Source organism: Martes martes (genome assembly GCF_963455335.1).
Source record: "Martes martes genome assembly, chromosome: 8".
Classification (NCBI taxonomy): Eukaryota; Metazoa; Chordata; class Mammalia; order Carnivora; family Mustelidae; genus Martes; species Martes martes.
Window position 1 is genome coordinate 2,486,768 of NC_137895.1, and position 288,358 is coordinate 2,775,125.

Here is a 288,358-nt window from a genome sequence, read left to right on the forward strand (position 1 = left end):
GTCATGTCTCCAACCCAGACCTCCTCCCCAACCCTGCGGCCATACTACGGTGGGTCCACCGAGCTGTGATCTCCACGGAGATGACTCATGGGCACTGCAGACTCACTCCAGCCCACACAGGGCTCTCGACCCATTTCCCTCAAACAACTAGGCAGGTCCCTCCTCCCCGGGCAGTGGTTCACCCTGAAACCCCGGAATCATCCATAACTGCTTTCTTGCACACCCAGAGACCCGCCCATGGACAAGTACCATCAATGCCCTCTTCATGATGGATCCAGACTCCCAGAATTTCTTCCACCTATAACTCAGCCTGTAGTGACTCTGTCCAACTGCCACAGTGGCTACCCAGACCACTCATCCTCCTAGATGCTCTGACCTGGTTTCCATAGTCCATTCTGGGCAGACCAGCAGTTTTTTAACAAGTAGAGATCAGATCGTGTCACCCTCTGCACAAAACCCTACATTGACCCGTACAGCAGAGAAGGGGCTCCTTCAGAAACCCACAGAGAAACTTTCAGGTCCTTCACCCGGTGCCTGAGCTGGGAAATCCGGCCCCCGAGCTCCTCCTTCAGTTTCCCCGTGTTTCCTAGCAGCATTAGGACCAACCGACCAAAGTCATTATATCCGTTCGTTTTCCAAAAATATTTGAAAGCATATATGGCAGCACCCAGCTCCTTGCTTCTTGTACCTGGTGGATTAGGAGCGCCCTATGGAGCCATCCGGCGTTTCTCTATTGCTCGTCCACACCACGGACTGTCAGAACTCTCTTGACTCCTGGAAATGGGGTCATCCCACATCTTTAAATCTAATCAGATTACAGAGCCAATTCCAGAAGCCCCAGAACTAAATTCTCTTCCCGCGGAGTGATTCTCGGTACCAAACCCTGTGGGAGTCTGAGTCTCTCCAGAGAACCCGAAGCAGAACCATGGAATAGAGACAGCAGAACCCTGGAAGAAGATCTGTTGTGAGGACTTGGCTCAAGCTGTCTTGGAGGCTGAGAAGTGCCGTGATCTGCCGTCTGCACCCAGAGACTCGGGAGGGCTAGTGGTGCGACCCGACGGCCCGGGGCTGCAACACCAGAGCAGAAGATGGATATCTTACTTCAAGCTATCAGGGAAAGAGGGCGAATCCTCCTTTCCTTCCATTTTTGTTCTTCTCAGGCCCCTGATGGACCGGATAAGATGCGCCCACAATGGGGGGGGGGTGGTTCTGATTTATTCATCCCCCAGTTCTCATGCTAATCTCTTCTGGAAACATTCAGACATGTTCAGAAGAAACCCTTAACCATATATCTGGCATCCCAAGTCCAGTCACACTGACACCTAAAATGAACCGCCCTTCCATCCCACTCAAAACCAAGTGATGAGTGCTGCCGGAAAGGCCGTCCGGTTCAGCTGGCCTGGCCTGGCCTCCCTTGCGGGCTGTGTGTCCAGCGTCTCTCCCCTTGATAGTAGCTATCCATGGCCGGGGAAGCAAGTACCCCACACTTCGTGGCTTACGACAGCACACACTATTTCATGGTTTCCAAGGATCGGGAGTCTAGTGTGACCTAAGGGGGTGTTCTCCTGAGCATCTCAAAATGCCACAGTCAGTGTATTGGCCGGGTGTGGGGTCTCATCAGGATCAAATATCGAGCAGTCTCTTCCCAGCCCCCTTGGGTGGTTGGAGGACTTATTTTCGTACAACAGCAGGACCAAGGGCCACGGCCCCTTGCAGACTGGAAGCTGGACACCACCCTCGGACGCTAGAGGCCACCTGCAGCTCCTACCACACAGGCTTCCCCGACACGGTCATGAAGATCGTCACACCACTGAAGGGAGTGTCCGGACAGAGTGTCCAGAGAGAGAAAAATGGAGTCCTGTGTAATGTGTTAGAATCATGGGAGTGACAGTCCACCACTCTCGCCCTGACCCATCACAGGGGACACATGCGGATCCCACCCACGCTTGAGGGGAGCGGCCGGTACGAGGGCATGGTCGCCAGGAGGCGGGAACTGGGCCACCCTCCAGTCCGTCTGCCTCCCCTTCTCACTTCCCTTCATCTCACGGAACCCCACGTGCCTTGGCCCATGCATCATCTGTCTTAGAGGGAAGCGTGACTGGACCAGGGCCCTCGTCACGTGGTGGGGAGCCGGTATCGCATGCTCGAACCCCCGGGAGAAAGCCTCTGACCCAATCGAAGCAAAAAGAAGCAGTGCCGGCTGCATCGTGTTCTCCAAAGTGGCCAACCACAGCATGAACGGTGCCAGACAGGGGCCCAGACAGCCCGCAGACACATCCCCAGGTTCGTTGTTCAGAACGTGCCGCTCAGTTCCAGTCAGAGGTAGCACAAGTGTGTCCTTGCCGACGGCTCTCGTTTACACGCCGTTGAGAGAGGAGTGGGATGACAACAAATGAGATTTCCAGAATGGTCCCTGCCATGCTTAAACCACCGAAGACGCAACCTTAATTTCACAAGCTTTTGTTTTCCAATCTCTGTTTGTCTACGATAACAAATCTTCATGTCTTCCGTCCCGGGAGTAGCTTCTCACTATTCAGCTGAATCACATTTCTGAAAGATGTAATTTTCGCTGGGCAGTCAATTGTGTATGTGGGATTTAATACACGAAAACTCGGACTCCTTGATAAAAGAAAATGTCTAATCCACTGGGAATTTATGTGAAATTGTGCTGCATCCAAAAGGCCAAAGGGACGAGGACCAGACTCTAGGTAGTAGCTCGTAACCATACTGCCGGCCATGCCTGGGGTCCCCTTGTGGGCCTTGGCTTCATGTCCATCCACCCCGTGCACACACTTCTGCAAATCACTGCACTGTGTCAATCTTCATTTTTCCATCTAGAAAGTATGGATCAAATCATACGTATTTCACAGACATTTTTTCCACAATTTGTGAATTGTAATTTAATTGACTTTTTTCTTGATCTGCAGAAGTTTGAGTGTGGGATAGAGTCAAACCGATCTGAGTTGCTTCGTGACTTCTTCGATTAGTTTATTTCTGTAAGATTCTTGCCTGTTCTGATGTCAGTTGACCTTCTGCACCCACATTTTATTTGCAGTTTTGTTTACTTTAAGCATGTTGCCTGTTTAATGCACATGCAAACTTGGTGCACAGTGTAAGTGATGATCCCTTCCAACTATTCAATCTCATCAATGCCAATTTTTGTTTAATCTGCCTGCATTAGGCAGCTTTTGTTGTAATAATGTTGCTTAACAAACAAGCCCTCAAAGTCCCAGTGGCTGAGGCAGCATTTATTTCCTCCTAAGAACTCAGGTCCAGGCAGAAGCGAGGGTCACATATGCTCTCGGTAGATCGTCTCATTTCAGTCCTAGGCTGGAGGATCACACACTCTCTGCACGGTGATATCCTCCTGGAGGAGGGGGGAGCACAAAAGTGGTTGTGGGAGCTTCTCTCTCCCTCTCTTTTTGAGAAAAAGAGGCATAAATGGGGGGGAGGGGAAGAGGGAGAGAGAGAATCCCAAGCAGTCTCCGTGTGAACATGGAACCTGACGCAGGGCTCGACCTCAAAACTCAGAGATCATGACCTGAGCTGAAATCAAGAGTCACGTCCTTAACCCAGTGAGCCACTTAAGTGTCCCTTGTAATGTCTCTTAGAACTTGTTGGGAACTATTGATATCATCTGCACCCATATTCCAGTAGCCAAAGGAAGGTAGATGGCCAAGTCCAATATCAGTGACACAGGAAAGTATATTTCTTCCTGGAAAGGAGAGGGCAAGAGGTAGAAGAGGAGAGTGCTTACTTTATGAACAATAATACCATCACTAAAGTCACCCCTCCTAGTCATATTATGCATTTCCTTTCCTCCCTGGGTGAGACACCCCAAAGGATCATCCACTCAGGGTATGGTGCCTCCCCGACAGACTCACCTGAGGCTCTATGTCTATAACACAGACACTTCTTTCATCACGAACTTGCTTGAACAGCAACCACACTGGTGTTGTAGAGGTGACCTCTGAACTCAGCACAGTCCAGCATCCTGCAAGGTGAGTGCAAACAAGGACTCTCTCTGCAAGGAGAATATTTGTAGTCGTCACAGGAAGACAAACCCCAACAGAACAGAATGGAAGTCCATGCACTTTTCTAACACAAAAATAATAGTTGGATATTCGATGGGAGAAAAAAAATGTTAGATTTAAGGTTGAACTACTTCTCAAAATTCTCTAAAATTTGCAACTCAGTTCTGCTTTCTCTCTAAATGGATGGAACTGGAGGGTATTACGCCGAGTGAAACAAGTCGGTTAGAGAACAACGATTATCACATGGTTTTGTTCATATGGCAACGTAAGGAATGACGCAGAGGATCATAGGGACAGGGAGGGAAGCTGAATGGGAATAAATCAGAAAGAGAGACAAAACGTGAGAGACTCTTGACTCCAGGAAGCAAACTGAGGGTTGCAGAAAGGGAAGTGGGTGGGGCGATGGGGTACCTGGGGGATGGGGGTAAAGGAGGGCATGTGATGTGATGAGCACTGGGTGTTCTATGCAACTAATGAGTCATTGAACATTGCATCAAAAATTAATGATGTATCATATGTTTGCTAATTGAATTTAAATTAAAAACATAAAAAGTAAAAGAAAATAAATCCAGAGTTGGAATATTATTATATCAATTTACATTTCTTTGCTTAACTCTTTAGAAACAAAAGGAATTATCATAGATGCTTTGGGCAGTGTATAAAAATAGGGGATCTATTTTGAAGGTAAAACTACCAGACGTCAGAGTCAGATTCTGGAACATCTAGCTTAATCTAAGGCTTTTAGGTGTTTCTTTTGACATACAGCAAAACCCTCATCCACTTATTTCATAACTCTTTCTGGAATTAATTGTTAACCCAAAAAAAAGGAAATCAAAAATGGTTTTAGAATTGTCAACATTTTTTAAATTTATTACCAATATACATTTGGGTCTAAATGTCCAATCAAAAAAAAAAAAAAGAATGCATGAGTACATAAACATAAATAAAATTCTAGAATGAAAAAGAGGAAGCCTGAGCTAGTGATGAGAAAAGAGAAGTTCCCATATCAAAATTAGTTAATTTATAAAGTTTTATTAAGTGCTCATGGCGTAGACAAGCTTGTAACAATCTTGAACAGTCAGGAGAGGGATGTCCTAAGTGAACATCAGGTCTTACTTCAAACCAGGAGCTACTGAGTTATGCCTGAGCCCAAAGATGCCTGCTGGAGGCCCCCAGGTAGCAACGCCAGAGTAACTTAGGTTTGGAGATTGCAATTCCCAGGATCTCCTTTCATCCCCACCCCCTCCTACTGTCCATAGTTTATTGGTAGTAACAGAAGCTTTTGGAGGGTAACTAAACTGCCCACTTTCATAAGACTCATGGAAGATAAGGTTGAAACAAGAACTTAGCTGTCCTGACTCTTCCTACAACACATTCTCATGTACATTCTTGAGAGTTGGTGTTTTTTTGTTGCCTCCTTTGTTATTTTAAATCCATCTGATTCCTCCAACTTGTGGGTCACCCATGGGTCTCATTCTATTGACAGTTTTATCTCTAGCTTCTATGTCCTGATATGCTTCCTGGTTTTTAAATTGGCTCCAGCCACCCATGTGAAAATTGTAGAGATTCCGTAAAATGGTACCTTCCTCTAAAGAGTTTCATTTTATCCTCCCTCACAAGCATGTGAATGGAGGCGGAACACGTCTGTTAAATCAGGCTCTGGCCTGACTGGAGGCTACGGTTCAAGCTTTTCATCACTGAGGTTATCCCCGGTGTCTTCAGTATTAGGTGATTGTCCTTCAAGGTCAGCTGGCAGCCTGGGGTGTCTGTTGGGGTCTTTCCCTCAGTACCCGACTCTGACTGCCAACACGATGTAACGGCATGACCTCCTCTCAGCCCTCAGTCTTTCTGCTGTTGTCACTCTGTCACTTCACATTGGGCAAATGCCTTGGGGAAAATCATCCCAAGCGTTAGTTTTTCTTGTCTAAATATCCTTTCTCCCTGGGACCTAAGCCCCTAAGATCTGTCTCTCCCAAATCTTCCAGTGTTATTTCTTCTTAATTTCGTCCATAGTTTTAAGATTTCTCAGTGGGAGGGACACTATTCTGCCGTAGCTAGAGGTGGGATTCTTCCCTCCCTGGGTCTGTGACAGTAAAGTCAGGAAAGTGAACGTGACTTGGTTCAGAGAACTCTGGGGAGGGGGTGTTTGGCAAGAACCAAAAAGGATTAAAACAATAAAAAAAATGCGACTGTGACGGTGACTCCTATTAATTTTTAATGATGCTTTTTCAAAATCAAAACCTTGAATTAAATTTTACTGTGACAGTTTAGGTTTACAGAGGTAACAGACACTGATGTTTCCAGCTTCGGTGACAGTTGTATTTCTCTTTGTGACTTAATACGTTAGCATTCTGGTTTGCACAGTTGTCTGTAAGTTGGGTAGGTATTACAGTAATACTAACCATGATAATTATTACAACAGTAGTAACAGCTAACATGTATTAGCCAATTAACCTATGTCAAGTTCACTTCTAAATATTTTATACCAATTATTTAATTTCCCTGCAAAGGAAAGTCCTCAATCAAAACTTCTGCCTATAGCTCTTAAGGGCAGTTGTCTTAAGTAGAGGATGACACAAAGGAGCGTGTCCAAGGACCTGTCATGGCCTGAGGCCTGGATGGCTTTCTGAAGGATGGGGACCTTGCCTCTGAGTCCCATTAGGGAGGTGAAGTGTGGCAGGGCTCTTTACAAGCATGTGACAAGCACACACAGGGGATCTGGGCCTTGGAGGGGCCACTCGGTCAGGGGAAGGGAAGGTCAGTTAGAAGGAAAACCCAGAGTAGAGTGGAGGAGAGTTCGACGGGGGCCAGGTTATGAATCTGAAATTTAACTGAGAGGTCGCGGGAAGCCCTGGAGGGACTCTAGCACGGTCAGAGTGGTTGAATTGCACTTTTAAAAAGGCCATTCTGACTGTATTGCAGAAAATACACTGGAGGAGAGCAGGACTTGAGGCAGTACGCCGCCAGGTGAGTAGGAGCCCACGTGAGTAGAAGCCCAGGTGAGTACAAGCCGAAGTGAATAGGCAGCCCAGGTCACTAGGAGCCCAGGTGAATAGGAACCCAGGGGACCAGAAGCCCAGGTGAGTAGGAGCCCAGCTGAGAAGCAGCCCAGCTGAGAAGCCCCGGTGGCTCAGACCCAAGCAGGTGGCAGTGGTGTAAAGAGAAGTTGGGCTCAAGGACTGAAGGAGGAAGGACTGGCAGGAGTTAGTGACTGACTCTGGGATTTGAGGGACGTTTGCTGTAGAAAACACTCTCAGGGGACGCCTGGGTGGCTCAGTGGGTTAAGCCGCTGCCTTTGGCTCAGGTTATGATCCCGGCATCCTGGGATCGAGACCCACATCGGACTCCTTGCTCGGCAGGGAGACTGCTTCTCTTTCTGTCTCTGCCTGTCTCTCTGCCTGTGCTCGCTCTCTCTCTCTCTCTCTCTCTGACAAATAAATAAATAAAATCCTTAAAAAAAAAAAAAAAGAAAACAAAACACTCTCATGTTTCTTGCATCAGCAACTGCGTAGCTGGGGGTTCTTCTCTCCAGGAAGCAGAGCGCAGGGTGGAAAGGGAGGTTCCTGAGAGGCGTCTTTGACTGACTGAGTCAAAACCGCTGCTTGGTTGATGTCCCAGGGGAGCTTCCTGGCCGGCACCTGCAAGCCCCTGTTTGGAGCTCCCGGGAGAGCGCTGAGCCCTCACAGAGACACAGGAGTCCACACCACACAGACTGGGGTTTGAGTTACCGCGAGGGTGGACAACCCCAGAAAGAGCACTCAAGAAGTGGGTGCAGGGGGGGCGGGAGAAATCCGGCACGTTCTCCAGTCTTGGCCCAGGGCCTTGGTCCTAACCAGCAGCACTCCCAAACACCCTTCATCCAATTCTTTGTTACTTCTTGGGGGTTTAGGACTAGACCTCATTTAACACAAATGTGTAGCTTTTAGGAATTTCCCATCTCTTCGGTCCAAGCTTTACCAGGAGCACTTCTCACTGTGTTCACTCACTCTCTGACCCATGTTCCAAAAGCTTGCAGGAGCCTGTTGATGTCCGCTCGCGCGCTGGGAACCGGAGAAGCGTCCCCAAGTGTAACGGTGTACTTCCATCCATTCCAACAGGGAGTCGTGGAGTCACGAAAATGTCATACCACGTCACCCTGCATCAAGGGACATAATGTGAAGCTGTTCAAATGTGTGAGACATGTTTGTGGAATTTGTGCAAACAACTGACCGAAAAAATTTCAGTCCATTCTGTTCAATGTAAGCAAACATTCGTTTTTTTTTTCCCGAGTACATGCAATTCCAACAGCAGTAATACGTAATTCCAAAATGGCTTTGAGTTTTCCGAAGGCCCATCCGACTGGTTGGAAATGTCCCCATCTACCACACCAGCTTCCAAGGGCCGTTGACAGCTCGCGTGGAGAAACACCGTCGTGCTAGAAAACGTCAGTGTCACACTTGATTGACAAAAGTCTGGTGTAGAAATTTGCCCTTGCAATAATTTGGCTTAAGACAAAAAGTATTTTCTCTGAACCAATAAGAGAGAAGAGTATGAGAAATATATCAATATTGCTGGGTTTTTTTTTAACATTTTTAAGAGCCTGGAAACAGAAAAGACAAACTCAGGAGACTCCCCACCCATTTCACTGCTAATTATTTCATCTTTATGAAGGCACAAGCCCCGGAAGGAGTCGGATTACAGAAGAAGAGGATTTCTCTAGGCAACTTTTTCTGCTCATCGTCACAGAGGGTCCGTCCAACTGCTTATGAGGACAGACGATGCCCTGAAATGCCACACAACATTGTGTATGGTTCTATTAGGATCTCAGGGTCAATGACCAAATCCCTTGAATACCTTTAAAGTCTATTAAGTCTCTTGAACAATTCAGTAGGCATTCAAATGAGCCTTCACTTGGTGATAGCTAACAGAATCACTCACAGTATTGATTGTGCCCTATTAGCCACGCACTGTTGGAAGAAGCGCTTTGCATATATAGCGATGGTTCATTTTATGTCAGATTGGCTGGGCTATGGTGCCCACTGGTTGGTCACACGGCTGCCTAGATGTGGTTGTAAAGGTATTTTTTTCAGCTACTATTCACATCTATAATCAGTAGAATTCCGGGGAAACAGATCACCTTCCACCATGTGGGTGGGCCTCATCTAATCAGCTGAAGGCTTAGGAGCCAAGACTGACGGTTCCTGAAGAAGGAATTCTTCTCTAGGCTGAACACAGAGCCCTGCCTGGTGCCGGGCTGGCTGTCCTGCCCTGGGGATCTGAGACTTGACGTGCAATCACATGAGCCAGTTGCTTAAAGTAAACCGCTCTCAGTCTACGCATCTAGGCTCCCCCGAGCGTCCGTTTCCGTCAGAACCTGAAGGACACACACACATTAACCCCTTCGCTCTTCCCAGGGGCTCTGCCAAGGTTTGCAGGCCCGGGGGGCTCCGGTGCCGCTGTCTGGGAGCTCATAGTTCAGACCGTGGAACGTGAAAAATGCAGAGCAGAGCCGGTCACACAAGACCGTGGCCATGTCCCAAGGACGGGCAGAGAAGGTTCTTGGAGGGGAGGCCCTCTGTCGGGTTGCCGGGAGTTTCTCCGTGAGAGGCAGACCGGCATGGGCTCTGAGGGAAGCAGGACGCCAGGAGCGGGCGGGAGCCTCCAGCCAGGTTGTCCGGAGCAGCACCGCGCCCTCCGGGCCGGACGTGGGAGGAAAGGCCGGCGCCTGGCCCTGCACAGGGAGGAGGGGTGCAGGGGGTGGATGCAGGCTCCCACACCGAGGGCAAGGGCTCCGGAGCCACGCACACCGGCATCCCACCCTGAGCTGCCCCGTGTCACTCAGCTGTGCCGGAGTGAGAACAGCCGTGGCCTCGTGGGCCCGTTTCCACCCCTGCAGAGCGGCGGTCAGGGCGCGGGGGCGACAACCAGGCCGGGCTGCTGCTCCTGCTGGCTCCTCCGCCGGGGTCCCCTCAGATCTTCTGTGCGGGCAGCAGCGCGTCACTCTCCCCTAAGTCACAGTCACTGCACTCGAGGAGCTGAGAGGGAGAAGGCTGGGCCTCGTTTGCCGGCCGGAGGACACGGGCCTCGCTTCAGCTCTCGGCCGGGCTTCGGGGCGGAGGGCAACGGCAGGCACCTGGCAGGAAGGGTCCCGCCTCGCGGGGCGGCCGCCGCTCACAGCCTCAGCCTCCGTCTTGGGGCTGCGGAACGAGACTGCAGCCCCACGGACTCGGCTTTGGGAGCCGGTGGGGCCTGCGGGGGCAGGGGGCTGTGCGCGTGCGTGTGCGCACGTGTGTGTGTGTGCCTGCGTGTGTGTCCTGAGCAACGGTTACTTTCTGACACGTGCAGCTTCCAAATACAAGCCGTGGGACGGAGGATCCCGAGGTTCGTCCAAATCACCGATGAGGGGAACGGCAGAAAGCACAGGAAATGCGTTTCGGTCGGGATAAGCCCGCAGAGTTCCAGCGAGTAAACCCGCGGACTGTGAAACTCGGAAGGCGGGCAGGACCGAGGGACGGAGGGGAGGAGGGACACAGGGACGGAGGGGAGGAGGGCCAGAGGGACGGAGGGGAGGAGGGACACAGGGACGGAGGGGAGGAGGGCCAGAGGGACGGAGGGGAGGAGGGACACAGGGACGGAGGGGAGGAGGGACACAGGGACGGAGGGGAGGAGGGACACAGGGACGGAGGGGAGGAGGGACACAGGGACGGAGGGAAGGAGGGCCAGAGGGACGGAGGGGAGGAGGGACACAGGGACGGAGGGGAGGAGGGACACAGGGACGGAGGGGAGGAGGGACACAGGGACGGAGGGGAGGAGGACCAGAGGGACGGAGGGGAGGAGGGACACAGGGACGGAGGGGAGGAGGGACACAGGGACGGAGGGGAGGAGGGACACAGGGACGGAGGGAAGGAGGGACACAGGGACGGAGGGGAGGAGGGACACAGGGACGGAGGGGAGGAGGGACACAGGGACGGAGGAGAGGAGGGACACAGGGACGGAGGGGAGGAGGGACGCTCTGCATCTCTCTACTTGGGCCGGGGGTTGACTGAGCCTCAGTCAGCAGAGCAGGTCATGACGAAAGACCCTTGTAAGTTCTTGGCAGGTTTTCCTGCTCCTCCAACACAGGCGCAGGCGGGAGAGGGCTCGCATGCAGGCGTGTGCCTTCTCACACACACACACACACACACACACACACACACGTGCACACACACACGGCTCCTTGTGCTACATGTCTCCTTCCCTCGGGGGACGGGTCCTGGCCACCTTCCCTGGCCGCCCTCCATGGGGCTGACCACAGACACATGTGCCAAGAGTGCACGGTCCCTCCTGGAAGGCCTCCCGCCTGCCCCCCTCTCTGCGGGACGGACACAGAGGACACCCACAGCCTGGGGCAGGGGCGGTGGGCTGGGCAATACGGCGCATTCAGGCTGGTGAGTGCTGACTCCGCGGGGTCCCCCGGGTGTGCTTGGGGCCTGACGCACAGGCGCTGCTCAGGAAAGATCTCCTCGCTGGACAGGAGCTGGCCCAGCGAGGAACGAGGAGGGACACCAAGGACCGGAGTGGAGGGAGAAAGCCACGGAGGCCGGCTCACTCGGGAACCACCAGAGCAGAGAGCTCCTGAAGGGACCGGCTGAGGGGTGGCGGGGGGGTGTGCGTGTGCGGTTGGGCTGGCCGTGGCTGGGGGGCTGGGCCCTGGCCAAGGTGGTTCAACCTCGTCCTGCTCCTGGAAATCACCGTAGGGGATTGAGCTGCATTTGACCTGCCCGGACTTAGAATCCAGAAAGAGCCAGAAAGCTCAGAGCAGGGACCCAGCAGAGAGCGGCCCAGGGCCCAAGAGAAGGAGCTTCCAGAAGAGGGGACTGGGCCTGTCCTCTGGCCTCGCCCCTGCCTGGCACGTGGAGGGCCTCCCTGGCCACGTGAGGTCCTCTGGCCAGCAGCAGTGGCCACACTGGGGGTGGGTTGGCTGTGCAGAATCTCGGGCCTGTGACCAGGACTCTGCACTTCAGAAAACCGCTGGAACCCCTGGGTCCTCCCTGTGCACGCGCAGCAGGATCCCGGCTCTGGGATCCGACGACAGACAGCCCGGTCGGGGGGGACCTGGGTGTCCAGCCTCCCCGTCTCCTGCCCCCGCCCCTGGTGCCCTGTGGGGACCCTCCCAAACGGTGTCCCTCTCCCCAGGAGGGAAGAACTCGGCCACTCACAGGGACTCGGAGCCCGGGACAGAGGAAGGGGACAGCTGGAGCTCACCCCCGAGCCGCAGGACTGTCCCTTCCTCCCAGTGGCCCGGTCCCCTGAGAATTCCTGCGAGCATGTGGGAAATACACACGTCACAACGTGCTGTGTTCTGGGCGATGTCTGCTCACAGAAGCCTCCTGCCCCGGTCCACACAGCGTGGCTGCATGGGTGGGGAGTGATGAGTCTCAAACATCCCAGCCCGGGCCCTACCCTCTGCATTTTCACGGAACTCCCTGGGGAGATCATGAGTCTGAGAAGCGGCTCTGTTGGCGTCTGTCACTAACGTGTCCTTGGTTGCACGTAGAGCGCTCGTGCGCACTGGCCTCTCTGTTGGAGTCGCCTGGCCTCTGGCAGGGGCATGTCGGTGGCCCCAGGACAGACGGCGCCCTGGCTCTCCCCTCACCCCCCCGCCTGCAGTCGTGGGTACGTCGCCTGAGCTTTGGCGGTCAAACGCAGCGGAACGGATTCGCCCTCCCAGGACTGCCGCTAACGGTGCATCATTAATTCTCATTTTATGATCATCATCCTTTCGTAGGTGAGGCAGCTGGCACTCAGGGAGGGCCCATTTCTAGACCCCCACTGACCCTCGTGGGTGGCAGAGTCCAGACTCGAACTCAAGTCAGCGAGAGCCCAACGAGCCGGCGGTTTCTGCTGGACTCCGCTGCCTCCCACAGCACCGGGGCATGAGGCGGCCCCAGGCGGCTCAGAGTCCCTCTGCCCGTTCTTCCCGTGTCCCTGTCCCAACAAGAGCAGGTCAGAGCTCGGGAGGGCTTGCAAAATGCTCACGACCTTGCTGCAGGGTCTGCGTCCACCCTGGACCAGCTCTGACGCCTGGAGGGCCGTCACCCAGAAGAGAGGCAACAGCATCGGGACACGAAAGGATTCGGTGGACATCCCGGGGGACCCGTTTACTGCCCACCGCCACCGAGTCCAGCTAGTGAACCAACCTGGCTGCCATCTGCCCTGGGACCAGAAGGTGTCCGTCCCCACGCAGGAAGCTGACGGCAAGAGAAAAGCAGGTCGGCGGCAAACACAAGCCACCCCTCAGCGATGGGTCCCTCTTGCTTCCGGTCAAGAACGGGGGCCTCCTGGGAGCCGCCTGTAGCCCCGGCTGTCCGGGGCAGAGGGAGAGCTCCCCCAGGGAACACCCACAACCTGAGCGTCTCGCCGCAGAGCCTCTGCTGCAGTCATGAGCAGACGATGAGGTGATAAGGGGTCCGCTCTGATCTCACCCGGCGCTAACCGTCCGCACCGCGTCCGCGGCACGTCTGCCGGTAACGAGATAGCAGCGGGACCCCGGAGAACAGTATCGGGGGAGCGGGCGAGACTCCGTCGCCCGGGGGTTTACAAGATGGTGAAACCTTTGACTTACTGGGAAAGATCAGGAAAATAATTCACCGTCTTTCAAGGGGTAGAACGGATTACTTCTGGATGACAATTGTACTCCTCGCCCAGCACATTCAAAAATGCTTCTCACACTGTGACGTGGAGCGGTTGTGGCCGTGCTGGCGGTAAACGCGGGCTCGGGGGACGGGGTGCTGGGCGCCTCTCCGCCCGCCGTCCGCCCGGGGACCCGGCGCCCACACCACACGGGTCTACGCATCCTTTCTCCAAGGCCCACTCAGTGAGCGCCAGCAGGGACAGACGAACGCGGACCTTGCGCGAATGCAGTCCCCCCGAGCGAGTCTGTGCCCCGAGGGAAGCAAGGCGTGCTTGTGCCTGGGCCCAGGGCTAAAAGGAGCCACTTGCCCTCCCAGAATCCCAGGCGGGGTCCGAAGCTGTGTGCCCTCCGCCTCATCCCGAGGTGCAGAGACGCGGCCCGTGACACTTGCCCGCCCCCGCGGCCCTTGTCCAGGCTAGACGGCTCAGGAGAACGACCCGTGACAAGGTCAAGGGGGGACATCCCTTTAGCAAGCCTGAGGGTTGGGGGAGGGGAGGCAGGGGCCCGAGCCCAGCGCCCGCTTCGGAGAACAGGCAAGGGCACACGGTCATACCCAGAACCCTTGCAGAGGTCATTCTGAGGGCCAGACGCAAGACGATTCTGATGCGATGTCTGTACAGATGCCAGGGAGTGCAGAGGGACAGAGAGACAGAGACGACGGCCCCGCCGGGTGTGGGAAGAGCTCAGACTTCAGACTCCCTCCTAGTCCTTCGGTGGCCTTGTCTCCCCAGAGAGACTAGTGATGCCCACACCAAGGCACGGTGGCGGAGACGGGCCATCAAACACGGAAACACGCAGCAAAGGGCCCGGAATGATCTGGAAATACGATTCTGGCCTCCTGGATGAGGTTCGTCGAGGAGCCGTGGTGAACTGAAGTTCTGCCGAAATTCTGGGGCCCGTTGGGCACACACTGCCTGGGGTCCTCACGCCCTCGCCGGGGGGCTGTGCTCACGCTGGCCTCGAGCCCCACCTGCTCCCTTCCCCGCGGGCGCCCAGCCCAGCCCCCTCTGAGCCTCCCCCCGCTTTAACTGAGCAGCCCAGCAAACGAATTCGATTTTCCCACCCCGTTTTCTTCCCCTGAGCGCACCCCAGCGGGGACTCACGCCTGCGGTGACTCGGTAACCTGTGCTCACACCACAGCGACGTGCCCCTCGGTGACTCACCCAGAACTAACCAGCAGAGCTCAGGGCCCGTCTGAACCCCAGCAGGGAAAATGGCTCCCCCACCTGTCCTCGAGTCCTGGCGCCGGGAGGGGGCCCAGAGAAGGATGGCAGGGCTCGGGGCCTCCCGGCTGGAGCTGTGGCCTGGACGGGGCACCCACCGAGCAAATCTCCGTGAAACCCTCTTACTCTGCCAGGACACTGAGAACCTACTTAAAACAAATCGCCCCGGGACGGGAGCCTCCACGAAGAGCCTCCTGGACCGTTATTAACGGGCACTCCTCTGTCCCTGCTCAGCAAAAAGGAGGCCGACAGATGCCTCATTTGGCTCCCGGGGGACGGCATCCCTCAGGGTGACTGAGGACCAGAGCACTCACACTCCCGAGTCTCCGAGCACTGCTTGTCTTGGATCCTGTCAGCCCCTCAGAAGCCCACCCCGTGGCCTGCCTGGGGGGCCTGGAGCCGGTGCGGCGGGAGGACGGGTCCCAGCCGGAGGCGCTGAGCACCAGAGGCCGTGAGGGAGGCCGCAGACTCGCCCCTGTAAGGTCGCAGCCTGATCGCAGCTGAATGGTCACACACGGCCTGTGTTGACAGCTTTGCGGTGGGCCCAGCGGTCCCAGCCGATTCGAGCCGATTCTCCAGCCTCACGTCCCGCAGATCACACGTGCACCGAAAGGTGCAAATCACGACAATTTCATAGACCTGTCTTCCCGCAGGCCTCGTTCTCCAAACTTTGCGGCCAGGTCTGCGGTCTGAGGAAGACGCGGGCCAGCGCCAGACCTTCCCCCCACCCCAGCGATCCCACTGGCAGACTCCATGACGCCCAGCTCCCTGCACCCCCTCCACGGCTCCGCCAGCCTCTGCGTGGTCCTACCCCACCCCTCTCTTCAGGGCCACCCTCTGCCGCGGCCGCCCGTTGCTCCCCGGCCAGAAGCCGACCCTCCATCCCTGTGCTTCCACTCTTAGAGACAACATGGGGGCTTTCTGGTGCTCTGATTACTTACATTTTTATCTGTCCCCTCCAGGATGGGGACCGGCAGCTCACTGCAGGGGGAAGGGAGAGGTGCGAGTGGGTGGGGCAGACTGGGGATACTGAGGCGGGGCAGGAAACTTGCGCACCCCGGGGCTGGTGTTGGGAAGTGAACTGAGGGTCTAACCTAAGAGAGGTGATACTTCAATAGCAAGAAAATTCCTTATAATGCCGAGTTTTCACCAGGGACAAGCTTTCGGATACTTGTCTATGAACCTCAGGGAAAATTAGCCCTTTTCTGGGTTTTGAGGAGTGGCCTCTAGCCCGAGTTCATGCCTGGCTTACTGACAGTGGACACACCCACTGATTAAGCGCCAGGCCAGAAGACCCGAAGGACTGCACAGAGTACAGACACCTCCGACCTGCCTGCAGACCCTCCACAGTCAGCTCGGCAGTGGCTGAGTAGGGAGAGCAGCAGCCTACGGCCAAGGGCAAACAGACATAGGACCTGGGTCTGGGCAGGTGTGTCCTGTGCAAGCAGCATGAGCAGGTGCCTGGACCCACCCAACACCAACGCCTGTTGCAACACCTCCTTGAACATGGCCTCAGGGCTCCCAGGGTTTCATTTACCACCAACCAGCCAGCAAGGAACAAACTTGAGCCCAGTTTACAGAGGGGTCCTCACGATGCCCTGACACCATCTGGCAGTGGCCACCGAAGCACGAGAGCCCACACAGGGTGGTCCCGTAGGACAGAGGCGAGGGAAGCTCCTGGCAGTGGGCAGACTCCAAGCACAGCATCGGGTCATGAGACGCCGGAAGTATGGACCTACGCTAATTCGTGAGCAGATGCTAATGGTTAGGAAAGAACAAGACCGGACGCTACAGACCGTGGACAGGTATGTGGACAGACCTGTCAGGACGAAAGAGACGGTGACGATATCTGTGTCTCCTACAGATGCCGGCCAGAGGAGCCCCCCACGGAGGAGGCTCCCGATTCTGGGGGGACCACATGGTGTCCTCCGTGGATGTTGGTCAGAAAGTGAGCCTGAAATTAAATGAGCTCCTGAATCAAGGGAAAGAACATTCCACGTACAGAAAACAGAACGCGTCGTGGTTTTGAAGAGGGGAACGTCTCGGGGTATTTGAGAGACAGCGAGGCAGCCAGGGATTTGTAAGTGGAGTGAGCAGGGCACGAGGAGAGGAAGCAGGGAGGCCGCAGAGGCAAGATCTTGTACTTCTTTAAAACCGTTAAGGACTTTGATGGGAAATCCCTGGAGAGCCCTGGGTGCCCACATTTCTCTGCTTCTGTCTGTACCGCTCTCTGGTGAGTACCCGCAGCTCCAGCTGGCCCTCCGCGAGCCTTCCCTGGCACCCCATCCGGGAAATCAGCCCCGCCCCAACAACACTCCCTTTCTTTCCTCTTGCTTTGTCTCTTCCGCAGCGCCTCTCACTATCTGATGCACCACATGCAGCGTTTGTTTATATGGGGGGGAGAGCCACGCTAGTGTGGAAGGTCCCCGAGGGCAGGCAGGGGCTCTCTCTCTCGTCACAGTCTTTTTGCAATGACTCACAGAGGGCCTGGCAGATAGCAAGGGCTGGTAAGTGTCTGTGTGATGAAATAAAGAAGAAAGAAGGAAGGAGGACGTCTGAGTAGTGCTATCGAGCAGGCACGGTGTATACATGAAACTAGGTTCCAAGGAAGAGTATGGGGATTTGTGTATGAGGAGACCGTTTTGTAAATTTTTTATTTCATTTTATTTTACTTATTTTTTATTTCTTAAATTATTTTGCGGGGGGGAAGAGAGTGCACGAATGGTGGGGGGGAGCAGAGGGAGAGAGAGGGAGAAAGAGCGAGAATCTCAAGTCCAACATGGAGCTAGACGCAGGGCTGGGTCCCACGGCCCGAAGGTCATGACCTGCGCCAATATCAAAAGTTGTATTCTTAACTGACTGAGGCTCCCAGACACCCCATGGAAACCTTTTTTTTTAATGCTTATCTTTTATCAAGCCCCCTCCGTGAGCTTTTTTTTTTTTTTAAGATTTTATTTATTTGACAGAGATCACAAGGAGGCAGAGAGGCAGGCAGAGAGAGGAGGAAGCAGGCTCCCCACTGAGCAGAGAGCCCGATGCGGGGCTCGATCCCAGGACCCTGAGGTCATGACCTGATCTGAAGGCAGAGGCTTTAACCCACTGAGCCACCCAGGCGCCCCCCTCCGTGAGCTTTTATCATGAAAACGCATTTCAGTTCTTCTGTTGTTTTTCTACATCTGGTGCTTTTAACTAGACAAACGTAAGCCAAACAACGATGGTCTATTTCTTCCTTACTATGTCTAACTTCTTTTCTTGTCTTATTGCATTGGGCAAGGTATTCAGAGAAACCATGTTGAGTATCTGCATACACATAACCTCTCATTAAAGATTCTCCGTTGTCACTACTCAGCATGTTGCACACCATGACTTCCTGTGAAAGACCAGGTTGAGCCGTTATTTCTACATCAGTGACGTTTGCTGGAAAGTTCATGGTTATTATAACCAACTTGTTGTTCCCTCACTTCAAGCAACCTGGTCGAAGACTATTTTGACATGACCATTTGCTGATTCTTAAAGATAGTTTGCAAAATATCTCGGTTTCCTCAGTGATTGTGGACTTCCACTTCCAGCAGGTGACAGGGAAAGAAGTTTCTAGCTTGGAGGCTTTGGAGCTCACATTTTTCCCCTAGAACTCATTTCCAGCTAAAAACTTTTCACATTTTTTAAAAAATGCAAAACCATTCTAAATATGAAAAATCTTAATGGGGAACGGACAGCTTTCAAAGACAGCGACTTTGTTGATGTATAACTCTTTCTTTTGCTACCATACACTTTTTCTTATCTCTAGTGAAAATACTCTTCTATATGACTTTCATTTTCCCGAAGCCCTTGAGGACTCTAACATATTCCTGCTCTTCCAAACTCTACCCACATGTTTCTTACCTCTTGGTTAAACTTCCCCAGTTTTTCTCGTCTGCACGGTTGCTAGAGTTCTAATTGAACTCGTGTTTATTGACGTGGGCTAGAAGAGGTAAAGTTGTCAAGTCTACTCTGTAATCACACAGGCCACGTTCCATCCCATGGATAGTTTGATTTCCAATATCTCTGGAAAGCAAATTCCACAAATAGCCAAGTAGGGGCAAACATAGCAAAAGCCCAAAGAAAGATTAAAGAACTAAAGGAAGAGAAGCAGAAGCTAAAGGAACATGAGGTGGGTGGAGAGGAGAGAAAGGAAGGTTGAGGATAAGGAGGAGTTTGTGAGGTTGGATCTGCTGAGAACTAAAGCCTGAGACTGGGTTTGACATGCAAGAGATTTATTGCACAAATACCTGGGAAGAGTAAAGGGAAGAGGGCAGGAGGAGGCTAGGAGAGCCTTCATACCATGATGCAGTCCAAACACCCATGAAGGACAAAAAGAAGGACGGAGGGCTGGACAGAGATGGTCCCTGACTGCAGCACAGTTCTAGAAAGTTTTGGTTAGTCTGATAACGGAGTCCTTCAGCCAGAGTTGCCCATCAAATGAGTCTTGCCGTGCATGGCCCTGAATTAGCTCCTCTGGGGTCTCAGCCACTGGCTAGGGGCAGCCCGTGAGAAAGCATGGGGTCACGAGGTGGTGCACCGAGAGGGTCACCAGCTGGGTCCATGAATCAATTACGATCCCCCGGGCAGGAGAGTGGCCCACTTTCATGACTGCCACATGGAGAAAAAGAGGAAGAAGAAGAAGAAAAAAAAAAACTTTTGAGAAAGTGGAAAGAATTGATAGAAGAAAGAATCGTAAGTGTGTGGTTCTGTTCATTCAATTTACATTACTTTAAAATGTACTCCTCCTACCTGTATATAAAAGTTTGCCTTCCACAAAAGGAGCATGTCGGCCCATCCTTGTTTTCCACTACTAACGTCAGTTACTCACGTGATGTATGTAGGGTATCCCACAGAGCTGCTCCCCATAAGAATAGGACCCGGCCACGTGAGCAACCAAAACAGCCCGGGAGGAATTGGGAGAGCGAGCCTGGGATCCTGCTTCTTCACTGTGGCGTGAAGAGTGGCATTTGCGTTTTAAAGAAACTCTCCTCCTAAGACAGTGACATCGGTTTCGAGTGAGAGCTTATTGATTCTTCCTCCAGCATTTGGAAAAACCGAGATATCTAGATATCTGTTTTTAGACTCTCCCAGGGGTTCCAGGAGCAGTAAGGAACTTGGGCTGAAATGAAGGGATCACCACTGTGGTTTGGGGCGCTCCCCCTGGAGAATGGGTACAGAGGAGCCCCCCTCCTTACACCACAGTGATTATCGGAGGGGTGGGACAGAGGAAACTGAAGAGATCACGAAGGAAAAGAACCAGGTCCTAATCTTACGGGATCTCTACTGGGGTCAAGGTAGGACAGTAGTTTTCATTGCACAGTAGTTTCAAAGGGAAATGTACAATGAAAAGTGAAAAAAAAATGTAGGCTCATTATGAGTTAGTTAAGTAAGCCTATTCACATTTTATTTTTTCAATGATTGGAGGTAAAACTGACATGCAATGAAATGCACAGATCTTGAATGCACAGTTGGAGGAATGTGGGCATATCCACACCTATCAAGATTCAGAACATTTTCCCCACCTCAGAGTTTCTTCACGTATCCCTCCGCTTCCTCCTCATCGTAGGAAACCAGTACTCTAATTTTCCTCATCATTGATTAGCTTGAACTGTTCCTGAATGTTGTAAAAATGCAGTCACACCGTGTGTGCTCTTGGGACCTGACTTCTTTCACTCCCATAATGGTTTTGAGACCCACCCACGTCGTTCCATGCAGCAAAAGTTTATGATTCCTGCTCGAAGTAGTAGACCACTGCATTAACATTCCGCGAGCTGCACGGTCATTCTCCAGTTGAAGGCTATCTGGGTTTGCAGTTTGGGGGCTACTGTGAATGTAGCTCGTGTAGCATTCATTTGCAAGTTTTCTGAGAAAGGATGTTTTTACCCCTGTTGCAGCAGAAATTGCCAAATCATAGGGTAGGTATACATTCAAATTTACAAGAAATAGACAATAGCCATCCAAAATGTTGGTATCAGTTTTTAATTCCACCAGCAATATAGGAAGATTCTCACAAATATACATTCTTGCCAAGATTTGATGCTGTCAGTCTTTAATATGGCCATCCTACTGAATGTGAGGTGGTGTTATACGGTGGCTTTAATTTATATTTTCTTAATTACTGAAGTTTCTAACTCTTTTTCATATGTTTATTCTCACACACCCTTTATATATTCCATAAAATAACCCGCTTGTCTTGGGACAAATGTTTGTACTGTATTGTCATATTGTACTTCCAGCATTTTCTCCCAATCTGTGGCTTCACTTCTCATTTTCTTAACAGCTTTTTTGATGAGATAAAGCTTTTAATTTTGAGGAAGCTCAAATTGTCAATTTTATTTTCTTTTATGATTATGGCTTTTTGTATCTTGCTACAAAAACTTGCCTACTCCAAAATCACAATTAGATTCTTTGGTTTTCTTCTAAATCTTTATAGTTATAGATTTTACATGTGGTGCTATAATTTCCATTAATATGGGGGAAGGGTGTGAAATAGGATTTGAGTTTCGTTCTTTTTTCCTATATGTTTATCCAGTTGTTAGAATAGTATTTGTTTGAAAAGACTCTTCTTTCTCCATTGAATTACGTTGACATCTTTGTCAAAAAGCAAGTGACGCTACATTTCAGAGTCCATCTGTACTTTCTATTATTTTCCATTGATCTATGTACCTAAATAATATGCCAAAAAATAAAACCACACTGCTGTATTTACTGCAATTTACAGTAAGTATTGATATCAGGTATCAGTTATTAATCATTCAACTTGGATTCTTTAAAATACTTAATTCTCATTTCTTTTTTAGTCATTTATTATTATTTATAAGAGGGTGGAGAGAGACTGACAGATTGGATTTTGGATGTAATTGCATTTACTCTATAGATCACTTTGGAAAGATCAGACATATTAATAATATTGATTCCCCCAGTCTATGAACATGGTATATCTCTGAATTTATTTGACTCTTCTTTAACTTTATAAGTCATATTTGTATTTTTCACATGAGAAGGTGACATATTTTTTTCATTAAAGTTATCCTTAAGTATTGTATTTATTTTCATATATTAAATTATTTTGAAAAATCATTCCCAACTGATTGTTGCTATTATACAGGAAAAAAGGGATTTTGTGTTGCTGTGTTTCCTGTGACCATGCTAAGTGTACTTAATAATCTATTAGTTTCTTGTTTTTGTTTTTGTGTTTTTTAGACTGCTTAAGAACTTTCAGTGTAGGACACCAGGCTAGATGAGACAGTAGAACATGCAACTCTTGATCTTGGGATTATAAATTCAAGCCCCACATTGTGTGTAGAAATTACTTAAAAATAAAATCTTAAAAAAAAAAACTTTCTATGTAGACAATAATGCTGTTCATGGACATAGATAACTTTACTTTTTCTTTTTTTCTAAGATTTTATTTATTTATTAGAGAGAGAAAGAAAGAGAGCACAAACTGGAGGGAGAGACAGAGAGAGAGAGAGAAGTGGATTCCCTACTGCATGCAGAGCCCAGTACAGGGCTTGACATGGGGCTCAATGTGGGACTCAATCCCAAGACCCATGAGATCATGATCTGAGCCGAAGGCAGACACTTAACTGACTGAACCACTACTTTTTGTCTTCAAATATTTACCCATTTATATTTTTCTTGTGTCCTGACCCAAGCTAGAACTTCCAGTATAACGTTAGATAGAGTTAATAAAAGCAGACATTTTTGCTTCATTCCCAACATTAGGGTAAAAGTATTCAGTGGTTCACCATTGAATGATGTTAGCTGTAGGTTTTTCATAAATGTCCTTTATCTGTTGACGTGATGAATTACACAGATTGATTTTTGAATATTAAACAAACATTGGATTATTAGAATAATCCCAATTCAGTCATGGTATATCATACTTCCATGTATTATTGCATTCTTTCTATTTGTTAATGTCTTGGTTAGGATTTCTGTGTCTATATTGATAATGGATATGGGTCCATAGTTTAATTGTTTTGTAACATCTTCGTTAGGTTTTAGTATCAGGGTTATGCTGCCGTCATACGATACAATAAGTGCAAAATCTTCTTTCTCCCTCTTTACTCTGAAATGCTATGAGATGGCTAATACCTCTTACTCTAATGTTGAATTCATCACCTAGGCTACCCTGGTCTGAGTTTTCATTATAAAAACATATTAAGTCATGAATTCAATGTTATTAAAGAGGTAGGGCTGTTCAGACTTTTTATTTTTTATTTTTTTAATAAGTTACATTTCTTCAAGAAATTTGTCCATTGTATGTAAGTCCAGAAAACTTTCATCATAAAGATGTTCATTATATTCTCTTACTTCCATTGAACATTGGTAGACCCTTTCGTGACCCTCACTCTCATTCTGATATTAATCATTTGCGCTTCCTTCTGCCCTCTGCACCACATGTGCATGCCCTGTATTATCTGTCTTGCTAAGGTTTTGCCAATTTCGTTAACTTTTTCAAAGAATTTTTTTCACATTGTTAATTTCTTAATTGCCGGTTTTCTATTTCATTTAATTCTACCTTAACCTTTATCGTTTTTATTATACTACTTTCTTTGGGATTAATTTCCTCTTATTTTTCTAGCTTTTCAAGGGAGATCATGCACTTTAAAATTTTCTTCCCTTCTAATTTTGCGTTTAAATTTATAAATTTCTTTCTAGGCATGGTTTTCACCTCAGCTCATAAATTTTGTTACTTTGGTGTCTTCATTTTCATTCATTTAAAAATATTTTCTAATTTTTATTGTGATTCTTTCTTTGACTTGTGGGTTATTTTATAAGTGTGTACCTGAACTGCCAACTGTTTGGGTATTTTTACTGTCATGAATTTCTAATTTAACTGTAAAGTCTTAATCAGGTTCTGTATTTTGTGAATGTTTTGTGAAGTATTTTCCTTTTCATTTATTGAATTGTATTACGACCAGAGAACATGTTATTTATTATGTCAATCCTACAAACTTTACGATGACTTGGATTATGCCACGGCATGTGGTCATTCTATCGTGGTGAACTTTGACAGAAGGAAAGTATATGTATCCTGCAATAGTCACTGTATCCACTATACTAGTGAGCGTAGTGGTTTATTGTAGCTATCAGACCTGGTTTGTTGACTTTTTATCGTCTATGTGCTTAATGACGCCTTGTCTATTGTCCGATCATATAGAAATATGGATGTTCAAACCTCTATCTATGATTATGGGTCTATTTTTCCCTTCAGTATTGCCAATTTCAGTTTCACATGTACAACTCATAAACAATAAGATCCCCTGTGCAACAAATACCAAGGAGTTAATGAAAACCTCATAGAATGAGTAAATGAATTCAGCACAGTCACAAGGTACAATTTCCATATACAAAAGTTAGCTTTACCTCCACATCTCAGTAGTGACCAAACTGAAAATGTGCTCCGGTGAATGTTGGGAAGTGTGTGAGCCTGACATTGCACAGACATGTACCCCTGGGGCAAATAACACATCACATGTCAATTAAAAAATTTAAAAAAAAAAGAAAATCACACTGAGAAAAGCATCAAAAACAATTAAATACCTGAAAATAAATGTAACAGAAAGTGCTAAATGTGTACATTGAAGTCTATAAGCTGCTGAGATAAATTAAAGATCCAAATAAGCAAAAAGATACTCCATGTTCATAGACTAGAAGGCTCAATGGCGTTAAGATGGTAATTCTCCCTCAAATGGTCTCACAGATCTAATGCAATTCCGAATAAAATAATCCCAGGCTTTTCTTTATATTATGATGTGTGGATCCCAAAACATATATGCAAATGCCAATGTCCTGGGACAGCAAGTGATTTTGAAAAAGAAGAGAGCTGAAAGACGTACTTGTCCAAATTCAAAACTTACTCAGAACCTGTCGTGGTCAAGAACACCTGGTGCCGGCAGAAGGGTAGACCTGCAGACGACGGGGACAGAACTGAGTCCGGAAGCAAACCCTGACATTCACGGCCAGTTGGTTTTCAACATAGATGCCAAGATATTTAAATGAACTTTTTTTTTTTTCAAAGAACAGGGCTATAGCAATTGGGTATATGCAGAAGAGGAGGAGAAGGAGGAAGGAGGAGGGGGAGGACGAGGGTGATGAAGAAAACCCAGACTTTCACCTCCACGCCACACGCAAAATTAACTCAAAATGTATCATAGGCTTGATTGTAATCATTATAACTTTAAAACTTCAAGAAGAAAACAGGAGAAAATCTGTGATCTCTGACAAGGCAAAAATCTCAAATACGGCATCGAAGGCATGATCCATGAAAATGAATTTGGTCATTTGGGTTCTGTCGTAGCTAAACACTTGCGCTCTTTGACAGAAACCATTAAGAAAATTAAAAGACGAGCCAGAGAATCAGGAGAATATATGCAAATCATTTATCTGGGGAAGAGCTTACGTCTGGAATACGCACGGAATCTTCCCAGCTCAAAAATCAGAAGACAAACCCCTCTTTTTCTGAAATGGGCCCAATTCTGAATAGATGTGGAAAAGGCATGTCATCGTAGGCGTTAAAAATGCGTGTTGAAACCCCAGCGAGGGAGCCCCTCCCACCCACCAGCACAGCTACGATCCACGAGAGACGCGCCACCAGGTGCCGGGGCGGAGGGCGCTGGGGACCTCGTCTAGAACGGGCCGGACTGTGAAAAGGTGCAGTCATTTTACGAAAACTGGCAATAATGTTTAAAAAATTAAACATAAACGTGCCAGATCCCAGCCACACCCTCCGTGCCCACATTGACCCAAGAGCGTCGGAAGCCTCTCTGAACACCCAGACTTGCGCCCGGAGCTCCGTCGCGGCTCGCAAACGTGGTAGCCGAAGCTGGAGCCGCCCAAACGCCCGCCGGCCGCCGGAGGAACAAGCGAAATGTCACGCATCTGAAGAGGGACCACCCGGTGGCCAGCGTGTCCCGGAGCTCGCTGTCCCGCCCGCGGTTCCTGTTGGGATGGTCTGTGGAAACGCCTCCAAGCAAACGCAGTGTCCTGTGGCGACTGGCCGCTCTGCACGCCTTCCGTTGTCTTCTCACCTCCAGAACTTGCATTCGGGTCTGTTTGTTACCTTCTCGGCTTCCGTGGAACTTTTTCGGCGTGTGGATTCCAGTTCTAAGAACTGTCTTAATGTCACGTCTGCCATATGCTGAGGGACATCACACTAATGTTTCTCATTAGCCTCAACAAACGGGCACAGAGAGCACAACAAGCTTCCCGCCACGTGCCACATGTCTCTGTACGTCATCTCACAGACTCTCCGGAGCGAAAGCCGCGGCCTTCCCCGGGGCGGGGGGGAGGGGGGTGGGGGTCACGACTCAGAAGAATTTCCCTGCAGCAGACCTTCTTGAATCTGAGGTGGTAAGTCTCACCAGCAGCCCCACGGCCCCCGGTCTGAGGAACCGAATCTTTCTGGCTCAAGCCTGCATCCGCTCCCTTAGGAGACACACTACGTACGAGCACCCACTGTATACGCCGGGCTGTGAGGCTCGGGGAGGGGTCAGCTGTTGTGAACACATGCCGAGGATGGGCGCTGGACGTGCACAGAGGGGTCCAGGGCGGGGGAGCCGGTGCTCAGCCGCGGGCACGGCGTGAGCACCCCTCCGGCCAGGGGAGTGTGGGGTGTTCCCCGGGCTCTCCGTGAGAGCTCCCCTCGGGGGTCCTACCGGGCGCTGCCGTCCCCACGGGCGGCCACAGCCCACCGTGAGAAGAAAGCAAAATCGTGAGCAAACATTTAGAAATGTTTGTAGAAAATTGACATTCATTCATTCCATGTCTGTTGAAATTAGTAACCAAGTGTGGAGTCTGCTTTGCACCCCTTTTGATTTCATTTTTTAAGTAATTTGTTTTTGCCGTCATTTTCAAAGTACAGTCTGTGAGGAACAGAAAACAACTGTTTCTCCGCCACGGATGAGCAGGGCACAAAGTACACCCTCCGGCTGGAGACGGAGCGCCGAGGGCGGCACCACGGAGAGAGCCGGGGACCAGGCGGGCAGGAGCCAGGCTGCGGCCACGCGGGCCATGGCAGGGTTTCCAGCAGGCTGGACCCCATCAGATCTGCCCTTCAGATGATGTGGTGACGGTGTGGAGGGTGCCAGGAGGAGGAGCCCAGAGGAGGGACACTGGGCTGAGGGCAAGTCGGCCAGGTTTCCCAGAGTCCTGGGGCCGCTGTGCCGGCCACATGGCCCTGGCCTGGCACGTCAGGAGGTGCCTCCTTGGAGCCAAGGAGCCGTCCTCCGCTGCATCCTCTGCCCCTCGCCCCTGGTTCTGCAGAGCCCCGCCTGAGCCCCGAGCCTGTCAGGGAGCAGGAAGTGCTGGGATTTCTCTCCTGCGGTGGATGGTTGTAGGGAGACCTCCAAGGAGCCAGCAAGCTTCACCCACACCAGGCAGGAGGTAAGGAGTTCCCTTCGTTTCCCCAGTTGGGGAAGTTTGCATGTATGTGTGTTTGTGTGTGTGTGTGTTTGCTTTTTAATCCCTGAGAATCGTGATTTAGCAGTAGTGTCCAAACCAACCAGACCATCTGTCTATCACCTGATGGAGGAGACCCTGACCGAGAAGGGAGTGTTTGAACTGGAAGCAACAGATAAATGCAAAACCAGGGGGACCTGGGGACTGATTCAGTGAGTCACGGCAACACTCTGCCAACTGCAATTTAAATTTTAAAATAAACACCTTCTTTTGCAGCCGCTGAGATTTGGAGGGGAGTAACTATGTAACGAAGCCTCCTTGCATTCACATTAACTCTCTGCTGGGCAAACCCCCCCACCCACACACACACTGACCGGACCTGCCCACGGCTCTGGGGCTCGTTCTGGAGTGGAGCAGGGCCCCTCCTGAGCCAGGCCCTGCATGGGGAGGACCAGCCCCCTTCTCAGGAGAGGCCCCTGACCACCAGCGAGGAGTGGAGGTCACTGATGATCGAGGGCAACTTTCTGGCGATCTGGGATCTGATGGCAGCTTTCTGCAGGGGTGCAGAGGCAGGGGGTACGAGTCTAGGGACTGCGCCTCTGTGGGTCCAAGAACACTGCGAGGCAGGTCACGTTTGGGCACGACTGGGATGTAAATAAGCATTTAGGGGGAACATGGACCAGACACAGATGTCTGAAAGAACGCGGGGTTGGGAACTGGTGTGCGGCTTGGCATTCTTGGAGCACGAAGACAGACGGCCTGTGGAAGGCTGGGCTTAAGAGGTCAGTGGGCGGCGAAGGCTAAAGGACCTTATTTGCCAGGTTGGGGAGGGCAGCATCTAGACGTGACGAGCCTTGTAGTGTTTTATGCACAAAAGTGAGGATAAATGGAGGTGTGTGCCTCTGTGTGTGTGTGTGTGCGCGCGCCTCTGTGTGTGTGTGTGTCTGTGCACGCACACGCCTGAGCTAGGATAAGGCTAAGCTGGATGGGGGGTCTTGCCTGGGGGCTAGTTCAGTGCCTCAGAGGAGTGAATGGCGAGCATTTGCATACCGGTGGCTTCTCCTTCCCACAAAGGCAGGTGAACGTTCCTCATTCCCCCCGTGACTGGCCCCAGACTGGAGAGTCCAAACTGGAGAGTTTGTTGACCTGGAAGACACTGGCCCCCGGCGGAGCCGGGTTCTCCCCCCGTGGAGCAAACACCGATGGCATCGATTTGAGATGCAGAAAGTGCAGACAGGATGCCCTCCGCCCCCGCCCCAGTCTGCAGAGGGGCCAAGCCGCAGAAGGACGGGACCGCCGAGGATCGCGGAGTGCCCGAGCGGCAAAGGGAGACCCCACGCACGTCGCTCGGCTCCCCGGCACGCGTGGTGCGATCCCCACCTGCTTCACGTCAGTCTGGGGTTTGACCTAAAATTGGTTTCAGACTTCTCCCGGCTCCTCCTGACGCGGCATGACTCTGACATCCAAGAGCCGTGGGTGTGGAACTGAAGGTCAAAGAAGAAAGGAAGCTTCGCCACGGCTCAGCTCCTCGGGGAGGAGGGGGCGTACAGCGGAGGAGCCCCTCCCTCTCCCTCGCTCTCGTCTCTCTCTCCTTCCCCGTCTGTCTCTCTGTCTCCTCGCTCACTCTCCCACCGACGGGAGCACGAGGCTGCCGAGGAGGCAGAACCACCACGGACGTGGGGACACTGCTTATGCCCCTGCAGAGATGCCACCAAAGACGCGGACTGGGCGGTGCGGCGCTGGGGCGCTGCGGTACGAGCTGACGGCAGGCGTTTGCATCCCAGACCCGCGTTCCCCAAAGAGCGGAGCAAATTCCTCCCACCCGATGAAAAGGCTGACCCCTAACTCTGGGCAAGAGGAGTAGAGAGAACAAAGCTGGGGTCTGTATGTCCCTCTACGTCTTGGAACCGTGGATGTGGAGAAATTCCTGCTGATCGGGAGGGGTGCCCGCCACGTGCCCCCGTTCTGCTGGCTGGAGGGAGAGCGCAGGCAGGAGGCGGGACCTGCTGCGGGGCACTTGGGGCGGCGGGGGGGGGCAAAGCTGCTGTGCACGGACCCCTCACCAGGCTGAGTCTTCAAGCGGGGAAGCGTGGAGGCGTGGACCCCGGCCAGACGGTGCAGGTAGGAGAGCTAGAGTCGGGCTGGGAGCCGGGCCTGCTGGCCCTTCTCCACCGCGCTCCCACAGCACTGGGCTGTCCCTCCCCGTCCCAGACAGGAGGTTGTTGGAACAGCAAATCGTCTGTGGTATAAAAGGGACCTGGTGAAGCAGCAAGTGACCAGGGGAACCTCTTTTCTCTTAGCTTTCAGGCCACCCGCAAACCCCATGGCTACCCTGGGGCGCGGCTCACCTGCCGTGACCTCTTGCGAGCTTGAAGCTTCCCAGTCGTGCTGCAAGTCTGTCTGTCTGTCCTCCGTCCCAGGACCTCTGCTCTAACGAGCACCTGTGGTGAAAGTAACATTCTGGCCTCCGGCTCTACTCATTCCCAACATGTCCAAACCTGGGCACCCCGAGCAGGTAGGGAAAGCAGGGTTATGCCCTGGGGGGCCGTGCACTGAGCCACAGATGCTCATAGACCCTCCGGTCCCAGAGAAACCTCTCCCATGCCCGCCCTCCGCTCCCACAGGCGTAGATTGTTAGCATCGAGACAGATTTTTTTTTTTTTTAGATTTTATTTATTTATTTGACAGACAGAGATCACAAGTCGGCAGAGAGGCAGGCAGAGAGAGAGGAGGAAGCAGGCTCCCCGCCGAGCAGAAAGCCAGATGTGGGACTTGATTCCAGGGCCCTGGGATCATGACGTGAGCCGAAGGCAGAGGCTTTAACCCACTGAGCCACCCAGGCGCCCCGAGACAGAGAGTTTAAAAGGCAATGCAAGTGCACCAAGGACACAGGACATATGGACACACTAGAGGTCCCTCCAAGAGCCATCTCCTCCATGCCCACTTCTTGGGAGACCACCAGCAGGAGGGGACACCACCCCGTCCCCAGAGACACATCACCAGTCAAGGTGGCTAATGTCCCCAGAGACCGTGAGCTCACAGTGCAAAGTAAGGGCATTAGAGGCTGAAGAAATACACCAGACAGATATCCTCTCATTAGTAACCAAGGAAATGCAAAATAAAACCCTGCCAACACATGCCCACCAGATTGAAAAGTAAGTGAAAAAATGCGGACATAACTGTGAATGACTTCATAGAGGCCTGGCGATACCGGTATCCGTGCAACAGTGGGGCTGTAACAGTGTGCAGGCTCTGGGTGGAAGAAGCCATCGGGACACCAGGTCTGGAAGGCATGTGACTCCCCCAGGCAAGGCTGCATGGGCACAGGCTGTGCCCCAGGACCTCAGGACCGCTGTGGAGCGCACGCGGGAAGCATGCACGGGCGTCCGCCAGGGCCCGGAGGCAAGACCGCCCAAGCGACCCCGCTGGCTACGCGGGGAAGCGGAAGCAGACTGGCGGCCTCCCACGGGAGATGGGTAAGAGCGGCGTAGCACGCGACGACCGCTAGTCCCGCTGGAACAGGTGGAGGACAACGCACGCAAAAGCAGGGAAGAAAACTCCAAAACATCACTTGCAGCAAAACCAGAAGACGGAGATGACTCCCTCCGCGTGTAGGATTCCTGGGATGACCCCATTCATAGGAACGTCAGCAGAGGCAGAACCAGACGACGGTGATCGACAACAAATCAAGGTCATCATGAGCATCACAAAGGTCAAGTTCATGGTAGAGGGGCACGATGGCCAGAGAGGCACGCGGGGGCTCCAGGCTGCTGGTGGTGTCTAGCTCACGGCCTCATGACCACGTACCGGCTACAGCGGAGCCCTCTGTGCTGAGTCACCAACCTGGGCATATGCTCTGTGCCATTCACTGTGGGTCTCTTTTATTATTCAGGAGGAAAATGTAAAATCGAATAAGAAATGGGATAGAGAGAAGAAGGAAGGATGGAGGGACGAGGTAGGGGGGGAGAGGGAGGGAGGGAGGGGAGGTAAGGGGGAGGGAGGGGAGAGGGAGATTCGTGTCGCGTGGCCCCTGGGGGAAGACAGGTGGCTCTCTTCCCGAAGGAAAATCTCGGTATCCCAAGAGTGAGTCCAGGCTGCTGAATTTTTTCTTTTAGTTGAAGTAAAATTGTCTTATAACATTATGTAAGTTTCAAGGCTACAGCATCATAACTCCACAGGTGTGTGCCGTGCCGCCGAGAATCTAGGGGTTACCCAGCACGGATGTCCCGACTGATAAGGAGAAACCGAGACGGGTACGGCAGCCTACGTAAGCGGGTGAGCGAGTCTGTGAAGAGGAGGATGTATGGACAATCTGCAAAGGTGGCTCCAGTGAGAAATGTGTAAAAATACAAGGTAACACTTTCCATTATTAGATTAAATAGATTTTAAGGCAAAAAGCCTCGTAATGACAAAGAGCGATGTTGTATACTCACAAAACAGAATAATAGATCGAGCAGATAGAGTAGCTGGGAGTATACACCCCCCTTAAAATATCGCCATCGCCATGTATAAAGCAGCAACTGACAGAATTATGAGGGAGAGCACAGACAACAAAATTTACTGCCCAAGATCTTACCAAAGCCCTCTCAGAAACTGGCAGAGCAGAGGGACAGAAAAAGAAAAAAGTAAAAAACAAAAAAGCATACACACATATAAAATTTGAATGACAGGATTAATAAAAAGCTCAGAGCAAAAAATGTGTGTGCGTGTGTGTGTACGTGTGTGTGCGCGTGTGTGTACGTGTGTGTGCATACGTGTGTGTGCATTTGTGTGTGTGTGTGCGTGCGTGCATGGAGCGGCTCTCGCGGCCGCAGATGAGGGACCAGACCTGGAGCTCTGATACAGCCCTGACAATCCATCCAGGCATAATATAGTCTCCGGGCGTAACACAGTAAGATTAGAAATCAGTAACAAATGATGATTAAAAATAAACAACACGCCATATGTCCCAAAACAAAAACACCATTCTGCCGCAAAGATTTTAGGATAGAGACTAACGCGTAAGAGAACCACAAAGCAAGAGGACCGCATTACGGTGACAGCTGCACACGCTTAAATATATTATCAGAAAGTAAGAAGAAATGAGGAAATGGGCCACATGTGCAGTTCAAGAAGAAAACAAGAAGGACGGAGATACACAGATAAGGGTCAAAGTTAGTGACGCGGAGAACGTCAACAAAATCAGAAGCTGCCTTTCTACAAGATTAGGAAGATGCACATACTTCTGGCAAATCTGATCAATAAAATGAGGGGAACATGGGAATTTACAAAACACAGAATCCAAAAGAGGAGGTAACTACATACACAGCAGACATTTTTGAAATATAGACTTACCTTTGAGAAGCAGAGGTAAAGTGGATGAGTTTCTGGAAAAGCATCATGTTCCTAATTGGAGCAAGAAGTGGAAAATTTTAAACTTAAAATTTGCAAGGGTAATGAAACCTCTCCCAGGGGAAATGAAACACAGCAAAGCAGAACAACGAAATCAGGCCTAAAAACTCCACAGGAAAGTTACAGAAAAGGTTCAAAGAAGAGAGCAGTCCTGTCTACGCAGGCAACAAGCGGTTCCACATAATGAGGGAGAGAAAGTGCGTCCTTTCACTTTCCATGTCTCAGGTCCCAGTGATTTCAGAGCTGGCCAGAAACACTTCAGAAAGCGGAGGACAGGCTCGTTTCACTTATGAACAGTCTTATTTACATATTTGCTAATTGCCTCTAACATTGTGTTCAAAATAATGTATCATTGCAAATGAAGTTTACCAAAGGAACGAACCCGAGTTTTAGCATCAAAAAAACCCAGGAATGTAACTCACCACCTCAAGTCAGGAAGTTAAATAAAGAAAAAAAAAAAAAAAGTATTGACTAGGTCAATAGAAGGGGGAAAAAATGCACTTGGAAATATCCAAAACATTTCGAAATGGCATCTCAGAACGTAGAAATAAAGGGGGACCGTGTGCGCCCGACAGCTCTGAGCGTGTGCTCCGTGACACCCGCCGTGTGCAGGGGACTCATCGGAGACGCGCTTCTGTGGACACTGGAACAAGAGCGGTGACCTGTCCTCGTCCTTCCTGGCAGTCCCGGGGCCAGGGGAACAGTTACGAGAAAGATCCCCGAGAGGTGGAGGAACACGGCAGGAAGAATGAAATCCGGCCTTATCCGCAGACGGTGTGCTCACCCGGATAGGAAACTCGTCACAATCCACAGTCCAAACATTGGAATGAGTGAAAGTTCTACAAAACTGAGGGGTGCGGTTCCAATGGTGCGATGTGTTTTTCCCCACACTGGGAATTTATAACTGAAACATATTTTTTAAAGAATGTAACATGACAGCTAGAAAAACTACAATGTGTCCAAGAATACATCTAAGAAAGAATTCACCAGACCTTTGTAAAGAAAACGTTAAAATTACTTAAGATGGGATGGACGGAAAATAGTCCACGTCCAATGACGGGATCGATCGGTATTTGGGGAGTTGGCAATTCTACTTCTCGTAAAAACCGTATTTTAATGACCTCTCAATAAGATTTTTTAGTTTTTGTGAACTTCCAAATTCTTATTCTAACATTTATATGGAAGCGAAATGGTCTGCGAAAATATAGATCAATTTTGGGAAAAGAGAGAAGGAAAGGGGATCAGACCAAAAGATGCGAAACAATTTGACAAAATGATAGTTTTAAAAACACGGGCTATTGTGTTCCTATAGAAATATTAAGTGCATACATGAAAGACGTTAGAAAGTTCGACAACAGACCCGCGTGTGTTCGGGGTCCTGTTTCCTAAAGCAGGTGACATCGCATTTCAGTGTGAAAGTGCTCAATTTTGTAATAGGGGACACCGAGTGTGACCGGCCCTCCCCGTGGGTAAAGCAAAGCGGGAACTCTTCCGCACATGTTAAGTAAGAACCACCCTCTCTAGGTTGGTTAAAGACCTAAGTGCAAAATGTCTAGTAATAAAGCGAACAGGGTAAATTGTCGGAGAAAACTTCATCTTGAGTTGCATATGGGCTTCTTACACAACACTCAAAAAGTACGAAGCCAAAGGTTAAGATAAATGGATGTCAGGGTCCCCATCTGAAAGCCTTGGGTCCAGGGTAGAACGGCACCGTGAGCGTGAACAGATGGGTGACAGACTGGGAAATTTAAAAAAAATACAAAAACAAACGAGAAGAAACTGACATCTACAATAGGATTGTTGAAACGCAGCAGGCAACAACGGATTTTAAAACCCAGTGTGGGGTCGTGACACGCACCTCATAGAAGGGGACCCCTCAGTGAGCCCGCCTGGTAGGGACGTGGTGACGGTATCAGGGATGGCGGGGGCGCCCGTCAGCACTAAGATAAAGTGGCATTTCGCGCCCAGCCCTCTGACTGCCGAGGCTTCCAGAGTGCGGACGCGTCCGGGAGGGCTGGGCACAAGGAAGCCCCTTGCGGTGCCGGCGGGAACGCCGCCTCCCGCAGCAGCCGGGGGGAGGAGAGACAGCATCCCTAACGGAGGCCCCACCGGAGAAAACCCACAAAACCGTAGAGGCTCAGGCATGCGGAGTCGCGGTGTTCGGGGGCGGGCGCGTGGCGGACCAGAGACCATCCAAGCGTCTGTGGCGAGAGGAAGAGAACGGGTAAGACGTGTTGGACGCATGGATGAATCAAAGGTTAGACATCCACGAAGAGATGTAGATGCATCTGCAAAGCCAAGAACGGAGAGAAAAAAATTAAGAAATAATGGAGGTTTCAGGTAAACACATAACTCTTGAAAATTAGGTTTGCCCAGCTGCACAAATATTTAAGGACAGGTAAAAGGATGTTAGAAAGGGTGACTCTTTCGGGGGGGAAAGGGGCGGATGGGACTCAGGACCTGGGATGGAGCATCGAGCAACGGCGAGACTGTAGGGGTGAGGGGTGCAGACCGCGGCGCGGGGTGTGCGGCCGACCAACAGCGTAGGAGTAAATGCAGGGACTGGGGTGGGCCGGAGTCCAGACTTTAGGATGCCTCCTGGTCAACACGCAACCTCAGGAAAATCACTCCCCTGATCGAGCCTGGGTTTTCTCAACCGTGGGATGAAATAAGAACAAAAGTCCTACCGTCCAAATTCGAGCAAGAGAAGGCAGACGGGTGGCTCCTCCACCACAGTAACAGGCAGCGTCTGACCATTCAAGCTGGTCCCCAGACCAAGGACGGTCCCCCCAGTGGCACACCTCTGAGTGACAGCCCTAGTGGCAGCCTAATTCCGCCTACCAGGCGTCCTCAGACAAGGTCACGCAGTCCCCAGCTCTTCCCTCTTCTCATGTCCACTGATCCCCGATGCCTGGCCGCCCCAGCCCCATGCACCGTGAGCGGTCACTCTGTTCTGGGCGACACTCTCCCTTACTTAGCAAGAAATACTCTCAGCTTTAGGCTTCAGGGTTTCATCTGAGTGTGTCCCCTCGCTCTGACAAGATAATTAGGCCTGTCTCCTGGAGATAACGTAGGAGCAGATGATGCCCTTTGTGAAGAGCATCCAAAGCAGGTGGGGGGCGGGGGGGGCTGGTCCAGATGGGAGAGCCAGGCAAGCAGAAGTCCATCTGCCAGCTACGGACAGGGGAGGAGAGGGTGAGCAGAGACGGCCAGGCTGCCTGGACCGTTAACACACCCACAGGGGCTGTCATCCACACGGCCATCCACACACAGGTCCACACTGTCATCTACACTATCATCCACACACCTGCGCACACTGTCATCCACACTGTTGTCCACACTCTCATCCACACACCAGTCTACACTGTCACCCACACGCTTGTCCACACTGTTGTCCACAGACTCGTCCACACAACAGTCTACACTGTCAGCCACACGCCTGTCCACACTGTCGTCCACATTGTCACCACACACCTGTCCACACTGTCATCCACATACTCATCCACACTGTCATCTACACTATCACCCACACACCTATCCACACCGTCAACTGCACACCTGTCCACACTGTCGCCCATGCACTCATCCACACACTCGTCCACATTGTCATCTACGCTATCCCCCACACACCTGTCCACGCTATCACCCATATACATATCCACACTGTCGTCCACACACTCGTCCACACTGACGTCTACACTATCACCCACATACCTGTCCACAGTGTCACCCACACACCTGTCCACACTGTCGTCCACACTGTCACTCACATACCTATCCACACTGTTCACACACTCATCCACACTGTCGTCTACACTATCACCCACACACCGGTCCACACTGTTGTCCACACACTCATCCACAGTGTTGCTGGGCAGACGCAGCCGCGTCGGATCTGCCTACTGTCCTGGAAGTCCTAAGTCGAGGTCATTTCCCTAAAGCACAACCCGCAGCGTGACTGGTGAAGACCAAGCAGGAATGTCCGAGGACGCCCAAACGCAGTCCAGGTGGGAACAAAGACGGTTCCTGGACTGCTGGGACTGCAGGGGATGCTGGCACGGGAACCGTAGGACTAAGAAACAACAAAGGGACGAAAGTAGAAAAGGGGCTTCGCGAACGTAATTGTAGAAGCACATCCGGGATTTGTACGAAATGTTCTCTAAATTAGGGACAGATTGTCAGACTCAGTGACAACACGGAACCCGGACATATACCACTCGAGGAGGACGCATATGAAAGGTACAGACAGGCAGAAGTTGAGTACAAAAAGCTGGGAAACGGTGCACCACCCAACGCTAATCCGTGGTGAGCTGATTGGTCCTCTTAAGACCAAGCAGGGCATCGCCGGTGGTCGCAGAGTTAGAGCAATAGAGAGGAGGGGCGGACGGCCCGGGGCCGAACCACCGCAGGTGCCCAAGGGAAGCCAGGCAACCTGGAGCCCTAACGGCGCTTCCCAAGTGGGGAAGTTCAGGTGCTCGGGACCGGGGGCCGCACGAAAGCCGTGCCCCGCCCAGCACTCCGGGAGTCCTCCGGGAGAGGCAAAGGGCACCGGCAGCACCTCCCGGCCACACGGGGACATCAAGGTCTCCGGGAAGAGGGATCCATGGTTTGCAACCCGCTCCAAGAGAGTACTGCCCTCAAACGCGATCAGCAGTCTGGTTTTGGACACACGGTGTAGGAGAATGATCCGGGCCACCGGACTGACACGGGTGGGGCTGGTCCCGCAGCAGCGCGGGGCTTCCTGTAGCCGGCGAGAAGCGGGTATCGATTACAATGAGTGTGGCAACCAGCACCCAAAAGATACTGACCCTAAAGACAATTATACTGGGGCTTCACCAAAATTCAGGACTTCCAAGGATCAAATTCAGAACCTCTTCAATCAAAGAATAACTTTAAAAGGGTGAAGGGAGACGCCACAGATGGGAGGAGGTATTTGCAGGATGTCATCGCGTGTATGACCGACACGGAAAAGTGAGTCTAACCAACTTCTGCGGGAGTAAGAGCCCATAAAAAGAGGGAGAAGACCTGGACAGTTACCGCCCAAAACAGTGTATCAAGATGGCCAATAAAATATGAAGAAATGCCCCTTTTATGACTCATCAAGTAATCAAGTAAACTTTTTTCCTTTCTTTTTTTTATGTCAAGCTTTTATTGAAATTCTAGTTAGTTAATACATACAGTAAAATTGGTTTCAGATGTAGAATTTAGGGATTCATCACTTACCTAGTAAAATGTTACGAACGGACCGAACCAGGGGTTGGAGAAGATAGGTCTGGTGGACACTCAGCGCCGTCGGAAGCGGAGACCGGCACGGAACTGCAGAAAGCCGGAGGACACTGTCTACCAAAAACGAGCGCACGCACACCGCGGAGCCCGGCCATCTCCCCGTGGGGCGCGCACCCCACAGAAACGTGTGCACACCCGCGCCGCACGACGGGACGTCAGTGGGACAGCGATCTCACGGCTGATCACTGGCCACAAGCAAGTGTCCACCAGCAACAGAACAGAAGACAGCGCGTGCCGGGCAGCCACAGAGACGCTGGGGTGGAAGGAAGGAGCCGAGGACACGTCCAGCAACACAGATGACTGTCCCCGCGATGCCGGACTCCAGCCAGCACCCGGGGTGTGAGGTCAGTTCCACACATTTACGGGGAAACCTACACCAAAAGAAGTAACAACAGCAGTCGTGCACAGCCCGGAGGGCCGTGGGGCAGTCGTGGCGGCCACGGCGTCTCTGTGTTGGCAGCGCCAGTGTTCATGGCCCTTTCGATGGCACTGTCCGGCATCAGTGTCCAACTCAAAAAAAAAAAAAGATTCTGTTAAGAGAAGTAAGAGAACGTCACCAAGGTGACAAAGCATATTGAAACAGAGAATCAAAGAGGCTCCGATGTTGTCAGCTTAACTTATTACATTTACATGCTCTGTAAATGCCTGAGAGATTTGTTTGCTGCTCAGACAGTTGAAATCCAAAAAAAAAAAAAAAAAAAAGAAAGAAAGAGGATCAAATATATTCGATACACTAATCCCGTGCAAAATACTTAGGGGATATAATCATGTAAGTTTATAAATAAGATCAAACGTTAATCAAAGTTTAATCTAAAGGGATAAAAACGTTATTCGGAGTGTCGTTTTAATAAACTGAATCACAGGCCCTACGTAGTCCTTGGTGGCTTTCTCAGTGGGTACGAGGGTCACCTTACAGGACTTGGGACACCTCTTGTTGGCTCTGTGTGATGTAGGTCACCGTCCCCGTCGTCAGAGAAGACAGAAAAGCCGCTGTCATCGTCATGATCCCAACGATGCTCGCCCCAGCCCCAATCCTTGTCACATCCCATGAGGGGTCAGCGGGGTCCAGCTCGTGGTTCCTCCTGCTGCGGTATCTCCACCCAGGCCACCCCGGGTACAGCCCAGGCTCTCAGCAGAGGAGACTGACCCGTTATGGTCCTCTGGAAGGAGGGTAACTCACGATCAGAATCCTCAGGTTAGCAGGGGGTCCGCAGGGGATCAGAGCAAGGACGCCCACTCCCGGGGTCCCCTTCCGTGTCCTGCTGTCCCCACCTCAGATCAGCTGGTCTTCGCCATCTGGGTCCTTGGGAGGAAGCATCCGCACCCGCGTCCTGCACGGGACCTGCCATCCCCCAGCAGTCACCCTGCGGGGGAACGTCCCGACGTCAGGGGCAGCCACGCTCCCCTCGCCGGGCTGTTCTGAGGACAACAAAGCTTTCGTGCCGCGGCAGACACAGAGTTAGCCTAGGACCCAGCTAGACCCGCCTAGGTGTAAACGGAAGAAATGAAGGCAGACGTCCGAGCCAGCACATGCTCAGGACTGATCAGGGCAGCGGCATCCACAGAAGCCAAAAGACGGAAACTCCTCGTGAGTCCACACGGAGGAATGGATACACACAACGTGGTCCAACCGTACGACGGAAAGTTGTTCAGCCGTAAAAGGAGGATGGCCGGACTCGCCAACAGCACGGATGAGCACAGGAGGGTCCTGGGACGTGAAAAAAACCACACACGATGGGCCACATATCGTCTGAGTTCAGGTATACGGAACGTGCAGAACAGACAAACCCACGGGGACCGAGAGCGGATCGCTGGCCACCAGGGGCTGGGGCGGGAAGGGCGAGGGGGAGGGCTTACTGGGCGTGCATCCCTCTCTGGAGAGAGGAAGATATTCTGAAACTCATATGGCCGACGGTTGCACAACATCATGAATGACTGTACTTGGTGGCACGGAATTAAGCTGGTATAAAATGGTCAATATCGTAAGTTTTATGTCACATGTGTTTTACCAGATTTCACAAAGGAACACAGCGGGCTCTGGTGGCATTTCCTCCGTCCTCCGTCCCAGGGTCTCCCTCCAAACTCTGCTGTGGGACTTCTCAGTTGCCGGCTCTTGGGGCTGGTGGTGGCCAGAATCGTGACACCCCTCCCCCCACCCAAAGATGTCCACATCCTAACACCCACCGCCGGTGAGGGTCACCTTCCCAGGTAAGAAAGACTCTGCTCTGCAGGTGTGGCTAAGGGTCTGAAGTCAGAGATAATCCTGGATTACCGGCGGGTCCAAGGGCATCATCGGCATCCCTCAAAGAGGGTCTTCCTGTCCGGAGGGTGGGAGAAGGTATGACGACAGAAGCAAACGTCGGAAGCTTTGAGACACACTGGAAGGGGCCACAGCACTGGCTTTGACCCAGGCAGGTGCTTCTGGGAGCCAAGGGTTCCTCCCAAGCACCTCAAAATGAGCACAGCCCCGCCCACCCAGGTTGGAGGATGACCTCTGGGGCTGTAAGACGCCGACGGGTTGTTTCCAACCACTCCCTCCTCGGCTTTTCTTACAGCGACCTCCGAACACCGTCAGCGTCCCCACGGACCAGTCTGTGCTTCTCCACCTTCAGGCCCCTGCCCTGCCCCCTGCCCGGTGGGCTCGGCCCCAAGTGTAGGCACAGCCCCCGTGCGCTCCAACTGCAAACCCTCTCCCAACTGAGAAGAGCTCGGGTGTGCTCCGTGGCTCCCCACAGGAGGCCGGGGCAGCAGACTGGTAATTACGCTCCACTGTGCAGAAGGTATTATGGAATCTTCCAATTAAAGGTATTTTAATTACTCCTGGTCCCGAGGCCCCGACTGGGTCTCCCAGCCCGCCGATAAGGACGCCGCCAGAGAGCGCAAATGGGATTCTGCCGGCACTGGCTCTCCCAGGCCTACCTGAGCCGCTATCTTTCCCTTCGGAATGCACTTTAATTATGCGCTGCTGGTCACCACGCTTCACGTCCGAGCAGGAAATTGTGTAATCCCTTTAGTGACAATTAAAAGGGAGGATTTTCCTGCAGGTCATCGGGGCATCTCTGAAACATGGCCCGGCTGTCCCGGTCTTCCCCCACTTTAATCCCGTTATCTCGTTCCTCACCCGGCACCTTCCTTTATTACTTTCAAAGCCTTATCAGGGAGGAAGAAAAACAATCAGAATGCCCCACACTGGTTATCTCAAAATGGTTGGAGTCCCTGTAACCCGTCTCCAAGACCATCTAGAACTTTCCTCGGAGGGAAGCCATCTCGCCCAGGCTTGGAGAAGAGGCTCCCACGCAGGCAGCGACACCCAGGCTGCCGGTCCCGAGGGCGCAGGCGGCACTGGGAGGCGGGCGCCCAGTTGACTGCGGGCGTGTGTCCCACTGAGACGCCGGTGCCCCCCGCCTTATTCTCCAGCCAGGGGGCTCTGAACCCGAAGGAGGACTGACCTTGGCTTCCGAGTTCACGCAAGCGTAGGCTTAGGATCTATTCACCTGGGTGGGTGGGCTCTGAACATCTCAGAATACTTTACTCTGGAGTCTGGAGACCCAGAAAGAACATCTTTTTCAGGAGACACGTGACCGTGACGTCTCTACCCAGAAGCGGCGCAAGAAAACGTGGGTCATGCTGGAGGGGCGTCCGCTGATCTCGGAGTCATGCCTGTCCACGCGCCCCCCATGGGTCCGGCCGCCGACCCCAGCACCCCCCCTCCCCCGCCTGTCTGGCGTCCAGCACGGGGCATACGGCCCGCGGCAGCAGGTCCCAGTGAAGACGGGCGAACGTATCCATGATCCCCAGGGCCCCACGGAGGGCTGGAGCACGGGGCCTCCACAGCCATCCGCACACGTGAGTAGGTGTTCAGGGAGAGCACAGGGCCGCCCGAGGTGAGCCCACGTCCTTCCACGCCGGAGTCTGCCTTGCAGTACGGCCCAGGGACCCGGAGGGACGGGTGTCCCGAGGGGCGGGGATGGAAGCAGGGCCCCCTTCCCCATTCCTCCCTCTGCTGGGCGAGCCGGGCTCCTCCCCCCGGGAACACAGCAGCCTCCGAGGAGAAGCTGTGACGTCGCCGTGAGTCGGCCCGAGCCACGTGAGACCCTGGGGATGGGCCCATGGGAGCCCCCGCGGGAGCCCTCCTGGCATCCGCGCCCAGCCCCTCGCAACAAAGCGTCCTCCACTGGGCCCATCAGACTCCCGCGGGGGGGCCACTGGGTGCTCAGTGCCGGACATGCCCCCCTCGGGGAGCTTTAGGTGGAGGCCATCCGCCCCATCCCCCACGTGCTCCACTGTGCGGAAGAGAACATGGGTGAGAGACCCCAAGTGAGCCTCAAGGTTGCCATCGCCAGGGCAGCCTCCAGCCCGTCCCGGCTCCTCTCATTGACGGAACGGGCCGGCGCGCGGGGCTGGACAGGACCCTGCGAGGCTCTGTGAGGCCCTCCCCGAGGTGTTCACTCTGCTCATGGTTTCAACCCCCCAAATACCCCAGCATCTCGCCCCCGGTGTCGTTCACATCAGGCCTCGAGTGTGAAACGAGCCGATGACGACCAGCTGCTCCAGCCCCTCCAACGCTTCGGGAGACCCCCGAGGGCAGACAGCAGACCAGAGCCGGCTGTGAACAGCCACGGGATCCTGGGGACATCGTCAACCCCCGGCGCGCCCCCCCCCCCCCGCAGAGGGCCGAGGGCACCTGCCTCCCAGGGCGGTCGGGAGGGTCGACTCAGACGGCAGAGGGAGCACAGCCCGGTGCCTGGGACCCTGGCATGTGCTCGGCGAAGCTCCCTCTCCCCGCCAGGGACGGGGTCCCCCAAGCCCAGCGTGGGGAGAAGGCGAGTCCTTGAAGGAAGCACCTTGTCTGAAGCAACTGCGGACTTTTCAGAGAAACAAACGAGATCACCAAACTCAAAGGCCTTGGCTCCCTTACGACATATCTGGCGCAAAAGGGTAATGCTCAGAGATCCGCCGACACCGGCTCCCAGCCGGAGGACCTTTCGGGGAGGAGGAACAGGGCGTTGGTGATCAGGTGGCCTGGGACGACCCCAAGCCTTGCTGCGGGGAGCGGAGGCTCCAGCGGAGGCTGGAGCAGGGGGACGACCCCTGGAGAGCCTTCCCTTGTGGCGGCCGGCGGTGCGGGTCTGAAGCACTGATGCGCCCGGTCTGGGGCCCTGCGCCGTCTGCCGGGGCTCACAGGGCCTGGAGTCCAGGGAGGGAGGGGCTTCTGCTGCCCAGGAAAGCTCCCGGAGGCAGGGGAAGGTCGTTTAAGGGCGGTGGTTCACCAGCCCCGCCAGGCTTCTGGGGGCGGGGCCCTAGAGTGCATCCTGCCCGGGGCTGGGGACGGGAGACACCAGAGAAGCTTTTGCACCTGTCACCGGAGCAGACGGCCGCCCCCGCCCACAGCAGCCCCTGCCCCGCGCGGAGCCTGCTCTTCCGGAGTGAGTCTGCTCTGGTGGGGCTACTTGCAGGGGTGGGGCGGGCCCTCCGGGGAGGGCGAGGGCGGATGGGAAGAAGAGATACATTCGGTGGTGTAGACGGAGTGTGTCTGAGCGCTCAGCGGGCAGGAGGTGCCTTAAAGGCTTGGAGAGGACTGGACCACAAGCCAGGCCCTGGGCACCCAGGGTAGGGGCCGGGAGGGCCTGGGCTGGCACAGGGTGGGGGCCGGGAGGGCCTGGGCTGTCCTCTCGCTCGCAATTAAACTCACTGCCGAGGAGTCTCAACCTTGCCTAAAAGAAAAGCACCGTGGACTCCACGCGCGGCAGGCGGAGGCCGAGGGAGCGGGGTGCTGGTCCATCGGCCGGAGCTGCGGGCGCCTTCAGGGGCCCACACCCCTCAGAAAGCACCTGTGTCCACCGGTGTCCTCGTGTGTCCCGGGGCCAGGCCACCTTGAGAAGGACAGACTGTGTCCGAGGCCCACCGGGGGCTGGCTCTGATGGCAAACTCCGCAACATCACCTAAGGGCCCCGCCCGCAGACCAGCAGGGCAGCCCTGGCTCTCACCTGCTATCCCTACATGCCGTCACGTCGGGGAAGCAGGACAGACATCCTGACGGTGGAGGCCTGACAGACAGGGTGGCCGTGAAGCCCCTGAGCCCCGGACACTCGTTGGGAGCTTCCTTCTCCTGGTCTGGCCTGTCTGTCCCCCAGCACTGTTGGGTTCCAGCCTTATCACATCCGCCTGGTGTCTGCTGATCCTGTCCAATCAGACCTGCTCACAGACCTTGCAAGGCGTCCGCTGTGCCAAAGTCACATCCCTGAGCTGGCTCAGGCCGCTGCCAGGCCAACGCCACTCGGCAGCTGACGGCTGCCGCAACGTGCACGGGTGCCTCTCCCGGCCCCTCTCCAGCTTCCCTGCAACCCAGCACCCACTTAGAGTCTCCGCACCACTCAGACTTTCCTGTTAGCATTCAAATGTCAGCATCCGCACCCGTGACGCTGGCAAGCGAGCCCCTCATCGTACATGCGCTGAACCCTCCAGGCACACCCCGGACGCGTGTAGGAGGACTTCCTGGACCCTCGGGTAAAGAAGCAGACGCACAGAGCAGGTGACAGGTGCACCCCTGGTCCCGGTATTAGCGGTGAAACTGCCATGTGCACGCGGCCGTCGGACTCCAGAGCGGACCCTGTTTAAAGAAAACCTTCAGAGCCGAAGAACAACTCTTCCAGCCTGGGCCCCCCAAGCGCGAATGAACCCCACCTTGGCTGGACACGCTCTTTCCTGCTGATCGGAGCTCAGACTCTGGAACCAGTGGTGAACCCGTAGGGCTCCGCCCAGCAGATCTGCAACTGTCTTCTGGCTGCTGGAGAGGATAAGCCCGTCCGTTAGGCCTTCCTCACCCCCGGGACAGGAACAGGCTTCATCTCGGAGGCAGCGACCTCACGCGCCTTTCCTGGCCCAGCGGGTGAGCTGTCCGTTCCTCAGATCCGCCTTTGAATCAGCTCTGCGATCCCGCCGGCTCCCCGCCCTGACCAGCGCACACTGCACACTTGTATGAGTCATCGTTTTAACTTTTAAATGTGTGCTCTGCTCCCGGCCGCTGCTCTCTGTCCTCCCCTGTGACCACCAGCCTCTCCGAGCTGAAGCTCACGGGCACCTCTGCCCCGAGCACCCTCAGACCAGCCTCCACCCGTGACCACCCCACTCAGGGGGCGTTTCTCTCCAGCTGCCTCCCGTCCGCGCAAGACACAAGCCCACGGCACAGGGAGTGTCCTGCCCTCCACGCGTCCTCCTCCAGCAAAGGGCTTCCAAGTCTGTGGTCCTCTCCCATCCTCCCTCCACGGTCCCGGCAACCCTGGTGGGCAAGAATGTGGTTTCACGCTTGTTCGGGCCCATCTTGCAACCCAAGGCAGCAGAGCTCTCCCAGGCTGGTTACGGAATGAATGAATGAATGAATGAATGAAGAAAACGCAACTGATCGGAAGGTCTTGCCCGGCCCTTACTTCCTTAGTTCTACAAAGCTGCAGCGTGGCCTCTCGATTTCTGGGTGACCGTGGGCAGACCACATCCGCACGCTGGGTCTCAGCTTCCCCATCCGTGACTGAGGGACTGCAGGCCCCTCTCCCAGCTCCCAGAGTCTCCGGTGCCAATATATGTGCTGGAATCGACTCACAGATGAAGCTTTGAACATCCAGACGCTCAGTGACATTAAGCTTCGAAGAAAAAAATACTAATGATGTGAAATTCAAAAACAAAGCAAAATCTCCCCTGTCAGAATCATAGTTCCGTTTGTCAGGAGGCTGCAGAAGCGGACCGATGGGATCGTCCTCGGGCTCATGTTTATTCATCGGGCGAGCCCGGGCGGCAAAGGAAGGCTCCCTTCCATCAAGGCCGACGGGAGAGGCCAGCGGACGGGAGCGACCGGGGCCGTTGGGGCAGAACGCCACCCCTGCGCCCCTCCTTCCCCGAGAGGGGCCTCCGCCAGCCTGGGCACCTGTCCCTGGCAGGTCCTCCCTGCAAGCCGTGGACAGGTGGGCCGCGTCCAGAACAACCGGCCACCTGCCCCTGCAGATAATTGAAGAGAGGAGGGAAGACTCCGGCATCTCCCCTCGGGTGAGTAATTTGACAGTTGTGACAGAGAAGGGAATATTCCCTGCTCCTCGCAGGGACGCGGGTTTTCTCATACCCGGTGATGGCATCAGTGATGGCATCTCTTCCCGTTTCAATGCAGACTGATTTCCAGCTGCTGAGGACACCTGTGGTGCTTTTCTATCAGATTTGCATAGCAATGATTGGCGACCGCAGGGGACTGGTTGCCAATTTTTAGCTGTGAGCTTATCAATGCTGGAGTCAGCTCAAAGTCAACTCCATCTGTCCCCAGCAGCACCCCACCTCCACCCCCACGCCCACTCCGAGCCGACTTCAAACCAAGAAGCAAAGTCAATAAAAATCAGAAGGATCACCGCACCGGATACTTAGCATCACTGCGGCGATCAAAAATGTGTCAGAGTGTCTCAGGGAAGATGGACGTGGGCTCGGATTAAGGAATTTTCCCCCTAAGAAACAGGCGCCTTTCTTCTTCAAAGCTCTAGTGTTTCAAAGTCTCCTAGGGAAAGAGGAGAAGTGGAGGTGGAGATGAAAATTGGGTTTTGAAGACGTGTTAATAAGTTCGTTCTGGGAAGACAGAGAGATCCCTTCCACCGCGATAACGCCTTTGCCGGAAAGGGCGGCTTCCCCGCCCTCTGCAGCGGCACAGAGCCCCAAAGGTCAGGACTGTAGACTGCTGGGCGCAAGCCCTCCGCCGGCCTCGGGTGGGGAAACCAAGGCACGGCAGGGCCGGCATCCCCGGAGAGCGGGAGCCTGGCCAGGTGTCACCTGCCGTAAAGCTTGCCAAGCGTTAACTCGCCAGGGCCGCCATTTCTGCAAGTCAGCTGAGCGACAAAGCCGAGGGGAATCGGCCCGTTCCGTTTGTGAAGAGCCGTCAAGGGCTGGGAGCTCAGCCAGCTTGGATCCTGCAGGGGAGAGCTCGAAGCTGCGTGCGGGCTTTTCTGCACCATCGGATCTGACGCCTCGTGGCCCCACTCCCAGGGTCAGCCAAGGCCCCGCTGCTAATGCAGTGAGAGCTGTTTTCGGAGACAGCAGGCCAGGCCTCGGTCCTGGCCGCCTTGCCACCAAGGTGACCTTGGGACCTAGAAGACCTTCTCCTCCCCGGCTTGCTCATCAGTTGCCGTGGCTCTCCAGCTCCCAGCCAGGAGTGCCGCTGGGATACAGCACTGAGGCGCTCCCCATCACTTTCAGAGAAATAAGATGACCCGAGATGAGCTGCTCACCCCTGCCCCACATCCAGGGACAGGGGCAGGCTGCAGGGTCCTGGGCCCCCTCCCTCCCTCAGTTCCTGGGACCGTCCAGATCCAGGGCTCACAGAAACCCTGGGACCCGATGTGAGGGGCACCCCCTGGTCCCAGGAGTGGGACAAAGGGGTAGCGATCTGCCCCATGAGCCCAGGGAAGCAGAGCCAAGCATGGAAGAGAGTCTGCTGACCACGGAGAAGCTTCCTGACCTGGCTCTGGTTCTTTCTCCCCAAGTTCATTACTCATCCCACGGACTTCCCATCAGAATCCCATTAGAGCATTTCTACAACTTGACAGAAAGTTTCCCAAATTTCCCGGGAAAAATAAATAGCTAAGAAGAGCCAATGAATGTTGCACAAAGGGACATTCATGGAAAAGAGACGCTTGTGTCCGATACTATTCACAGGAATTAAAGCAGCGTGGCGGGGGCGGCAAGGATGGGCATCGGGATGAGACTTCCAGAGACGGGTGTGGAGAACTGGAGGGTTTCAGGGGAAGGAGACGAGCCACGGACTTGTGATCATTTCAGTACCAACAAAGACCAACATGCACCTGTCCCATAACATACACCAAAATAGACAGAGGCTTGATCAGGAAGACATCATGAAATCATGAAACTTGTGATAGGACGGAAAGGAGGAGATGGTTTATCTCACCTCAAAGCCAGATCTTTAGGAGAAATAAAAGAGGAAACAAATTTATAGAAAACATTTATATATCAGAATGCATTCAGGTAAAAAACCCAAAATGTTCTACAAAATTACAACAAACAGAACCCAGAGGAAAAGCAAGCAAAATTCACAACGATGTAGAAGAGTTAATGTTCTCAATATGTGAAGTGCTCTTGAAACCAACGAGAAAATAAAATAAGGACCCAAACTGCAGTCTGCAGTATGAACAAGGACGGGGGTCTGATGATTCATCAGAGGAAAAGTAAGCACATATATACATACGCAACGTACTACGTATAATATTACATGCAGCATATAGTGTATAGGATGAATATTTGGTAACTCCTATATAAATGCCTTCAGTAGTAATCAGATGCATACTGCTTCCACAATGAACTAGTTTCTACATTTTTATTTTCTTAAAAAGCTTCTTTTACCTTCAACGGGCTTCTAGAACGGTCACGACATCAGCCTGAGGAGGGAGAACCAAAGAACCGAGCAACCCCGACTCTCCCCGCTCGACGGCGGGACCCACGCGTGCTAAGTACGTGTTGCTGATTATCAGAGACTCGACTTCAACCTGACGTCCCTTATCTGGGACATCTGGCGACCCTACACCTACAGCAGCCGCTCCACCCAGTCGCCCACTCTAGCTTCCAGAGAGGGGAGTGCGGGAGTTGTGCAGGCTGTGGGGGTCAGGGGCCGGGGTGCTGATCGGCGTCCCGCCGAAGTCCTAGGGGCCCATGCCCTCCCTGTCCAGGCCCTGTGGAGACCCGTCCACCTGCCTCGGACCCCCGTTCACAGAGGTGCAGATTCTTCCCGCCGACGGCCCACAGGCCGCGGACCAGTGATCCCCCCCACCTCCTCGTGGCGGCTTCTTGCCAACCACCAGGGGTGATGCCAAAGTCCCATCCTCAGAGCTAGCTCCCCGGGAGGTGGTCTCTGTTAACTGAAGGCAGCTCCCCAGCAAAGAGCGGCAGCGGGTGGCTGTTGGCATCCTTAGCATGACCCGGCACAGAGGGGTCACTCCGTAAAAGTGATCTGTGCGGACATCACGGCCTCGTCCATACCAGTGACCTTTCAAGACCAGCGATAAATGCTCCCGGACAACAACAAGCCAACAGGCTCACGGGAGGCGGGAGATGACGCTGGGACCACAGGGACCAGCTGCCCCATCATCACTAGGACCGTATTTATCTCAAGAGGGAGGGGTGTCGTGATGATGACCTGGGGAGCATTTTGCACGTGTAGGCTTACCTCTCGGTGCCCTACGGCCAGAGAACAGCGCTCCCCAAGACGTACTGTGGAACCACCTAGCGAGGACATCCTGGAATCCACGCTTCCCAACACACGCAGGAAGCAAAGGGGACCCCCTGCTGTAGCCCGTGTTCTCCACAGACACCCAGGACGGCCCGTCTCCCGAGTCCCCTCCTGTTACGTGCCCAGGGCCGCCCCACAACTCCCAGACTCCTTCTAGCAGGCCCGCAGGAGTCTGCCGGTGAGCACGGCCAGGTGAGATCCGACGGCAGAGATGCCGCTACTGTACTCTGGTGGAGACCGGCGTGTGGCAGGTGCAGCACAACCGGGGCGATCTTCCGGGAGTCCCATCGAGGCGCTAAAGGCAGTGAGGCCGCGGGGGCGGCTCTTGCCCCGGAGCTGCTGTTAACCACGGGGTCTCTCCCCGAGCTTCCAACAGCTCCGAAGGCATCGACATCCCGATTCAAACACCCCGCTCGAAACACCTCAAGCCCCTTCTGAATGCTTTAAAGAGCCCTGGCAGATATGCCTCCCAGCATTCCTCCCGACTCCCAAAACACAAGAACAGTCACAACACGCGAAACGGGTTCTGAACTAAGGATCTTCAGCCGAACACGCCACTGAGACGCCAGCAACATCTGCGCAAAGCAGGCACGGTCGAGGGTGAACCCGAAGGCAGCCATCCTCATCGAAGGAGGACGTCTCCACGCAGGGGCACGTAGCCCGCGGTGTGCTCTTGTGAGCAGCCGTCTCTGGGAGAGGAAGGCCCTTTGGAGCTGGAGGAGGACTCGGAGTGTGACATCGCCAGTCACCTGTCTTGCAAACTTCCTGACGTAGCTCCCCGGACATGGCGAGCGTGTCCTTTCCGAATCCCTGCCACTACGGGGGCTGGAATTATGCAGATGCCCGGGTCACGCGCTGGGGCATGGATGAGTGTTGTCACCTGCTAGAGTATGTAGGGACACACCGTGCTACCTGGCCAGACAGCCTTCAACTTGAGCATCCCCACGCTCGTGCCAGAGGAGAGGAATTTCTTGACCAGCACATGCATGATAATCTGGTTCCGAAGATATACCGGGTCCCAGACTTCCATTCATGACCACGTGGATGATCACGACCAGCCTGGAGCTTGGACATCCTCTGGGTCCCTCCCGGGGCCTGCACGCTGACCTTGCTGGAGATGTTGCTGCCCGGCTCCCGGGCAGCGTCGCCGTGAAAACCACTTCTGATGTCCATCCCTGCCAGCCAACGTGGGCAAGAGGTGAGAGATGGGCCAACACCCGGAGCGTCGTCACCGCCGGCAGCATCCCGGATCCCAGCACGGGCATCCAGGCAGCAGGCCTCCCTCACACGGGTCTCCAGACTCACTGCAGGGACCCAAATCACGTAAGGAGCAAAGATGCGATTGGACGAATGCAACGCTGGTCTGACAGCCCGGGTGCTGCTGCACGAGGCAAGATGAGACTCCCAATAATTTAAAGTCCAGGGAATCGTAAGTGTGGGATAGAAGAGCAAGGACAAAATCCCCAATCCTTTAAATAGGGCAGGACATTGCATCTGGGTGAGCTAAGACATGGTGGCCTGCGAGTGGCCAGAGCAAGGGATTCAAGGGGACAGAGTTAGAAAGTGAGGGGCGTCTCCAGGGCTCTCTGAATGACCTGCGTCTACTACTGTCCTGTGAGCAGTGGCCTCGCCCGGCACCCACAAGCTGATGGGATCCCAAGGCCATCCCGGTCTCATACATATGAAGCCCTAGGGGTCTGTGTGAGTGCCGGCCACCTGTCCTCAGAGAAGCCCTGCTACCCGGATGGACAGTAGGCTCAGAATGCAAGATTTGGAGGATCGTGTCTCCCTGGAGCCTGTGATGTGGGTCACGGTTGTTGGCGGGAGGAGATGGTTTTGCTGCCACGCTGTGGACTCCAGGCACCGTCGGCTCCTTTGCCCTCATCCAGGTGCCTTTAGCAACCCGCTTACCCCATCCTTCGTCCAAGAGACCAGGGCACCATGGACGCAGATGTCACGGGTCTCGTTGACTTGGTGGCTGTGTCTCCTTTCTAGCGTGAGTCCCCGGACTCCTGGAACCAGCGTCTTCACCGCCGCTAAGGTTTGAACTCCGTGTGGTTAGCCACGGACACCCGCAGTCGTGGCCGCCACCGTGAATCTTCGCGACTTCAGCCTTGAGTCACTGCCTCCAGCCTTTCTGCTTCACTCGCCTGAGGACTGGCCCAGACGGAAGACAAGGAGCTTTCTCAACCTGCTTTCTTCTAGATTTCAGAGGAAACCCGCTACCATATCAAATGGGCCATGAGCCGACACGCACACTCCTTTTTAATAATTCTGGCTTTTCTTTCATAACTGTCACCGTGCTTCGATCTTTTCTACCCGCATACGTATTTTTGTCTTGTGTGGACACTCCAGTGTGGACACTCACGCTTCCTGCACTTCCTGGGTGGGCTCGTGCCCCGGCCCTGCACGCGCCGCTGTCCTGCTCACGCTCTGATTTCATGGCCGCGGTTTTACCCTTTCTGTATTATTTCCTCCCTGGCACCACTGGAGGCAACGCAAAAACCGCAGCGGCCCCCGCTACGTCCAGGGGGCGGGGAGTCCGACTGCTGTGAGCAGTGGCCTCACAGCTGGGAACCCTGGTTCTCCATCGCCAGCTGCCCCTGACCTCCTCTGCCGGCTCATCCCACCGCCTGCCCACCCACGACGAAGAACCCGTGTGGAGCAGGTGCACTGTGAAAGGTCACGACAAGGTCAGCTGCTCTGGACACGCTCAGACTCGTCCCCAGCTGTCCCCGGGGCAGCACTCCCCCCCGCCCCCCACCGGCCCCCGGAGACACATTCCCATCAGCAGCTCCACGACTTAAGAACTGGGTGACTCGACCGTTTTAATTCACCTCCGCTCTGGTTTCCTCGCCCAGCAGACGGGCTTCACCCTAGAACTCACGAGGGGACCCGGGCTTCAGGGGCTGCGACGACGGAGTCCGCGAGGGTAGGAAAGCTCTTGGTCTCGTTCCTGGTGCAAAGTGAGCATTCGGGAAACAGGCACCGGAATGCCTTGGAGTTTGTGAGCGTGAATTCCCAGCTCAACACCGGCTGACTTATTCTCAGCTCTCCTGATGGCCTCAAGCAGAGTGGACATTGCCTGGTTTTCAATAAAGTCTCACCGTTAATCCTGAACATCTTACAGCGGTCCCTGGGGGCGCAGCCGAGCGTCACATGCCCAACCCCCCCGCCTCCATTCCTTCCAAAACCCAACACGGGTTCGGCCCACGAATATCAGGAGGAGGCCCACGTCACCCACGACGGCGGGTCACCCTGGACACACCAGCCGTGACGCCCAGATCTGCATTTTAGGGTGTCTGAGGTGACGTGTTCCAGAGCAAAGACTGTGCGGCTGGTAATCGGCCCGGGCCCGTGATCTCCGTAGCTGATGACAAAAGAAAAACAAACTAATCAACCCTTTGCAAACTTCCCTCTAATCAATCACGTATTTTATGGTTTCATTAGCTATGGGGCCAAACTCAGCCAGGCAATCATATTTAATTCCTTGCATATTGATTTATAAAGAATAGTTTATGGCTGCCTGCTCATTAGCGGTGTGAGATAGGGCTCCTGCTGTAGGTTAATCCCTGCTTATAATTAAACCGCATTAGGACGTCCGAGATAACACAGGGCCCTCGGTGCCCCTGATGAATGGGACGGCGGCCTCCAGCTCATAACTTTGGCAGACGCCTGCTTCTCCCCTCATCCCTCGCCCGGGAGGTCCCAGGCCTTCCCTTGGACGTGGACAGCTCTAGGGAACCTGTTAGGGTTTGACCCCGTCACCCTCAATGCCCTCGACATCAGAATCACCGCCACCGCCACCGCCGCCATGTGTAAGGTCCCATCTGTGTCATCACTCTGTCACCCTCACGGCTGCCACCTCGTTCTTCCTCCACCGTCTTGGGCCTCCCTGGCGCCTCCCTGCACAGGAAAGTGTGGAGTAGTAAAGTCCCACGAGAAGGAAACCAGGAGGTCCAGAATTCTGGGATACTGACCATCGGAGGCGAGAAGAAGGATTTTTATAGCTTACGTTAAAAAAAAAACTTTTTTAAACCATAGTAAATATCAAAAATCTTTTTTAAAATTGTCTTTTGGAGTTGTAAGAACCAGCATATTTTAAGTACAGAGAAAAAAAAAACATATGGATGCTGTTAATTTAGGAAGAAAGATTGATGCTGTAAAAACTAGTTTTCCCACCAAAAAAAAAAAAAAAAAAAAAAAAAAGATGAAGTTTGCCCAGTGATAAGGAGGAGAAAGAAACAGAGATGGGACATGGGACTTGGAAACCTGAGGGTCCCTGGAGAGGGAGGGCGAGACACCCCCCCCCCCCAGCACGAGCATATGGACTGGCATCCAAGTGCTGGCTGAGAGCCAGGAGGAACCCCGGGTCCTGGAGCTCTGCCCAACCCCGCCCCCACCCCCGACCTCCGTGACCCTCAACGCCAGAGGAACGAAACCCCTCAATGAGCCCAGGACGTAGGATTCTCTTTGCCAACCCAGGAGAGACCCAGGCAAACGAGGGCGAGTGGGGTGCCCCACGGTGGGCGGCCAGGCTCACCTCTGGTAATTGCTCAGTTATCACAAGGGAATTGAGGGGGACAAGGGAAAAGTAAGCAGCCAGGCCAATGAAGGGTGAGTGAGGTCAGGAGGTGGGGACAAGTTGTCACCCGGGACTGGAGAACCGCAGCCACTCGTCACCGTGAGTCCAGGACCCGGACGGCAGAGCTGCAGGAGTAAGCCGGGCAGTGGGGGCTCAGGGGCCACGCGGGGACAGCACGGCCGGGTGGGGAGGGGGCGCTGGTGGCACTGGAGGGGCCCAGGGGACCCTGTCCGCACCACATCGAGCCCCGCTTTGGAAGCAGTTCCTGGGAAAAGCGAGGGGACCCTGCGTCCGGAGAGAAGGTGCGGGGAGCCTACGGTGCGGGAAAGACAGTGAAATAATCCTGAACGGAGTGAAGCGTGTGCGGCGACGGGGGGTGATAGTGGGTGTCGTGCAGCGACGGGGGGTGATAGCGGGCGTCGGGAAGCTCTGACGGAGCAGCAGAGCCACCCCAGAGAGAAAAAGCCTGCAGACCTCACTCCAGACGAGTTTCACAGCACAAAGTAAGACCTGTTTCCAAAGAGCAAGGTGCCGCCACGGTCCACAGAAAAAGGAGGGTGTCCAGTGGCTCACACCGAGACGGGGCCGAGCGCACGCACGGTGGTCGGTCCTCACACAAGCGCGCCGAGTCGCTGGGGGGCCAGCGAAGCCCGTACTCGCCCGGGCCTCCAGCAGGTGCCGGATTCCAGGAGAGGGAGAGACTCACCTGCACCACCTCCCAAGACCTTTCGTTTTCTCGCCACAACTGGCCGTCAGATACCAGAACAAGAGACAAATCGTTCCGAATTTCCAAAGCTGCGAGGAACAGGGTTCTGGCGAGACGTGGAGACACCAGCCAACGGGCGGGCGTGAGAACCCACTGTTTCGCTTGCAGTTTCCAGACCGAAACCAGCGCGGGGCGCGTGAGCTCGTGATGGAAACCAAGAACGGATCTCGACAGTGAGGAAAGAGCATCGCCAGCCTGGGAGGGGAGCGGGAGGGGAGCGGGAGGGGAGCGGGAGGCAGGAAGAGTACATCCCGGTGTCTCCGTATCTCGGTGCTGGGTTCAACCTGAACATTCAAGGCTGATAACAGACCTGGACATACATCCTTAAAAACATAAAGTAAAAGATCAACCCTAAAAAGGCGCGAGGTCCAGACAGCTTCAAAGACGAATCCCGTCCCTAAGGTCCCTAAGGCAGATCACCACACGCACTTGGACTCGGGACAAGGGACAGAAGGAGCCTCCAGAAGGACTTTACAAAGGTGGAATTTTAGCGAACCTGCAGCCTCACAAAGAAAACACAAGAAAGAGGCTGATCTCGCTGAGGAGTGAAGCGTCGACAAGCTACGTCGGGAGATCCCCACGTGTCAGGAAACAGGGTCCGGCAACAGAAAGAAAGAGCCTCACGACACGACCCCGGGGAGTTTCAGGCAGAAACTCAGGGATGACTCACTATTTAGAAAATCAAGTAAAATAAGTCTTCCTAATCATTGATCAACAGAGAAAACCCATAGCATTAATGCCACGGACGCTGAAAAGCCTCGCAAATGTATTTAATTCTGTTTCCAGTGGGTAAGACTTGGCATCAGCGGAGGTGGCCGAGCATTTTTTTCTCCATGATTTCATTCCACTCTCTTTACACGGGTGTGAAGAAAACTCTCCAATCATTGTTAAGTGAAAAAAAAGAAAAATCCAAAAATCGTTACATGAAAAAGAGGAACAGAAAATTCTGTTTCAGGAGAGAAACGCAGCGACCCCGTGTGCGTGTGTGCACGTGTGCGAGCACGAACTACTTCTGTAATGACAAGCAAGAAACAGGTATCAAGGCATGTTTCCCATATTTTGTTATCATCTTCAAAATGCATCCCTTAGAACGAACCTATTCCTGTAAATGAGGATTTTGCAATCGTTACCATAGAGCCGTGGTTCTCAATCAGGGTCCATTGTGTCCCGCAGGTGACCCCTGGGAATGTCTGGAGATGTCCTGGGCGGTCAGACCCAGCAGGGGCACTACGGGCATGAGTGCGCGGAGCCGGGGACGCCGCTCAAGGCCTCACCTGCCTGTTGACGTCCCCACCGTCCCTGTTGCCGAGGTTGAGAAGCCTGGGGAGAGAGCAGTCATTTCTCTGCTGGAGGTCACTTCGAGGCAGCCACAACCCAAGCACGTGGGGGCTCAACTCAGGAAACCTAAGGCTCCGTCTGTCACTCATTCGCCATCGCACCTTGGGCAGACCATCCCGCCATACGTAGCCCCACTTCTCTCCCCCACAGCCAGAGGTGATGGGATAGAGACGCGGTGCCGATGTCACACCGGGGAAGCGCCGTGTCGACCCTCCAGAGCTCGGTTTAGCAGGCAGAGGTGGAGTGGAAGGAAGAGGGGCCACTCGGAGCGCTGTCCCCAGAGCTCACTCTCCTGGCTGGAGAGGTGGCAGGGGACAGAGGTTCAGGCTGTGCTTAAGTGAGGAGACGGACGCAAGGAGGGAGCTTTTAGAAGAAAGGTGGGAGGCCGCTCCAGGCCGAGAGCTGACAAATGCAGCCGGGCTGCCCGGGTCCCGGGCAGCTCCGTCCCTGCACTGACCCCGAGGGCCTCCCTGCTGCTCCCCGTCCAGGCTCCTCCTCCTCCCGGCAAGCTCATCGCCCACTCGGTTTCACCAGGATGCCCAGCCGAGTCCCACGTCTGGGGAGGGTCTAGCCGGGTAGACCCTTACCCCCCAGCTTGATTTTTACTCTGCTTCTTTGAAGGGACGGACGGAAGAGACCCCAGTGATGAGCAGATACAATTCTTCAAGTTAACTCTTAACACGGATATGTTTTTAAATAGCCCCCGAAGAATGCACGGTATTCCTCGCGGCAGGACCAGGAGGGATGGCCTGAGGGGTCAGAATTCTGTCCACAAAACATCGACTGGTCACCACGGCATGCAACGTTTTCACACCGACGTCCGGGAGATGGAGAGTGATTTCCTCCGACATAAAACCTGGCCAGCATCCCTCCCCTCTGCGCCCCTGGGCTGTGGTTGTATCTGACTGGACGCAGCCGGCAAGGCAGCCGAGTCCGGTTGGCCTGGCTACTTCCCGTGACAAAAATGCTTCTGAGAAAGCCAAAGAGTGTGTTGGGGGCGACAGAGCTCCTTTGGTATCCAGCAGTGGACTCGGGCAGTTAACATTCAGCTCTGAAGCTTTCAGCCGAGAGCAGCCACCGAAAGTACCTGAAAATGTAATATTCAAAGACACTTAACATTAACGCACGTTCAATAAAGCCGGTTGAGAATATGGAGCCCATCTAGACACCATCTTCATCAGACAGTGAAATTAAATTAGATTTCCCCGATAACCGGCTTTCGTAAGCCTATCTGCACTGCGGGTGCGAGGCGGGAAACGGAGTCATCCGGTAATGAAGCTGCTCGAGGAATTTCTGAGCCCGTGTGCGGGCCCCGGCCAGTCTCCCACTTCAGGTCAGAGTCATAAAGCACCGGCTTTCACATGCCCCTGGAGGTCACGCGGTCTAAGCCTCAGACCCAGGTCTACCCCGCGGGCTGTCCTCTGGCTCAGCTGTCCAGCCTCCACCTGAGCGGTCCTGCCCCAGGGATGGGGAGCCCACAAAAGCCCAAAGCACCCCATTCCTGACCGAGTCTCTCCGTGACCAGACTCGCCTCAGACGCCTCTGAGCTCACTTCCCAGTGAGGCCCTGAGTTTTAGGGCCTCTGCGTTCTCTGTATCATCCCATTTTAGAAGGAACCCTCCTAAGTCGGTTTATTCAGAGCCCCCCACTTTTGATATCTGATCAGCCTCCTCGTCCCCAGTGCTCCCAGACAAATCTGATCACCCCAGCCAACCTTCAGCAAAAAAATCCCGTAATGTCGATTTAGCCCAAATCCTGCCTACGCACCAGGTTTTCTCTTAGTAACTTCCCGTCCACGGAGACCCGCAGCCACACCCCGGCTACAAATCCCCACTCTCGCTTGTCCTGGAGCTGCGCCCGGGCTCTCTCTCCCACCACGAGGCCCCCTTTTACCAGCCCCCCGAGGAGAAAGCCCGCCTCGCCGTCTTTCACAAGCACCGTGAATAATTCCCGCCTTGGCATCCACACGAGGTTAACCCCAACAGGTACAAAGAGGGGTCGTCCACGGAGGCCAGTCTGTCCTGATAGTATTTGGGGTCCTTCGAGGCCACAAGAGGCGAGCCCACCTGTCACGTGACCTCTCCGCACACTTCCAGAGGCTCCATCGCTCGGCCTGTTTCCAGCTGTCTTGAAGGAGTTCACCCTCGACAGACGGGAACAGACCGGCTTGTTCTGTCCTGGGGGACGACACAGCCAGTCAGGCCACGGTGGGGAAGTTTCCAAGAATGACGGTCCGTCCTGGGGCTGGGTTCTGGGCCCGGACATGGGGGCAGAGCTCTGGTCTAGGTCAGAGCATTTGGAGTCGACACCGAATCTCGCGGCCAAGCCTGGTTCTGGAGGAGGCCGACATCCAGGTGGGCCGTGCGGTTCAGACGGCCCGAGCGAGCCACGGCCGGGCCACGGATGTCTGCCGTGGGCCTCGCGTCTCCCAGGACCTGGCCTCCTCAGGGCCGTCGGCCGTCTCGGGCCAACACTGCTGTGGAAAGAATCACTTTCGTGACTGTCCCTCACCTCTACCAAGCCCCGCCCCCAGGCCCCGCACCGTCCTTGTAACGTTCCACCAGTTTAGCTGAAGGAGTTCATGCTGCTTTACTCGCACCGAACGACTGTGCGTTGTCAAGGGGCTCGGGGGAAGAAGAGGGTGAGGAGAAGGAAGAAAAGAAAGGATGACGAGGATGAAGGCGAGCGGGGGGAGGGGATGATGCCGGAGGGGGAGGAGTGGGAGGAGGAGGAGGACAAGGGCCCCAACAAGGAAGCCTTCCTCCCTGGGAAGCGCCTGTGGGGGTGGCGGGCGTGAGGGTCCGGTCCTGGACGGGGTGCTCAGGGCCCGCGGCGGGAGCAGAGGTGGACCGGGCCCTCGTGCACCTTTGGAGAGCTGAGATGCGGCTCTGCCCAGACCCTCGTGCCTGGGAGGACCCGCCGCGGAGCCCCCGGTTCCCCCCTGGTGCTCAGAGCGCATTAGCGGGGCGCCGCGATGCCCACTGACGCTCGTGAGGAAAATGCGCTCCTGTTGACCTTCTCCCTTCAAGTAAACGCACTGTATCTATGTGCGGGAAGGGTATTTATTTAGCATTTATTTAGCCCGGAAGCCCAGATGCCAAGCTCCAGTGGAGGGAGCCCCTGTAACAATCAGCAACATTGTTCATCAAAACAGGCAATTAGTAGCTACTCCACCACGAGTGGTTACGGCCAAAAGGAGATAATAGTGTCTCTGGGTGCACTGTTGCCTTTTAAAGGGACGATATCCTTTCATCCTCTCCACAGAGCGCAGGGTAATCAGCTCCGCGGTGCTGGCTTGCTGCTAATTCCGTCCAGGGAGGCTGGGGACGAGGACACAGAGCTGCGGGGGCTCTTCCAGGTGACACCCCTCCTCCGCTGGCATCAGGGGTGGCGGTGGGTGAAGCCGCCCGGCGGCGAGATGCCCGGGACTGCGGAGGCCAGGGGAGCCCAGGATAAAGGGGAGAGTATGTCTGAGGGTGCATGGGGAGGACTCGACGACCGAGAGAAGCTGTAAATATTTACCAGCTGTGACCTCTCTCTGCCGGTCGTGCGGAGCACCAAGCTGGAGAGTAGAAATCCATCTTGGGGCAGCCGGGCCGACGGCGTTTCCACCGCGTCCCCTGCCGCGCCCCGCAAAAGAAAGAACAGCCTTCACCTCCCCGGGAAGCACGTGCAGACCCGTGCAGGGGCAGGAGCCCATCTGTAGGTAGACCCCACGGAAACCATCACTCGGAACAAGCCTCTCCCTCGCAGGAAACAGCCCTACACTTCGCTCACCCTAATGACCCTCTTTGTGCCAAGCGAGGACGCGTGCTTTCCAGAAGAAGCCAGTGGAGCTCTTTGGGGATGGCTTAAAAAATTGGGGGTTCCAGAAAGACCGAGGAGGTAAGGAGAAAACAGCGAGAGCCAGAGAGAGGTGGGGTTGACACAGGAAGCCCGGGGAGAGGGGCTGAAACCTGGCCAGGTGCCTGGGTCCTAGCAGGGAGGTAGGCAAAGACTGAGCTGAGGCCAGACCCCAAGACACGATCGGAGCCCGCAGCTCAGGCATAAGCGGGTCCGCAAGGTGATTTCCAGCAGCAACCTGTGTCCATGGAAAGGCCTGGAATCTCTAGGGGAGACCCCCAACTCGGGGTCTGGTAGCCCCTTCCCGACCACGGTTAGGCAGCTGCACACACTTCCTAGTGTCACGGTCATAAAGGAAGTTCTGGAAATGCCCTCAGAAGCCCGGGCAGCTCATGAGTATTTTGTGGGCAGCAGCGCTGTTGTACTTGCAGATGTCACTGATCATTTAAAAATGGATGCCACTGCCATTGTGCTGATTCAAACCCCCTTTATAAGGGTTCGTAATGATCTTCACGGACACCCCTCCCTGCCACCACCCAATCCTTTTTTTTTTTTTTTTGCCATAATTTCTAGTTTCTCAACCACAGACTCCACCTAGCGCTCACATCAGGGAAGACACCCACAGTGCGCCCTGGTCCCCCATGTGCCTCCCTGCCTGGCCGGGGGCGCTGGGATCGAGGTATGTGGGGGTGGGCGGCAATTCAGGACACGACCCAACGCTCACCCCGTGGCCTTCCTATGGGTCCCAGGCACCCTCACACCCTTTTACATCAATACCTCAACCCCACTTCTCTTACGCTCTGTTGCAAAGCCCACTTCCCCAACCGTCCTCAGCCGCGCCTGGCTCTCCATGGTCTCCTGAATGCAGATGGCATGGCACGGCCCAGCAGTTGAAGCTCTCTGCGGATTTCTGCTGCCTCTTCCTTTATCCACACATGTACGCAGCCACCCAAGAGACCTTCGAACCCTGGTCTTCCATGAGACCCTGGGCAGGGTGCCCAGGGGAAGGGGCGGGGGCGGAAGGCGATTTCAGGACGCCGATGGAACCAGACAGACTGCAACACAGACCGTACCCTCAGCACCATGGGCTGTGCCCAGCAGAGGACCAGAACGCACAAAGACTGGATGGGCAGAGACAGGAAAGGATTAATTCTACCCACAGATGCCCGGGATGTGCACAGAGGACCTGAAGTTTGAGACGGACCCTTGCCAAGGAGCAGGCATTGACCCTGACCGCAGGGGTGAGGACATTCCCGGCAGAGGGAGCAGCTTGCACAGAGGTGCGGAGACGAGGGAGGGTGTCCGTCTGGCCTGACACCATCTCCTAAGTCCATATGCTCACTTCGGGGTGGGGCTCTGGGCAGGGCTCACCAGCCTCCCCGGGCCTCCCTGTGCTTCCAGAAGACGCCCGTGTTCTCAGCAGCTCCTGGGAACTGACATTCACCCCCAGCTGCATGGCTCTGGCCACGTCTCCACCTGTCAAGGGGGCTCTGTGTCCTCCCTGGTAAAATGAGCAGATCGTGGAGTAAGATTAATGCATAAAAAGGATCTATCGAGGTATGGTGCGTAGCCCACTCGATTAGCCAGTGGTGCTCCAGAAACAACTCCTTCCACCTGCCCAGGATAAGATGAACACAACGACGGGGTAGAAAATCTTCAGAAGGCTTAGAGGGGGCACCTGGGGGGCTCAGCGGGTGAACCCTCTGCCTTCCGCTCAGGTCATGATCCCAGGGTCCTGGGATCGAGCCCCACATCGGGTTCTCTGCTCGGCGGGGAGCCTGCTTGCCCCTCTCTCTCTGCCTGCCTCTCTGCCTACTTGTGATCTCTGTCAAATAAATAAATAAAATCTTAAAAAAAAAAGAAAAGAAAAGAAAGCTTAGTGAGGCACATAAATACAGATCCCTGTGCTGGTATTATTACTGCCACCATCATCCTCCTCCCCACCAGATATCAGCCCATTCACAGCAATCACATCAGTGTCCGTGCGTTGTCTTCAGCAGGACCAGAAGAAGGGTTAGAGCAGGGTTCCTGTGGACAGATTAGTTTTCTTTCCAGAACACTGTGCTTAACTTAGAAGTCATTATGCATCTCGTGGTGGAGGCATTCTTTAACTCGAAGCCGGTAAATATATGTGATGTTCTCCCTGACTATTAATAGACAAACCCTGTTTATTAAAGAAAAAAAATGAGGCGGAAAAGAAAGAGATGAAGAATCAAAACTAGCAGAGGGACGGGGCGCTCCGGCAAAAGCTTGTTTGAATTCAGCAACATCCCCGACTCAGTCTCCCAGAGGGGAGACGCAGCTCGGCTCGGCCCTGAACCCAGGGCAGGATGGGCAGGCGGCAGCCCCTCGGTGACTTAGTCGAGCCGACAAGTGGAAATCTCAGCGGAAGAGGCCGTCCTGCTCCCTGCCTCCTCCTCCAGAGCCGAGCACAGGGACTGGCTCAGAGACAATTTTTCATGAGTGTGTTGGGAAGTGTCACCCGCCCCACCTTGCCCCACGGCTGGCGAGGACTCCTAGGTCAGGTGCACAAACTCACAGGGATAACCCAGGCACTCCTGGGGGATGAGAGGGGCTGGGAGGGGCCGTCTCAGGGGGTGAGTTTTCTGTCCCAAACAACAGGTCGGAGGTGTGTCAGATGCCCTACTAGGATCTGTTTCTTACAACGCCAGGATACTTCCGACCACACATGTGTGGGTCCCCCCACACCAGCCCGCTCTCCAGCTCCCTCATGCTCCCTGGGCATCCTACCGTTCAATCCAGTTCTGACGCTAACTCCCAGAGTCACCGCAGACCCCACAGGGTCTGGGCTCCGTCCCACAAGAATGTCCTCATCAGGGACGCCAGCCACACCTCCCAGGTGGTCAGCCGTACTTCTGACCAACGGAGTTTCGCACGACCCCCTCTTCAGGTTTGACGGTTTGCTAGGATCGCTTACAGAGCCCAGGAAGCCAGCCAGCTTGCTACTCCTGGTCCGTCATAAAGGATGTGACTCAGGAACAGCCTAAAGGGGAGACGCCGAGCTTCTGCGTCCTCCCCAGACTCTACACCCTCCTGGCTGCTGACGTGCCCACCAACCCACCAGCTCTCCAAACCGAACGGTGTGTATGGAGGCTTCATTACGTGGACGCAGTTGGCTAAGTCATCGGCCATCCACGACTGACTCCGCCTCCGGGTCCTCTCCCCTCCCCAGAGGTCAGAGGCCATGGCTGAGAGCTCTTCCCCTCAAACCACCCAGTGGCTCCTCTGACAAGCAGCCTGTGTCCTGAGGCGACCTGAGGGCCCACCTGGAGTCACTCAGGTATGGCTGAAGGCGCTCATCATGAGGACCCAGGACACCGCTTCTCACCCCGTCACTCAAGAAATTCCACGGTTGTTAGAAGCCCTTACGACAGACACCTTCCCCTCAGAGTTACCGGGAAGGAAGGTGAGCCTACCGGGCATCTCCACACAGCCTTCCTCTTGGACCGGTGCCTGCCTCCCCCTACTGTAACCAAGCCCAGACAGGACTTCAACACCAGGCCCTCCTACCCATATTTCTGGAACGTTCCAGTGTGCAGACTTGGGGACACCAGACAAAGTAGGGAGAGTCCCAGGCTGAGGGCAATTGGGCTCCCGTTCTAGGACACACGACCCTGCTGAGTCCCAATGCCTGCTTCTCAGCATGGTCTGTGCACCAAAGGTGACATGGCAGGACACAAGCTTAAGGGCCCTCTGTCAATGCAGTGCTTTCTTTGTACCCAACGTCCCTCTTTGAGTCTCCCAAACCTTAGGAGCAGGCCTCAGGATGGGGGGACTCAAGCAGCAAGTGCAACCCTCCCCGCTCAATCAATCAGAATTCTCGCCCTGCCAAGGCGGCCATCTCCAATTGAGTGGTGCTGGGGGAGCGTGGGAAATGTATCCTCCTTGATCCCCAGCCCTGAGACGTGCCCCATGCTTGGGTCATGGGATGCATCTATGGACAGCAGTGCAGGTGCCGCCTCGGGCCACAAGCAGTCACATTAGTGGCTGCAGGCTCCCGGCTGGGCTCTGCTCACGGCCAGTGATGAGATGAGCCATGGACCTCTCCACAGCAGCCCAGGTGACGCCCTTTACCAGATGCTTCACGGAAACAGCCCCAGGGAGCGATGGGCAAGAGGCATGTGGTGCTTTGGGCCCGGACGAGGGGTGGTCTGTCAAGGGTTGCTGTCCCATTCTATTTCAAACACCAGGCTCAGGCCGTAAGACCCAGGCTGCGCAGAGAACAGGGCTGGTGTCCCCTGGATTAGCCATGATTTCTCTGGCAGAAATGTGGTGGGGCTTGAAGAGACCCAGAGCAAGATCCACTCAGGCCCCCAGACTGGGTTTCCAGGTGAACCAGGCAAACGAGGAAGCGAGGACCGAGTGTCGGCTCGGAGCGAGGGCAGCTGTCCTCCAGAGGTGGTTTCCCATTTGGCTCCTGCAAACGTGGTGCACTAAGTCGGCGGGGAGGCCCTCTGCACGGTGGCAAGGACGGGAGCCGGACACCGGGGCATCCCGGACAGGAGGCTTTGTGTCTCCTAACCCCCGCTCCTGGGAGTGGGAAGGCAGGATAGTCCTACTGCTGGTACGTGGATGAGAGCGTACCAACACGGTCAGGGTCACACAGCTGCTGTCGCCCACTGTGAATGACATGCACCGTGGGCAGTCTCCAGGGGGGCCAAGCAGGGCTTCGGGAGCAAAGGGAGCTCAGAGCTCCCTGAACCACCCAGCCCATTCCAAAGGCTCCTCCGTGCCAACGCCCCCAGTCAGGCTCCCCGACGGCCTGGCTCAGGCTCAGTTTCGAGGCCATTAGAAGTTAACTCAGCTTTGTCTAAACTGCCCAAGCCATTGTGAAAGACTGTCCTGTCTCAGCTCATCAATTCAGTGAGAAAAAAATCAGAGAAACTCTTTGTTTTGCGTTGAGGAGATTAAAGCTTTAAGCGATTCACAGACTCAGCCTCCCATCAGCCTGTCCCCCAACTCCAGGGTGATTAATCACGGCCGGCCAATCAGTCAGGCCCTGCTTCCAGTCTGGCGAGTAGCAGGACACACCGTGCTTCCAGAGCCCCCGGCCGCTGGTCAGTGCAGCCACCCGTCCTCCCTGCTCACACATGAGGCTGCTTCACTCCAAGCTCCAGAGACGTCACAAGGCCACCTTTTGCTGAGGTTCCTGATGCAGCCGACCTGTGCCGACACACTAGGGTTGTATTAGTGCACCTGTTCGTCACTTTGAACAGACTTGGTTTCTGTTAGATGGATAACGATGATGGTGGTGGTGATGGTGGTGGAGGAGGTGACGATACTGGAGGTGACAGTGGTGACAGTGGTGGTGGAGGAAGTGATGAAGGTGATGGAAATGGTACAGATGATGGTGACGGTGGAGGTCATGGAAGTGATGGTGGTGGTGGCGGCAGAGGAGATATTGATGCTGGAGGTGACAATGGTGGTGGTGATGATGGTGGTGGTGGAGGTGGTGAAGATGATGGAGGTGATGGTGGAGGACATAATGAAAACCACCATTTATTGTCCTAACTATGTACCAGGGACTCTGCTCAGAACTTTGCTTATGGTATCTTATTTTAGTACACTAATCTTGGTTTCATTTCCAGGGATTTAAAGTGTTTTCACTTAAGGTTTTCTGTGAAAACATTATACTGAAAAAAAAAAGAATACATTTTATGACAATTGAAAATAATCTTTGAAAAGCAAAATTCACCCAAGACTCCTCATAGATTGGCCCCAACTACCTGTGTATTTTGAACAAACGAGTCAGAATATTACAGGTAGACTTTTCATGTAGCTAGGGTGTGTGAACATGTGTGTGTGCACATGCACATGTGTGGTGTATGCATGCACACAGGTTCTCTGGCTTGAGCACCCAGCTGCACACTGTCTAGAGGTATGTGTGCATGTGTGTGTGTACACACACATGTGTGGTGTATGCATGCACACAGGTTCTCCGGCTTGAGCGCCCAACTGCACACTGTCTAGGGGTGTGTGTGCATGTGTGTGTGTGTGTGTGCACCTGCACATGTGTGGCATATGCATGCACACAGGGTCTCTGGTTTGAGCTCCTAGCTGTGCACCTGCACTCAGATGTGTGCCTGTGCCCCATGCAGGTGTGTGGCTCAGAGTCAAGCTTCACCTGAAAGCCTCTCCTTCATCCTTTTTCTCCTCCTCTGCCTACTTGGGAAGGAGGAATGGCAGGCACTGTTTGTTCCAGGAGAGACAATTTGAAGCAACACTGGCAGAACAAAGCCCCAGCCTAATACCTTTCCAAAGAGCATATTGCTTTTTGTAGCTGCAGCAGCTGAGAGTCCAACAGCGATTCCCCAGACAGCCCAGCACAGAGCAGGGCTATTTTTAGACTGTATCACACCTAAGAGTCTGTGCAGAAAAGACACTGTGCGCCAAGCAGACGTGCTATTCCTTCTTCCAACAACCACTTAGCTTGATGCAGGAGCAGCAGCCTGCCTGCATTTGTTCTTAATGTATCAGATTCCAGCAACAATATGCCATTCTCTTTGAATTCTTTTCAAGTGTCTGCTACACATTCATACCTCTTGATAGCTATTATTACAGTGCCCAAGTCAGTCCCATGCCAAATGACAGAATGAAAACTGGAAAAAATAACCATCACATATACTTGTACTTGGTGGGCAGAATATCACTACATCTGGATGTCTGAGTACGTTCCGATGTTTGACTGCATTTTCAGTTTTTGCTGAGATGTTTGGCATCAAGTGGAATGTTCACACCCAAAATAACATTAACATGGTTAAGTACAAAACACTCTTTACATTATAAAGTAAGAAGTACTGGCATTTTTAAATGTTAGGACCGATGTACAATTTTCCTGGGGATAGAATGTACTTGCTAACTAATGCTCATACTCATTAACTTCATCACCTTCATCACCATCTTCATCATCACTATCCCCACCACCACTATCACTACCATCACCACCATCACCCTCATCACTGTTATATCACCACAATCACCATCCTTACCACTATCAACAGCACCACCATAACCACCATCACCATGATCATCACCAACACCATCATCACCATCACTACCATCACCATAACCACCATCACCATCATCACCATCATCACCCCCATCGCTATTATATTACCACAGTCACCACCATTACCGCTATCGCCATCACCACCATAACCACCATCACCACCATCATCACCATAACCACCATCATCACCATCACTACCATCACCATAACCACCATCATCACCATCATCACCATCACCACCATCACCACCACCATCATCACCACCATCACTACCACTATCATTACCATCACCACTATCACCACCATGACCAATACCACCATTACCATCAGGACCACCACCAGCATCACCATGACCACCACCATCATCACCATCATTATCATCACTATCACCATCACCATCACCACCACCATCATCACCACCACCATCACCATCATCATCACCACCACCATAATCATCACTATCACCATCATCACTGTCCTTATAATGCCATCACTGCTATCTTTAATCATTCTGAATGCCCAGTCCTATGGTCAATATGTTTCACACATTATCTTTAATCCTCAAGAAACCTTTTATCACAAACACTGGATTTTTTTTTCATATAAAGCTTAGCAAAGTTAAAGTGACTTTTCAAGACTAAATAGCTATAAATTGTAGAATTTAACACAGATCCGTGAAACTCCCTAACCTTTTCCATCATGCCAGCTCATTCTTTAATGTGCTAAATTGACTCAAAATCATGGATCACTACAATGACAGGGGACCTCAGCAGTCAGCATGCTGCCCTCTTGGATGGCTGAAGAAATCGCTTTTGCACTGAATTCTGCAGGCTTCTCTTACGTTTCTCCTCCACAATGTGGCCTCTAGTGAATAAGTCTGCAAGGCTACACCTTCTTTGGGACCTCTCTTCTCAGCTGGTCACTCTGTGGGGAGTCTTGGGCTGAGATTTCCCACCTCACTTGGTGGCACCTGGATCCTTGTAGGTACTTGGGAAATGTTTATTGGTTTGAGCACTGTGTTGGCCTACTCTCCGTGAGAAAGATGGTTTGTATAAGGGAACCGGGCACCTGCTTCTGAGTTAGGAAGAGCCACATCTTGCATCATACTCCTCCACCAAGTTGCAGGGCTGCCTCAGATAGGCCTGAGAGCCCTGATGTTCTGGGACTCTGTCTTGACCCTTCATTTGCTTTCATGCCTCCCATCCAATGCCTCACCAAACCTACTGGTTTTACTTTCAAAGTATTCCTCAAACCCACCCTCAGTTCTCTCCAAGTCTTTTCAACATCCCTTTTCCAGATGTTGTGCCTCACTTGGTCTTCCCCATCTATGAACATGGTACTGCTCCATACCCAATTCCATGGGAAACCAGCAATCATGTAAAACGTTGGAACTACTCTTCGCTTTTCCTCTTTTTCCTCAAGCAAATCTCACGAGCTGCAACTTCACTGTCAACCTGATTGACCACTCTCGTGCCTCCATGCCCCCTCTGCAGTCCAGGTGCTTTCCTGCCACTTGGACGACTGCAGTAGACTCCTGACTGTCCTCCTGTCCTACATTCCCATGTCTCTGCCCTCTGTCATGTCCTTGGCGTATGACTATCATGCTGAAAGACTGCAGTGGGTTCCCAGATCCAAAACGGCGCCTACAGCCCCTAAGCTCGTCTGTGATCTGGCTCCTCTGTGATCCGGCTCCTCTGAGATCCGGCTCATTTCACCTTCTTCACCAAGGCTACTCCACCTTCTCTCAGCAGACTCGGTGTAACAACTCCAACATCCAACAACCCTTTCCCCCCTAGGGCCCCACCGAGGCTGCCATGCAACTTGGGAGTCCCTCCCATCCTGCTTTAGCTTTCCCTTCTTTCCCTCCAGGTCCAAGGTTGAGAGTCACTTTTCTATGCAGGGCATCCCTACCCATCGAGTTGAAATGAGGTCTCTCTCGTCAGCGTCTATAACGTGCATCATGGCGTATAAACATGCATCCACCTAGTGACTGATTTTTCTGCCTTCCCCACCTCCAACTGGAATGGACGCTCCTGGGGCACGGGTCTCGCCTTGCTCTCCACTGTGTTCCTGGCACCTGGTGTCCGACACAGAGTAGGACTCATCACATATGTGCCGGGTGGATGAATTAGGTAGCAGTCCTGCCCCACCATCTCCCCAGGCTGCTCTGAGGCTCGTGAAAGGGCTGCCTGCAGCATCAGGAGCACCGTGAGGTCTTAAGTCGGCAATGCGTCAAGCAGCAGAATAAGCCGTTCATGTGAGGACAGGTCTGCCTGGCTGGTCAAAAAGAGAGGGACCAACAATATGCCAGACACTATAAATCGGCACTTTAATGCTTTCAACGGCATCTGAGATGGCATTTATTTTTACAGAAGGGACACTGAGGCTAAGGTGACAATTTGCACAAAATGACATCCAGCAGAAAATGAAGAACAGGCTTTGGAGCAAGTTTAGACTGAGTCCGTCCCACACTCTTCCCGTAGCCCCACACAGCCACCATGTCTCCTTTCTAAACTGTCCCCGCTGGCACACAGACAGCGACAGTGCACAGCCCACCCCAGGCCACTCCACTCACGGAGGCTCCCTGCCAAATGGTGGGCAGAAGCCCTGGGCCGTTTCTGTCAGACATCAACCGTGGTCTTGCCACTAACTGTCCGACTGTGTGGCGTGCACACTGGCCTTCTCTGCACGGGTGGAGCTCCCAGGTTCTGCTTGAGAAGCTTCTAGCAACCTCTACCGTGACCCACCTTAAGCCTGCTCGTGCCCTATCTAGAAGGCGTAGTGCACACACCACTGCCCTGGGCTCTGGACACGCTGTGTCGGACAGTTTGCAGCTAGACTACTCTTCTGCGTGGCCAGCTCCCTTGGAAAGACTAGTGAGACCAGCGGTCCCAGAGAGGACCCGCAGGGTAGGTGATGGACGCGGCTTGTCAGTCCTGCGTTCCCCTGCTCCACAATCAGCTGTTCTGTGTGCAGAACAGGACCATGTCAGAAGAGGAGCCCAAGGGAGTTTGGGGGGCCCTGTGGTTTGCCCAGAATTGCAAATGGAGGATTCTACATACATATACTGAACCAATTCTCTCTGGAGGCTTTATACCAGGCGCTTTGCTAGCAACCTTGGATGCAGAGCTGATTTCATCTTAACCACGGTGCATTTTAGGGAACAAGAGAGCAAATCTTTATAAGCATCCATTGGTGTCAGGTTTACACACATGCCATCACAAACCACACCAAAGCCCTGAACTCGACGAGTGCAGGCTGGGTGCAGGAGCTGGAACTGGGATCCAGCCATCCAGGCTGGACGAAGGCTCCAACAGTGATGGTGACAGTGGTGATGATGATGGTGACAGTGATGATGATGATAATGACAATGATGATAAGGATGATGGTGACGAGGAGGATGGTGATCACAATGATGATGACGACAGTGTTGAAGGTGATGATAATGACAGTGGTGGTGATGATGATGGTGGTGATGATGATGCTGCTGATGGTGGAGATGATGATGATGGTGATGACAACGATGATGATGATGACAGTGATGAGGGTGATGACGAGGACAATGGTGATGGAGGACGGTGATGACAGGGACTCTGGGCTCCCCACCTGCACTATGAGGCAGCTATGGCGTCCATGCCTGTGTCCCAGGGTGGTTGTAGAAAACACATGAATAATTCATAGAAGACGCCTGAAGGAGCACTCACGCAGTCAGGACACCGAACGTGTCACCAGGAGCTATCTCCGCTTGAAGGGGAAAACTCCGGGAGGCAGACAGGGTTCCAGTGCACCCAGAGCCACTCGTCAAACAAGCTGCAGGGTGAGGACATGAGCTCTTGTCCCAGGAGGGCCATCCTCCTCCTTTCTTTGACTCTCCTGACCGTAGACCCCACTGACAATGTTATGAAAGCATCTGCAAAGAACGTGTGTCGTCAGAGTCTAAGGAATTCAGAACACAGTAAAGTGAGAATATAATGGGGTGAGGAAAGCAACAAAAGTCCGCTTCCAAAAGTCAGTCCCTGGCATGGAAGGGGGTCCATACACATTGGCCAAGAACATGGAGGGGAGACCCACAGTGGGAGGAGAGGGAACGGGGAGGTAGTGGGGACAGGGTTTCAGTCCTGCAAGGAGGGAAGACTTTCAGAGAAATGCGCACAACATACCTGAGCTCTGGGCTCCAGTCCTGGCTAGCCTCAACTGGTTCTGGTATCCAGGATCAAGTCTCTTTCGCTCTCAGACAATCAGGGTTGCACTGAGAGATCTCAAGATGTTCCCCACTCAAGGTCTGTAGACTTCCCTCTGGTGTATGCAGACTCGCCCCAAGTCCCCTCCTGCCAGCCCAGGCAGCAGCTGTGCTCCCACGCGACCAAGGGAAAGCAGCCACGTGCAGAGAGCCTCTTGACCCTGCCCTCTGCCCTGCAGCACCTGGCCGTGCCTCTCCATGCACAGTGGAGGAAAGCACACCCTTAACTCTTCTCCGCTCCAGGTGCTCTACCACCCACGGGCCATGAAGAATGGACTTTGCGTCCCATGAGCCTTCTACCTGAATGCCAGGTCCAGGAGTGCATTCTGGGCTCTGGCTGAGAGTCCCACTGGCTCCCCAGCGCTGTTCCCTGATGCAGTGACCACAGCCATCCCTGTCAGCACCAGGAGCACACGTGGGCGGCACACACCTGCTCTGTGAAGGGGGACAGTGCGGGATGTACTCACTAGCCAGGATTTCCCACTGGGCCCTGACACCTTGCAGTCCCAAGCCAATCCCCTGGCTAGAAGGAGACATACCTTCCCTTTAATCCTTCCTGGTCTCCCCTGGACTCAAGCCATTCTCACATTTAGATAGATAAGAAGGCAGATGATAGATAGATAGATAGAGACAGGATAGATAAGTAAGACAGACAGATATGTACGTACACGTCCATCGGTAGGCAAGCCGGCCCGCTCTCAGTCCTGTCATCTCGGCCCCTCCAGCCTCTGTGCCTGCCCTCCCTGGTCTGCCCCTAACTTGGCACATTTCCCCCAGTTCACACCAGCTCCGGCCCCATCACGGCACTGAAGTCACCATCATGAAGATCCCCTTGCCTGTGAATTTCAGGTCCCAGATTCCTCTCAGATTCAGATTTTTACATCTTTGCAAATCATCTCTGCAGGTGACCTTCCTGCTGGCCCACCTGTCTGGGCCGTAGGGAGCCCTCCCCCCTCCCCAGCCCCCCGTCTCACTCCCAGCCCCTCTGCCACAGTCTTCTCGCTCCGTGCTGGACCTCAGTGGGCTCCTGCTTCAGACGACCAGTATGTTTTTCCAGTTTCCTATTAAAAACTGTGCAAAGATGTAAAAACCTGAAAACCGAGATTACCACCAAAAATCAAAACGGACAGTCTGGCGTAGACGCAGTCTGGCACAAACGCAATGACGGGGCATCTGCAGACACAGGAGCAGCTCGCCGGCAGCCAGCCGGTGTTCACCCCATTGCTCGCCCCCGGAACTCGCCAGCACAGCCCCGTTGCCGCTCCCTGCAGCCCGATCACCCACACACCCCCGTCATCTCCCCCACCTCGAGGAAGCTGGAGCTCAGAGAGGTTACGTAGTTGCCCGCCTCGCACAGCAAGCTCAGGGAGGAGCGGGTTTGCTTCTAGAGCCTGTCGCCACCCCCCCACCGCCCCACAGATGCCTGCTGATTAGGAGGTGTAACCCCTCGGCAAATGCGTCTTCGCCCTCTGGATCTAACTCAACGCCAAGCCCCTCTGCTGCGCTCACGAGCCACTTCCGGGGTAGACAGAACGCAGGGCCCCATCCCTCCCGCATGTGAGCACATTCCCTTGTGGGACCAGGTTGGGGCTCCCAGAAGGGAGGCAGGAGAAGGCTGGGAGCACCCTGAGAGCCCGGGACCCGGGAGCAAAAGCTGGGACGGGCAGGGGCGTGCAGGACCTCCCTACGGGCGGTGCGGGGCCGCTCACCTCGCCCCTCCTCTCCTTTTCTCCTCCAGTCTTCCCTGAAGCAAACGTAATAAATGCCGAGTGTGTATTTTATCTGCAAATATGTGACTTTGCATCTTTTTAAAGCACACGCACAACAGCCCATCGGATGTCCAGTCTCGCATAGACGTGTGCGCGTGCGTGCAAAGCCCTCCAGCCCTCCGCGGTGTGTACGGGAGAGAAGCAGCTGCTTTTCCCGGAGCCTCCGTCGTGATCCGAGTCTGGGTTCTGGTGGTAAACAGGTTTCACAGGCCCCATGGCTCCTGGAAGTCGGGAGTTGGGTTCTGAAGCATGATCAGATTCCTTTGGGATTTCCCCGCTGCGCCGGGCTTCCGTCAGGGAGCCCCACGGCTGCCGGGCTCTGGTGTGTGGACGTGGCCGTCGTGGGCCCTCCCAGTGGGTCTGCTGACACAAGGAGGGTTGACGCTTCGGCGTTCAAAGCCCCGTGCAGATTCTTTGTCGAGCACCTTCGATACGATACGTGCGAAAACACCAGCTTCCCACTTCAAGGACCTCTTCTCCCCCAAGTGAAGCAGGGACAGATATTCATTTCCTTCCCCTTATTTTTCAGCTTTTAAAGTGAAGAGCAGATGCCCTGACCCTCTCCAGCAGTGGCCAGGCTTGACATTTAGTATGAACTCAGGGCTTCGAACCCGTTCCACGCCGCTGTCCTCAGCAGTCATGAGTTTAATGATGTTCGGAGGCCCCGTGTCTGGTCAGGAGAACTTCACGGCCTCTGAGTCCCTTGTGGTTTTGCTTTTCCTTTTCTCGTTCTTTCTCCAAGACTTTTTAAATGGTGGTAAAGTCCGCCCGATGTCAGGTTGGGTCCTGGAATCATTTTACGGTGTGCGGTTCGGGGCACGAGTCACACTCCCGGTGGTTCGCAGCCGTCCCCTCTATGTAGTCCCAGAGCCCGTGGCCGTCCCAAAAAAGATGTGTACAAGGACGCTCCCTGCGTATCCATCACACCAGCCAAGAGCTGGAGACAGCTCGAAGGTCCTCCTGTGGGATGTGGACCACGCACCCAGTGGAACAGGGTTCAGCCAGAAGAAGGAACAGAGTTCTTCACAAGCCGTGGGTGAGCCTGGACAGCACGCCTCGGGAAAGCAGCCGGTCACATCGGCGGCAAGTCGTCACCACCCTAGGCGAGGGCGTGCTTCCCAGCTCTCTAGCACTACGGAGTCGGGGCTCGTCTGGGACATGATCTGCCACACACCGGGAACTAACCCTTTGCCCGGGAAGCCCTGCTCGCTTTCAGCCTGGACATGGGGAGCTCATCGCTACTAGACACTCATGCGTCTCCGTGCCTTTCAAGAAAGGATGTCGTTCCTTTTTCTTACATCCCACCCGTTATCCCAGTCCCCACAACCAACAGCACGACCCGCCCGCTCTACGCCACGGCACACAGACAGCTGCCTCAGCGACCCGGTCAACGCCAGCAGCAATCCCACACTGGAAAACAGCTCGAGATGCTTGGGGGGGGGGGGTGTCCCTCCTTGTCGCCCTTCCGAGATGCGCCCTGGGGACTCCCGGCCAAATCCGCCCCCCGACCCACTGGGTGTCAGGTAAGTTCTTGTGTTTCGTTTTGCTTATGCGCCTAGGGATGGCCTTTCAGGTTTATTTTTCTTTTAAATTATATAAAATACATGCGTGGTTTCGAAGTCAAATCTGTATTCAAAGACGCTTGCCTGCTACTCTACCCTGTGCCTTAAAGTCACTTAAAGTTACTCCGGTAACTTTAAGTATTCGTACGTTTATTTGTTTTAGTTCATGGTTTATCATTCCACTATTTTTAACATGCGCATATACATACATAAGACACAAATATGTATTTATATATAATATATTTATTTTTTATTTTTTTATTGTGTTCTGTTAGTCACCATATAATAAATCACTAGTTTTCGGTGTAGTTTTCCCAGATTCATTGTTTACTTACGACCCCCCGTGCTCCGGGCAACACGGACGTGTCCTCTACTTCATTGGAAATGTGGCCAGTGTCACACACTTTTCCCACTGTGCTTTTTCCCTTGTGACACACCGGGCTGACCCCGTGGCAGGTGGAAGTAAGCCTGTGCCATCCTGGGGTCCAGGTTTTCCCCCACTTCGGGCTTTTCAGTCATTTGTATTTCAAACAGTGCTCCAGTGGGCGACCGGGTGCACAGACACAATCCAGGTCTGTGGGACTGAACATTTATTTAGTGGGATGTATCTCCTTAAGGAAAAAAAAAAACACAAAATATTTCACTTTCATAAACTTAAATGCTAAGAGCTTGTGCCCGCCCTGGCAGGGTCCTGGGCTTGGAGTCTCCGTCCCGTCAGCCCCACAACGAGCCCACCTGGGCTGGTGTCACCATCTTGCCGTGTGTCGCTGGCTCTTTGGGGGTGCTCCCAGCAGTGGGAACTGTGCCCAGGACTGTGCAGGATGCTGCTAACTGCCTCTCCTCACGGGTGGGGCCGTGCTCAGCCACAACGCCCGCCTCGCTGTCTGTTTGTCCATCTCCGTGGCTTGTCACTCTTCGAGGTCTGGCTCCTGACGGATGACATGGGACGGCCGCGTCCCTGTAATTGGCATTTACACCTCTTCACAGGTGTAAGGGTTGTTTTAACCAGTTTCAATGGAGTCATTCGTTTACATCTTTCACCCGTTGTAGGATATGATGTTAAATGAAATCAACCAAAAAGACAAGGGCTGTATATGAGGTCACAGGGTAGCCAAATCCACAGACAGAAAGCAGATGGTGGGCGGTGGGGGGGGGGAGGGGAGCGGGGGGATGGGAAGGTCGTGCTTCGGGGGACAGGGATTCAGTCCTGCAAGGTGAGAAGACTTCTGGAAACATGCGCACAATAACGTGAACGCACTTAACACTGCAGAGCTGTATGCTTGGAAGGGGTTAAGATGATAAATTTTATGTTGTATGTACTTTACCAAAAATGATGATATTCAAAAATAAAATCAGGTAGACGATTCCTCTCACTTTGTACTTTTCCAGAATAGCAGTTTCAGTGCTGTGGCCTTTCCATAAACATTTTATAATAATCCTGTCTAGCTCTATCTGTGAAAAGAAATCTTGCCGAGACGGATGGGCATGGCATTAAACCTGCATATTAATTTGGGTAAAATTGACATCTTTTTACATTCAATTTTTTTTTTTCAATTTCTGCTCTTAGCTTTATTATTCCCTCTTTCTGCTTACCATGCTCTCCCTTTGCCCTTTCGGATTTAGGTCCTAGCGTGGGAAGCTTACACTCGTTCTCTGAGACCCTTTCCGTGCGTGTGCATGAGTGTTTTAAAGTCCCCTCTCATCACCTCTCTAGCCGTGCCCCAAAATTATATTTTCAATCCCGTTCAGCTCAAAGTCGTCATTTTTAATTTCCCTTGACATTTCCTCTTTGACCCACGGATTACTTAGGATCCTGTTCTTTCAGCTCCAAGAGTCCGGACATTTTCCTTTTTTTGTTCCGTTCCTCATTTCTAGTTCAGCTCCATTGCGCCAAGAACACACCACCTGCTTCCCATTCTTTTCAAATCTGCGAGAAGAGCTTCATGGCCAAGGACGCATTCTATCCATCTTGACGTATTTCTGTGGGCCCCTGAACAGAAGGTGCGTTCTGCTCTGGTCGGACGGAGCACTCTGTACGTGTCGGGTACCTTGTGCTGGCGGATGGCGTCGCTGGTTTCCTACCTGCCTGGTTTTCTGCGTATTGTTCCATCCGTTTTCAAGACAGCGGTACGAGGTGTCCGGTCTCAACGCAGACCGGCCCATTTCCTTTTTCTGTTCTGTGGCGTTCTGGGTCACCTACTTTAGCACACGCAAATGTAGGACTTCGATGCCCTCTTCGTGGACTGACCCTCATATCATTACGTAACACCCCCCTCTGTCTCTGCTAACATTCTCTGCTTCCGAGCCTGCTTCGTCTGGTACGAATTCACCACTCCTGCTTGCCTCTGACCAATGTTTGCACGGCGCTTCCTCCTCCCTCCTTTTTCCTCGGATCCGCCTGGACGGTCACAGTTGAGGTGAGTTTCTTGTAGGCACCACCCACTTGGGTCATGCTCTGTGACGCATCCTACCCCCACCCGCGACTCACTCAGTGCGTGGAGAGCGTGATCGTCGCGTGACGGCCGATCAGTTAGGGCTCAGGTCTGCCATTGTAATCCCAGTTTTCTGTTTCTTATCTCTGAGGTGTTTTGTTTCCTTGTTTACTTTCTCTCGTTTTCCCGTGGGCTCTTCGAACATTTCTTAGAATTCCGTGTTGATGAATCTGTGGTGTTTTCAAGTGTATCTATTTACACAGAGTTTGTAGCGAGTGCTCGGGGTCCTGCTGTCGTCCGGGGAACGTTCTGCAACCCGCGGGTGTCGGCGTTTGCTAATTGGAGTGAAGTGTCGAAACCTCATTCCTCGTCACCATCTTCTACGTCCACAGTTTATAATAATAACCCCTTAAACACTTCCTTCGAGTGTATTTAGAACCACGCTGGACACTGTTAGAATTTCTGCTTCGACCATCAAATGCAATTTGTAAGACTCAAGAGGAGAAGGAAAGCCCGCCACGTCGATCCGTATTTTTGTGACCGGTGTTCTTCCCTCCTTCTCGCCGCCGCGAGGCCTCTCTCTCACCTCTCTGTTCTGCGCAGGGAGCTCCTCTCCGCCCTCCCTTCAGGGCGGGGCGGCTGCTCACAGGTTCTCTTAGTTTCCCTTCACCTGAGAATGTCTGGGTTTTCCTCTGTCCTTGAAGGATATTTTCACTGAGTGTGGGAAGGATATTTTTGCCAAGTCTGAAAGGAATCTGGGGTGGACGGTCCTTTTCTTTTCGTACCTGAAACATATCGTGCGGTTTCCTTCTGGCCTCCAAGCTCTCTGGTGAGAAACCTACTGTCATTCAAATTCTCTGGTCTTCCAGATGAGGTGCTGTTTCTCTCTGACTGCTTTTAATTTTTTTTCTTTGTTTTTACCTTCCATAAGTTTAATTATGATGTGCTGTGGCGTGGATTTCTTTAGGTTTATTCCTTTTTGTTTCTTTCAACTTCGTGAGTCTGTAGGTTTATGGGTCTCACCAATTTGAGTGGTTTTCTGCCCCTCCCTATTTCTTCTTTCCTTCGGGGACAAAGGGAGAAAGTTTAGACATCTGTTGTAATCCCACGGGCCCCCAAAGTTCTGCCTGTTTCTCTTTAGCAGCCTTCTGTCTGTGTGTGGGGGGGGGGGTGTTTAAGATTTTATTTATTTATTTGAGAGAGAGAGAGAGAGCATACTCAGAGGGAGCAGAACAGGGAGAAGAAGGCTCCCCGATGAGCAGGGAGCCCGATGCGGGGCTCCATCCCAGGACCCCGGGATCATGACCTGAGCCGAAGGCAGAATATTAACCACTCGTGTCTCCCAGGCACCCCTTTCTGTCTGTGTTCTGATGGGGCTGTTCCTGGTCTGTTGTGAAGTTCCCTGTCCCCATCCCCTTTTTCTCTGTTGTGGTGCTAGACCTGTCCCAGCCACGGGGCTTTCTAATTCAGTGATATCCTTCCGTTCTCAGTTCTCAGGTCTCATCTGTCTTCTCTGCATGCACATTTCTGTGTTGAGACTTTCTACTTCTCTGCCTCCTTCTTTTGTCCAGGAGTGTGCTCAGAATGCTCACGGAGATGCTGCAGCCAGGTGCTCTGCAGTCTTTGTCAGACGAGCAGCTCAGTGTCACAGTGATTGTCTTCTGCATTCCATTCAAGATCTTCCCAATTCCTGGTCTGGCACGTGGTTTCCCGTTGGAAGCCAACACGTCTGTTTTATCCTGGGACAGGGTCTCATTTAGGCCCATGTTAGCTGCAGAGCAGGTCTGCCCCTGGTGCACACGCTGCTCTCTTCCTCACCATGCTCATGGCCTCTAGAAGGCAGGGAAGAGGCACCAGACCAGCCCCAGAGGAGCGTGTCTCCTCCCTGATGTCTTGGACAGGCCTTTGCTGCTGTCTGAGGCCACAGACTTTTCTGCAGTAGGAGAAAAGTCGTCTTACCTGTGCAGCTGCTGCCCCTTGGCTTGGCCCGTGGCTGGAGAGAACAGGCTCTTAGGGTTGTTTCTGGTGTTATCTGCACACAATGACATCTCCAGCGTGCCTCAGCTCCACGTCTATGATAGAGGAGGCAAAAAATAAAACACCCCCGAATCAATCCATCTTGCCAGAAACACAAGTCCTCGCTGATTTTTAAATGTTGCTGTTATAGTACGCAGCGTTCATGAGTTCTCTTCTTCTTTTCTAGAGTGGTTCTTCCTTTGATTTGGGGTATTTTCAAGACCCATAATTTTGTCATCTGCGAACAGAAGTGGGTTTATGTTTTCGCCCTCTCTTCCAGGCTCTGGGCCTCCAGCTCCTACTTCCAGCCCAGTTCTAAGTGGTCAGAGAGACACGGGCATCCCCGTTTTCTTCCCGTCCGTTTGTGTGCCCAGGGAGGACTGCGCTCACTTTTCCATACAGTCAGTTGTTGACTTATTAGGTGTTTTTAACATGGATGGGGTTGATTATGTAAGAGGTCTCCCCTGTTTGGGAAGGGTCAGGTAATACTCAGTTCTACTTGTTTGGTGGATGATATTAACATAGTTCCCGACATTGAAACAGTTCTTCCTCCTGATACACAACTCCTTGGCCAAGGTGTGCGATTCCGTAACACTCTTCTGTTCATCCGTGCCTTACGGAAGATCTTCGTGCACCCACGGTCATAAAGGAGATGGGCAGCACTTTGGTTTTTTAACAAAATCTCCATCAAGTTGTGGGGGGGTTTTAACTTTCCTCATAGAAGGCACTTGGAAGGTTTCCATCTTTCCCTGTGTTCTGGAAAGATTTAAGTAGCATTGTTATCGTTGGTCTCCCTAAGCCTTGGTGTGCTTCCCATGGGGGCATGGTGTTTGGTGGGAGTTAGTGCTGTTTTGCCACCCCTCTGTTTCCACAGCGGTACCTGGCCTACTTAATTAAGATCTTTCTCTTGAATGGGGTCAGTTTTGCTCCTTTGCACATTGTTAGAAAATTATTTCATCTTGGCATTTAACTTTATTTGCTTACAATTCTCCAAAGTAATCTCATCATTTAAAAAATAAATTCTTCCAGATTCAATGGATATTTACCCTTTGTTATTTCTAATTCTTCATATGAATGCCTCCTCTCTCTCACCCTCCCCCCACCGGCCCTTTTTATTCCCTCCCCTCATTGTTCATCTCTGCAGCGGATTTGGGGTGCATTTACTGGTTCTACGACATTTCTTTCAACTCTTTAATGCTTTGCACTTTCTCTAGACTAACCTTGTTGCTGCTGTTTAAGCTCTTTGTGTTGGATACTCATTTATGTTTCTGTTTTCATTTTTATTGATATTCGCTTTTATTTAAGGCTGAAGTTACTGTTTTATACCTGCTTAACGGTATTCTATAGATTCATATACCTTTGGTTTTCATTATTATTAGCTTCATGAAATTCTGTAATTTTGTTCTCTATTTTGCTCTTCTCCCAATACTTCTTTAATCACGTGTTGGTGGGGAGGCCTTTTTTTTGTCTGGTTCATGTTATAATTACCTTCTCGTTTTATTGCTTGTGGGAAGAGAATGCTAGGTGTATTATTTCTATGCACTGGAATTTAATGAAATTCTCTTAAAAGCATAAGCTGTGGTCTGCATGGGGGATGTTTCATGTACTTTTAAGAAGACATATTCTCCATCACCAGCGAGCAGACTTCAGTCTACAACTGTAAGGTCTGCCACTTTGGTCCTATCCCACAAGTCTTATTCCTCCTTCCTAAGAGTGTCCTTCTGTTTTATCTTGGATGGAGTTTGGTTCTGGATGTTTCCGTTACAAGTGTATCTCTGTCGATTTCCTCTGGTATCTTCTACGATTTCCACTCTTTGAAAGTCGCTTCTGTGTTATCAGGTACATATTTATTGAAACTGTGATGCCTTCCTTGTGAATTACAGCCTCAGCATCACAAACAGGCCCCTTTTGGATGCCTTCCAGGGCCTTTGGGTCTAGTTAGACAGCACAGTTGATGGACCTGCTTTCTATTTACATTTTTTCCTGTGATATCTTACGTAGACTTTCTTTCTATCTTCTTATGTCTCTTTATTTTAAACAGATTTCATTTATATAGCACAGTCTTGGGTTGCACTTGTTAGCCAATCTGAAAATCATGTCTTTTATATGAAATAAAATAGTGTGCCGAAGCCCACTTCTATGCACCATTTCTCAATATAATCGACGTCATCATTCCGCCATAGTTATATGACATACGTAGACATATATGGGACTTCTAGACACACACGTGCCCACACATACATTCATCCGCAGCATACTATGGTCAATTTCTTCTTATTTGTTTTTTCATTCTTTCTTGAGACTATCTTTAGTAATCCAGAAAGGCTTTTGTTCTAATGGATACTTTCACACTCATACCTTTGGATCCCCATCGTGTCTCTTCTCCTAGACACTGGTGACCAGTACCCCATCTACTCTTCTCCCAGAGCGGCTGATTCAAGGTGACGTATTTTTCTTTCTCGGTGCATACCTACAATCAGCCAGATTATTCTGCATTTTACTAGTGGGCCTCCCCCAATCTTGCCAATTACCCGGATTCCACACTGTCAGAGCGTATAGTGGGTACACACCTTGTCCTCCTCTTCATCACACAGTGGGGTCCTACACATGCACCTGTTCTACAACCACTATTGTCTCACCCACATCCCTGCTGTGTGACACTCTTTCTCAACCAAACATTTTGGGAAGGTCTGTGTCAGCGACATTTTCCAAATTCTTACACGTGTATGTGTGTGAGAGTCAGCCTGGCTGGTTGCCTCCTGTCTTTCCTCCAGGGTCTCCCATAGGCTTCTCCGTTTTCCTCTGGTATAAACACTTACTGTCAAAATGTCTGATGTCAGTCTGACTTTCTTTCCTTTGTGATTCTTGATTTCTTTTTTTTTTTTTTTTTTTTTTTGCATGAATGTCCAGGGAATTATCTAATAATCTAAATCCCCAAAGTTGTACTAGAATATGTTTTGTATTGACCATTCTGGGTAGACTTTTTCACAGACGAGTGTGTCTTTTTTTCAATACTCAACTTTAAATTTTCTTTTATTTTAAAAAGAGTTTTTTTAAATATTGGATTTAGTGTTCATCTGTCCCATGCTTTGGTTTCCTGCCTCAATATCTCCAGTTATACATGTACTGTGTCTTCTTTTCCAGTCTTCCGTATTTATTACTAGTATTTTCAATGTCTTTCCTACTTCCCTTTTCCAAATGCTCCCTCCTTTACATTTTTCTTACATTGTTCTCTAGGACAGATATATACCCTTGCCTCCCTTCTAACTTTACCTCATTTACTGAAGAAATTTTTCCTCCATTTCTAATCATTTACTAAGTTCCATGAGCCTCTGTCTTCCGTCCATTCAGTCCTTTGATTTATGTGCCATCTTAGTTCTATCATATTCTGTTCTTTCACTAATTCTTCTTTTGTTTTGTTTTGTTCTAATTTAATTTTATTTTTTCAGCGTTCCAAGATTTACTGTTTATGCACCACATCCAGTTCTCCATGCAATACATGCCCTCCTTAATACCCACCACCAGGCTCACCTAACCCCCCACCCCCTCCCCTCCAGAACCCCCAGTTGGTTCCTCAGAGTCCACAGTCTCTCATGGTTCGTGTCCCCCTCCGATTTCCCCCAACTCAGGTCTCCTCTCTGTCTCCCCATGTCCTCTGTCTTATGTTCTTTCACTAATTCTGTTGTTTGTATTTAAAAATTCAGATTGTTTTGAAATATTTATTTAAAGCATTTTTCTTAATTTTTCTATTATATCTTATTTTCTGTAGGGATGTTTTTATGCTAATTGTTCTTTTGTAGTTGTTATTCTGACTTTGCCTGAACTCAACAATTGTCCCTCATTGGGATAAGGTTTAAGGAAGGTGGTTTCCCAGGATTAGTGGAAGGAAAGTGTGCCCCTCGGCAGCTCTTGCGGCTTCACAGATACCCCTTCTGATATTACCACCTGGTGTTCAAAGAGAGAGCTATGCCTTCCTGGTAACCTGCCTTTTCTTCTTCCCACCCCCCCCCTTCATCTGGACACTCTCTTTTCTTTTCCCTAGAGTCCTTCTTAGGGAGTTCAGGCTGCTATCCCAAGAGACTAGACACTGGGTGGCTTAATGTCAGGAATTTATTCTTCAAAGTCCTAGAGGCTGGAAATCCGAGATCAGGAGGCGAGTGCTTCCGGGTTTGCAGACATCCATCTTCTCATCTTCTCTCTGTGCCATCACGTGGAGCAGAGAGAGCACTGGTCTCTTCAGCCCCTTGTAAGGACACCATTCCCATCATGGGGGTCCCATACCCACGACCTCATCTAAACCTAATTACCTTCCAAGGGCCCATATCCAAGTGTTGTCACGTTGGGGCTAGGGTTTCAACATATGACTTTGAGTGGATAAAACCCTCCCAGCGGTTGCTCTGTAGCAGAGCCATCCTTAGATCTGGGCAAGATGGGCCTATGCTCTTGGCATGTCCACCCTCCCTTGCTGCTGTCCTTTCCCTGGAGCAAGCAGCCTGTGGGACAAAGCAGTGTGCCACCCAGAGCCACTGTTTCTCTTCCAGACCCAAATCAAGCTTACCCAGGACCCTTAATTGACTTCCCTGCTCTCCTACCTAGAAACACAATCAGATCTGGCGCCCAGGGTTGTTGGGAGGATTAAACTCAATGACCACTTTGAAAATTGCATAAAGTGCCGCTCTGTCTGGTCACTTACTGCTGGTGCCCAGACACAGCTTTGATTTCAATTCTGACTCTTGAGTCCACTGCAAATTGAGTTTTTCCTAAGATCCACTACAGGAGGATTGTCCCTCAGGGCAAACTTCCCTTAAACATAGGATGGAGAAGAACCGTGCCATGCAATCTGCTGACCCTTCGTCCATCCATTCACACATCCATTCACAAGCCCCCTCTGAGCACTCAATATGCACCAGCTTGACCCTGTCACCACAGCAGAGAGAAAAGAGAAAAAGGAAATTTTATAATACAACCGTAAATATTCACCAAGTACAGTACAGAAGTGTCTCTCTGTATATGATAAAAAAAAAAAAAACCCAAGGTGGAGAAGGTGCTTCAAACAGCATGCACGCCGAGTGTTATGGGACCCAGCAGTAATCGTACGAGCCCTTCGCCTGGAGCACTGACCATGTTCCAGGCTCCATGCTCTACACTTTTCATCATTATCTAGCTGAGTCCAGCCTGGTAGATGATGTCATACTCACTCCGCATGTGGAAAACAAGACACGGAGAGGTTGAATGAGCTGGGATTCGAACCCCAATCCGACGGATCCCTGAACTCAAAGTCTAAAGCACTTTGACTTCCTAAGCTGGAGCTAGAGATAGAGCTACCACCCTCATCATTAATTCCCATCAATAACTCACTTATTTGCGTTAAGTTCGCAAATTCGTTGAACACCTACTATGTGATGGGCACGAGGTCCTCACATTTCTGTCAGGGAATCATAAAAGCAATTTAGCAAGTAAACACGTGGCATAGTAGAGAGCGGTGAATTCTTTACATTAAAGGACCCGCAGCAGGAGCTGAGGGTAGGGCTGCCTCTGGTGAGAGTCGGCTAAGCGATACAGGCAGTAGATTCGAAGGGCGTCAGAGGCAAGGGGCACAGTAAGAACCGCCTCGTGGTGTTTTATTTTCCCTTCCTGGTCTGGTGTCCTATAGCCTCGAGCGAGTTACATAAAATGTCATTCCTTCAAGCTCCCTCATGGCAAAAATTTGAAATTGGCACCGGCAAATTTTTTATTCATATTCGTAGAGATGAGTTGGTTGTATGTTAATCCCAACCCATTACTGGTGGGAAAATGCGTGCACTCAAGGTGCCGTGCAGCTTACCGTGGGCGCTTGCAGTAGCCAGGGTTCTCCAGAGGAACGGAACCAACAGGATGTATCTATGCCGATACACATATACAGAGAGAGAGAGAGAGAGGAGAGAGAGAGAGATTTATTTTTAAAAACTGGTTCATGCAGTTGTGGGGGCTGAAAAGTCTGAAGTCTGCGGGGCTGGCAGCAGGCTGAAAATTCCAGTAGGAGGTGATGCTGGGGTCTTCCGTCCAAAGGCTGTCTGGAGGCAGAACTCCCTTCAGAGGACCTCAGTTTTTGTTTTTTGTTTTTTTTTTTTCCCTCTTATGGCTTTCAACTAGTTGGATGAGGTCCATGTGCAGTATGGAGTGTAATCCGCTTCACTCAAAGCCTAAATGTAAATCACATCTAAAAAATATCTTCACAACAACATCTAGACGGGTGTCCAACAAAACAACTGGGCTCCACAGCCCAGCCGAGTTGACACAGGAGATTAACCATCACAGCACAGAAAAGGGAATGTAATCTGTGACATCAGTGGCCCTCTGAAGCCTGGATGAATACGAAGGGGGAGCCACTCACCTATCTGATGTTTCCCAGAGTCATCCTTCCACCCCCCACGGCTGTGCAAGGTCATTTCTGCAGTGACAGAGCTGACATTTGAAGATGCCACTAATTTCATCTCTAACTGACTGTCCCTACATCACCCAGCATGGGCTGGGTTGGCTGCCACCCGAGCTCTGCTGCAAGCGTGGGGGGCCTATTCAGAGAGGCGGAGGTGCGGGGGCAGGCGATCCTCATCTCAAATGTCACAGTGATTTATAGACTATATTTCCTGGGAAAAGTGCAAAGATTTATTTCCAGGAGACAGGCTGTTTGTAAACACGCGGCTCGCAGGTGTGGCCGTGTGTGTGGGTGAGCCCCCGGGGGTTGATGCCTCCGCCGGGAGGAAGAGTAACAGCAGGCCTGGAGGCGGGAGCGAGGGCTTGGCCCCGAGAACCTGGGGCTCTCTGCCCACCCACGGACACGTGTCATAATGGTTCCTTTTCCTTATCTCCTTAATGGAGCTAGAGCCGACTTTAAAAATGAAATCGCCAGCTATTTCACTAGTACCCCGAGTTTATTTGGGAATAGCAGAGGAATTGGAAATGTGGGATAAGCAAGCTATGGGAGAACCACAGGCAGGTCCAGAGAGACAAAGGAAGGGTCAGCTTTTACTAGGCTTTAGGGAGAATTTGGAGGGGTTGTTTTGAACACACAGTGAAAAAAGAGTTGGAGGTGTGGCATCTCCTCACTGGAGGCAAGCGGTGGCTGGTGCATTGTTGTTAGGGCAAGAGGGATCTTCCTTCTTTTTCTTAAAAGCAGGAGACGCCATCCCAAGGGAAAGGCGTCAAGATAATCCTTAGCTTCCTTCCTCCTTCTGGTTGTGCGGCTGCTGGGAGTGGCCCGTGCGTGAGCCCATTCGGGGCTTCCTGATTCCCGTGAAGGTTCCTTTATCTATTTTCACACCCGAGTTACGCTACTCACTTGGCCTACCCGGATGAAAGCAGAAAGTGTTTTACCAAGGAGACACGAAAATCGTAAATTTGTACGCACAAAGTAATCTAGCTTAAAAACATATAAAGCCATTATGGACTTGCAATAAGAAGAAACGAAAAGTCTAGAATCAGTCTAGGACATGATCCCATACCTGTCTTGGCCGTCGAGAGCCACGCTGGAAATCATCCTCACAAGACTGCGGGGTGCAGGAGAGGTCACGGGCTCCTAGAGGGGGATGTGGTGGAGAGAAATCTACCTGAGGGCTCAAGGCCCCCTCGTGTTCTCAGACAGATCTTTCCCCGTATCTCCCGGATAGAGATCGAGCCAGCGGGACCGCTTAACTGAAACACACAGAGCCCCGGACACGAACGAGCCCCCCGGATGGACCAAAGCTCCACAAGAAGCGAATCAAGGAGGAAAAGGGCAGACTCGGATCTCAGCGGTCTCGACCGCCCCACGCAGCACGTGAAAGAAAGCAAAAGTGAAGAGGAGAAAAGAGGGAATCGGAAGCACAAGTGAGGATAAAAGACTCTCCTACCACAGACGGAAGCCAAGAAGAACGCAGTGGGACTTCAGTGAGGGAGGCAGGCGACCGGCGGCCTCTCTGCGGTCCTCCGGGTGCATCTGCGGACAGCCTGGACTCGGGGTCGTCTCAGCACCCTGCCCACGAAGCCGTGGCAAGAGCGCAGGCGTCCGTGCAGCCGTCCTGCCCGCCTGTCTGGGGTCTGGCGAGACTCTCTCCAAGCCGCATTTCCCCTGGCTGTCTCAGCATTCACGTTCACGGGCATGATGCGAGGTCCATACCCCCGGCTACACAGACCCACTCGCAGCCAGGCCGGCTGGAATTTATACCATCACAGACGCCAGGGAGCGCAGAAGGGGTGGCCCTGGGCAGCCTGGAGCCTTCTGCCCCTCCAGCTCCAGTCGCTCCAGACAGACCGGCGAGCCCCTTCCCCATCGCTCACACAATGATCCGCTGAATATCTGCTCCCACCCCAGCCCTTTGGGTCCCCACATTCCACCCTTCCCAGGCTTGTCAAGAAATTTCCTCTGAGCAAAACAGTATCATCCCCTATCTCACCCCCACTGGAAGGATTTAGGGGATGGTGCAGAAGAAAACGTTCCTTCCTCACTCTAGCAATGCCCAGCCAACCCGGGTGCTTTTACACGTCAAGGGCTCGTGTCTTGGATGTTTGCGTGTCTCTCTGCGTATGGACGGAGGGCTCTTGAGGACCAGCCCCGTGCCATGCTCACTGCCCACTCTGCCGAATGACATACGCTGAAGCAGTTGTGCTGAGCGTGGGTGCGGGAGGTCTGAGGCGTGCCCGCGAGCAGCCGCAGGATCTTGCCTCCTGAGCTCTCCGTCCTAGATGAGGCACAGTCTTGGTCTCCCCTTTTCCCTTTGCTGCCAGCGTTGCCCTGCTGCCGGGGAGCTGTGGGCGATGGGGAAGCTCTCCCCGGTACCATAAGGCTCCGCAAGCAGGAGGTAATGTCTATGCAAAGCAGTTGCTTTTAAAATCTTTTATATGCCTATCATATTAAAAGCAATCCTTTGGAAATTACCAAGACAGGATGCGCACCTGCCTGCAATTTTTATAGCTTCTTTCCCCCCTCGTGAAGAACGTGAAATTCTTGAGACTAAACTTGGTTGCTTCTCTTTCAAAATGGGTCCTGTGGATTCTTCCTCTCACCTCCCCGTCTCGCGAGGGAGGCCCCGTCCCGCGTTTCCAGGATGGCTTCCTTCACGAGGGTCCCTGCTGTTGCCCCCCGGGCTCAGCGCACCCAGGTGTGCTTCTGCCGCCTGCCCTGCCACGCGCCCCAACCTATTCAGTCTCTCCCCGGCATTGCCGCCAGAAACGTCTTTCTAAGATTAAGCCCTCCTGTGTCATTCCTTGGCTTAAACTCCTACAATGTCCTTGGTGCTCCCCGGCCCCAGACCCTGCCCACATGCTCTGTCTAAGCAAACAAGTAACCACAACGCCCCAGTTCTCCTTGGAGGTCGTACCATCCGGTGACACCGTGAGCTCAACCCCCACCCACCACCTACAGCGCTCCTGCTTCACCGTCACTGGAGAACCTTGACAGTTGGCGGACAGCCTCGTTCTCCACCTCCAAACTGCTCTCATGCCCATGGACGGGTGGGTCCCTGGGCTCCACACTCATTAAACACACACACACACACACACTCACCTCACCGTCAGCCGAGGCTGCACCTGCACTTGGTAGAAGGCGCGGAGGCCTTCCACCAGCACCGCCCGCCGCTCTCCCACCCGCCCCGCTGCGGCCCCTCCGGCCAGAGGCCTCTGGTCAGGGGCTCTGACCCAACCTTTCCATCAGTTTTCACTTCTGTGTCTTCTGAATGCTCACACCTCCCCACAGGCGTCAAGGGTTGCTCTCAGCCACGTTCTGAGCAGAAGCTTCCAGCACTCCAACAGAACCCGCTGAAGCACTTTGCACATGGGTTGCCCAGCTCCCTCTCGCTAACCAAGCACCTGGCCCTAGTTTCTTATCCTGCATCCCCAAAGTCGTCCCTGCTGGGCCCCGACCCTGGTGTCCTTAAAACCAGCGGGCCGTCCCACCCTCCCGGGGGAGACATCGGCTTGGCAGCTCATCCTAAAAGATCCCTCTTTCTTGGCCTCCGGTGTCCCCCACCCTCCCGGTCCTTCCTCTTACTCAGGTCTGCGCCTTGTTGACACAGGTTCTCCACAGCCTCTCCGTGGTCCCACCGACGTGATGGACCCACCCTGTGCATCCCGGAAACCGCCAAGGCCGCACGCCGTCAGTCAGGTTCGACGGGACAGCAGTGCCAGGCTTACGTCGGAGACCGTGTGGGCTCGGCTGTCTGAGGCTGGTTTGGCAGCTCCCCACCTCCTTGTCCGACACCTCCACCCCCTCGGTCTCCCGCTCATAACAAGCCACATGGGTCCCATTCCCGACCCAAGCAGCGAGAAGAAGGAAGGGCACAAGCCCGGGGCAGGGAGCTCGGTCAGCTGCCCGCCTCTCTCCAGCAGCCCCTTCCGGAAGGAGGCTGGCAAATGAGGGATGAGCCGCTGCCTTTCCACCGTGTCGGCTGCTAGGGAAGAAGGGAGCTTGGGTCTGGGGCGCGCGGCCGCCCCACTGCTCCACAAGCTCCCGGAGTGAACTCCTCCCCCCACGTCCTGCTCCTCCTCTTATGGGGTCCCAGATCCCCAGAGCCGGTGTCTCCGCGACGGCTGCTTCTCCCCACCCCGAGTCTGCCTCCCTGTCCCCCCAGAGGTGGAGTCAGCTGTTGATGGGGGACATCTCGGGATCTCAGGGGTGCAGAACTGCTGACAGCGTGTGGGGCGTGGGAGGGGTGGAGCCCCGTGGGGCGGCAGGAAATGAGGTGCGGGTAGCGGGTTTGCAGGGCTCGGAGGCTCTAGACCACAGAAGGTGTCACGGAAACCCGCACGTAACCCGCAACGGGAAGGCACTGAGCAAACCAGCTCGGTCCTACAGAAGTGCCCCAGGGAGAGGCTTGCCCAGGGTCACCCCATTCAGAGTGACAACCCCCTCCCCACCCCACCCCAGAGACTGTCAAGACCGTAACCCTCAAGATGACACATCGCCTTCCTGAGGGTGTGAAAGCCAAGTCTGTGTCCAAGCACAGCGGGGCCCTGCAGCAAATACTGCCCCCGGCTACCCACTGAAGGCACAGAAGGTTCCAGACCCTGTCACCAAGGGGATTGCAAACAGATCCAGAGGGTCCGCAAATGAAGGTCCCATTTTAGCTTGATGGATGCGAAGCACCATGGCTCGGGGTCCGAGGGGCCCGCTGGGCTCAGAAAGGGGGCTCCTGAAGAAGGGGCAGTCGGCCATGGGCCGTGCGGGTCTCTACCAGGTCGGCAGGGAGAGGACGTAGGCTGGACACAGAGATGTGGGTGGGAGGGCCCGGCAGGACGGGGGGGCTGTCTGCCTGCGACCCTGGGACACAGCTGGGATTCGAACAGGGGGACAGGGAGCCTCTTGGCCATTGGCTCAGTGCTGCCTTGAATCGGCCAGGACCAGGCCTGGGGACACCTGGGAAGAGGGCTGGCCTGGAGTCCCTGGTTTGAGGCCGTCCCTGGGGGTGCCCCGGACTACCAGGCAAAGCCCAGAACCCAGGCTGTGTGCAGAAGCCCACCCCACAGCAAGCGCTCCCTCCGCAGGTGGGTCAGTGCGCCAGGGCTCCTTCTGATGCCAACACATGCACGCTCACACGCACATCCCCTGGTGCGCACACATGTGACCCCTCCGGGTGAGTCTTCCCGTGTCAAAACACAGAGCACATGGGGTTGTGCAAGGCTCCACGTGCTTGCAAGCCGCCGGCGCACACAGGCTCACACGCACGCACAGCGGCTGCACCCTTGCAAGGGCGGCCAGACACACCTGTCTCCAAGTGCGTGCGTCAGTCCGACAGGCTGCCAGGCTCGGACCTGACTTTCCCCAATTACGCTCCTCTCCTCGGAGAACATTTTATGAAAGACAATTTGTCAGGCCCATCTCCATTTTCATAGGAATAACAAGCTCCATCTTTATCACTTCCCAAGCTTCTCCGACAGGAAGAAATATGTCTCCTCCCTCCCCGGACCCCCCGAGCCAACAGATCATCAGCGCCCCACCCCCACCCCCGGGAAGCAAGGATTTCATCTCTCTAATTTATGGGTCGTGTAGCCTGGCACCCGAACTCGCCTAAAAGTTGGGAAATGTGATGACTCACCATATTTGGCAGCTCATACATACATATATTTTCCAGAACGCTCCTGCTCGTGCCCATTATAATTGGGAGCTGTATAATCAGTGCATTCAGCTGCCAAAATAAAGTACACGATTCACATCAACCTCTGGGACCAAGAACGAGGTCTGGCTGGCGCTCCTCCCACACAGGAAAACGCTGGAACGGAAAGGAGCCTTTGAGGGCTGCCCACCTCTGTCAGCAGCTCCGGAACCATGCAGAGGGGAGGCCGGTCAGAGAGGATGCAAGAATGCAGGGTCCCAAGTTCAGCCCTGGGCTCTGGGGTCTGCACCAGGGTCTCACGCTGGCCATTTCCTGGAACTGTTGCTCAGCCCGGCAGGTGCTGCTGGAGGGCCCCCGGACAGAAGCAGCGTCCCCTCCCAGCCTCTAAGTCTTTGCTGTAGGCAATGCACGCTAATGCTGCTCAGACAGGGGCATGTGAGAACAGCCCACCAGAGAACCAGCGGAGGCCCAAGGGAAAGTGTTGGTCCACTGGAATGAAAAATCCAGCCACAGAGCGGGCTTCAGGTATGGCTTGAGCAGGGGATTCTCAGCTCGGGTGCCCTGGGTGGGCTCTGCCCTTTACTGACAAGGATGGCAGCCAACATCCCCTCAACAGTGAGTCCAGGATGGAAGCCAGGGTCCTGGGGCAACGTCTCACTGAGTCCCCTTGGGGCACCTGGCTCTCGTGCCCTTCCCTCTGTGGCTACAGGTGTGCGGCACTGGAGCTGCAGGTCTGTCACCCGTGCCTCCTCCGTGTAGGGAGTGGTGCCTTCCCGGACCCTCAGAGCCCCGGTGGGAGTGTGGAGGCTGCCCAGGGAAAGTGTGGGCCGGCTCCCCCTGGTAGCGGCTGAAGGAAGAGAGAAGCCTGCAGAGCGGGGTTATCGGGAACGTGGCCCGAGAACCTTCCTCTGCGACACAGCAGCTGGTCATGGCTGAACACTTCCCCTCGCTGTGGGTCTGATTTCTCTTCCCAACTCAAAATCCAATTTCTTCGGGTCTCAGCCCAGTCTCGCCTCGCCCATTTTTACTTCCTGCGTGGAGAGGGTAGGGAGTCGGGTCATCAACGGGTGAGAAATCGCTGGGCCTCCAAGGCCTGTTTTTCACTGTAACAAGTCATTACCTTTGTGCCTGGAGCCGTTTCTCAGGATCTTAATACATTCGTTTATCAATCAATACTTAATTGATGTCTATAAAGCATGTTGGAAATCGGAGGTGAGAGCGGTTCTTCCAAGAATCAGGTCCACGGCTGGAGCGACCGCGGCTGTGGGTGCAGGAGCCGCGTCCCAGGGGCCCCCACGGCCAGATGCCCCGGTCCTGGCAGACCCTCCACTTGCAGAGGGAAGTCAGGCACCATGGAGAGTGGCTGGCTCACACCCGCGTGGTCCAGGGGCACCAGGCATCGCCACAGAAACACCAGCCCGGTCCCCAACCCATCTGCTCCCTGTCGATGACCACACCTGGCAAGTTCAACCACGGCTCTGAGCCTCGATTTTCCAACCTGTACAATGGGTGCCATGACAACATCTCTTTCCAAAGGGCTGAAGGGCGTGAGACGCACCCATGAAGTGCTTGGCAGCGGTGACCGTGGCAAGGGTGCCACGGTGTGGCTGTCGTTCTAATGCCTCCAGATCCCCTTACCAGCCGCAGGGCTGTGCGCTTCCTGACATAACACTCCACGGAGGCCAGGGCGATGGTCGTGCATTGTGAATCTGGCGGCTGGACCCAGAAGGAGTCTGGGTTGACATCCCAGAGACGCAGATACAACTCCGCGTGGGTGAGCGCCAGGCTCGGTGTTACCTCCCTGCACACAGGGCTGCGGACTTGGTGGGAGCACCCACAGAGAGAAAGGGGCATGCCCGGTGGTCTCCTCATGGCCACCCTCCTACTCACCCCCACCTGCCCAGCACCCCAGAGACACTCGCGGCCCAGGTGCGGCAGTTTCCTCTCGGCCGACAGGCACGTCCAGGCAGCCTGGACAGAGGCCAGCAACGCCTCCCTGCCAGGAGGGCTGGACCGAGAGCCCGAGAGCCATGGGCTGGGGCACGCACGCCCGCTCGGCGCTCCCATGATCGCAGACTTCCTGGACGTCATTTGTCTCCTTGACTCGCTGTCCTCAGCCCGGCTCTCCCGGCGCGCGGAGTGGGCCCGGGCCCTTCAGAGAGCCGTGTCCATGGCCGTGCCAGTGACTGATTGGGGATGAGGCGTCTGTCCCTGCCGTCCTGGGAGCCAGAATGTTGATTGAATGGCCATCTCACTCCCTCCAACAAGCAAGTAACAGTGTAAACTGGGGGCTAATTTATCAAAAACAGGGGCTGTACTCCGCACGGGCTGTGTTCTCCGCTGAAATATGGCTCCTGCCCAGCGCCGGGCCCACGTGCGTACGATTTTATGATATTTCAGTTTTATGGAGGACATCTCACTGATGAATGTCTCTTAGTGAACGATCATTCTGAAATCTATTTTGCCTTCAAAGAGGCTTCTGCTGGGATGGACTGGGGGGTGGGGGGGGCCACCTTGTTCCATATAAATCCACTGGCAACAGCCCGGAGCGGGTTGGGGGGAGGAGGACGTCGGGAGACAGGAGCGCAGTGTGTGAGCCCGAAGCCAAACGCATCCTCTCGGTCCCCGTTCGAGGCCGCTGGGAGGGGCGGAAAGGGGCCTGGGAGCCCAGCAACCCAGAGCACCAGCCCTACCGCCTGCCGCGGGGCGGCCTCAGGCGGCCCCCTCCCCGAGGAGGGGGGATTCTGGACCGCAGTCCGCTGCGGACCCCTTCCTGTGGGACCCTGTCCGCGCACCCAGGCAGGTCCAGAGCTGCGCCTCCCGTTACGCCGGGAATCCCGGAGACGGTGAGAGCCTTCCCTCCGCTCAGGCTTGCTCTCTGCCCCGCCTGAGGCCCAGACAGCCCGGGCCGTGGGGTCCTCAGAACTCGGAGCCCCATTTTCTCTCTCCTGGGATACACGGAGCTTCATTCTCTTGTGCTCGGGGCCCCAACAAAGTCGCCGGGTTCAAAGAGTGCGGGCTCTGCCGCTGACTGTCCTCGGGCTGGGCCCAGCACCCCGCTCTCTGGGCTTGGTGTCTGGGTCTCACAGTGACTCCGGAGGAGGGCCTCTGGCGCTGGTGGGACCGGGAGCGCTGGCCCACGTTGTGGGGTGGACCCTGACATCCCACCCCAGCCGGAGAGGCGGCTCCCAAGCCCGCTCCTCCCCTGCAAGCTGGGGCGTGGCTCCATTCTTGCTTCCTTTCCCTCAGTCCGTGGATCCCAAAGCGGGGCCCCAGGGCCAGCAGCGGCGGCAGCACCCCCCGGGAGCTCGCTGGACCTGCGCACCCCCCAGTCCCTCCCCAGACCCTGCGGCGGGGCCAGCGGCCGGTGTTTCAACAGCTGGGTTTGTTTTCTATCGCTGCTGGAATAAATCAGGACCCTCGTAGTGACTCACAGCAATGCACGGTTGCTCCACCGCGGCTCTGTAGGCCGGAAGTCTGACGGGGTCACATGAGGCTGAAATCAAAGTGCCACCAGGCCGTGTCCCTTCAGAGGCTCTAGGGCTGAATCGGTTCTTTGCTTTTCCAACTTCTAGATGCTGCTGCTTTCTGGGGTGCATGGCCCTTCCTCCACTTCACAGCCGGCGACGCGCATCTTTCTGGGCATTCTCCTATAGTCACGTCACCCTCACATCTGCGTAAGGGCCCCGGAGATCAGGGTGGGCCCCTCCTCTCAGGGCCCTCACCAACTCTGCAAAGTTCCCTTTGCCATGGGAGTCCCGCATTCCCAGGCTCAGGAATTAGGATGCAGACCTTTCCGGAAGCCCATGGTACTGCTGACCACAAGTGCCCCCTGACCCACAACCCCCGACCCTACGGCTCTGATGCAGCCTGACCCTTGAAGTACATGTGCTCTAATGGATCTTTTTTTCTTTTAATTTAAATTCAATTAGCCAACGTGTAGAACATCATTAGTTTCAGACGGAGCGTTCAATGAGTCACCAGTGGCGTGTCGCGTCCGGTGCTCATCACGTCCCGTGCCCTCCTTACGGCCCATCCCCCAGGCCCCCATCCCCTCCCCCCAGCAAACCCTCAGTTTGTTCCCCAGAGCTGACAGTCTCTCCTGGTTTGTCTCCCTCTCTGGTTCCTTCCCATTCCGCTGTCCCTCCCTTCCCCCGTGACCCTCTGTGCTGTTCCCCACACTCCACGGGAGTGAAACCACGTGGTCATTGTCTTTCTCTGACGGACTTACTTCGCTCGGCCTGATCCCCTCCAGTCCCGTCCACGTCGACGCAAATGGGAAGTAATCTTCCTTGCTGACGGCCGAGTCGCGTTCCCTTGTGTGTACGGACCGCGGCTGCTTTATCCATTCATCTGTCGATGGACGTCTCGGCTCCTTCCACAGTTTGGCTACTGTGGACTCTGCTGCTAGGAACACTGGGGTGCAGGTCACCCTTCTTTTCACTGCATCAGTATCTTTAGGGTAAATACCCAGCAGTGTGATTGCTGGGTCATTGGGTAGCTCTATTTTCAACTTTTTGAGGAACCTCCATACTGTTTTCCAGAGTGGCCGCACCAGCTTGTGTTCCCACCAGCAGTGTGGGAGGCTCCCCTTTCCCCACATCCTCGCCAGCATCTGTCGTTTCCTGACTTGTTCATTTTAGCCATTCTGACCGGTGTGAGGTGGGATCTCATTGAGGTTTTGATTTGAATTTCCCCAATGGCTAGTGATATTGAACATTTTCTCATGTTTCTGGTGGCCATTTGTATGTCTTCTTTGGAGAAATGTTTGTTCACATCTTCTGCCCGTTTCTGGACTGGGTTATTTGTTTTTCGGGTGCTGAGTTTGGTAAGTTCTTTATAGATCTTGGATATCAGCCCTTGGTCTTCTCTGTCATTAGCAGATGTCTTCTCCCATCCTATAGGTTGCCTTTTAGTTTTGTTGACTCTTTCCCATGCCACATGCAGAAGCTTTTTATCTTGATGGGATCCCAATAGTTCATTTTTGCTTTGGTTTCCCTTGCCTTTGGAGACACATCTTGCAAGAAGTTGCTGTGGCTGAGGTCAAAGAGGTTACTACCTATGTTCTCCTTTAGGATTTCAATGGTTTCCTGCCTCACATTTAAGCCATTCTTTATCCCCTTGATCCAAGCACATCAGGGAGGGGTCCAGGTTGTCCACACAGTGTCCCCAACATCTATGAAATGACAGAGCTTTAGTAAATGAAAGAACTAATTTGGGAATGAATGCATGAATGAGAACCCACCGTCACCCAGCCTTCCATTTCAGGGAGCTTGCAAGAAAAAGAGCTCAGAATGGGGACCAGGGACCTGAGTCTGGCTACCACATAGAACCCAGGACTCTGAGTTGAATCCAAATCCCAAACAATGAGTAATGTTCTGGAATAAGCATGTCTCTTGCAATATTTGGGACCGATTTATACTTAAAAGTATTTGTTGCTTATTTAAAATGCAAAAATAACTGGGCATCCTGCATTTTTATTGGCCAGATATGGCACCCACACACATGGGTCCTCGCCACTACATGAACGGTGGCTCTAGGGACTTCACAGTTCTCTCACAACTCCGTTTCCTGCCTCACGTTTTAGGAAGCATCCCTTCCTCTTTTCTGACCCCATCTCTCTGACCCTATCCTCTTCTTATCCTCCAACAATCCAGATTCCCCTCCCCATTCTGGATTTTGGGGGAGCCTTCCTTGAAGAAAACAAGCAGGTACAGGTCCTTTGAAGGACTTAAGGTCAGCGCTGCCATGATAGGGGTTGCTCATAACAGCCAGGACCAGCCTTGCCCATCAGCTGTGTCCTCTGGAAGGCATCGCAACCTCTGTGAACAAAACCAAGCAATCAGTTGTTCTTATGGGTTCGAGGAACTTGTAGAAAAAAAAAAGAAGAAAAGAAAAGAAAAAGCATTAATGACAATTTTTGATTTTATCTTTAGAGACATAAAGGGAAGAGAAGCTACATAAAAGAAAACCCACTTAAGCATGTGATCCTCCTCTAAGAGGAACCCCCTTGCACACTCGCACACATGGACCCACAGAGCTCAGGAGCCCCCCAGCCCCTCCCGCCTTCTATCCTTGGATCCTGATTATCCTTTGATCTTCCGAATACTGTGTTCCTTTCCCGGTAATACGTTTCCACCGTCCTCATGGCCTATTGATTAGAGCTCTTCTCCGGGGTTCTGAGATCCTGGCTAAAATAAGGGAGAGAATACTCCGGCGTTGGGGCGACGTCTCAGGGGGGCGTTTGTGGTTTGCGTGAGTGGAGCTTCTGACCGGGAAGGAAGGAGCTGCCGGCCCCTCGCTGTGCTGTTCGGCCTTTCCTCCTCAGCCGTTTTGTTTCTGGCTCAGTGAACAGCGCGAGAGCAGGGGCTGCCCAGCACGACCCCCTGAGTGGACCTGGGGCAGGCTGAGGGCAGGGCAGGCCAGCCTCATGCGTGTCTTCTGGCTGAGGCTGGGGTGTGGCTTATTGGTGGAACCCTAAGTGCAGGGACTTGTGTGCAGAACCTCTGCATTTGAGGCGAAATCTCTGCATTTAGGATAAAGGGAGTGATCCATCCCAGGCCAACGAAGCGACAGTGAAGACTCACATGTGGAGCCCTGCAGAATGTTCTGGAAGGTTCTGGAAGGGCAGATGGTCCAGTCTCATGGGACATAGGGTCCGCCATTGAAAGCCACGGCAACCTGGTGAGAAGCAGGTCAGGAAGCCCTGACTGGGCATCAGGGACGCTTGGTGGGGGGCCAAAGGACCTGTAAGCTCAGGAGCATGGGTGACAGGCTTGTCCCAGGACTGTCCCTTGGGTAGGTGCCTGTGCGCAAGCACACGTTGGCTGCTACAGCGAGCACGGGCACTGGGACAGCAGATGTCTGAGTCTGGACTCGGGGTGAGCCTGGGCTCACGCGTCCCTCATCGAGGAGCCTCACTTCCTTCTCCCCAGGAACTACCACACCGCCTTCCTTTAGACACACAGATCAGTGGTTTGGCAGCTGAGGACTCAAGAAACAAGAGGGAAACCCAATGTCGCTTCATGGAAGCCAGCCAAGCCTCCACCTGCAACCCAGGATTCAGAACCAGCATGTCCAGGTACAATTTTGCTCTGTCTTTGATTCCTGGGAGGACTCAATGTGTGTTTTTTCGGTTTTGGTTTTTGTTTTTTAGTTTCTGTCTCAAAACGTTTGGTGAGACAGGCACCCCAGCCCTTCCTTCCAAGTGAGTGCAAGGACGCGGTCTTTCCGGAGGCCTGCTCGTGCACGCGGGGCCCCATCCATCACTTTCAGGAGCTCGATGGGACTGTTGCAAATGCGATCAATCATCTTTTTATTGAATCAAGACAAATGGGTGGTTATTAATAGGCTAAGACTTAATGAGGGAAATGGATAGCGCGGCACGGTGAGAAGGGAAGAAGTCTGTTCTGAGCTCTTCCTGGAAAGCTCTGCAAGTGTCTTCAGTAAGGAAGGCCTTGGCTGCCAGGTCCCCTTTGACTCACGCGAAGACCCAAGGCACAGGAACTTAGGAATCAGAAACCGTCGGCTTGAACCTTTCCCTGCAGCCGTCCAGCTGCGTGACCTTTAGTCAGTGACTTGACCCCTCTGAGCTGCTGCCGTCTCCTCTTGTTCGAGGGCGTGTGGCGGATGCTCGGCTGTTGGGGTGTGCGATGGGAGAGGGACCGGGTGCCGCAGGGAACACAGTCGAGCCTCTAGCCGTGGTGTGCTGCGGGGAGACGGACGTGGGTGTGGAGGGGGTGGGGGCGAGGGGACGCACAACCAGGCCGGTCACCCCGCAGGCCTCCCTCCCAGCCGGGTTTCCAGGAATCCTTGGAAAGGAGCGCGAGAGTGAGCCGAGTGCCAAGCGTGTGGTCTTGGTTCGGGCCTGGCGTCTGTTCATGGCAGTGCTTCTGGGAAAACAGATTGTGTTTATGTCAGAGAGAAAAGACCATGTTTCAGGGCAATCACTGCAGCTTGTGAGGTCAAATCCACGCCCCCAGCCCCATATGCCCGGGCAGGGTGCCTCGGCCCCCCTCGGTGCCGACAGCCGGAGCCTCAACACGGGGTGGTCGAGCCGCAAGGGGAGCCCCGCCGAGGCGCGTGGTAGTCAACCTGCGTTCTTCCACCGGGCGGGCGGGCGAGTGGCTCCGGCCCCTTCCCCCCATCCCCCCCCAGGGCCGCTTCAGCCCGCACCTGCTCCGGGTGGGCCCTCTGCCGGGGGGCCGGTGGGCTGGGGGGGCTGCAGAGGGGCCAGGAGGCTCAGCGAGGAAGCTGCGGCCCTGGGGTGGGTGGGGGGCTCAGGCCAGCCCCTGTCATTGTCAGGAGGATGCTGGAGGGAAAAGCAAAGGGAAGGAACCCGCCCGAGCCGAACACGGGCTTGGGGTCCCAGCCGGGGCGTGCTGGGGGCGGAGCAAGCAGGAGCCGGAGCCTGGTCTCCTGCTAAGAGACCCCCAGGCCTCCTGGATGGCCAGTCCCGGGAGCTGTGCCACTCACCTTCCCTCAGTCTCTGTGCTGCTTCCTCCCGGTTGCTCCCTGTAACTCCCTTTTGCTATCACTTCTCGCAAACCCTTCAGCAGGGGCCCTCCGGGATGGCCTCATCAAACCACTATTTGGCCTTTGTCCCCGGTTCCTGGGACATCCCCCAGGACCATCTTCCATGGTTCCTCAGCCGCCCCTTGGCTCTCACCTGGTTTATGCTCATGAGCTGACTCCGGTGCCCCCGCCCCGGGCCGGTCTGCAGGAAGACCAAGCACAGGAACCAAGAGCGGAATTGCAGCCCCACCCGCCACGCTCCAGGGAGGGGGAGGGGGGCTGGAGATGGAACTCTCCAGAAACTCTTGAACAAGAGGATTTGGGGAGCCTGGGGTCAGTGGGCACACGGAGGTGCGGGGAGGGAGGCGTGCCCAGGGAGGGCAGGAAGCTCCACGCAGCCCCCACGCCCGCCCTCGGCCTCGTGTCCATGTGGCTGTTCCCGAATTGGAGGCTTTATGGTGAACTGGTAAACGCACGTCCAGGGTTCTCCTGAGTTCCGCGAGTCGTTCAAGCCATTATGGAGCCTGAGGAGGTCACAGGAAGCTCCAAATTCGTAAGTTTGATCAGAAGTGCCAGCAGGTGGTCCCTAAGACTTGCCACTGGCATCTGAGATGAAGGCAGTCTGTGGGCTGAGCACCTGCCTTGGGGGGTCTACACTGACTCTGGGAGTTAAGCGTCCAGGCTGAACTGTAGAAGCACCAGCTGGTGCCACAGAGTCGGAGAACCAGGACCAGCTGGGGTGGGAGAAAGCTGTACTTCTGGGGCCCATGCGTAGCCCTCTTCCTGCTCCTCCTGCTCCGCCTGGACGCCCCCACCCATCCCCCAGCTCCTCAACACATCACTTGTTGAATCCTGTTGTCCTCCATGCTTGGGATGCACGTTGAAAAGGGTCCCTACTCTCAGGAAGGTTATGCCCTAACAGAGAGACTCAGCCACAGTCCACGGGTGTCAGCTGCCCTCGCTCCATGCGGTTGGCCCCAGATCCAACCTTACACCCAAGTCTCACACTGCCCGTGGACCCCCTATGCCCAGGACACCCCAACTCTAACACATTCTGCAGCCAAAAGCTTCACTTCCACAGAGGCCCCCTCCTCACCTGCCATCCCTTTTGGCAGCCAAAGAATCAACAGAGCTTGGTTTGCGGGTCCTCCGTGAGCATTACGGCTGCTGCCAACTGTTGCATTATGTTATGCCAACACGTCTTTAGCCATGGATTTAATTAGGGCCATAATTGCACTATTCCTAAGCCCACCGAGAAACACAGCTCTGAAGGACCAGAGGTGACACGTCAGCAGCAACGCAGACCCATACCTTTTTCCCTTGACCTTGAGTAGCAATTCAACCCGAAAGACCGGCGAGCACTCGTAGTCAAATGATAATCGCCTTTTCCTTGGAAATAGAATTTGATGTAAGAAAGACATTAGGGTTCGACGCCAACGGCTAAAGAATTCTTCAGATGTCTTTGCTGCAAAAAGGTGGTTTTATTAAAGCCCGGGGACAAAACGTGTGTGCAGAAAGAGCTGCACTGGGGTCACGGGGAGTGGCCCATTAAATACTTGAAAGTTGGGAGGGGGTAGGGAGAGCGTAAGTCTCTAAGGAATTTTGGAAATGAGGTTTCCAAGACCTTGAGGGGGCTGGCTTTGTTGGGAAGAGGTCGTTGATTATCGTCTAATAAAACCTGAGTCATGAGACCCTTCAGATGTAGATCGGTAGGCTACATGCTTGGATGATTGCCAACACGTATCTTGGAGGATTTACATAAAGGAAGTTTCTAAAGGAATTTTTATATGTTAAAGTAGGCTTACAGGGTCCCGGGGGTCGGGCTAAGATGGCCTTTTGCCCTTAGCAAAGTGTCGACATCGGGCAGTTGAATCCGTAGAGGAAGGTCACTCTGCCTGTTTCAAGGACTTGTCAATGGGCTCCAGGTGGTAAGGAAATTTAATAATTTCTCTTCTGCCTTTGTTTCGCACAACAGAATTTATCTTGAGTTTTGCATTTGTGTCTTGATGTTTCTGGCCAGAAACCAGATTTGCTAAGGGGAGTGGTCAATGCCACCTTTCTAGGCACTGGTCTGAAGTCAGGTGTCTGAAGGGGGAAGTTCCAGAGGGAAGGACGTGGGCAGAGAGACGGGGTCTGCTTTCCAGAGTGAGACAGAGCGGCCCCCCACCACCGAGCAGCCTCAGGGGGGATGCAGGAGTTTGCAGAAGCAGGAGAGGGATGGGTCCTTCTTTGTTCAGATAGATCGATTGATTGATTGATTGGTTGGTTGATTTTAAAGGGCGACTGAGAGCGAGAGAGAGCACACCTTGAGCAGCAGGAGGAGCAGAGGGAAAGGAACAAGCAGACTGCCCTGGGCATAGAACTGAGGCAGGACTCCACCCCACCAGCCTTAGATCATGACCTGAGCCGATATCAAGAGTTGGATGCTGAACTGACAGAGCCCCGCAGGCTCCCTGAGACGGGTCATCCTTTAACCAGGGTGGTGGCAGAGCCATCGTCTCAGATGTCGCTGGACAATCATTTCAATCACACTGCAGGGTAAGACACAGACCACTCACACAGGCTGCAGGCCTCTTGGACCCCTGTCCAGACTCTCTGCCCTCCCTTCCACTCTGCCTCTCAACATTTATGGTCTGAAGGGTCCGTGTCCCATGGTTGTGTCCCTGCTCATGACATGGCTCTCCCGCCCTGTAATCTGCTTGGGAAATGCCTGCTTCTTCTTAGGACTCAGCTTGGAGCACCTTACCCAGAGCAAGCATCTGGTCTCCTGCCTATCCTGTAGCCTCCCTTCCTCCAAGGAAAGCCAGCATCTCCTTCTGGGACAGGAACCTGCTTCTGGCCATCTGTGGCCCCAGCACCAAGCCCCTCCCTGGTGACAGCAGATCAGTGAGGAAAGCGAATCAGTGTCCTGCTGTGGACTTTTGCCCTGAGCGAGAAGGACACCTCCTCTGTAGTGACAGACCTAGTGGTGTGAGGTCCATGTGTGGAAAACTAAAACATGCTGGTGAATGAAATCAAAGAAGAATTAAATAAATGGAAAGGAATCCCATGTTCATGGACAAGAAGACTCAATATTCTCAAGGTGTCCATTCTTCCCAACCTGATCCACAGAGTCAACGCAATCTTAATAAGAATCCCAGAAAGTTATTGTATGGCAGCAACAGACTGATTCTAAAATGTTTGTGGAGAGACGAGAGACCCCAGAGTAGCCAGCACAGTACTCCAGGAACAGAACAAATTTGGACGCCTAACAATACCCACCTTCAAGCCTTACAGCAAAGCTACAGTGATCAAGACAGGGTAGCATTGGTGAAAGGACAAAAAATGGACGGAGCAAAACGGTCAGTTCAGAGATAGACCCACATAAATATAGTCACTGAACTTGACAAAGGAGCAAAGGCGGTACAAAGATGGTCTCTTCAAGAAATGGTGCTGGGACCTGGGCATCACATGCAGAACATTAAACCCAGACATAGACCTTATGGTCTTCATGAAAATTAATTCAAAATGGATCATAGACCTACATGTAAAATATAAAACTTTATCTAAAACTCCTAGAAGATCACGGAGGGGAACATCTAGATGACTTGGGTTTGGTGATTACATTTTATTCTAGTTTATTTAAAGAGAGAGAGAATGCAGGGGGAGGGGCAGAGGGAGAGAATCACAACCAGACTCTGCGCGGAGCACAACGCCCGATGTGGGGCTCGATCCCAGGATTCTGAGATCACGACCTGAGCTGCAACCAAGAGTCAGTCACTTAACCGATGAAGCCACCCAAGGGCCCCAGTGATGACGTTTTAGACACAACACCAAAGGCGCGATCCGTGGAGGGAATCACCCCCAAGCCAGACTGCATTGTAATTAGAAACTTCTGCTCTGTGGAACACACTGTCAAGAGTGTTAGATGATCAATCATGGACTGGGAGAAAATGTTTACAAAAGAAAGACACTCCCTATCTGATAAAGGACAGTTACCTAAAATATACGACAAACACTTAAAGATCAAGAATAAGAAAACACCCCAATTAAAAAGTGGACCAAAAACCATAAGAGACACCAAAGAAGAGGTACAGATGGCCAATCAGCGCAAGAAAAGATTCTCCGCTTCACACACCTTCAGGGAAGCGCAGGTTCGAGCAGTGGTACCGCCACAGCCCTAGGACAACAGCTAGAATCGGGATGACCGCTATCGCCCAGGGCTGACAAGATGTGCAACAGACACCCTCGTCCGTGGCTGGCGGGAACACAGGAGGGTGCAGCCACCGTGGAGGGCAGCTTGGTGGCTTCTTACAAAACTCAACATTCTTCTACTGCAGAAACCAGAAATCAAATCCTTGTTGTCTACCTAAGGGAGTTGGAAACATGGTGCGATGCCTGCACACAGATGCTTCTAGCAGCTTTATTCACAGCTGCCAACACGTGGAAGCGACCAAGCTATCCTCCAGCAGATTGATAAACAGACTGTGGCCCGACCAGACGATGGACTATTACTCAGCGCTGAAGGGGAGTGAGCCATCAAGCCCTGAAGGGACAGAGAGGGACCTTTAATGGGCATCACTAAGCCGAAGAAGTCCATGGAAAGCCTACACGCTATGTGACTCCAGTGCTAGGACATCTGAGCAAAGCAAACGATGTAGACAGTAAAAGGACCCGTGGTGGCAGGGGGGAGGGAAGGGTGAACAGGGGGAGCCCAGAGGCTGTGCAGAGCAGTGAAACTCCCATCTGCTGTGACGACAAGGGCTACACAACACTGTCCATTTGCCTAAAGACAAAGAAGGAGCAGGCCCACGTGAGCCCTGGTGTTGGGTGTGCGCTTTGGGTGGTGACGATGTATTGAGGCGGGTTCCTGGACTGTAACCCACATCCCACCCTGGTCGGGAGGCTGACGGTGGGGCAGCCTGTGCCTGTGGGGGGGGGGGGCTGTGGGGGAAGGGGAGCTCTCAGCACCTTCCTCTCAATTTTGTCATGAATCTGAAACTGTTCTTTAAAAAGTCTTTAAAAAATTAATTGACAGACCCACTTTTGTTTTGTTTGTTTCTTTGTTTTTAAACTAAGCACCTGCCCTGTGCTGTTGGGGGGTGAACCGTGGCGAACCTGACAGAGAGCACCTCTGGCCTCCTGCCGTGATGGGAGGGTGTCTGAGACCGTGTCCCCCTGCTTCCCACCTCCCCTCTGCCCCGTCTCCAGGGGCCCCGAGTGCTCCCACGCATCACAGCCGAAAGCCCCGTCCACCAGGGGCAGGTCCCTCTTCTCAGGGTCAGGAGAGTGGGTCTCAGCCCCCCACCATCCGCGCCACCGCCGCCAGGAGTCTGATGGCGAGTGTGCTGAGTGGCCTCCCCTCACGAAGCTGCCGGGTGGACGTACCGTCTATCTGTCCATCCTCCAAGTCATCCCCGTGCCCCCCGCCTGGGAGACAGCCTCCCTCGGGGCCAGGCCGGCGGTGAGCCTGAGACCGGAGGGGGATGAGCGCGGTGCATCATCGCAGCGCGGTTTCCCGGGTCCTGGCACAGCAGTGTGTTTCCTCGAATCTATTAACCGTTCTCTGGAAATGTGGGCCGGCGGCGAACGGCCCGTCTGTTTGCGTCCGTGGGGCCGAGCCATGTTCCCTCTGTGTTCGGCCTCGTGGATCAAGGCCTCTTTTCCACCAGAAAAGAGGCTTATTTATGGCATTTCTTTCTGTCCTGGTCGCGCACAAGCCCAAGCCCTCGGCCGCTGCCCGTAACACACATAATGGAGCCCGGCCGGCCCCCCGCCCGGCCGCCTTCAGAACCTCGCCGCGGGGCCCCGGGGCGGCTGTTCTTCCCGAGGTCGCCCGGCGGAGGCAGGAGCCGCGGGCAGCGGCGAGCTCGCTAGTTAGAAGCCCACTAACAAGGAGACTGCGGCCGTGTGGAGAAGCTAACAGAATGGTGCTCTCGTGGGCAACTTATTCATTTTAGTACCACTCAGAGACGTCTAAAAAGAGCTGATAAATACTTAAATTCAGAATAATCCTGAGAGCGTCCCGGTGCACAACTGGTGTTTAATTAGCCCCTGATCCGTGCTTGGAAGGCAGGAGAAAGACACCGTTAACCGTTTAGATGCCCAGACGGCCCGCCCCCCGTCCAGGCCGCCTACCCCCCATCTCCTACTTGGGGAACAGAACGACGAATCGTGTGAACGGCGGTAAAGCGGGACTGGGGACGTGAGGCGGGACTGCTCCAAGGGGGACGGACGGCGCGTCCAGACGATGCCCTTCCCGGCAGGCAGGGCCAGCTGGAGAGCTCTTGAGCAGTCAGCTGTGCTCTGCGCCCTGGGGGGAAGCAGGGGGGACCTGCAGGGGCCCCTCCCCGGCCAGGCCGTCAGGGGCACGAGGAGCCGCGGGGTGCTGGCGACACTCGCTGGGCCCACAGTGCAGGCAGGGTGGTGACCGGTCCACCGAGGAGGGCTCCTTGCCAGCTCTGGGGAGTGCGCTCTCCCTTCCTATGCCGAGAGGCACCGCACCTACTACGGCAGCCGATCTCCACGGCTTTCTGCCCTCTGCGGGCGTGTTGCCATGCCCCGCCCATGCTCTCTCCCCTCCTGGGCGTGATGTGTGAGGTGCTGGGAAGGGACTCCAGATTGCGGGGGGTGATCCTCTGCGCAGACGGGACACCCCAGAACTGCATGCAAAGGACAGCACAGGCCACGGGAGCCGACCCCACACACCGGGCTCCGTCTGCAAACTGCCCCTCGGAACTGCACCCGTCAGCAGCAGGCCGCGGGACATTCCGGTGAGACATTTTTAACCCCGGGCATGTTTACCGAGGGTGTTTGGTGAGCCCAGCCCTGCTGTAGGTGCTGATGGTGTAGCAGAGCGCGGGGACGAGCCCCCTGCCTTCACGCAGCATACGCTCCTGGTAAGGAAGACGAGGGGCAGCGTCTAGGAGGGTACGTTACCCAGTACATCGGGCAGGCATCCCGGTCCCCCGGCCTGCTGTTAACAGAGCACCACAGAGCACCGGGCAGGTGGCTGAGGCACCGGCAGACAATTATTTCCACGGTTCTGGAGGCTGGCAGCCCTCCCTGCTCCTCCTTCCCTGTTCCTCGCCTGCACAATCATCCCTGAGAGCTTACCGTGTGCCGACATGTCCTGGGTACCTGGCAGGGTACAGCAGTGAACGGAACAGGGGCGCACCCTCCCCCGGTGGAGCTCACACCCTCACAATCACGGGCGTGCGGTAAGTCAGCGAATTATCTAAGGCAGGCAGAGAGCACGAGGCTCTGGCCCCGGAGGCCGAGCCGCGCATCTGGGCCTCCCCGAGAGCCGTCCCGAGGCCTCGCTCCCATCTGCCACGCTCCACTGGGGAGGAAAGGTCCATAATAGCCTCGAAGTCCAGGCGGGTGGTGGCCGTAGCTGGCTGGTTCACACTCCCCTCTTTGATAAGGACGCGTCCCCCGCTCGCACGACCTGGCTCAGTCCATCAGCCGGCCCCGCGGGAGGAGATGGCCTTTGGAGCTGCCCCCTCCCAGCACCCGCTCCAGACAGCACGGCCTCCCCAGGGCTGCGTCCTCAATCCCCCAGACTCTTTACCCTGTCCTCACGCCCAGGGGAGCTGGAAACGCGAAGCTGTGGGCGAGGAGGGAGCGGGGGGCGCACCCCGATGACACGACGCAGGACACGGGGGTTCAGAGGGCTCCTGAGGCCACGCGGCCAGGACAAGGGGCCAGGCAGACCTGACCAAGGACGACTTGGTCCCCCGCGCTGGGGACGCCCCTCCACAGGCAGGCTCGGTGAGAGCAGGAGGCTTCCGGTTTGACGGGGCCAAGTGGGGAGCATCCGAGAGAGGCCGCCTCCCTCGCAGGCCCGGCTGGGGACAGAAGCCCCCCGGAAGCCCCCCGTATCGCTGCCGGCTGTGGGTGGCTTCAGCAGCGTGTCATGGTCCCCCCCTTAAGAATATTTGGGCTCTTTTTGGTCGGTTTCTAGGAAAAAACTATAATGCGTAATTTGAGTGAACTCTGATGGGAAAGCCCAGCACAGAGAGGCCAGTGCTGTGGCTGGACGGGGGCTCGGCCACCCCCTCCCGCTCTCACATCCTGCTTCTTCTTCCACCGTCTGGTCTCCAGGATTTCAGCCCAAAAACAGAGGGGCGAGAAGGCACCGCTGCCTTCATTTCGCCGGAGGATGGCCAGCATGGCGGGGACCCAGCGGGCTGTGCCTCTCCCCTTTGTCCAGATGCCGCTTCTGTAGAACGTCAGCATCGGGATGCGGGGGCGGGAGTGGGGAGACCCAGGCACCTGCATCGTCCCCTGGGCCCCAGCCCCCACCGCGTCCTCCCTGCTCCCTGCCACACGGCCGTCTGTGCAGAAGCTTCTGGCGGGTCGGGGGGGACGTGAGCACCCCCAGGGGTGCAGTCGGCGGGGCCCGCGGTGGCGTCCGGGTGCAGGCACACGAGCAGGATGCCCCCACCTGAGACTGGAGAGGCAGGTGCATCGGGGACACGTTCCGAAGTAAGTGCTGGGGCTTTGTGAGTGCCGCCAGGAGAGCCCTTGAACGTGGGGGTGGGGCGGAAAGTGCTCTGTGGGCAGCACCTGTGCAACAGTGACTCTGGGAGAAGGAGCTGAGTGGGAAGAGAAAGGGCGGAGACCCCTGAGAGGGGCCGGGGAGGGCAAGGGAGCCAGCGCTCCGGAGGCAGAGGGGGCTCAGGGCCCCACACACAGGCCACGGGGTCACCAGGCAATCAGCACATTGTCCTTCCCGATAGCAGGGGGAGATGTGGCGGGACTCATCACCCGAGTGACCGGCTCACTGGGGACAGCAGCCCTCTGGCAGCCTTGTGGGGACAAGCTGTGGAAAAGCAAGAGAAGCAGCGTCCTTGGGAGCCGGTGCCCCCCGAGGCGGGGAAGGGAGCCCACGGGGGGACTTAGACCCACCTGGGAGGGGAGGGGAGCCCAACGGGACACCCGAGCACCCCTGGATGGGGGAGACTGTCTAGCCAGGGAGAGCAACCGTCTTGCCGCAGAGGTTCTGTGGCTGTGGTTGTGGCTGTGGTTGTGTTTTCTCCCATTTGCTCACCGGCAAGTACTGGGCCCCGACGGGTGCTGTGTCTGCTTCACCTGAGGGCCTCGCCGGCTGAGGAACAGCGGAAGGACGAGATGCTGGGGTGGGGGCACAGCCAGAGGTCACCGGGCCCGAGCTGCCCGGGGGGAGGGGGTGTCTGGATGCTAAATGGGGTTCGGCGTCCGACCCTTCACACTACGGGCAGAGATTCACCTCCCGGCGGTTGCTGGGGTGACCGGAGTCCCGAGGAAGCTCTCTCCCCTCACACAGCAATGGGGGTGTCAGGTGATATGACAATCTGAGAGATTTCCCAGGGTGGGAAAGGCCATCCCAGGACCGGGGAAGGGACAGCGGCTTCCTCCTCATGCTCTCCCTGCCTCGGGGGCTCCCACCGTCCCCCTCCTATAGGGGCAGAGTGGGGTACTGTCACCCCCACCTGCCAGGGGCCCCCTGCCCAGCTCTGCACCTGGTCTGCCAGCACACGCCCCCACATCCCCTTGTGAGCCCGAACACCTGCCCTCCTTATGCCCAGGGTGGGGGGTGGGGGTGGGACCCCTCCCCCAGCTTGTTGCTCGCTCACCGGCTCCCTCTGGTCCGGCAGCGTCCCTCCCAGAGCGGCCCGTGCCGCCTGCTGCTTCATTCAGACGCCCCTGATGGAGGCACTGCCTAGCACGCTGGATCCTGGGCGGCAAAGGTCCTCAGCACGGGGACAGGGCTCCAAAGCCCGGGCCGCCCAGGCCAAGCTGCTCCACTTCCCTCCGCTCCCGGACCTGGCCCGCTGCCAGGGCCCGCGAGAGCTCAGTGGACCTCTGGGTCACAAATCAGCAAAATGAAGTGTCCAGACGTCCAAAGGCTTTGTGTTCTCATCTACGAGGGAGCCGTCCTCCTGCCACCCAGGGACCCACACGGAGGGCGGGGCTCTGCCGGCCAGAGCCGGCTTGTCCCCGTAGTCTAACTGAAGCACATCTGCCAACGCTAGGCTGTGCGGTGGGGCCGTTCTCTCCTCGAGGCGCCTGTGCCTGCCCGGTGCCCCTCCGCCGGCTCAGGCTGACACGGACTCCCTCAACAGAGCGTCCGGTCATAAAGGCAGGTCGCATCGCCCGCGGACCGCACGGCGAATACTCATGTCTCTGGCGAACGCCGGGCTTCCCTTCATCTCCTCATGGGTTCGGTTTCGGGAGTGCCGCCTGGATGGCGGAATCGGTCCCCAAGTGAGTTGGGAGAGGACCGATGAGATGGAACCAACTTCCTTGCGCTCTGAAACCTGGATCCTCCCCGCCCGGCCCAGCCGGCTGTCGTCTCCCTCCCCAGCCCGGCTTTGGTGAGCACCAGGGTGGGAGGGGGCCGTGTGCCCAGCCCGCCGCCTCCTTCTGACCTTCCGGCGGTTCTTAAGGCAGAAAGTTCAGAAAAATTGCTAAGTCCAAAGATATGCCTTTAAAATAAACTTATCAATTTCTCCCTGATATATTTTTTTAAACATTCAGCCTGAGAGACACAGAATTAAACATTCCTGGGACCTCCACCCAGAAGTCGTAACCGGTGACATTTCGGTAGAGTGTCATCTGGTCATTTTTCCACATTTCTGCCTCAAAACCAACCCCAGATCCAATCTGTTTCTGTGGGTCCCACCCCTAGCAGGACACCCTCCCCCAGGCAGCAGTAGACCAGACATACTGCCCCTCCCTGATGGCCTAAAGCACTGGGTGTTCTAACCGTGGTGGCTGAAAAGCCACCATGTGTCCCATGAGGGCCTGAACGGTCGCCGGACGCCCCCCGAATGTCCAGCCTCCCATCTCCTCTCCTCCCTCCCATCAGCCACTGACCGCACGTGTTTGCACATGCACTTCCCTCTGCCTGGGAGGATCTCCCCTGAAAGGCTCCCCTTCCCAGATTACCACGTCTAGGCTGCCTTCCCCAACCTCCAACCTCCAGCCGGGCCAGGTCCCAAGGGCTGACTCTCAGGGACACTTGCGGCCACTGGTCTGCATGCCGACATCCTGGTTACTTGGTCCCGATGCTCAGCCGCTGCTCCAGGAGGACAAGCCCACACCTGGTTTACTCAGGCCTGGACCGAGGCCCTGGCAGGACTCCTGGCACGGAGCAACGGTGTTCCGTCGTTACTGGAAGGAAACAAGAGCGAGAGAGGGAGGACCAGGTAGTGTACGCTGGACGGAAAGGGGTGGGCCGAGAGGCCAGTGAACAGGGAGATGGATGTCTGCAGCCCCGGAAGGAGAAGCAGGGGGGCAGCTTGGCCCCCTCTGGACATGGGCGAGCAGTCAGATGGGAACGATGGCTCAGCAGCTACTTGCCTCTCCCCGGCTCCCTGACCGGCCAGCACGCCGTGGCTCGCCGGCACAAGCACTCACCCAGGAGACTTCTAATAAATCCCTATGTTGGTGGGGTTTCCCTAGGCTCTTTTCTCTATACCTGAAGTCGGACACTGTCCTTCCTGCGTGACGGCCAAGCGTCTGGCCTCCTGGGACCCTGGAACCGCTGTGAATCTAACGTGTGTCCCCCACGTTCGTGTGTCAAAGCTCCAACACCTGATGTGATGGTGTCTGGAGGTGGGGCCCCGGGAGGTGATGGGGTGAGATGAGGTGATGAGAGTGGGGGTCGTCCCGGGGGCCGCGCCCTTATGGGAAGTGGAGGAGATGCCAGTGCGCTTGCCCTCTCCGCGCCAGGTGAGGCCACCGCGGGAAGGCAGCTGTCTGCACCCGGGAAGAGGGAGCTCACCGAGGAACCGAACTGGCCAGCACCCCGGCCGTGGACATGCAGCCTCCAGAGCTCTGAGAGATAAGTGTCTGTCAGCTAAGCCCCCTAGTCTGTGCTGTTTTGTGGCAGCAGCCCGAGCTCAGACAACGGGTGAGGCGTTTTTGCTCAGCTAGAGTAACACCAACAACGAGAACAGAGACTGGACCAGAGGGGCTTATTTTTCTCACCGAATGGGATGTCCACGGCTACGTCATGGCCGGCGTTCACTCCACATCTCAGGGATGTCGGGATCTTCCCTCCAGGCCTCAGGGTGGCGGCGGCTGCTCCAGCCACCTCACCTGCACTCCAGCAGGAACAGAGGAGAAAAGGGACAAGACGAAGAGACTTCCTGGAATTTCCCGGTGACGTCTGTCCTCTCCTCGACCAGATGCGGCACAGGGTAAGCCCCAGCTGCAGGGGGGGTCAGGAAGGACAGCTTCCCAGCAACACCCCAGTACCAGGCTCTTTCAGTAAGAAAGGACAGGAGGATGGATGCTGCTGGGTAGGCAAGTAACAGCTCCCCCCAAGTTAGCGGGACATCTTCGGTGAGATTCTAAATAGAGACCGTTGGTGGAAAGAAAGACAGTGTATCGATATCCACCTTTTCTCCCTGTGGGGGCTGATTACAGAGCCTTAACTATCTGTTTCCAAGCAATAAGTTTTACAGCTCTTTAAAACTTTTTAATGAGAGGCTCCTTAAGAAAATAAATTCTGTCTTTCCCTCCTCGATCTTTGTATTAAATTGCACGACCGCGGGATTTTTTTTGATGTATGAACGGTTTATCGACAATGAGAAACTCTTAAGTTGTCTGGGTCATAAAACACCTGCTGCACTCCAGGGTTCCAAAATTCCAAATACTCTGCCCAATCCCATTTTATTTAACAGACAGAAGTACAGAGTTAAGGGCAAGAAGATACAACTGGGGAACGGCTTTGTATGTTGTAGACACAAAATTCCCCCAAGACCAGACGGTCATGGCAAGGGTTCAGACCCCTCCGGAGGAAACTGCCCTGCCGCCAGCACGCAGCGTTGTGAATTGTCTGTTCACGGGAGCAGATTCACCAAGCCGCTCACCTGCTCACTGGATGGTGCAGGCAGACATGAGCTGCGCTCAAGGACAGCGGTGCCCCGGGAGAGGAGGCGGGAGCCTGCGAAGAAGGGAGCCGAGGGCCAGAGCTACAGAGGCTGAGGACGCCAGGCTCGAGTGGGAGAGTTCGGATCTGCTGGTTTGGGGCTTTGGGAGAGGCGGCCGGGGAGGAGCGGGGGATAGTACACAGCCCCGTTCGGGCTTAGGGTGTTTCTGGGAGAGCGGTGGGTGACCCGCACCGTGAGCCGGGCCGGGAGCATCCCCGGGAGGAGCCGAGGCTTCCCACCACCCTCCAGGGAGCTCGCGTAGCTCAGCCCGGCGGGAGCACGAGGAAGGTGGAGAGCCGCACGACTCGAGCGAGGGAGGCTCCTGCGGAGACGGTCGTGGCCCCAACGAGAGGTCCGAGGCCCTCATTACAGCAGGGGAGGCACAGAGACTCCGGAGCTGGCTGAGGGTCGAGTCAGCAGAAACGAGGACCTGCCCGAGCGCTCCCTGAGCACGACGGAGGCTTCCACGATGCTCTCCCGGTGTCCACCTGGATAGGACCGGAGAGGGGCGAGACCCAGGGGGAAATCTGCCGCATGAACCTGATTCCGCGGAGGGAGCTCGGGGGGAAGATGTAGTTTGGGGTCGGCAGGGACAGGGAGTGGCCGCGGCTGAGGGGACGGCGGCTCCCCGGCAGAGAGGGCAGAGCAAAATGTGCTCCGCTGGGCCGGGGAGAGAGCCGCGGGGTGCGAGGGGCACGCGAGCAGGTGCGAGGGGCAGGGCGTGCAGAGTGATATTGTTTGGTATTATTTGATGTTACGGAGCGAGTATGACCAGAACTCCTGAACTGAGACCCGCCCTCTTCGCGAAATCTTGTTAACGTCACAGGATTGTTGGCCGCGACCCTGAGCCAGACAGCAGGTTTCTCAAATGCCCTTATCTTGCATAACTGGGACTTTGCCCACTTCGACCAACGTCTCTCTGTTTTCGGCTCTCCCGGCCCTGCAACCACGGCTCTACTCTCTGCTTCAATGAGTCTATTTCAGACTCTGACATGAGATCAGGACTATTTGTTTTTCTGCAACTGGCTGATTTCCCTTAGCGTCCTGTCCTCCAGGGTCATCCATGTCGTCACAACTGGCAGAACTTCCTTCCTTTTTAAGGCTGAGTAATATTCCATCGTAGGTACGTACCAACTTCCTTATCCATTCGTCGGTCGATGGACGTCGACGGCTGCGTCTCAGCCACTGAGCGATGTTGCAGTGAACGTGGGGTACAGGGGTCCCTTTGAGAAGCGGATCTCGCCTGTGAACTGGCTAATTACTATCTAATGACTTCAATGACAAGAGAAGCCTACGGGACCAAGATGTGCGAAAAGAGTATGTTTCTAAGCTGCCCAAAATGAGAGAGAGCTGGAGGGACTCTGCCCCTCACTGCCCCTGTTGCCTTGGAGTCGGGGTCTCTGGAGGAGGTCCCTGCCTCCCTCTGCATCGCAGAGCCTGGGGAGGACCTCAAGCAGCATGCGGTCGTGGGTCACAGCACGACGGGGGAGGAACGCGGCTCCGGCCTCTGATGACAGTGGCCGGCTGTGGGTGGACAAGGTGACAGTCCCTGGGCAGAGGTGGCCTGAGTGTCCCCGTAGTTCTGCAGGATTGAGGCTGGAGGGTTTGTGGGAGGGAGAGGCCGTGTGGGGACAGAGGTGGAGTTCTCAGGCTCATGCTCGGATGTGTCTCTCTGCATCCACCTGGAGAGAATGACCCGTCGGCATCACGTGCCGCTTCCCGGAGTCGCGCCAGACGTAATCTGTTCAAAGGACCCGTTAAATGGCAGGAGACTGAGATGCCTCGGCCCTGGGGCAGCCGCCCGGGCGGGCGTGGGGTGCTTCACACTCCCGTCAGCCAGTCGACCACAAAGTAACCATGGGAATGAGGTGGGCGGCCAATCCAAGAGAGACTAATAGAGACTCCGCTCCCGGGAAGAGCGCGGCCCATCTGTCTTCCCCCGGGACACCAAACCCACCGGCAAGCTTGCAGCTGGCTACGTTTCCAGCCCAGGGGACCCTGGACCATGGGTCCACCCCTCCGCAGTGAGCCCCCAGGCCAGTGCAGACTGGCCTCCTCCGGTCATCACCTCCCGGCCCAACGGGGCTTCTAGAGGTCCCACCGAGCCCCTGAAGCCCTGAGCGGAGGCGAGGGAGGGAGACGATGACAGATGAGGACCCCCGGGGTCTTTTAGCTCGGGTCGGCGGCGGCGGGGGTGGGGGGGGCGGTGGACAGCGGTTCCACACCCTGAGCTCGGCCTGCCGAGGCCGGGCTCCGGTGTCAGACTCCACGCACGTCCGTCCCGGAACGAACAACTTCCCAGGGTGCTAAGCGCACGGGTGTCTCCGTCTTCTCCTAGTTTTAAAAGAATATGCATTTGTGAGGACAGCAGGCCGGGCGCACTCCGGTCTGCCCGTGCCCCTGCAATGCAGCGGGCGCCCACCTGCCCGGACCCAACTGGGACGCCAGGGGGACGAGTGGGAAGACATCGGCCCACAGAAAGCGGCGCAGACTGAGCCCCCGGGGGCTGCTCCTCTGACTCTCGAAGCCGGACCCCCTCATCCGTCCCCACTGGACCTGGCGGCCTGGTGCACCCTGGCAGGTGGATCTGGCAAGTGCCGGGCGGGCGTGGGTGAGCGTCCCCGGAGGGCCCGTGTGCGCCCACCGCGTGAAAGGGAGGCCGAGGGTTAACAGAAAGTGGAAACAACAGATTTGAGGAGCAGATGGCTTGAACTGTTTGGATTCTGTCATTCATCGGCCCGATGTGACATGAAAACACCCCAAATAGCAGGGCTTAATTAGCAAATTAATAACAAGTCAGCAGCTGCGGGTGTCGTGGGGAGCCATGGCCCTTGGGAGATGCATGGGGCTGGCCCTGGTCCCACATGGCCCTCTGAGCGGTGTGACCTTGGGAGGTCACTAAACGTGGAGGGCACAGACTCCTCCTCTGTGAGGGGATGGCGGCCTCCCGTTATCTCTGCGGGAATCACGTGAAAGATGCGAACCTGGCAGGCGCGGGCCTGCACACGGCAACCGTGGGTGGTGTCATCGTCATCACCAGCATCCAGTTAGTGTCATGACTCCCAAAGAGACGGGGTGCAGGGGACCCCGTGCCGACGGCGGCCCGCTCAATGTGACCGCGTGAAGTGCGTGGCCGGACACCAGCGCCTGATTTCAGAAAGTTGTTGGGCGGACTTAAAGTAAGTGAGCTAGAGTCTGATGGAGTCTGAAATGGAAGAAGAGAAAAATTCAGACAACAGAGGCTCCACCGAGAGGAAGCCCACGACCTCCCCGAGGAAGACCAGCTTCCCGCCCAACACGGCACTTTGGAATGGGAAGGTCAGAGGGCTGGGCGATAGTGTGGCTTGGAATCACGCTGCGTGGGGAGGGCACGGGGCACAGGGTCAGCCTGGAGGAGGGCTCACAGAGGACACGTCCCCAGGGTGCCAGGAGCCAGGGCAGGGAGGGGGCGGGAGGGGTGGCTTGCATACGGAATGCAGGCCATCCATTGCCCCCTCAGAGTGCACGCACATGGAGCATTTGACCCTGTGGGGTCCCTGAGTGGTCACCTCAGTCCTGGGAAGTGCCACGTCTGTGTCCTAGGGATGTTTGGACAAAGTAACAGACACCTCCAGCAACATCAATGTTCTCATGACTCCAGAGGCTCTCGGTCTGACCCCAAGGTGTCACCAGGCCTGGGTTTTGCTTTTCTGAGATTTTATTTATCTAGAGCTAGAGCGGGGTGGGGGGGAGTAGGGGGAGAGCTCGAGCAGGGTGAGGAGTGGAAGGGGAGGGAAGCACAGAGAGATAATCTCCAGCAGAAGCCTCGCTGAGCGTGGAGCCCGATTCAGGGCTGGAGCTCTCGACCCCGAAATCGCGACCTGAGCCAGAACCAGGAGTCAGACGCGTGACCGACGGAGGCAGCCAGCACCCCATCACGGGCCAGGTTTGGTTTTATCTGAGCCTCTCTCCAGGGCTTGCAGACTGCTGTCTGCCCCCATGTCCCCACATGGTCATCTCTCTGTGTGTCGATGTCCCGATCTCCTCTTCTAACCTGTGTTGTGCCGGGCCTGTGACGGGGCTGTGACCGGCCGGGGCTGAGCGTTCACAGACCTCCCTGAGCTTGTATTCTCATGGGTTGCCCATGCCTCCCCCGCAGGCATGACTGAGTTCATGGGCCAGGGCCCGCCGTGTGGACCGCTCTGAGGGCTGGCCGGACGTGCCGCCAACACCTGCCTCCCGGACAGACACCGGGCTGCTTCTACCCAGAGAGCATCGTCCCTGGGGGGGCTGCCCGTTGCCAGAAGTAGAGGAGGGCCCTGTCCCCACAGTCTCCAGCGCCCTGCACAGGCGGGAGCGGGAGCCAGGATCCCACGAGCCTCCGGGGGCTCCACGGTGGTAGGGCCGGCTTCAGCGGCTGCTGTGCAGGGCAAGAGCTGGGCTGTGGGTTAGGTTTTGTGCCTTTGGGTGACCGGTGCTTGGTGGCGCCACAAGGACCAAGGGTCCCCAGGCACATGGTTGAGTACTTCCTGGGAAGGAGCCGTTCAGAAACGGACCTCGGGCTGCAGGTGCGGCCCGGGAGTCAGGGCAGGGCTGGGGCGCGTCCACCTCCGTCCCTCCCCCCACTCATTTAGCTGCTCTGGCCTGGCGAGGGGCAAGGGTGAGAGGACCAGGGCGGGACCCCCTCAGCCGCTCAGATGAGTGAGCTGAGCCGTGGTCCGGCCCCCTTTCTCGTGCCCCGAAAACCCGGCCTCTTTGGACGGCTTCATATCCACAGGCCTGGGCTCCGGGGGCTTCTTGCTGACCCTTCTGCTGTCTCCCTACCGCCGGCTGACGGATACAAGTCCAAAAGAAGAAACCCAAAGACGGCTGATTTATTCCAGCACGACCACCGAGCCCCTCTGGGTGCCAGGAAGTGTTCAGGCGCCGGGCTCCCAAAGCCGGAGAGGACGCTGTGCCTGCTCTCCCGTGGCTCACGGTCTCGCCGGGGATGTGACAGGCATTATGGGTCGCAGGGGCCGCAGGAGCGCGGCAGAACAAGGCTCCCGGACAGGGTGCCTGGACACCAGAGTGTTTGTGGAAATCCACCAGAGCAGGAGGGGCACGACCCAGGCTCACCGCCCAGCCAGAGAGCGGAGCTGGACGTGGGCAGAGCCAAGCGTGGGGGGCTGTGCCGGACCCCGGGTCTGTAACACACCCACCCGAGTGCACAGTGGGACCTCTGCATTTCAGCAGCAGGGGAGGAGCACGCGGGGAGTGGGAGGAGGGCAGAGAGGGGACGTCAGGGAAGGCGGAGGGGACACCCGCACGGGGCTGCAGCCTGTGAACTTGGGGGGACATCTCCCTTCGGATGACAAATGTCCTCGACAGCTCGGGACCTCAACTGCCTGGTGAGGCTGGATTTGTCCCTGTGTGTCCCCACTTCTTAGGGGCATTTAAAGCCTCATCCATGGACCCTTAACTTCCTTGGGAACAGTCCAGAGGTCCAGGCTAGAGCCCCAGATCTGCCTGGCACCGGGAGACCTTCCTCGTCCCCTCTTCACCTGCCCATGCTCGGCCAAGCACCAAGCTCGCCTCCCGGGTTGTCCAAGACTTCACAGCCTCATGAGCTGCCACGGTCTTTTGCAAACGCGAGTGGCTCTACTTCTGTTTCTCCCCTCAGTGCCGGGGAGAGCCGGGGAGAGCCAGGGAGAGCCGGGGAGAGCCAGGGAGAGCCGGGGAGAGCCCACACGAAATGCTGAAAGAGATTCCGTTTCCATCTGCCCCTTGATCTGGAAGCAAATGCAATTGAATTTCCCGATTCTCCAGCTGTTCTCAATGAAAAGAACAATGGGTCCCTCTTGAGTCTCTTGGTTATTTTGGTAACACGGGAGCAATGGGGACATTGATTGTATGAAGGCGTCCATGCGATGGAACCTTCCCGCCAGCATCATTCTGATTGGTCTTAATTATGAGTTCTCAGCGCTTGGTCCAGGACCGCCCAGCAGCTGGGGCAGGAGTCTTTCTGGGGTGTCCCTGGAGGGCAAGATGTGGGCCGGGCCCGAGAAGCGCTAGGTCGGGAGGACAGAGCCCCTCCCGGCATCCCTGCGCCATCCGCCCAGTGCCCACAGCCAGCATCCCAGAGGGTGGCGGGCTCGCCTGCCGAGATCTAGCGGGGCGACCGGTTTCCTCAGCCCCTGGGTCACTCTGGACCCAGCATGGACGGCGGGGTGCGGTGGTAAAGAAGGGAGCTGCCAGCTGGGAACGTTTTCTGGGACACTTGCAGCTTTGGGCGGTGGTCCGGGCATGCAACAGCCCCGTGGACTAAAGTCCTGGCATCGTGGACCTGGCGGGGACCTCAAGAGGTGTGCCAGCTCTGAGCTGCTGTTCGATAACAAAATTCAACCGAGTATATTTTAAAGCTCTAACTGGCTGTATTAATTGATTCTATAAGTAAAGGGAAGGTCCCAGGGGCTCCGGGAATGGAGAGGTTTTTTAAAGGTGGAGAGGGAGCGGGGAAACGGAAACCTTTAGCAGAGAACCCACTTTTTGAGACAAGGTCGCCCTCTGAAGGGGAGCACCGGGGGTCTCCAGTAAACTTCCTGGCGCTGACCAGGACGCCCCCAATGCTGGCTGGTTAACCTTGGTATTTCGGGGTTGGGGGTAGTTGAAACCGCTGCCAGATTGGGGATTAAGCCTAGATATACTGACTTGGAGTCCTAACCCAAGTGATGCCACCTGGGGCCCATGGTTTTGTTTTTGACTCCGCACCTCCCACGTCTTAGGCAGGGCCTGGATCTCCCCGGAGAGGGGATCACGGGACCTCAGGACTGACGCCAGCAGAGAGACAGAGGACGTGGGGTCCGTGTGACCCAGTGGGTCCCCTGCCGGCCTCGCGTGGGAGGAGTGGTTAACCCCTGCTTCAGGGCCCCAAAGCCACATTCACCGTCTGTCCAAGAGAAAAGAAATGACAAAGGACACAGGGCGTGAAGAAGCGGCGGCGGGTCTATTCCCATCCCAACCTCAGGCCTCGCAGCCTCTGGCAGCTTTCCCACCGGCGACACGAAGCAAACCCCCGAGGCTCTTAGAGCCCCACAGCAGGCTCTCCCCGGGCTGCCCTTCTGCAGCCTGACCAGCCGCCAAGCAGTCGACCCAGAGAAGAGCTCAGGAGAAAAGCAGGACGTGATCACCCACAACAGAGCCATTTAGGGCAATTTTGCCAACCGAGCAAGGTAATCAGGAGACCTACTGAGGGCGGCTCGTTGAGAAGCTTAAAAAAAAAAACAAAAACCACTTGGGCAAATGGTCTGCACCCTCTCCACATGACTTATGGTCTGTTCAAACCCCCCGATGGCCGTTCTTCATGCGTGGAGGACAGCCGAGGGTTGGCGAGGGCCCAGAGACCTCGCCAAGCCTTTTCGCTATTGATTTTTGGGGATTCATTGACTAATGCAGCCGTTTGGCACCAGCATGATGGGGGATGGAAGGATGTCTCAGGTCTGGCGCCGATTCAGGAGCTGAAGTGTGTGTTCCCGGATGGGGGAGGGGAAGACGTGTCCACATACATGTTCTCTTCCGTGTCGATAAGCCTCGCCGGCTAGGTAAGGCCCCTCCTTTGACGACCCGTGCAGAATTCACGGTAACATTTTGAAGAAATGTCTGATTGTGTTCTATTTAAAAAATCTATTTGGTCTTTGTCCCCCGTTCCTGGGACGTCCCCCAGGACCAGCTTCCGTGGTTCCTCAGCCCCCCTTGGCTCTCACCTGGTTTATGCTCATGAGCTGACTCCGGTGCCCCCGCCCCGCCCCGGGCCGGTCTGCAGGAAGACCAAGCACAGGAACTGAGAGCGGAATTGCAGCCCCACCCGCCACGCTCCAGGGAGGGGGAGGGGAGCTGGAGATGGAACTCTCCAGAAACTCTTGAACAAGAGGATTTGAGGAGCCTGGGGTCGGTGGGCACACGGAGGTGCTGGGAGGGAGGCGCGCCCGGGGAGGGCAGGAAGCTCCACGCAGCCCCCACGCCTGCCCTCGGCCTCATGTCCACGTGGCTGTTCCCGAATTGGAGCCTTTATGGTGAACTGGTAAACGCACGTCCAGGGTTCTCCTGAGTTCCGTGAGTCGTTCGAGCCATTATGAAGCCTGAGGAGGGGATTACAGGAAGCCCCACAGTGTGGTTGGTCCGGAGAAGGGAGGGCAGCAGCTGGTGCCGGAGGTGGGCCGTCCTGCAGGGCCGGCACGTGGTCGGAATTGTCGGACCCCCAGCGGGTGCTGGAGATTTGGGGGATTGGCTGGTGTCAGGAAAAAACCACATTCGCAGGGTGTCTGGGGGTTCCGTCGGATGAGCATCTGCCGCTTGATTTGGACTCCGGTCATGGTCCCAGGGTCATGGGATAGAGCCCTGCGTCGAGCTCTGAGCTCAGCGGGGAGCCGGCTGGTCCCTCTCCCTCTGCCCCTCCCCTCGCTCATGCTCTCTCTCAAATACATAAATAAGCAAACCACATGCTTACACTGTAAAGGTGAAAACAGTGACTGTCCTGCAGACGACAGGGGGAAGGGAACAATCGTGACACGGACAAACACGCGCAGCAGCGATGTCATCCCAGAGAGCAGGGCCGGCTCCTGGCCAGCGCAGAGCCCAGTCGGCTCCGAGTCCAGGCGGGCGTCGAATAGGAGCATCAATATTAGAGCCCTGGGAGGCGGAAGGGCGGGGGCGGTGACCTCTGAAGGAGGAAGGAGGCCTGGGGGAGGAGGGCGGGCCACGGCGTGAGGGCGTCACGGCGTTTCGGGGCCTCAGATCTCGAGTCGGCACCGGGGTCCTGCCGCGGTGGGAGCTGCCCCCCTGGGGAACCCCCCTGGGTAGAGGAAGAGTAAGTTCTTGTTCCCAGAAACGTCTTCTCGGATATGGGGAAGAACACGCGGCCACCGTCTGGGGGGACGGGTGTCTGTGAAGGCTGCGCGGTGACCCTGGGAAGCTTCTCCCTCTCGTTCGGGGTCCCCGCAACCTGGCCCAGCCATCCATCAGGGACCGCTGCCCCCGCCTGCCCCTGCAGCCTTTCCAGCTCCCAGTTCTGCGCTGCCACCGCCCGAAGCCCCGGAGTGGGGAGAAGAGGTGCTCCAGGGACCTGCGTTCTCAGACAAACTGGCGGCCCCGTCAGCCACCAGCACCCCAAAAGGCATCTTTGCACCAAATTTGTTCACTTGCATGATCCCGTCTCCTCTTCTTGGAGGTGTCACCGAGGTTTGGGACCCGTCGATGAGCTGCGGGGAGTAACGCCATATTCACAGGGAGCTTCCCTGGCAGCCAGCCCCGTAACGTCTGGTGTTTACTCTCTGTCACGCTTGCCGCAGCCCACAGCCCCAGCCCGGCCCTGCGTGGCGGGGACAGGCCCACGGGGAGCGGAACCCACCGCGGATGCCGTGAACAACGCTGTCCCTAGAGGGGAAGGGATACCGGTGGTCTGGGGGCTGTTGTTTCTTCTTCTGTCTCGAGCACCCTCATCCCACGGGGCCACCCAGGAAAAACACGCACCTGTGCACACAGTCACCCTCCGCACGTGCACACATATGCACCCCCGCACCGTACGTGCACACACGTACACACACACACCCCCACGCACGTGCACGCACACCAGACACATGAGAAAGCAGCTACTTTCCCAGTAAGAGCAGTCAGAATTACCTGGTATGTTCAAAATGCCTCAAACACGGAGGGCGAACGTGGGGCAGGTGATCCGTTTCTCTTCGCCGGATGCAGAACCGGAGCGGCCAGGGCATCAGCAAACTTGAGAGGACCTCAGTTTTTGGTCCAAAGTTTCATTTCCAAACTCGGAATTAGAAAATTGAAGTTGGCCCAAAATGTGTCATCCTTGCAGGAAACAGGCAAAGCTATTCTAAATGTAAAAACATAAACTGAGAACACACACAACATAACACATTCTGGGAATTAAATAAAGATAAGTGTGGAGAAGGGAGCCAGGAGCCGAGGCTGCTGCACACGCTCCTGTTCATGTGGGACGTCACAGGAGGTCCCCGCGGGCGGCGGAAGGGGGGGTGGGGGCAGCAGAGGGTGGGCGGGCGCCGGTCTCCCAGGAGAGGGGTCAGGACGCGGGGCTGTGGCAGGGGAACACAGATGAAGCAGCCTGGAAACGGCTTCCTCTGACCCACTTTAGAGAAAAGCAAAGAACACGTCCAGCGAAGAAAGACATTTCCATCCGCAGTGATTGGGGGAATATGCCTCAATTAATTCGAAGCGTGACTGACAATTCCCTACATTCTGAGGATCACTGCTGAGTTTTGGAAAAAGGGATTCTTGACCTGACGTCCTCGAACTTAAAAAATGTTAATAAGAAGAAAAGGAAAGGGGAAAAAAGGCCCTATGTGCAGCTGGAAACCGATATCCTTACAGGGGTGAGGCCTCCCGCGAGCTTGGAAGCAGGATGGTCGTCCCGGGAGGCAGCCCCTTCCGCCCAGCTCCCATCCCGTGTCCTCTTCTGTCTGCAGCGAGAGGGGGCACCCGGCATCCCAAGTCCATCAGCCCCGTCTGGATTCATTCCAGAACAAGAGCGAAGGGGACTCGCCATCCTTTGGGCTGCTTGCCGAGCAGGGCCCGAGAAAACGTTCCGCCTCCGTCCCGCACCCCGGTGGCCCATTGCGCCTTGGCCAGAATCTCGCCTCGAGGCTTCCTTTTGGGATGGGACCAAAACGTGAGACCCTCTTGCTGTCATCCCGAAGCCCTGGAGAATGTCAGAGCACAGGAACTGAGAAGAATAAATTCTCAGTTCATTAAAGATTTAATCACACAGTTTACAGGATCCGGGGTTCCCAAGCAGATGGGGAACTCGACGGCACGCTAGCCGCCCGGGCTGGCGTGACGATCTGGTGAACAGTCTGTGTCGGCCACACAAGGTCATGAGAGGAACATGTTGTCGTCCAAATAAACAACTATTTTCTCGTAAAACGGTTAGGGGGATGACGCGGAATCAGAAGAATGAAGTGGACTTTTGGTCCCATCGGGTCCTGCTCGCTGCTGGTGGCCGGGCGACCGGGTGGCTGTCTGCGCGACAGGGTACAGGGACACCGCCGATGGCCCATCTCTCGGCCTGAGCAGTCCGCGTGGGGTGGGGGAAGTAGGTGCCGCGGGCTGCGGTGGTGGCGGCGGGGGCAGACAGCCGGCAGCCCTGCCTCCGGTCATCCCCTGTCCTCTGGCACAGTGCGCTAGGGCCAGGTATTGACAGGCACGCTGCAGACGGTGGTCCAAGGAGGGGGACCCGCCTTTGCTCCTCCTCCTCGTCGAAGGGGCGAGTGGCCGTGGGACTTGGCGGAGTGTGACTGTGTGCTGTGCAAACCAGCACCTGCAGCGGGACGCCGACAGCCCACCGTGGGCCCCAGCAGCCGTCCTGGAAACCAGCGCTGGGGGCCGTCTGTCCCTCTCCCTGGGCAGGAGCAGGGTCGGTCCTCAGACAGTCCCCTCTCCCCACGGGCCCGGGGCCAGTCCTGGGTTCTAGTGTTAAGTTAACAGAGGAAGCGAGCCAGACCCAGGAAAAGGAGGAAGGGAAGACAGAGCTATTTTGTGACCCGTAGGAGGGACACGTGGGTGCAAATTCTAACACTTGCTCTGAGCCGGGGTTTCTGGTTCCTCCTGACAGCCTCCCCGGGAGGAAGGAGCTGTGTCTCATGAGCCGCACTTCAGCACGAAGGCACCTGGGTTCCCAGAGGCTGCATGACTCCTTGTCGCCCGGAAGCTGGCGGGCAACAGGGCTCGCGTTCGAACCCCCACCATCTGGTTCTCGATGCCACATTCTCTGGACCACCCTCTGCTCCCAGAAGGGAAACTGGGTTCTGGGTTTGTCCAGGCCCGCAGAGAGGAGGGTCCGGGCAGAGAGGGGAGCTGAGGAGACCCGGGAAGGGAGGCGCCGTCTCAGAGACGGGACAGCAGAGGTGTGTCTGCTGCAAAAAGCTTTCCCTCTCTCTTCTTAAAAGATTTATTTATGCATTTATTTGAAAGAGTGAGCAAAAAGAGCGTACAAGCGGGGGGCAGAGGCAGAGGGAGAGGGAGAAGCAGACTTCGTGCTGAGCAGGGAGCCCGACGCAGGACTCGATCCCAGGACCCTGGGACCATGACCTGAGCTGAAGGCAGAGGCTTCACTGACGGAGCCACCCAGGCGCCCCGAAAAGGAAGCTCTCGAGTGGTTTCTGCCACATCCAGAGAACAGCCGAGTTCCCGGGACACTGCGGTCCTGCGTCTGAAGGTGGGGACTGGGACGGGGCCCGTGGCCAAGAGGGGAGAGCGGGGGTGGAGCCCGGGAGCGCTTGTGCATCCTCCCTCCGCCCACGGCTAGCGGCGTGTCCTGGGGCAAAGGATGGAGCCCCCCACCCCACCCCACCCCTGCCCAGCTTGTTTCTGTGTCTGCAAAACGGGAATGAACACTAGGCCCGTGTGAAAACCAAATGTGCGTGGAGAAGTTCCAGGGGCCGGCAGAGCGCTGGCCACCTCGTGTGTGTGGCCACCGGGGGCAGGGGTGCTTGTGAGGACCAGCAGGGCCTCTGGAGAAGCACCTGGGAAGGAACGAGACAGGGCGACGGCAGCCTGGGGCCTCTGGGTCCCGGCGACGAGGATGAGGAGGGCTGAGTCTGCCCTGACGCCGTGGGCAGGAGCCGCCGTGGTCCGGGGGGGGGAAGGCGCAAGCTCTGGGCGGCAGGGGTGGGAGCTCCTCCCTCGGAGAGCAGGTGACACGGACGGGGGCCAGGAGCAGCCCGTCAGCCCGGAGAGTGAGAACCCAGGGACCGGCATGGGCTCTCCCAGGGACAAGGCAAGGGAGACGCCATGAGCCAGAACAGGGGAACGCCAGCACCCCACCCCCACCAGGCCACCACCCCCTTGTGGCAGGGTGGGTATCTCGGTCACAGCCCACATGGGCAGGCCGACAGGGACCCACCCACCTGCTGTTGCCGGCCCCTCCCCCTACCCCCCATCGCTCTAGGGACACGATCGCCAAAACGACCAAGTCAAGAACGTTAGGAAGGAAGGAAAACAAAATAAGACAAGAAGTGCTCACGAGGGCGGTGGTGCCCCAGGGCGAGGTGGGGGGCTCCTGCAGGGGTGGAGGATGAGGTCCACGTTGGGGAAGTCCCTGAGCCTCCCCCCCGTGGGGCTTCAGACCCGGGCAGCCCCAGCGAGGCCACGCGGCGTGGGCCACCCTGAGGGAGACGGGAATCCCAGTGGGGCTGGAACAGGGGCCGGCCGGGGGGGGTCTCCCTGGGGCTGAGCACGAAGAGGGCTGAGCCTCCAGGTTCTTGGTGGCTGGTTTGCCTGGCAAGGACGGCCACGCCAAGGAAGCCGGGAGAGCAGAGAGGCGTCGTGAGGACACCAGGCGACCAGTTGGGCTCAGGCCAGGTGCTTCCTGCCCTACGCGCTCTCCGAGCCTTCCCTGCTGATGCTCCCAGCCCCCGCAGAAGCCAGCCTGAAGCAGGAGGGCCCAAGCTGCCCTGAGCCTTCCGCCCCGGCTTTCTAGAACATTCTCGCTCTGAGCCAGCTTCCCGCCTGGCCTCCGAGCCTCCGGTCTGTCCGGAAGCCACGTCGGTGGCTGTGTGGGGTCAGACAGCGGCTGTGTGTTCATCCGGGGGGGGATGGCAGTGCGGGGCGAGTGAAGTGATTTCTTGATGTGGCTTCTGTCACGTTATTTATTTTTATGACGGGCTTTTCATGCAAGGCCTCATCCCCACCGACGTTATGGATGGGGGCCGCGAATCTGCGTTCACCATAGCCGTGATCTGCAAAGTGAGCTCCGCGTTGGCCCGGGCCTGCCAGGTCCCGGGAAGCCCGTGCCTTCGAAGCAGCGGAAAACCTGAGGCAGCTCCAATGAGTGCCGGAACCCTGTGGGCGCCGAGGGGCACTCGAGGGTGGGAAGACGCCCGTGGGCTTGGGAGTGCGCAGCCGGGGGCCCGGGGCCGGGTTGAAGGGCCCAGCGCGGAGACGCAGAAGGAACGTGACCACTCTGGTCAGGGCTTGGGAGGTGGTTCTGTGGAGGACGGATGCCTGAGTCCGTCCTACGGGACAAATGAATGGAATATGCCTAATCCGAGACGAGGGTCCGGAGCTGAGAATACGTGCCCCTCCTGTCCCTGAGCCTCGCAGTGCAGTGTCTGCTCCCCGCCCCCCGGGACGTCTCCTCACCACTCGGAATCCACCTGCAGGACGTGACTCCATCGTCTTCTTGGCTTCTGTGAGGCGGGAGGCACAGCTGAGCACTCAGGCCTCCCAGAAGCTTCTACTGCCTGGTGCAGTGGACAACGACACCACAGCCTCCTGCCCTGTGTCATTCTGTCTTCTGGGAACACCCCCCCAATTCCCCTCGGGGGATCCCCTCTCAATCCGGAGCTCGGAGCTTCATGGACGGATCTCCTCGCACACACCTGTGCCCAGAGGCCCGGCCAGTCAGCAGATACCCACCGCGCCCCTGCCAGGGCGGTCAGCCAGTGTGGATACTAGGCCCGGAAGGAGTCCATCCAAAGCTACCCCGGGGCCTGGTGGGAGCGGGGACGGAGGGGCCTTTTGGACGGGGTTGATGAGTAATCCATGGGCCTCCGGCGAGGGTAGCGGAGCACAGAGCCACCTTCTGGGGAATGCTGGCCGGGGAATAAATTAAATTAAAATTCAAAAGCAGGGGCACCTGGGTGGCTCAGTAGGTAGAACGTCTGACTCTTGACTGTGGCTCAGGTCGTGATCTCAGGGTTGTGAAATCGAGCCACGTGTCGGGGCCGCGCTGGCTGCGGGGTCCGCTCGAGCTTCTCTCTCCCTCTGCCCCTCCCCTCCTCCCATTCCAGCCCCCCCTTCTCAAAATAACATCAAATTAAGTCAAAAGCCAAAGATGAGAAGAAATAAACTAATGGCATTTTTAATGCACTTTGTCTTTGGGGATAAATTCAGATCTACAGAAAAGTTGTGCCGCGAGTTCAGACTTCCTATGTACCCCCCGCTGGCGTCCCCCATTGCTGACCTCTTAGAGTCCCGTCCTGTGCGTCCCAACCAACGTGCCAACACGGAGATAGGACTACTGGGCATCCCTGTGTCTCCAGGAATGTGCTCCCTCTATCCTGGGTTCCCGGGCACCACCGGCAGGTCCCCTCCGGTCCCTGGCAGCCTCAGGTTCCCCAGGGTTTCATGACCTTGACAGCACGCCCTGGTGTCCCACGCAATGCCTCCCAATTAGGATTCGGCTTTGTCTGATGTTTGACTGGGCGTGTGGGGCTCTGGAAAGAGGGCCGCAGAGGATGTACTGTGCCGGGCACTCGGGGGCACCTGAGGCCATGAGCACAGCAGGCCATGTGGACCTTCTCCACTTGCTAAAGCGAAGCTCACCAGGCTCCCCCACTGCGAGGTCACCACGCCCCTTGTCCATACTCCATTCTCTCAAGCGATTCTCTAAGTCGGGCTCATTTTCGAGGGAAGTGGGGAGAAAATTCAGCTTCACTTCTTGGAGGGAGTATCTGCACGTATTACTGGGAGTTGCTGGACTTAGCTGAGGACCCAGGTTCAGCCAAGCCAGAAATTCTACCCCAAGACCTTTGATTTGTATGAGCTGATGTTCACCTTATAAAAGTAATTAAGCAAATTTGAATGGGTTCCTGTCACATATAAACATGTCATTGTCAGCACACGTGGATTTGGGGACACAATTGTCTCTAGGTTCTCATGTTTGACCGTTACACTTGAAAGACCCAAATGTACAAGTGTCATAAATAAGATAAACATCTTATCTATTTCTTATGTAAAAGCCTGGGTTATTGGTTCACAATCATCAGATGCAGAGTCCTTCTGCCTCGTAGAGTCAGGACATCCTCAACCTGTGGTTTTGAACTCAAGACCCAAGATGGCTGCCACAGCTCCGGCAAAAACACCCGCCTTCCAACCTCCAGGACTCAGTACGTGGGAGATGGAGAGCGCTCTTTGAGAAGTACACATAAAATTCCTCTCTCACTTTACCCAAACTTGAACTTGTGGTAACACCTAGCTGCAAACGGGTTTTGCAAGGAGAATCTGTCTGTACCGTGTGGGACGCCACGTGCCCAAATGAAAGCATTATTAACTGTAGACTGCTCTTGTCCCCTGTAAACATGGGTGCTCCCTGTGGTGTCCCCTTTGGCTCGTGCTTTGGCTCCCTCCATATACATTCCAAGGAAAATGAGACCCTTGCTTGTGATTCAAATTCTCCCCTCGCTGAGGACGGCGCCAAAATCTATTACGTCCATCTGCGGAGCCGCCCCGAGCTAAGGGCCCACCTAGTCAGCCACCCGACAGATATACTGGAACGTCCGACCTCACGTCAAACTCCACACAACCCACAAACCTGCTCCTCTCCCCCATCCCCGTCTCTGAGAATGGTTGGCCCTCCTGCCCACCCCTTGTCCACCACAGAAGCCTGACATGCTCAGGCCACCATGTCCTGCCCACTCTCAGCATATAGCCAAACACCAAACTCAGCTAACCCAGCCTCTCTGTGCCCCATGACACCACCCCCCCACACTCACCTTCCCTAAAATCAACTCCTAAAGACTCCAGCTCCTTCCCTCCCATTGCTCTGCACCCCCAAACCAGGGTGGTCTTTCTAAAATGTCTAGTCTGAGAGCTAAAATCAAGGGCCAGACTCGGGCCAGACTTAGGCAAGTTCCTTGACCTCTTGGAACAGGCGTACTGGGGATTAAGTCTGTGAATACACGTAATACTACCCAGAACAGTAACTGGCATAGGAAGCGACCAGGAATCATCAGGTTTCACAGCAATAATCGTCGTTAGTAATAATTACCATTGTCATGAAGCCTTAGGTGGCTCCCACCGCCTGCCAAGGACACATTCTGTCCGACAGTTCTATCTATCCAGGAATCTCCAGCCGTGTGTCCTGCTCCCTTTGAACTCTGTTCTCCGCTGACACCTCAGTGTTAGCCCTTCCCTGAGCATGATGTGCTGTCGGTTAACGCTTCTCTGTGACTTAACACTCAGGTCACCTTGACGGTAGGAATCGCTCCACAGAAAAGCTTATGCATGGGCGCCAACATACCCACACACACACACGGATGTTCACGTGGTGGACAAGCCCTTGGAAGCCACGGAAGTGCCCACTAAGAGAGGAGCAGAGAGACGAGCTCTGCTCTGGGGTGTCATGAACACCACACAGCCACCAGAGGAACGTGATCCGGCTGGTGATGTGCTGGGGAACATTGAACAACTGGCCCTCCTGTGACGGTGGGGGATGACCTGGACCACTGGATGATTCCAGTCTCATAACTACGTCCAGCGAGACAGACGTGACGCTACCGGCATGGCTTCCATCAGCTCACAGAACTCCTGGAAATGTAACAGTATGCTCCCGCGAGCCAGGATGGGCCGCTCCGGGCCACCCCCGGAGGCACCAGAAGATGTGGAGGCACCTCAGAGACATAGTACCCCCAGGAAGCGAGCCCTGGAGCTCTTTACTGAATACGGTCCCATTTGGGTGAAACCAAGAACGTGGCGTCTCCCCATAGAGGAGCACGGTCTCCTTCATTACCTGCACACCTAGTACCTAGTTAACACAGCCCAGCCACATTAGTGCAGACCTTTGTTTACCATAAGTCACATTTCTCTTCCTTCCTATGGCTCTGAAGTCTTCTAAGGGCCAGCATGGGGTACGGGTGAGTCGTGATCTTTCTTATAGAATTCCCAGGACCTACACCTGGGCGTGGCTCTGGGTGGTGGGGGGCTCTGATATGATGCTGGGCGCTAACCACCATGTTTATTCTTCATCTACTCATCCACTGCAGACTCTGTGACATCTCATGTGTGGAAAACCAGTTCTAGCTCACCCAATGTCCGCCCAGAGCCTAGTCCAACTCTGCATTCCGCTTGCTGGGGTCACACACTGTCTCCCTGGAGGAACCCCTGCAGGGACTGCCACCAGCAGACCTGCCCTTCCTGTCTCACTGACTGGTGTCCAACCAGTGACAACGCCCCCAAGGCCCACAGAAGTCTCTCTGGGAGTGGCCAGTCCACAGAGACTCGGTCTGTCTGTTTGCCGGCTACTTTCTGAGAGGGTATCGGATGGACAGGGACAGAGGAGGACCCATCAGAAACACTACCTCTGCAGCTCTCTGTTGGACTCTCCTACACGGTCACATCCTTTGTGAGCATTGAGTCTAGGAAGCTGCATGAGTCAAAGACAAGGATTTGGAACTAGGCCACGAAGCAGACCAGAACAAAGCACACACCAGAGCAGAGCACAAACCCCCACAGCCACAAACCAGGCAAGACCCACAACCGGACTCACTTTCTCCATGGCCAACAGACTGGGGTGTGGGGCTGATCGTACTTTCTCCTTTCCACAGATGAGGACGGAGATGTCAATGCCTTCGGGTGAGTGAGGGCAAAAGCAGCTCCCTCAGACTTCGGGTTCCACGCTTGTTCTGGTAATTTCTATGTCCTTCCAGCGCCGGACACTAGGTTGGGTGGAGAGTCATGGCTTTGGAATGCTGGAAGATTCGAACCTGGTCAGCTGGCTGCAGGTTGAGGTCCTCGCTCCGCGATCGAGGTGATTAACGTGAACGTCCACTCCTGTGTCTTGACCCTGCAATCCTTGCCTTCACACACAACGCCCAACCTGAGCAGCCCGTGTTGGGCGACTGGTTCCACGTTCCCCGGGCAGCGGCGTGCCCCTGCACCCCAGCGTCTCCCCACAGACGGGCGGGTGTGTGTCTGAGCGCGTGCACACGCTCACACCCATCACCGAATCCACTCTCTTCTCTCTCCCGGCGACGGCCTCTCATCCATCACAGGCGCCCCAGAGGCCAGTTGCAGCCGTTCCCCGCAAACACCTATCCTTCCTTCTGAGAACTGTTTTATCATTATCCCATGTCATGATTATTCTGACAGGGTAATTTGAAAGATAACGTATTGAATACTTAGTCATATTTGTCAAACAAACAATGGAAAACAGTCTGTTTCCTCTCAGTCTCCGCGCGCGCCTGCAGACTTGAGGATTCGTGGCAGAAGCACGGATCCGTGGCTTTCTCCCCGTAAAGCAACAACTGTGGGCGAAGACAGAAACTGAAGCTGGCCTCCGGCAAAATTCTGATGAAGAGATGTTTGTCTTCCAAATAAGTTGTCCACCAGCCCAGAGCATCCCAGAGCCCCTTTTCCTAGACAAACGGAGCCTTTCTGGAACGTCGAACTGGTCCCATGTTCTCCGGCATCGTTATTCAGTTCAGGCGCTGGACAGCTCCCGGCTCCCACTGGAGGGGAGACCCGCGGCCTCCTTTATCCCTCCTGTGTGCAGGTCCGCACGTCCACCCGGCGTCCGCCAGCTCGCCCGCCCTCCGAGCCAGGAACCGGGGCCGCCCTGCACTCCGGGGCGTCTACTTGCCCGTTCCCCCCTCCCATGCCGCGCTGGTCGGCCTCGTCTCTGTCCACACTCGCTGCCTTGCTGTGTGCCACTGTGTGTGGACCACATCCGGCTGTCCCTCCCCTGATGCGAGACTCACACATCTCCCTACTGAAGCCCCACAGGGACGCCCGATGGGCATCTACAGACACACGCCCTAAATCGGAGTCTGGACCTGTGCCCATCGCACCCAGTGCCCCCACCCTCTTCACCGTCTCTAGAAAGAGCAAGCGCATCATCCCTGTCGTCCGGGCCCGAACCCTCCACCTGCAGTCCGTCTGCGCTCCGCGGGGCCCACCTTCAAAACGGGGAGGGTCTGAGCGGCGGCCTTTCGCGTGCTCTCCTCGAAGCCTGGCCCTGCCCTCCCTTCACTCAGCCCCAACCTCCTCCTGCAACCCATCTCGGCTCCGACGCCAGAGCCGGTCCTTCTGAGAGGCAGGTCGGGTCATCCCTCTCCTCTGCTCAGAGTCCCCCCAGGAGACGGCCGGCTTCCTCCTCTGCCCCGCACGCCCCTGCAGCTTGACCCCTCACCGCTGGGCAGACCCGCTGCCTTTCTGAGCCTTCACCTGCTCCTGTCCAGAGGCCTTCTGAACGCTCGTCACACGTGCCGGATGCGCTCTCAGGTTGGGGTCTCTGCAGCTGGTGCTTTCTCTGCCGGGAGTCCCCTCCCCCAAAGCCCCCAAGGCTCCCTCTCCCCGGTCCCCTCCTCCAGGTCTGCGCTCAGTGCCAACCCCTCAGCGGGGTATCCGTGCCCACCCTCTCTAAAACCCCGCCCCCGGATGCTTTATTTTTCTCCATAGAATCCATTGTCCAATAAAACACTTCATAATCTACTCATTCTTCATACCCATGATTTGCCATCCACCGTCACCACCAAAATGAAGCCACCTGCTGGCAGGATGCCCTTTCTTGTTCACCTCTGTGCACTCCATGCAGGCCTGCGAATCAAGCATGTTCAGGGAAACCCAAGCGGCTGGGGCACTTTGAGGAAAGGTGATGGGAGATGACAGGAGATGGGTGAGGTTGGCAAAGCGCTGGTGCCCAAGAGAGTTGAGCTCAGACTGCAGGGACGCTCCCTTCACCTGCACGGGAGGGAAAGCCGTGGTCCTGCTCATGCCGTAGGGCCCTCTGTGTGCGGCACGGAAACGTGACCCGACCCACCGGGAGTCAGGGGAGCAACAGAATGGGAAACAGCAGAAGCATGGAGTAGAGGAAGGGGCCCTGGAAACAAAGGGGAGAGGATGCCTGACCCACTGCTAAGTGACTCATCTGATCCCACCAAGGACCTCCCCCTGCTCGTCCAGCCCCTCCTGCTCCGGATCCCTGCTCTGGGCCCTCCACATCTGCTCCTATCACACCACCCCCCGCCCTCCGTCACGTCCAGCCGAACTCCTCATGAGAACAGCTCTGCTCACCTGAGCTCCGTGTCTGCTCCCTGCTGAGATGGATGACCCACGTCCCCCGCCCGGGAAATGAAGATGTGACCGGGCCAGTTCTTCTGGGGCTCCCTCCCTCCGGATTTTCAAAACACTTTGGACCAACCTCGGCTACAGCACTCAGAGAGAATTACACTTGATTTGTCTTCTCCTTCACAGCTGTGAGCTCCCCGGGCAGGGGCAAGGGGCAGGGAGACCGCACCTTGTTCATCACTAATCCTGTAGCCTTCACCGACCCCGGGACCCAGCAGGGACTCTGCCACCGTGCGCGGGGACGAACGCACGAGGGACGAACGCTCGAGGGACCGGTGGCTGGACAGCTCCCCTGTGCCTGCAATTCCCAGACAGGTAGCCGTGCGGGAAGCCGCAGAGGGCACGGCCGTCCCTGGCTTCATGCAGGAGACTCCACAGCGATGCGTTCCAAGGGAGAGGGGAACATGGATCACCCTGAAAATTAATGAAACACATACAAAAAATTAATGATATGAAAAATGGCTTATGAAAGCAGCAAATAGCTTCTATTGACCATATGCTATGCAATCCTCTGCCTCCTAAATCATAATAAAGCACGGCCTGAAACACCGCAGACAGTTTGTAGGGCCCGATCCCGTATGCCTGCTCGCTCAGCTTCCTCCCTGCCCCGGCCCCCCTTCGGCCGGCCACACCCACACGGCGCTCCTTGGGGCTGGGGTTCCTCACCCACGCTCCGCAGACCACGGGGTGCTCTTGCGCTCACGGGGTCCTTCTGAGGAGGAGACCGGCAGCACCTTCCCCGCGTTACGCTGCTCCGGAGATGCAAATTGCCGGGTTTAGGCTCTACTAATCCAGTATTTAAGCTAATTCAGAGGTGGCCCCAACACTCACTCAGCGTATATTTGACAAGGCTGACTGTAAAACATGTAATCTAACATGATTGTAGGTGCTTTCCTTAATCCAGCTCAAAAAAAAAAAAAAAAGAAAAGAAAAGAAAAGAAAAAACCCACAAATTGACTTCCAGCCTTTGAAAGCAATCATGTAACTGTAATGGACTAATCACAGATGATCCGAGACTCCTGGGATCTCTCCACCACCCCCACTTTCCGAAAGAGCTCTCAGTTGGCGATATCGCGTCTGAGAATAACAAGGTTCTTTTTTTTTTTTTTTAGAAAAGTGATGACTCAGACTCATGCTGGCTCCTACCGGCCCCTCCCTGACACACTCACACACACTCACACTCACACTCACACCTGACACACTCACAGTGCACTGTTCTCCTGGCCCGGGTGCTGCGCTCCGCTGGGGAAAGCCCAGAGACCAGCTGGACCACGTGTCGTCCTCAACACGCCCTCTGCGGCCCCGACAGGACCCTCAGCCCTGAAGACCCTCCTTTCCCGTTCTGCCTCCTGCACGTCACCCACCGTCCCACCATCGCACACACTGGGTGGTGACGTCAGAGGAGAGGCGGCCGGGAGAGAAAAGCCATTATTAGGCTCACTCACTGTCCTCCTTCCATCTAGCAAAGCCCCAGGTAAGGACGGCCTTCAAGGGGGGCACCCTTCCTGTCCCACAGGCAGAGCTGGCTCCCCAGAATATACGGGCTGTCCTGGGTCTTCCCAGACAAGGAAGCCACCTCCCGCCACGGAGTGATACCCCCTGGCTTGTTCCCTGCTTGGGGCAGCCTGACTCCCTACTTGACTCAGAAAGAGAACCAAGGCTCCTTCCCACTTGGCCTCACACTCATGGGGGTGCCCTGACACTCACGGGCCTGCCGGCCTCACCCGGCTCCTCTGGTACCCACCATCATGGCCAAAAGAGCGCGTCCCAACGCAGCCTCCGCCGCCACCCTCCGCTCCTCCCCACCTCTACAAGGAAACCAAGATGGCGGCCCCACGGCCCACAGCTGTGCCCGGCCAGCATCCCCCACTTAGAGCAGCCGGGGCTGCAGCAGAGAACCCAGTCTGCTCCCTTGAGTGGGCTCAGCCCGCCCCCACAGGCTCTTCAGGATGGGGAGCACGGACCCCTCCAGCATACACTCTAGGCAGGGCCTCCCTGGGCGGCTCCGCCAGAATGTGAGTTCCTCAGCACACGCGGCACAGACGCCAGCTCCCCTGCAGGCCCCTCACTCCCCTGGCGCCACTCCACCCTCCCACGACCCGCCATGACCCCGGCCCAGCTTTCCTGGACTTCTGTCGATTTTCTGAGATCACCCCTCCATGCCTACCCTCAGATGTGAATCCTTCCCCCTCACTGCCCTGCTCCCCAAATACGTCCACCTCCACGTCCCAGCAGCCTCCAGCTCAGGGAGAGCTGCCCTCCTGCTCTCACGGCCAATCCCCGACTTACCTCCCACTCAGCTCCCCGTCCCCCTCCTCCTCAGCCTCTCAGCCTCCCGCTCCTGTGGGCCTTCAGCCCCTCAGAGGACACCTTTCCAATTAAGGCCAAGTTTCTGGAAATAGTTGTCAACACCTACTTCTTCTCCAGTGCTCAGAAAATGCTCTCGTAGAAGTCGTCACAGTCCTCCTGACGTTCAGTCTCTGACAGAAACCCACACACCAGGGCAGATGGACGACGACACAGACATGCATGTGTAACTGGACAGGAGGCAGCTGTACGTGCGGTGGCTGAACTGTGTCCCCAAAAATTCATATGTTGAAACCCTCACCTCTACCACGTCAGAATGTAACTATATTTGTTTTTATGTTGTTGTTTGGGTTTTTTAAAAGATTTTATTTGTTTACTGAGAGAGAGCAAGAGACAGAGAGAGAGCATGTGAGCATTAGTAGGGGAGAGTGTCAGGCAGAGGGAGAGAGAGAAGCAGACTCCCCACTGAGCAGGGAGCCGGGTGTGGGACTCGATCCCAGGACGCCAGGATCATGACCTGAGCCGAAGGCAGACACTTAACGACTGAGCCACCCAGGCGCCCCAATAACTATATTTGGACATGAGATCTTAAAGAGGTAATTCAGGCAAAATGAGGTCAGTAGGGTGGGTCTTAGCCCAGTGTGACTCGTGTCCTTATAAGAAGACGTGAGGACACAGACACACAGAGAGACAACCACGTCAGGACCCAGGGAGAGGACGGCCATTGACACGCCAAGGAGAGAGGCCTCAGGAGGAACCAGCCCTGGTGATACCTTGAGCTGGGACTCCAGCCTCTGGAACTAAGGGGAGATAATCTTCTGTTGTCTGAGCTGCCTTGTCTGTGGCATTTTGTTATACAGCCTTAGCAGAATAATACAGTCGGGCACTTTCAATTCCTTCAAACCCATGTTTCCTTTCAGAGAACCATAATGACATCACAGCTCCTTCCAACCACGGTCCTGATGAGCCCCTGTAGATGAGGACACCTAGCCACAGTGACCTCGCTGGGCTTTGGTCCCTCACACTGGCTGTACAGGTGGGTATGCTGCGACCCAGATGGACACTTTGGATGACCTCCCATCCACATGACAACTCTTTGGCATAACATGTCAGTGACTGGCTAGGGACTGGTCACCTGATCCACACTGGGCCAATCAGAACCCCTCTCTGATTGTTGGATTCCAAGCCCATGGGGACTAGGGGTCTTCCCTCTGAGTCTCAGAGAGCTCAGGAGCTGCTGGTGGTCTTTTTTCTGCCTTGAAGACCAACAAAGAAGCAACATGGTGGTCTGAAGTAGAGTGGCGGTCAGAGAGGGGAGACCAGGCGAGAGCCCTGTGGGTCCTGTTTGTGGTCATCAAAACCGCTAACCCTCCCCCAGAAAAGAATTGTCTATGGTCCTCATCCTTGAGAGAATCATTGTCTCGGTGTGATGTCTAAATGTGCCAAGTAGTTAGTTTGTCTTTCTGCCCTGACGCGGTTCTTTCTCCTGTCGTTTATGCGGGTAAATGCTCCACAAACAACCCCACCTGAAACGCACGTCTGGGAGCTGCTCAAAGCACTTGTCTCTGTAATGCCACTGAATTCATAGCCAGGTCTGGATCCAGCCGTGGAACTCATGCTGTGCTGGTTTTCACCCTGTCACTCCCTTTCTCAGCCACACCTGGCCCTGTGTAGACCCTCCCTGCCACTCGCCGGATAATTCCGACAGCTTCCGGTGTGCTCACCCGTGGTGGGATCCCGGGCCTCATCATATTGTGGCCAGAGTGGTCTTGCTGCTGGAAACCCTCAGCCCCATCAACCACCACCACCACCACCACCAAGTGGAGCCTGGAGAAATGGTTAGGTCGGAGTAAGTGCCAGACAAGCCCAAAACATCTTATAAGGGTGCGGTCAAAAAACGAAGGGGAAATGTCCACAGGAAACTGACCTCTACTTGAAAAGCTACCATCAGTCAAATTCAGGACAATGTTCACACCAACCTAACACTAGTAAAGCATTAAAGGATTATAACCCACTGACTAAAACAGAAATCCAAGTCCATACAACTATGAGTGAGTGGGTGAATGAATGAACACATAGATAAATAAATGAACGGGAAGACTTTTTATAGTAGAAAGCCAACAGATAAATGTGGAACTAATGTTTGTGGATTTAGAAAATCACCATTTGTCAACCATTAGAACAGTAGTTGGTTCAAGAGAGTCATTAAGGGATAGTGAAAACAATGGGTGAAAGTTTGAGCAATAATGGGATATTCACATAGATTTAAAGCCCGTCTCCACAAGGCACTGATCGCACAGGGAACTATTGCACCTTTGTAGTGGAGAAAGCTGGCAGACTCCAGCATCACCAAGTGACCAGCGTGAACGCATAATGGGACAAGTCTGTGCCACGTGCCTCCTGATACAATGCACTGGGAAGGATGTAGCATCACTCCTATGCATTTCTGCTAATGCTGCATCACCTGCAGCAAGGACACATCAGACAAAAAAAAAAAAAAAAATGAAGAACACTGCCCCCAAGTCCTATTAAAAAACGTCCCATCATGAAAGATAAAGGTGGGCGGTGGGACTATTCTAGATGAGTGGACACAGTGTAGCACAGGGTCAGAGGGTTCATTTTGCTACCAAGAACCTTCTGGAACGTTTGGTAAAATCTGAATAACTTCGGCAGGATAGATACCATGTTGTTTCACTGCTCACTTCCTGACATTTACAACTAAAGTTATGAAAGAGAGAGCTATGTTTTTAAGAAACACACACTCAGGTGTTTGAAGGTAAAAGAGTATCATGTACAACATACTCTCGAATATTTGTGAAAAGCACAGTAAGTCCAAAGAACGTGTCAAATACACCATAAGGAAGAATCTGGCAAAATTCGAAATACATGAAAATCTCCAGGCAAGCAATGGATAAAATTCAAGGGGGAAAAAAAGGAGGGAGGGAGGGGAAGCATGCAGATTAAAAGAAATTAAGAGATATCCCAACAAATACAGTGTATAAATTTGGTTTGATTCATTAAGTCAAAGAAATAGTAAAATAAAAATAACAATACAAACAGGAAAATTTAAATAATGGTTACTTTGTCACCTTAAGGAATCATTGTCAAATGTTTCAGATATAATAATCATACTGGATCATTTAAAAACAGGTACTCAAGTATTTATGAAAGAAATGATATGGTGCCTGGAATTTGCTTCACAATGATCCTGTCAAGGTGGAGAGTCAGCAAGATGAGCCATGGTAATTATAGAAGCTGGATGATGGGTATATGACTGTTCATTATAACACATTTTTTCTTTAATAGATGCTTGGAAATTTCCATAATACAAAACTTAAAAAATAATGAGGGAGATCTATAAGTGCTGATGTGGAAAATGTATATGGCCCATTAAGTGAGGTGAACAAAGTGAATAATATATGCAAATGACTCCCTTTCTATAAAAAGGTGGGTAGATAAATGGATGATAGGTAGATAGGTAGGTAGGATGGATGGATGGATGGATGGATGGACGGATGATACACAGATAGGTGGGTAGACAGATGGGTGGATGGATAATAGATAGATGGTAGATTGATGTTAGATGATTGATAGAAATAATAGATATGATTGATAGATGATAGATAGATGGATACGTAACTGAGGAATGGATAGATGTATATATGTACCACAGATCTTGTATTTCTTGGGTTACACAGATTAAGTAATACATAAATACAGATATATATGCTTGCAGATGCACAGCAACTTCCTGGAAAGGTATGATTAACCATTGTGATTTTTAAAGACCAGAGGTAAAGGAAAAGGTGCTTTGGGGGGGAGCATTCTTTCTGCACTACTGGTATTTTTTTTTTCATGACAAGCAGTAATTTAACAATTTTAAATCAATTTACATTTCAAAATAATGAAAAGCTAAAACATCCTACAATGGGAGATTGATTACATAACTTAGAATGAAAGCAGCCAGCTGAAGGCTCTGACTCAGCCATTTAAAGAACGATGCAGATCTAGTTTAACTGTCACTGAAGGACGTGAAGTGAACAAAAGGACACGTTACACGATGATGTGTATAACAGGGTCCCAGTTTGAACACACAGCTGGACTTACCTCTATAAAATAACACTTTCCAGGTAGGGATTTATGAGTGATCTCTCTTTTCTTTTTACTTACCTGTGATTTCAAAAATTTCCTCAATGAATACAAACTAATTCTGGAATAAAAGGCAGAAAGTCAACATGATCTTCTGATGCAACGCCTCACCGCAGAACAAGAACTTCTGAATCCCCAACCCCTGGCATTGTGCTCAGCAGAACCGGAGCTTCGGAAACATTTATCAATCTGCCGTGAACTGGTTTGTCCCAATCAGTGGGGCTTGGACATGTCTGATAGACATAGGGCACTGTCCTAACGGACTGGACCATCTGCTTCTTCAGAACATGCCGCATGGACCCATCCCACCACCCAGCGATGAAGAGAGGCATGTGAGGGATGGAGCCCGGTTTTGGAGATGAGACGGTCCCTAGATAGGGGCCCCCAGAAGTGAGTGTAAAGGGTGGGGGCAGCAGACACAGGGGAGAAATGCACACCTCAAAATATCAAAAGGGCTAGAGCAGGAGGTGAGCGCCTGGTGGGAGGAGCCCGCAGAGCCGACTCTGTGTGGGGAGATGAACCAACTCTATTCTGTGCTAATGAGGTTGTTGGTTGACCAGCCAAGCTCACTGAAGATTGACCGGATATGGGCGAGGCAGCTTGCGGAGTTGGTGGTAAAGACACATGGAGCCACACATTGACCGTCCCAGCCAGCTTTTAGTGGCTGGTGCCCAAATGACCACAAACGGGAGGGCTTGGAACAGCAGACATTTACTCTCTCAGAGTTCTGGAGGCCAGAAGTCCAACACCAAGTTGTCCGCAGCCCCCACCCCCCCGCCTCTGGAGGCTCTAGGGACGGACATCCTTCCTGCCCCCGCCTGCCCCTTCCTGCCCCTTCCTGCGCCTTCCAGCTCCTGGTGGCCCCAGGTGTCCCTGGGCTTCTGGTTGCATCACCCAGGCTCTGTCTCCATCTTCGAGTGGCTTCTGTCTTTTATAAGGACACTCTCACTGGATTTAAGCCTCCCTCCCTTCCTGTATGACCTCACCTCAATCCTTCATTGCATCTGTAAAGACCCTATTTCCAAGCAAGGGCCACGTTCTGAGGTTTTAAGTGGACGCGAGTTTGGGGGCGACACCATTCGACCCACTACATCAAGGTTCCACAACATGGAAACCGTCACAGTCGCACATTGCCAGGATGAGTCCATGTCGAGCCCACACGGCTGTCCAGAAAAGAAATGTGAGGGCAGAAAGGGGTTCTCAGGTGTGCGCATCAGGGCAGTGACAGGGATGGAATATGGAAGAGACAGACCACCTGCACTGGCTCCAGGTGGGCGACGAGGTAGGACTGATTCCCAGGATCTGCACTATCGTGATGTCCAGTTGACCTGGGCTGAAAGGAGCCAGCGAGACGTGTAGCCATTGCCCTGAAGGGCACCACAAGAAGGGGAGGAGCCAGTCCACAGGGAAGACGGAGTCCACACGGGGGAGTCTACTTGGAGAACACATCGGTCTCCTCCGCACGGTGGGAGGTCCAGAGCCGCCTACCCCAATGGCGGGTCTGAGCTCCGCCCCTCGTGATGGCACAACCGGGCAAAGCATTTCAACTCTCTGAGCCTCCCTTTGTTCCAAGCACAACCTATCTGACCTCAAGGGCTTTTGCAGGAATGGAGTAAGCTTGCATGCATAAAACATGCATCACTAACCGGACATGAGGAGACTTTATCATAATTACTATTCTTTATTTTTGTCTGTGACCCAAGGGGACCATTAGTCCGTCTCTCCCCTCTTTGTTGGGTGAGCGCTGATTTATAATCACAAGCAGTTGGTGAGGATGTGGCAAGCCTGGAATGCTCACGTGCTTCCTCGGAAGGTTAAACAGAGTTACCAGGGACCCAGTGACTCCACTCCTAGCTACGAGCTCAAGAGAAATGCAGCCGTGCCCGTCCAAACTCTTGGACACGAATGTCCACAGCAGCGTTACTCAAAATAGCCCAAAGGTGGGGACGACCCCAACGTTCACCAAGTAATGAACAGCTAAATAATGCGGTGTATTCGTACAAAAGACCATAAGAATAAAGAAAAGAAGAATTATAACCAGTTAATGCGGTTTTTGAAAGTCACTTTACCCCCTAACGACGAGAAGCATAAATCCTTGGGGTTTTACAAATAACTCGGGTTAAACGTGGATTTTGTCGTCCTAGTTCCAGAATCACCAGGGAACCCACAGAAGGCACTCAGTGATGCTGCTGCTAGAAGCCGGGAGAGACTCTGTCCTATGCGGCCAGGAAGGGCGGGTGCCGGGAAGGCAGGGGGAGGCGGCACAGGAGCTTCCGAGAGCTCCAGATCACAGTCAGAGCTGGCTGCCCGCCAGCGGGACTCCGGGGTGCTGCCGGCTGCGGCGGGCCCTTCTCTGGACCGTCCTTCGCTGTCTCCCTTGACTGAGCCCTCTTCCAGTCCTGAGGACCGTGGTCCCCTCCCCACAGGTGTTCACCCACTCCCACAGCCCCGTGGAGCTCCAGCGGGGACAGGACCTGTGGCCACCCCAGCAAGGAGGCGCCCCTTTCCTGGCCTGGAGAGGACTTGACAGTGGGTCCCTGGATCCGTCTCCCCTGAGGTATCTATGAACCAGTTCAATGGGGAGATCAGCCTCAATATCTCTTATTTGCTGCTGTGTATTTCAGCAATCACAAGGTGTTACTGATTGGCAAATTCAAACGCATATTGTCCTTAATTTGAGGTTAATTATAGATAACATTTCAAAGGAGGTAATCTCATTAATTTTGATTTGCTTCTAACAGTATTAAAGCTCGTAGTGGAAGACTGATTCGATTAAAATAGAGCGCGTGGAGGTGGGGACGTCCCGGTCCCCCAGCGTTGTTAGCACACTTTATCAACCGTGGCGAGCCGGGAAGACGGGGGTGGAACGTCTCCAAAAACAACAGCGAGCTTCACCGCGGCTCCCCGCCGGCCCGGGTCCAGCCACGCTGCAGGCCCCCAGCCCCGCTTCCTGACCTTCTGTCGGGTGGATACACGCGGCGACCCACGGGTCAGTAGTGGCGGGAGGCAAGAGGAGCTGTGATGATCGCGTCCTTGTCTCGTGCACTGACTCGGCGGAAATGAAAAGCACCGAGCACGGTCCCGTGGGTCAGATTCAAGGAGGGATTCAAGAGGGCGTCAGGGAAGGTCCCTGGAGGAGGTGATGCTGGACCCCGAGGCCAGGAGGAGGTCCCGCCCTTCCAGGGATCCCCGGGGGCACAGGCAGCAGGCCCGGGCTGGCACAGGAGGCCAGGTGTGAGCAAGCCTGGGCCAGGGGGTCTGCAACGAGTTCAGAGCCCGGGGGTAGCCCCACAGTGGGGCGGGAGAGGCAGCATGCCCGGGCAGGGGCCTCCAGGGCCTTCACACGGCCGCGGCCGTGCGGAGATCTGGTCACGTTTTTACTTCAGATGTTTCTGGGAAGCAGGTAGAAGCGGACAGGAGGGGCTGATGTTATGCTCACAATGTATTACCTGTCCCTCAGGTATAAGAAATTCAGATAAAAATATTGTGAGCTTTTAAAATCGTTAAACATCTCCTAAACATAAAAAAGCATACTTAGGTGACTTTCTTTTTTTCTAGAAGATTATCGGTGCACCCACCTACGAACAGCCAAACTGCGAGTCCCCGTCTGAACGGATCATACCCTGTGATATTAATAATGCTTTTGTGAACATCTTTCTTTTTTCCCCAGAAAAGAACGTTTCCACATTTTGGCTTATTTCCACAGGGTGTGAACATGTTTACGGCTCTCGTTACTTGCTGCCAAATCGTTTTCTGAGCAAATTGTACCAATGTACAAGGCTACAGCAACAGGTGACCGCCAGTTTCCACCACACCCTCTTCCCCGAGAAAGGATTTCAGTAATTTGAGAATCCCTTTCTATTTGTGGGCAAAGTTTCCATCCACTCCCTCCCTCCCTCCCTCCCTCTCTCCCTCCTTTCCCCACTTTCCCCCTTCCCTCCCTCCCCTTCTGTAATTAGTTCCCCGGCGGTGGGCTCCGAGAGCAGAGGGAGATGCGGGGTCCAGACCTCTGAGCCTCACCTGCACACCAGAGGTGAGCTCGTGACCCAGGAGCCCCTGATGCATCTAAAGTGGGAGAGCGTCTCAGTCCCGTCGAGCTGCTGTCACGGAACGGCACAAGGGAAAGGCTTACGCACAGCGGTCCCGGGAGCTGGCAAGTCCGAGACCAAGGCACGGGCAGAGCCGGTGTATGGTGAGGACCCCACACTGGTTCCCAGACAGGAACCTTCTCACTGTGTTCTCACCGGGCAGCAAGGGCAAAGGAACTCAGGGGGCCCCTAGCACAACACTAATCCCACCCGCATGGACTTAACCCTCAGGACCCACCCCCCTCCCCAAAACCCCACCCCCAAAAGCCTTCCCTCTGGGGGGTTAGTCTCCACGTATGAATTTGAGAGGACCCCGCTCTGCCCCTAACAGAGTGTGGCTACATTGGATTTCATTTTGGGTGTCCTTGGGACTTCCCAAGAGAAGGACCCCATGCCAGAGCCTCCTCGGTGAGGGGGTGCTGTCAGGAGAGGAGGATGCCTGGGACTGCGCCCTGTGCTGGACATCAGAGTGAAGGTATCTGGGAGACAAGAACAGGCCAGATGGACAGAAGCTGGAGGGTCAGGAAACCCCTGACACCAGCAGGCATCTGGGGACGACCGATGGGACCCGCTGGAGGACACACAACCCCAAATGGCGTGGGCTCCAGGACAGTGCGTCGTGCTCCCTTCTCTTGTTCACCTCTTAGTGGCACCGACTGCCCGTCACGGGACCCAGGCCGGTCCGCCGTGGGAACGGAGCCCTAGCCTGGGCACAGTAAGGGACAGCGGGGACGAAAGGCGGCGGCCGGGGCTAGGCAGTTGGGCGGCCGTAACGAGCAGCTTTAAATCTTTATTCTAGGAAGCACGCCGACCACAAACAGATCCGGTCCGGTGACAGCCGGGCTAAGACAAACCGGGAGTAGAAAATTAAGTACCAATCAAGCTATTTGATTTGGGTATATATTTGTGACAAGAGAACTAAATCATATATTGATCCCAAATAGAGCAAATTCAAGTTGGTTTCCTTTTTTTCTTTTCTTTTCTTTTTTTTTTTTTAAGGAGCAAAATACTTTGGAGCCTCAGCCAGAAGGAAAAAGCGCACATAAAGGAAGCAGTGATAGCCAACTCCGAATTAGAAAGGCCCCGTGGTGTTCGCATTGATTGGATAGATTTTCCACTTTATTTTGTTGGAGGGAAGTTCATTTTATGACTTTTGCCATTCGACCAGCTCAGACACCCCCTGCGGGGGAGGGGCTCTCATCCAAAGGCCCCCACAGTTCACCAAGTGAGTCGGACCCCGGGAGGTTCCACAGGGAGGCTAAAAGTGGTCTTGATCTGGGAAGATAAGTAAGTGTCCACCGGGAAGACGACGGCGAGGGGATCCCAACAGGGGGAGCGGCTGAAGCAAAGGGATGCCCGGGAAGGAGATTTAGAGGGTACGGAAGCAGGGACGCGATAGTAACCCCCAGCCTCGGGGCTCTCGGTGTCACGCAGAGGCTACCAGAAGTCCCTCAATTATTCCAAGCACTTTCTGAGTGCTCCCCTAGGGGTGACGCGGGCAAACTGAGGTGGCCACGGTTTCTGCCTCACGGAGCTCACGTCTGGTTGACTGGCTTACGCTGAGAAGGTGCCTGTCGCGCACAGATGTATGTAATCGTGAGGTGTGTGAGTGGCCTGCAAGAAACCAGCCGGGCGCCATGGGGAGCGAGGCCAGAGGGGCCTCGCGTGGACTGGGGCTCAGGGCTGAAACGAGATAGGAGCTTCCCAGGCAAGGCGGACCGGGCGAGGCATTGCGTGGAAGACAGAGGAACGGAGGGGACGGCATTTGAAATTAAACCAGAAGGTGGTTTTTTATTTCTACAAACAACAGACTTTAGGGAGAAAGGCAGAGCTCAAGTGGACACAGAATTATGATTTCAACAGATCTATTAATCACAAAATTATATTCACTCTAGCTATTAAAGCCTGTTACAAAGCTGCAGTAATTAAGAGTATGGTATGAGCATCGGGACAGAAAAGACATAGAACAAAAGAGAGAAAAGATGAGGACGGGAATGATGATAAAGTCGATGTTCCAGAGCCAAGGAAAAAGGGATTTGTTTTCAATCAATATAATTAGTATAATTGGTTGGCCATTTGGGACAATGTTGAGACAGCTCTGTCTTTTACACATACACCAGAACAGATCCCAGATGAATTTCAGATCTAAAATGTTTTCAAAAGCTTAATCTGTAAGGCAATATTTACTTTTATAATCTATGAAGCAATTATAGTTTTATAATCACTGGGTGAGGAAAAGCTTTATCCGCACTTGTCTCTGCGGGCAAACCTACAGAGCCACAGATCCGTGATTTGACTATATGACAATGACGACACAAGGGACATAAAGACCATTAACAAAAGTTAAAAAGCAAATGAACCGATAGACAAAGCAGGGCTTTCCTTAATATTTGAGGAGAGCCTACAAATCAGGTAGAAGAAGGAAAGCTCCAATAGGAAAAAAGAAAAAAAGAGGGGGTTAGGATTCGAATATAGGAAGGTACGTTCACCCACACTATGAGTTGAATAATCATAGAGTAAAACAAAACAAGACCAGCGTTGGATTGGCCACGACCTTGAGAGATCTGGTCTCCAACCCCAGCGTGGTGTGGGCACACAGGTGCTGTCGCTGGCAGCTGGGGGGCTGTTTTCTCCCAAAGATGTTCTCGAGAGCCGCTTGGGGGACCGACACCGGAGTCGAGGAAGACGGGAACCTCCTTGGACTCATCACAGCCTCATCTGTGGATTTAACCGAAGTAAATAAGCCAGCGGCGCGGAAGTTGGCGTGTGAGACGGCGTATCAAAGCAACTTCGAATCATGAGTTGAAAATCTCCCAAACACAGGATTAATTCTATTTACTTTTATGAACCCTTCAGGCAAGGCAAGGCCATGTACAGTGAGATCACGTGCGAGGCATTCGCTGCGTGTTCTAAGGGATTTTTCAGATCTGTTTCTGAAACAATATGGTTTGCCGCCATTCTTGCTTAGAAAGCTGATTTAAAACATCCCCCCCAAGGGCACCCGGCGGGCTCTGTTGGAGGACCACGTGGCTCTCGATGTCAAGGTCATGAGTGTGAGCCTCACGCGGAGTGTAGAGATCAGAGAAAAAATAAGTTCTTTAAAAAAAAATCCCCCTCCATCTACCTAATCTGGCATCTCTCCACCATACCCTGTCATGCCGCTCTCCCTCTTATCTACCCCGTCTCACCGAAAGAGTGGTATATTCCCGGAAAAGAGTGTCTGCTAGGACCCACCGCGACCCAAACCCGGTCCTTCCCGTTAGCACTGTCGTGTTTGATCTTTGCTTTCTTCTTTAGGCTCTTCTGGATTTAATGTCTTTTTTGTGATAAGCATAACATACTTTGGAAAGCAGGGAAGAAATAAAGCTGTTTCCAAAAGGGGGGCAGAAACATCACGGCACATAATAACGTGTGAAGGAGGCTCCTGCTCTAGCTTCAAACCACGTGCTTCTGCACACGGAGCCGGGGGACCGTCACGGGCAAACCAGCTGTGGCCGCCGGGGGACAGGGTGGTGGGTGCGCTGCCGTCTCTTTCTCCGTGAGGTCCCGTCCTGGCTACAATGTTTACTGTGCGTCACTTTACAAAAAGGAGTAGAAAAGGCCATGGCGGTGTAAAGACGGGTGTGTACAGGGCAGGCGGACCCCTGCCCAGGGACGGCTGAGAAGACCACCCCCCGGGCTGCTCCTGGCTCCATGGATTCAGGGGCCGAGGTCCACCCGAGGTCATGGGCGGCCAGTGAGATGGACGGGGGACGGCAGGCCCAGCCAGCTGTCTGTGGCTCAGGCCACCCTGGTGCGCCCTGATGCACACACTCCCCACTGTTGCTCAGGGTCCCTTGGCCCTGGTCACATGACTGCCCTCTCCGCAAAGGGAGCTGGGAAATGTAGTCCAGACAGGCTCCCCTGAACCTGCTGTCCTCCCACCACTTAGGAAGAAGGGGAGGACGGCTTCCGTAGGGCAGCCGGAGGTCCTGGCCCCCAGGGGCCGCCGGCGGGCCCCTCGCACCGGGCTTTGCATGAGGGCTTCGCTTCTCCACTTCTCTCCCTTCCCTCACACTCCAGGAGTGACTCAGCCAACAGGTGACTTAAAGCCGCGGAGCCTCTCCGCTGGGCCCTGGGTCCTCCCACGCTCAAGTCAGCTTGTCCACAGGGAGTCCTGGTCCGCACGGCACGGGTGGTGAGCCTGCAGGGTGGGCTCCGTCCCCAGGGGAGAGGGCTGCAGTCGTCCCCTCTGCGCCCAGAGCTCGGTGGAACCACCCTCCCGTTTAGGGCACCGGCTCACCAGCCCACGTGGACCCAGAGCCACGTCCCCATTCAGCTTTGACGACAAGAAGCTGGCCTCTGGTTGTACATCTGGCTCCTTCGTTCCATTTCTCAGTTGCTTCCAAACTCAAGGGGAGGAGAGAGGCGTGCTGCCCTCAGCGTGCGGAGCTTGCTTGATCCTGTTCGTGTATCGTGTCGATCTCAGGGTTCGGTCGGAGATGAGTTCGCGCTCACACAGACCCAGCCGCCTGGCATCATCGCACAGAGGACGGGCAGGACCACAGGGCAGGGTCTCCGGGCCTTCCCCTCGGCGCCTTTCACCCGGAATGCACGAGACGCTTGCTCTGCCCCCCCGTCCTGCGGGACATGCTCAGGCAGGCTGCGTCTGATTTCGGGGAGAGGGTCTGTTTTACCAAGGAACCCCACAGCTCAGTGTGGGGGTGGCTTTGGTCCAGGCGAGGCCTGCAGGCGCTGCCCTCGGTGACCGGCTTGTCCTCGGGGAGCGTCGACCTTCGCACGGCAGCCTCCGCGCTGCTTTGTCGGCTCCTCCATTCTTGTCACCTTGTCACACTCCGCCAAGACACAGGCCCTGTGACCCATCACGAGCAGGTGGGGGCCGATGAGGCCTAAGAAGAGCCACTTTCCTTTTGGTTTGTGGTCCGTGCCGCGTGCACGACTGAGTCAGGAGAATCCACGGACCCGGCGGCGCACTCCAGCGCGCCACGAAAGATCAGCCCCTGCCACGCGCAGGGTGGGGGAGGGACCCGCAGAGAAGACTTCATCCACACAGCATCCTCCGAGTACCCCCGCCTCACTCGATTCCTGCGCGTAAAGGGGTCGTTATCACCCACATGTGGCCCGAGGAAGAGCAGGGCCTTTCTCTAGGGCCCTAACCACCCACCCAGCCCTCTTTGACCTCCTGCTGTGTGACGATGACCCCGAAACGTCACCACTTAAAACCACGCAAGCATGGACGGTCTCACCCCATCTGGGGGTCAGGAATTCAGGGCGGCGTGGCCAGTGGTTCCGGCTCAGAGTCTCCTGGGGGCTGCAGTCACCCGAGGCCCCGCTGGGGTTGGGGATCTCTTCCGAGGCCGCTGGCAAAAGGCCTCTGCCTCTCCCCACGCGGGCCTCCCCCCGAGACTGTCTCCCCATGACGTGCACACAGATACTGGGGATCCCGTCCAGTGCAGGCTCGGAGTCAGCATTCCAGCTCAGGGCTGACTCTGCTCTGTTACAGCTCCCAGGAGCCGCTACTGCAGCTGGTGCCGGAACGGCAGCCTGACCAGCCGGACTTCCAGGAAGTAGGGGGTCAACCAGAGCTGCCAGGAGGACCAGAGCATGCCCAGCTGGGCCGGACGGGCGGGTTGTGGGCAGACAATCAGCACGACAGCAGGTGCACAGCCTCCTCTCGTGACCTTGACTGCAGGCCATGTCTTAAGAGCTTCTCATCCAGGCGGTGTTGGGGGCGAGCATCTCTACCTGCTCCTGGTGCGTTTCCTCAAGGGCATCCCCGCAGCTCAGGCCCAGGAAGAGAAAGCAGGACCGGGGTCTAAGTCAGGACACTAGGCCACCACCCCCAGACCCCGCCCCAAGCACACATGGTACTTCCTACCCTCACACTGGACCAGTCGCAGACAGGACTCCGGCTCTGCCCATCCCCGTCCTGGGCCTCTGTGTTCCTGTCCCCGCCTGGATGCCCAGCTCGGGCCCCGGAGCACGACAGTGCCGGCAGACCTCCGGGCTGGCTAGGCTCGGGGCACCCGAAGCCGCTGCTTCATCCAGGAGGGCCATCCAGACCGTCCCTGGGCATAAGGAATCCAGAGGGGACACGAGGCTTAGCAGAGGCCCACGCGCAGCAGAAGTGACCGCAGGGCTGGGTCTGAAGGGAAGATTGGCAGCTTCCCACAGGTCCAAGAGTCATGTCCTCGGGAAGAGATCCTTAGGGTGGGCTGGTTCCAAGCTGTATGGAGGCCCCAGCTCTGCCAGACCCCGTCCCGAAAGAGCAGACTTGTGACATGGGAACATGGACGTTCCTGCGGGGACACTGGAACCCCTGGCCCCTCTGTCTTCCAAAAAGCCACCCGAGCATCACTGTGCCCCCTCCCTGTTTCCTCCCCGTGTCTGCAGAAGCCATTGATAAGAATCCCCATTGCCCGCCATTCCCACTTCCTCTGGGACCAGCACGCAGGCTCCGCTCATGCCCCTCGAGCTGCGTGGGTCCCTGATGCCGACCTGCCGACCCCGTTCTCGGGGATCCCCGTGCCCGGCCTCCCTCATCCTGGCAGCAACGAGGGAAGGCCCGTCACCCTGCTCATCTCCTCTCTGCGCTCCACCTCCGCCAATCCCCGGGGCCAGGCCTCGGTGCTGTCCACACTGCCTGCATGGGAGCGTTGGGGTCTGGCCGTGCCTGTCTCCAGGGAGGGGAACCCCACAATGGACTAGGCCACAGGTTGTAAAGGAAACGGCTACAGCACGTTGTAATACACGTTGTTATACACGTTGTAAAGGAACCAGCTACAGCGGGATTCACAACAGCCAAGAGGTATAAGCAACGCACATGTCCACGGACGTGGTCTCTACACACGTGGGACTCAGCCTTAGAAAGAAGGGAACTGTGACATTAGCTACAAGGGCATGAACCCTGAGGATACTGTTCTCAGGGAAAGAAGCCAAACACAAAAGGACAAATCCTGTGTGATTCCACTCACAGGAGGCTCCGACCGAAGTCAGGCTCGTGGAGACAGACGGCAGATGGTGGCTGTGGGGGGCTGGGGAGGGGACTGGGGAGGGAGCGCCTGATGGGGACAGAGAGTCGGTTCTGCAGGATGAAAAGCGTCCCGGAGACGGATGGCGGTGGTGTTCGCACAGCCGTGTGAGCGTGCTTAATGCTACAGCACCGCACACTTAAAAATGGCTTCACAGGTAAATTTATGTCCTGTGTATTTTCACACGATTTTTAAATACTGAGCAGGTCTAATCAATAAGGTGGGCTTTCCGGGAATGAAAGCGGACGGCCCTGGAAGACCTTAACCACGGAGGGTTGGAGCATCGCTACAAACCCTTTCTGACTCCGCGGTCAGCGTTTCCGCACCAGCTCTGACTGCAAACGGTGAGTGATCGAGACTTATTCCCACATGTGCTGCTGGGGGGCCGCCCCCAGGCTCCAAAATATTTGGGTGCAGATTTTGTTTGTCTTAGTTTCAAAAGTTAAATACCTACCAGAGTACCGTTGCTAGAAAATGTGCAATGGAGGAGAGGTTACTTAGGAAAACGATGTGTACAAGTCATGCAAAGATGGGGGGGTGCAAATTAACATGCATTTCTTCTGTAGTTTAATCTACAAGTATTGTAATTATTCAACCAGAATCCAGGAAGACAGGTTTCTTTGTGGATTTTAACAGACACACTTTAAATAACAAAAAGCATTTGTGTGTGTGTGTATATATATATATATATGTATATATATATATGTATATATATATATATACATATATATATGGACAGAAGAAGCGTGGCAGGAGGCAGAGAGGGAGGTGGGTTACAAGGTGTGAGGGGGACGCACAGGGCTGACAGGGTGACGCCCCAGACACTCCAGGGAAACAGCAGAGCCCTCACACTCATCCATCACGACGGGCCCCCTCCAGCATCCCAAGCGGCTGCCGGCTGATGCTAGGAAACCTCCGAACTCTCAGGCTATCTTCCCAAACCCTCGTGTCCCAGGCTAGTCCTCTGTGCCGAGCACTGGGGTCTCTGCATGGTCCCCACCCTTCTCCTCTCTCCGGTGCTGCAGGCAGGGCCACTCACCTCACCCAGACCTCAAGACCTCTTCAAGGGCACCTCCTCCAGGCAGCTGCAGCTGGGTGGGTGGGTGGGGGTCCCCTTAGAACATTGGTCCCCAGGCCACTTCTTGGTCATCTTGCAGTCCCAGGGAGGCTACTGTTGACGTGGCCCTGGGAGGGGACGAGCAGTGAGAGCACCCTGAAATGCACATTGAGGGCATCATTGCCCCTGTTCCTGCCCTGTTGGGGGGTTTCCAGGTGTGTCTCCTGCCGTGACCATGATGACGGGGTTGAATCGCATCTCCCCCAAATTCCCATGTTGCTGTCCTAACCTCGCTGGAAATGAGGAAATTCGTGGCAGATGCAAACGAGGTAGGAGGAGGCCACACTTGAGCAGACTGGACGGCTTATCCGACAGGACCGGCGTCCTCAGGCAGGGGGAGTGTGGACACAGAGACAGGCACGCACCAAAACAGAAGTCTGTGTGGACATGAAGATGGAGAACGGAGTGATGCAGCAGGATACGGTGGGACGTGAGATCACCTGCAAAGCCCCAGAAAGGGAGAGGAGCCTGGAAGACGGGCCCCTCAGAGTCTCAGGAGGAAGGAACCCGCCGACACCCTGATCTGGGACCTCCAGCCCCAGAACTGGTTGGGAACAAACCTTTGCCGGTTGACTGTGTGGTCCTCCGTCCACCGGGCATGAGGAGCACGTGCAGGAAGCCTGTGTTGTGGGCACTGGGGCCGAGGGTGCAGAGGCCACTCCCAGAGCATCTAAGGAGAGTGTCCCCTTCCAAACACCGGGGGTCGGGGTCCGGCAGGTTTCCAAGAACAGGGGTCCTCCTGCCATGGGCTTCGGCACCAGCAGAGTGCCCGAGGGCAGGAGGTGGACTACGGGGGCTCCACACTCACAGCTGACATCCGGGAATGGCCCCCATCAAGGTGGCACGCCACGGGGGGACATTGGGACAGCTTTCCTCCAAGAAGGGAGAACCGTGCTGGTGGTGATTCCAACTGGGACTCTTCCGGCCCAGCTGATGGCCGGGCGACGCGCTCTGGAACCCCCAGCAGAGCCCCGGTGCGTGTTTCAAGACGTCCTTGGACTCGCTGGGTTTTCAAGCTGCGCCCACTGGGGCCTCCCGCACGCATCTGGGCGGCACTAGGCCTCCCGGAATGATTTCCTGTCTCTTCCCGCCACGCACCTGCCATCCTCCCCACCCCACCTCCTGCCACCCACACCCGAACCGGGCCTCCTGCGCAAGGACGAGTGAAGGGACTGTGGCCCCTCCCCGCTCACTCCCTGGGGATCTTCTCAGAACGTGCGCTTTCACAGAGGATGAGAGGAGAGTTGAGGGAGTCTGCACCCTCCGGGCGGCTCATTCAGGTCCCTGGGACCCCAAGGGGAAGTGCCTTCCTTGGAGTCCTTGTCCATCTGACAGAGCGGATGGGCGGCCCTTGGAATTTGCTCCTGGAAAAACCAAGCAGGAAGGAGCATCAGAACTGTCTGGACACGGGCGAGGCCGCCTCACAGCAAGGGGCTCCACGGAGGGAAACCTGTCTGCAGTTTGCAGGGCTTTAAGGCTCCAGAGTTGTGTTCATCCCCTTCATCCCATCAGGTCCCCAGTGTAAGTCCTAGCACTTTGTCACAAAGGAGGACCCAGGAAATGCCACCTTCCGTAAGAAGAATCGAAATCCAGTCTCTCCCAGGTTGGCATGGACGGTCTCCTCGTGCAGGAGGAGGGAACCGCGGCCTGGATGCTTCTCACAGACTCTTCCAGGCTTCCCACTCAGTCCTGGGACACCCAGCCCCGGCCCCGGCCCCGGATGTGCCCTACAGCCCAGCCTCGTCCTGCTGGCCCTGCCCAGCTCTGCAAGAGCAGGTGTCCCAGGGTCACGAGCAGCCACCATGGAAACACGGCACACACCGTCAATCCACTTCGATTTCTGCCCTGGGTTTCCCTGGTTGCATTTTTTTGTTTACCCTGATACCTCGGTCCTCTGAGGTGAGCTGGTGCATTTGCATTCACAGTGATCACTGTTAAACTTGGAAACTCTCAGCCGTCCTGTTCCGTGTTTTACCTTAGCCGACATATGCATTTCCTTCGTGCGTTTCTTCTCTACTCTCTGAATTAGATAAAGGTTTCTCTTGTCTATTGCTTTAGACACCGCGTATTACATCCTCTGAAGGCTGTGCCATAATCTTAGCATGCATAATTAATAAGCATAATTAAATATGTATATTTTCCTAGTAATGCTCACAGATGCTCAGTGTTGCCTGACTTCTCCCCCCGTACCGAGTTCAGCCCACGTTACCCTGAGCACCCTCCCCACCCACCCCATTCTTGTAACTGCAGACAGGTGTTTCTTTCTGCCTTTTTTTTTTTTTAAAGACATAGTAATTTTACTGTCACTGTTACTGTCGACTCATTTTTACCCGTTTATTTTGCTTCTGTGATTGTAGGTTGGGTCTCGGGTCCGCAGAACTGGACTCATCACCACCAGGTTCATGCCGGCAGCGGGTCTCATTTTCCAAAGTTGGCCTCTTGGACCCACCCTGTCCCAGGGGCTCTCCCTACAGTGTGGGCCTCGTTCATTCTCCGGGAACTCGAGCACACCTCGAAACTGCCTCCCCCCATGGGACATGTTCCTGTTCTCTCTCACGTGATGCCCCTTGGGGACCTGGAGTCAGCACGTAGGACTCTGACGGCACAGCAGCCGCCACATGGGAGCCCCCATGCAGAGCCCACGTTGACATTCCGTGGGGGCCTTCGTGCACCAGCCTACTGGTCGTCCTTATCTTCCAGATGAGCCCCACACGTTGAGGCGCAGGGACGAACTTTCTCGCCGTGACCTATCTGAACTGGTCCACGGAAGGCGTGAGCATCGTAACTGTGGTTCGTGCCACTAGATCTGGGTTAGGCTGCCAGGCAACCGTGGCCACTGGAACAGTACTTGGAACGGTCGGTGGCCTAGCGTGGCCCTCTCGCATTTAGTTATTTAATTAGCTGTTTGTAAAGATGCGGCATTCATACCCGCCTTCCAGAACAAAGTCGAGGGCCCTGACAGTGACTGATGCGCGTGTGGTCCACTTCCCGCTGACCTGTCCCCCCAAGGGAAGTGCCGTCCTAAGCCCCATGGGTACCATCCTGGCCTCCTCTTGTGCCTTTGTGCTGCACCAGCAGGTGGCCGCCCACCAGGGTGTATGTTTTCCTTTCAGTTGCACTGACGTCAGTGAAATGGCCATTATACTCTATGAAGTACTTTTGAGATTTTCTCATTTACTATGACATCATTAAGGTCATCTACGGTACTGTGTGTTGTAGTTCATCCGTTTTGCCTTCCCATGAGATCCCATGTTCCCATGATCGAGTCCATCAACATTGTTCGTCCACTTGCCTGTGAACGGGAACTTGGGTTGTTTCCAGGTTTTTCCCATAATGAACACGTGAATAGCCTTTTGCGTATCTCCTATTGTAACGAAATTTCTCTTGCCACGAGGCCCAGAAGTCATGTATCTGGGATACAGGACATATAAGGATGCATTCTATGTGTATATTTTATATGCAGATATTTTGTATGTATATGCTTTATACTAACATCTCATCAACTGTGTATATTGAAAATATCTCATGGGTAAATCACCTTTTCATTTCTTAATGGGTCCTTTGATGGACAAAGTCTTTAGTCTCAAAAAGTCAAATGTGTCAACCTTTTACAGTTCAAGAATTTTAAATTGTACAAGACATCACTCTTTATCCTGAGCTCTAAAAAAGAGCACTCACTTATGTTTTATACTAGAAGTTTTAAATTTTCATTTTTGACATTTGGGTGCTTAACCCCACTAAATTTAACTTTTTTCATAGCAGGCTACAGAGGCATACAATTTTGCTCCTTCCTTCATGGATAACCAGGTTTAAACGATCCCTTTCGTCTCGTTGATCTGACATGCCATCTCTCTCACATCGTCAAGGACACTTTCATGGGCGGGGTCTACCTCTGAGCTCTCCGTTCTGCTCCCCTGTCCCTTCGTCTGGCCCTTCCCCGGCACGCCCTTGGCCAAGCTGCTGCGGCATCGTAATCCGACCTGATTTATCCAACAGAGCAAGTCCTCCCGCTCCTCAGAAGCTATCTCGTATCCGTGGCCATTTTTCTCTTCCATGTAATGTTTAGAACCGTCTTTAAAATGCTATAAAAACACCCGTGGGGAATATGATTGGAATTTTATTGAACCTATAGATCTGACTGGAGAGAGTCCTCATCTTTACATGCTGTCGTCCTACCCACGCACACACTAGCCTTACGTTTCTTTAGTCTTCTTTCATATCTCTTAACCAACTTTTTGTGTTTGATTCATTCAGAATACTCGGTTTTTGACACTCTTACAGATGATGTCTTCTCCTTAATTATGTTATGTTGTATGTTAATATTATATTAAGCCATTTAAGCTAAGCCATCTAATTATTTCTGATAACTACCACACGGGTCCTTTTGCAATCTCTATTTAAATAATTTGTGTCACCCACAAATGACAGTTCCATTTCCTCTCTCCAATTCTGTGCCTCACACCTTTTTCTTATGTTAATGCATTAGGGTTAACAAGGGTCTCTAATACGGTGTTGAAGGTAAGTGGTGATAATGAGTATCCTTCTCTTCCCTGATTCTGAAGGCTGTTTCCAACTTCCCACTTGAAGATGTGTTGTCATACTTTTTTGTATACTCTAATTTACTAAAAGTCTTTCCAATCAGTGGCTGTTGAATTTTATCAGATGCGTTTTCTGTGTCTATTGAGAAGACATGTTCTATCTAATTTGTTAACTTAATAAATTCCACGTATAAATTCCCCATATTAAACCATCTTTGCACACTTAGCATAAATCTAACTGGGTTGTGGTGTGTTATCTGTGTTATACACTAAGTGGATTTGATTTTCTAGTATTTGATTTAGGACCTTTCCAATATGTTCCTGAGTTAGTATCAGAATGTTGACATCACAGATTAGGCTGAAAAGTTTTCTTTTTCTTCCTCAACTTTAAAACCACTTGGGACTCTTCATTAACTCTGTTTTGCTTTGTTACAGTTTTTGTAGAAAAATATTTCAGGACTTCAATGTTTTTAATAGTTATAGGACTATTTAAACATTTTATTTTTTATTCAGTCAGTTCTGATGTTATATTTTTGCAAGAAATCTTTCATGTCTTCAAAATATCAAAACTATTGGTACATAGCTATTGATAAAATTATATTTTTTAAATTATTATTATATTTTATATTTATTATAATTATTATATTTTTAAATTAAATTTTTAGATTTTTAAGTCATATGGGTTTGTTTGTTTGTTTCATTCACTATTGGTTATATGAGATTCACATTTGTGGATAGATGTGATAATTTCTACTTGTTTCTCCCTTTTCATACTAACATCATTTATTTATGTCTTCTCTCTTCTCTTGAAAAGTCATATGGGAATTTCAACCATTTGATTTATTTTTTTTCCTAAGAAATAACTGTAGTGTGTGATTTTTTCTCTATTGTACCATTATTTTTTATTTTATTGACTCATATGCTTACTTTAATATCTCTACTATCTTTGCATTTATTTTTTACTAATAAAGAATAATTAACTATTTTAGAGGATTTTTTTTCTTCTCCAGTATAACTACTTAAGGCTAGAAATTTCACTGAAAGAATGATAATTTTTTTCTTATCATTTATTGTAGGTACATTCGATTTAATGGTGAGTTTGTTCTTCTTTATCCATGAATTATTTAGCAGTGTGTTTGTTTTTTACTCTTATTATAACATCTAGATAGAGAAGTATATTTTTAAAAACGGTTTTCAGCTCAATGACTTATTACAAAGCAACAGACCTAAGTCACCACCCACCAAACAAAAAAAATTGCACATTCAGACTGCATTGAGGTCATTAACCTCTGTCACAGGTACTTAAACTCCTTTCCAAAGGTAACAATTACCTGGTTCCTAATCTTAAATTTGTTGTGACCAGTTTTGAACTTCATAGGAATGGAATTATGCAGTACGTATTCTCATGGGCCTGGGTTTGTTTGTTTGTTTGTTTGTTTTTTCATTCACTATTGATTATATGAGATTCATATTTGTGGATAGATATGATAGTTTTTGTATTTTCACAGTTATATCATTTTCCATGCATACATACACTTATCACAATGTTTTTACCCGTTCTGTAGTCAATGAACTTTTGGATTATTCACATACAGTTTAGTATACAGGTGTATAATGTCTGTAGACGATACATCTAAAAGCAGGAATTCTGGGCACAGATGAAGTGTTCTGTGGTGCCAAGCTAAAATAAGTCGTTCCAGATGTACTCCCTTAAACAATGTATGGGAGTCCCAGTTCCTTCAAATCTTTGCTGGTACTTTGTGTCTTTCACCTCCTGAAACTATTGTAGTTGGTGTGGGGTCTTAGCATTTTAGTTTCAAGTGTATTTCTCTGACAACTAAGGACACTGAATCTTTTTTCTTATCATAAAGTGTTTGCTCAAGGCTTTTGTCTCTTTTCCCTTTGAGTTTTCTTTTTTTCCTATCTATCTAATGTAGTTCTTTATACACTGAATATGAGCTCTTTGCTGAGGACATGTGTATCTTGCAAATGTTCTCCTACTCCGTGTCTTGCTTTTTCACACTCTGAATGATATTTGATGACCAGAACTCCTCATTTTAATACAGTATAATTTATCAATCTTTCCTGTGTGAATAGAACCTTTTAGTTTAAGAAAATTTTGTCTATCTTCAGGTCATGATGATATATTCTTCTATATTTTCCTCCACGAACTACAGTTTTACTGTTCAAATTTAGATACACAGTAGGTCTGTATGGCACACGGGACAACATCACTTTTCCTGGGATTATTTCATGTTCTTTTCCTTACCACCCTACAGTGTCTCAGTCAAATGTAAACACATGTGTAGGCCTGTTTCCGGACCCTTGATCTTGTTCCATTGGTCTATTTGTCTATCCTTGACTAATACCCTATAATCTTTTTCTTGAAGATTTATTTATTTTGGAGAGAGAGAGAGTGCACATGGGGTGGGGGCAGAGGGAGAAAGAGAATCCCAAGCAGACTCTGTGCTCAGCATGGAACCCAATGTGGGGCTTGATCCCAGGACACCAAGAGCGTGACCTGGCTGAAACCAAGAGTCAGACGTTTGACGGACTGAGCCCTTCAGATAACCCCACCCTATTATCTTAATTACTACTGCTTTAAAATACAATTTAGTAATTATCCACTGCTCTTATTAAATACTGCCTTGGTTATTTTTGGTCCTTTGCATTTCCATATAAATTTTGTAAACGATTTATAAATATCCTCAGAAAATTTACTGGAACTTTTATAAGGATTGCATTAGGCTAGAGATGAAAGTGAATACAGTGGATATCTCTACAGTATTTAGTCTCTCAAAGCACGAAAATAACAGAGCTCTTGGTATGTTGGTAAACGGTGAACTATGGTTTCTCCAAGGGGAAATATGTGTCTTGCAGCATTTGCCAATTTTTGTGCTGTGAATCCTACCACTGGCCAATTTCAAGCTACCATTGTGTATCACTGAGCACAGACTTTGGAAGAGATACATAAAATTTGCTTTTCTGAGAAGTTAGCAACAAACCCGTGGATCTAGCCCTCCATTTATGTAGGTCTTCCTTAATCTCCCACAATAGTGTCTGCCTTTTCTGTGTAGATAGCTAGTTGCATGTTTATTCCTAGGCTTTAGATGCTCTTGTAAATGTTATTTTCACTGGCATTTTTAAGTTTTATTTTCTAATTTGTGTGGCATACACATGAGGCCACAAAATGTGGAAAGAGAGGCAAATATATAATAAACAATTCATATTCTCTTTATTTCCAGACTTTGGAACCATCCTAAAGGAATATAATGAGTTTTTGTGCATTGTCCTATTTTTGAAAAGACTCACCAAGCCCACACATTAATTGTAATAACTGATTTTCACTTTTTCAGGGTTCTTTATGTATATAAACATTCTGTCTTCAGATAATGACAGTTTTATTTCCTGCTTCCCACTTCCTCTACATTCAGTTTGTCTTTCTTGCCTTTTTTTTTTTCCTTCTGGTTTAAAACTCCAGTTAAAATGTGGATTAGAAATGGTAATAATGGGCATTTTTGTTTCCTTCTGTGTGATATTATAAAATTTTTCTGTAGTTGTCTTCTAAATACAGCTTTACACATTTCCTACTAAGGAAATAGCACACATTTATTTCTAGTGTTTTAAACTTTTTGCATTAGTGTTGTTTCAAATTTTATCAAATATATTTGTTTTATCTACTGCATCCTGTAACTTTTCTCTGTATCCTGTTTTTTCAGCATATTACACAGAATGATTTCCAAATGTTAAATTGGCCTAAAATTCTTGGACGAACACCAGCACGGCTGTGATGTATTATCCCTACATATTGCTCAATTCATTCTGCTGATATTTTGGAAGGTGATGGAAATATTCTTTATCTTGATTAAGGAAGGAGCTGCATGACCATATGCTTTTGTCAAAATCTATAGAACTGCATATTTAAAAGGGGTGAGGTTTACTTTTATATTAATTAGAACTCAATGCACTTAACTTTTAGAAGATAGTTAATTGTTTCTCTTTAATAAATCTCTATTTTGTTTGTTTATTTGTTTCTCTGGTCATTGTCTCTCACACTCCAAAATCCTACTTAGATAACTCATCTTGTATGGGAGTTTTTTGCCTGGACCAAAGGAGGGCTTACATCACCAACCTCTTTCCTTGCTCCAAATGGAGAACGTACTCAGTGAGCATTTCCACTGTCAGGACATGCCTGGGAATATAGTCTCCAGCCCTGACTTCTCTAAAGGACCAGTCAGTTATGACTTCCGACTGGTCTGGGGTGTCCAGTTTCTCTTCCCATGTTCCCACTTATGCAAGTGTCCTGTCCTTCACCTGACCTCTAGTTTCTGACTTCATGCACTTCTAGGGTCTTCCTTGGTTATTGGTCTAATCGGGCTTTCTATACATCCTTGAGTTCACTTTGGTAAAGTCTACATATTCATAATACCCTCCGCTAAATTTTGTTGACCATTTAATGTATTTAATAATAAATTTATAAAATTTTAAAGTCCACTTACACATCATCGTTGGTAGGATTCTCCTATCACCTTAAGCTTTTCCATAGTTGTTCTTACTTACTGTCTTTGGCTCTAGTGACTTATTTTTTTTTTCATTCTTTTTTGTTGTTTATGTTTGTTAAAGTTTATCAATTTCTCTGTTTTTGTTCCAGAGAGTAAGTCCTGAGTACATTTACCAGCTCTGGTGCTTTTCTATTTTCTACAGCACTTGTTTCTGCTTTTATCACGATTGTTTAATAAGTTTCCTGCTTCTGTAGCCTTGTGTTTCTGTGGTTTTCTATGTTTTAATTAAAGTTGCAGTGGATGGTTAACAAAGGTGGCTGTCATGACTTCCCTGCCTGAACACCACTCCTTGTAATCTCTTCCTGCCCTGGCCCTGGGCTTGGCCAGGCAAGTTGCTCTGCCTGCTAGGTCAATAGCATACGGGGCACAAGCAGAGACTTGGAAACCACCTCTGTGTTGGGGCTGGCCCTCTCCTTACTGTGCTTAGAACCATGAGACCATCATGTGAATAAGACCAGGTTGGCCTGCTGGAGAAAAGCTACATGCAGAACCAAGGCACCCACGCCAGCCGCCGGCCAACCACCAGATGTGTAATTAAGGCGTTTCCAGATCAGCTAGCCTTCCCACCAGCTGGCCACAGCCACGTGAATGAGCCCAGCGTAGACCAACCATGCCAACCCTGTCAGAGGACTGACCCAGCCAACGCACAGAGCCAACCACAACAGTCATTTCAAACCACCAAGTTTGGGGATGGTTTGTTATGTACCCAAAGCTAACAAATACAACTGCCACAGTTTTAATGTCGCTTTCTGATGATAAGGTAATTCCTGCTTATGAATTTTCCCTTGAGGACCATTCTGGCACAATGCTATAAGGTTGGGCACGTAATAGTCAACGTAGTCCATAATTGTGAAATTGCTCTGTTTCCTCTCTCTCTTCACTAACGACAAGTTAAGAGAACATTTACATTCCATCTTTCCTTAGTTTAAAACCTGATTATTTTCTAGCTTTCTGGCATTGTAGTTTGCAAAAGTAACCTGAACAATTTCTGCTTTTTGTAATAGATTCTTGTTTTCTTTACGGCTTAAGAGTTTGTCAGTTTTTATAAATGTCCCAACAACGTCGGCGTAGAAGAGATATTCTCTACAGGATTTGCATTTCAATGATTGATGTCTTTCCAGTCAACCTTCCTCAGAATGCGCGCTTCGTGGGGATGGGGTGGTTGTCTCGTGCACGGCTGCACCCCAGCCTGCGAACATTGCCTGGCGTGCAGTTGGTCCTCGATTAGTGTTTGTTCATTGAGTGATGGATGAAGGGACCTCACTCATAATACTAGTTAGATCCTACATTGCCTTACTGTGATTCATTATTTATGATTTATTGTGACGATTGATCCTACTAATATGTTGGGAAGTGAAAGGGATATGCTGTCTCGTTGCTGTTGTAGGACTGCCAATTTCTCCATGCGCATCTGGAACTCTTTCTTTTGCCTATTCTATATTACCCATTGGTCATAGATTTTCTAAATCTTTGAGGTTGACTTTTATCTCCATAAAATCATAAAATATTAAGTAGCTTAAACCTCAGACAAACTATTAAGCTTTGTCTTGTGGTAGATTTTGCCATGAATTTCTCTTTGGGAATCCTCTGCCTGATCTATTTTTGCCTCTCCAGGCCAGAGATGGTTCGATGACCATCCAACACCACTCTCCCTCTCATCCTTGGTAGAAAGAAAAAAGGAAGGAAAGAAAGAGGGGAGGATGGAAGGAAGGAAAGAGAGAAGAAGGAAAGGAGGAAGATAGAGAGGGAGGGAAGGAGAGAGAGCGGAAGGAAAGAAGGAAGAAAGGGAGGAAAGAAAGGAGCGAGGGAGGGAGGAAGGAAGGACTGAAGGAAGGAAGAAAGAAGTCACTTTTCTATAAGGCATCGATGTGCCCAGCTGGGAAGTCACATTTCTTCTGAAGCTAGAATGATTATGACTAGGTTCTGGCCAATGAGATGTGAGTGAAAGTTGCTGAGTGGAAGGAACTTGAGGGAGGCTCCTGAAGAGAGACGCACCACCCGGGAGTGCCACCATGTTCCTTTCCTTTGCCCTTCCCTGCGCCCCCGTCAGCATTCCCAAAGCCAGCTTGGATGCTAAGGCCCTCTGAGGGTCAAGGCCATGCACGAAGCGACCCTGCAGCAGGAAGAGAGAAGCCAAACTCGTCTCCAGCAGCACTGTGCGGCGACCATACATCTGGACTTCTGTTACGTGACAGATAAATGCTTACGTGCAAATTTCGTGTTACATACCAGGCATATGGCAACATCCAGACTTAATTCCAAATCAGCTTACTCCCGTTCGTGGTCAAGATGCAACCGAGCGGCTTAAACCTCAGACAAAATATTGAGTGCACTTGCTTCGTCTTCCTCCCTGCATTTCACATCATCCCCATCGGTTTCTTATAGCCCCCCTTCCCCTCTCTCTCTGCCCCTCCCTCTACCTCCTATTATTTACAAGATATTTTCTCTCTTCAGAATTTTCAAAAATGTTCTATATGTAAGTAATTCTAATGTTCAAAATAAATCCTTTCATGACATAACTTTAACATCATTGAGCTCTTAATTTGTTTCATCCGTTGGCTGGTTGGCTAGATCTCCAAAAGTATCTAGAGAAGGTTATGTAGGGAGTGTGTGTGTGTGTGATCCTTTGACTTCACACCTTAAAAAATCTATCAATTCAATCCAATCCAATCAACCCTAACTGGATACCACATTATTAGATTATAAGGATTTTCTTGTAAAATCCTGGCAGAACTAGCAGACACTTAATCTTTTCTTTCTCTGTAAGCATCCTTGAATGAGTGGATGACAATGCGGAGGCTCCCAGGAAGAACGTCAGGACTCCAGTCCTGAGCCAGGCTCTCTGAGCCAGCATCTTGAAGCTGTCGCTCTCTCAGGGAGATTGAGACATGGACTGGTCCCTAGCTTACAAGGACCATCTCAACTCAAACTCACATGAAAACCCAGCTTCTAGTGGGAGCCCTGCCACAGCTGGCCACACAGCGAGGGACTATCACTGTTCTTGGGAAATATCAAGGCTGCTTCTTCCGACCCTCAGCAAGCGGAAAGTTGGTGCTGGGTCATTGTGTGTGTCTCACTGACCTTTTGGAACACAAGTAAGCATGGAGACCCATGGAGCCTGGGGTTCCCATCCAATCCTGATGCTGAAGCGGTCCACTGATTCCAGAGAATGTTCCGTCGACTGGATCCTCCCCCAAGATCCTGAAGGACGTCTTCCTGGCCAAGCATGGCCAAAATTCCATTTGAGGACTCCACTGGGTTAGACGGCAGACTCAAAAAATGTAAGTCCATGCCCTTAACACCAGGAACCTGTGAATATGGCCTTACTTGGAGAAAGGATCTTTGCAGATCTGACTAACTTAAGGATCTCCAGACAAGATCATCTTGGGTTTTGGGTGAGCCTCACATCCTTATGAAAGAAAGGCAGAAAATGCCTTATTTTCTGACTTCTGGCCTCCAGGCTGAGAGGATAAACTTCTGTTATCCATGGGTTACCATGTTTGCAGGTAGTTGTTACAGCATCTCTTGGAAACTAATGCAGGCCCTTAATACATTCATGGGAATTTATTAATAAAAATGTGTTCAAATTGTTTAAAGTATATTTTGTGTTGTCACCTAGTAATGTTTGTGGAACTATCTCTCTTGATCTACAATAAGAACTAGAACAGAATGTATGCATGGGGCCAGGTGGCCAGTATGACCTTGGAGCAATCCTTGATGATACTTTCCTTTAACTCCTTCCAGAATCAGTAGAGTGTAATAGCAAAGGCATGGGCACTGGAGCCAGGCTGCCTTGGGTGAACCTGATTCTGTGCAAAAATAGCCAGTGGCAGAAGCTTGTGGAAGTTAGTCAATCTTTCTGCATCCCAATTCTGTAAGGTCAGATGCCAGTATATACCTTATAATGTATTTAGTACATTTAAAGAGCTTAGAAAATTGTCACATCAGCATCATCATAATCAACATCACCATTATCATCACCATCATCAACACCATCATCACCATTATCATCACCGTCATCATCACCACCATCACCATCATCACCATCATCAACACCATCATTAACACCATCATCACCACCATCACCATTATCATCACCATCATCACTACCATCACTCCTAACACCACCATCCCCATTACTGTCACAACCATCACCACCATCACTGTCTCCATCATCAGCACCATCATCACTACCATCACCATTATCATCAGCATCATCATCACCACCATCACCATTATCATCACCATCATCACTACCATCCCTCCTAACACCACCACCCCCATTACTGTCACAACCATCACTACCATCACCGTCTCCATCATCATCACCATCACTATCATCAAGAACTAAACTGTCCACAGTATTAAACTTTCCTGAAGCCTGTGCTCCCAGAAAACAATGATGGTTAAGAAATGCTTCCCCACCCTTCTGTATTCCAGGAAATGACTTACTGCAAAGATTCCCTGCCCATATGACTTACATAAGACTCGTGGATGCATCTCTTATTTACCTAGAAAAATCCTAGACAAAAACCCTCCAAATTCCTGTTCCATGCCTCATAAATAGCATAACTGCTTTTTCCCACTGATCATTTAAAACAAAGTGCTTATTGACTGGTTTGACCAATCTTATGTTAAGCTCCTCTCCTTCCCCCCAAACCCTGGACTTTTACCCACCCTCAAGCTAAACCAGCAAAAGACCCCTCCATAAGGGCCCCTCCGCAGAATCAGCTGACTCAAGGAGAAACATTGGTCAACTGTCCCACCACATTGCTCACTCCCCCGTGTGAGTTCTTTCTAGCTTTGCTAGCCCTTTCCTATAAAAGGAAATTCCTTTTAGGACCTTTAGGATGCTGTAGATCTGGTCCCCTTGTGTTCTCCCATGGTGATAGTCCCCTTCCTCTACTGCATAAATGGAGGCTTTCCTTGCCTAAACATGGACATCTTATTTGACACTATGACCTCAGTGCTTTTTGTATGAAGAATGCAAAAATACTGGAACATTGGTTTTCTAAAGAACTCCTCTGGTTCACACCTGTTCCTGGTTCCCATTGTTTTGGTTGACGTTAGGTATGACTAAAAGTCCTACAAGTTTAAGGGAAGGGAACTCATGAACTGCCCCTTTAGGAGTGAAGTTATGGCTCGGGTTGGTCAAGTCCAGGACGGTCAGTGAGTCACACCTTTAACAGTCTCTATGTTAATGCCTTGTGGCCCTCAACGCAAACAAGGTGGCTTAATTAACAGAAATTCACATTCCTCACAGCTCTAGAGTCTAGAAATCCAAGATCAAGATGCTGACAAGTTTGGTGCTTCCTGACGGCTGTGAGGGAGGATCTATTCCAGGCCTGCCTCTCGGGTTCTGGGGGCTTACTGATGATCTCTGGCATTCCTTGGCTTGTAGGCACCTCCCCAATGTCTAGCTCCATCTGCACATTGTCCTGTGTATACCTCTGTGTCCAATTGTCCCCTTTTATGAGGAAGCTATCATGTGGGATCAGGCCCACCGTACTCCAGGACGGCCTTATCATGAATGATGACATCTGAAAAGACCCTATTTCCAACTCAATTCTTATTCGAAGGTGCTGACGGTAGGACTTGGGGGACATGATTCAACCCATAGCAGTCCTCGCGCCTGAGGTCAGGCATCCTTGAACATCACCCTCTCCTGAATCTCCTGACTCCAGCTAATGGAGGGTTACCAGATCGGTCCCTTTCTAGGGGACGCCCCCTTTTTCCACAGCACTCCAGCTCCTTCTTCAGCGGACCCAGCCGTCACGGATGCAGAGCACAAGCAGCAGGCCTGCCCTGCTCCAGCTTTCAGACACGCCTGACCCAAGAGGGTCGCCACTCAACCTCTTCCAGCACTGTTTAGTACACACCCTCCCCTGGATGGGACCCTGCCCAGAGCAGGACTGGCCACAGCATCTGGAAGCCCCCAGGGCTATTACCAGGGAACCTACTGACACACCTCCTTAGCCCCTAGTAGAGGTTTTCCTCTTGTCTCTGGTCACTAGACACAGTGGGGGAGAAAACAGAGGCCAACAGGACCTTTGCTTACTTTGATGTAAAGTCTCTCTTCTCCCTGTATGGTTCCACGATGGCTTTCTCCACCCTCGTCATGTCAAAATTTCCATGGCTGTGTCTCCTTCTGAGTTCAATGTGATGAGATCTTTCTACCTGATACATGAGCTGTTCCTTCCAGGGAGAAAACGCGTCTCCTACATCTCCCACTTCTACTTCAGTTCTGTCTTCAGTCCCACGCACTGGACTCTGTCTCTACCACATCTGATGTCCGCTCTGCTCTTTTTTTATCTCCCAGAGAAGTAAGAATGAGCAGGTGCCCAGGGGGCAGCCTGTCAGCACCTACGGGTTAGATCAGGGTACGTGTTGTTGCCATTCCTCTTAGACAAAGCAAGTCAAGAACGACAGAATTAAGTAAATTGCCCTGGGTTAATCAGCTCATTGGGGGCAAGTCAAGATTCTCAGTGGAAACCCTCTTATTTTGTCAAGGGAGGAGAGCTGGCTTTGTGCTCCATTCCTGCGGAGTCCTGTCCACTCCAGAGCATCACCTCTTGGTCCCCAGCGATCCGATGTAAACGTCTGACCTCCACTGCCAAGAAAGCTCCTGCAGGACTTCAGAGCCCATGTTGGGGTGAGCAGGGCCCTGGGAGCTACGTGAGCTCACCGCCCGCCTGCCGGGGGTGTGTCTGCGCCCACCCGGGGTCGTTCACGGGACCCTCTGTCCCCGGCTTCCGCTGGATGTGCATATTCTAAAACGTTCTTCCGAACACTAAATACAGCAGCCGGCAGCCAAAACAAAAACACCACACAAGTTATCACTTAGAAACCGAACCTGTTTTTTTCTTTCCCAAGCAGAAGCTTGTCCACACTTCAACGCGTTTACAGCCTTTATTAAGAGAAGCGAGAACTCAGTCTATTTGATTTATAATTGAAAATCATAAACTATAGCATTCACCTGCTGTTCCCATGCACTGGTGAAATGATACAAGGCTATTTCATCACTCAGCCTCATAATTGGCATGAACCAGCGTTCAGTATGCGCCACGGTGCTCCCAGAGGTCCACTAACAAGTTGATACAACCACACAGGCTAGAGAGCAGAAATTTAGTAAAAATATTATTTTGCGCTGATTTGTTCTCTGACTCCTGCTTAGTGAAGAATCGCCGGGACGCACAAGGGCACTTCATTAGTAGGGGCTGGAGGGCAGCGAGCCTGGATCTGGCAAAGACACGTGGCCCCTCCGTGCTGGGAGGGCCATTGGCCCCACCTCGGCTGCACACTGACCTTTCAAGTCCAGCCCAGAGCAGATCCCAGCACCTCATGTCCCCCCCCTCCACCACCACCACCACCAAGCCTGGAATGGAACCCACTGGGGCTCACGCAGCCAGGAGAGACATTGTCTCTACCCTCAAGGGCTCTCCTCTGAGGCCTGAGGGCACCTGCAGCTCCAGCAGGGATGGGTTTCACTGAGCGTGGTCTGTCCTGTCTGGCCAGGCCCTGGAGACACATCGGTGCCCTGCCCACCCCTCAGGGCTCCCAGTCTGGGGAGGAGGATGTCAGAAGGGGAGGGAATAAGTCCCAGGGACAGAGGAAGTAAAAAGAACAGTCTAGATTAAGAACTGGGGATAGGAGTCAGTGTCACTTGGGACCGTGTCATCCCTGGAAGTTGTGACCGGTATCAGCTGAACTTAGCAAGGCCCCTTTGAAGCTGGGAGGCAGGAAGACAGGGTGAACCGTAGGGAGCCCCTCTGGTGTCATAGGGGTGACTGCAGAGGCTGGGGTATAGCCTGGAGACTAGGGTGGCCTGCGCTGTGCACCATGCACTGTGCACCAAAGTGTTCTCCTGACATGACAAGACAATCTTTCCTATATTTTTCATTTAAAAAAGAATGACACCAACAAGTATTCTGCACACCTATGGGCCAGGCATGTTTATTACATTATATCCCTTTAAAATGTTTTATCCTAAAAGTTAACATACAGTAAAATAGACCCTTTTCTGATTACAGTCATACAAGATTTAACATGTGTATGGATCCATGTAACTTCCACCTAAGCAGGGTAGAGGACAGTTTCCTCACCCCCAAGCGCTCCCAGAGCACTCCAAGCCCAGGCGGCCACGGACCCAGTCCTTGCCTTTCCAGTCTGGCCTTTCCCGCAGAGGACATCAACGGGATCGTACAGTGAGGCCGGCTCCCTGCCCGCGGCGGAGTGCCCTGGACAGTCATCTGTGTTCTTCTACTGGCGAACAGCTTCTCTTCATGTGAATAAGCTCGTTTGCTTCCCCAGCCACCGGCCCAAGGACCCTGGGGTTGTTTCCCATTTTGCATGGTGTGAGCATTCCCGCCGTGTGTGGTGTTCCCTCCTCTCTAACAAATACCTAGGAAGGGACTCCTGGGTCATCAATAGCCCCACGTCTCAGTTTACAAGGACCCGACTGACTGCCTTCCGGAGTGGCCGCGTAGACACTGCTGCATCGGGGAGAGATCTGCACGTCCCCATTGCGCCCCATCCTCGCCAGCCCTCGGTCCTGCCACATTTTCTATTGTATTTTATTCCATTTTGTTTGGAAACACACCTTGCATGGTTTCAACCACTTTAAATGGATTGAGGCTTGTTTTAGGATCACAATGTCGTCCATTCCAGGGACGGTCACACGCAAACTTGAAAACGGCGTTGGTGCTCCTGACCTCGGTGGAAGGATTACGGAAGCGTCACGTAGGCCCACGTGGCTCCGGGTGCTTCCGACTTCCAGACGCTCCTGGTTTTCTGACCTCCCGATGAGGGACTGCCAGAGCCCACACGTGTCATTGCCGAAGGGTCCGCCTCTCCTTCCGGTTCCATTGGTGTTTGCTTCTCTATTCTGAGGGCTCACTTTCCAGAACGGTCGTGTCTCCGTGGTGAGCCGGCCTTTTACTCCCGGCTCTGGTGTACCCTTCTTGGTCCCTGATCATTTTCTTTGCTTTGAAGTCTGCGTGGCCTGGTACTAACACGGCCATCCCGGGTTCCTGCCGGTGGGGGTGCGCACGGCCCATCGTCCCCCGGCGTCTTACCTACGACCCACCTGTACCGGCAGATCCGCAGCGTGGCTTCAAAACGGGGCATCCTCACGTCTTTTTATCGGCTCCGATCATCTCTTTTAAGAGATGTCGTGTACTAATTATACTAATTTTTATTTTCCAGTCCATCAATTTTTACGGCTTTATTGAAACGAATTTCAAACACACAAGAGTCCCTTGTTCAAAATAGATAGTTGTTTGGTTCTTGGTGTAACCACAGAGTGTGCAGCCCCCAGAGCAGCCTCAGTCAAGGGGATTTTCAACACCCCAGAAAGAAACTCCACACTCGCTGGCCATCTGTCCCCACTCCCCCCAGTCCGGCCCGAGGCCGCCCGCCCCTCACTGACTTTCTGTCTCCATGCATTTGCCTGGTCTGGGCATTTCAGGGACATTGCGTGGCGCTTATGACCGATGCCGACCTCGGCCCTTTCATCCACGTGTTTAGAAGACGTTCGTTTTTCTTTTGTTATTTCCCGTTTTCTGGTTTCATTATTGTGTGTGTGTGTGTGTGTGTGTGTGTTGAGTATTTCACTTATTTTATCTACGAGGTTTGCCTGTATCTTTAGTGGTTGCTGAACATGTAAAATTATCGTCTTGCCACTTGGAGCAGAAGACGTACGTCTGAGCCTCACCAGGTGTCTCGCACCCTCGAGGCCCTGGTCCCTGCAGGGCGCCTGTCCGCTGGACACTGAAAGTCCCCGGGATGGTAACAGTCTTTTTGCCCGATATCCATCATTCCCACTGTTCTTCCTTCATCCCCAACGTTCCATGTTTCTCTCTGGTATAATTTCCACTTTTTCCTGAAAAACCTCCCCAGCATTTCTATGAGAGCAGGTCGTTGGCAACAAAATCTCCTAGGACTCCTTTATCTGTCTTTTTCTCCTCTTCTCTTGAAAGATGTATTCTGCTGAATATAAAATTCTGGGTCTCCAATTCTCCCCTTTTGCTACTTTAAACATGTGACGTCCGCCCCTCCTGGCCTCACGTGACCCGAGGCGCGTGCGGCGGCTCGGACCCGGGCTCCCTCACGCTGCTCGGGCTCCCTCCTCCCCCCCCCGCCCCTCCTCCTCCTCCTCCTCCTCCTCCTTTTCTTCATCTTTGAGTTTGAGTCATTTGATTATTATCTGTCTGGTCAAGGACTCCTTTGAGTTTACCTTCTGCGAGGCTCTTGAATCTGCAAGCTTGTGTCTTTCCCCAAATTTGGGGAGTCCTTAGCCAATATTTTTTCAAAACGTCTTCCTTGCCCTCTGTTCTCCCTTCTTGCTGGGCCTCCGACGATGTGGACGTTGGACTTTTTACTAAGGTCCCACAGGCCTGTGAGGTTCCGCTCGGTTTGGGTCCACGTGTTTTCTCTCTGACACGCAGGCCCGGCCGTTTCCGGAGGCGCGACTTCTAACCCGACAACGTTCTTTTGTTCTCTGTACCTTCTGATTCTCTGCGAGACCTTCTGTTCTACTCCGTGTTTGCAGGATGCTTGCCCCTACTTCCTAAAGCACGGCTTTCCGAGTATTTTCCTAATAATGAAGATGTCTGTGCCATGTTGGCATCGGGAGCGGGGGTCGGCTTTCGGCTTGCACGCTCACTTTTCCCCGGCTTCCGGCATACCAGGGGCTTGGGGGTCGGACCTCGGACATTTTGAATATCATGTCATGAGACCCTAGGTCTTGTTCGCATCCTATGGATAGTGTGGATGCTTTGTGCGGCAGATAGCCAAGCTGGTCCTGTTCAGAACGGAGTCTGGTGCTCCTTCTGTGCTCGGTCCCCACGCCAGTCCGGTTTTTGAAGCCTTGTAGCGCCGCTCCGATCAGCCCACGGTGCGTGGCGGCAGGTAGCCCGTCCGGGCCCCGGGCAGCAGCAGATACTATGGTTTATGTTCTAAGTCCACAGTGTGCCTTCGAAGGTCAGAACGATGTGCCCAGCTTGGAGGTGACCCCAAAGTTGGTGTGTCCAACTTTGGTGTGTGAGGTAGTGGCCTTGATTCCCGTTCTCTTCCTGACCTCCCCACACGCTCATTCTCTAGGGTCCATCGGCCGTCCTCCCACCCGAAACCCTGGCTGTCACTCTGTCCTCCGCATTCATGCCGCACCCGCACTTGTGTCTGTGTCCCAGGGAGAAGGACAGAGAGGACAAGGCATGGGGAGCTCCCCAGGCCCACCTACTGCTCTCAGGACCACCTCTCCGTGGGGGGGAAAACCGTCCTCCCCATGGGCGGCATTCCCACAGCTCTACAGGGGTACAAGGAAAAAACAAAACCGTGGGTTTTCCGCACCTTCTCTCCATCTCCAGCACCCCCTTCCTATTCTGCAGACCCCCAAACTGGGGGGCCATACCCTGTGAATGCATCTGTGCTCCGCGCTGCCTCGTGTGAGGCCAGGCTGGCCAACACCAGAGGAGAGTGAAACGGGACCCTCGCTACCAACCTGGCGCCTCTCCCAACTCTTGTCAGCATCCCCCACCTGCCTGCTGCCCTTTCTTTTTCTGTGTCCCCGCATGGGCTCTCTGTCCAGGCCTCCCAGCTGCATTTAGTAAGGGGACAGGCGGCATGTGCCTGACACTTCGTCCCCCTCCCCCCCCCGAGAAAGCGCGTTCTCTCCCTGCTGCGGCTAAGGAAGCTGAGACTCAGGGACGGTACGTAACGGACCCAGGATCACGCAGCACTCGAGTGGGATTTGGAGGGGGCTGTGTGACCTCGGATCCCGGGCTCTGTCTCCACGGCCTCGTTCTGGGAGGTAGTGTGGGGAGGGGAGTGATGCCGGGTCTGGAGCAGGGGGCCCAGACCCTGCCCCGACCATCGGCCTCGCTGTCTGTGGGACTGCCCTCCGTCAGCACCTGCTTTGGGTGCACAGGTCCGTCCCTGTCGGTGAGGGAGGTTCACCTAAAGGCTCTCTCGGGGGTCTTGCAAGCCAGACACTGTTGGGTTTCCTCGTCCAGGAGGCAGTCTGTGACAGCTTCGAGCTGCCAAAGGCCCCGAGGAGTCACCGAAGCTCCTTCCCCAGCAGCCTCCCCTGCCCCCAGACTGTCTCGGGGCTTCGCGGAGAGGAAGGGGCTAATGGTGACTTTCCCTTTGGTGTCAGTAGAGAATCAGTTCTACCTGCTTTCTCCCCGGTGGGGAGTCCCACGATCTCGCACACACCTACGTGAGGGCGGCAGTGCGACGCAGCCGCGTTCCCGGGGTGCGGGGTGCGGGGGGAGGCTGGGACTGCAGGAAAAGCCATAAGCCAGAGCCAAGGCTCCCGAGAACACAGGGCTGCGTTTGAGGGGTGACGGGCACGGAGTCTGGATTTTCTCAACATTCTGCGGGCTCCCCACACCTGCGGGAACCCCTTCTCCCAGGCACAGAGTTTGTGCCCATTTTCCCGGCGGTCTCTAACAGGTGAACGCGGAGGTCCAGCCGGCCCCTGCGGGCCCCCCAGTAGTCTGGGTCCCTCCTGTCCCCATGGAGCCCCTGCCTTGCCCAGCACCCAGGCTGCATGTCCTCCTCTGGGGAAGCAGCCCCCAGGCACGGTTCCCCTGAAGGCTCCGTCTTGTATTTATTTGGAGCAGGAAAGCAAACCTCGCCTCTCACCAGGGTCCCAAGCCTCGGAGAGCCTGCGGTGCCACGGGCCTGGTGTCCTGAGCTGCGGCACCTCCGGCCAGTCGGGGCCCAGTGCGGGCTGGTCCACCCCACCCCCCGTCCCCGCGAAGCCGCGCGGCATCCAAAGGGAGCGATCATTGCTCGTGAATTCCAAGCAGGCAGCAAGCTTTGTGCTCCACAAATGGGGTTTTTCTGGGTCACGGCTCAGAAGGAATAAAGGACTCTGATGGAGTTACAGGGAGCTGTGGCTGGGCTCCAGGGTCAGACGCCGGCCTGGCGTGATAGCAGAGCCGGAGCCCCAGAGCTCGTCTGCCGGGCGGCCGATAAGGACGCCGGCGGGGGAGGAAGCAGGGGGCCGCCGGCCAGCCCGCCCACCCTTAAGTAGCTGTGTGACCTTGGGCGGGCCCTCGGCCTCTCTGGGCCTCCCCTCCCATCCATAAATGAGTCCCCAGCCCCAGGGTTCACTGGATCTGGGGGTGGGGGCTGCGCTGAGGGGACAGTCAGGTTCACTTCACAGTTCAGCAGTCGGTAATACCTTCTAGGCCTGTTGAGGGCCGGAGGAACTTAGGAAATCCCACCTGCTCACCTCCCTGAGGCACTTTACATGCAGGGAAACTGAGGCCCGTCAGGGACAGACAGGGCAGTTTGGGGAGCTCACCTCCGAGCTGTCCCCAAGCACGGCAGGGGGCTCCACGAGTCCTCAGGGGACGGGGCCTGGACTGGGCTCCTGCGTGAGGCTTCTGAGCATTTATGCGGGGCTGGACACACGAGGTCTGTGAAGTAAGTACTGAGTCAGCTTTGCAAAGGCGGCCTCCTGCCTCCGCCCCACGGCCCGCCAGGGTCGCCATCCCTGTCACCGCAGACATAGCCAGGCTGCCGCAGACAGGGAAGTACTGAGAGGCTTGACCCAATGTGAGGGGTTCACTGGGACCCCACACGGGTGAGCAGGACCCGTGGCAGGTGCCGGCAAGACTGGGAGCCAGGAGCGGGCACTCAGGATGGGACAGAGGCCTGACTAGCGGCCCAGGATGGGCGCCAGCCCGTCGGATGGGTTTGCTCTGTCGGAGGAGGTGGTCTGGTTTGTCGTGCTGCGTGGTCACTGCAAGAAACTCCAGTGCAAATGCCGTTGGTGGGAAGCGGCCCCCGGGCTGTGATCGGGACAGAGAGCAGGTGGGAGAGAGCCACGCATCCCCGGGGTCCCCACGGCCTCACCCCACAGAGGCCCCACCTTGTCCTCGTATGTCCACCTCAGCCCGGCCTCCATTGCCGCTGGCGGGCCGCACCCGGTGACAACCATGGCCATGCCCCTGCCCAGTGGGCCCAGGCCCTGCTCCTCCCCCTCCCACATCCCTGGTCCCCCTGCTTCCGGCTCCTCACCCGAGAGACCCACCGCAGTAGTAACGGTAACCGCAACACCACCAGCCGCCCGAGATCACAGACACAGAGCCTTGATCTGCACCCCAGACACGGGATGCACGGCCCAGTGTTAACTACAGAGCCATGATCGTGACCAGTACGGTGTCCGCCGTCCTCCCGGAGCCGGTCACACCAGGGTGACTCAGGGGGAGGCAGGTGTAAGACGCCAGGGAGGAAACAATTTTCCTGGACCCTCGTAGGCCTCTGGCAGAGTCCAGAAAAAGTGGACAGACGAGCAGGACAACAGCACCCACATCTCCTTCATGTACGGTTTACGTGGCGCGGGAGCCTTCGCAAGGAAACGGGAGACCGGAGGACACGATCTGCCGGCGCATCCGCTGCTGGGTTTGGTGGGAGCGCGGCCCGTGGCCGAGTACGGCAGGTCAAGGGGCCTGGGGTCCGCGTGTGAGCAGCGGGAAACAGCGGGCTTGTGCGTCCGGGGCTTCTTGGCGTCTGGACATGTGGATGCTCTCCCAGGTGCGGGGGGCTCCCCCAGGAGGGTTTCATGCTTGCCTCAGGGGAGGGCGCGGGGGCATCGGAGGGACCTTTCTGCTTCTGCTCCTTTCCCAAATTCCTGCATCTTAAAATAGTCCATATGCAGGAGGCCACGTTTTGGGGTGTCCTGAGCCCCGTCAAAGGAAACCCTATGTGCGTGGGCCTCGGTGGGCCTGCTTCGCTCCACAGGGACAGCGCCTGGAGCCGTGGTCCCGGTTTAGTGGGAGATGGAGGGCCTGGCAGGACGGGGAGGGCGGGACACCCACCGGCGCCAAAGAGCAGGGGCGGTAGGAGAGAGCAGCACGAGGGGGAGGCCACAGGCGGGGCGTAGGGGGCCCAGCCTTGGGGGGCAGTGTCCGGCTGCAGCAGGGGCCGTGGGCGTCCGGGGGCTCAGCTCCCCCTGCGGCCCGCCCCGCCTTTCTCACCAAGGACCAGGGTTTCTTCGTGTGTTTTGTTGAGAAATGCACCAGGTGCTCTCATCGCAAGAGCTCGTCCGCCCTGCTTTCGCGTCCTGTTTTCCAGGCGGACACGGCCTCTGTCCCCGACAGGCAGGTGCTCGGCTCTGCCCTGCGGGCTCCGCACTCTTCCCGCCCTTCTCCCAGAGCCGGGGAGGCAACGCAGGCCCTGCGGGGGAGGGGACGGGCTCGCACCTCCCAGCGGAGTGAGGCTGCAGGCCTGGGCCTCGGCTAGGGGACAGCATCACCCAGCGTGGCCCCAACAAGCCGCCGTGCAACTCGTGTGCGATTGTACTTGGCGCAGCAGCCGCATTTTTAAAAAATCAAGAAAAAGTGATACTAATTTGAATAATATAGTCCATTACCCAATTGATCCAAAAACCATCATTTCAATAGAGAACCAATGTGAAAAATTATGGAGCCACGTCTTCGCCTTCTTTTTTTCCTGAATCAAGTGTTTGATGTCCAGAGTGTGTCTGCAGGCCCAGCACAGCCCCCGGCAGACCCGCCGCCTTCCCCAGGCTCAGCAGGGGCGCACGTGCTCCGATCCAGAGCCGGGGGGAGACAGGGCTGGGGCGGGCGGGGAGGGATGGTCAGGACGAGAGGACGGTCTAGCCGCGCCCTGAACACAGGAAAGAGCCGGCCTTACGCAGCCGGGGCAAGAGCGTGGCCAGCACGCAGGAGCAGGGCGGCAGCGGCCCCGGCCGGGACTAGTCTTGGTGTTTTTGAGGAAAGGGAAAGGGGCATCAAGTCAGAATGCGCCGAACGGGGGAGGGGTGTCGGGGCCAGGTGGGAGGACCAAGGTGAGGACAGGCAGAGAGGAGCCGGGGAGGCCCAGCGGAGAGCCTGGTGGAGACACGGCGAGCCGGAAGCCAGACGCGCTCGGGGAGGGAGAGGCCGAACCTAAATGTGCCAGGGGAGCCCCGGGTAGACTCGATCTCAGACACAGCTGTCTACACTGCGGGTGAGACTGCGCATTTGGGGCTGGAGCGCTGGGGCTGTAAGGCCTTTCTCTCCCGGCCTGGAGTGGGGGGGGTGGGGGGGTTGCTGCAACGCAGTGACCTTCGCCTGTTCCCTGGTTTCACGTTCCCAGATTCCGGCCTCCAGGAAAGCAGGAACCCTCCGCAGAGGAGACATCTCCGGCTCCTCCCAGCCTGCAAAACGAGATCTCTCCCGGCGGAAAGCTCTGGGGAGCAGCTCGGCCTGTCTGGGAGCCGTCGGGCTGGAATGTCCTTGTTCTGACTGATGGGGAGGCCGGCAGAACAGAAGGGACCTTGGAGCACGATCCTTGGTGGCTCCCGCCGAGGCTGCCGGCGGGCCCGCGGCTGCCTGCCTGCGCCCCCGTTTCTGCTCATCGCCGCGTTTCATAAACAGGACGGCTCCTGCTTGTTGCCATAGAAACCACCCAGTCTGTTTAGCCTCTCCAGGGCGGTGGGCGCGGAATCGGCTGCAAGTTTGACCGGAGTCTGTCACCTTTTCAGAGTTTATTGAGTTTATTTAAATAAACAGTTACCCCAGGGGGGTATCGAGAGCCTCTCTCTGCAAACGGAGGCCTGTAAATCCGCACGGGGGCTTGTCCCCAGGGCCCGGCCAGGCACGGCATCCAGAGCTGATTAACAGGCAGGCCGTGGGGGCGCGGAAAGCAGGCTGGCCCTTCGTCGGGCATTCAGCTGGGTAGCCTGGCCCGGAGCCTCTCAAAGCACAAAGAGGAGTCACGCGGCTCAACCACGTTCGTGGCACAGCTCTCTGTGTGGGCGAGTCAAGGAGCCCCTGCAGCAAAGACGTCCCAGGGGAGAGCGTGGTTCTGTGGAAGGTTCTGGAACAGCGGTCAGAAGGGGCTCAGAGGTCAGCCACTCAGCCAGTCCCTGGACCCCTGTGGGGCATCAGGACTGTTCTACAAGCAGGAATATGCAGGATGGATGACCCAAGTCCCTGAGCCCATGGAGCGGACATCCTGTCAGGGCTCCAATGGCCCGCTGTGCCACTGTCTGCATCCACCTGTCCCTCCGGGTCTCCCACTCCTCAGCTGGGAAGTGGAAGCCACGATAACCCAGGCGGCCCTCCCTGAAACCAGGCCTGGGTCATCACAGTCAAGGGGGGCTCCCCAGCGGGACACAGCTCCCCTTGGGAAAGTAGAAAAGCTCTGGAATGAGATCACGGTGACAGCGGCAAATGCTATAAATGTATTTAATGGATTGTATACCTAAAAATGGCAGGAAAGGTAAATTTTATGTCCTGTCTATTTTGCCACCATAAAAAGAAAATTAAAGCACTTCCAAGGTTTTATTTAAGCGAGGAACTATCCTCATCATTATTGTCACTTCCGAGAGAGTGGCCTAGTGGTGGGTGCAGGGTCCCTGCCCCACTCTGCGGTCACTCACCAGAGCTGTTGAGGGCCTGGGAGGCCTCAGGATGTGCACTGGGCACGGGGGACATAGGGGTGAACCAGAAGGCCGAGGCCCTTGCCTTCCCGGCGCTTGGCCGGGCGGGAGGGGAGCATCGCACGTAAACACATGGGTGGATGCGGCAACAACAGCTTCTGTGAAGGACTAAGAGGCACATGTGCAGACGTGGTGAGAGAAGCCCCCGACAGCTGGGGCGTCTGGGCTTGGAGAGCGGGAAAGGCGGGGCAGCCAGGGGCTCCAAAGAGGAGGCCCGCCGGCCCTGGAGGCAGGTGTAAGGCCCTGAACAGTGACCACAGAGAAACAGGGCGTTTACGGCTGCGGCAGAAAGGAGAGGGTGGGGGGCCCTCGGGGAACCGAAGGGGCTAGAGGAGCACGGGTGAGCCCAGGAGGGGAGAAAGAAGGAAACGGCGAGCACCGGAACGCCAAGGTAAGGAACCAGCGGAGAGCGAGGCGGGAACGAGTCCCGTATTAACGCGCTTTCCTGCGTAATGGGGAGAACGAGGCGTGCGGGGGGCCGAGGGGAGCACGGGCTGCGGCAGACAAACGGGGCCGAGGACACAGGACCCGAGGGCTCCACTGCGGAAGCTGGAAGCCAGAGCGAACCCCAAGCCGGGCAATAAAGGAAACAAAGAAGGTAATGAACGCAATTCACAGACAGAGAGCAGAGCAGGAGTGCGAGGCAAGCGCGTACTACTTGGCAGACCGAGTCACCAACGACAAAGGCAACAGGATGTGTGTCTTTCGACGTAGAAACTGTTTCTCCAGACAGATACACAAAGGCAACTGCCCCCAGGCTCCTTATACAAAGAGACGTGTGTAAATGCATTGATCGGTTATGTGGGGAAAAGTGACCCCAATTACAAGTTCACCAAGAGAGAAAATGAGGCAGTAAACCGTGGCATAGGTACAAGATGGGACCCCGAGGCAGTTAAAGCGAACAAGCCGTCCATCTCAGGGCCAACCTCAAAATAGACCTCTGAGATATCCAGCGAAGACGGCAGATGGTTTATGAATATTGCATTTGTAGCAAAAATACAAAACAACAATTTAGGAAAACGTGTTTTCATTGAGACCAGCAAAAGATGGTTATCCAGAATATGTAAAAATCTTCGACAGATCAACAAGAAGAAGGAAGAGCACCCGGTGGCAAGAACATAGAGCAGAAAGGGGCACTTGCTAAGGACAAAGCCCTAAGGGCTAATAAAACTGTAGAGAGGGCCACTCCTCTAGCCACCGGGGAAATGAAAATTAAATCATGCTGAACAGCACATAAACACCCCGATTCCAGCAACACCAAGATTTGGCAAGGAGGTGAAGGAAGCGTTTCCTGTGCATATAAACTGTGACAACTGGGTCAGAGGTCCCTTGGCCCCACCTGCGAGGCGAGCGCGGTCGGCCCACAGAGGCTGCTGCCCCACCAGGGGACCTCTGTGCCCTCCCGCCGCCGCACCACGCAGAGGTCTGTCGTGAGGCATTGTTCTTCTGGAAAATCAGAAACTCCAAAAATGTCAATCACGACGAAATCGATAAAAGCATTTGATGTAACTGTGTGATGAGACACAAGGAGCAGTGACCACGAATTCGAGATCTTGAAATATCAGTAAAAAAAAATTAAAAGGCAAATGAAATATGGTGACACATTCTGTGCATTTTAAAAACTCAAAACGACATTGTGATTGCCGCACTGGCACATATCGGTAACAAAAATACAGAAGGTCGGGTGTGAAACACACAGACTTCATGACCGTGAGAGAGCCTGGCGAGAAAGAGAGAGGGCGGCCAAGGAGACGCCCATTTGTCCGGAATGGTCTGTCTGTCCTTTCAGAGGACGATAGCTGAGGGACGCTTGCGAATGTCCCCATTTATTTGTTCCACTGGCAGGTGCACGGGTGTTGGTCCTACAATTTATTCTCTGTTCCTTCTTTTCGAGAGAGAGAGAGACGTGTCCTATAAAGTGCACCAATTACAGCTCTTGGAGACGAGGACGAGCGTACGGTGAGTGCACTGGGAGGCTGGGAGAGACGCCTGGATGCGCCAGGACTAGGACCCCGGAGCCGGCCACATGGCACCAGGCAGAGCCATAAAGGGACGGCGTGATTGTCCAAACCCCACCAGACGTCGCTGGCCTGACTCCTAACTCACCCCGTTTGCCCCGTAAATATTTCAGTGGACTATGGGAAGGGGCTGGGGGGCAGACGCCTCCCCACGCTGGGAGGAAACACGGAGGCACGATGCTCTGGCCTCAGGCAGGAGGCCCCACCCACGCACGGCAGCCAAGGAAAGTACCAGGAAGGGGAAGATTGATAGATTTTACCCTTTTACTACATAAAAATAAAAAATTTTATCCTTGCAAAAACACTATAAACAACATTTAAAAGCAAATGACAAATTTTACAAGGTGGGAAAATAGAGCGGAGATGAGTTCAGGCAGAGGGACAGAGAGGCCTCCAGAAGCGAAGGCGGGTGGGCCGGCGCGGGAGGCAGGAGCCTCCGCGGGAGAGGCCCGGGGGCCAGGCAGCCCCTTCCTCCAAGCCCAGGCGCCTCTGCAGACCTCGGGACACGGGCTGACCGCAAACGCTCAGCACATTAAGGAACTGACTGAGGAGTGGTAAAATCTCAGGACGGGTTCCTCAGGGTCGCTGTGCCCAGAATTCCCCCTCCAATGCCCTGGTTCCTGTGCTGTGGCCTCTAAGCTCAGAGATAAGTCGGGACCCCAGATACAAGTCTGAGCACCCGGGAAACCCTTCCTTCCAAACGTGAGCTCCCCACCCCGGTGAGTGTGGCTGTTTGCGAGACTTTCAGCCCACTCTACGTCCATTCTGGAGACATGGGGCGGGCCTCACAGGCGTCCCACCTAGGGCCCCGGACAGGCCTCCTAGAGCCTCAGTCACCGCAAAGTGTCCGAGGGCCTCCGCTGGCCAGCATCCCCCGCCGGCTCCCGAGGACAGAGGCAAGCCGCCCTCCCTGCGCCCAGAAACGAGCAGGGGAGACAGAGCCATGATGCTAAAGGGGGCTGGTGGGGGCGCGGGACAAAGACAGAGCTCCCGACCTCCGTGGCCTCGGTGGGTCCTCGGGAGCGACGGGGTCCGCAGGGCGGAGAGATGAGCCTGAAGCCCGTGAGTCGGAGGAGAAGCGAACAGCTCCGGGGCAGAGACCGAGACCTGAGTGAAGGGAAACAAGCCGTTCTGTCCGGGGAGGAGGCGGCCAGAGGCCTCGGTGCTGCCGGTGACGGGAAGCGTGCGGGGACGGACTCACGGCGCGCTGGCCTCTGCCCCCTTGTCCTCAGACTTCCTGGCTGCCAGCGTCTGCCCTGTTGCAGGCACCGAGCCTGCTGGGGAGGGGGCCTGTATCTCCAACCCGCGGCTCCCCCGGGGTGGGTGCCCCGTCCCTGGCAGGAGGGCCGCCCTCCGGAAACGGGCGGCGATGGGAGGATGCCCGCCCCGCAGGCTGCGGGGGGGGGGGGGGGTGGCGGGGAGCGCTGGGCCTACGCCGCTGAGCCCGGGGTGAGCGAGTGAAGCGGGGGGCGCCCCGGCCCTGCCCCTGCCCCCTCCCCCTTGCTCAGCATTAACCAGGGGGCCCTGGAACCAGGTGCGGGGGCCCTGCCTGGGCACCGGGGGGCCACGTGAATATAAATTCACTGCTTTTCTTAATAACTGGAAGTAAAAGTTTGTGTAAACTCAATCGCCGGAGCACTAATAATCCAATTCCTCTCGGCAGGGTCAGTCCTCTGGGCGCCATCTATAAAACAAATGTTTGTCATCCTCCGGTAAGCACTTCTTGGGGATAAATAAATAATCGAGGAGCTAATCGAGTGTACACCTTGCCACACGTTTATGTATTCCTTCCTTTGCACATCAATAACCCCATCGGAATTGGATTTATAAATTCAAATTATCTTCCCATCTCTTTTCCTCCAATGGCAAAGCCAGCGCAGAGAGGCAGGGAGAGGCCGGCTTAGCTCGACCCCCCAGGCCACCAGTGTCCTCACCCAGAGGACGACTCCTCCCCGACGCGTGCCCACCTGGACTCACATGTGCAGCGCCTACTGTGTGCCAAGATGGGTCACGGGGCTCCTCATCTTCCTCGGGTCGTGGGCGTGTCTTCCAGAACAAAAGTGGTCCCAAAATGAGAGAGAGAGAGAAGGGGCTGGGCACCATTCAAGGGCCAGGGGTCCCGCACGCCGGGGGCACTCCCCCCTCCACCTGGCCCACAGAGGCCACAGGAAGAAAAAGCGTGCATGGGGGCCTCCGGCAGACGGTCAGGGAAGGCTGCGCAGGAGACAAGTGGGTGTCTCCCCATGTCTCCGTCTCTCCATCTCTGTCTCTGTCTCTGAGAAGTCAGCTGCCATGTCTCCAGGCCCCTGGGGTGGCCTTGGGGAGAGGCACCCGGTAAGGCCCCGAAGCCTCGGGCCAACACCCAGAGAAGGGCTTCCCCAATGCAGAGCCTCCTGCCGGGTCGGCTGGTGGTCACACCGCCACAGCCCACAGCCCCGTGGCCAGCACGCCAGGAAGCTCCGGCCAGCGTCGTCAGCTCAGCCGCTCCTGGCACCCTGACCATCAGGAGCCGCGAGCCGTTGTCCGTGGCCGGAAGCCCTGGAACCACAGGGTGAGGTGTCGCTCGCACGGCGGCGGCCACGAAGGACAGGGGGGCACCGCCGCCTCCTCGCGGCCGAGCCGCTGGCAGGGTCCTGGGGCGGCGGTGCCATCTGACCCTACGGGCTCCTGGAGATCCCAGGCAGGAGTGCAGGGGGCTGGGGGGAGGCCGGATGCAGGACAAGAGGAGGCGGGAGCCACTGCCCTGCGGCGTGAACGGTGGGCAGCACGACTCTGGAATGGACGGACGGACAGCCGGAGAGGAAGAAGACAGAGTTTGCAGGGAAGCCCGGGCAGAGGGTGGCGGGTTCTGCGGAAGGAGACCCCGAGAAGCAGGCCGGGCTGTGGGAGACAGTCGGGAACTCTGTTGTGGCCGTGTTGAGGTGGACAAGCCACCAAGCCGGGGGGGAGGGGCACGTGGGCAGCCGGAGTCCGGGGCTCCGAGTGTCCTGTTCGCCAAACTAGTCAGGGCCACAGCAGTCCTGTGAGCGAGGACCATTATCACTCTACAGCTAGAGGTGCACTCCAGACCCAGAGCAGTCCAGACACCTGCCTGAGGCCACACAGCTGGGATTCGAACCCACACATTCTGGCTCCAGGGCCAAAGCGGCATCTAGATCCAGAAGAGATCACCTGCCGGAGAGCACTGCAAACTCCCCTGCCTTCGGCCCCTTTCGTGTGCAGGGAACGGGCCCCCAAGGCCAGCGCTCAAGAAAGGGGAGGCGTCCCTGGCCCCACCATGCCCCTGAGGCAGAGCCTGGTTGGGAGGGCCTGAGTCCCTCGTGCGCTGTCCCCACACTCGCGGTGCACGCAGAAGCACGTGTCTTTTGCCCCTCCCTGAGGCCCGGACCTTGCCACACGAATGCTCTGTGGCGGTCTGTGGTGATGGAGCTAGCTGAGCGGCACCACGGCGGGCAGCAGGTGCCCGGGCCGCTGTGCACCCGGGCATCTCCATCGCCTTCCCTATGGGGTGGTGCTGAGGGCAACTCGCAGACGGGTCCATGAAGGTTCGTGTTAAAGTCAACAAACATTTCCTTTTTAATGAAGGGCGACTGGAGAATGTAGGTGGGGACAGGACGGGGTCCCTGCGCTGGAGGGTCAGTAGATAAAGGCTGCAAGAGAGGTGCAGAGCATGCTGGGAGCCCAGAGCAAGACAAGCTAATTCTGGCTAGAGTGTGAAGGTGCAGAGGGACGACGCGGGAGAAGGCGTCACCAAGGACGAGGCAAATATCCAGCCACCGAGGTAGGCGTAGACGGTGGGGAGCCTGGGAAGCTAGAATCCATGGGAGCCGAGGTGGGCACGGGTGCCGGGAGCTGCGGCCCTCCAGGCAGACAGCGACCTCAGGACACCCCAGCAGGGAGACTCGGCATGGCTGGGGCACCGACGGCCTTCACTGTCCTCTCCCCCGTCCCCCCTGTGCACAGATCCAGAACCCACAGCTCCCTGCTCCCTCAGCGCGTCCAGCTCCGCGGACCTAGCCGGGCTGCCCTCACCCGGGCAAGGAGCCGGGGGTCACATCCATTCCGGGCACCACGAGGAAGGAACGCAGCGTGTCGTCGGTCTCCACGGCCGGGAGGGCGCCGGCAGGCTGTGGATTTCACGCTGCATCGCAGGCCCTCCTTCCCCGACAAATAAGTAAATAAATAAATAAGCGAAGAGCCCGCGGCCCTCCCACTGGCCGCTCCTGCTGGCTGAAATTGATTATTTTCTCTGCCCTGTGCCCGCTCTCTGTGCTTATTGAGAAGTATATATCTGAAGCGGTGGGTTTTTAAACTCGCCGGCGCGCCTGGCCTTCTCAGGAAGCATCTTTCTTCCCTTTGAACACCAGGCTCCCGCGGCAGGGGTCTGCTGGGCCTTTTTATAAGCTGCAGAGGCATTTTTCATCCCTGAAATGAGAGCCTGGCCTCCAAGGCTCCAGGAGCTGCCAAGGCTGTTGGCAGAGTGTGTTACCGGGGCCGGAGCCGCCCTCCTGGGGACGTCCTGGCGTTCGTGCCTCCTGCCGGGGCTGCGGGGGCCCTGTGGCTGGATCCTGGCACCGAGCGGGGAGGGGCCGAGCATGCGCGCCCCACCCCCATGTCTGCAGGATGGGGGTGAGCTCTCAGGGAGCGCAGGACAGCGAGAACTCTCCCAGGTGGGGCAAGGAGGGCTGGGGCCTTGGCCCGCCCCCACTGGGTACCCTCTCCAGGAGCAGCCTCACCCCTGCAGAGGGTACCTCATGGTGCATGCGCTGTGTGTCCAGAGTCAAGGTCAAAACGAACTCCTGGTGAATTTGGGAAACAGAGCCATTCTAACAAAGTGAGGATACGGATGATCTCCCCAGGCCCCAGATCCCGTTCGACGCAACAATAGCGAGTTCCTATGGGGCCCCCACGGATGGACATTGTGCGTGACAGTGCACGTGGGTCCTCCCATGTCGTCCATCCACGGCCCTAAGAAGTGAGGTTTTCTAAACTTCGCCAGTTTAGCAATGGCGGCACCAAGCTCAGAGAGCCTGGGCGGCCTGCCCACACTCACCCAGCTAGGAAGAGTCGGAGCGGGGTTTGTCCCCATTGTGACCCACTAAGGCCACCCAGCCACGTCTCGTCTTGAACTGCTGGTCCAGACATGCTCATTGGGTATCTGCTCGCCACCCACCCCCGGGCCCGCTTCGTCCTTCATGCAGCAGCTACCTGAGCTCAGAGACGCTCGCCGGGAGCCCCGCGACCCAAAGCAGGAGGCAGGCGAGACACGCCCCCAACCAGCTGCCGTCTTCCCCAGCCCCCACAGCCGGCCCTCTGCATGCAAACCGGCCTGCAGGTGATCAGCTGAACACCCCGTTAGCAACTATTATGGCTTTACTTCATGCACGGGGCAATGAACAGAGCCATAAAGGGAAAGCAACAATTGAATCAGGAAGATATGGCACTTTTAAGAATAGTTTACGAGTTAAACAGAAAGAAAATTCTAGCATTCCATTCTGGAATATTGAGCAATGCTCCTAGGGCTATTTGGATTGTTAAGTGTTATTGAGCTGCTCCCGTAATGTAAAGTATACAAGATGGACATAATTAAAAACAATTGATTCAATATTTTTTTCCAAACCTCAGGGTGAGAATAAAACTAGCATGATGGAGAAATGCCAGACCTGGTGTGACCTGAGCTAAGATATCTTTGTAACAACACAGCAACCAGCAGAGTGACAGTGACAGCATCCAGCAATGGAGTGATCATGCACACACACACACACACACACACCCCAGAGTGATCACACACACACCCCCATGAGAGTGATCACGTGCACACACCCACCAGAGTGATCACACACCCATGAAAGTGATCACACACACACACCATGAGAATGATCACACACATCCACGAGATCACACCCACCATGAGTGATCACACCCACCCCCATGGGAGTGATCACACACACCTCATGAGAGTGATCACATACACACACACCCACAAGAGGGATCACTCACACACACACACCCATGAGAGTGTCACACACATAATGAAAGTGATCACAGCTACAGGAGTGACCGCACACAGTGGGGGTGATCACACACACACACTATAGAGGTGACCACACACACACACAATGGAGCACACTCAGTGTGCCACAGACAGCACGGTTCCCACATGTGTGCGTCTGGTGATGTAAGAAAGAGCACAGCAGACACTTCAGACCACAGGTGGTTTCTGCTGGAGAGATGGGCACCGCCACCACTGCCGAGCAAGGAGGGGATGAGCCGGTGTGTAGGGTGGAGAGGGGCGGGGCTCCGAGGGCAGCTCTGGGGACCCTTGCTGGCTCTGCTGGCTGGGAGCCTGGCGTGTCCACAGCAGGGTCCACGGCAGACAAGGAGACGCACACGCAGGCCCTGATCACCGCCACACAGACCGTCCTGCCTAAACACAAACAGGACACAAACAGTGACATCCCTTTTCCCCAAGAGCTTTGCCCAGAGCCCCGAGTGGCCCGCTCACTCGGACGAAGAGCTCACTGCGGGGTTGAGCCTGGGTCCGGCCTTTTGCTTGATGTCAAGTCTGCCTCCAGCCCAGCGCTTCCTGGAAAGGCCACGGAGAGCGAGGTGGGTGGGGGACAGGGCGGTGAGACGCAGGCTTCTCACCAGGTACGAAGAGTGACAGGTTGATTTATGGAGGCCATTAGGAAGGAGGCGCTAACCAATCCGGGGGGAGAGGAAGGAAGGCCTCGTGCTGGAAGCTGGCCACGGGTCCCGGCCGGGCCTGCCGTAAGGGTCCAACCACCAGCTCTCGCGGTGGGGAGGGGGTAACGTTCCCGTCTTCAGCAGGAACCGTGGGGCCCGAGCTCCCACCAGCGTCCGTTTCAAGCTACCAACATGGTGTCACGTGACCAGAATTCCGGAACACACAGCACCCCCCAGCTCCAGCCCTGCCCTGCCCTGCTCGGGCCTTGGGAGCCTCAGCCCGGACACAAACCCCAGAGCAGGTCCCTGCAGGTATGGGGCTGGGGCCCTGCGCTCCCTCTGCGGCAGGAACACGGGAGCCCGGAGCCCCCGAGGGCCCGTTCCGTGGGTCTGATTGAGTCACGTGGTGGATCTGCTGCACCTGCTCCGTCCCGGGCCTGTGCTCAACCCTCAGACCGCCCCTTCGTTTGGGCTCACGTTCCGGGGAGCTCGCCGAGGCCCAGCAGAGAGCGCCTGGGCTGAAGGACGGGGACGGTGAGCACGGCCCACCGTGCGGTCTGAGACGGCAGCCGGGAGCTGCTCCTCAGGTGCAGAATCCGCTCTCAGACCCCGGCCGGGCCCCGGAGTGAAACGAGACTAGAAGAGCCTGAGCCCCACTGCCCAAGGCAGCTCTGCGTTCCCGAGCCCTCCACGTGGCACGCGCAGGACCGTGCCGACACACACACCATCTCACACGCCCTCGGGGCCCGCAAGGTATGTCCCAGGATGCCCCCAGAGAAAACCCAGGAGACTGGGGTGGGAGAGCTCACGGGAGGCCGGCGCCGGGCTGGGAAGGCAGAGGGAAGACAGGTGAACCACAGGCGTCCTGCAGGGCCATGAAGCCCTCTGCGGTCTAGACGGACTTGCCTTGCAGTGTCACCCATTAGGGAGCCTGTCCCTGGACCTCAGCCCAAACCCCTGCCTGCGGCCAGGCTGAGCCTCAAGGACACGGGCAAGACCTAGCGTTCCGGGGCAGGGACACGATGGCTGGGGACACACATGGGACTGGCTGAGCGCAAAACACACAGTAATAAAAGGCGAGAGACAGATGGGAACGCGCCCAGATTTTCCAAAATATGCCTGGATTTTTGTGGGATGAGCGAGGAGGGGCCGCAGAGGGAAGGTGATGAGGAAGCCAGTTGTCTCCCGCTGGCATCGCCAGGCCCCCAGCCTCCCTCTAGACTCCGTGTGCTTCCTGTGCGACCGTCTCCACCAGCACGGCGTGTCAGTCACCTTCAGGGATGCGTCCCTCTCCGTCCACGCGGCACACTTTATCCACGCCCCCAGACGCGTGCAGAGCCGGTCCCAATAATCTTGTCGTTTATGTGCGCGTCTGGTCTCTTTGCACTTTCGATCGCTGCATCTGCTCAAGAACCGAGAAACAGGGGGTGTTCGGCTCGGCCTGCCGAGAACGCCAGCCCTCAGGACCCCCGTGAGCCCTGGGAGGTGACCTGCGGAGCCAATCACAGGGTGCCCCAGCCCACCTGGGCCAGAGCAGGGGGCGGGAGGGGCCCCAGCCGGGGCTCAGGCTCTAGCCTCCTCCACGTAGAGCCGCACAAACTCGTGCAGTCCAGCAGAGGACTGTCCTCGCGTGGGGGGCAGTGACGGCCACCCCACCCTCTCCCAGACCCCCGCAGGCCGCGGTGCTGTTTGGCCTCACTGGAGTTCCTTGCAGGCGTGTGGGAAGGGCCGTTCTCCTAATAAGAGCTAGGGAGGCCCAAGTCCTGGCCCCGGGGCGACACCCCACATCAATTGTACCCGTCCCTTCGGGCAAATGAGAAGCCCCAGCCAGTGAAAAGCTCAGGCCCGCATCTGATCAGAGACTCACCCCTTCCCAGTTTAGGCAGGGTCCTGGGCGGGAGGCATCTCCACCCCTCCCCCCGCCGGTCTGAGAAACGACAGGTGGAGAAAAACAGAAGGCCCGCAAGGACAAAACAAGGGGAGGCAGGCCCAGAGCAACACAAGGAGGAGAAGGGGGTGGCTCTGTCTGACCCCCACCTGGAAGGCCCGGAGGGCTTCCTGGAGGAGAGGATCCTCTCCATTTCTCTTTGTTTCAACCCCTTGGCGTTCTGCTGCCCAGAGTCAGAGCACAGGCCGGCACACGCTGCAGAGGGAACGGCGGAAGGTGAGCAAGGAGGGTCACATCTGTCCAGATCTGAACGTCCCCAGGGATGCCGGGGAGCAGCCATTTCCGCAGGTGAACTTGGCATGAGTCTCTTCCCAGAGCGAGGCTGAAGCACAGCCCGGACGCCGGGCTCGGAGCTGCAGAAAGTGGGCTGCGGAGTGGGGGCTGGGAGGACGGGGTCCCCCTCTGCCCCTGCCCTGCTACAGAGCAACTCGGGGCACCCAGGAAACCGGGGCAGCTCCTCTCAGACGCACGCTGGCCGTGCCTCCGCGGGAGCCGCCGAGGTTTCTCCCGTTGGATTTAGAACCAAGATGAGAGAAAACAGAGATACCTAAACCCATCTGCACAGTAATTGAATTTTTTCAACTTTTATTTGGAGTTGTCGGGTTCTGATTCGAGGCTGGAAAAGGGAAAGGCAGATTCTCATTTCCCTTTGCTCATCCCAAATCGTACCAGTGGGTGTTTTAATTTACAAGTCAAAGTTAATAAACTGTGCATGTGCTCGGTTACCCCGTGGTCCACAGGACATCTTCCCAGCCCACAGGATGGAGGGCAGGCCATCTCCGCAGTGCGGGAGCTCAGCGGGTCTGGAAACAGCCTGCCCACCCCTCGGGGGGTTGCCTCGAGACCCTCCAGAGAGGGGAGATCCAGCCGGTGGCCTCTACCCGGAGCCTCACGGGCAGGTTTGAGTAAAATAAATAAAACGTTAACGTACCAACAATAACACAAAAACTAAGACTTAGGCAGTGTCGTCCATGTGCTCCATGGCATTTAAAACAATCCTGTAGAAGAGAAGATCCTTTTAGTCCCTCATAGGGGGATAACGTCACCACCCTTGGCCACAGAGCGCCAGGTGCCAGGCAAAGACGGATCCCACATCTGCCCGGAGCCGGCGCGCCGGCGCCAACCCCCAGCCCTGAGGACCCTGAGCCCAAAGCCGCCACTATTGATGTTCCCGGGAGTGGCCTGAGTCAGAGCCGACCTAGAAAGTTCTACAGACATCTGGAAACCACCCGTCGTCTCCTCCTGAACCCAGCCTGGTAATCACTCCTTTTCTCTCCGTGCCAGATGCTAAGCAAATGTGCTCCTTCTGAAAAAAGAATCTGCATTTCTAAAGAGGTTGAGTAAAACTAACCTGAGAAAACTAATATCTACATGTGGAAAGGGAGACACGCATGGCCTGAAACTATGAAAACTCTGCCCGGCCTGATGATTCCTCAGAATGTACCCATGCTCTCAGCCACAAGCCCTGCCACGTGTCACGTCCCCATCTGGGATGCTCGTCCCCTCCCTCCCTGGTCTGTAACTACCTGACAAATACCCAGACTCTGTCTCGACTCAGGTCAAGGTGTCACCTCCTCCAGGAAGTCTTCGTGGGTGCTCCCTCCCTCCCGTCCTCTAAGTCTCCCACTCACCCTGCCGTCAGAGTGCTGACCGAATGAGACTGTCATTGCCCATCTGTGTGCCCCTTGCACATGGCAGCAGAAGCTACTCCACAGGGGCTAAGACCTGCTCTGGCTTCCACGGGGACAAGAGGAAGGAACGTCCCAAGCTAGCCCCTGAGAAGAAGGAAAGAAAACCCCCTTCATCCCTTGTGGCATTTCCCAATCTTCTCCCAACTGCCGCACAAACCATTCTGTGGCGGCCCGACCCATGGGAAGGACAGAGGAGCAAAGTCGTGACAGGCCAGCCATCAGCCGCGGTCTGCGTGTCCTTTTTTACCTTCTGCTTTAAATTCCCATTTATAGGGATGCGTGGGTGGCTCGGTGGTTAAACATCTGCCTTCGGCTCAGGTCATGATCCCAGGGTTCCGGGATCAAACCCCACGTAGGGCTTCCTGCTCTGCGGGGAGCCTGCTTGCCCCTCTCCCTCTGCCACTCCCCCTGCTCGTGCTCTCTCTCTCTCTCTGTGTCAAATAAATAAATAAAATCTTTAAAAAAATAAATAAAATAAATTCCCATTTATTCAATAGACTGACAAACACAGCACCTCCATGTCCAGGCACGGTTCTAGGCTCCATGGACGGCAGTGTACAGGGTGTGAACGGTCTCTGCCCTCGTGGGGCTTCGCTCCGGAGCAGGTGAACAGCTACACGAGCAGAAAGAGCTGACCCAGGCCGCACCCCAGCTCCTTCACCGCAGGACAGGGAAAATCTGGGTGAAGCTTCATTTTTAAAGTTACAAACTAGTCAAGATTGAAAGAAAAGGACCCAAGTACCTAAGCCCAGGGCAATACAAGGGTGCCCGAGCAGACGGAAGCCCCGGCCACGAGGGGCTAGGGCACTCATGCCCATACAAGGTGAGGACACAGCCTTGAACCGGGGCAGAAACAGGAAACTGAGACCCGCGCATAGGCAGGGCCCACGAGGGGCCGATCCACACGGAGACGTGGACAGGAAGGCCCACAAAATAGAGAACTGACGAGGCAGGCCATGGCTGCCTCCAGCTCGAGTCAGAAACACGGATCTCACGAAAATTACCTGTAAGCCTTGGCCACGTACAGATGTAAGGTCTGAACTTACAAGGCCAATATGGACTAAAATTCCTCAAATGAACAAATGTCCCAGACTGATGAAAATCTAGGGTCCCTTGGCAGAAGCAAGGAAAGAAAGAAGAGTCACGCCTACCATCCAGAATGCACGAGACCCCATGGTTAAAAACCAAACACCCACAGTGAAGGGAAACTCATGACAAACAACTATACACCACATGAACAGCTGATCCACGAGACGTGAGTGTGGGCGGATTCCACAAGGGCAAAGGGAGCACCTGTTTTGGCCGGGTGATGCTAGGTTATGCCATGTGACAACCTCCAAATCCCATGACCTCGAGAACTAATGCTCCTCTCACCTTATTTCTCAGGAGCAGCAGCAGCTGTGCCTTGGCTTTGGCTCTGTTCCATACGTCTCCTCTATTCTAAACCCCACTCTGCAGGAACAGCCCTAGCTGGGACGTGCTCTCGTGGAAGAGGGAAAACCACACGATGGTTCAACCACTTGATGGCCCATGGATGCAGTGGTCCCTAAGCTTGCTGCTAAAATGTGGCACTTTTGCTCACATGCATTTAGCCAAAGTGGTCCCTGAGCTGAAGTCAGTAAGGTGGGAATTAGCTCTTCTTGCAGGGAAGCATCGCACATCCCATGCCTGCAGCAGGGATGCCTAACCCTCTTACGAAAGGCAGAGAATAATCGGAAACGGCAACTCAAGGACCTAAAGAGTTTCACCTAAAATCCAATGAAACCATAAAACTAATATGCTTAAAATAGTGGAAGAGATGAATTAGGACCAGAAATCACAAGGGAAAGAATGAGATTCCTAAAAGAACAAGCAGGTTTGAAAAATACAGCCACGTAGAATTTCTCAGAAGGAAAGATATCAGCATTTACAGGGAAAAGCCAATGAATCACTCAAACGGTAGATCAAAGCAGCTGAAAAGAGAATTCACGGACTGGAAGATCAAAGTGAGGAAATCATCTAGAATGAGCACAGAGAGGCGAAGGGTATAAAAATACGCCCCCGGCGACAGGGGGACTAATGTGATCCCCACGTGGCGCAGGTCTAACGAACTCCAGATGGCAAGCGTAAGGAGAATAAAGCAGACGATAATGGCTAAGTGATTTCCAGAATTGAAAAGGCCCCAATCACCAAGCCGAAGGTGCTCATTGACTCATAAACAGGGTAATTAGAAATAAATGCACACCTGGACCAGCGTCAGGCAGTGTGAACAAAAAAGGCAAGCAAGGCATTGTTAAAGGCACCAAGGGAAAATACAGATTACCAACCAAGCAGGAGGGGAAAGGGAGGAGGAAGGGGAAAGAGAAGAGGAGGAGGAGGAGGAGGAGGAGTAGGGGGAGGGGAGGATTGACAGTTTCTCATCCACAGTGACTTAGAGGAACGCAGCGTCTCATGTCTTCAAAGCCCTGCAGGAGAATGACTTTGAGCCTAGGATTCGAGACCAGATGAACCCAGTGAAGACGTTCAGTCTGGTGCCCAGTGTCCTGAGGCAAGAGGGAGTATGCGTTAGCCCTAGGGGTCTCTGCTGGGAGAACAAAATGCCTCTCAGAGCACCTTTTACCCAAGCGCTTTAACTGAGAACAGAAGAGCTCCCTCCTCGTCGACTGCTGCTGTCACCACCAAGGACAAATGCTCCCGAAGTCGGTCAAATCAGCCAGCGTGTCATGGCTGGAAGGCCACATTAACCAGGGTAGAGAACTACCTTGAGGGAGGGGAGGGTCCCAACGGAGCAGAGTTTCCATCAACCGGGTCTTCAGATTAGAAGTTCCGTATAGTCAGAAATAAAGCTTTGGGCTGAGTACAGATTGAGTTTCTTAGTGTCTATTTACAACATTCCTTCCCTTGCATCTCCAAATGTTTAATGCAAATCTCCACCCCACACCTCCTGGTTCACAGATTGGAGGACGGGAAGCCATCTGTTTTGGCAGAAATTGGGTGCTGGGCAGAGGTGGTGGCAAGAGTCTCCGTCCTCACCTTGGAAGAGAACGCCCCAGTTGCCAACGATCAGGCAGACTCTCCTCCCTCCTGCTTCCCCCCTGGGTTCAGGGTCAATCCCTAAAAAGCCCAAGCAGTGGGGTATGAAGATGTATCGAGAGCCTATTTACAGCGAGCGTCCATAAGCATGTATCAGAAGTGCTGGCTTATAAGGAAATCAAATGAGATGATTATGGTGAAATTTATCGTTGAATCCGCGAGCACCGTGCAGACTCTGAAAGGTTAGACTTTGGGGTAATGAAGAGGGTACATCCTAACAACAGCTGCGAGGGGCAATATAACGCAGCTGTAAAGCAGGAGGGGACAGAGCGGGAGAGAAATCCCATCCCTTCTGGGTCACCATCGCTCACGGCTCTGCAGAAGCTCAGCGGACGGGAGTCCGGCTTATCTCCAGCGTGTTAATTAATAACAAGAGGGTCCCTCCTTTCTGCGGGCGTCCAGGGAAGACAATCCTTGGGGTGGATGCGGTGTCCCCAGTGGCTTGCTAGGGCGCCACGGAGAATGAGTAACACATCGTTTCTGCTCTCGGGGAAGGTGCAGTCTAGCGGGGAGACAAAATACAAACATGGGTTCACTCCAGGTGCTTCTTTAACCCACTCACTGGAGGGGGCAGCCTGGGGGAGGGGAGGCTCCAGCCACCACGGTGCTCAGTGAGTGTTGGCCATGGAACATGAAGGCCACGGAGCACAGGCCACGGCCCGGACCACTCCAGGTTGGCCAAAACTTGCCAGCAAGTCCCCTGGAGAGAACCCAGGACCCCAGATTCTCCCCCATGGACAGAGCTGGACAAGCGCTCCCTCGTCAGGAGCCAGTAAAGACTCTGTTGACACCCGTGAAAAAGCAGACAGTCCTCACGTGTCCTCGCGAAGCCATGACAAACCAGGTCAAAGGAGCCAGGGACAGCTACAGACGCAGTACCGTGGCACTGCTTTTTAAGGGCAGTTGAGGGGAATCTTAGGAGTAATTTTGATTACAAGCAATTTTCACCTCCTAGGTGACTTTAGAACCAAACTCTACCCAAGACAAGACTCCAGTGTAAACAGGTTATTACGTCCAGAGTGATGTGTGTGGCGGCAACAGGGTGTTGGAGGCAGAGAAAAGACTATAAAGAGGGATGATTATCTCTGTTTGGGGTTTTCAAAAGAGACTGTGCTCAGAGGGTGAGGGCAGAAGAGGGTCTGAAAAGGGAGAGGAAGCTCTTCGGTCCTGAGATGGGGGGAGAACGCCGCAGGCCGAGGGCAGCCAGCAGCAAGCGGGGGCCGGGGACTGCAGGCGGCCTGGCGGGTGTGGAACACAGGATGTGACGGGGGCGGCAAGGCGGGCAGCCAGATGACACCCTTTCGAGGCACACCGCGGAGCTGTGACTGTCTCCGGAAGGCGCCCAGGGAGATGCGCGCCTCTGGCGCGGACAGGAGCAGATCTGTGGTTTTCAAAACCCCCTTAGGGCTGCCTGGTGGAGAACATGATGGGAAAGGTAAAGCCAGGAGCAGGGAGACACGTGAGCAGCTCTGGGTCCTAGGGAGACATGCTGTGGCCCAAACCATGGCCACCACAGTGGGGACAGTCGGGGGGGGGTGCCGTGACAGGGCAGGGCCAGGAGAAGGACCCTGGTGCTTGGTTGCAGGTCCCGTGCACACAGGGGACTCACCAGTGACTGTGAGCCCCGTCCCCTCCTCGGCTGTCACAACGCTAATGGATCAAGGAGACGCGGAGCTTGAACTCACGACCCCGAGATCAAGACCTGAACTGGGATCAAGTATCGGATGCTTCACCGACGGAGCTCCCCCAAGCACCAAACAATAGTAATGGGTTAAATAGCCAAACTTTATTATTCTATAAATGGCTCTTTCCCTGGCTTCTCCAGGGCGAGGACCACACCCGAGACATCCCCCTTCCATGCCCAGCAGCAAGGGGACGAGCCCAGGATGTGCGGAAAGCACCCAACACACAGCTGCCAAACGGATGAATGAGATACAGATCCCTTAAGGACACGGAGGGGTTGGGATTTGTTGAGTTCAAGTGGAAGGCTTCCCTGCACAACTAGCCGAGGGGAAACGCACATCTGAGCCCCCAACAGCCCTGCATTTACCCCCCCATCAGAGACCATGCAGGCATTACCACCCCACCCAGTGAGCATTGTGGGGAGCACAGAATGGGAACCCCCCGTGGGCAGAGCCTCCAGGGGTGTACCTCACAGTCGACTGAGAAGGGGAGACAACCAGAGGGCAACTCCTCATGATTGACTAGTGGTTTGACTGGGCATCCCGGGACCCCAAGGAACAAGAGGGGAGGTTGGAGACAACATGTTGGGGGAAGGTAGGCAGCCGAACTCTCCAAGGATGCAAAGGGCACGGTCTGCAGGGGTGAACTCTGCTAGTCTCCTTCCCACGTCCCCCCCCTCCCTGCATCCTCAGTGGGTTTACAGACGCCGTGATCTCGGAGGCAACGCCGGCACCATTGGGGGGCGGGCAGACCGCATCTGTGAAGAGCACGGGAGACTGTCAGCCGCGGCCAAATCTGCACCCTTGATCTGGTACCAAACACCCAGCGCCAGCAAGGGGCAGCAGGAGGGTGGCGTCGCACCTTCTGACGTGGGAGAGCCAGAAACTTGCCCTCAAAGAAGTAGACACTTGGCCCAAATACGTACGTGCCTGGCCTGCCTCCGCCACTGGCCCAAGAATGTCAGAACGTCCCGCGTGGGTTTTCCAAACCCTCGGCTCGCGTTGTAGACTCGTCTCCAACCGTGCTTCTGTCAAGGCACCGCTTCGGGCGGAAGGAGACAAGAGAAACAAAACAGTGAGGGGCACTCGTGAGACTTTCTGGTCACGCACACCATCAGCCGGAGGAACAATGGGTCCCAGAGCGGGGAGGCCCCACTGTAGACCCACGCCTGGTTCTGCCCAGAAACAACACCTGAGAGATGGACGTGCTTCTCTGCTCTGACCCACCGGCTGCAGTAGGCACCAAGGTGTCCGGGCGCGGGTGTAGACGGCCTGTGCGGTCCCCACCTGCCCAGTGCGGGCAGCACCTAGGAACGTGACAAGACAGCCACCCTGTGAGTCTGTCACAGTTCACGGCAGAACAGACTCGCACAGGTGACGGCACTGCCCTGGGCAGTGAACTTGGTTAAATGAAAGGAAGATTCACCTTGGTGGGCCTGGCTCAATCAGGTGAGTCCTCAAAAGGGATGGGGTGCTTCCGGAAGGACGTGATGTGACGGAGCCGGGGTGGGTCACAGAGCAAAGAACTGACGAGGCTAAGAGTTGAGAGCAGCCAGCAAGTCAGCCAGAGCTCTCAGTCCTGCCGTCGCAGAGCACCGAGTTCTGCCGACAAGCCCATTAGCTTGAGAGAGAAACCCACGTTCTGAAGGAACAGGCGTAGCCGCCTCTGGATTTCAGCAAGACCCCTGAGCAAAGACCCCACTCAGCCACGTGCAGACTTCAGACCGCGGACACGGCGCCATAATAAACAGGTGTGGCCCTAAGCTGCCAAGTCTGTGGTCATCGGTCACACCCCATAGCGTCCCTTCTCACCGCAGGTGCCGGCTCGGGATCTAAGGGCGGAAGGGACGGTGACAATAGCCACGCTTTCACTTACATGTGCACTCGCAAAAACCATGCGTCTTCTATGTGCAGCTCTGGGTGCTTGCGATTCTGACATTTTGGTCCCAAAATGAGACCCGGTAATGGTCCCACTGACATAGGTTGGGGCTGCCAACTCCCCTCTTCAGGATCCTCAAGACACTGGACGGATGGAGACGGACACGGATGACAGCGTGCCCCTCCTGCGGGGAGGACGAAGGCACTAAGGCAGGTGCAGGTGCGGGTGCAGGTGCGCCGAGGACGCACAGAGCTGCCGCTGCCGCTGGAGGGCCAGACTGCAGACCCCGCGATCCTGCGCCAACCCCCGGGCACAGGCACGGGCCTGAGACCTGAGGCTGGCCCGTCTTCATCCCCCAGGGAGCTAGGGTTCTCCTGCGAGGCCCCGCCAACCTGGGAGCACACCGGCTGGAGGTCTGGGGATCAAATAAAGTGCAGAGGACCGCGGCGAGTGGTGAGGGCCCAGGCTCTGCGGGGGCAGCCGGCCCACTTCAAGGGTTCGTCCTGCGCCCTGCGTTTGTCACGCGGTGGGGAGTGCCAACACTGGACGTTTCCCTGAAGCAACCCCAGGGCGTGCCCGGCGTCTCCTCCTTACTGCTTGGACCCCGGCAGAATGACACCCACACTTGGCTCCCTGCCCTTGCAAGAAATCCGTAATGACCTATTATAAACACTTTTCTGTTCGAGGCCGCCTGAGCGGGTTCTCCGTTGCCCGCATAGCACGGGGGCTGATCGGACATCCACTGGGGGGTGTCACTACCGAATGAAGTCCAGGTGAGGGGAGGTACAAGCTAGAGCTCCAGAGGCCTTGGGAGCAACTGACTTTCGGGGTGAGGGCCAACACGCCAGCCAGGGGATGGCCACCCGGGGACCGCGTCTAGCGGGGCCCCTGAGGAACCCCACCCAGACACCCTAGTGGGGTATGGAACATGAGATTAGGAGGAGCTTTGCCCTCTGGAGAGAACCGTCCTGCCTGCTCCTGGCGAGTCTCCCAAAAGGGAGAAAAGATTTGGAGCCCTTATGTTAGAAAAAAATACTGGACACAGCTTTGGTTAAAATCAAGACCGTTCTTCACCTGCCGGATCGCTTGGATGAGTGAGTCACTCAGCACGTGGTTCCTGAGCCTCGCTGTGCAAGTCTCACGTTACCCAAGGACGGAAAAAGCAGAGCAGCACTTTCTTGCCCTTCAAGGGCTCCTGCTATTTGAGAAGAGAGATGCCAGTGACTTCGCCGCCTCAGCGAGGGACCCCCATCATCTCTGACTCATCTGGTCTGGCCTCCCACACTCCCTGCGCGGCTGGACAGAATGAGGTCCCTGTCCCCGAGGATCAGCCTGCTGGTTTGGGGGCACGCACAGACCTCCATGCTCTGTAATGATTTGGGGAGTTCTGTGGCCAGGGCCCAGAGAAAGAGTGGGAGCAGCTGGGTGTATCAGTGGGCGGTGATTAGACCATGTGGAAGCTTCTAGGAGGTGGTGGGAGTTTGACAAACCCTCGGGAGAGGGGTGGTAGGAACTGAAACCCAGGCAGGGCGCAAAGCTCATCCAGGCTTGGGCCCACAACCTCTGGGAATGGCCGACACTGCTGCGAGGCTGCTTGTGGTGACAGCATCAGGAGTGTGGCCGTGCGGGTGGGGCTCGAACCCGGGACAGAGAGCAGGGGGCGCAGAGCTAGCCATCTCAGGGAAGGAAGCAGACGTGTATCTTTCAGGGGCTAGGAAGGCCTCAGGTGTGGTCCAGGGAGCACTGGCGAGGCGACAGTGGTCCCTCCCTCTTCGGCAGATTCAACGTCCCAGAGAGAAGCAAGGAACGTGCAGACCACATCGCAGACGGCGGGCGGGAGGGAGGTGAGAGGTGCTCACCGGGGACCACGTGGGGTGAGCCCTTTCCACCTGTGTCTGCCTCCCTGCCTAGGCCGGAGCCCCAGGCTTCCGCATCTCCCCAACAAGTAGCCCACTCCGAGACGGCAGTGGATGCCCCATGAACACGACCTGAAATCCGGAGCAGGGTCAGGACACAAATGAAGGGAAGGGGCCAGATGCCTGCAGGCATCTGACCACTTACTAGAGCTTTTCTAGCGAAACTTTCACTGAATCTATAAATAGGGTCCTTCAATGTATGTGTTATTTATCCCCTTTTATAGAGGAGGAAGCTGAGACTCGCTCTCTTTGAGCAAGAAATTGATCAAAACCACACGGCTGCTGTGTGGCTTCCTCCGGGCTCAGACCCACGCCTCCTGATTCTTTTTTTGTTTGTTTGTTTGCATATTTATATATATATATACACATATATATATTTGACATTGACTTACAGGAATTCTTTTTTTTATTTTTATTAATTTTTTAATTTCTTTTCAGTGTTCCAGATTTCATTGTTTTTGCGCCACACCCAGTGCTCCATGCAATCCGTGCCCTCCACAATACCCACCACCAGGCTCACCCAACCCCCCACCCCCCTCCCCTCCAAAACCCTCAGTTTGTTTCTCAGAGTCCACAGTCTCTCATGGTTCGTCTCCCCCTCCGATTTCCCCCAACTCCCTTCTCCTCTCCATCTCCCCATGTCCTCCGTGTTATTCCTTATGCTCCACAAATAAATGAAACCGTATGATACTTGACTCTCTCTGCTTGACTTACTTCACTCAGCATAATCTCCTCCCATCCCGTCCATGTTGATACAAAAGTTGGGTATTCGTCCTTTCTGATGGAGGCATCATACTCCATAGTGTATATGGACCACATCTTCCTTATCCATTTGTCCGTTGAAGGGCATCTTCGCTCTTCCCACAGTTTGGTGATTGGGGCCATTGTTATTATGAACATTGCGGTACACATGGCCCTTCTTTTCACTCCATCTGTATCTTTGAGGTAAATACCCAGTAGTGCAATTGCAGGGTCATAGGGAAACTCTATTTTTAATTTCTTAAAGATTCTCCGCACTGTTTTCCAAAGTGGCTGCACCAACTTGCATTCCCACCAAGAGTATAAGAGGGTTCCCCTTTCTCCACATCCTCTCCAACACACGTTGCTTACGGTCTTATTGATTTTGGCCATTCTAACTGGTGTAAGGTGGTATCTCGCTGTGGTTTTGATTTGAATCTCCCTGATGGCTAATAATGAACATTTTTACATGTGTCCGTTAGCCATTTGTATGTCTTCTTTGGAGAAGTGTCTGTTCACGTCTTCTGCCCACTTTTTGATGTGATTATCTGTTTTGTGTGTGTTGAGTTTGAGGAGTTCTTTATAGATCTTGGATATCAGCCCTTTGTCTGTACTGTCGTTTGTGAATATCTTCTCCCATTCCGTGGGTTGCCTCTTTGTTTTGTTGACTGTTTCCTTTGCTGTGCAGAAGCTTTTGATCTTGGTGAAGTCCCAAAAGTTCATTTTCTGTGCCTCCTGATTCTAAATCATGGACAGCTCCCAGGGTAGCAGGCACTCTAAGCACCGGCAACCGTGTGTGCACCAGGACATGTCAAGCTCACGTCCCTACCGAGATGGATCAATATTCTTCCTCAACCCACTCTTCCTTGGCTCTTGTCACATCAGACAATGTCTTCACCTCCACTACAAACACTGCAGAACTCAAAGAAAGGATAAGACTGCCAGGAGAGATGCCACAGGCCACTACCGTGGGGTGTGCAACAGGGGAAGAGACTTGGGGAAGAACTCTAAGAACAAGCAAGCATGGAAGTAGGTGAAAAAGCAAGAGGACAGGTCATCACAGAAGCCAAGGGTGGAGATAAAAGGGAGGGCCAGCAGCACCCAGTGCTCCCGAGACATAATGATCTTACCCTTGCTGGGTAGCCGGACCATGCAAGTTGCAATGACTGACTGGATGGTTAGTTGGTTTGTTGGTTGGTTGGTTGGTTGGTTGGTTCGTTGGTTTTTGGTTGGTTGATTCTGAGTTAGTTGGTTTGGTTTTGGTTGTTTGGTTTGGGGTTGGTTGGTACCGGGTAGGTGGGTGGGTTGGCAGATGGGTGGGTGGATGGGTTGTTCAGCTGGTTTTCCTCCTAAATGACAAAATTTTGATCCTCATATCCAATAGGAAACTTACTCCACACACCAATGAGTGGATCTGGATCAAGCATTTAGAATGGAGAGACACCATATATGAATTTAATTTCTATCACTTCACTTCTAGTTTCTTGGCACAAAAGAGAAAGAAAATGAAAGAACGCAGGCGGTGCGGATTATTTTCCTGCCTTTCTCTCCACGCGTGAGCGAGACCCAAGAGATAAAAATCACCTTTTTTTCCAATTCACGCACATCCCTTACAATACGTGCGACTCGTTAACTGTGTGCGCATTTAGGACTTTAAGATGGTGTTTTAGCAAGCCGACGACTTTATCTAGCTCTCAAACAAAGAGATACCCACCAATGAGAGTGCTATGAGCTCTCTGAGAAATCACACTGCAAAGATGTTTATAGGTGCTTTGAGGAATTATCAAAAGAAAACTGGCTGATTCAGGACTTCTGTCATCACAAAGAATTTAAGTCCTACATAAGGAGCTCCTTGACTGGAGCACATGACTGATGTGCTTTTTGTCAGGATTTACCGAGCGTGTGTGATGTAGAGCAAGTATGCTAACACGGTAACAGCCTCTGCCTGCCCAGCCTCGTCTCGCCCTCAAGATCTTACTGGATTTCCCCAAAAATACATCCTAGACTAGAGACCTGAATGATCCGATGTGACCACTCCCTCCGTACATTCATCCAGCAAAGCTCACCCAACACTATGCACCTTGTTCTGTTCTAAGCCCTGAAGACGATGGGAAAAGCACGGCCCATGCTCACAGTAGTAGGCACCGGCATGTTCTAGATGGTGGCAAGCCTGGGTGAGACTCTGGGCTGGGCTGGGTGACATTCATCCAGACGGCTCAGGTCTGGTGTCTGACAAACATCATTCCCACGCATCCTATTTCCAAGAGAAGCAGTCTGGCTCTGACTTGACCCTGAAACGTGGGGGCGGAGCGTGGCTGACACCAGGGCCCGTCCTTCACAAAAGGGGCCCCCCAGGAACTTGCCAGAGCTTGAATCCACGGACCCTGCCACGTTACCCGGGGCGATTCTCGCCCCGCGCGTCCGAGTGGGCGCGAAGAAGTAGTTCCTGCCCATGTTTATTCATGCTCTATACTCAATTAGCTCAGAAGCAGTTGGAAGCCCAAGTTCAGAAGTAAAACTCCACCCAGGAGTCTCTTAAAAAATCCCTCTCCCAGTGGGAGGCTTTCTGGGAACAAAAGCAAACCCATTTAACTTATTATTGAAATTGATTAGCCATTCTGCAAGACTCTCTGTTGCAGCTCGCCTGGAAAGAAGGCGCATGACGGATGACACCGATGGGGAAAATGGGCCAGGACCAGCCAGGGACCTTGCTGGCGGGAGGCCTCTCACAGAGAGACTCACAACCACCCTTTCCCGCCAAGCCCAGGGCTGGGGGGCAGTCAGAGCAAACATACGGCGTGTGAAATGCAAATCGCCGCCGTGTCGGTGCGACCATCCCCATGGGCACCGGAGCTCCCAGACCAAGCTTGAAATAATGAGTCCAACCCAGTGGGAGGAGGCCGGCTTGAGCTCATCACCCTTCGCCCACGGGGCTGACAACGTGAGCTCCGGGCATCACCATCCATCCATCGGGAGGTGAAGGCACCACAGGCTAGTGTGCTCAAACAAGTGACAGGCGCAGGACTGCACAGGGGAGGGCCGTGGGGGCACAGGGAGACCCTCGGAGGCCCACCAGCTCAGGGTTCCGGGGAAAAGGGGCCACTCCCAGCGGGAACCCGGCCTCCACACGGTGCTGCTCATGGGGGCTAAAGAGGACATGAGACGCCCTCCATTGTAAGCACCTTGCAAAATGGTCTTTGTTTTATAACATTCAAGCAAAAAAATTGGTTCTTGCCCCATCCCCAGGCCAACGGAATACTGAGCAGAGGACTGATGCGCAAACCCACTCGCCCCAGAGACAGAACCCCCCTCCTTTGGGCTGGTATTTGGTCTGGCGACTGGAAGGAGGGGAAGGGGATTTAGACACAGACACAGACACGCACACGCACACACACACACGCCCCACCAGGGCTCACAAGCCAATTAAGGAGAAACTGTGATCAGCACAGAATCCACATTCTGGGGGAACTCAGAATGGGGGGAGATTCAATCCAACCTGGAAGCAGGCTTTCCCTCAGCCCGCTGTGCACCCCCAGACTGTGAGGTGGCCCTTGCTCTGGGCCAGCCTACACTGGGGGAGCAACCTGGCATGCACAACGGTACGTGCCACGGAAGGCGTTGGCCCCTTCATTCCTGCAGCAGAGGTCGGGAGGGTGCAATCATGGGGTCCTGGGGACAAACGCCTCCGAAACCAACAGAGCCACCGAGCTATGGGGCGGGTGGACCCCAGAGCACGGGACGGCCGAGGGCAGTGCGGAGAGGAGGCCGGCAGCCCCACTGGGGGACAAGCCGTGAGGAGCTTCACAGCCAGGGGCCCACACGGGCCCCCAAGCAGCCCCCGTCAGCAGCACAGGGGTCCCGGGAGGGGGCCCACCCGGTGTGGGTAGTGTGGGCGAGAAAGGCTTTCTACAGAGACAGAAGCCAACGCCAGCCTGGAAGGAGGGCTCGGTGAGCAAAGTGAAAGAGAGATGATGTCCTTTTAGTAATTAAATACACCAAATTAATCATGATGCCACTTTGAAAACTCAGTTTCCAGCAGAAACCAGAACTCCACTCAGAGGCCGAACTGGGGAAATTAATGAGACAGGAGCAGGACAAGCGGCCACCCTGGAGCCCGGAGCCCGGAGCCCAGGGGCGGCAGGAGCCGTGGCCACCTCCAGGTGGAGGGCAAGTGGGAGCAGCAGTGGGTCCTAGAGCCACGGGACGGAGCAGCGCAGAGAGGACTACCGCTCCTTCTGCTCCTGCCAGGACTTTCAGGGACACAGGGGGGCAAAGCAGGGGTCCGGGGCTGGGGATGGGGGCAATGGAGACTAACCGGGGCCCCTCTTGCCTGGGGAAACCTCTGAACACCCCCAGCAGATGACAGCAGGACCCCAGGCCCCTCAGGACTCGGGGTGTCTCCTTCTGGCCCTTCCCAGGAGCTGGGGGAGGGCCTGCACCGGGGCTCCCCGGGGTGCCACCCTCGGCAGGGAGCGTGGCTCTTCCCATCACGGCAGGGTGCCAGCGTCCCCACGGAGCCCCCCAGAGCAGCTGTGAGAGGCAGGCCCTGCTGCGTGGGTTACAGAGGAAATACAGCATCGTCTGTAGTGGGTCCAGGGAGAGACAAGGACAGAATGCAGAGTCCTAGGGAAAGGGGCAGATGCCAGGCAGCTCCCGAGGGGGAGTCCTGAGGCCTCGCTGAGTCCTGATTCCGGACTCCGGAACTCACCAGCCGAGCTCTTGTGTTCTGGGAGCCCGGGCCCAAGCAGCAGGTTTGAGGCTCTAAAAGATGAGGGTCGCGGGCCCGGGCGAGTGTGAGGCGCGGCACGTGGTGGGGTCGTCTCGGGAAGGGGCTGGTCTCACAACAAAGCTGGCTGGGCTGGACACAGCGGCCCCCGTGCGCGATCCCGGGTCCTGACCACGGGGCCCACAGCCACGTGGCCCGGCCCGCTCCCCTGGGCTGAGGGGCCAGGACTCCGCTCCCCCGTCCGCACAGTCAAGGCCCAGTGAAGAACATGCCGGAACGTAAACAACTGGGCCCCTCGAGCACGATGGACACCCCAGGACCCGCCGAGTGCGCCACACACGGAGGTCCACGGCTCCCCGGCACGTCTCGGCCCCGATGCTGACTGGGACCCGCCGCGCCCTGATTGTTTTTGTTTCCCCAACATCCTCTCTCCCTTGAAACCGCCTCCTCCCTCAGATCCCCCACCGCCTCCCTGTTCCGCGCGTCTCGTCCACAAGTGACAGCAGGTGCCGTGGCTCCCGTGAAGTTCCGCGAACCTCGTCCGAGCTGAAGCGAGGGAGGCGGGGGGATGAGGCAGGCGCGCTCTGGGCCACGGAGTCAGAAGCACCGGTGGGTGCGGGGCCCCCGAGGCCAGGGACAGCGGGCTCCGGTGCTGCACTGGCTTCGGGAAGCCCCCGGGAGTGGGGCATGTGACACGTTCTCTCCGTCCTCTCTGACCGAGACCGGAAAACCGCTGCTGACACCCCCATCTCAGCGGGGAGCGGAGGAGCCAGGATCGAGGCCTCCACGGACCCGGGCCTCCCTGCGCCTGTGCCCTGCGGAATGAGGCTCCCATCCGGTCTCCCAGGTCCCAGGAAACTGGCCAGCGGGGACGGAGGGGATCCTTCTGGGAGGCCAACCGAGGCCTTCTCCAGACTCAGGACTGCCAGGCCACAGCTCGGAACCCATCTCTCCACACGCTCCAGGCTGGTCTCTGAGGCACTCAGCACGTGGTCCAGGGCCCTGGAGGGTCAGCAGGCCGGAGCTCGTGGCCTCACTCCGTGTTCAAGGCCAGAAGGCACGTGTTCCCTCACCAGGACCTGGGATGACCAGGGGCCCACGCAGACAACCCAGGATATCTCAGTGCCGCCTGCAAGGCCCCTCTTGCCATGGGAGCTCACGCAGTCAAAGATGCCCGGAACCGGGCCGGACATCTCAGGGGACCGTCCTTTCCTTCCCGAGGGGACGGGAGTGAGAACTTCCAGGCAATCCTGCACCCGCGTGGATTAAAAGAAGCCAAGGAGACGCGGGGGAGGGATGAGGCCTGCCCCCGCCCCAGCCCTCCCTGGCACTTGGACCTCCAGGCCCCAAGGCACCTCCAGGACGGCCTCATCCCCGGTCTGCTCTCTCCCACCTGGAGGCTTCCGCTTGTCCTGCACAGGACACCCCCCCCCCCAACAAGCTGCCCTGCACACCGGGTCTTTCAGGTTTGCCCGGCGCGTTCCCCTCTGAGGTCTCGTCCCGCTCCTCCCGCCCTCCCTGCCGCCCACACGCCCACATGCTGGAGGCGCCTGAGATTATTAGTATTTTGCATGAAAAAAGAAAGCAGAAAGGCGTCCCCCATCTATCCTTTCTCTGCTAAACAACATGAAAACCTCACCAGGTGTTTTGTGAGGACAAGTCTTCATAAATTGAGCTCTGCCTTTGCCGGTCTGGGGAAAATATTTCTTTATCGCGGAGCGATAATGGAGAACGCGGTTAATTACAGCCCAAAGACATAAAACACGCCCGACTGAGACAGTGAATTTGGAGCCCCCGATAACAGCCGACGTCGAAGACGGAAAAAATCCAGGAGGGACTTGGGGCTCTGCCGCGGACACACGTGGCCATCCGCCAACTGCGTTCGCTCCCTCTGACCTTGATTTCCATTCACGTGTCCTGTTACCAAGACGAGCAAGATGCAGCCACATCTTCGGGGGACGGGCCGCTGGTTCTGCACACACCCACCCAGGGCGCAGGGACCAGACTCGGGCCAGCCTCCCCCCTCACTCTGCAGCCGCAAGCCCTTTTCCAGACTGGGACCCTCATCTCCCATTCCGGGCCTTTGCCGTTCGGATCCCTTTACCTGACCCACACACCAACTCTAGGCAGCTTCCACAGTTCAGCTCAGTTGCTCTCTCCTCCAGGAAGGCCTCCGGATTTCTCCTCTTTCTGCCCAGCACTTGCTTTGCCCACAGCAAGATGGCAGGGTGCTTTGACTGTGATCCGCACGCCGTCTGTCGTCCCCGGCTGCTTCGGCACAGAACCCCCCACCCCGCACGGGCAGCGAGCACCCCCACCGCCAGCCCCCACCGGGCTAGACGTCAAGGCATCAGCTCTCCGAGGCTCCACGTGCCTGCACAAAGTCCTCGGTCTCAGTGTGTGAGCGCACTGGAGAAGGCCAGAGCCTCGGCCGGGGGACGCCCGGACTTCCTGGAGGACGTGGCCCCCACCCGGCCTGCACTTGCGTGTCAGGACACGTGGCTCTCGGCTCCCGCTGCTGCTGCGGGGTGGGGGGCTGCGGGCAGGCAGAGGCCCACACAGGACCCCCTCCTTCCTGGGCCTCAGCCTCCCCATCTGCGAGACGCTCGGTGCTTCCCTCCTGAGACGCTGCTGCTGCTGGGGACTCCAGGGGGTCCTGGGTCTCTGCTCCGACGGCTCAGTGGCCTCGTGCTGTGACGCCAGGACCCTCCAGGCCAAGGGTCAGCCGCTCCCGCCCACACTGATGGGGTCCCGGCCCCCCATCCCCCCCACTCACCTTCCCACCACCCGAAGCCGCACGGAGGCCACTCTGAGCTGGCCCTAGTGTCTCATGTGGTGCCTGCCGTGGGCCATAAGCCCACAAACCGCACACGCATGCTCAGACGCACACAGACACACACACACCTGCCGCACACGCGTGTACACGTGCCACGCATGCCACACCTACACACACGCACACACCTGCACACCTGCACAGGCACACCACACACCACACCTACACACACGCACACACCTGCACACCTGCACAGGCACACCACACACCACACCTACACACACGCACACACACCTGCACACCTGCACAGGCACACCACACACCACACCTACACACACGCACACATCACATACAGCACGCACCACACACCACACACACATACACACACTATACACACATATCACACACGACTCCCCACCTGTGGTCTGTTGTCCCCCCCATAAGGGAGCATCTCCAGGGAGGAGTTCAGGGATGCAGTGAGGGACATAGTGCTTAACCCCCCAGGGCAGACCATCCTGGGAAACTGTGTCAAGGGAGTTGGCGTCCCATGGGGATACAGAGCTCCGGCTGTGGCCCAGGACGAACAGAGCCCTTCGGGTGGCAACCACAGAACTTGGGCAGGATCCCGGTCCCCTCCGTGCACAGACTACTGCTGCCTGGGGAGTCTGAGAAGCCCCAAGCTGCTGCCCGGTGTTGGGTGCTCACTACAGAGCCTGGGCACCCATGGCGGTCTCGGAGCATGCCTACTGGTATCCCTCTCCCGCCCTGGCTGCAGGCTGTTCCGTGTCGCCCAGGACTGCAGCTCATAGGAAAAGAAACCAAGCCACCTGACCAGTGGTGACAGAGAGAAAGGGAAGCCCAACTCACAGCTCGGTCCCCAAGCCCCGCGACCTCCGATGTTCTATTGCTGCACAAGAAGCTACCCCACACTTCAGTCCTAAATCCAAAAATCGCAGAGCAAACTGTTGTACTTGCTACTAGCTCTGGGGCAGGACCTGGCGCAGGGCCTGGCAGGACGGTTCAACTCTGCCCGCTGTTCTGGGGACCCCCGGGGGCTCTTCAGTCCTACAATAATAAGATCATCACCCACCGTCCCCGCCCCAGAAGACGCCGGGCACCAGGCAGCACACACACCGGGCTCTGAGCTAGGTGCACCGCACGCTGAAAATTAATAAGAAACCTCACCGAAATCGCAGTCAGAAGGCGGGCAGGGAGCCCTCGTGCCCGGCACTCGTCAGCTGTAGACCCAGCAAGATGAGACCCCTTGCTCACAAGGCTACTACCTTACCACTGGCAGGAAGAAGGAAGGTTTCTTCCTCCCCCAGCAACAGCCCAGCCAATCAGAGATGACCACAACTCAGCCAATGAGAAGCCACTGCACTTGCAGCTCCCAGTGGACTCCAGTGGACTTCTGTTTACATCAGCAGCTCCCGAGTCCCCTGTCTTGTATAAAAGAGCCTCCTCTGGTGGCTGCTCCCAGTTTGCCTGTGGTTTTGCTGGAGCGCACCGGCCCGGTTGCCGTTCCCCGCTCGTCCCGCCTCCCGCCACCTTCCGCTGGCGGAACGGCTCGCGGTCCATTTCTAAGGTTGACACTGTGCATCATCCCCGATCTCCGGCTCTGGCTTCAGGGGTGGACTCGGGCAGGAGGGAGGACGGTCACTGTTCTCACCTGGAGCAGGTGAGGGGATTCACCGACCTGATAAAGCCACACACAGCAGCTCTACACACGGCCCTAAAATACCAGTGGGCCTGACTCCCTCCGTCCAACCCATTCTTCCTTCTCTGGACTCCAGCACTTGGCCAACAGCCTATGCTTTCCAAGGCATCCCCGGAGGCCCTCCTCCATGGCAAGTGGGGGAGTGAGGTGCTTCTTTCATGGGGGTCGGGGTCACAGGAACGAAGCTGGTTCGCTGTCCATGATGGATCTCCGGTGTCAGGCAGCAAAGAGCTGTGACCTCACATCGTGACCCCCGTCCCTCATGGGGCGCCAGGGACAGACATCCTGCCCACGGTGGCCAAGTCAGTCTCCAGAGCTCGCAAATGTCATTTGTCCAGATGCAGGAATGGATGGATATTTGATGGGGGCCTGCCTCTGTTCCCCGGTGGGTCACCTGCGAGGACAGGAGGCATCCACTCCCTCCCCACCCAAAAGAGACGTCCACGTCCCAGAACCTGCATGTGTGACCTTACGTGGAAAAGGGTCTTTGCAGGTGTGATCAAGTTACAGATGTTGAGAAGAATCATCCTCGATTATCCACCCGAGCCCTAACACCAGGGAGCGTCTTCTCAAAGACACAGAAAAGGGGAAGCACACCGGTGGGTGGAGCACAGTCCACGTGGTGAGGGAGGCAGGGGAAGGTGAAGGCAGCCGCAGCCCAGGAGCTCCTGGAGCACTGAAGAGAAAAGGAAGGTCCTCCCCTAGTCCCTCCAGAGGGAGCACAGCCTTGCAGACACCCGGATTTTGGACTCTGGCTCCAGGACTACGGGAGAGTAATTGCTGTTTGAAGCCTCCCAAACCGATACACCATCCACGTGCCCAGGGTTACCGGAGGGGCTGAGGCCGTCGTCCACTGAGAACCAGCACAGCCCAGGCTGGGCCTTTTAGGAGACCAGCGTGAGACCCTTTCCAGACACCCAGAATCCTGCATGAGGTCTGGAGACAGGCAGGTGGGGACAGACCATCCCTGAGCTCCTCGGACTCAGGACCCAGGGCGGTGAAGCCCCTGCAGATTAGGAGGGAGAACGCTAACCCGGTGTCCGCGGAGCAGGGGACGCCCGGGTCAGGGCCGCGGCTGTCCCCAGGCCTTTACTGCAAAGCAGGAGAGGAGGGCCTCAGAGAGCAGGGGAATGGCCCGCCAGCTCGGTAAGCAGGAAAACATCTGTGACATAAATAAAGCCAGTGCCAATCAAGGGATGGAAGGAGCCGGCGGCCGTTTAGTATTGATAAACGGCTCATTAATATGAAACTTTGCTTCATTTAGCATTTCTTATTGCCAATTAGCAGTAATGCCTCCACCACACTTTAGGCTCCTGCAAATTAATGGTTCTCTATTTTCCCGGGACAAGCATGGCAGAGGCCTTCTGGGGGCCACTCTGGGCTGACCCGCGGAACTGTGGAATTCTGCTCACGGCGTGGAGAGACCGGAGTCGTGGCCCCGTACTAGGCAGCGAGGCCACGGGCACGAGACCTGCTCCGGACCCTCGACCGGGCCACTGGGGGCCACGTTCTCAAGTTCCTCGTCTGCTTTGCAGACCAGCCGCCCACCCCCGTCCCTCTCCCCAGGTGGTGAATGCCAGCCTGTGTGTGTCACAGTGCGAACATTGGGATTGTGCCCCCCAGAGTTATGGGGGAAAGAAAGCTACCTCGCTCCCGGCCCGGACACGGAGCGGGAGTTACCTCAAGGCATGAACCATCCTGTGTGGGTGGAAACACGCCGACGCATGTTTTGCTCATCAGGGTGTTTGTGAGGTTGGATATTGGAAAATCGGACCAAACAGATAAAGCCGCGTCTTTGCAGTTTGTCCTGGGAGGGGGCTCCTGGGAATGTCGCCTGGTCCCAGGAACGGTGAGAGAGGCCTGTGGCGCACGGGCGGGCAGTCGGACCGGGGACCCCGCTCGCCCTGCGGCCGCAGCTCTGCCACCGTCCCGAGCCTCGGTTTCCCCACGTGAACGCCGGAGCCACAGTCGCCAGAAGGGCCTCCAGTCCGACGGAAGCGTTTCCTCCGGGGCCCGCCGGGAGGCACTTCAGGCTTGACCAGAACCGCTGGAGGGAGAGTGTCCCCCGCCCAGCCCAGCCCCGCCCAGCCCCAGAGGGCACGCGGGGACCTGTGTGCCTGCAGGTGTAGACACTCACTCTCTGCCTCCTGCGGGACAACACTCGTGCCCCCAAGGGTCTGCCTCGCCCGGGCCCGTGTCTGAGCCCCCAGCAGCAGCCCAGGGCCTGGCACACAAAACAGACAATTGATGGGTGGGTGGGCAAACTTGGTACACAGTTGCCTGAGCCCGAGGCGTGTACACACACATGCACGTGTGCAAATGCACGCTCACACAGCCAGTCTTTCTCCCCCGATCCAGAGTGGGGCTGTGGCTCTCCCTGCCCTGCCCCGCTTGCCTCTGGCCTCTGGCTCCCGCACAACCTGCCTCGGCACCTCACACCAGCCAGGTGCTGGGGGGCCGGCTCCTTCTCCCACCCCACGCAGATGCCCCAGGGCCACCGCAGGCTGCCTGTGGGGCAGGTCCCCCCACCCTACACTCCCTCCTTCAGGACATCCCTTGGCTGTGTGGCAGTCTGATTCCAAACTGACCTGCACAGTTCTGCTGGCCCTGAAGGGACGGGGCTGTGAGCTCCCGTGGCCGTGGCCACACAGTCCCTTCCACTTTGCGTCTTTGATGATACCGACGTACTCTCTTCTGCTCTGGAGGCCAGAATCCCAACACCTGTCTCTCTGGGTTAAAGCCAAGGGGTGGGCAGGGCTGGCCCCTCCAAAGGTTCCCGGAGACACCCCGTCTCCTTGCCTTCCCAGCTCCGGGAGGCAGCTCCTGGCGACTCGACTCACACCCCTCCCCCAGCTTCATGGCATGGCACCAGCTTCCCCGTTTCCTGCCGCACCCCGGCACACTGCTTCCTGCTCTGCCGACGTCCCACCCCGGCACACTGCTTCCTGCTCTGCCGACGTCCGTCACCCTCTGCGTGGTCTGCCAGGGACCCCGTGCTGACACAGGACCCACCCAGGTCAGCCAAGACCGCCCCCATCTGCCAAGCCCCTCTGCCATAGAAGGTGACATCCATAGGTCCCAGGGACTGTGGTGTGAACATCTTGGGGGGGCACCATTCAGCCTGGTTCATGGCCGCAGTTCTACCAATAGCGGGGGGGCCAGAGAGGTACTGGAGAAGGACTGCGGTTTTAGGGTCACTGATCCCTGAGTGGGGGCCCAGACGCACCTTAGCACAGGCACGTGTGAAGTGGAGGATGGCTGAGACTCCCACGGTCCCCTGCCTTCCCTTGGCCTGGCGCCAGGAGGCCCGCTCTGGCCTCCATGCCCGGGATGCGCCTGGGGTGCTCCTGCACAGGCTGTGAGCACCCGTGCTCCTGCATGAGTCTGCCTTCTCTCCAGACTCAGCAAAGGCGAACTCCTATTCCTCCCTCAAGACCCAGGCCAGTGGCTGCCCTCCCGGCCAGGTTAACGATTTCCTTCTCTGTCTTCATCTCCGCATCTTTAAATACAGAGCCCATTTGCTCTAAAAAGGTTTTGCTTGTTCACCCGTCTCCCAGCTGGACTGTGAGGCTTGAGCACAGACAACAGGCCAGTGTCTCCCTCCTCTGGCCTCCCTGGCTCACAGCACAGGCCCTGGAGCCTAAGGCATGTGGGTGTGTGGCTTGAAGGTGTGTGAGCATGCCACAGGGATAGGGGCATGGAATTTATAACATGCACCCCCAAAACAGCACCCCCAAAGCAGCACCCCTGATCCCCAGAACCTGAGAGTTTGACTCAGTATCACTCGTGGGATTCTTTTATGCTCTCCACCATCACTGACCTCGAGATAGAGATTACTGGGTGGGCCTGGTCTAAGCAGGTGAGTCCTTAAGAGCAGAGCACTTTCTCTGGCTGAGGGCAGAAAGCAAAAAGATGGGAGCAGGGAAAGGACCCAGTGCCCTGATTGCGGAGGCCCACGTGAGCCACGTGAGAAGAAACGCAGGTGGCCTCCGACAGCATGAGCCCTGGCGCTGGCAGACAGCAAGGGGGCTGGGCTTCTGCCCTGCGGCTGTAGGGAGCAGCCAAACCGGCTCAGAAGCAACCCCTTCCCGCAAGCCTCCGGATGGTAGCTGGGCCTGGCAACTCCTTGATTTCAGCCCCGTGAGACCCTGAGCAGAAAACGCCACAGCTCTAACCTGCAGAATGGGAGCCGCCAAATCGGCGGTGCTCTAAGCCGACACCTGAGTTCATGCACGACACAACAGCAGAAACCCAACCCCCAAGCCCGTGCGCACTCAGTGGGGCACGCGCATCGATGATGACTCCTGAGTCTGCACACAGAGAAGGCCGTACACACCCGCGAGAGCCCACACATGCACACACCTGGGCAGAGGTGACCAGACTCGGGATCTGTGGAATCCCGGTCACAGCCTTAGACCCCGCCCGTGCCCCTCCCAGGTGCCCCCGCCTCTGCCCACGCAGGGGCAGTGCCGGCCCTTGGACCCTGTGAAATGTCCTAAGAGTGGCCTGAGACAGAGAGGTCTGGGAGTCCTATGGCCACCAAGAGCTCACGCGACCGGGAGGGCCTCCCGATGCTGCCTCCGGCGTTTGAATTCCCCCTCGGCCTCCTGACATGGGGAGAGCTTGGGGAGGGCCCACCGAGGTCAGCAGACACACACGCGTCAGGCCTGGCCTGCCCCTTCCCTGTTTGCCACACGGTCTGACCGCTGCAAACACATCATGAGGACAGTTCGCGGGGATCTGTTTTGGGATCTGGAACCAGGCTCCCAGCACGATCCTAGTTCAGTCCCACTGGCCAGACTCCCATATGCATGACCACGAGGCTGAGGGCTCCCCACGGAGCCCTTGGCCCGGCCCCGGCAGCAGCTCACGCACGGTCCCGCTCGGCCCACGCAGGGCGCCGTCCTGCGTCACCCATTGTGACACCTCAGACCCAGGGGCGTCAGGCTCGGAGCTCCAGCCTGGGCTTCACTGTCCCTTGGGTCCCCGATCTGGGGCACCGGCCTTTCACATCCTCCCAGGAGTCATGTCCGTGAGCCGAGTAGCTCGCCCGATGCACTGCAGGAAACACAGTCCTGTCTGGCTCGTCAGCTTTCCCAGATCTGGGGAGGCACAGGCCCAGGCTCGTGTGAGTCTTACTCCCAAATCCCGGGTCCTGAGTCAGTGCAAGCCGGGGCCGGTGCCCAGGGCCTGGACAGAGAGGGGGTGCGCTCCGATTAACATCCTGCCTCGACCGTCTTCTCTCCCCTCTGTGCTGGGCTGAGTCCTCCTGACCACATGGCCGGGGCGAAGTGTCTGCCGCTCGGGCTCAGGGAGGGGCCCACCCAGCCCCGGGTCCTCGGGCCTGGACAGTCATCATCCTGTGGAGTGGCCGAGTCCCACCCCAGCACGCCGTGAGCTGTGAGGGCCAAGCCCTTCCTCTCCAGCCTCTGCCTTCCCGTCACTCCGCTGGCATGAGCAACGCTGGCCCCACGCCCAGGCCCAGTCCAGCCCTCTCCGAGTGCAGCTTAAACCACAGGCAGACTCCGAGAACCTCTGAGGGACCTTCCTCCCGGGCTGCTGGCGGCCTCAGCAGCACCTGGTGCAAGGTCTGGAGCACGGAAGCCGCTGGCGGGAGCTTGTACGGCAAGTGCCTCGTGGGAGGCCGGGCACCCGGCACTCGCCCGTGCACAGTGCACCTGCTTCTGTCCTTGCAATGACACGAAGGACGGGGGAGCACAGCCCTGCAAACCCGCCCCACCCCCAGCGCGGAGGGAGGCCCCGTGACGGTGACCTCACAACCGGGGAGGGCCTACCCCACCTGGGAACACTCTGATTGGCCGCTGCTGACACCTGGCCTCGGTGGCCTCATCAGAGACCCTCCAGAATGGCCTGAGCAGTGTGGTTGCAAGCAAGGGGAAAAGCCCGGCCCCCCGGGAACCCCGAAGGCCCCGTTGACGGGGTGGGCGGGGGGCAGGCAACTTGGACTGAGGCCCCAGGAAAGGCACAGGCTCTGTTCGCAACAAGACCTCGGCCCACCTGCTGTCTCCAGCTGAGCAGGTGCCCCGTGAGTGGCCACAGCTCAGCCGGTACCGTCACCACCAAGCCCAGCAGGGATGGATTTTTGTGTCAAAACCAGAGAGCAAAGCCTTTCCGGTCTGGCCGGTCTCACCAGACCGCCTCGACTCCCAGGCCAGGCCCTCCTCCTGTCCTCTCTGCTCCCACCGCTGCCCTGTTTGCTCCAGGCAGACGGAATGGCTGGGACAAGGGCCGGGGTGGGCGGGCGGGATCGGAGGCTTGGACACGGCACCCACCAGTTTGTTGGCAAGCTCGGCTAAAAGCTGCCCCCTAGACATTCTCTCCAATTATTTAAATCCCAGCCTCTCCGTTCACTATGAAGATTGGACAGGATTGGACATTTATTAGCTAACTGAAGGGTTGTAATAAGATAGCAAATCCAAAGGAGCAGAAAATTAAATGTTCTTGAGTTATCTTATTGAAATTTCCCTTCTATGGCTTTTATTGGAGGCGACAGCAGCAGAATTTCAAAGATGCATTTTAAGAGACTTCTTTACGGGGTTACCCTGTGAAAGCGGAAGGCATCAAAACGAAGACAGCCCGCGAGCCGTCAGGACGGACCACCTTGGGGCCGGGCGGGAGCAGCAGCTCCGCGTGGCGGGCGCTCCCCGAGGTCCCTGGGGAGTTCCGAGCAAACGCCGTTGGGCCCGGCCGATGGCTCTGCTGGTGCAGATACTGCATTTTATTAGCAGAGTTCACGCTTTTATTCATTGCATTTTGATTACTTATTATCATAAGGAGATACACTGATTTTGTAAGCGAGGCCGGGAGACTAACCCACAAAATGGAGCTGGCTGTCGGCTCCTGGGCACAGCCTCCCTTCCAGAAAACAAGGGCTTGGGCTCCGTCTTGATGGAGACTCGGTGAAGTCAGCACGGGGCGGGGAGGGCGACAGCGGCCTCGGGGACAGCAGGGCCCAGCCCCGGGGGACAAGGACCCCAGCAGGATGCGTGAGGCACCTCTCCCAGAGGCAATGCTCGCCCAGGGCACGGACTCCTCGGGGCAGGACTCCGTGTGAGGCCTGCCAGGCTCCCCCACTCCCCAGATGATCTTTCTAGAACATACCCCTAGCCCTCATTACGGTTTCCTGTTGCCTGCGGACCCTGTGGTATTAGAATGTGATTTGGGCCTGGTTCTAGTTTGTAAAAATGACCACGTGGAAAGTGCGGCATCACGGTCCCTTAGAAATGACAAGCCACAGGGAGAAGCACCACACCCGCCAGGAGACAGGAGAAGGGGAAGGCGCGGTCCACCCTGACTGGGGTCTCGGCCCGGACGCACAGGTAAGACGTGGTAGACGGGCCAAGGGTTGGTGAGCCGGAATGATTCCAGCAGGCCCGGGGCCCGGGGTGGCCCCAAGTGGTCTGGTCGCTGGTCGGGCACGGTGCGGGAGTCCGGAAGAAGCTGGCGGGGTTCGTGAATGAAGGGCATGTTAGAGACATGCTTACCCCCTCTAGGGATTAGCTAGCCGGGGAGGGGCCGTCTCTCCCCAGACGGCAAGGTCCCCCGAGGGTCGATCCATCCCAAAATAGAGAAAATAAGAAATACGATCCGAGCCCAGCCCGTCTTCCCTGCTCCCACAAGCAAAGAGGAGCTCTTCGCCGTAAGAGACAAACTCCACAGCTGAGGACGCCAGACGGATCCAGGGATGAGGCACGGCTCCCAAAGCGAGGCCCCAGCCCCCCGCACTGTTCCAGACACAGAGGAGGAGTCCCGGCAAGATGGTCCTTTCGTTTCTGGGCCTGGAGTGTCTGCAGGTGAGCAGGGTGGCGGTGTCCGGGTTGCAGGCTGGGGCAGAGGGACAGGCACTGTGACGGCCCCTTGGTGGCAGGTGCGGCTCGCACAAGCAGCGTGTTTCCGTAGCGATCCCCTTGTGCCCAGCGTGGTGTGGGGCATGGGCTCAGGGTCAAGCAAGTGAACAGAGTCCGACCTCATGACCTGGCCGTCTGCCAGGAAAGACGGGGACGCCCAGACACACAGACACGGCATCCCACGTGGCTATCAACGGCAGCAACAGAGTCCCTCCTCGGTGGGTCTTCAGGCTCTCGGTGGTCCCACTAGGGCTCTGCCCCCTCTAGGCGCCACCTACGGACAAGGAGGTTTCCCCAAGAGAGAGACGTCCAAGGTGAGACGGGGTGAACCGGGCGTCCCACCACGGACCGGAGACAAGTGTGTTCCAGGGAGAGGGAGAGAACTTGGTGACGGGGAGCCTACGGGGATGGCATGTGGGGGTGGAGGGGTGAGAGGTCGGCCCCTGGCCCCCGGGCTCCGACGGGCTTTCAGCAGCCCTGCTGTCTGCGACGGAGAGTGCGGAGAGCAGAGCGGGGCGGGGGTGGGTGACGGAGCCCGGGGATGCCCGGGGGGACGGCGCGGTGCACAAAGACAGGGTCTGCGGTCCTGCTGCGGAGCTTCGTTAGCAGCTCAGCAGCAAATCGGACCGTGGGGTGGGGGGATGGCGCGGTCGTTTCTCCCCAGTGCCCGGCGTGGAGACGCGCACGAGCTTCCTGATGCCGCCGGGACAGGCCACCAGAAACGGAGCGTCAGCACACGTGAAACGCCGTACTGCTTGGGGGTTCAGAGCCCAAAATGGCCCCTGAGCCGTGTCCCCCTGGAGGTCCTAGCGAATCCATCTCTTGCCTTTGCCGGCTTCTAGGGGCCCCCACTCCCCTGGCTCACGGTCGCCTCCTGTACCCCTAAACCTCAGCTCCCATCCTCCCATCTCCTCTCTTGGACCCCCTGCCTCCCTTCTAGAAAGACCCTTGTGATGACACTGGGCCCCCGGCAGCCCAGGTCCGTCTCTCCCCAACCTCACCAGGGTCCCTTTGCCATGACGTGTCCAGCAGGCTCTCGGAATGAGGACGGGACATGCTGAGGAGACCACCAACCCACCGGACAGGCGGGGCTACTCCTTCTGGAGCTCCGAGGAACACTCCGCCTGCCCCTTGTGTGCTCAGAGTCCTTGCCCCTTGGGCTCATGGGAGCATCACCCCAGAGTCTGCGTCCCTTGTCACATGGTCTTCTCCTGTATGTGTCTCTGTGTCCTCTCTTCTGCTTATAAGGACACAGCCATTGGATTTCAGGCCACCCTAATCCAGGATAATCTCCTTATCTCAAGATCGATCCTTAACTAATTATATCTGCAAAGACACTAGTTCCAAGTAAGGGCACGTTCTGAGGCTTCTGGTAGACATCCGCTTTTGTGGGACACTGTTCCATCCCTCCACCAGGAAAACCGGGTGGGACAGGGGAGCCTGCCCCAAACGGCATGAAGACACGGGCTCTCCGCTGTTCCCCCACGGCAGATCGCAGATCGTTCCAGAAAGGGTTCAGAACCCCTGCGGTGGCAGGGAGGACGGAGGGGGCTGCCGTGTCCCGAATCCCATGCAACAGAAATTTAACTGCGTGAATTTTGCTAAGAACTTTTATGAACTTGCATCCCATCTGACACCCATTCCAGCGTTCTGTTGACGCCTGCTAAATCTGTCCACACTCGGGGCCGAGAAGAGTCATTCTTGCTTCGTGCATTACACAAGACATCTGTAAATTGGATACTCTTTTCCTCCCTTTAAAAAATAATTTCCCTCAACCGCGATACACAGACAATTTTACTCCGAGGAGTCCCGGCTGCGAGGCTGGAAATGCTGAGTGTGAGTGGAAAAGGCAGATGTGAAATGATCCCCCAGCCACTGAGGTGCTTTCTGGAAAATGCAATCAAATACTTGATAACTTGCTAATAGTATGGTTATTAAACAGTCCGCCTTCATCTTTCCCTGAGCAAGAAAACGTACAAGAATTTGCAATACAATGGAAAATGGGAGATTATGAAAACGGGTCTGTTGTTAGTATTTACAGCACTTTACATTTCTAAAGGGTTCTGGATTATGCTCCATTTCTGCCCGCCCCCCAGCTCCCGCCAAGCTTCTCTCCAAGGGCTTGAATGCTGGTATCAGCCCACATAAGACCCGCTCCTGCTCCTATTCACCCCTGCCCATGGCTTGGTCTCTGGGCAGGGCAGTCCCGGGGACACTTACAGACCTGCCCTCAAGCTGACCCTGGCCAGCTAGGCGACCTGCTGGCCTCCGATGAACAAGTTAGCCCCGTGTGCCTCCCTTTCCCCATGTTCCAAGTGGGAATGAAATGGGCGCCACCTCCCAAGGTTGGTGGGGTGAGGCAGAGGGCTCTGACGAGGCCCTGATGTGCTGCGTCTCGATGAAAGTCAGCAGGGAAATTTGCGGTCAGGGATGGAAAAGGGCAGCCCCTTACCGCTGGACTAGAATGCTCCCCGTGGTACGGGACTGAGGAGGAGAGAGCCAGGGAGGGGCAGGGATCTTGTGCCTGGCATCGCCCAAGGAAGGCGCCGGGGGTCCCATTACCAGTCAGATGGTTGGCTAGGACTGGGGCCTCGGGTTTTAGAATTCATCCATCCATCCATCCACTCACTCATTCACTCACTCATCAGGTACACCGGGCGTGCCGGACCGGGACGTTAGTGTTCCAAGCACTCCTGCGTTTTAGCCGGCCTAACGTCCTTCCCCCAAGCTGAGTCTCCCCTCTGCCCTCCCCTCATAGTCAGCATTTACAGGTAAGTAAACTGAGGCTCACAGAAACCTGTGGCTGTCTGGGCAGGTCCCATGACCAGTGCTGGCAAAGTAGACACAAGAACCCTGCCCTCTTGAACTCTGCTTTCTCCACCCAGTGCCACTCCAAATGCCAGCCTCTAGTTTTGCCATCCCACAGACAGAGGATTCCTTTCAGCCTGTATAAGAAAAGTTCCCCATACTTCCCCACCCAGCCTGCCATTGCCATCCCCCAATGCACGCAGCTATCCCCTAGAATGGAAAGCCACCTGACAAAGAGTGTTGGGTGTCCTTGGGACCAACACAAAGCCTGGGGCAGAGCACGCAGACAGGGGATGTCCACAGGATAAGTAAATGAAGGGGTAGAGCCTCTTTTTGGTGTCTCCCTCTTCCTGGCATTATTCTGAGCTATGGAACCTCACCCTCCCGCCTGCCTTGGCCCTGACAAGCTGGTGACTTCATGAGCTCCAGCCCTCACTCCAGGGCAGTCCCCCGCAGCAGTGACATCAGCCCTTTTAATCTCCGTAGCAGCCCTTTGCGCTTAGAGAGGAATCCCTGATATAGTTGGAAGTAGTACTGCCTCTGTTTCACAGATGAAGAGACGTTCAGCCAAATCACTGGCTTTCCTGGCTCACCCAGCCACAAATTCACCTCAGACCTGGGTTTGTTCTCTGGTACCCCCTTTCCTACACACCAGCCATCACCAAAAGATTCAAATACCACTGAGGGTAAGCGGATACTTTCCATTTTGTCTGCGAGGGTGCTCTAAAAGACACAGGGCATCCAGGAGGGAATATAGATATGGAGAGGAGGGACTCTGGATGAGCCTGGGGGTGCTGGATGGGGATATTGTGAACTTGAGGTTGCCAACGTATAAAGACACGTCAGTGAAAACAAACATAAATGCATAAATCTACACCATCTCTAAGTTTTCTCCCACTGAGAGGATGTGGCAGCTGTGACATCCCAGGAGCCATGAACACACGACATGCCCAAATCTTGTCTGAATACCATTCTTTTCCAACGGGACTCCTTGGAGAAATGGCTGATTTCAGCAGGGGCAAGGAAAGTACAAGTCTAGGTTGAAATATCTTGATGGGCTAAAACATAAGAAAGACCTCAAAGAATGATGGAGATGGGTCAGAAAGACCCAGAAACCACTTGTGCTACAAGAGACTGAATTTATACTCCCTCCTCAAGAAACAGCCCAAAAAACAGTCGACATGTATGAAAATAGCGGTTTTCAAGACACGAGACATCAGGCAACAAAAGATCCTGAGAGTTGGGAAATGAAGAGCCCCATGACTTCCCCAGTTTACTCTTTGAGGGACCCTGATCCTGGAGGGAAAGCCAGGCATGGCTCAGGGACTCCCTGAGTGCAGGAGAAAGAGCAGAGGTCTGCAGAGAGCTGGGTGGCCAGAGTTCAGTTGACAAAGTAGCAGAAGAGAGAGATGCACAGAAAGGGCTTTCCAGAGATCCACAGAGGGTCCCCTCGATTAATCACATGAATATGAGGAAACAATCCAAGGCCAGAGAGAGAGGATTATAAGCAGCAACATCAAATTCACACACACACAACTGGGAGCAGTGCCTGCCAGCATGTACCAGCCCCCCTCCCCGACCAGACAAAAATCTCATTATTCACCAGACATTGGGTTGATACTCAGAAGTCTTGCAGCAGTAGTGGAGAATAATCAGCTCTGAACTGAACGCTGTTCTAATTCCCACCTGACAGACCTTAAAAAAGCAGGACTGGAAAGGATCAAACTATTTCAAGCAACTTAACTGCATCCCAGAAAGAAAAGCTCAAGATTTCTAGGAACACGAAATATCCAGCATCAAACAAGATAAAATTCATAATGCTTGGCATCTACCCAAAAATTACCAGGTGTGCAAAGAAATAGGAAAATATGACCCAGGATGAGGAAATAATCAACTGAAACTAACCCAAAACTGACACAGATATTAGAATTAGCAGAGAAGGACATTAAGCAGTTATTATGACTGCATTCCATATGTTTGAGAAGGTAATTCCATATGTTCACGAACGATGAGAAACAAAATGTCCCCCACTGAACATTTAGAGGTGAAACCACAAAGCATGGGATGAAAATGCACTGGATCTAATCAGAGGCAGAAGGAGAGATTAGGAAATGTGAAGACATGGCCATAGAAACCATGCAAAACAAAGCACAGAGGCAAAAAAGAATCTTCAGAAAATGAACAGAGCATCAGTGAGATATGGGACAGCTTCAGGCAGCCTAATATCTGTGTTATTGAAGGTCCTGAAGAGGACGACTATTGGGGGGGGTGGTATTTGAAGAAATAGTTCAAATTTCCTGATAACTGCAAATCCACACATCCAAGAAGCTCCATGAACCTCAAACACAAGAAAAAAGAAGAAAACTACATGAAGACACATCAAAATCAATTTGCTCAAAACCAGCAACTAATAGAAAAATCTTAAATGATGTCAGGGATAAAAGACATGTGTCATAATGAGGAACAGAGATTGGTATGATAGCAAATTTCTCTTCACAGAAAAAAGCAGGCAAGCATTCCCCATCAAAAATGAGGCAAGAAGACAGAAAAGCAACATCTTAAAGTATTGAAAAAAAAAAACTGTCAATCCAGAATCCCATACTCATCCAGTATATGATTAACAGAAGGATTTCTGCTCTCGCTGTTTGCCTTCATTATTTTATTGGAGATACTAGCTAGTGAAATAAGGCAAGTAAAAGAAATAAAACACATCTCAGTTTACAAAGGAAGTTGCAAGCTATCTTCCTTCATAGACACAATTGCCTAATGTAGAAAACTGTATGAAATACTCCCTCTAAAATACCTACTGGTATTAATAAGTGAGTTTAGCAAGAGTACAAGACACAAGATCCACATACACACACACACACACACACAAATCAATTGTATACCTATATATTAGTAACAATCACATTTTGAAATTCTAAAAAAACAACATTTACAGTAGTATAAAAATATGAAATGCTTAGGGATAAATCTGACAATAAATGTGAACTATCAAAAAACTGAAAACTATAAATCTTTGCCAAAAGAAATCAAAGAGGACAGAGAGATATACCATTTTCATTTGCTGAAAAACTCCACATGAAGATGCCAGTCTTTCCTAAATTCATCTATATATTCAACACAATGCCAACTGTTTGTTTAAAAAGCTGCTTATTGAAAAGCAGCCTTTTTTTTAGAAATTGACGAGTTGATCTAAAATTCTTGTGGAAATTCAGAGAACCTAGAACAAGAAAGCAAATTTACAAAACAAGAACAAAGTAGGGCAACTAAAATTTCCTGAATTCAGGACTTAGGACAGAGCTATAGTAATGAGGACAACATGGTATTGATAACAAGTTAGACAAGTAGATCAATGGAACAGAATAGTCTAGAAATAAACCCAATGGACCCACATATTATTGTTCACATATGTGAACAACTGATTTTTTATAAAGATATAAAGGTAAGTCAGTGAAGAAGGGACAATCTTTTTCACAAGTGGTGCTGGGAAATTATATATGCATATGAAAAGAAGTGTTCTTAAATCCATACCTCTCACCATATGCAAACATTAATTCAATGTACAAATGAAAACTATAAAATCCTTTGTGATTTCAAATTAGGCTGTTTTCTTAGCTACAGCACCAAAAGCAAATTCTAAAAAAGAAAAAATAAATAAAATTAAAATTTCTGCTGTTTGAAAAACACTCTCTAAAGAATGAAATGGCCAGACACAGTCTTGGAGAAAATATTTGTAATTCGTATATTAGACAAAAGACATGTATCCACAATGTATAAAGAATTTTCAAGACTTGAGAAAATGAAAAACCCAATTTTAAAAATGTCAACAACAAACACCTCCTGGAAGAAAATACACAGATGGTAACTAAGCACATGAAAAGATGCTCAGCATCATGGCGATTGGGGACGTGCAGATTAAAAACCACAATGAGATGCTACTCTGCAGACACTAGAAGAGCTACCATTAGGAAGACTAACTTTCCCAAGTGCTGGGGATGCTGTGGGGGAAAGGGAACCTCTAGAAAGTGGAATTGGAACTATGAACGCAGTTTGGCCATTTCTAAAAACGTTGAGCTCACAGCCAGCCATACAGTCCTGCCGTTCCGCCGCGCGTATTTGTCCAAGAGGTAACGTGAGTGCGTATCTGTACAAAGATGTGAACAAGGATATGCACATTTTGTGAATCATGATATTTTGTAATATTCAATTATACTTCAACCACGCTATTACAATAAGTCACGAAAACCAGCTTGAAGTGACTCTCAGTGACCAACTTTGGTATAATATCAACATCAAAGCAAATTATAATAGTGACATATTACAGTCCTTTGAATAGCACTGAAACTTCTGAGCCTGTATGGTAAGTATGTAACAAGTATGTATCAGTGTCTGCTATGATGATATTATTTAATGAATTAACTGATAAGGAGAGGAGAAATATCTTTCTTACAGAAGTTTGCCAAATACTAATAGGTGTAGAGAGAATGGTAAAATTAGAAAATTGCCTTTTATCAACCTACATAGTAATAAGTAATTCAAGCAAGACACATCAATGCGATGCTAAAGGAAATGGTGAAACTGAAACGGGGAAGTGGTATTCCCTACAGTCTCATAGTACCTCCCCCACAGAATGCTTATAAATTGCAACAACAACAAATAACAACAAATAAACAGACCATAACCTTATGGAAAAGGAACCTGGCAGGCAATGTCTTAGTCAGAAAATTGTGACAAGATTATATTTTCCAAAGATGCCTCCAACAATATGTCCTGTCCCATATGCTCCTCTTATATGACCTGACACTCTTCTCACTCAGTGAGGAGGTCTACCCCCCCCCACTTTGAATATGGATGGGTCTATTGACTACCTTGACCAACAGAGTAAGATGGAAGTGACACCTAAGGCAAGGTCATAAGAAGGTCACACATTTCCGCCTTGTTTTCTTAGAATATGCTCTCTGGGGAAATTATCTACCGTGTCAGAAACCCAACATCTTAAAATGGCAGCTCTGGGAAAGCCCAAACTGGGCTGCATGGAGAAATTCTATGACTACAGACAAAGAGAGAAATAAACCTGCAGCCACCATCTCACTGCCACTACACAAAAGACTCCGGATCTGAGCTGCCAGTGAGCCTCTTCTGAATTCCTGATACATGGAAAGTTTATTAAGTGTTTATTCTATGCCATGAAGCACTGGGCACGGCAGTAGCTAACTGGGATAGTGACAAGAGAAATAATGGTAGAAATTGCCCACATATGACAGCTGAGAGGATGTAGTGAGAGGTACAAAATATTGCGTATGTGATATCTGACCAAAGATGCACTAGTCGGGTCTAATTATGAGGAAATATCAGGCAATCCCAAATTAACATTCTATGAAATAACTGGTGTGTAATCTGAAAAAACACCAAGGTCATGAAAGTCAGGGAAAGACTGAGGAACTGTCCCAGAAAGTTCTAAAGAGACATGACAAGAGGCTGCCATGCCTGGTGCTGGATTGTGTTCTTTTGTCATTGAAGGACATCACTCAGACAATTGCAGAAACTTGAATAGGGTCTGTAAGAGAAGGGGACGATTTTTGCAACTTTTTTGGTAAGTCTGAAATTGTTTCAAAAGAGAAAAGAAAAGAAATGGCCTTCCTTGTGCTAAACTCTGATGAAAGGGCTCGTGTGTGCACAAGGCTCAGAAAGGAAGGTCATTTCCACTCCATTCAGGCTTTCTTCTCCCAGCCCTGGGGATTCGTCTGGCAACGAGGCTCCATTTAGACACCTGGACCAAGGAAAGGCTAGAGCCCCATTAGGAAGCTGACTCGGCCACAGAGGTCACAGGTGAGTAATCAGGGAAGAAGGTATTTGGGGGGAAAGGAGCCTCCCGAGGTCATCATTTTGCATATGGTTGTTAATAATGCAACATTGAGTCTATTAAACAGAGTAAAAGGTAACTTTGGCCTGTGGGAAAGGACCATTATGCAAATTCAGGCAGAAGCAAGCTTTTTAAAATGCACATATTTAACTAAAGCATTCAGAGTTTTGGTCATTAGTTTCTTTTAAAAATGTTCCCAGGAAAGTATTGTTTCCACCAATTGCCACTGCACAGAGAGCTAAAGATTTGGAATCAAATGAACCGGAGCACCGGCTCCATATTGTTGCTTTATCTACTGGGGGGGCATTGGGGATACTACTTCACGTCTCTGAGCCCCAGTGTCCTCACTAGCCAGGGTTTTGTTTTTTTTTGGGGGGGGGTGGGTTTTTTTTTTTTTCCTTAAACCCTTTTCAGACCTAATTCACGTTCTGGAATTCTGAATTAGTGCAGAATCTTCAGGGTGGTGCTGTCCAGAGGCTTGTGGTGCTGAACCTCATTGTTGCCAGAGCCCTGCATTAATGTGCCCTCTCTCAAGTGCGTCTCTGGGATCCACCTGCACTAGCCTATCCGTGGGTGGCAGAATGTCAGCTCTGCAGCCATGGAAACAGCTCTCAGAAAAGCAATTAGTGCACAGGTGTGTATTTTAGATCCGCGATGTTTTGAATTTATTTATAACTGTAAAAGCAATTAGTCTACATAATGAACTAATCACTTACTGGAATTTGGAGTTCTCTTGGATCTCCATGTAACACACATGTACGGAGAAGAATTTCGTTTTCTAAATGCTGATAATTAAATCAACTCAAATTTCATTGCAATTAGATTGAGCACAACGATCATAGTCGATTTCAAAATTGCCTTGTGGGGTTTTTTTTCCTCCCTCCTACCTGCTGGTTTAAAAAGGGAAGTTAAGTGAGAATATACTAAGGTAAACAATATTTCTTTGTAGAACTTTCCACAGGAACATGTGTTATCCCTATTTTACAAATAATAATTTGTTCCAAAAAGGTTAAGGCTAACTTCAACTTTTTTTTTTAAGAGAGAGAGAGCATGGGGAAAGGGTAGAGGGAGAGATAGTCTTAAGCAGGCTCCATGCTCAGTGCAGAGTCTGATGCAGGGCTCAATTTCAGGACCCTGAGATTATGACCTGAGCCAAAATCAAGAATCAGATGCTTAATCAACTGAGCCACCCAAGAGCCCCAAGGCTAACTTCAAAATATACCGAGTTCCCCTTGGGCACCAGAAAATTTGTAGTTATTATCTCATTTAATTCATATGACAATCCAAATATGTAATTATCATACATTTACAGATGAAGAAACTTGGTCCCAAGAAGGAAGAAAAAGCTAACAAAAAGTAATTACTGGTCACCAAATGAGTGTCCTTTATTCTTTAACAACTGTAACAATTCTAGGCAGGAGAAATTATTTAACTTTTCCAGATGAGAAACCAGATGTCCAGAGATACCAACTCATCCAGATTTATCCCTAGTAACTGATAGATCTAGGTTTTAAACCCAAGCCTGACTGGGTCCAAAGCCCAGAATCTTCCCAGGGCACTCCAGCAAATCCCAGGTTGCTCCGGGAAGCTGGCCATTCTGTATGTCCCTTGGTGATGTCACACTCCTCGGCCAGGATCCAGCTCCCATCAGTTCCCCTACCCTTTCACACAAGGTGAGGTGTATAACCTTCTATGCCACTTAGCATGGGGTGAGGCAGACACTTCTTCCGACCACTCTCCCTCCCTTCTCCATTCAATGCATTGGTGGATTTCATGCATCAGATTCTCCCTCCTGCTGCCTCACCTTGTTCCTTATCACTTTGTGCTCCAATCACTGCCCCTTCCTCCTCAGAGACCTTGGCTCGTGTCTCAGTGTCTGCACAGCTGACACTTCATGATTTAGCCACAACCATTCCCTTGAATATATACCCAACTCCCATGTCCTTTTCCCCCTTACCTGAGTCAGTTGGGCCAAACCACACCTCTGATCACATCTGACCATCTACCTACTCAAGACAGCACCTGCTCAGTTAGTGCGGCTGGAACAAAATGCATGACCGTGTTGACCAGTCGCACGTTCAATTCTGGACCCTAACTTTAAATGGGCTCTTAACACTGCCCACCAGTTTCTACCACATCTGCTGTGTCCATTCTCTCCTGCTTTCCTAGACAATGATTTTTACCTCCTCCTTTCTTCCCAAACCCCCAGGACATCCTCTAGTCATCCCTCTCATTGGATGGCCTCACTTTGTATTTCCCTGAGAAACCAGACACACTCAGAGAAGACCTTCCCTAAGCCCTGTCCCCCTTCCTGTCCCCCTTCCTCACTCCAGCCTTCTCCTCAATGGATCTGAATCTCCTTCTGTAGACATTATTCCTTTATTAGACAGTGGGGCAGGCATGTGTGCCTGTTCTCTCATTGTTCAGCTCCAGTGTCCAGCACACAGTAGGCACTCAATAAGTGTCAAATGAACAAGCTCCTCCCTTTGTGCCCCACTAAGTGTTAGTGACACGTTGTGTCACTAACCCCAGTTATAACTGGTTTAGAGCATTGGTCATAATTTATTGAAACTGTTGGCTGATATGTCCACGTCACCCACATGTTACTCATCGTGGCAGCCTGTTGGCTGGTGACCAGGTAGCGGAAGGATGCAGCAAATATCTGTTCAATGAAAGAGTCAGTGCTGAAAACCGCCATGTAACTGACCACCACTAACCACGTGTCCAAGACATTGATTTCCTGTACTTTTCAGGGTTTAGTGTAGAGCTCTGGCATGGAGGGGTGTGTCTCCAGGTCCACGTAAAATGTGTGGTCGAGAACCCACTCACCCCCTGCTGTCATCCCACATCCTCCACACATACTCCCCATCGCAGCCTCTGCACATGAGGGTCTCGACACCCAAGATGTCCCCCCGTGGCCCCCCAGTCCAGCCATCCCTCCTCTGATCACAATACCTTCCCGGACTTAACAAACCCTGGAGTTTCGATGTTCCCTTTTCAGAGATGTCATCCAGACCTCTTCCCCACTTTGAGAAGTCTTGGCATCTCATGATAGGGCAGAATCTTGAAACTGCTCTGCACAGTCCCATGTGGATCCAGGCGCTCCAACATCTCGGATCAAATTCACCGTTCAAGTGGTGACACCCTGTCCAGGATTGTCATCAGCAGGTGCAAAGAAGACAAGCGCCAGAGCCACATAAAGCCTACAGCGTACAGAGGTAAAGGCAGTGAACGCGTCTCTAGCTCACCACCAAGGCTGAAAGGACTCGGGCTGACTGCCATCAGCAGGACATTCCAGCACAGGTGTTATCATCATAAAGACTTCGGACTGAGGACTTCTCAAACAAGGGGGAGAGCAGATGAAACAGGAAACATTCAAGATCCTCATTTTTAATCCAGATGCCCTGGATTCTATCCTTTCTGTCTTCTCACGCAACAGATACTCGTACTGATAAGGAAAGTGATTAAAAGATGCTGTAAGTAATAGTCGACACTTGTATAATTTCTTTCACTGTCAAGGCAGTTTTACATTCATTATCCTACTGACCTATCATGACACACCTGTGGGACAGGCATTGTTCTTCTTCCCATCCCACGGAGATTTCCGGGGGTCTGCCCCAAATCACCCAGCCAGCGGTTGGAAAGCTAGGATTAGAATCCCAGACTGCTGACACCAACTAACGCTCATTCCCCGGCTGGCCACGCAGGACGCATCTGCATTCCTCACCCTCTGGAAGACATGGGGTGCCGCCGCCGCCGGGGACCGGCTCTGTCCTGAGAACCACGGACAGCCCCGGGCAGCAGCCACAGGCCAATGTGCAGGCTCCTTACGCGGATCCCCTCGACTTTACAGGCTGCCCCACTGAAGGGGAAGGTTGAGTAAACACTGTGCTTCGACTCAGTGTAGCCGATCTGTCTTCCCCCTGGCACTCGGGCTTGCCGCTTGCCCCGCGAGCACACTAAACGCCTTTATGGCTTCATAATCGCCCTGCACCGTGCTCTATGCGCACCTTGTTATTTAAACTCCAATAAAAGGTAAAATAAAAAAAGTTAATGGTCTAAAACTTGCTTTTTTGAACAACCTAAGAAGACATTTTACTCATAAATGTAAGTGAGGAAACGGGATCCCATTTCTGAGGTTATGAGACAAATAAATATCTTCCCAAGGCCCCCACAGTCATGGCGGGTACAAGCCACCCAGCAACAGTGTGTGTGCACAGCCGTGGGGCTCGGGACTCCAGAGCCCCTGACAGCCCCAGGAGGCTGCTCGTCGGAGGGGGAAGTGGACACCAGGAGGAACGAGGTCGCTTCCGCAGCCCACCTCCTGCCATTGGGAACAAGGCGTGACAAACTGCTCTTTCTCTGATCAACAAGCCCCACCAGCCCTGGGGATGGAAACACAGAACATGTCGCGGTCCCCACCCCCTGCAGTCCCACAGGGGAGAACACGGGGCAGCAGCAGAGGTACGGCCCAGCCGGCTACTGCGGAGGAAAGATGCTCCGTCCAGCCTGGGCTGCACCGGAGGCTTCCTAGAGGAGACCGGATCGATTCCTGAATCAAGAATAGCGTTTTCCAGGTGAAGAAAAGAAGGGAAGCCCAGGTCCAGGGAGGGGTCCGAGCGAGACCGGGAGAAGCAGGGCAGCTCAGCAGGTCAGAGCCCCAGGGCAGCCGCGCCTCTGGAGAACCTCGGCAGACGCGAAGTTGCTCCGAGCTCCCAGCATCTCCTCCGGCTGCCCTTTCCCGACGGCCCTGCTGAGATCCGGCTCCTGCGTGTGCGCAGACGGTCCCGCTGTGGATGAGGGTCCATGTGAAGGCCCCGCCGCAGAGCCGCCGGGGCTCCGAGGGTCTGTGGAGCTTCCGGATGTGGGGCTCCCAGAGCTTTGGGGGGCCCCGTGGGTATTCTCTGTCCTCCCTGTCACCATGTGATGTTCCGTGTGTCCCTCGGCGGGGGGAGGGGGGGATCTCCACCGCTGTCACGGATGCCGCGACTTGCTTTAGTCGATCCAGCGTCCGCCGGACGCGCGAGGGCGGGCCCGTCTCCCTCAGCTCTGCCTCTCTTTCCCTGCAGTTTTGAGAATGGAAAACCCAAACCCGGGCTCCTCCTTCTAAGCGGCTGCCGGAATAGTGAAGATGCGGGAAGCTGAACCACGGATAACCCACAGCAGAACCACGGATAACCCACAGTAGAACCACAGATAACCCACAGCCAACAGGTAACACGAGATGAACCTTCCGCCGTGAGCGGGGCACCGGGGCCGTCTTTACCAAGTCACGACCCAGCAGGAGCTGAGGCAGGCGGGCTCCGGCGCCCCCCACAACCTCGCATCCACCCTGAGCACCCCATCGCCAGGCACGATGGGCCCTGTCGGACCCACCCATCCGTCAGGCCGCGTTCCGCTTGTGTAGACCTGAGTGACCTCCGCGTCCTCTAAGAGTGTGAGTTAGCGAATGCTGGTGGAGAAGGATGAAGGAGGCCACCTGTCTCCACGTTCAGGATTTCCTAGAACTGCAGGCGACAGAGAGCGCTTGGCGCCGCGGCAGAAAGCAAACGAGACCCTTGGTCATGCGAAGGCGGGAGGAGGGCACCCTTAGACTTGCCCGCTCCGCCGACCACCCAGAAGCTCAAGCAGCAGTTGCAAAACTGAATGTAATGAAACCAAGTGAAGTGTCCACAGTTCCGACTCCCAACCCACCAAGACCAGCTTCCACGCTTTTGGAAAGAACGGGTTTAAAATGCCAAGAGGACCCTTTCTCATGCAAGTGCCTCTCCTGCAGGGGTGGGTGAGCAGCAGCCGGGGCCGCCCCGGCTGGGGACCCGAGGGGCCATGAAAAGAAACAGACGCGAGGCGCGTCCGGGGGGGCAGACCCGTAAGGCACCATCACCAAGTGGGGGCAGCAGGGAGAGGAGACAGAACGGCGTCCCTAGCGCCATGCCCACCTCCGCGGCGTTCAAGTCATCCTCGTGCAACACACAAATACTCGGCAGGGATCTAACCGTGTGCGAAGACACACACCGTATCTATCACCTTGTGCTAACGAGGCTCCGAGCCAGAGAAGGACCAGGAAGCATGCGAACAGCACGAGAAGGAAAACGCAATTAGAACAACGAATATAAAAAGCGAACAGCCCTTCTCCTAACAACGGAACATGCCCCGTCAAATATTGCCCTAAAAATCGCTTTTGAAATGCCTCACTGAGTGGGCGAGGACGACGACCCCTCAGAGCCCCACGACGCGTGGAGCAGGATTGCTGGAGCCGCTCTGAGCCCAGCCACGCCTGCCGGCCATGAAGGCCACGACCTCCCGGTCCGACGGCTGCCCGGGCCGGTGCTCCGGCGACGACGCGAGGCCAGCCCACGGACGCTGGGGCGGGGTGTCCCATAAGAGAGCCCCACAGGAAGCTGGACCTCCAAGGGCCACTCTTCCCTACAACACTGACCTAGAAAGACCTCAGAAAAACACAATTAAAAAAAAAAAAAAAAAACCTACCTTGGCTCAAATTGGGTGCTGAATGGGTGGAAAAATAAAAATCCACCCTCATAATCTGGAACCCCAAGCAAGTCCCCGTGTGGTTTTGCAGTCTGAATTCACGCCGACTCTGTAAAAAAGGAAAAAATACAAAATATCTCCTATCCAAACTCCCAAAGAGAATTGAATGCAAATTCTCTGCAACCAACTGCACCTTCAGCTCAGGCTGATAATTCAGATAATTCCCACGTATAAAGTCACGAGAAAAACGAGCCATGGTCCAAAATCACAGAATAAAGGAAGAGGCGGGCGGCATGCACGAGAGCTAGCAGAGACGCGGGGGTCGCGTCACAACGAGGGCGGCTCTCGTATTTACGCCAGCTGCCGTGAAAAAGTAGGCGTGCGAAATGTGCTTTAAGTAGTGACGTTTCTAAAGACGTACACAGCGGAGACTGGGGCAAAGAATGACGCGGATCTGGAAAGGAAGTAGAAGTCCTAGAAATAAAGAAACCACAGACCTGATAATTGAGATAAAAACCTCCGTGGACAGGTTGTAGCACATTATACACAGATGACGAAACAGTTCCTGAGCTGGGAGATCGGGCGTAGGCCCGACAAGGCAGAGGGGATGATGCAAAACACAGGTTAAGAAGGAAAAAGTGTGGAGAGGGCCCAGCTGACCAGAATTCTGGAAGGAGCCAATACAGGGGGTGTTGGGTAAGAATCCTCAGAAAGAGAAGAAAGGCTCCAGTTCTCAGAGTCGGGCAACCTAACAGAACATGATGAAAATATATATATCTATATTTATATATATTTTTCAAGAAATATATTTTCAAGAAAATATTTTTCAAGAAATCCACATTCAAATACAAAATCGTTGAACACAAAAGCAGCAAACTGAATACCAGACAGAGAGAAAACCTGAAAAGCAGCAAGAAAGAAAACCGACGCCGCCAACAAAGTGGCGGCAATCGGGCTGAGGGCTGGTTTCTCCACCCACAGAGGACACCCCCCCCCAAAGAAAAGGGCAATAATGTCTCCCATGTGTTTCAGGGGGAAAAAAAGAACTGAGTATTCAGAAAATCCTCATTTAACCACGAAGGCAGAAGGAGGCATTTTTGGGTGTAAAATGCCTCAGATGATTTACTCTCGTTGACCTCACGGCAGAACACTGCACAGAATCCGCTCTGGACAGAAGTGGAAACCACGTCCAGGAGGGGCTGGGCGAGGGCGCGAGCCACGGCGGAAGCAGGCTGGTAAACACGCCAACAAACGCGGACAGACCCAGACGGCGTAACATCCAGACGACAGTAAAGACGCCAAGAGAACCCCACTTGGGGCTTTCGAAACACTCAGCGTTTAAAGATTGTTGAAATGGACCAAATAGCACTGAAGTAGAGCAGGGGATTCTGGGAGTTCCAAGATTCCAAGACCCCGTGTGACAGGAGGGCAAGTGTGTGACCTCGGTTGTCCTTCGATGGGTGCACCAGTAAAGGTTTCTAGGGCAACGACCCAAACTAATCACCAGACGGCAGGCAAGTCCGAAGCAGCGTCGGGAAGCGCGGAGTGAGCACAACCAGCGCCGTCGATCCACGGAAGAGAGGCCAGAGAAGCGGAAGGGGACAAAGGGAGGAGAACCCAGGTCCGGGAGAGGTCGCGGCACATATGAGTCCAGGCTCATTATCTGGAAAGCGAAGGTGGCCGAGCCGGGTTCTGAACGCCGGAGCCGCACCTGACGCGCTGATTACAGGCAACATTGTAACCCGCGGGATGCGGAAGAGGCCAGAGACGACGACCACGGCATGAGGTGCATCGGCCGAATGTTAATCAAAAGGAAACGGGCATACACGATGCGTGTGAGTACACACGGAAGTTCCACGCACACACGCATCGCGTGCATACACGCACCACACGTGCACATGCATTACGTGCAGATATAGGTAGCATGCGTGGGCTCCGTGCGTGCACGTCTTACGCGGGTATTAGTCACAAATGCAGAATCTGAGTCAAAACGTATACAGAGAAAGACGACTGTAAAATGACAAACATTAAACACACCGGGATGTGTAACAATTCAGATCGGATCAGCCTCATGACGTGGTCCCCGCGTTGACAGAACGGTATTCTGTCACGGAGGGAAATTCTACTGTATCTCACGCCGCTACTGACAGAGGAAACAGATAAAAACCCATAAATATACTAAGTGTTTGGATCACACGACTGACGCCCTTGTTCTAATGTAAAAATAGAACCAACTGAAGAGAACACACTGTTTTCAAGTACACATGGACACTTCCAGAAACCAGCAGGGGCTTGGCCCTGAAGCAGCCCCGGCAGACTTCGGAGGTTTGAGACAAAGCAGACGCGTCTTTCAGACAAAACCGTAATTATATTAGAAATAACAAAAATATTAGAGAGATAACATACATTTGGGGAAAAAACTACTGAAAGCATACTTTTAAATTAACCGCAGGTTAAAGAAAAAGACTCTAACGGACATTTTAAATTTTTAAAAATGCAATTTCAAGACTGGTGGGACACAGCTGAACTGGTTCATAAAAGGGAACGCGCCGCCCCAATCGCTCGTGTTAGGAAAGAAGGAAGGTTGGACATTCATGAGGCGAGCATCCGACATCAAGAAGTTAGAAAAAGCAGCACGGACGGAGTACATCAAAGAACAGAGAAGAAAGACATAACTCTGGAGACGACGGTCGGTTAGTGGGGGGAAGGGAACAAACAAGGGATGAGGCGGGCTCGGAAAAACTCATCAACCGGCAGGACTTGAGCAAGAGCAGGAGAGAGAACAGCATGCGGCTGTGAGGACGTGACCCTGTGCGAGGCGCGGGCCGGCCAGGCAGGGGGACACCCGCGGCCGGGCAGCGGGGACACCCACACCTAGGTGGGCGGAGACCCCCCAGCCGGACAGGACACCCGCGGCCAGGCAAGGGAGACCCACGGCTGGGCAGGGGGTGGACCCGTCGCCAGGCAAAGGGAGACCAGTGGCTGGGCAGGAGGACACCTGAGGTAGGGCAGGAGGACACCCGCAGCTGGGCAAGGGGGCCACCTGCGGCCAGGCGGGGACCTGCGTCCAGGCAGGAGAAGGGCCACCTACTCCCATGCCTCATCTTCTCGCCAAGGCTTCCTGGGCAGTAGGACCAGAAACCACCACCTGCCTGCGTCTGTCCCTCTGTTGTTCTCGATGACACTTCCAATATAACGAGGAGGCGCGCACATAAGGAATTATAACACTTGTGATATGATTACAACACTTGGTTTCCTCCCGTCCAGGGTATTTGAACCGTTGTCTGCCCTTCTCCAGCAGAACGTCAGCGCTCCCCCGGTTACGGTCACCTGCGCTCACAGCCACATCTCCCAGACCTGGCGCAGGACTTGACGCCCCCCAGACGGCGCTCGGTACAGAGCTGGGGATGAACGGGTCGGTGCGTTGGCGCGCGAAGACCAGAACAGATAGGACCGTGGGCCAGGGCCCGGTGGGCACTGTGCAGAGGAGGAAGCACGTGTGGCCCGTGACCACGACGAGAGACTCGCCTGTCGAGGAACCACAGCCGTGAGCGGAAGCCTCTGCGGGCACCACTTCACATCCAGTGGCTCACGAGGGCCACGCTTCCGTTGGCACGAGGGACCACGCCGAGGGACCGTCTGGCTCTGTCGCCTCAAGGGGTCGACAGGTGTGCTGGAATTCCAGAGGCCATCTCTAGTCCTCGCTGCCCTGCTCTGTGGGGCCGAGGGCCACCGCCACGAGAGCCGGGGTGGGTCAGCCCAGCCTGTGCCCGCAGGACTCCAGGTGGGCTCCGCCCGTGGGGCCCCGGCTGGAGGTCAGAGAGCAGGAGGAGAGAGACGCGCTGTGCTCCCCCCGCTTCCTCCCTGCCCTGGGTCCAGGTTTCGGAGACAGCTGCTGCTTTTACAACTCCACCTCCTGCGACGTCCAGTGGGAAAAACACAAGCCACTTAGGAAGTCCCACAACGTACCTCCGTCCTATCCCACCCCGAAGCAGGCACAACCAGAAAGTACAGTATTTATACAGTAACGAACCAACAAAGGGACGACTTACACTAATTCGGAATGATGGTCATACCTGCTGCAGAGAGAGGAAGAGGGAGCAGGTGCGACAGACGACACCTGTCCCCCCCGGTCAGCTACGCAAGCTGCTCGCCGCCCGTAGCTTTCCGTCCTCATTCAGTCCTCACGGGCTCCGTGGGTCTCTCGTACACACTTACTATTTGATAAAAACTAACCCTAAAATGATACGCGAGGTTTTTCCAAGACAAACATTCTATTCTATCATTTAAATGGCCATCGTCCTCAAGTGAAAAAAATACGTGAAGTTACATTTGCACCGCAATTGCAAAGAGCAAACAGAAAAAAAAATCCAGATTAAGATGTTTCTTAATGATAGGTTCGGTGGAGTTTCATTTATTAAGAAAAATTAATCCTGTGTGCTACAAAATTCTAAACCATGTCTCATGAAAGAGCGTCTATTTACCTGATAACAGGATTAAATCTTTTTATTGATTTTTTTTTTTAAGAAAAGAATCTTCCTATTTTGTGTCAGGAAGTGGAAAATGTGAGGGACTCACTCTGCCCCTGAGGTCAGAAAAGAAACAGGAAGAAAAGAATCAGGAAAGAGAAGAGGGAGGGATGGGGGGGTACGGCAAGGAGGGACCTGAGCCCTCCCCTGCCTGGTGGGCTTAACAGAGACCCGAGGGTGAGCGGGTGGGCGAGCGTCGACAGGGGACCCGGGGCCGGGAGGCTTCAGGAAGACCTGGGGAAGCGCTGCCCGCGGCAGGAAGGACAAGGGGTCGGTGCTGGGAGGCGTTGGGGTTTCCGAGGTCGACGTCTAAACAGCAGGAGGGAAGAGCACGTGCGCCCGGGCTTGCGCCTGGATTCTTTGAGTTACAAGCGAGCGGTGTGTCCTGCACACGTTTTACTTTCGTTCAGCACATGCTACGTAAAACCTCGTTAAACCCTCCGTGTGCGGTTCCTCCGGCAGGTGGGCGCCGGCACGCACCCGCCGAGTCGGTTGCGAGGGTGAACAAGAGCGAGCGCGGTGCGCGACGCCCGGGGCTTGCCGCGGGGTCCAGCAGGCGCAGGCGGGTGCCGTCCTTACAACACCGCGGTGCTCGAGGGATCGGCCGGAAACAGTCTGTGCAGAGCCCCTGCGTGTCATTGAAAGGGGCCTGCGTATTCGGGAGGAGGCTCCTTGGGAACTCTGAGTAGCTCAAATGTGCGTTCTAGACGGGTGCCTCCGGCTGGGTCGGCGCACGTGGAAGGTTCTGGCAGCTGTGCAGACAAGGCAAAGGGAGGAAGAGGAAATGGAGGACCCCAGAGGGGCCCGGCCGCACTGAGGGGCTGTGGGCAACCAGCGTGGCACATACAGGCGGACTCCCCGGTTTCCCCCCACAAATGCTCGGAGACCTCTTGCTCCTCTGACCTGGGTTCAACGGTGTCCCCCTCAAGAGGTGCGCTCCAGTCCTAGCCCCGGGACCTCAGAGGGTGACCTGACCTGGAAATATGGTCTTTGCTGGGTGTTCAGCCAGGATGGGGCCCTGCTGGAATAGGGTGTCCTCTTCGTCCAGCACAATGAGCGGGGAGGGAGACAGAGGAAGCCGGAGACGGGTGGCGTGCCTCTGCAGACCCAGGACCCAGCCAGCAGCAGAGGCACAGAGCAGCCGGGCGGACCCTGCGCCCCCCAACTCAGGTGCTGCCCCTTCTGAGAATTCGGGTGAGACCTCTCCTTCAGGCTGTCCCAGGATGGATTCCCACCACGCTCTCCATCTCCCGTACTCCTCGCCGGACGGCAAACCCCACGAGGAGAGGCGTGAGGTCCTGAACGTCGCTGAAACCCCACCACGCGGCATCCCATCCGGGCTCCGCCAGGCAGCCCCGCGGCATGGACGGTGGCCCTCCGTGCCCCTCCCCTCCTGTCCCTGCCCCATATCTGTCACCCCACCTGAAATGAACAGGACCCTCAGCATCACTGTGCAATTTGCCAGGATTTCGGGTGATTCAAAATGAGAAACGAGCTTGCTGGGCTCCCCCACGTGCCACGTTGAATGATTTTCCAAGCTCCTCCGACAAACTGAGGACGGCCTTTTCCAGCCTCCTCGACTGAGGACACCCTGTGCTCCGTCCGACCTTGCTCTGCTCCCTGCCACCTGGAGGCGCCTCCGTCCTCGCCTGCCGCCGCCCACGGGGGGACGGTGTCCCTGAGCCGCAGCATCCCCTTCGCTTTGTAAAGGCGAACGGCTCCCGTCGGCCGCGCCGGCCCCCAACAGTGAGCCCGTCTCCCCTGTTCTGCATCACCACGACCAGACGCTGCTGCGGTTCCCGGTTTCTGCTTAATTTTGAAATGCGGTCCGTGTCAGAGTCTGTGTGCATATAAATGAATCCGTGTTGTTGCAATCTGGTGCTGTGGGTTGTGGTGTAATTTAGCAACATCTGGAAATAGCTCCCTGAGCTCCCAGTGCCCAGATCCTACAGATGCAGAATTTCCCACTCACCAGGAGGAGAGGAGGGCCGAGCAGCTGCTCCAACTTCCTCTCTCGTCTCCCCGCTCCGTCCTCGGCCACGGCTGGGGACTCGGAGCTACCGAGAGTGCCTCCGACCCACTTTCTCTGTGTTCCCACCCCGGCAAGGGTCTCCCCGCAGCCCCGGGCTGCACCTCCCTCACACTGTGGCAAGGAGCCCGCCGCCCCTCTGCAGAAGCCTCCTTCATGGTGAGTCCAGACCATCGTGTGACTCCGCTGCTGGGTCCTCCTGGACCGTCTGGGGCAGAGCCCCTCAACAGAACGCCTTCAGCGGGGGACGTCCCGTCCTGCACGCTCCGGCACGGTAGCCACGTGCCATGTGTGGCCATCGGACACCTGCTGTGAGGCTAGGGCAGCCGAGACACTGGATTTCTTCTTGTTTCGTTCTGACTAATTTAAATTTGAGCACACGTGGCCTCCTGCAGCTCCCGACTTCCGTGTTGGACAGAGCAGCCCAGATGATTTCCGCTAGGAACCTGGGCCCGATAGAGATAAATTGAGCTAAAGGCTCTCTCCCTGCTCCAAACATATAAACAGAATAAATCCTCACAAGAAAAAATACGTTCGATGGGGCACCTGGGTGGCTCAGTGGGTTAAAGCCTCTGCCTTCGGCTCAGGTCATGATCCCAGGGTCCTGGGATCGAGCCCCGTGTCAGGCTCTCTGCTCAGCGGGGAGCCTGCTTCCTCCTCTCTCTCTGCCTGCCTCTCTGCCTACTTGTGATCTCTCTCTCTGTCAAATAAATAAATAAATAAATAAATATTTAAAAAAAATAAAAAATAAAAAAATAGAAAAAATACGTTCGAAGGCAAACTCAAGACAAGAAAGAAAACCGTCGCGTGCCACCCGCGAAGGAAACGGGACATGAGAACAGTGGCGTGTGGCCGAGGGGAGAGGGGCCCGCGTGTAAACGCTGTGCTGGGACTTCTGAGAGAGTCACGCTCAAGGACACGTGAGGGACGGGGGTTGTGGCAGAGCCCGTGGCCCCCGATGTCCCCGGATGTCCCCTCTGAGCTGCCTCCTGAGTCTCTGTGCTCACGGGAATATCCATTGACGGATTTTTTTCGAGGTTGCTACGTGGCTAGACTTCCCAATGCCACTATTCCCCTTTCTTTCTATCTTTAGTGACGTCTTTTTGTTTTAATAATGCCCTTTTGTCATATATGAATTCCGCCTCTTTATCTCTTTGACCACTTTTAAACTGCGCTTACCGGAAAGCCCCGAGAGGACGTTCTAGCATCTGAGCTCCTCCGGGGTCCTCCAGCACTCGCCGCCGGCTGCCCCTCTCCGCGGGGGTTCCTCTGTGCTTTGTAGCTGGTTACGTCCGCTCGTTCCCCGGCGGTTCTCATCCACCGTAGTTCTGCTTTCCGGAACCCGAAGACGCTTCCGTGGGCAACAATGTCTTAGACAGGCCTCGTGAGCTCACGGTGCCCGCGGTGTTTCATTCCGGACCAAGAGTCCCCCTCGCAAGGCTTTGTGCTGTGACGCTGTGTGGATTCAGACCCCTGGGGAGAAGGTGTCCCACGAAGGCAGTGGGGTCCGGGTCTGCTTCTCCAGGCCACCTGCAGGCCGCTCTGCTTCCTCTCCTAAACTGGGAGACACCCCTGCCCCAAGCAGTTTGCAAGGAGCCTAGCCTACACCCCTAAGTACCGGGTCCTCAGGTCTCCACTCCAGACCCAGAGGAGGCGTGAAGCCCCAGGTCCTCGGGCACCTGCCGGATGGCACGTCTGAGGCCCAGGCCAGCGGGTGCCCTCCCCGAAAAGCCAGGAGTCCTCCTCTCTAACAGCTGGAGACTCCCTGGAGGGGCTGCTGTCCCATCCCTGTGCTTCTGAAACACACTAAGTGTTGAATTTATGACATACATAAATAGTAACTATTTACTTATGTTTTAACACGTTTATATGTGTTTAGACAGGAAGGGAGTTTCCCACATGCCTCTTCTCACTGTTTCCCTGATTTCCCTCTAGCTCTTGTGAGTATCTACTTATTGTTCAACCACGAAATCCACCAGCACGCTGGCTCCTTGCTTACCCGTGCTTTGGGCAGAGCCCGCCACAATGAGTTCCTCCCTCTGCTCCCTGTGGCCGCTCGGGGCAGCTGGCGAGGCGGGGGGTGCTGCTGTAGGTGCACTGCCCACGTGGCTCCGTGGCCCAGAGGCCGGGGCTCGGGACCTCCCACGTGGCTGGTCGGGCTTCCCCACAAGATGGTGGCCTGCTCTTCCAGAGAGGAAAGGACATTAGCAGGCTTTGAGGGGCTGTGGGAACACTGGCACGGGCTGCTCCCACCATATTCTCCTGTCACGAGTCACAGAGCCTGCACAGGCTCGCGGGAGGGGCCCAGGGTGCGTCTCCAGGAGGCTGGCCCGGCAAAGATGTGGCCTTGACATCCCCGGGACGGCAATCATAGACACGGCTAATCTTCCCTCCCGCACCTTGGATGTTTAGCGCCCTTGTCACTGGACATGCCTGGGCTTCTTTCACCGTCCTCCAGACCTGAACAATCGCTCTCCTTTTTGAACTAAGAGGTCCAGCCTGTCTCGGAGGGAAAGCCACCACTCTCCCCAAAGTCACTCAGACTTAGAGAAATCTGTCGGGTGGTCAGCGGCGCCCTTCCTGGCCACGACACCCTTCGTAGCGTATTTGTGTGCCGTTTTCTCTCTCTGGTGGGGTGGGGTTGTCCTTAGAGATATTTTAGGAACATATTCTCATTTATTCTTCCACAAGCACATCTGGAAGAAAAAAAAAAACCCGACTTCTGATACATATGCATTAAATGAGAGGCATTTAAATGCAGTTGGGTCTGTTTCGTACCCTTCTAGGTGTCTTTTTTAATTAATCTTGAATTCTTAAAGAGCTTCTTAGTCATTAATTACAATTAACTTCATCAATTGTCATGCCTCATGCATTCCTGATCTGCTCCCCGAAGTCCGCTCAGCCTGCATGGTAGACCCCGCCGTCCAGGCGCCCGCCCAGGCCTCCGGCAAGCAAGGCAGTGCGTGCGTCCGAGGGGCTCGGGGGACCCCCAGGAACTGCTGTCAGCCCGATTCCTGGGCTAGGATCCGCCCTTGGGGATGCAGGCTTCTCGTGGAATGCGGTCCGTACCGCCCAAAAGGGAGACGCGGAGACGGGAGGGACGCCGTGATTGACCCTGACACACGCGAGGGCTCCCAGGCAGAGGCAGACGCGGCGGCCCGAGAGCTCACGAAAGGAAATATACGCCGAATGCTAAATCAATAACCACCTTCATATAACAGTTTAATGTCACCAAGGTCGTCGCTCAGGAGAGCGACCTTCACATCTTTGGGAAACTGACCCAGCGGGGGACGAGCGACACGGTCACGGTCAGAGCACAAGCTGTCTGCGCACAGACCCAGGCTTCGGCTGCACGCCCGCAGGCTGAGCGAGGGAACGCAGAGCCTCCTCCCGGGCCGCGGCTTCTCCGCCTGCAGCGCGGGGAACAGCGGCCTCTTCGGAAGGGCTGTTGCTCCTAAGAGGCTTAGCCCCCTGCCAGCCGGGGTAAACTCCGCGAACACCCGTGTTGTCTTTATTTTCCGAGACCTCTCCCCCTCGATACATCCCAGACTCACAATGGCGGCAACCGACGGGAGCTTTGTCAAATCTTCCTTCCGTACGTTTCCAAAGGCCGGAAACGCAAAACGCGTGTATGACTGGGACAGTTGCCTTAGGAATCGAGGCTACCAACACATCTTTCCATGACTGTATTTTACATTTTAGGGTTTCCCTCTGGTTCGTTTTTTAAAACTACCTCTTCAGTTTCTTTGAAACACTCTACATTTGCCAATGTAGTCCCAAAATGCTAACCTTGCTGAAATACCTAAACATGCTTATTTTTTAATCTTCAGATGATAGAACAATCTGGAATTCTCTGCTGTGTTGTGCGTCCTCTGTGTTTCTACTAAGTGCATCTCCCACGAGCCCTGTTTTCACGGGGGGAGGCTGTTCCCTGAGGGTCCCGGGCTGCGGAGGCCTCCCTGTGCAGGGGTGCGGAGACAAGCGGCTTACGACCATCCCTGACATGTTCTTCCCAGACACAACCCAGACTTCCCACCTCGGGGCTTCTGCGCTGTGGATATGCATACAGGGTTGTCCTTCCAAAATCAGGGGCCCATAGCGTAGGGCAGGTGCCCACTCAGTGGTTCAGAGCCCGACTCCATGATGGGAACTTGGCGCCCGCTCTCCCGGGCCCACCTTCCGACATGGCATTTGGACGCACGCCCTCATTCCGATTCTGAGCCCCACCTAACTCTGATACAAAGGCCTCCCCTTGCTTTCAGGTTCTGCACAAATTTACAATTTTTGTTATATTTTACCCATCATTTCTGCACGGTTGCAGCAAGGGGAGGCATCCCATGCCGATTCATTTTCCATATTGACTATACGTCATAGACGAGATATGCAGAGCGCACGGCAGTGTGACAGCGTGGCAGGAGAGCGATGTGCAGGGGAGATGGGCGGGGAGATGGGCGGGGAAGTGCAGGGGAGTGGTGGGGGGGGGCTCGACGCACACATCTCGGTCCCGGCTGCTCCTTTCCTGGGGTCCCCGAGCGTTGCCCTCATGAGCATTCTGTGGGGGAGATACTCCTATCTGCTTTTATAGACAAGAAGTGGAGGCCCATCGAATAAAATCAGAACTCAGAATTAATGTTCTGCATTTCCAGACGGAAAGCTGGAGTTGGCTCTGCGCCACGGAGAACCGCGGAGACGCTTCTGGAACCTGGAGCAGAAGGACAGCCGCGGCCAGACGCAGTCCGCACGCCCCCGGGGCGAAATGCAGGGAGGGGCCAAGAAGGGAGGCGGGGAGGCGTGGAGGAGAAAGGTGCCCTTGTTCGGTCCCGCAGGCTGGGGGGGAAGTCGCGTCAGGGTACGTCCCACCAAGAACCACCCCAGGCCACTAGCGACCAAAGTTAGAGACGTCACCGCTGGTCCTCACCCACATAAAGGGGGGGGAAGGGAGACGTGTTCTGGGTGTTTCTGCCTCCCAACTTCATAGGCTGAAACCCTAACCCCCAATGGGACTGTGTTAGGATGTGGGGCCTTCGGGGTGGCTGGCTTAGATGAGGGCATGAGAGTGGCCCCCACAATGGGATTAGTGTCCTAAACGGAGAGGAAGAGACTCTCGTGGCCGCGTGAAGACACAGCAGGAAGATGGGAGTCTGCAAACCAGAGAGAGGACCCTGCCCCAGGCCCGACCCCCTACCCCGGCACGCTGATCTTGGCTTCCTGCCTCTGGACCTGGGAGGGAGAGTGATTGCTGCCCAGGCGTCCCGATCCACGGAGTGTGGCGCCGCAGCCTGAGTTAAGACATGGGAGCTGTGCAAATTGCCGCTCTGCGAGGGAAGACATCCGGTGTCACTTATTAGAGACCATAGGGACGCCGATGACCTCCCAGCCAGTCCCAGGGCTGCAAGGAGCAGGGACCAGCAAGGACACATCTCCGTCCCACACGAGCGTCCAGGTCACAGCGAGATCAGGGCCTTGGCGGGTGCACTCGGCCCCAGCAATGGCTCATTAAGCCACATCTCTGTAGTAACTTACAAGTCACTGCAGACACTAGCAAGGTGGGGACAGCCTACGATGGAGAGAAAGAAGCAGGCTCTAATGGATGGCTTCCAACGACAGCAGTGTTAAAATCTGCTATTCAGGGCAAAATTAGGAAATGAGGAGCCCCATGAGCAGGGCAAGGCAGGTAGGGAAGCCCGAGTCACCGGATAGCGTCTGTCCCCATCACCTCTGGAAGTCCCGACAGCAGGTCACCCATGCAATGGGGGCTGAGCAGGAGCCAGGGTCACTCCGTGCCATAGGCTGTTTTCTTGGCCCCTCCAGAAACTTCGGGGAGCAGACAGACCTGGAAACGGTGCTCCGTGCCCCCCCCCAAGATGCCCTCCCAGTTCAGTTCCCTCCATACCCTTCCCTGGTGCTCGAGATCAAAGCAGACAAATGTTGCTATTAAAAACTCAAGGCAAGATGGAAAAGTGCATTATCATCTGACAATTTCTCCTCTCTGGGCAACGTCAGTCCCTCCTCTGTGTCCCCAGATCACACCGGAGTGGAGCTCGCTGAGCCGGCCCGGGGCCGCCTGGAGCGAGGGCTGACGCTGCCAGGTGAAAGAAAGAGCCTTTTCTGGACCCCCGCTCTGCGATGACCCTGTCCTTCCTGCATCACTCCAGGAAAGCTGGTGAGATACCACTAAGCAAATGGTACTACCCACAGATCCACGGATCCGAAAGCGAACCAGTCAGAAGGGCTCAGCGCCTGTCTAGCCGCTCGGGTGGGGACGCACGACCCACACGCCTACCATGACACAGCCAGAGGCTGCGGCCCACCTGAGCCCACCGAGCAGGGAGCCCGGGGTCACTGCGTGGGGAAGGGTCAGGAAGCCCCTCACCCAGGACAGAGCCCAGCTCTGGGCCGGCCTCGGGTCCCAGCCGTGAAGGCAGGAGGCTGAGAGCCAACCCAGGGGCACAGCCCGGGCAGAACTAAGACCCAGCCATGGGCTGAGGACGAGTGAGGCCCACAGAGACTTCATGAGGAGGGCGCAGGCGGCGGGCACAGCCAGAACTAGCAAAGAGCCTCTTCAAACCCAGCCCTGACCTGAGTGGCCGCACCCAGGTGGGAGGGAGACAACGCACCGCAGACCCCAAGTTCAAGTGCAGAACCCTCGCTGCTCCGGACCAGGAGCCACGGCAAGCAGGGCCAGCACCCGTGCGCAGCCCCAGCCAGATGGGAACCTCGTCTGGACCAGCCCATGCACGACTGGATGCTGAGGCTGCTGGGCTGTCCCTGATGCAGGCGGGGGCGTCTGGGAGCCCCTGACTCACGAACATGAGCTTCTGGTTCATCTCACACCCTCTGGGTCCAGAACTCTGCGGGGGGACCCAAAGGGGCACCCCCAAATGTTGGGTGAATGAGCGGACGGCTTCCCAGGGGGTGCCGCTGAGGGACCCCAACCAGGGCTCCGGGTCAGGAACTTGGAGCCAAGGGATCCATCCCTCCACTCTCTCTCTCTCTCTCTCTGGGGGTTGCCGGGGACGCAGTGACGTGGCTTCTGGACGGTGCGCTTCCCCGGTGGGAGCAGCCAGCCTTGCTCGGCGGGTGACACACACTCATCTTACCGGCTCGCCCTCCCTCCCTGCCTCCCGCACGCCTGGCCCCTGCAGCCGCGTCCTCTCCTCACACACAGTAACTGGGAGCCCTGCGCACTCCGCTCTCAGGAAAGCCAGGTGCGGGCAGACGGCCGCCCTCCGCACCACACCACGTCTCCCCGCGGGCCCGTGAGCTTCTTGCCGGCAGGCACGGCATCTCACCCGTGGAGAACCTTCTAGCCCCTGACAGTCAGCCCGGCCTAGAGCAGGTCCCCACCTGGTATGGGCGGGGCCGGGCGGCGAGCAGACTGACAGGGTGTTGGTGGGACCGTCCCAGGCAGAACGGGCTGGGGGAAGGTTGAAGGCAGGGAGCCGCTCTGTCTCAAGGACTGACTGGGGTGTTCTGCCCACCCCCAACGTAGAGGCTATCATCGTTCCCGTTTTATGAGAGAGATTCGTGTCTCCGTCATGGCTGCAGCAAGTGAGGGGGCAAAGGAGGGTCCCCTCGCCTCGGTCGGCCTCCAGAACCTGTGCCCTCAGCTGTGACGTCACAGCAGGGGGCCTCCCCGCCACCCACGGAGGCTGGTCATCCAAGCCACCAGCCTGCCAACCCCAGAGTCCGAGCCTTCCTGGTTCTGGGCATGTTCCCTCCACTGCCCCAGGGGAACGGCCATGGAGGGAGCCCAGGGAGGGGGCACTGGGCAGCGGGTCCTTTTGCAGGGCACCTGGTTATGGAGACCCATCAGCAAAAGGCAGCGAAGAAAAGCGAGGGGCACACGGGACACAGGGTGTGGGTGGGGGAGCTTTGCAGGTGCACCCCAGAAAGCCGGACGTCCTGGCCACGGTGGCAGGAGCCCGTGCATCACGGCCCCATTGGTGAGGAGGAGACAGGACCGGGAGCGCAGAGCGAGCCACTCGGCACGCTGCAGGTTTATCATCAAGGGACGGTCACAGGCTGGAGGGATCGGGCTGTCCTTCACGGAGCACGCAGGGTCCCGCAGAGCTCCTCGGATATCTTAAGGGACGTGAGCGCTAGAAAGGCTTGCAGCCTCAAGGGCTTTGCAGGTCAAGCTGATTCTGACCCCTGGGCTAGACAGCCATTGACTCCACGAGAAACACGTTCTCGGCCAAGGTCACAAGAGGTGAAAGGCAGCCAAGGCTGACCAGGCTGATCTACATCCACAAAACTGACATTTGAGCCCCAGAACTGTTGGTGGAGGGAGGGAGAGCACACACCAGGGGAGCTTCAAGCCCCACGCCGGGCCGAGGAGCGGGGACCCTGAAGCCCCAGCTCCCAGCCACGGAGGTGAGCCTGGGAGGTCAGGCAGGGTCCTGAATGCGGGCCACAGGAGGAAGCGGCCCACCCCAGACCGGCCAGGCCAGACAGCCGGAGATCGACCCTCAGCCGTGATCCAGGAAGGAGCAGGCGTATCTCAGCCCCAGACGCCAGAGCAGACTGGAGGGGACCGTGTCCCGTGGGCCACGCACAGTCCTTGGCTGGCACCTACATCGCCCCTGGGCTAAGACTGGCTTGCGTGGTTGGACGTAGAAGAGGGAGGAGGGGGAGGCGGAGGCGGGGGGAGGGGGAGAGAAGCAGTGACTCGGGCCGCGGGTGGCCCGGAGAGGCTAACCCTTACGGTCCGGCCCTTTAGCAAGTCGGCTAGCCCTGCTGCGGAGGGAGGAGGCTCCCGCCCGAGTCGGCCCTACAGGCCGCAGACAGGGAGGCCTGCGCCAGCACCAAGTGCGCCACCTCCAGCGAGGGCCGGCCAGCCCCTCCGAGGCGTGGGGCCGGGACTGGGGTGAGGCACGCGGGAGCCGCACAGCAGGTCAAGGTTGAGGAGCAAACCCTAGAGCTGCGCCTCCGTGGAGCCTTCCACGGCGGTGGACGTGGGCCAGATCGGAGCTGCCCATGGCACAGCCATGAGCCTCACGTGGTGACAAGACCTTGAAAGGCGGCATGTGTACCTGAGAAGTTATTTAAATTAAAATTGCATTTTAATCAACTTAGACTCAACTAGCTGCCCATGGCTGGAGGTGCTGCATGGGAAAGCGCCTCCCGGAGCCAGGCCACCTGCGCCTCACGTCCCAGCTGTGTTTCTTAATGTGTATGACCTCAGGCACCCTGCCCGGCCCTGCCGTGCCTCGGTTTACCAGGTTTGACCTCAGGTACCCCGCCTAGCCCTGCCGTGCCTCGGTTTACCAGGTTTGACCTCAGGTACCCCGCCTAGCCCTGCCGTGCCTCGGTTTACCAGGTTTGACCTCAGGTACCCCGCCTAGCCCTGCCGTGCCTCAGTTTACCAGGTTTGACCTCAGGTACCCCGCCTAGCCCTGCCGTGCCTCGGTTTACCAGGTTTGACCTTGGGTACCATGCCTAGCCCTGCCGTGCCTCGGTTTACCAGGTTTGACCTCAGGTACCATGCCTAGCCCTGCCATGCCTCAGTTTACCAGGTTTGACCTCAGGTACCCCGCCTAGCCCTGCCGTGCCTCAGTTTACCAGGTTTGACCTCAGATACTCTGCCTAGCCCTGCTCTGCCTCGGTTTACCAGGTTTGACCTCAGGTACCATGCCTAGCCCTGCCGTGCCTCAGTTTACCAGGTTTGACCTCAGATATCCTGGTTAACCAAAATGTGCCTCCTTCTTCTCTTCTGTGGAAAGGAGATCATAATGGCACCGCCCAGGGGTTTGCTTTGCCCAGTTGGTGAGGTAATTTATGTAAGACCCTCAGAACTGGTGTGGCATCCAGGGGTGCTCTGTAGACGCTACAGTCCTGATGGCTGCCCTTCCCCCAAGACACAGGTTGAAACAACCAAGCAAGCCAGGTCCCTTTCTTGTGGAACTTCACAGGCTAGGAAAGGAACCAGATAACAGTCTGATCATCATGCAAACAGATGTCCAGTTATAACAGAGACAGGGCTCTGGGAAGGACATTTGGGGCGGGGATGGCCAAGTTGGGGATAGAAAATATTCCTAAGGAACACTTGAGTGGAGATCCAAGGAGTCGAGAGGAGTCCTGAGCAAGAGGAAAGGGAGTGGAAACAAGATGTGCAAAGGTCCTGTGGTTGGAGGGACCACCACCCACCAGGGAAAGCCAACTCTACTAGAGAGCAGAGAGCACAGGCTAAGGTGAGGGATGAGGGGTCGGGCCACCACCAGCAGGGACTCAGGGCCAGACAAGGATGCTGTCGTCCATCCTAAGTGCCATGAGGAGACCCTCGGATCTCCAGGACCAGGGGTCTCAACCCCACGCCCTTTCATTATGTGCCAGGGATCCCTTCTCCAGGCAGAGGACCGTGGGACACTCATGTGCATCTGTCCTTCTTCAGATGTCACTTCTTCTCCTGGTGCTGAGGCCGAGAACTCAGGGAGGGTGGAGGGTGGGCCCTGGCAGTTGCCACCAGCCCTCAGCCCTGTCTGTCCCCACTGCGACACTCAGGCCCTGTGTGTCTTCCATCACCAAGTGCTGCTCCGGCCCAACACCCAGAGCTGGGCTTAAAGGCTCTGCTGCGTGTGGCCTGAAGGAGATGCAGGACCGATGGGTGGGGGGACCCCCCGGGCTTGCAGACCCCAAGCTGTGCCCATCGTCGCCATCAGGGAGTACAACCCTCCTCACTCACCCTCGTCCAGGGGATGACCCTTATCCCCAGGGAGCTCCCGGATTCCCTGGCATCCAGTGGCCTGTCCTTGCTGGCAGAGGGTTTCTGAAGCCTGGACGGTGGTCCTGCATGTCGGCTCCGCGTGTCACAGCTCCAGGAGCGCTCCAGGCAGCTGATGCACCTTCCGCAGGGGACCGGTTCACAGATCTGACCGAGAAAGTGCAGGCGACTGTGCCTGTGTCCTGCACTGGCCAAAGCTTGCCTGGGAGTCCTGGCCCCTGAGGCTGTAGCCCACTGGCCATCTCAGCTGCCTTCCTTGATTCTGGGGCCCGGAGATCAACAACACAGTGTGGTTGTGCAGCCCTGGACACCCGTCCACTGGGTCATGACCAGACCCTATAGTCAGGCTGTGTGTACACGTGTGTGTGCGCTATGTGTGTGAGTGCTCTCTGTGTGTGGACATGTACACGTGAGTGTGGGGTGTCTTGTGTATGTCTGCACGTGTGTAAGAGAACATGTGTGAGCACATGCATGAGTGTGTGCACACGTGTGAGCATGACTTGCATGTCCATGTGCGCATGAGCGTGTGTGTAAGTACATGTCTGCACATGTGTACATGTGACTGTGCGCCCTGTATGTGCCTGCACATGTGTAAGTGTGACAGTGTATGCTCATGTGTGTATGTGCTTGTGTGTGTCTGCACATGTGTAAATGTGACTATGAGTGCCTGTGTCCACGTGTGTATAAGCACAGGTCTGCACGCATATATGTGTAACTGTGTGTGCCTGTGTATGCATGTATGTGCCTTGTGTGAGCATATGTCTGCACACGTGTAAGTGTGAGCATGTGCCCATGTACATAAGCATGTGCATGAACACGTGTCTGCACATGTGTGAGTGTGACAATGTATGCCTGTGTGTGCACGTGTGTGTGCACATGTGTAGGTGTGACTGTGAGTCCAAGTACACGTGTGTACACACATGTCTGAACATGTGTAAGTGTGCCCTGTGTGTCTGTGCACACATGTGTCGCATGTGTGTAAGTGTGACTGTGTGTGAGCAGGGGTGTGTGTGTGTGTGTGTGTGCGCGCGCACTGGCCTAGTTTGGATTGGAAAGGCAGTGTAAGGAAAACCCTTGGGAAAAGATTTTAAACATCTGTGGCATCTGGTGCCTCCACAATTACAGTCCTCGTCAAGTTCACTGTCAGCAAAAAGTTTGTCTTCAACATGAATAATTGTGGTTTAGTGTTATTGAATAGGAAGGTGCAGAAGCCCTTGATTTTCCGACTTTCTCTGCTTTGTGTGGGTCTCAGGGCAGGAGGAAGCAGGCGGAGGGCGGTCTGGGCGTCTCACTCGGGGACACACCCCAGTTCTGCGTCTCACACTTCCTCCCCCTCGAGGTCCCTCTCCACTGTCCCACCCCTCCCCCGGGAGGCCGCTCCTGAAGGCTCCATGCTGACAGGGGCCCATCCCCCGGGAACCCTCGCAGAGCTTGCCGACCAGCGCACTGCCCTACAGAAAGGGGACACTGTGGGGACAGAGCCACCACGCTAGAGCTGGGGACCGCAAGAGCCACCTGGCCAGCTCACTTCCTGCTGCCTCATCTGCACACTGGGGGCAGCCACGTCCACCCCTCGAGGTGGAGTGGATGCTGCCTGGCTCAGAGGCACACGTGGGGGCCTCTCGGGGCCGGAGGCAACGGCGGCAGCTGCGCCTTTGTGCTCGTCGCCCTCTGTCAAGCCCAAGGGGCACACACACTGCTGCACGTCAGCGCCCCTCCTGGGGCAGCATGGGCTGTGCAAGGGCCCAGCCCCCCAGAAGGGTCAGTCCCTATTGCCGTGTCAACACACACACACACACACTCACACACACGTTACCTTGCAGTTCTGGAGGTCAGAAGTGAGAAAGGGGTCCCACGGGGCTCACGTGTGGGCAAGGCTGCCTTTCCTCTGGAGGCTCCTGAGAAGGATGCTTTTCTTCGTCTTTTCCAGGTCTCGGAAGCACCCTCGTTCCTTGCTCCTGGCCCCTCTCACCGTCAAAACCACCAAGAGCAGGTGCGGTCTCTGTGCATCTCTGTCTGACCTTGACCCTACCTCTCACAAGGTTCCTGACTGCACCGGACCTAACTGGGGAGCCCCACCTGGGTCAGCAATTCCATCCGTGACCATAATTCCCCTTTGTCCTGTGACAGCAGGGTCCCAGGGTCCAGCACAAGGACACAGACACCTTCAGGGCTATCACTCTACTGACCATACCGGTATTCATCCCTTCCAAGCAGGGCATTTTCCGATGCATCCAGTATCATTGGAAAGGAAGCCAAGCTTTCAACTGCCCATGATTTTCCAGACCTCCCGGTGCCGACCACATACCCTGTACTCAGGAGTTCCCTCAAAACTTCAATCCGTAGGCCAGACCTGAGCAGGGCTCCACGGGCTGCAGGATGAGGAAAGACAGCCCAGTCACCCACAGCATCCCGAACACCAGGCAGAGGCCATGCGCACAGTTCAGCCTCCTCGGAGCTAAGGAGGCTCAGAAAGGTTAACTCACTGTCCAAGGTCACACAGCCGACAGGTGGAGAGTTGGATTCAACAGTAGACACCTGCAGGGCCCCCCGCTGGGTGAAGAGGTGGCCCCACGTGGAGGTGCCGGGTCCCCGGACCTGGAAGGCTGTTTGCACGTTTCACTGGGATGCAGACACTCCACAGATGGAATCAAGGCTCTTAGCGTTCGGCGTCTCCCCGCACTCCCTCGCCCCCCGTCAGCTGCACTGTTAGGGCCTTGGTCCACAAAACAGAATCACACTGTAGTTATTTTCAGCAGATGAAAGTCACGGCTAGACCGTGATGTGATTAATGCTCGAATGCACCCACGACAGGCCGTTTAGCTGCAGAATGCCAGCCAGGGGCCGAGAGCCCTCGCCCGGCCAGGCTGCTGCGGTGGGTGTCCCTCTGCCAAGGGCGCCCCAAGCCCTCATCAAGGCTGGGATCAGCGGAAATCCATGGCTCAGAGCTCCAGGCCCTGGCATGGTTTCATGGAAGATATCTAGGACACTTAAATCCCAGCTACATCCCAATGTCCCCAAAATAACCGCCAGCAGCCACTCTGAAACCCCTCGCTTCTCAGTTTCCAATCAAGCTGCCACCACCTGACAGCTGGCTAAAAGGGAGGAGGTGCGCGGGCTCTGGGGCAGTCTGGGGCCTGGGTGGACCTGGGTTCACGTCCAGGTTCTGCTGCTTGCCAGAAAATCCCGGGATGCCTCTGAGCCCCTCTTTTCCTCCCCAGCCGTGGAAGGGCCCCGCACTGTTTCATGGTTAAGTAAAATATTCAAGACCACATCCATGGCTTCACCACGTAAAGCTTCTGATGAGAGCCATTCTGTGATGGGGAGGGAAAGTGGGGCCCCAGGAACAATAATTCCCCTTCGAAGACCAGGGCTGCCCGGCTTCAGAAAGGATGATTCCAGCCCTGGGCACAGATGACCCTTGTCTCCCACCTGTCCCGTCCTCCCCCTGTGCCAACTCTAAGACTAGCTTCAGGCTTCGATGCCGAGCTCAGCTCTGTGGGCTGTGTTCCTCAAATGCCCCCACCCACACCCTGGCCACAGGGGTCACCACTCACCCTGTAAGATCAGCCAGAGAATCCGGTCCTGCTGAGGGAGATGAGGTCTGTCCCCCACCTGGGCTTGCCTGCTCTGCCCAAGCATCAGTCCCCAGCTCAGTCTCACCTGCTGCACCCCTGAGACCCACCAGAGCCTCCCTCTGGGGCTCAGCAAAAAGCAGGGCTGTCCTTCTCTTACTGCCCACAATTGCTGGTGGTGAGCCCAGGAACCTCAGGCTTTCCAGCCCTGTCTCAGCCCATGTGTGAGCTCACCCAAGCCCTTTTCCTTCCTGGGCTTCAGTTCACCTCATTTTTCAAAGGAAAAGGCAGGCTAAGGCAGTGGCTCTCACCCTAGCTGCCCATTAACAACAACTCAGGAGCTTCGAGAAATAAGAAAGCAAACAGGGCCACGTCGTCCTGACCAGAAGCAGATGAAAATCCCTGCACCTTGCACTCCGGGTGGACCTTGGAGTCACACCCGGTTTCATAACATCGTGCACTCACCATTTGGAAATTGTCACTTGGCTGAGCCCTGCAGATCCTCTGAATGTTGGTATGTTTCATCATTCAGTACGAGGATGTCACCTTTGTTCATAGGACCCCTGACCGTGTCGGAGACGTCTCTGAGCACCGGGGCCCTGGCAAGCTCACGGCAGCAGAGGCGAATGTGATGAGATCCTAATTTTCATTTGAAAATTCAAAGTTTATCAATATTGTTACAATGAGTATTGTCAGTTGTTTTCCTCGAAGTGACAAGCGCCACTTCTTTCGTTTTCGAGAAAATGTCTGCTGAGCACACAAGCTTGAATGATCATGATTTGTCTATCAGTTGTTCTTTCAAGAAAAGACGGTGTTCCGTGAACACGGGAGGCAGTTTAGCTCACAGCTCAAGTGCCACTGTATTCCGCGTGCTGCAAGAATGTTCTGCGTGCACTTGCCGGTCGGTCACAGGGAACGGTCACACCACGTGGACCTAAGGATCGAGACTACATAAAACCAGAAGTTTCTCCTGCTTCATTAAGGACATTCTTGAGTGAAACCAACAGTTTCATTTTCCCGTGAATGTTTGGAGCCACAGATACAACCACCACTCACCAGAACTGAGAGTCAATACCAGGATTCATTCAAGGGCATCAGCAGTTTTATCCACGATCATTTCTGTATTTTAAATTCAAACGCAGCTCAGTGAGGAACACAAAGAGCATCTCAACAGGCGGACCCTATGGAAATGTTTTGGGGCCCCCGGGGGTCTGCCAACCAGCCTTAGAGGCTTGCTACAGGAATCCAACAATGGTTCAGCATATGAAAATTAATTAGTGTAATACACAACATTAACAGAATGAAGGGAGGAAGACATGATCATCTCATAATGCAGAAAAAGCTTTTGGCAAAATTCAACGCTCTTTTGTGATAAAAAAACATTCTAAAAATTAGAAATAGAGAAAAATTACCTCCAGTCAACATAACAAGACCCATATATGAAAAACCAACAGCAAATTTTATACCTCCTGGTGAAAGACCAAGATCAGGGACAAGCGTGGACGCCCACTTTCACCAGAGTACATTCACCAGAGCACTAGAAGTTCTAGCCAGAGCAATCAGGCAAGAAAACATAAATAAAAGGTATTCCAATTGGAAAGGAAGAAGTAAGTTCCTCTCTGTAATTTTAAATAAAATTAAATTAAAATATGGTAAAATCATCTGCAGATGATACAATCTCATAAATAGAAAACCCTAAAGATTCTGCACAAAAAAAACTCTTGGAACAAAAAAATGAATTCAAGAAAGTAGCAGGATAGAAAGTCAACCCACAGAAATTTGTTGCATATCTATACACTAACAATGAATAATCCAAAAGGTAATTACAAAAGCACTTTTATTTACAACAGTATCAAAAAGGATAAAACACTCAGGAACTCATTTAACCAAGGAGGTGAAAGACTTGTACAAAGAAAAACTATAAAACATTGCTGAAAAAATTAAAGGTGATATTTTAAAATGCCGTGTTCACAGATAGGAAGAGTTAATTTTTTAAGTTGTCAATGCTCTTCAAAGCAATCACAGACTCAATGCAATCCCTAACAAAATCCCAGTGATTTTTGGTAGAGTCAGAAAAACTCATCCTAAAATTCACATGGAATCTCAAGGGACTCCAAATAACAACAACAACAAATCTTTCAAGAGAAGAACAAAGCTGGAGGGCTCACACCTCATGATTTCAAAACTTACCACAATGCCATAGTAATCAAAACGACGTAGCACAAACATAAAGACAGATGTGTAGACTAATGCAATAGACTCAAGAAGATAAGCCCTCAACATACATGGTCAGGTGATTTTTGACAAGGGGGCCAACACCATTCAATAGGGGAAAAGACAGTCTTTTCAACAAGAGGTACTGGGAAAACTAGATATCCATAAGAAATAAAATGAATTGGACCCTGACCTCACACCACATACAAAAATGAGCTCATAGTGGACCAAGGACATAAAAGTAAGCCCTAAGACAATAAAACTCTTAGGAGAGAGCATACGGCAAAATCCTCATGACATTGGATCTGACAATGATTTTGTAGATATGACACCAAAGGCATAGAAAAAAAAAATTCCATAAAAGCTCTAAAATGTTGTGCATCAGAAGACACTCTCAACAGAGTAAAAGGGCAATTCACAAAATGGGAGAAAATATTTGCAAATCATCTATCTGATAAGGGACTGATAAGGGACTAATATCTGATAAGGGACTGATATCCAGAATATATAGAGAACTCCTAAAAGTCAACAACAGAAAACTCAATTAAAAAATGGGCAAAGAACTTAAATGGACATTTCTCCAAAGACATACAAATGGTCACAAGCACATGAAAAGATGTTCATTATCAATGATCATTAAAGAAATGCAAATCATAAGTACAGTGGGATATGAACTCACACCCATTAGGATGGCTCCAATCAAGAAAACAGAAAATAGGGCACCTGGTTGGCTCAGCTGGTTAAGCGACTGCCTTCGGCTCAGGTCATGATCCTGGAGTCCTAGGATCAAGTCCTGCATCAGGCTCCCAGCTCCATGGGGAGTCCGCTTCTCCCTCTGACCTTCTCCCCTCTAGTGCTTTCTCTCACTCTATCTCTATCTCTCAAATAAATAAATAAAATCTAAATAAAAGAAAACAGAAAAAAGCAAGTACTGAAGAAGATGTAGAAAAACCAGAACCCTTGTGCATCATTGGTGGGAATGTAAAATGGTACAGCTAATGCAGCAAAATGGCAGTTCCTCCTAAAAGTAAAAATAGAGTTAATATGATCTAGCAATTCCACTTCTGGGTTTATCTACAAAATAATTGAAAGCAGGGTCTTAAAGAGATATTTGTACACTAAGGGCACCTGGGTGGCTCAGTCAGTTAAGCGTCCCACTAGATCTCAGCTCAGGTCTTGATCTCAGGGTCATGAGTTCAAAGCTTACATTGGATTCCATGCTGGGCATGGAGCCTACTTGAGAGAGAGAGAGAGATTTGCACACCCACATTCAAAGCAGCTTGATTCACAGGGGCTGAAATATGTAAGCAACCAAGTTCATGGGTGGATGAACACATAAGCAAAATATGAATATGGCATATGCATACAATGCAGTGTTATTCATTTCTGAAAAGGAGGAAAGTCAGACACATGCCCCACCATGGGTGAACCTTGAGAACACGATGCTAAATGAAATAACAAAATCACAAAGAGACAAATCATAGGATTCCATTTAGGTGAGATACTTAGAATCATCAAAACCAGGGAGACAGAAAGTGGAAAGGTGGTTTTCAGGAGCTGGGTGATGGGGGAATGGGTGTGATCATTTAATGGGTATGGAGTTTCAGTTCTTCAAGATGAAAGGAGTTCTGGAGAAGGATGGTGGTGATGCTTGCATGACATTATGGGTATATTTAATATCACTGAACTGTACATTTAAAAATAGTTAAAATAGTAAATTTCATATTACATGTGTTTTACAATTTTGTCTAAAAAACCCCAAAACATAAACAAACAAAATCATTAGAGAACTAATAAGATAGTAAAAACTAGTGAGCCAGGATCTGTGAGATAATGGAGCCAAGCCTATGTTTGTAGCTTCTTTGCCCTCAGGGGTACTTTGTTGATACCAGAGGGATTCACAGACAGGCTGACTCAGCTTTGCTTTCACACCCTTATGGGTTTGGGACAACGAGAATGCATCCCAGTGAATCCCCCTGGCTTCAGTTGGGACACCAAAGGGCTGAATGAGGAGTCACAGTGAAGTGGAAGTAGACAGACTTTCCAGCAGAATATACATTCTGTGTTATCATCTCAGCACCCAGAAGTGAACTGAAGTGATCCCAGATCTCTCGTGCTGAAAAGCACCAACAGAAATGTAAAATTGTCCCTGAAAAAGATAACATCCAAGCCTCACCTGATTTCTTCAAACATTAAAAATGCAATATCTGACACACAAGAACCAATGTACACAGGAGTCAAGACAACATGAACAGAAACAAAAGAAATAACAGAAAATAGAAACAATCACAGGCGTCCTAACACTGGGATTATCAGACATATACTTTTAAGTAACTGGGTTCATAAGGATCAAGGAGACAAAGGACAGAACTGAAAACTTCAGTATGGAAGTGGAAATGCTCTTTTTAAAACATGGAAATTCTAAAACTTGAAAAGTCCAACTATGAAAATGAAATTGAGTGGGTGGGTTTATGAGAAAATTAGACACAGCTGAAGAGAGGTTTAGTAAAGTAGAAGAAAGATGTCAAAATAAAAAGTCCAGAAAAAATAATAGAAATACAAAATCATGGGAAATAGAGAACAGGCACAAAATAGAAAGAACCCAAAGGAAAGTTCAAATGCACAGAGCCAGAGTCCCAAAGGAAGGTAAGAGATTGAACTAGTCAGAAAGAAAAATTGAAAAGGTACTGGCTCAGGATTTTCCAAAGTTGAAGAAAGACATCAAGCCACAGAAGCAAGAAGCCTTAGAAATTCCAAATGAGGAAAAAAAAAAAACAACATCACTATCAAAACATATCATAGTAAAATTGTTGACAACCATAAACAAAGGGGTTTTTTTTAAATGAGAGGAAAAAAAAAACGTTTTCTTCCCAAAGCACCTATTAAAATGACTATCAACTTTTCAACAAAAAAACAATGAAAATTAAGATATAATGAGTGATAGCTTTAAAGTGTCAAAAAGAAAATAAAGTTCAACCAAGAATACCACATTCAGTGAAAATTCTCTTCAGAAATTAAAGTTAAATATTTAAGAGCACAGCCCGGTATTGCTGACTAAAAACCTGGTTTATGCAGGGGGACTCCGGAACTAATTCATCCCTCACAGCTAAAACCTCACACCCAACTGAACAGTGCTTCCCCAAGTCCCCGCTCCCACCAGCCTCTGCTCCTGGGAATCTGACTGGTTTAGGGACAGCATGTAAACGGAATCATATAGTATTTGTCCTTCTGGAGCTCCCTTATTTCATTTTGTCTAATGTCCTCAAGGTTCATCCATATCACAGCGAAAAATGCAATTGCACTAAACTGTCCATTTAAAGATAAAGATGGCAAGCTGGGTAAAAAAATAAAGAAGACCCACCCCATACCTGCGTAGTGTTGCAAGAGACAGATCTACAGCATATTTACTTATTCAAGGATATATATATATATATATATATATATATATATATATATACACATATATATACATATATATATATATATATCCTATCAAATCTTACCAAAGCTATGAAAAAACTTTTAAGTGAAAAAACTTTAAAGATAAAGAAGAATAGTTCATAATAAAATTGTCAGTGTACCAAGAAGTTTAAAAAGAAAATTCTGCATTTATGTGCAACCAGGGGTGTGACTTTGAGAAACAGCAGCAGACAGATCTACAAGGACAAACAGACAGAGTCACATCCACATGGGATGTTTTAATACATGTCTCACTAACCAAGAGAAGGAGCAGGAAACATCAGCAAAGACAGAGGGAATGTGAACAAACCCGTAACCAAATTGAAGCAGGGACCATGCAGAACGCCAAGCCCAGCAAAAGGCAGAGGGAGCCATTCTCCAGCATGCCTATCGAGCAGGTACAAGCAGGGTGAGCTGCTGAAGCCTCAGCCTCGTCTCCACAAGCCTCAAGGAGGAGAGGCATCTGGTCTATTTCACCATGACAGTTCCTCGAGGGACGCGGGCTTCCCGACCTCTGGCAGAGCAGGGGTTGGGGGGAGAAGAGGCAGCCTCGCAGGGGGAGCAGGCGGAGGTCAGCGCAAGGCTGCTATGTGGGGAGCCAGGGTAACAGCTTCAACACAAAGTGCTCTGGGGCAGCGAAGGGGGTCTGCGCTCACTTGTGAGCTCTGCTCCACGGGGCACACAGAAGGGGGGCAACGAGAATGTCCCCCAACAGAGGAGCACCCCGGGGGATCAGCAGCCACACGGAACCAGCTCAGAGCATGAGGTAGCCGCCTCCTTCCCACCATCAAGGACAAGAGGCATGCCCGCTGCCCCAGAAGGGCGCACAGACGGGACAAGAGGAGAGGAGAGGCAAGAACTCCCGGACGGGACACCCTGCATCAGCACAAAGCCAAGTCTTGATCCACCCAAGGGGAAGGAGACTCTCCTTCCAAAGATGCATCCAGATGCCCAGCAGAGCTTGGCTGCCGTGTTGGGGGCGGTGGGGCGAGACGCTGGGATGGCCCTCCCTCAGGCCAGCTGGGACCACCCAGGCAGACGGCCATGGGGACAGGTGCCCACCTGACCCTCTGGGTCTCAGTTTAGAGTGCTTTCTCCTCAATGGTCCCTTTGAATCAGACGTCAATCCTCTTACCCAGACCACTAGCATCCCTACATGTCCTGACATGATGTTGGCCATTCACCTGTTGCCCCCGGACTGTCGTGGCCTCTAGGGAGCATCAGATGCACAGGGCAGTAAGTGACAGCCAGCACCTGGGATGAACTCGGAGCTCACCTGCTGGATGAAAGGATGAGGACACACCCCTACTAATAATAACAAAAGGACCGTTTTATGAAGCACCTGCTGTGTGGTGCATCAGGCTTGGCCTGTGACCCACATGATGGGCGTGGAGAGAGAGATTCTTACCTGACTCTACAGATGAAGAGTGGCCTCTGGGTGCAGAACTGAGACCAGCCCTCAGACCTTCTCACTCAGGAGACCTCGCCTTCACTGCCTCCAGCAAGGAACTGGGGTCACGATCATCCCCCGGGGCTTCTCAGACTTTCACCAGGACGTGACCCATGCCCCGGGCAGGGGAGGCAGCCCGGGCAGCCGTGGAGGAGGCCCTGCCCCACCAGGCCCCAGGCCTCCCCATCCTTGGTCTGGGCTTCCCTGGCCTCAGCCACACCAAGGGGCCAGCAGACCCTTGAAGCCCACGTCTGGGGCAGCCCGGTGGCCGGCCTCCGTGACCGGAGCGTAACCCACCGAGGCTCGCCCCTGCCATCAGTGCTCACAAACAACCTGCTCACTGTGGCGTCTCGGGCACAATTAGCGGCCCCGCGTTTACAACCCAAATAAACTCCTCTTTAATGAGAACACTTTTCCTCCCATTATTTTATGGGCAACTGGCTAGAGACACTTCATAAAAACCTTTTTAAATAGCAATAAGGCCACAGCAGCCGGTTGGGGACACAGAGGTGCGAACCCAGGAGAACCCGGTGGAAAAGTCAGGGCCTCGAGGGGCAGCGTTTGAGGAACTCACACCGGCCCCCCCGCACCCACCCCGGCCACCAGCAGCCCTCGTGGCCCACAGCTGCCCTTTGAGAGTCAAGGTGCAAAGACCTCCGTCGCCCAGCGGGGGGTCTAAGACCCGACCCAAGACAGCATGAAGGTGAAGCTTTGATCCTCCCCAAAGGCATGTTCAAGGGTAAAGATGATCGTGAACCTCTAAGTCCTGAGAACCAAGACACCAGTGAGCCCTGCTTCATAAAAATCAAAGATACACTGCATCCAAACAGGAGATGAAGGGAAAAAACACGAAAACCTAGGAACGGAGAAGCCACAGTGGGGGAGTGAACGAGGCAGGCGCACATCCCCACACACGTACCTGCATGCGTGAAACCGCCAGGCTCTGAATCCACGTTAACAAGAAACTAAGGCTTTTCGAGGAGTGTTGGTTTCCGACGAGCGTCAGCACCTCCGACCCACCAGGTACATGCGCTACGAGCAGCCGAGCTCGGCGGGGAGCAGAGAGCGCACGGAAGCCGGGCTCCGCACCTCCCTCGCGGAGAGTTCGTCCTCACAGCCTCAAACTGAAAAATGTGTGTTTTTTTAAAAAACAAGGACCGCGTGCTTCCAAAGCTTCTGTCATCTATAGCCTCATTCTTAGGTCTTTTAGGGACGAATATCCCTTGCACTTAAAAAAAAATGTAGTGAGGGACGCCTGAGTGGCTCAGTTGGTTAAGCTGCTGCCTTCGGCTCAGGTCATGATCCCAGGGTCCTGGGATCGAGTCCTATATCGGGCTCCTTGCTCAGCAGGGAGCCTGCTTCTCCCTCCGCCTCTGCCTGCCTCTCTGCCTGCCTGTGCTCACTCTCTCTGACAAATAAATAAATAAAATCTTTTTTAAAAAAAAATGTAGTGAAAACTCTTTCCCTTTTACAGCCGTTTCTTTTTCTTCTGTTCCATCCACTACGGTTAGATTTCTTAGTTCGTGGTTGTCAATCCGTTCTTTTATAAGGCGTTTCCATCTGGGAAGCTGTGGGTTCTACATCAGCCGGGGATGCCGCTGGCCATCCAGCACTCATTCGTGTACCAGCCTGATGGGCTGTCCAGAAAGACGGTTGCTTGGGGCACAGCGCATCTTTGATGACCACAAGGACGTCCTCCATCCCAGACGCCCTTCAGCGCTGTGACCTCGCTCTTCCTCATCAAGAGGCAGGATCTGATTCTCCTCCCCTTGAACTCGGGCCAGCGAATGTGACGGGCGTGTAATGGACGTGATGCCGTGTGACCAGCCTCTGCAACATTCTGCTGGACCGTTTGCTCTCCGGACCCTCCCCTTGGGGTGCTCCCTCCCCGAACTCAGCGGCCATGCCTGCAGAGCCTCCGCCACATGGGAAGTGCTCAGCTAGAAGTCTCTGCGGAGTCCTTGCCGCCCAGATGCCACACAGCCGGATGACGTCACCTACGTAGGCCCCAGCGCCTGGCCCGTCAAGCCACCCGCTGTCCCCTGGGTCTTCCCAGCCGAGGCCCCAGGCTTCACGGAGTGGAGAACATACCCCCCCACTCCATATCCCTGAGCCCCAGAACCCACAAGCACAACCTGATGGTGGTTGGCTTACGCCGCTGTGTGTGGGGAGGTCGCCAACGGCGTGCTGATTTCTGGGTGGTAGGATTTTAGGTCATTTGTTGCTTGTTTCTTCATGCGTGACTTGAATTTTTTTTTTAATACGCAGCTATCAATCTTACAAAAATGACGACATCGTTGCTTATTGAAAATGCCATTTCTGCTACATTCTGCCTTCCATGGGACCGCTGGTTCTGCCTGAAGGTGCGTCTCTGCAAATCTGGGTTTCCGTAGCCCGAGTTTATTTAAAACGAGGTTCGGCGGCCTGAGACTGCCGTCTCCCTGGGGGAAATCTGTGTGGGGCTGAGGAGAGTAACCCGGGGACACAGACCCCTCGTAGATTCTGCTGCCTCTGCCGAGGACAAATCACCCGCTTTGGCAATGCGTGTGACCCGATTCTCCAGATAATTGTTTGTGTTCCAAACCACTTTGTACTGTGCTCACTTGGACAAATGCTTCATGCCTCTGCCAGTCTGGGTGAAGGGCTTAATTCCCTGAAAAATCAGCTTGGCGTGCTCGTGTGTGTCAGTGCCCTTCCAAGGGAAAACGATCCCGGCTTCTGTGACTCGAGAACGGCTCTGTCGCTCAGCCCCGGAATATCACCCTAATTAAAAACCTCTCTGCTCCAAATAGCTCCCTCTACTTAGGGCTGTTTCTTTCCCTAATCACAGAAAAGCTGTTAGAAAGTCACTTTTTTACGTAAGACCCATATGTCTGCACTCTAGCCTGTTAATGGGATGAACCCAAAAACAAAGCAGAGAGAAAACATAAATAGCATAGATCCGCAGAAAAACACCATCCGAGTGTGTTTACAAATACGTTTGCTAATGGGCTAGCGGCACAACAATCATCAGGAAATCTGACAAATGAATTCAAAATAAAGAACCAAATGGAAAAGGATTCGCTTCATGTTTCAAGGCTCTCGTCTGCAGGCCGGGAAAGCTCTCGGGACCGGAAAGCACGAAGGTTGAAACCTGGGGAAGCAGATGGCCGGCGAGCCTGGGCCGGGGCGTCAGACCTCCCGAGCTCATCCAGCCTGCGTCTCGCCCACCCCCCGCCACACGACCTCAGGCAGGTCCCACGGCCATCCGTGCCGAGGAGCTGAACCCTCAGACCGATGGGACGATGGCGTGAGACGGTCCAGGTAAAGCAGTGGACACAGAGCCTGGCTCCTTCTCAGATCAAAGATCCAATCACACACTCAGCCAGCCGTGAGCCCGCGGCCCCTCCACGGGAGACACCCCTCCAGCGCCGGGCTGGGGCCTCTCCTCCCTCCTGCGCATTCACTGGCATCACGGGGGTGGCTGGAGGTGAGCCACGGTGGGAGTGATCACACCACGGAAGCTGGCAAACCCCATAGATCACCTCTTTCCTTCTTTCTGTTTTGCTTTTTCTTAATAGAGTGGCTCGTTAAACATTGATCAGGACACCTCTGGACCCCCCAGAAGCGAGATGAGCGGGAAGGATTTAGAGAACGCGGGAGAACGGGTGGGTGGACATTTTGTGGTTCAGGCCCCATGACCTTCAAAAGTCATTCACTCTTTCTTCAGACACGGCAGGTGCCGCACAGTGGAGGGGACAGGGCTGTGGGCTGTGGGGTCTCCTGTTCTAGAGACGGGAGAACGGAGGCTGCCGTTGGTCTGGGACCTGCTCGGGATGAGGGCATCACTATCAGCAGGGGAAGGACTGGAGCTCCGCCCTCCAACGTCCACGTCAGCCTCTCGTGGGCTCAGCCCGGACCCAGCAATCAACCGAGAGTCCCCTACAATGTCTGCACGGTGGCCCGGTTGGTGGTGTGCCTGGGACACAGAACGACTCAGCTGAGAGTCTGGCCTTGAGAGCTGTGATTTTGCACAAGACCTACAAGAACCAAACCAAGTAAATAAACCCTTGAAACCTCACATGAACCCACATTTCTAAACCTTACTGGAAAACAGTTAAAAAAGGGAGAAGGGGGAAATAAAGGCCTCTGTTGATTACCCCGTTCATCTGCATAAGCTACAGAACTTGACGTTGTTTTTATCGGGGAACTGGCTGAGACAGCCCTCCAAATTAAGGAAATAACTTTACAAAGTTTTATGTTTTCCTATTTTAGAAATATTCATTGCCTCTATATGTCTCTTGTATGGGCTTATATAAAAGCATTTTTCTCCCATTTGCCAATTTTTAATGATTTTTCTCTCCTTCTACTTACAACAAAGCAATCATTTCAAATTAATTAAGTTTTCATTAAAATGTATTATTGTAATGTCCCAGGTACTGAATAGTGATTTTGTTTCCGGGAGAACAAGCCTGAACGAAAACACCATACATTTTGCAAGGAGACAGTTCCAACCCCATTCTCTCCTCCAGCTTCTAGAACAGGAAGTTTGCACACAGTAGGTTCCAAATAAATGGTTGCGAGAACAATGAACAGCAGCAGTGATCATTAGGGTCGTTAATAACGAGAGGACATTTACTGAAGATTTCCAAAAGGGCCCGCCGTCTCGCATACCTTTCATTCCATCCCAGGCAGACTCTGTTGTGGGCCTGAGTATGTTCCTTTTTTATTGTGTAATGAGAAAACCAAGACCCAGAATGTGAAGTTGTTCACAAAAAAAAAAAAAAAAAAAAAAGCTGCGAAGAACGAGGCATAGCCGCCTCCCGAACCTGGTCTTCCCGACCCGGGACGCGCTGGAAGGTGAGGCACGAAAGGGAGGTGGGATTGCGGCACCAGGAGACGTTGCGGGGTGTCCTTGAGCAAGATGTCCTCATGCCCCGTCCCAGGCCACGTCAGTCCTTGGGGCAGTACACGGGTCTTTTCAAGACCAACGAGCTGGATTCAAAATCAGAGTCATTTTCATACTTCAAGAATTTCGCGGAGCTTAGAAAACGTGAACCCTGGAGGCAAAAAAAAAAAAAAAAAAAAAGCCAGGTTATTTTAAAAAGAGAAAATTGACCTTGAATTTTGAGGGCCATTAAACCTTGTGCTATTTGCTCCTTTTTAGTAACGCTGCTTTGCCAGGCTGAAGGGAGGCCAGGCGCCGTGAGGGAAGCAGGGGCTGAGCAGAACCTCCCCGTGTCTCCCAGACGCTTCGTGCCGTGGCGGGAAAAGGGAAACACTGACCCGGCTGATTGCAGGAATGCCAATGCTCCTGACTCGGCCTCCTGCAGAATTGGTCTGGAATTACTTGGGGTGAGAAGCCGGAGCCCTGGGACCACTGACAAGGCAACCCAGCAGCTCCATCCGCAGGACGGACAGAGGAAACCAGTCGGGGTTCTTTAGCAAGAAAATTAAATAAATGCATATTTGTTTGTTGTTTAATTGCATGATCTTCATTTCGCACCTCGTTCTCTCTTCTCTGGGCAGAGAGGACAATCGCATTCCCCTACCCCATCACTTTCCCCATGCTGACCTTCTCTGCTAACAGCTCTGTCTTGTGGACTCTCATGGTCCCTCCGGCAGAACACAGGCCCATCCCCTCCTAACTGACCGGGAGGTCAAGCCCTGCAGAGAGACACCCTAGAGATGTCAGCCTGGCTGCTGTACCAGCTGCCTGCCCCTGGCCCTTTGCACATGCCATGTCCTCCAGTTAGAACATAGAGCAGCCTGGTGGGAGGTGGAGAGCCGTGGCAGACAGTTCCTGGTCCTTGGAACCAGGAACTGTGGGTTCCAATCCTGCTGGGGCATTGCTTGTCTCACCTTGGGAATGGCAATTAGTTCTCCAGCCCCCACTGCTAACACCTTGAAAACGTGTGTCAGCTCACAAGGACCCCCTCAGAGGACAGCTGGCCCACAGCAGTGGGACGCAGGCAGTCATTCTGTAAATGTAACATTGTCCTGCGTGAATGGGGGTGGACTCCTGAGCCATTCCCGGGAATACGGGATTGAGCCGAAGAATAATTCATGTCTTCCACTGGGGACTTGTGCCGTCAGGATCGGGAGCCACGGGAGGCCGCAGGGGACGGGGCGCACAACTCTCGACGGGAGGGCGAAAGCCCATCGCATAAGAAGATCAGGGAGAAAATGGCAAGAGGCTCCGGGCGTTGGTTCCGATCCGAGCCAGGCCGGTTCCCAAGGTCCTGTCCGCATTCCAGCCCCGGGTCACATGAGAGGCTCAAGGATCCCATCCCCGGTGCCTGCTTTCTGTTTCCACCAACAAGAGTTTCTGTTACCTACAGGCAAAGGGTTTGCATCCACGCCGTAGAAGAGGCGGGCTCGGAGGAGCCCATTCTTCCTCCCGCACTGCTGGAGACGCCCGTCCTCCACGCCTGGGCCTCCGCAGACACCCGTCCTCCTCCCCCATCGCCCGCTAGAATCAGACCCGCTGAGCCAGTGAGCTCCCCCGGAACACCAGGGACTCCGACCCACGGGGTGCCCTGCTGGGCTTTCGGAGGAGCCGGGGTCTTGTCAGAGCCCCACACTCCTGGAACCCGTGCAGACTCCACCGGAAGGACCCACAGCCCGCACAGGACTGAGCAGGGAGAAGCCAGAGAGGCGTCCGGGCGTCAGGCAGGAGATTCCAGGGGCTTCGGAGCCCCCCTGAGCCACAGGTCACCTGGAGGAGCTCCCTCCTCGTTCACCTGCCGCCTCCCAGGGTGAGGCGCCGCCCGCAGCACCAGCCTGCGTCCTCTGTGCCCTTGACGCGCTCTGTGCTCAGGCTCGGGCCGGTGCTCGTCCACTGCTCCCAGAGCAGCCGGGCCAAGATGACCGCAGGCCGAGGGCCGAGCCCAGGGAGGACGGTGCTGGGTGTCAGGACGCTGAGTGCCCCTTGAAGCAACGGCTCCTCGGCTCGGATGAAACCCGAAGAATTTATGCTTCTCGATCCTGGACGACATTATTTAAATGGCCTCTGATTTATCATGAACTCAATATGCATTGTCATTTTTAAGTAATTACAGAAAATATTGTGATCTAAGTGTTATTACATCAGGAGCACAACTCCAGATAAATACTGCCTCTGCCTTCAGTCAGCTCAGTAATGGGGATCGATGCCTACTGATTTTTTGAACGTGAACGTGCGAGAGGTCCTCGCAGCCCCACTACTCTGGCTGGGGCATCAGTCTTCCTTCACTGGCGTGTGAGCACTTGGCAGTGGCCCATTCTTCCTCCCACGTTTCTGTGGGCACCTGTCCTCCTACAGATCCTGTGGGTCTTTCTTTGGGCCGATCCCCCGTGGGGTCAGAAAGGGTGCGGAGTCCTGCGGGATGGGTGTGGCCACAGCCTGCGCCCACGACGCCCAAAGTCAGCTTTCTCTCAGGTCTCTCTATCAGACATCCCACGTGGGTAAATACATCACATGCCAGGCGGGTGCACCTGTCCAACGAGGGACATCAGGAAAGAAGAGGTGACCCGCGTCCAGGCAACATTCTAAGTCCCATCTCAAGAGCCTGATGCAGGGGTTTGAATCATGAGAGAGTTGGGGCATGGTCTGCTCTGCTTCCTACTGGCTGGTGGCCCCGGGACACCATGACCTTGCTGAGTCTCAGGTTACCCTCCATAAAACGGACCGATATCTGCCACATCTGCTTCACACGGTGGCCGGTTGGGTGGTAACCGAGGGGATTCATAAGAAAGCATTTGTAGGTTGTGAAGTGCTGTACACAAATGGGGCAGAGTTGTTGGGGAATGACAGCAGCTTACAGAAAATACGGTGCTCCATCAAAGGCCAGAGGAGCAAGACGCGTTCTCCACAGGGACGTACACGACTCCACTCACGTTCTTGTAAGTAAGGACAGAACTCACGCAACTGTTTAACTTGAACAATAAATAACAAGATATGATCCATTTCCTTAAAACGGATTATTAAAACAGATTGCTCAAAATTATTTGTTGCATGAATAAATGATAAAAACAAGACACAGACAGGGGAGACTTTGTGTGCCCAATGGACTCACAGCTGGGGAGTGGGAGGAAGCTGAGAGGGAGGGGGCGGGGCAGAGAGCCACAGGGGACCTGGCGTGACATGGGCAACCTTGGGCATCACTGAGGACAACTCTCAGCTGCTCCAGAGGGAGAGAAAACACAGAAGAAGAAAAACAGGGTGGAGAAGAGAAGCCAAAACCTTCGCCCACAGCACAGGGATGTTCTAATGCTCAGAAGATAGAAAACAAGACCAATAACCAACAACCGATTCCGGCTGAGATTCATTGCGTGGGACAATTTGTCTAAAACTGAAATCACTATGTTCAGGATGTTTGAAGAAACAACAGAAGTGAATAAGGAAGAATGAACTTCTTTTGAAGATTTTATTTATTTATTTATTTATTTATTTATTTGAGAGAGACAGAGTGAGAGGGAGAGAGAGAGAGAACAAACAGGGGGAGGAGCAGAGGGAGAGGGAGAAGCAAACTCCCCACATGGGGCACGATCCTAGAACTCTGGGATCATGACCTGAGCCGAAGGCAGATACTGAACTGACTGAGCCACCCAGGTGCCCCAAGAATGTATATTTAAAAGCACAAGAAACTATAGAAAAATAAACATATAAGCAATAATTATAGATGTTTGGGGTTTTTTTTTAATTAGAAAGTAGGATAATTTTTTCTAAAGTTCTTGAAATAAAATATGTGATAAAAGGAACACACTTGAGGCAGAACAGAGTTAAAGGGAGAATTAGTGAATTGGAGACCATCCTGAGGAACTCAGCTGGAGCACAGGCCAAAGGCCTTGTGGAGATGCACGGACGTGGCTGCTGGTGCACACACGGCATTCTGTAGGCTCCGGATGTACCCTTTCACACATAAACACGCCTGAAATCACAATACATGTCATAGCCAGAGGCCACTTACTACCTCACTCTGTCTAGACTAGAGATGCTTCCCAGACAGAACCTGAATTGTCTCCACCAGTCTCCTGAAATATTACTGATGTATGGGGCGCCTGGGTGGCTCAGTGGGTTAAAGACTCTGCCTTTGGCTCAGGTCGTGATCCTGGCGTCCTGGGATCGAGCCCCACATCAGGCTCCCTGCTCGGTGGGGAGGCTGCTTTCCCCCCCCCGCCCCCCGCTCTCTCTGCCTGCCTCTCTGCGTACTTGTGATATCTGTCTGTCAAATAAATAAATAAAATCTTTTAAAAAGAAAATATTACTGATGTACGATCCCCTGGAGTTAAAATTTGTGGCAAAGATTTGGATTCAACCTGTAGACCCAAGTGTGTGTGGACTCGGGGTTTAAAACCTCAGGGGAATGTTTTCTACTCAGTGGGTTCATTTGTCTTACAGCCCTTTGGGGTCCCAGGTGTAGGTGGGGGTCTCCGATCAGACCTTCTCACACGTCTTCTGCCCATGACAAAGAACGGGTCCCCCTTCCATCGGCGGCATCTTGGGTCAGTGGAGATGTGTTTATGTGCACACCTACACACACTCACACACAGACAGGTGATGTCTTATCTACCTAATAACCATCTCAGAAGAAGAAAAGAGATACGCTTTCTGAAAAAAGAGTAGTTTAATTTTTTCCAGATTTGGAGAAAAACAGGAGTCCTCCATTCAAAATTGCAGTGTAAATATAAAGCAGGATAAACCAAGAGAAGTCCACATGAGGACACCCCACGGTGAGACTGCAGCACGGTGGAAAGAGTCTTCAACATCAGCCATGACCCAGGACGGGTGCCAACCAGGATCACAAAGTGACCAACAGTAGGTTCCCCAACCACAACAGAGGCCAGAAGGAAATGGACAAGTGTCTTCAAAAGGCAAAAATGATCGCCAACCTATGCCTTGGACCGAGAGAAACCATTATTGAGGGAAACATGGAAATAAAAACTCGCAAGGTCTAAAAGGATGTACCACCAAAGACTCCCAGGACCAGACCCTCAAGAGAGCCCTGCAAGGGGGGAAGGGCCCCCAGGAGGAGCTCACAGCACAGCAGCGGGAAAGCAAACTTCCGGCATTAATGACACACAGACAGGTAATTCCACCTAAGTTTTGACTAGTGACACAGACACAGCAGGTCTGGGGGTTTAAAGGCAAAATGACATCGCAGGGAACAGTACAGAAGGGGTGATAGCAGAGTGTCGCACAGGCAGGTGGGGTGCGCGGAGGTCCATGTGAGCCCACGCTGCCCACCCCGCCGCCAGCCTGCCCTGCAATGCTCTCCCGGGGACACACCCCTGGAGCTTAAGACACTAAATTCATGGAACTTAGAGAGGTCTCAGGGCAATATTTTCAGCTATTATTGATACGAAAAATTTATATTTAGGTCCACGAAGCTCAAGTCAACATTTTAAACACAACCACCTGCAAGAGGTTTCCAGTTATGACCCAAACACAAATGGCAGAAGGTCGGAACCCCAAGTAGAAAGGTTTTGAAAGCGCCCCAAGCGCCAAGGGCGGGGGATCCGTGTGGGATGCGGCTGCCCGAGAAAGGCTTCGCTCCTGGAAGGCCGTGCCGAAGAGATATTAATATTAACCTCAAGTTTCACTGCAGTGTGATGCGAAACTCCAAAAGGAGAAAAACGGCAGCCGGAAGTCTCCTGAAGCCTCATAGAAGCAAATTTATGAACGTCAACATCAACGCTGGGAGCAAGATTGTATTTCGCAATCGTTTCACCCGACAGCGCTAACCAGCTCCTCTGAAGATTTGTCGAGCCCCCTGCGCGGGGGGGGGGGGTCTCTGAGCAGCCCTTGGGGTGACAGTCCTCACCGGTCTCCCGAGTCCGACCGCCCGCCCCGGAGGGCCCTTCTCGCCCAGGCCCTCCGCCCACCCCCTCCGCAACCAGCTTCAGGGAACTGCCCCCGCATGCCTTATCCTCAGCTGACTTGGAGCTTCAGAGAATTTGCCTTGCCTTTTATTAAAAACTGGAGTCTGCATTTTTCCAACAAGCGTATTTATTTCTGTGTGCTATTTGCCATGCTCTGTGGCAAACATAATGTTTGCCGAACAGCATATAAACTAGACACTTTACAGCCTGATGCTGGCACTCGGGAAGGGATGCTCGAGCATTTCCCACCCCAGGATGCAGGGTTCTCCATTTTACTTGGACACTTCTCTGTGTTTTAGCTACACCGTAGGAAATTGGTTGAGAATTCGGGGTCGGTGTGTAGGCAGTGATAAGTCTTTCCCTCTCAAAGGACTAATGAGAACTGATCTCCAGCTCAGCACAGTTGCATAGAACCAGGTTTGGGGAGTTCACGGTTGACCAATGGGACGAGAGACCCTGGACTCAGGATGTGCATTTTGCTGGGGAAATGCACACACAGTATTTATGTTTAAAATCACACAGAAAAACCACTAATGTCATGTAATTGCTATGTACAACCTCCAAACCAACAAAGGAAGAAAAAAAAAGAAATTTAGGAAGTACTATTCATCAATAGAAAGACAAAAAATGAAAGCCGCAAATGATGGAGTCATCGGACATAAGTCTAAACATGTAAGTGATCAAATAAATGTGGAAGGAATAAAATTATGGAGTAAAAGTCCCAAAATACTACATTGTATTTTTAAATGCAGCTGATTCCTGATTACAGGAAATGTACCTCAAAGCAAGTCACACAGAGACGGTGAAAATCAGGGAATGGGAAAAGAGTCACAAATGAAATACTGAATAGAAGGAGGGAGAGAGCGCGACCGAGGGAGTGCGATTTAAGGCAGAAGCTTTAATAGGAATTAAAAAGGAACATCACATAGAAAAAAAGAAGAAGCCAAAAACAGTAAATACCGTGAACTTACAGAATTTTCCAAATCCACAATTACTATGAGTTTTTTTAATTTATAAGACATTAATGTATCAAACAAATAAAAGCTAATAAGAACTTGAAGTTCATTTGAAAGGGCATAGGACCTAGAACAAGCAAACCAGTGGGGGTGGGGGGAGCTGGGGGATGCTCACTGATTCTAAGGCTCCTTTTGACACCAAAGCAATGGCGGGAGCACAGCGTCAGTAAGAGAACACACGGGCGTAGACCAGTAGGACAGAATGGAGCCCAGGAACGTACCCCGTCAACACGGCGGCTTGGCCTTCAGCAGGGGCGCACTGGCAGCTCCATGGACAAAGGAGAACCTTTCCAACTATTGTACACGCCCCAGGGGAGACAGACAGGCCAGAGGGGAGACAGACAGACAAACGGAGAGGGGAAACGCTGCACTTCGCTTCGCACCTTTTACAAAATTTAACTAAAAAATGGAGGTTGGAGTCAGATGTCAAACCCGAACTGTAAACCTTCCCGAGGAAAGCAAAGGAGGAAATCTTTGTGACCTTGGGCTGGGCAAAGGATTTTTAGATCCAACCCTAAAAGCATGATCCAAAACAGAGAAAATACACAAATCAGACTTTGCCAAGATGAAAACCTTGTGCTCTGGGCAAGACACGGTTAGAGAAAGAAAAGGCAGCCACAGACTCGGGGCAAACATCTGCAAACCACAGGTCCCACCGAAGACGTGCGTCTGCCGTGTGTGAGGAAGTCAGGAAAGCTCGGCGGTGAGACACCCACCCCCCAGTGAGCCCAAAAAAACCCAAAAAAACCCGAGCTGACATTTCACCAAGAAGACAGCTGCGTGGCCACGAGCACAGGGGAGGCACTCGGCATCACCGTCCTCGGGGACGCCAGCGCGAGCCACACTCACTAGAACCACGAGCGCTCAAACAGCAGCACGACCACAGGCCCCCGTGGCAGCTGGGGCGCACAGCCAGCAGCTCGAGTTCTCACTCATCACTGGCGGGAATGCCAAGGGGACAACCGCCGCGGAAAAGAGGTGGTTTCTTGCACAAAAGTCGGTTTCTTAGGAAGTTCAATACAGTTACCAAAAGACTCAGCGCTCTCCTTCCTTAATGAGAAATTACAACGCGTACTCACCCAGAAATCTGGATGGAAGTATCTGTCCCCAAAACGGAAACGGCCCAACATCCTTCCACGGGTGAGCGGATCAAGACACGGACAAAGCGGCTTCGCGAACTCTCGGTGACTCTCGGAAACCTGCGGCAAATCTGGGGAGCTGCTTCCCTGAGAGTCAGCGACCACCCGCACAATGGAATACGACTCGGAAATAAAAATAAGGAGGTCCCGATTGGCAGCAACAGACGGGTGACTCTCAGGTGCACTCTGTTCTGTAAGCATACATCATCCCCTTCTAGGACATTCCCGGGAAGCAGACATCTGGGGGCACAGAGCAGCCAGCTGTGGTCGGGGCGTGCGGGGACGGAGAGGGGCTGCTCACAACAGAGCAGCACAAAGGGGCCTGGGGATGTCACAAGCGTTCCACATCTTCATGGCAAAGTCTAAACGACGATGCCTTTGTCAGAACTCACCCTTACGTGCAGTAGGAAGTTCATTATATCCCAGATAACTTTCTGTATTTGAGAGAAGGAAAGAAATACCTCCAACTCAGCCACCCAAGCTGGACTACATAGTATAAAAGGAGAAAAATATAAAGCATTCTGACACAAAAATGTGGACAGAAATACACACAAAAAAGTGCCAGCATTTCCTATGTAGTGCTGTATAATAAACACATCATTACTGCATTGGGTTTTTCACGGGAATTCTAAAACATTCCGACATAAGGAAACTCATTACCGTGGTGCACAAAAGTAACAGAATGAGAAACAACGTATGTAATCGCCTAAGTAAATACAACAACGGCGTTTGATAAAACTCGGTACCCGCGCAGGACGGAAGGGCTCAGCCAAGAATGGCAGGTGGCGACCTCTTTACGGTAATCCGGACTTGCGGGACCTGAGAGCCGACCGCAGAAGCCGTTTCATTACAGTCGGCGGCCAGACACCGATGTGGCTGTGCTCTCCCACTGCTTCCGTCTGATCTTGTTCTAGAAGTCTGAAAAAGCAAGAAAAACAAAAACAAGCAGAAAAATCAAAATAAAACAAGGAAAGCTGCAATGTAAACATTAAATCGGGAGGGAAGGGACAAACATCCTTATGATTTGGGAACCCTATCATTTCTTTTTTATCAAACGTCTCTGCGGAGACCTAAGCACGCGGCACACACTCACTTGGCCAAGCAACGACTCCATGACTGCGGCATATTTGCAGTTGGACAACCGTCACCACGGTCACTTTGAGGATATTTTCTGTCACGATGAAAAGAAAGCCAGTACTCGCTAGCAGTCACCCCAACCCATCCCCCGCCCCACCCCCATCCCCAGCAAACACAAACCCACCTGCAGTGTCCCTCGACGTGCCTGTTCCGGACACCTCGCCGCATCAGAATCCCGTCCCACGGGCTCTCTGTGCCTGGCGCCTTTCACTCCTCGTCGCGCCGAAGCGCGTGCCAGTACTTGACTCCTTTTTTTCTTGTTTAATTGAAGACTCATCGACACACAATGCTTCATTTGTTTCAGGTGTACAACACAGCGAGTCAATATTTACATACGTTGTGAACAGTCGGCACAATTAGTGTGCTTCTACCATCTGTCACCGCGAACGCTGCTACCGCACTATTCCCCGCTGAATTCCCCGAGTCGTGTATCACACGCCAGGTCCTCACTTGTTCTATAACTGGAAGACGGCAGCTCTCGGTCCCCTCCCCTGTTCCGCCCATCCCCACCCCTCCCTCTGGCAACCTTTGTTCTCTGTGTCCATGAGTCTGTTTCTGTTTCCTTCGTTCGCTTGTTTTGTTTTTTAGATTCCACGTATAAGTGAAGTCATATGGTGTTTGTCTTTCTCTGACTGGCTTATTCACGTAGCATAATACCCTCGAGCTCCCATCCATGTCGTAGCAAATGGCAAGACGTCGCTGTTTTTTATGGCTGAGTAATATTCCGCTGGGTATATGTACCACATCTTCTTTATCCATTCACGTGTTGACGGGCATTTAGGTGGCGTCCGTGTCCTGGTGATAGTCGATAATGCTGCAAGGACTGTAGGGGTGATTTGTCTTTTTGAATTAGTGTTTTCATTTTCTGCAGATAAATACCGAGAAGCAAAATTCCACTTGATTTGCATTTCCCTGATGATGAGTGATATGGAGCGTCTTTTCATGTGCCTCTTGGCCATCTGGATGTCTTCTTTGGGGAAAAAAAAAAAAACCACGCAAGCAAAAAGAGAGCAGGGCAAAGTATTTAAAGTGTAGAAAGAAAAAACATTAGCCTAGAATCCTGTGCAGGGAGATTGCCCTTCAGCCAGGAGGGAGAATAAAGACTTCCAGACAAAGAGACAATCGAGAGAACTTGCTGAAAGTAGAACGACCTTGCATGAAATATTGGGGAAGAAGTTCTTTGCAGAGAAGGAAAGAGATTCAGACCATATGCCTAGATCGAAATAATGAAAGAGAGCTTTGGAGAAGGAACAAATGAAGGTAAAATAACATTTTTTTTTTACTTTCCTTAATCTTACCTGATTTAATAAATAACTATTTGCTCAAAGAAATGATAGCACCAATACGCTGTGCCATCACTCCATCTGGGTGAGTGAGACGACAATGATTTGATGAGGGATGGGAGGGAAGAGACGGGAATATTCCATTAGAAGTTACCTGAACTGAAAACAAACAAACAAACAAACAAACAAAAAACAACAACAAACAAACAAAAAAGAAGTTACCTGAACTGACCGTGAAGTGGTTTAGTGTTACCGAAAATAGACTGGGACTCGTCATAAATGTCTATTGCAAACTTGAGGGCAACCACTCAAAGCTTAAAAAAGCAACGAAACTACCACACCAAGAGAGGAGAGGAAAGAGAATCATATAAAATGATTGGTTGAAACTGCAGAGAGCAGAGAAGGGGGGATGCAAGCAACGGTGTCAGGTGCAGCTAATTGAAAGCAGCTACCAACATGGTAGACACTAATCCAGCCACATCACTAATCACATCAGCTGGAAATGGTACATATACACCAGGGAAAACAGAGACTTTCAGAGTAAAAAAGACCCTGCCAACCATAGGCTGTCTGTAAAAAACTGACTTTAAATATAAAGACACAGGTAAACAACAAGTAAACGATGGAAAAAGATCTCCCATGCATACACTACTCAGAAGAAGGCTGAATAACCTATTAATTTAAAAACAAAGCAGGCTTCCAAACAGGAGAATATTAGGGATTCGAAAGGGGCGTTACCTAATGATGAAGGATCGGCCCCAAAAGACACAACCATGTGTGCATCTAACCACGAAGTTTCAAACTATGTGAAGCAAAAACCGATAGAGTTGATACAAGAAAGAGACACATCCACTGTTACAGTGGGAGACGTCAACAGCCCTCCGCCAAGGGACGGACAGATCCGGCGGGCAGACCCTCGGCAAGGATAGGGTTGAAAGGAGCAGTTCCATCCATCAAGTGGTCTCACCGACATTTACAGGACAGGTCATCCGACAACAACCGAATACACGTTCTGTTCAACCTCACACGAAGCATTCACCAAGATCGAGTCCCACACGGGGCCATGAAACACACCGTAAGAAATTTAAAAGAACGAAATCATACAAAATACGCTCACAGACCATCATGGAATCAAATTAGAAGCCAATAACAGAAAGGTAGATGAAAAAGATCTCAAAATATTTGGAGATTAAATAACGTTTATGGAACACCTGAGTTATCTTCTTCATCAAAGAAGTCTCCAGAGAAATTTAAAAACATTTTGAACTAAATGAAAATAACAACTTATCAAACTGTGTGGGATACAATGAAAGCAGTGCATAGAAGGGAATGTATAGTATTGACTGCATGCATTAAAAAAGAAAAAAATCTAAAATCAATAAGTTTCCACCAAAGGAAGCTAAAGAGTGGAGAGCAATATAGACCTAAAGCTGGGAAAAGAAAATAAGTAATAAAATTTGGAGCAGATATCGATGACATTGTAAATTGGAAATCAATAGAAAAAGTCAATGAAATAAAAAACTGCTTCTCTGAAAAGATCCTTAAAGCTCATAAAATATTAGGCTAAAAAAGTGAAAAAGAGAAGACACAACTTACTAATACCAATAATGAAAGATGAGTCATCCCTCCTGATTCCACAGACATAAAAGGATAGTAAAGACACGTTATGAACAACTCTATGCCCACAAATTTGACAACATAGAAGAAATGGACCAGTTCCTTCAAGGAAAACAGCCACCAAAACTCACACAAGGGAAAACACACAATCCGAGTCGAAATCTAGTAAAGAAGTTGAGTCAATAATTTAAAACATTCCCAAAAGAAAGCACCGGGCCCGCAGGGTTTCACTGGTGAATCCTACCAAACATATTACCAGGAAATAATACCACTCGTCTCCAACTTCCTCCAGGAAACAGAAGCAGAAGGACAATTTCCTGTATCATTCTATGTGGCCACCTTGGCACAAATGCTAAAACCAGATAAGGGCATCACAAGAAAGGAAGACTACAGACCAATAATCATCATGAACAAAGATGCAAAAATCCTCACCAAGATATTAGTAAATTGTATCCAATAAGGTGTAAAAAGAAATATAGGCTTCCATGGGGCACCTGGGTGGCTCAGTGGGTTAAGCCTCTGCCTTCAGCTCAGGTCATGATCTCAGGGTCCTGGGATCAAGCCCCGCATCGGGCTCTCTGCTTAGCGGGGAGCCTGCTTCCCTTCCTCTCTCTCTGCCTGCCTCTGTCTACTTGTGATCTCTTTCTCTGTCAAATAAATAAATAAAATATTTTTAAAAAAAGAAATATATGCTTCCATCAAGTAGGACTGTTTCCAGCTATATGTTGAGTTAATGGACGCCTTCACATCAGTGGGTTAAAGAGGAAAGATCACATGGACATACCATAGACACAGAAAATGCTTTTGACAAAATTCACAATATCATTGATGAGGACAAAACCTCTCAGCAGACTAAGATAGGAGGGAATTTTCTCAACTTGATAAAGAACATCTCTAAAAAACTTACATCTGGTACCATACTTAATGTTGAAAAACTAGATGTTTTTCATCCCTTAGGGGTTTTTCAACCCCTAAGGTCAGGAACTAGACAAGTATGTTCCCTCGCAGCACTCCTATTAACATTGTCCTAGAAGTAGTAACTAATGCAGTAAGACAGGAAAGAAACCCATCGGAGAAGGCCACATGCTGCATAATTCTGACTATAAGATATTCTGTAAAAAGCCAAACTACATAGACAGTTAAAAAAATCAGTAGTTGCCAGGAGCTGGGAATAGGGGGAGCAAAGGAATTTTAGGGCAGGGGAAGGCACCCATATGAGTCTGTAACAGCAGACACGCGACACCATACATTGGTCCAAACCCATGGAATGTACAATACGGAGCGAGCCTTTGCGCAAACCGTGGGCTTTGGCTGCCGTACCGTGTTGATAATGGTTCGCCAGTTGTGACAATCTATCACCCTAATATAGATGATGAACCAGGAACTCTCTGTGCTATCAGCTCCATTTTTCTGTAAGGCTAAAGCTGTTCTAAAAAATAAAGTCTATTTTTTTAATTTCTTTTTTTTAATTAAATTTTTTATTTATTTTCAGCGTAACAGTATTCATTGTTTTTTCACCACACCCAGTGCTCCATGAAATCCGTGCCCTCCCTAGTACCCACCACCTGGTTCCCCCGACCTCCCACCCCCCGCCCCTTCAAAACCCTCAGGTTGTTTTTCAGAGTCATAGTCTCTCATGGTTCACCTCCCCTTCCAATTTCCCTCAACTCCCTTCTCCTCTCCATCTCCCCTTGTCCTCTATATTATTTGTTATGCTCCACAAATAAGTGAGACCATATGATAATTGACTCTCTCTGCTTGACTTATTTCACTCAGCATAATCTCTTCCAGTCCCGTCCATGTTGCTACAAAAGTTGGGTGTTCATCCTTTCTGATGGAGGCATAATACTCCATAGTATATATGGACCACATCTTCCTTATCCATTCGTCCATTGAAGGGCATCTTGGTTCTTTTCACAGTTTGGCGACCATGGCCATTGCTGCTAAAAAATAAAGTCTAATAATTTTTTTAAAAAGAGAAACATGCGGGACATGTAAGACAATGCAGTTATTTCGGGAGTCGTGCAAGGGAAGGTTTGACATCAAGACGGCCCCGTTGCTACAAAGTCAATGCACACTTTCACCACAATTCCAATCAAACCTCAACGGCGTGCTTTGTGGAAGCTGAGACGCTCACCTGGAATTCACCTGGACCAGCAAAGGCTCAGAACTCACTAAGGAAACACGGAAGTACAAAACGAAGGAACAGGAGGTGTCCCGCCGAAGGGCAGAGCACTTAAAGGGGGCGGATGTCAGCACAGGGACAGAAAAACGAGGCTGTGGGACAGGACCCACGGAAACATTCCCACGTACCGGGGAAAGCCGATTTGAACAGAGTGACATTAAAATCAGTAGGCAGGGACCCCTCTCCTACCCTCCCCGGGGACGAGTGCCCCGCTCGGAAGCTCAGGGTCTGAGTGCAGAGCGAGAGGACCTGTTTCTGAATGTCCTGCTTCTAGCCCGAGACTCTGAAAATCCCCAGAGGACGACCGCGACAGCCTGGGCTTGAAAATGTTTCTGCCCTTTTCCATATGCGACGCCCAACAACCATCCCATCAGTATCGGCCAAGCACACAGCAAGGCAAAGCACAAATCGGTAGGGAACAAATGAATTATTCTGTAAATGTCGCTGGAAGGAGTGTTCCTGTACAGAAAATAAAATTTGAACCCTGATGTAGCCTGCAGAGCTTGAGGTGGGGGGCTTGGCTAAGATGTCTTACAGCCCTAATTCGCTGTTTCTGTAAGTTCAGATTACACACTCTCAGCCGATCCAGCTGGCCGCTACGGCCGGCACGTGTGTGCTCAGCCTGAGTCTCAGGACGCCTGGCCATGGGCTGCGGACCCACCGGGCCAGCGGTGATGGTGGCGGGTGGCTCCGCGGTGTTCCAAGCTGAGAGCCGCCATCGCGTCAACATCCCCGTAAAGGCCACAGATCTCCAATCACGGTACATGGAAACGGCGGCACGCATACCTTACGTGGTGGGAGACAATCTACTCTAAGAGGCCACATTCCAGAATCTTCACGTCCTCCTCTGGGTAGGGTTTGCTTGAATCAGCAGCCCTCCAGGCTGCGTTCTGCAGAAACCGTGGAGTACAGACCAGAAATCCAAGGCCTGCCGTCTCCACCCCATGAGGCTCTGACACGGGCAGTGAGTGGTCGATGACACTAAGGGAAGGGCCCCGCCCAGCCCCACCTGACCCGACACGCACAAACCCACCTCTCTCAGATACCCAGCCTCTTTCTCTGTGGCAGAAAGAAAACTCCAAAGCTTCTAAAAGAAAATAGGGGAAGCTTATGAGATTTCTTTTTTTTTGCTTATGAGATTTCTTGACACTCACGTGTATGTATGTGCACGTTCTCTCTCTCTTTCACACACACACACACACTAACCCACAAAGTAGAAAGGAGGAGAACTGTGCTCATCAGAAAGACAGCACAAAGGTAAGCCATAGTCCAGACGGGAGGCAATTTCAGCTAATGTAACGGAGTGGGTACCAGGACTTGGAGTACATGAGCATACACACAGGCACGGCACAGAACAGAAAACGTGAATTCAAGGGCCCCGGGGAAACGGAACGGAGGGGAGATACAAATAGCATTTGTCTTTAGGAATCAGCTCACACAGTTACGGCAGGTCTGAAGTCCACTGGGCACATCCAGCACGCTGGAAACCGAGGCAGGGGTTGAAGTTGCAATCTTAAGACAGCCTTTCTTCTCTGGGAAACCGCAGCGTTTGTTGACGTGTCCTTCAGCTGATTGGGTGTGGCTCACCCAAGCTGTCCGAGGTAATCGCCTTTACTTAAAGTCTACTGATTGTAGGTGTCAAGCACGTGTACAGAGTACCACCGCAGCAACAGCCAGGCTGGGGTTTAACTAAGTAAGTACCTGGTTACCGTGGTCTAGCCGGTTGATACACAAACACCAGCCATCACAGCCCTCAAATGTGTTAGGATGCCCACAGCGGCTATCAGGGAAGGGCACGTCATACCCAGCACCACACCCCATCAGCGTGGCCGTCTATCCACATCACGTGCTGTTGAGGGTGTACAGGGATCGGACCTGGCATTCACCACGGCAGCACAGAAGAGGGGGCCTCGGGCAGCTCCTGAGTGACCAGAGGCTGTGGTTTATCCCTTCGGCCCTCGAGCAGGATGGCCATGTTGGCGTCTGGGCGCTGGCCCCTCTTGGCCACGTGACCTCAAGGGAGACACGTAGCCTCCATGGGCCCCGACTGCCCCATCTCTACCACGGGGACAATACAGCCCCATATTGGCATCATGGGTTGCCATGGAGACGGATGAGCCGGTGTGTGGAGTACGTGTAAGGGGACCCTGGCACCCGGGAGTGGGGAGCCGGGGCAGGTCGGCAGACGGGCACACATCTTACAACGCAGCCGCTCCGTTTCTAGATGCTCCCAGCCCTGCGCTCCGCCGTAAACTCACAGCGAAGAGGTCGGCGCTGCCCAGGGCAACGGCGTGGGCGACAGCCGAGGGCCCACCAGAGCAGGATCGGAGGAAGAAGTCCCGGTCCGGGCTACGGCCCGAAGGTCAGTGGGCTCCTCGGTAGATTTTGAAAAAATCATAGAATATGGAGATTCCATTCCCGTGGAATTTGAAGCACACGATTTGATACTATTTATGTACAAATGGGTACATAGTAAAAGAACGAGCGCTGCCTGCAAACTCAGCGGGGGGCCGCTGGGGGGGAGGGGCCTCCGGAGGGAACGGCTGAGGGGCTGCCCGTGTGGCTGTGGTTTTACTCTTCCAAAAACAAAAGCACCTGAAGCCAATACTGAAAAATGTTAACTGCTGAATACAGAGGCATTGAGTGAATTTCTCCCTACTTCTCCGGGTTAGGGGTTGGCCAGCTTCTCCTGTAAATGCCTAAGCTCATGGCTGCGGCTGTGTTCTCATAAAATAAATAAATAAAAATAAAACTCTGTATTTACAAAATCACCAGCGGGCCAGATGGGCCGACCCCTAGTGCAGATGATTCAAATTTTACGATGTTTTGTTTTGTTTTTTAACTCCCTCCAGCCTGTTCTTTGCTCCGAGGCAAACTGCAATGACAAAGGGGTCCGGGTGAGGGGGGCCACCGCCCAGCCCTGGACAGCAGGCAGAGGGACACACAGCAGAGAACGGAGTCACCGACCCACCCGCTCAGCCACCCGAGCCATTCTCCCCACCGGGGGCCAGACCCGCCGCCTCCAGGACTCTCCACGCGTCCTCGGGCGCCCTCCGCCTCGACCAGCAAAGTTTCCACATTCTTCCCTGGGAGCCCGATAGAGCTTTCCTGGTTTTCCCTACAAAGTCCTCAAAGCAGAAGCTGCAAATTTGAGCTCCAGATCTTGGAAACAGAGGACCACCCATATCGGGGCAGTCCGGGGGCCACGGTTTCATCCCCAGGCTGCAGACCCAGCACCCTCCTCGCTCCTTACCGGAGGGACTCCCCGTGGTGGCCACTCGCCTCCAGACCCCGCTCAGCCAGCATTCGGAAGGTCCCAAGCGGTCCCCAAGGGCCCCCCAGCAAAGCCATCGGCTCCCGAAGAACAGAAGTGGGGTCTGGCCGCGGGATGCGCCCCTACCGTTCCCACGATAGGAGCGCGGTGAACATTCGCTGCGGGGATGGAAGGCCACGTGTCACGGGCCTGGAATGCCATCGGCTCCCAGGAAACTCTCCCAGAGCAAACGCGAGCCTGCCGCCGGAGAACGAGAGACCCGGAGAAGGAAGAAGGTGCAAAGCGTTACGTGCGACCCCTGTGTCCTGAATCCCAGTCCACGAGCTGCAGCCCTGACGACCTGTTCCTTCCGTGTGACACCCCCGTGCCGCTGGCTGCCGAGGGGCTGGGATCCCTGAGAGACGGGAAGGCGGGAGCACAGCCTTTCCCAGAGGACGGGGAAGCAACCTTAGGTTTGGCTCCGGGTCAGGCGGGCAGTGGGCTCAGAACACACCCCCCCCCATTACCTTCAGAGCAGCCTCACTGCTGAGTTAGAAGGGGAGGAGGGAATACGGTCCTCGCCAAGGCAGGAGGGGACAGGCGGGCGGGGGGGATCGGCAGCTCCCAGGCCTGAAGATTCCTGTCGGGGTCGGAGCTGAGATGGGGAGCCAGTGTGTCGACGACAGAGACAGCCAAACGCAGTGACAAGCCGTGCAGGGTGAGGCCTCGGAGCACAGAGAATCTTAACCCGGGGAAGACTACGGGCCCATCACTCGACAGACGTACGTACAGTGAAACCCGACATCACGAGTCTCTGGAACAAATATTTACTTGTTTGGGCTCTGGCTTTGGGTCCAGTCCATCGCTAAGTGACACCACATGAGTGGGCCAATGGCAGCCCAGAGGCTGGCGTGAGGAGAGCAGGAGGGAGGCCGTCCCCTCGGGTCCAGGGTGTTGAGCGCATCTGACCCTGCCCTGGCTCACGGGGCGGCCACGCCTCCAATGCGCAGAAGGACACGGACAGGTAAGGAACGAGCTTTGGGGCTCCCTGCGGACCGGCAGGGCCCCTCCCTGAGTGCGTGGAGGGGTGCCAGATGGTCCCAATGAGAAAGTGAGCGTGTGCCAAGAGGCCTCCAACCAGGACGGACACGGTGGGCGGTGCAGGAAACCCCCGGGCCATCCCATGCTCGTGTCTGCCCTGACGACGGGCTGGACCCAGGGGAGACTCACCCTCACTGTTCACAGGAAGGAGATGGAGAGGAGGCGGCGGGAAGTGCCCTTCTGAGCACGTACAGCATCTGAGGAGCCCAGAAGCTTGGGGCTTCAACACATCAATCCTTGTAATCCTGGCCACGGCTCTCAGAACCGTCCACACCATTCCCTGGATGACAGGATCACGATGACCCAGACCCCCCGGGCCCATCAGGAGCACAGCCTACTTATTTCCAGCAGGATATTGGCCCAGGTCAAACATGACCGAATGTTTTGTTTTTTCAAAGTAAAAACAAACAAAAATACCAAGTTTGGAGGAATCTTCTCGGGGTTTAGAAATTGGTCTGAGAGTCTGTTAAAATACTTAGCAAGGCCTGTTTGCAGGTGGAGAACAGCCCACGCGGCCCCGCTGTGAGCAAGGCAGGTGGCCAGCAGCGTGAAGAGCAGCGTGTAGAATGGAGAGGTGGCCATTCCTGAGCAAGCCGTACCTGCAGCTGTATCGCTCCCAAGGAGGCTTCACCACGGACAGGCACTCCAGAGAGCCAGGCAGCGTCCAGGCAGGCTCCCAACATGGGCTCTCGAGGGTAGGGATGGCTTCGGATCCACGGGCTTCTCCACTAGGAGCTCGTGAGCCTCATGGGACTGAGGCTCAATGAATGTCAGCCAACAGGTGAACACGCACACCTGCCCTTTTCTTCCCCTGGATATTTTCTAACAAGTCTTTTCCCAGGCCTCCTGCCTCCTTTCCAGCATCACACTCAGCGTGAAGGACAAAGCTCTTGTCTGGAGAAGACCACGTGAGGAGCTCTCCTGGCACGGACAGGGAGAGAACGGCTCTTTGAGATAAAGCTGTTAATTACCACAGTGCTTCTGGGCGTCCGCCGGGCTGGCCGCGGCGCGGGAGGAGCCCCTCAGCTCAGCGGGCTTGGCAGGAGGCCCCGGGCACCAGCAGAGACAGGCAGCTTCTCCAACCGAAGCATTCGCCGGCATCCCCGACAGCGGGGACGGACCCCAGGCCCGTCCTCCGGGCTCCAGGCCCAGCAGTCCAGGGCGGCCCCAGAGTCTGCATTTCTAGCAAGTTCCTGGGTGCTGTCTGGAAGCATGGTCTGGAAAAGGGGAAGACGCCTGCGCAGTGGAGCTCCTGGTCACTGTGGGCCTCACCGGCAGGGGTGGGCAGGTCCCTGCGTGGTGGTGGGCGGTCCATATGCCCCTGGGCGGGTTGCCGCCCGAGCCCCTTTTCCTCAGTAGCCCAAGGATCGCATCCGCGCCTCCTCCGCAAAACCGTGAGGACGGAATCAGGAAAACGGGGTTTCTGGGGTCAGTTCTGTGTGGATCAGGGGTCACCTGATGCCCCAGTCCCTCCCACCACCCCACAGCTCCCACTGACCCTCCCAGATGCCCCCTGGAAGCTTCTCTCCAGACTGTCTCCCAAAAAGCCGGGCACCTCACCTGCACCCACGTTCCCCAATGACAGGCTCCCCTTTCCGGGCTCAGCTCTTAGTGCCGGGGTTCCATACCTGCACCCAGTAGCCCCAGTACCCTTTTACTCAGTGGGGTATAGACTCCAGCGTGCCGTCCTTGCTGCCCAGCAACTGGCGGTCGTGGGATGTGTGGAAACCAGCAAAGGGGGCCCGCCTGCGGGAGGAGACTCTGCAGGAGCAGAAGGAAATGTGCCTGATGCACCTGGGAACAGGCGGCGGGACCTGATGACGGGGAAGGGAGCGGACACGTGTGCCTCGTACTTGTGGTGTGTGTACCTGCTGTGTGTCTGTGTTAGTGTGTGCACCTGCCATGTGTCTGTGTGTCAGTGTGTCTGTGTGCCTGTGTGTTCTCGCCGTGTGTCTGTCAGTGTGTGCACTTGCTGTGGGTCTGTGTGTCTGTGTGCACCTGCTGTGTGTCTGTGTGTCTGCGTGTGCGCCTGCCATGTGTTTGTGTGCACCTGCTATGTGTCTGTGCACCTGCCGTGTGTCTATGTGCATCTGCTGTGGGTCTGTGTCTGTGTGTGCACCTGCTTTGTGTCTGTGTGCACCTGCTGTGCATCTGTGTGTGTGTGTGTGTGTACCTGCTGTGTGTGTGTGCACCTGCCATGTGTCTGCGTGTGCACCTGCCGTGTGTCTGTGTGTGCACGTGCTACTGTCCACCCATGCATCAGGTGCGCCCAGGGTGTACTTGTGTTCACCTGCAGCACCAGTGTGTGTGCACTGACCTTACGCCACCGCGCACACCCGCTGCACACCGGTGGCTGGCCACTTGGGAGCTTGGATCTCATCGAACCCTGACAGGCGGCAGGCGTAGGCAACGTTGCCACCCATTTGTCGCCAAGCTGGTGGAGGCTCAGGAGACGAAATGGGTGCAGGGCGGGCACAGAGAAGACGGGGCAAGACCACAAGACCAGGTCTGGGGCCACCCGAGCCCTGCCCTCCTCCTGTGCCCCGTCCTGCAGATGCGACTGTCTGAAATCCTTGGTCCACATCCCCACCCTTGCTCCCAGACAAAGCCTCACCCCAGAATCCTGACTCCCCACTCCTAGGTCTGAGGACTCGGGTCCAACAGACTCAGACCCCAACAGACCCCTCCTCTGAGAGCCGTGAGTCTCAGTGCCCGGAGCCCCAAGAGCAGTCCCCGCCTCACCAAACACCTGCTTCCCTGAGCCCCCATCCGGAATAGGCTGAACGGTGGCCCCTAAACAGACGTCCACACCCTCGTTCCCAGAACCTGTGACTATGACCTTATTCGGGAAACGGGACTTTGCAAATGGAATAAGGCGGAGACCGTCCAGGTGGGGCCCCGAACCCTACAGCAAGCGTTCTCATAAGAAATGGAAAAGAAGACACAGACTCAGGGGAGAGGCACGGGAGCACAGAGGCAGAGCCTGGGGCCACCGGCGGCAGCAGAGGCAGGAAGGGTCCCGCCCAGAACCTCAGAGGGCGCGCGGCCCTGCCCACAGCAGGACTTCCGACTTCCAGTCCCCAAAGCTGGGAGGGAACCGAGGTCTGTCATTTTAAACACCCCCCCATTGTGGCAGCCACAGGACATGAACACACCTTCCTGCCAAGACCCAGACGCCCCTTCCAGCTGACGGCTCGGCCTGGGCCCCCCGGGAAACGCAGCCCCTTCGCCAGCTTGACGTAACGGTTGTAAAGCAGCAGCCCAGGGGCCGCGGGGGCCCCAGGGAAGGGTCACATTGGTCTGCCGGGGGTGGAAGGGAAGGGTGGCGAGTCTTTAGGGACAGGGTGACATGCGTCAGGCTGCCCAGCGGGGACCCACTGGTGCTCCACGGGGAGATCTCCCGGCACAGGCTGTTCCAGCCAACACCCCCAAACCCCCAGTCCAGCACAGGACAGTGCTCCCTGGCTCTGGAGGCCCCTTGAGGGTCTCACGTCGCTGTGGTGCCCACTCCTCAGGGCCTCTGTGAAAACCGAGACGCAGATCGTCACAGACGCACTAAACATTCCACCCCACGACGACGGAAGCGCGGCAGTGCCTCCGTGTGACAAAGCCGGTTGGGCGCCGGGCGACGGGTGCCTCCCGGTGTCCAAGCACGCGGCTGACCCACCTGGTGCACGCGTCCCTCTGCCCCCGGCCCGCCTCCACCGGATCCTCTCGCCTCCCACGGGGCCCCGCCCGCGCACCGCGCTGCTGAGTCAGGGGACGGGCAGACGGACGGTCCCTCCACCGCAAGGGCTCCGGAGGACATACTTAAATAAAACAAATCCTTCTATCCGAAGTAAAACCTCAGAAACATTTTTAATAAATGGGCATTAACGTCTCTCCTGGCAATGGAAACCGTGAATCTCTTAGCAAAGTTTCAGCAATAATTCAGGCACATTTTCCTACCTCGCGTGGCAACGCTCCTTGGTGGATTCCCCTGGAATAATCGGCCCATGCCAGTTGTTAGGACGTGGTCTTTAAACCTGAGTTATTCCCGAACATCTTAGAAAATAGGGGCTCTTCATCTCAGCAATTATGAAATACTGCAGACATTGTTTGCTGCCGGAAGAAAGATTTATCGTCAGAGATAATGGCAAGACTGCGGCCCGTGCTCCCCGAGACCCTTCTCTCGAGTTTTTCATCATTTTGTAAGTAACATTTGGGGAGGATTTTAACTACTGTGCGGCGGAGGAGAGGACGCTGCCCGGGCGCCCCTGTCAGGGAAGGGAGTGATTGAGGGGGGCACGGCCGGGCTCTGTGGGAGGAGACCGCACAGGATTTACGGTCCAAGTGGGGCCGAGGGCTCCCCCCAGGTCGCTCGCTCATTCTCACCTCTGTGCCGGGGTCCACTGCGGGGGCTGCCGACGGGAAACCAGAGGACCTTCCCGGGCGTCCAGCCAGGAGGCCCTCTCGCCCCCACCCCCGGCTAGATAGGGTGCTCGGCGGGCG